Source organism: Podarcis cretensis (assembly GCF_951804945.1).
Source record: "Podarcis cretensis genome assembly, chromosome: 15".
Lineage (NCBI taxonomy): Eukaryota > Metazoa > Chordata > Lepidosauria > Squamata > Lacertidae > Podarcis > Podarcis cretensis.
In genome coordinates, this window is record NC_137185.1 from 35,749,584 (window position 1) to 36,000,798 (window position 251,215).

Here is a 251,215-nt window from a genome sequence, read left to right on the forward strand (position 1 = left end):
GTTTGGCTTTTGCTGCCCAAGTCAGAGAAGAATGGATGGAGGCAGGATCCAGTGGAAAGCAAGGCAGATATTTATTTTTCTGTTGCGACAGAGTTCCCTCCTCTCCTTCCAAGGAGGGAGAGACCCTGAACAAAAGGGTGCAGGAACCGTTAAAGACTTTTGACATTGCTCAACCCTCTAAGCCAAAGACCACCCCAAAATCATCATACATATATCATAGGAGGAGGTCTGCAGCAGAAATCCTGCCTGCCAGGATATCTGATAAGGGTCGCTGATTGCATTACCTGGGCAGCCCGCCATTCTTTATACTTTAGTTCCTGAATCCAGGTCAGAGGCTCATCCTATTCATACACAAATATGCCCTTAAGACAGGATTTGTAAGAGAAAAGACAATGGGAAGGCTTTCCCCATTTGCCTCCCTTACTCTGGTTTCTCTTCAGATCGTATAAATCTTTCGCCTTTTACTTACTGCAGAGGAATATTTGAGGTCATTGGGAGAGTCAAAATGGCTTCAGGATTGCTCTCCGGTACTATTTCAGACACATGGTTTATATATTTAGATATGTGAGCATTTATGAATATTTATTCTATGTTTGAGACCTTAGAATTCTCATAACATTGGTACCTATTTTTCTAGGAAAAAAGGGTAGCAGATAGCATTGGATTTCCACTTTGCACCCATAGCATCTCCTAGCTTACAGGGTTGTTGTGAACCTCTTTGGGGAATGATACAACATACATACAAGATATAAATACATAGCTTTAACTGTCTGGAGACCACATTAGACGGCAGTTTTTGAAGCACACAGAGGTGGCACATGAGCTCTGGGATTGTCACCCCCACCCCCACCTTGCCCAGAGGCTCTACATGTTTAAAACTGCCCGACCCTCAAAAAAGCAGCATGGTGGTGCATCTCTCAGGATAGCAAAACAGTGGCTTCTCTGCAGTGGCTCCCTCCCACCTGTGGAACTTAATCTCCATGGAAGTTAGACAGGGTGCTGTCTCTGATCTCTTTTAAATGAATACCTGCTTTTTAAGAATGGCTTTTGGGGCTACAAAGAGCTTATAACCCACCTAATCTCAGCAGCCAGGAGCTAGACATTAGGAGGGACTGGTCAGGAGTGAACATGGACCACTTGTACCAAATTGTATGGGAAATAACCTTACTAGAAAAGCTAACCAACAAATAAAAGAGGATGCCTTCACCCCAGTGTGGCTCCCCTTTATTACACACACAGCCCAACAAGACAACAAGAACCCACCGAAAGCATCTGAATCGATATGGCTAGCTTGACCCAATCGCCCCCCCCCCCACAAATCTCATTGCAACCAATGAGATTGAAGGCAATGAGCCCAGCCCTGCCCCCCATGTTACCCCCTATATTTTTATATATGAAATCAACATCATCATCATCATCACCATCATTATTATTATTATTTAATTGGCATTTTGCAGCACTTTTCCCTTACACCAAAGAAATTGTTTTAAGGAAGCTAACTATTTAAACGTATATTTAGATATTCATGCTTTTACTGCTGCATTGAGACTTCACAGTTGGAGGAGCTGCCTAAGGCTCTGCAACCCTCATTTAGTTGGGAGTAGATCCCACTGAAATCAGCGGGACTTCTGAGTAGACAATCGAAGGAGTGTGCTGAATATCATGGCTCCTATGAGATTTCAAACACTGGCAGAGATAGGTCAGATGGAGTATGCTGTTTATGCATGTGGCAAATGAAAAAAATGCTGACCTCTACTGGAAAAAAACCAGAATTGCTTGTGCATTGCGCCTACCAACATCTTACGGAAAAATACGGTAAGTTCAGTAGTACCTCGGGTTACAGACGCTTCAGGTTACAGACTCTGCTAACCCAGAAATAGTACCTTGGGTTAAGAACTTTGCTTCAGGATGTGAACAGAAATCGCGCGGCGGCAGCGGGAGGCCCCATTAGCTAAAGTGGTGTCTCAGGTTAAGAACAGTTTCAGGTTAAGAACAGACCTCCAGTATGAATTAAGTTGTTAACCTGAGGTACCACTGTACAGTCATACCTTGGATTGCGAACGTAATCCATGTGGGAGGCAAATTTGCAACCCGCAGCGTTCGCAGCCTGAAGCGCTGCATCTGCGCACTTGCGTGACGCAATCCAGCACTTCCACGCATGCGTGTGACATCATTTTGTGCTTCTGCGCATACACAAGCGCCGAAACCCGAAAGTAATCTGTTCCGGTACTTCTGGGTTCAGCACGGTCCGCAACCCGAAAACGCGCAACCCGCAGCGTTCGTAACCCGAGGTACGACTGTACTGGGAACTTTGTGGCAAGTATCCATATGAGCGCACGGCTGTTCTAAGGCAGAGAATGAGGCACCTGCGGCCCTCCAGATGTTGCTGGACTCCAAATAATAATAATAATAATAATAATAATAATAATAATAATAATATATATATATATATATATATATATATATATATACACACACACACACACACACACACACACACACATACCCTGCCCATCTGGCTGAGTTTCCCCAGCCACTCTGGGCGGCTCCCAATCAAGTATTAAAAACAATACAACGTTAAATGTTAAAAGCTTCCCTGAACAGTCCCAGCCAGGGATTATGGGAGCTGCTAGGAGGCCACAGGTTCCCTGTTCTAGACAGCTATTCTAGACTGCTTGACACAGCAAAGAATCTTGTGGTACCTTAAAACAGGGTGGTCCAACATGTGGCTCTTAAGGCCTTTTTTGGTCTCTCCAAAGCTGGAAAGTGAGGCAGTAGGCTTTGGGAAAGAGGCATAAGAGCTCTGACAGGGTCCTAGAGTCCTCCCATCTCCTCACCAAAGCCCTGCACCTCACGTAGCTGGTTTTGGGAAGGCAGTAGAAGAGCCGAGGGGTGTGTGTGTGTCAAATTCTGGGCTTCTTCTCCCCACCAGGTGACTAGGCAGTGTGCAGCCCATAAGTTCTGTGTCAAAACTTTCTTCCTGTTCACTTGGTCTGTTAGGTTGGGCCACCTTGGCTTAAAAGACCTACGGATTTATGGCAATGCCAACCTTTATTGCCTAAAGGTTATGCAATCATCTGGCGAAATCCTCAGAAGCTTATATCACAATCAATTTGATAGGTCCTCTCTGGTGTTTATTGCCAGTGTATCCTGCAACATGTTCTTAACACAATAATAATAATGCACTCGTGATGGATTCCCCTCCGCCCCCCGGTGGAGTTTTCTCTTCTTTGCCGATGCTACCACCACTACTGCTGTCTGGAGGGGCTACAGCACAACAAAAGCAGGACAAAAATAACCTTTTTGGTTTAAAAAAGTTTATGGGATTTCAGCGGGAAGTTTGGAACTGAAGCAATGTGACCACCCCAAAACTTTTGTAGACACAAACTGTTATGTACTGAGTTGAATAGGATCCAAAAGGCAGCAGTCTGATTGGTCCTAGAACAATAGGATTCAGAATACTGCGGTCTGATTGGTCCTAGAACAATGCAGCAGTATGATTGGTCTGCAGGAGCCACCCAATCCGGCTCCAGATGGAAGTGAATCCACAACCTGATTGGCCTACAGGAGAATTCTGGAATTAGCCAATCACGTGCGGCCCATTGTGTAAATAATGTATATAAATCAGATACTTTGAGGGGACTTTCATTCCTCCTCACCACTATGAGCTGAATAAAGAGCATGAAATCCGCTCTCGACTCTGAGTATATTTCACAAACCCTATTGAAAATGGTCAAGAGCACAACGAATCATGGATGCATGATAAAAATAATGTCTGGAGAGATCCTTAGTCAATGTGAAGCTGGACTGGACCCCCAGCTCCCAACCAGGGAAGATGGAAATAGGTAGTCCAACAACATCTAGAAGGCACTATGTTGGCTTTAAGGTGTCAGATTCTTTGCTGTGCGTTTCGTAAGCAAGGAGTTCCAAATTCCTTTGCTGCAGTAAAACAAGTTCCTGATTTAGTCATGCCTCAGCACATGATAGCTCTCCATCCAGTAGCTATCTGTAAATTACCTATTTACCAGGCTCCTCAAAGCTGCACTTTTCCAGGTACTTTGCACCCAGTCATTTGTGCCTTACTATTTCCATGTCACTTTTCATAGCGCTAATATGCCACTCATTTCCATGACTGTGCCTTAGCGATGGTGCGCCGGGGGGGGGGGGGGCGGGGCGGTATTTTTCTACCCAAAGACACTCATGTGCCATTGGCAAGAAGGGTGGCAATAATTCACACGCCCAAAGGGTTGTCATTCCCATTGCTTTCATTCTGCCAGCTCCTGCAGGTCCACATTAAACAGTTTCACTTGAGAAGACAGGAGATTAACTATTCTAAGAGGCTGAATTAGATGTTAGCCTACATGCAGACTGGTAAAGGATGGGGGGGGGGAGCTCTTATTCATCTTGCAGCAACACACATGAAGAGTCACATTTGAGAACTCGCTTCCCACATGTGTTGCAGTGGTGGGCAGTGCTGGCAGCAAACTTGCCATCTGTTCCCCCTCACTGATGACGGTGGCCTCTAGTTTAGATGATTTTTGGAAAGAATTATGTCAGACACCTTCACAGATGAGAAGTCTGCCAACAGCCACAAGTCATGATGGCTTTATTCAAATTTATTTTACATAGACCATGTGTAGGCAAACTAAGGCCCGGGGGCCGGATCCGGCCCAATCGCCTTCTAAATCCGGCCCGCGGACAGTCCGGGAATCAGCATGCTTTTACATGAGTAAAATGTGTCCTTTTATTTAAAATGCATCTCTGGGTCATTTGTGGGGCATAGGAATTCGTTCACCCGCCCCCTCCCCTGCCCAAAAATAGTCCAGCCCCACACAAGGTCTGAGGGACAATGGACCAGCCCCATGCTGAAAAAGGTTTGCTGACCCCTGATAGACCATGTGACAGTCTGCCAAATGATGTACAGAAAACAGTGGAGCTTCTAGGTCTAGGGGCAGTGTATATCTGAATTTAAGTTGCGGTGGAGGGGAGGAATGTTGTACTGCCAGAGAGGGATGTTTCCTTCACGCTATGCTTGCAGGATTCACTGAGGCATTTGTGGGAATGCAGGATGCTGAATCTGTTTTGCCTTCATTCTGATCCAATCCACCCCCTTTTTAAATCCACCCCTTTTTTTTTACAAATTTATTTATTTGGTTTTTCAAATTAAAATTTTACAGGGATTTATCAAACAGAAACCATAAAAACAAGATTCCAATGAATCTCCTGGACTTCCACCCTCCCCTTTGCGGGTCCTATTATTAATCATTTCCTCCTGCATCTTTTATGACACTCCAAATTCTTTACCTCTTCCGTTATGTCTAGAATTCAACCTTCAGCTACAAGTGATATTCCAATCCTACTAACGTTTTTAACTGTTTACAATGGTCTTTAAGATAAGTTATAAATTCCCCCCCCCCCATTCCTTATTAAAATTTTGATCTTCCTGATTTCTGACTCTTCCAGTCATTTTAGCCATTTCAGCATAGTCCATTAACTTCATCTGCCATTCTTCTCTGGCAGGGACTTTTATCTTCTTTCCATCTCTGGGACAGTAACATCCATGCAGCTGTGGTCACATACATAAATAGTCTTTTCTGCTTCTTTGGGATTTTGGCACCTAGAATTCCTTAAAGGAAGACTTCAGGCTTTTTAACAAAGGTTTTTTTAAACGTTTTTGTGTTTTTTAACTCATTATATATCATTTCCCAAAATCCTTTACTACCTTACAATTCCACCACATATGATAAAAGCTGCCTTCTTTTTCCTTACATTTCCAGCATACATTTGAGCATGTTTTATACATTTTTGCTAATTGGGCTCTTACATTCTTAAATCTCCATTATTTGGAAAATTTCCTGGAAGTGGTATGGCTAATATGGCGCTAATGCTCCAGCCCTTACAGCTATATAAGCTAAGATTTAATAATAGCTGGAAACAAGGCCTAAGAGAATGCACATTTTTTTATTCCTTGGCTGCCATACCCAATGGGATTTGCTGGGATTTCCTCGATGGAGCCTATGAAATTCATTAGAGATGAGGCTCTAGTGTAGCAACAAGAAACCTCAGGGCCAGTGTTTGTGTGAATGTGGCCCTTTGAACACTCCTTGCGTCATACTCCATTTCCCTGGCCACACCAGACTTGCTTCACAGCCTCCTTTAGTGCTCTACCTGGCTGGGCCGTTTCCTTGAACTCTGACAATACCTTTTCCTTGTCTGGATGGAAGGTAGAGAGGGGTGCAGAAAACCAGCCTATTGCACAAAGGTAAAATTTGCATTTTTTGCTCTTCCCACTTTTTCTTCTGGCCCCACCCACCTGTCATGTGGTCCCTGGCAGGAGGGAACGAGGCCCTTGGGTTCAAGAAGTGTCCCCACCCTCATCTAGTGCAATGTGGGAAGAAATGGCAGCCACACATACCCCTCCCCCCGTGGGGCTCCTGTATTTTTAACAGCTCCTCAGAAGCAGAAATTCAGCAGGCACCAGCTTTCTGTGTCATTACTGTTAAGTTGTGGGTGAACATATCAGACGACAAAGCGATTCTTCAAACAGCTCTTGTTTATTCACAGAACAGAACAGAACTGAACTGAAGGGTTCAGCCGGCCTGCTTATATAGAGCTCCTCTACAACGCAACAGTAACAACTTTCTGTAACTATCCAATCACTGAACGTCACTTTCAATTCCTTATTTGCATAGGTGGACCTGAATGAAAACTATCTACAGTATCCCCCTGCTGGCCCAGGGTGAGAACTTCAGTACATAACAATTACACCACATTGAGTTGTAGCTCAGTTGGTAGAGAAGAGACTCTTAATCTCAGGGTCATGGGCAAAATATTCCTGCATTGCAGGGGGTTGGACTAGATGACCCTCGTGGTCCCTTCCAACTCTCAATTCTATAATTCTGTGAACATCCAGAGGGCTTCAAGCTGCCCATCTCTGGTTTAAAGCCGCTGGCCTTGTGAGCCAGCGCTCAAAGTGCAGAACTCCTGGGCCATAATGTGCTTTCAAGATGCACTGACCAATCTGTGCTGCTATTCCCAGGCCAAGATATTCTTGGCATCCAAACTCAGGCTTTAAAGGTCTTGACTCCCCACTCCATGGCTCTGCCTGGAAACGCAGAGTAGATGGATCCATTCCTTCCACGGTTCTGAGGGGTGGATGGGGAGAGACCAACGTGCACAGTGAAAGGGGGGGAAAAGAGATATTTCTGCTGGCTGGAAGAGAAGCTAGGATTTTGGTAAGGGAAAGGGAAAGGGACCCCTGACCATTAGGTCCAGTTGTGGCCAACTCTGGGGTTGCGGCGCTCATCTCGCTTTATTGGCCGAGGGAGTCAGCGTACAGCTTCTGGGTCATGTGGCCAGCATGACTAAGCCGCTTCTGGCGAACCAGAGCAGTGCACGGAAATGCCGTTTACCTTCCCGCTGGAGCGGTACCTATTTATCTACTTGCATTTTGATGTGCTTTCGAACTCCTAGGTTGGCAAGAGCAGGGACTGAGCAACGGGAGCTCGTTGCAGGGATTCAAACCGCCGACCTTCTGATTGGCAAGTCCTAGGCTCTGTGGTTTAACCCACAGCGCCACCTGCATCCCAGGATTTTGGTAGGAGATGCAAAAATCCTGTATCTCTGGTTAGCTCATGACACAGTACAGCAGCCTCCCCTGTGCCTCTGGCAGAGTGCAGCCTCCCAGGGTGCTGAGCTGAATGCACTGGCCTAAGAGTCAAAAAGCAGAGTCCACTGTATACAATTGCTTAAAGGGACAGAGGCGCCAGGCTCAAGTAACTCCATGTTGGCAGCTAACTGGCAGCGCTCTCTCACCCCACGTCCTGTGACATTTTCCATGCAAAGCATCTGTTGTGCCTCTGAGCCACCCCCCTGCATGTTGTCTGCTTGGGGCAGAGGCTAAATCAGGGGCGCCCGCTGGGTGTTGCTGGACTGCAATTCCCATCATCCCTGTGTTGTAAATGAAAATCTACCCCTTTTCCCTTATCCAAGAGCCCATATAGAGTCCTTACATAGGTTCCCTAATGGTAGGAGAAAATAACAGAGGCCAACCAGAGAATTTTGAGAAGCAAAGCAGCTAGTAAGCCTGATCTTTATTGAACTCTTGCAACAGGGTCCTCACTCACCACATGCAGGAGGAAGGAGGAACCCAGAACAATGGTGTGCAAGCCCTTATATAGACTTTTGAAATTGCCACCCTGTAGACCAAGACCACCCCCAGAAACATCATACATACATCACAGAAGGGGTGTAGCTCAAGACCCCCCCCCCCGATACATCATACCTACATCACAGAAAGGGCGGTCTACAGGAGAAATCTGAGTGCTTTGTTTACTTCCTGTCTGCCAGGTTACCTGTTTAATGGTCACTTGATTGGATTGCCTGGGGAGCCTGGCCAGTCTTTTGTAATGATAAATATTTAGTTCCTGAGCCAGGTCAGGCTCACACCCTATTCATATCTTAAATGTGCCCTTAAGACAGGATTTGTGAGGAAAGAGACAATGGGGAGGTTTCCCACTTTGACCTTGCAGAGAAATAATTGAGGTCAGTTTGTTCAGGACTTTTTTCTGTGGGGTTTTCAGACATGTGGTTTATATATTTATGTACGTGTTTGCTTGGTTCATTTATGAACATTTATTACATATCTTGAGGCATCTAATCATAAGCCTGCATTTTTATCAAGCTTATATTTTTTGATCAAGGTTGTATCTTAAAAATGAGTTCAAATTCACAAATGTTTCATGCCAGGCAGGAACTAGGCTGGCTAAGATTTTGGCAGATGTTCATCCTCTTGGCCAGAGAGGCCCTCTGGTTTATTGCGGTCATAAAAGGCTGAGAGCGAGGTCACTGACCTTGCATGTTGCAGAGTACAATTAAGCTACAATTAAGTTGGTAAATAGTAAGAATTATTGTGCCTCCCGTTAGAGACTTGAGCCACATTTTCCTAAGGGCAAGAGCTAATGGAAATAGGGAAAGAAAGTGTTTTTAAGTTTTTCCTTACTTTGAAAACGTCTTTGCTTATAAAAAAATTATATATGTTATGTATTAAATATATTGGCTTAAATGTAATTATGCAAAGGATTTAAGAAATGTTGGATTCTTATTTCATATAGTTGTAAGAGTTGTAACTATCCTGAAATTAAGTCAGCCATCAGCCCAGCCCCCCTGTCGGGCAGGAAAGCACCACCAGAGCACTCTAGACAGATGGTTGTCAGGTTTTTGTTTAAAGGAACCTCCAATGAAGGAGATCTTTCATTGATGATGCGTACAAAAGATCTTTGATACCTGTTTAAAATAGAATTAGCCACCATCTGTTTTAGCCATCTGCTCTATTTTAGAATTAAGGGGGCAAAGGTGATTTGGTAATTAAGGTGCCTTGTAGAGGTTAATGGCTACTTGTTTGCCAATTATAAATATAGCTTTTATTTCCCATAAAAGGCAATAGGAAATGGTTGTATCTTTTGTGATTGGTTCTAGCAAACAGCCAATAGGAATTTCAACCAGGCTGATTGGACAGAGGCAGCCAAAGGAGGAGCAAGGGGGCTGGGTTAAGGAAATATAAGTGCTGGCCATAATGGCAGGAGGCCAGGCCAGAGCTTGGTAACCATATACCACTGTGCCTCTCATTTATTTGTCTGACAAATAAATTATTATTTTATTTTCTCTATTGCTGCGTTGAATATTTCATTCCAGCTAAGCGTTAACCACAAGCAGGGTGCTACAATCTAAGACCTTAAAATTCTTATCACACCTGAGCATTCGGCATCCTGGATAAAAACACGAATCTGGAGGGCACCTAGTCAGGGCAGGTAGCTGCAACGTTAAAAAAGCACTTTCTATTTTGTGAAGGGGATTGGTTGCATGTAGTTACATTGCGAAATAGTTCCCCAATGCGTAGTCACAAGACAGGGAATGTCTGGGACTCCAGATGTTGGATTCTTTCCTAACTCCAGCTTGGATAGCTCAACTGGTTAGTGCCTGGTACTGACAACACAGCTGGTATGATCCCCCTTTGGGACAGCTGCATATTCCTCATTGCAGGGGGTTGGACTAGATGATCCTTAGGGTCCCTTCCACCTCCACGATTTCTACCATCCCTGGTCATTTGCCATGCTGGCTGGGGCAGCAGGGATTTGGGAGTCCAACAACACCCATCATTTTGCAGGAATTTTTCCCATATCCTGACAGGGACATACTGCATGCTAGATGGGACTAGCAGTGTGCCAGGAGGAAATCAAACAGGAAAAAGTGTTTGTGAGCCTGGAAACGCAGGGACAGGAATGATTCCCTGTCTGCCTGATGTAGCTCTTAAATTTTGGGGGAAGGGCCATAGCTCAGTGGTAAAAGATGACGTGTAGGTGGGTTCCCATGAGGCAAGACACAGTGATAACAGCAAGAACCTTTATTGAACTACATAACTGGGAAACAGGGGCAAAGCAACTGCTTATAAACATTCCTGAAAGCCTGGGCCACTCCCACTCCTAATGTGATTGGCTGTCTAAACTTCCAAGCTACGAATCACGACTCGGAATTCAAGGGCCAATGGCAGAGGCCCAAATCCTGAAATGTCAGAACACAGGAGCTCAGAATCCTTAGTCCAGACTCAAGCTCAGGCAAACACAGACCACTGAATACATAGCAAAAGACATCCATTGCATGCAGAAGTTCGCAAGTTCATCCCTGGCTAAAAGGATCAGGTAGCAGCACAGGTGATAAGAAAGATCTCTCTCTCAGCCCGAGGCCATGATCCCTAGACAGTTGCTGTCCAAATAGACTGTGGTTGGTGTGGGTGGAGTGGCCAGAGTGTTAGACTATGAGGTTCAAATCCCCACTGGGCCATGACACTCACTGAGTCACCTTGGACCAGTCACTGCCTCTCATCCCAACCTACACCACAGGGTTGTCGTGAGGACAAAATGGGGAACTTGGTGCGAGGCACCGTTTTCAGAGGTAGGAGAAACCAGGAAAAGCATGTGTCATCATTGGCACGGTGACATCCCAAGCCTTCCCACAACCACTAATGACTGGTTTATGCCACCACAGCGGTAAGGCAGGTAGCGGCATGTCCTCAGAAATGATTTTTAGTCTGGGATAGCTGTGGGCAGATGAGGTGAGGGAGGAGGAACATTCTTCAATGTCTGACATTTTGTTATTTTTTATATTTTGCTGAAAGCCACCCAGATGGGCGGGATATAAACAGACAGACAGACAGACAGACAACAACACACAGCCATAGACCACTGCTCCATCTGATTTAGCATTGTCTACACTGACTGAGAGCAGCTCTTTGGGGTTTCAGACAGGGGTCTCTCCCAACCCTACCTGAAGATGCCAGCAGTTGAACCTTCTACATGCAAAGGAGGTTCTCATCCATGATCCTTTACAATTGTGACATACGGTAATAAATGCAAATTGTAATGCAGTAGCTGATAACTCCAGATATTCACTTGCTTGCCCTAATGAACAATGGTGGAGAGGGCTGACTATTTTAAGCTCCATGTGTACATTCTGCTAGGCAGAATGTGGCCATATACGTGTCATGCATGAGGACCCATAAGTTCTAGGGAGCCCACCCCACCCAGAAACCTTCAATCATCATACACAGTAATTTCATTGTACGTGGCAATTGTATGATAATGTTGCTTTGTTTTTCTTCTTTCCTCTGACAATATTCTAATATAATTGTGTAATGTCAATTCATATGACTGTTTATTAACTTTATATCCCTCCCTTCCTCCCAAAGGAGGCACAGAGTAGCAATCAAGAAGCGATAGAGCCTTAAAACTATCTCAAAAACGGTCACAATTGCTGCTTGAAGGATTTTTTGAAAGAGGAAGGTTTTCAGTAGGCACCGAAAGGGAAATAGAGACAGCGCCTGTCTAACATTAACATGAGAGGAAGCTAAAGGCTTGGTGCCGCAACATGAAAGGTTCAGTTCCTACAGTGTGTGGAATGGGCCTCCTGCAGAGTACATGTGAGATGATATTTCAGGTATCCTGCTTACAGGCTATATAGTGCTTAATACATAAAAAACGAGTGGCGCTGTGGTCTAAACCACAGAGCCTAGGACTTGCCAATCAGAAGGTCAGCGGTTCGAATCCCCGCAATGGGGTGAGCTCCCGTTGCTCGGTCCCTGCTCCCGCCAACATAGCAGTTTGAAAGCATGTCAAAGTGCAAGTAGATAAATAGGTACTGCTCTAGCGGGAAGTTAAACGGCATTTCCGTGCGCTGCTCTGGTTCGCCAGAAGCGGCTTAGTCATGCTGGCCACATGACCCGGAAGCTGTACACTGGCTCCCTCGGCCAATAAAGCGAGATGAGCACCGCAACCCCAGAGTCGTCTGCGACTGGACCTAATGGCCAGGGGTCCCTTTACCTTTACACGAAAAATTGCACCCTAACTTGGCAGCTAATTGGCAGTGAATTTATTTGTAACTTATGTAACTCGGCCAGTAAAGTGAAATGAGTGCCGCAACCCCAGAGTCGTCCGTGACTGGACCTAACGGTCAGGGGTACCTTTACCTTTACGTTTTATGTACCGGTAACTATTAGGGGGCATTCCTGGCTCTGACTGGAAATTTTTAGAAACCAAAACTAATCTGTGATTTTTAAACGGAGAATGTAATTTGTCAGTTTGCATCTGTCACGCCAAAAATTAGGTAAAGCCATGCCGAAGTCGCGTTTCAGTCCGCTACATTAATTCAAAATGGCAGCCAGTAGCCCAAGGTCAACAGTAAACACCCCCATCTTGGGAGCCCTCAAGCCAACTTTGGCAAGAGGTGTCCGAAAGCACAGAGAACAAACAAGCAAACAGACAAGCCATCTCCCATAATATATATAGCAGATATTAGCCATAAAAGATGCACCTAGACTTTATATACATTCTGAAGATATGTACCACCTCTTGAATGTATTCTTTCATCTCCAGTCAGGAGGTATGCAATTGGCTACTGGTGCGTAATCAAAACTAAATTGGGATTCCCCTCCCTGCCACACACACTGGGGGAAAAAAGCATGGCTGGCACTGTTACTAAGTCAGAGAAGACGGAACTGGCTGGCGAAGAGGTCGATCTGTTGTGAGATCATGCTTTTGTGCCTCCCGTTTCCCCTCCTGCAGACGGGATGAACTGCTGTTGCCATGGTGACAACAGGGCACTGTGCGGGCTGCCTCTCCTTGTCCTAGGTCCTTGCTGCGCTCATTAGCAAAACCGCCTTAAAGGCTCCCTGAATCCCTGGCTGGTCACAGCGACCCAGCCAGATCATCATGCACTGGGCACCGCTGACAAAGGTCAGGCACACAGTGACCATCTGAGACAAAGGTATGGTTCTTTCCTCCATCCTTGACCCGATGACAAAAGTCACTTGCTGCATGCACGCTGAACCCCCTTGCAGCACAAAAACACGGTTTTTCTCAGCCCGGAATTGTTTGCGCCGCTTTCAGCCTAGATTGATTCTAGGTCCTGCCGTCCACAAGGGCATGCAAGGTTACTTGATAAGGCATTAACCCGCCCCATTTTAGGCTGCCCGCACCTTCCCTCCCTGTAAATGACCCAGGTGACGGGAGGAGAAAGCAGAGCTTGTGATCTCGGTATACAACCGCCCACAATGTCACAGGGCAGGGATGGCTCCACACTTCTTGCCAGGATCTGGAAATGTGGAATCATCTGCAGTGAGCTTTTATTTTCGGAATGAAAGCCGTTTCTCAAGAAGTGCTTTTCAGGGCCAAAAAGCAGGCAATTGATTTAGACTGTGCATGGACTATGTAGGGGGAAAAAACAAGTACCCAAGTGCCAGTAATTGTAGAATACAATGTGTATAAGCAGCCACATTCTTCTCCTTAGTACTATCTCCCACTCGTTTTCGTACAAGCACGACACACCCCAAAAGCCCCACAGCTGACCACAGGCTAATAAACGTCCATGGGCACATGACAGAGTTGTCTGTTTTGAAATACTTTTATGGCCCAGTAATTGTGAACTGATTAGTTAAGGTGACTGACTTGAGTGGTTTTTGTTTCGTTACAATTTGCATGCTGTCTGATATTTATATATGGTTGTATTTTATTGCGAAACATGTATTGCATTTGTTCCCTTCCCAGACCTACAAATTCCCCAAGTTCCATGTGAAGAAGAATTGATTGTTAAATCACCCTGAGAATTTAATTCAGGGTGGGAAATAGGGAACCTCATCGCAACTCTCAGCACCCTTAACAAACTACAGTTCCCAGCATTCTTTGGGGGAAGTCATTACTGTTAAAGTGGTATAATCATGATTTAGATGTACAGTGGTGCCTCGCAAGACGAAAAGAATCCGTTCCGCGATTCTCTTCGTCTAGCGGTTTTTTCGTCTTGCGAAGCAAGCCCATTGACGGCTTAGCGGATTAGCGCTATTAGCGTCTTAGTGGCTTTTAGCGGCTTTTAGCGGCTTATCGGATCAGCTGATAAGCGGCTTAGCGGCTTAGAAAAAGGGGGGGAAAGGGAAAAAAAGTCGGAAAAACTCGCAAGACATTTTGTCTTGCGAAGCAAGCCCATAGGGAAAATCGTTTTGCGAAGCGCCTCCAAAACGGAAAACCCTTTCGTCTAGCGGATTTTCCGTCTTGCGAGGCGTTCGTCTTGCGGGGCACCACTGTATCCTTTAAGTTTAAACCTTCCCTCACAGACCCTTCTCCAGTTCCATTAGAGGTAGCACCAATGATGATCAGAGATCAGGGTCTTCTCTGTGGTGACACCCCAGGGCTGACTCTAGTATATTTTCCATTGCCCTTTACATTTTCCTAGAACTTAGATATTCCCCCCCCCCCCCGGTTAAGTTGCTGTTGCATTTTATTATATCATCTACTTTAATCTGTTGTTATTATTAGGCGGGGGGAAGTATGGAATAATAATAAATAATAATAATTTTTTAATTATACCCCGCCCTTCCTGGTTCAGAAAACTGGGCTCAGGGCGGCTAGCAACAAATTTAAAACACTTAATTGATGCAACAAAACCAGCATAAAATACAGGATAAAACGTGAATAACAATAAATTCAGAATTAAAAAATCAATTTAGGGGGGAAATCCATCCAATAAACATTAGATGATCACCAGGGTTAGCTGGCTAAATTAGTTCTATTTGGGCCAGTGAGGAGACCAGGAGAGAATTAGCTGTGGAATCCCAGAGTGGGTAAACTTCATAAAAAGGGGAGAGGGAGGGAAGGAAGCGGAATAAAAGATCAGGCTAAGTTCAAATTGAAAGCCAGGCGGAATAGCTCTGTCTTACAGGCCCTGCAGAAGGAGGTTAAATCCTGCAGGGCCCTGGTCTCATGGGACAAAGCATTCCACCAGGTCGGAGCCATCACTGAGAAGGCCCTGGCCCTGGTGGAGGATAGTCTGACTTCCTTAGGGCCTGGGCCCTCTAAACTATTATTATTCATGGACCTTAAGGTCCTCTGCGAAACAGACCAGGAGAGGCAGTCCTGTAAATACAAGGGCCCTAAGCCACAAAGGCACTCTCCTAATTTATACTGCAGATCTAAGTACAACTGTCTAAATAGAATTAAACTCCTATGTACCAGCAAGAGCCTTGGCGCTACCTTAAAAACCTCCTGGGGTGTAATTAAGACAGATGCGACTGCGACTGTCTGCTTGCAATCTGCTGCAGAAAGAAGGCCTTTTGGAGTCTTGCCCGCACAGGGAAGCAGTATTTCAGCTCCTCCACCACTACTCTGCAGTTATAAGCATCAGTACACACAGTCTCCAGCACTTTTGAATCTCATGTGCGGTGTCACAGAGCAAACTGTCAAGGAAAAAACTAACCCCCCCCCCCTTGAATCACAGTTGCAAGAGTTTCCCTCCCTGCCTGCGTCACCCAAAGGATAACAGCTTGCGTTATCCATTAACTAAACTTGCTCTGCAGGCAGCAGTGATGGGCCAAGACTTAGGCAGGAGGTGACAAACATAAGGGAAAGCAAAAACAAAACAAGCAAAAGCAAGTCTTTTTGTTCTGTTACAGAACAGGAGTAGGGAACCTGGGATCCTCCAGAGGTTTCCCACCAGTGGTTTAGCCAAAGTCTTGAAGTTCTTACATAGCTAGTTGCTTTTGCCCATTGAGAATTGCATGGTGGGAAATGGAGGACAAATGACAGCTTCTTGCAGCGTATTCCCACGTGCCACAGATGAAGGTGGCGCCGGGGGGAAATGGATGTACAGTGGTGCCCCGCAAGACGAACGCCTCGCAAGACGGAAAACCCGCTAGACGAAAGGGTTTTCCGTTTTGGAGGCGCTTTGCAAAACAAATTTCCTATGGGCTTGCTTCGCAAGACGAAAATGTCTTGCGAGTTCCTGCGGTTTTTTTCCCCTTTCCCCCCCTTTTTCTAAGCCTCTAAGCCGCTTATCTGCTTATCCGCTAAGCCGATAAGCCGCTAAAAGCCGCTAAAAGCGCTAATCCACTAAGCCGTCAATGGGCTTGCTTCGCAAGACGAAAAACCGCTAGACGAAGAGACTCGCGGAACGGATTAATTTCGTCTTGCGAGGCACCACTGTAGCTGCTTTAAATGCTATGAGATAGACACAGGTAGATGTTATAGTTGTAATATGCACCCAGTAACATCTGACGTGGCCATCAGCACCTCAACGCTATGGTTCAAAACAGCATTCTCCCATATAGGTCATAACATTATGACGGAAGATTGGGAAAGGTTATGGAAAATTCATTTAAAAATTACAGATTGTTCTTCGTTGAAAGAAAATTATATGAAGATGATGTATAGATGGTATAAGACACCAGTGCAGTTAGGAATAATGTATAAAGCCAGCTCAAATATGTGCTGGAAATGTAAGGAAATGGAGGGGACATTTTACCATGTGTGGTGGGATTGTAATGAAATTAAAAAGTTTTGGGAAATGATATACAATGAATTGATGAAAATGTTCCACCTAACATTTGTTAAGAAACCTGAAGCATTTCTGTTTGGGATTATAGGAAAAGACCTGCCAAGGAAGCTGAAAAATATCTTCATGTACGTGACAATGGCAGCGAGAGTCTTAATAGCACAAGGATGGAAGAATGAGGAAGCCCCGACTAAAGAACTATGGCAAGAGAAACTGATGGACTATGCAGAATTGGCAAAATTGACACATAAACTATGGGACAAGGATAACTGTGACTTTAAAGATGAATGGGAACCTTTTACAAAGTACTTAAAGAAGCAACAAAGTGAACTGGACTCCTTGGCAGGCTTTGAATAAACACTTACAAACTTTTTATTGACAATAACCAGTCAGATAAATTAAGGATTTATACATGCAGAGAACAGCATTTGTAGAGAAACCAGAGAATGGAGCTGAGGGAAGTCGGGGGGGAGGGGGGGTTGTTTTAGGGGGGGATGGGGGGGAATTAAGGATGATATGTTTTAAGATAATATGTTTTGTTCAAGTTCCTAATAATTTTTTTTTTAAAAAAACAAACAACAGCATTCTCCCACTCCACTGAAATCATGGCAGCCATCAGCCCCAAACATTTGGAGAACTTCCTGACAGTAAGAGCTGTTTGACAGTGGAATTTGCTGCCAAGGAGTGTGGTGGAGTCTCCTTCTTTGGAGGTCTTTAAGCAGAGGCTTGACAACCATATGTCAGGAGTGCTCTGATGGTGTTTCCTGCTTGGCAGGGGGTTGGACTCGATGGCCCTTGTGGTCTCTTCCAACTCTAGGATTCTATGATTCTATGATTTTGCCACCTGAGGTAAACCACAAAATGGTTCTGCTCACTCCGTGCCCAGGGAAGAATGGTTGAGGGAAGAGTGACCTCAGGAACAAGGCAGGGGGAACAAAGATTTACACCATGAACAAGGCTGGGGAGAGACCAGCAGCGCCGCCTCTAGGCTACGAGGCCACTGTAGAGGTGGCGATGGGGGGCAGATCTGGCCTCCAAGGAGCACACCAAGGTGGTGGCAGCAGGCAATGCATTCCTTGGAGACTGGATCTCATTCCTTGAGAGGCTGCACTCGCCTCACCTTGCCCGATGGGTGCGATGGGCCAGGTAGCCATCTTGAGCTGTAGACCACAGAGCACAATGACCTGAAGGTACATGAGGGCCTATGGTTACCAGATTTTTTTCAATGAATCCAGGGACACTTTTTTTTTTTTTTTTTTTGAAGCTGAGTAGCAACAGGGAGTCAGTAGTGGGGATGGTGAGGCAAAAGACCCTGGGCCCAAGCACACGTGCATATTGTATAAAGGTGCAAAGTCCTTCTTTCGCACCCTGTGAAACATAAATGCGCAGAGTTTTTTAAAATCTGGGCAACAGCCACCCACCCACAACTCCCGAGCCTCCCCCAATCAGTCAAAACAAAGGGGCAAGGGGGCAGGAGATCTGTACCGCCGGACATCCCTGGTTCCCCTTTGGCAGTGGCGGCGGCAGCGGCAGTCAGCAGCCCGGAGCCAGCCTGGTAGCTCCAATACTCTGGCCACTTCATGAGAAGAGAAGACTCCCTGGAAAAGACCCTGATGTTGGGAAAGATGGAGGGCACAAGGAGAAGGGGATGACAGAGGACAAGATGGTTGGACAGTGTTCTTGAAGCTACGAACATGAGTTTGACCAAACTGCGGGAGGCAGTGGAAGACAGGAGTGCCTGGCGTGCTCTGGTCCATGGGGTCACGAAGAGTCGGACACGACTAAATGACTAAACAACTTTCAAAGCCATTTCAAAGTTTGTGGCCACCACAGCCTCTTGTGGGAGCAACATTCATTGGTTTAACTATGTGCTGCGTGAAGGAGGACTTTCTTTGGCAAGTCCCAGGTCTTCCAACATTCAGCTTCGTTGACTGTCCATGAGAGAGGAAAAACCTCTCTCTGCTTTCTCCATGCCTTGTGTAATTTTATAAGCTTCTTTCATGTGGCAGAAGTTTCCCCTAAACTAAAAGTCTGAAATACTGCAACCTTTCTCAGTAGTGGAGTTGCTCCTCACAGAGTTACAATTTCCAGCAAACTACACTGCCCAGAATTCTTTGAGGGAAATAATGTGCTGTAAAATGTAAACAGCTGCGAGTTAGATGGACAAAAAGCTGCTTTGTAGTATGCCAGGTCAGAACTTACTCTTCTTAGAGAACCCTTTATTTCCCCCTTTTTCCATTAGGCTGCCAGATCTTGTGCTTTTTAATCAGGTCTCATGATTCTATACTCACCCTGTAATAACCACAAAAATAAAATTTTAAATACCAACCCCCACACAATCCCCATTATCTCCCTCCTTTTCTGGAGTTGACAGAAGAGGGCTGGCAATCTAACAAGCCTTCATAAGCAGCAAGGAGAAGGAAGCTTGATTCTGTGAAGACTATTTAGGGAATAATAAGATTTTGGGATAGAAGACTTTTGCTAACTCTTGCTTGATCCTGCATGGAAATACCTCCCTATCCATGATGTAAAATTACTTCTCTCTCATTATGTTTGAGGTTTCTGCAAATGTACCTTCATCTCTTCCTGCCCCATGATTTAAAGCGGGGTGGGGAACATCTGGCCCCCCAGGAGTTTGAATTTGGCCCATGAGGGTGACACTTAACCCGTCCCAAAGCAATGTCTTATGTGACATCAGGTGTGTGGCAGATGTCTCTGCCAATGCACAATCGGGATCCTTAATATGCAATCTTGGTTGTGCATTGTTGTTTAGTCATGTCCGACTCTTCATGATCCCATGGACCAGAGCACACCAGGCACTCCTGTCTTCCACTGCCTCCCACAGTTTGGTCAAACTCATGCTGGTAGCTTCGAGAACACTGTCCAACCATCTCGTCCTTTGTCGTCCCCTTCTCCTTGTGCCCTCCATCTTTCCCAACATCAGGGTCTTTTCCAGGGAGTCTTCTCTTCTCATGAGGTGGCAACCTCATGAGGTTGGAGCCTCAGCTTCACGATCTGTCCTTCCAGTGATCACTCAGGGCTGATATCCTTCAGAATGGATATGTTTGATCTTCTTGCAGTCCATGGGACTCTCAAGAGGCTCCTCCAGCACCATAATTCAAAAGCATCAATTCTTCGGCAATCAGCCTTCTTTATGGTCCATCTCCCTTGGAGTTCAAAATGAAGCAGGGCAAAGGCTAATAGAGTTCTGTCAAGAGAACAAGCTGGTCATCACAAACACTCTTTTCCAACAACACAAGAGGTGACTCTACACATGGACATCACCAGATGGGCAGCATCTACCACCCATCAGTGTTAAACTCTCCAAAGCGGAGACCTCTACTGATAATGTTTAAAAAGCCAAGTGTAATGAACCCTATTATAATGATAATCATATTATTTTAAGCATGGTACCATAAGTCATACTTCGGTATGCAGAATAATTGTGACATGCATTTCAACAACAGCAGTGGTTCTCAAATTACAGGGGCACAACACCCCAGAGCAGGACAGGAGGATGCAGTGTCTCAGGGGTGCATAAGTTTCTTTTTTTAAAAAAGTTTTTATTTAAACTTTTCAAGTTTATACATTTCATTAATTTTACAATCATTTTAACATTTCAAAACTTGACTTCCTTCCCCTTCTCTCTGCGGTTCCTTGAATCTATTTTTTATTATCTTCTGCATATCCAAATTCATTTAATTTGCTCATTCAATTATCTACTTTAAATATATACTCTTACGAAACTGCAGGTTATTACAATAATCCTGCCGATGTTTCTATCTGTTTGCGATTTATCTGCAAATAGTCAATAAACCATTTCCATTCTTTTATTAAAAAGTTTGTTATCTTGATTTCTTATTCTTCCGGTAAGTTTCGCCATTTCTGCATATTCCATAAGTTTTTGTATCCATTCTTCCTTTGCTGGGACTTCTGCTTCTTTCACTTTTGGGCAAGTAGAATTCTTGCTGCTGTAGTAGCATAGCATATATAAATAAATTTCAATACAATTTAGGTAGTCTGTCCTGTCCTGTCCTGAGAGCCAGTGTGGTGTAGTGGTTAAGAGTGGTAGACTTGTAATCTGGTGAACCGGATTCGCGTCTCTGCTCCTCCACATGCAGCTGCTGGGTGACCTTGGGCCAGTCACACTTCTGTGAAGTCTCTCAGCCCCACTCACCTCACAGAGTGTTTGTTGTGGGGGAGGAAGGGAAAGGAGAATGTTAGCTGCTTTGAGACTCCTGAAGGGGAGTGAAAGGCGGGATATCAAATCCAAACTACTCTTCTTCTTCTTCTTCTTCTTCTTCTTCTTCTTCTTCTTCTTCTTCTTCTCCTTCCGAAAAGAAAAGCATCTTTTTTTAAAAACAAAAGTTATTTTGAACATGACTGGCAGAATCCGGGACCAAGGAGAAGAGTCGGTGGAAGAAAATTGGAAAAAATTTAAAGCTTATCTTCAAAAATACTGTAAAATTAAGGATTGTTAGAAAGATGTTGGAAAAAGAAAATTATGTGGTTTTGGCAGAAATGACATAAAGGATTAAGTAAAAATGAATTGATGAAAGAGAGAACGTAAAATTACAGTATATTAAGACAAATTATTAAGATAAAAACAAGGTTGGAAGGATTTGCTGAAATAACAATTTGAATTAGAATACAAAAATGGGAGGTGTGAGGAGGTCAAGGAAATAAGTAAAGGAAAGAAAGCTATGTAAAGGTTCGATTTGTTCTTTTTTATTTTTAATTGATTGTATTTTTTCTGTCTTTTTATTTTTCTTTTTTCTCTTTTTTCTTTTTGTAACCTTTAAAATTTTGAATAAATATTATTATTAAAAAAAAAGGTTATTTTGAACATCCTCTTCAATTAATTGCATATCATTTCCCAGTGCATAAATTTCTAAGGCCATCCTCTCAGCAGCCTGGAAAGGTGTGGCGAGCTCTTGCTAGAACAGCTGCATTGATCCGCATGGGAATTCTGGGGCCAACTGCACCCGCCTTACCCCATTAAAGGTAAAAGGTAAAGGTACCCCTGCCCGTGCGGGCCAGTCTTGACAGACTCTGGGGTTGTGCGCCCATCTCACTCAAGAGGCCGGGGGCCAGCGCTGTCCGGAGACACTTCTGGGTCACGTGGCCAGCGTGACATCGCTGCTCTGGCGAGCCAGAGCCGCACACGGAAACGCCGTTTACCTTCCCGCTGGTAAGCGGTCCCTATTTATCTACTTGCACCCGGAGGTGCTTTCGAACTGCTAGGTTGGCAGGCGCTGGGACCGAGCAGCAGGAGCGCACCCCGCCGCAGGGATTCGAACCGCCGACCTTTCGATCGGCAAGTCCTAGGCGCTGAGGCTTTAACCCACAGCGCCACCTGCGCCCCTTTAGTTCTAGGTCATTCATTTGTGGTTTTAGGAGGGGAGAGTCAATGATGCCATGCTCTGTTTTAATGCAAGTGACTTGGTACCCTTTTCTACAGAGCTCACATGTAGCAGCAGGGTGCATGCTATTGCTATTCAGCATTGTCAGTGCTGAATTGGCAGGAGAACCAAAATTTATGGGTAAATTCTGAATAAGAGGGTGGGTTTAAATATCCAAAGACTGAAGAGAAGGCATATGAACCGTAGAGAACCTTTCAAAGTTCTTCCCGGCCTCCGTTTCCTTGCCATCACCTAATCATTACTACAGTTTTCTCATTACTCTGTTTTCTCTGACATCGCCTACTCATTACTATGGTGGTGCCTGGCGGCCAAGCCCATTTATCTACCTTTAACAAGAAAAACCAGATTTTCCGCCTTGGTTAGAAAGAAAACTCCACCTGAGTTTTCTCTTAAACAGATTTGTTGACCAAGAAACAGAGGCAGTGCTGGATCACAAATTAGTATGTATGGGGTTGGTAGGACAGTTTTCACTGGAACAGCTTGGGAACCTCCAAGCTTCTGCACAAATGGTGGGGAGAGAATCCATTAAGGAGTCCAAGGATGGGAAACCTGTGGCTCGCCAGATGTTGCAGGACTACAGTTCCCATAACTCCTGAGCTTTGGCTAGGCAACTAGGCTAGCTGGAGCTGATGGGAACCGGAGTCCAACAACTTGTTGAGGGCTACAGGTTCCTTGCTGCTGCATTGAGCTGTTGTGCATTCTCTTTGTTTAGCATTTTAATGTACCTTTGGTTGCTGTTAACATTCATTTTCACAGAAGAGCTTAGGAGAATTAAAATGCTTGTGGCAACATCTTTTGAAGTACAGTGGTACCTCGGGTTAAGTACTTAATTCGTTCCAGAGGCCCGTCCTTAGCCTGAAACTGTTCTTAACCTGAAGCACCATTTTAGATAATGGGGCCTCCCGCTGCTGCCATGCTGCTGGAGCACGATTTCTATTCTCATCCTGAAGCAAAATTCTTAACCCGAGGTTAGCGGGTTAGCTATTTCTAGGTTAGCTATTTCTAGGTTAGCTATTTCTAGGTTAGCGGAGTCTGTAACCTAAAATGTATGGAACCTGAAGCGTATGTAACCTGAGGTACCACTGTATTCTTTGGTCCCATCTAGGGCTGCGATATGGCCGGAATTTCCTGGACATACACAGGATTCGTCTGTCGAAAACGGCATCTGGGCATATGGCAACCCATCAGAAGTGTCATTTATTTGCTCCCCCCCAATAAAGCTCAACAACTTTTGTGTCCAGAATTTCACTTTTTGAAACATGGCAACCCTAGTTCCATCTATATCAGATTTAGTCTCAAATCTATGCCAATAATGTGCTGCCATCTGGTGGCTCCATTACGACCCATCACCCAGCATTGTAGACTGGAGGTGCATTACCATTAAATCTCCAAGCATCTGGGTGCTACAACAAAACTTTTCCAAGCCTCCTAAAAAGGGTTCATGGACTATTTTCAAGGTAACAACTGGGAGATGTGTTAGACATTTCCCAGGTCTGTTATATCTCAAGACATTTAAGCACTTTGGTATGTCACTGTCAGCACCGTGAATTGTCCCTTAACAGGCTGTTAATGAGTGTGTTCAAGTGATGCTGAACTTTTACAGCTTGAGCTCTCCGTACAGCTGTAGATTCAGGTGACCTCACACAAAGGCCATAGGTGGGACTGAGTTCTGTCTCCTGCCCCTAGTCCATTCTGTATAGCATCTCTTTTTAAAAAATTGGTACCTGCCAAGTAAACTAACACCACCCCTTCCAAAGGCTTTTTGGACTGGTTACTTGTGGTGCAGTACGAAATTACTATGCAGAGTCCCACTTGCCACCAAAACAATTTGCTGCCCTTAGAATCAGCTGATGAGCAGTGTTTGATCCTGCTGCTTTGGTTGCATGCAGCAGTCCCCATCAGGGGAACTGCAGGGCCCGGCCAAATGGAAAGGGATGTACAGTAATGGACACAGCCGTCAAAGAATTGAGCCTCATCCACCAGCACCTATCACCAGGACAACAGCAGAGGAGTGTGGTTCTGTGGAAATGGCCTCATTAACCAAATTGGATCCTCTGGAGGGCCAAGATTGCTCTGCCAGCTGGGGGTTCCTAAAACTATAGGGACATCTGAGCTATTCTAGATTTAAAAGCGTGGAGAACACACCGTGGTGCTCAAGTCCTAAGGGCAGAGTGGTACAAAGACCAGAGCTTGCAGTCAGTCGCCCCATCACTTTCTTGCAAAGGTCTGCTGCTATTTCATGGTGCCAACCATGTGGAATTCACACCTGTTTTCTCAAACAGCACCAGCTAATTTGCACCTTAGGCAGTCATTCCTGTCCTATTTATACTGCTTACGCAGTGGCAACTTAAGTTTCTGCTGTTCCTCTGCATTGTACCAGTGCAGAACAAAATAGAGCACTTATCTCTTATGCCCCCGCGTTATGATGGGAGTGGAAAATGGAAAGAAGAAAAAAATCCCATTTGGAAAGGACACGTCTAGACAGCACAAGCACTTGCTCAGTTTTCAGAACCATTTGCAACATGGGTGGGAAACCCAGTCTAGTTGATCAACAACTCCCAGCACCCGATTAATTGGCCATGCCAGTTGGAGTTGATGGACGTGTCCGACACCAATAGCTAAGAGGACCACCAGTTCCTTGTAGCCCTGATCTACAAAGTTGTTTTATTCTTAGCGGGTAGAAGGCAAGTAATTCTTCTAGCCTATCTTGACTGCCAGACTATATATTCAAATGCATCTTCATAGCTGCATCTGCAGTGTTTTTGAATAGCAGCTGTACTGCACCCCCACCGTCAAGATCGCAACCACAGCAGATGGAAGGGCATTTTACCTTCATCCCATGCTAGTCTGGATAAAATTGCCCTCTGAAAGCCATTTGCCCTTGGCCTAGAAACATAAGCGGCTGCCCTCCTGAGGCAAACTGCAGTTTCAGTGGTACTTGTTAGACACTGGCACTCTGTACACACTAACAGCACTCTGGGGGGTGAGAGAAGAGCTAAGAAACTGCTCCAACAAATTCTGCTTGTTTTGAAATCACCAGTCTTGACTTCCAATGAAAAGAAGAGAGCAAGGCAAACCTCTTGATTAGCAGGAAATAAGAGTGGGTTGGCCACCATCTAACTCATTTCACGTTCTCTGTGGCTAGAACAAATTACATTTCTAACACTGAGTTATTACTTGGTTAACCTATTTATTAAATCTGCATACATTTGCAAATAAACATGGTATGCCTGAAGGAGCGTTATTTGCTTTCTTTTCAGATGATGCACATGTAATAGCAGCATTTTAAAAGATGCATGAGGAAAAAAAGGGGATACGTCTTTTAAAATGCCAACTTTGCTTTCAGAAATCTGCTGCCCAATTAATCAGAAACTCCTTTTCAATTCAAAGCTCCCCCCTGCCAAACTGTGCTGGTGGACACTAAAGCTGTCCTGGCTTTCTTTCATTACTGTACTTCATGAGCCAACTCTATGGGAGCATTTAAGAAAAGAAGTTCTCTCTCTCTCTAAAAAACGCCTCTTTCTAGGTGTGGGATAACCAGCTTCAAATAACCAATATGTTTGAAGTCTGATTAATGCATGAAGGTGTTAAAGACCATATAGTTAGCTGTCTTGCCAGGCTTAGCTCACCTTGGGAGGAACTAGGTAGTCAAGTCTTTGTTCCTATTGAGTTCACCATGTGAGAACATCTGATCTGGCTACTCCAGTTCAGACCGCATGGCTCTCACAAACCACTCTCAAGTTCTTATACCAATAATTTAGAAACTTTCACCATTTCATCACTATGCCATGTTTTACTGCCTGTGCAATTTTCTGAAACACACGGATCTGACCTTTGGAGATTTTGTAAGGAAACTTAACTTATTTTGTAACTTAACAAATGCGTGGTCTTTTTTATATGCTGGGGTAAGAGAGAAACTTTGGAGCTCACTTTAAAGGACATATTTTAAAGGTCTAACAGCCTATATTTCCATGCTTTACTTTGCTGCATATTTTGTGATGCTTGTTAACCAAAGGTGAATGAGAAAAATTCAGAAGTCACTTTCCATGCATCCTATTGCTGGCACTGACTCCTCCGAACACGTCAGGATAATTATGCTGCACTGAAGCCCAGTGGTGGCTGCTGCTGTCGATTCAGTACTTACCTTGAGATATACTTGCCTTGCTGGACCACCTGGACTTGCAGGTTGGACCAATTCAAAATGACGTTTAAGCTTTTAGTGTGCCTACTTGGGAATGGATGGCCTTCAGACCAGGGTCAAGAAGTGCTCATTGAGCACCAACTGTAATAAATAGCTTCAGATAAGCATAGATTATGACTCTTGCTCAATACATTTTATACGTTTTCACAGGAGTGTGCAAGGCTGCAGATGGAATTGTCCCTTCCCAGTTTCCATCCCGCCTGCCCTCAACAGGGGCCTGTGTCATTTGAACTGGGTGAAAGAATGAATCTCGGACAACTGAGCAAGCTGGAGACACTTTGGGAAGAAGATCAGGCTTTATTGTTTAAGCCAGACATGTCTGATTTTTTGTTTTTGTTTTAAAACCAAAATAAATAAAAGTCAGGCTGTGAATTTGAGGGGAGCCCTAGGGTAGCGCTAGCCCTGAACAGGCAACCTCCCTCTCTCCACTGGCCCCTGGCTTTGGCAAAGGTTAGACACTAGGATTTTTCTCTCTCTCTGCAGAACTAAAGAACAAATATTGCAGTCCCACATAAACCCTTTTGTTGACAGTCTATCCCCAAACAGTGGGCATCACTTTTGGAATGTGCTGTTCCCACTAGTGAAGCAGCACAGATTCTTAGATTATAGAAAAGTATTTATTCACAAGATGGCACACTCTTTTGGTATGGCTGGCAGCACACAGAGAAGATAGATGGGGACAGGAGGAAGCTGTATGTCTCTCAGTAATGCTCAGGGGTCAGCCAAATGAATATAGAGCTGAACATCTCCTGTCAAAGACAGCAAAGATGTTAAGGTTTTCTTTTCTCTGAGGGATGGGAAAGCTCTGATGTGACATGGCATGGCAGCATACACAGACCACATTCAGAAGCTCAGGAGATTGACACAGAATAGAAACAGGCTTAGGCGGAAGTGCAACAGTGGGCGCATGCTATGTGTTCTGTCCAAGAGGGTAGGCTCAACCTAGTTCAGAATTTCTCTCTTTAACAGCCTTGCCAATCAAGTCATTGCTGCCATTGCCACCAAATGACATTGTGATGACCGCACGGGGGGGGGGGGGGGAGGAAGGGACAGCCAAAGCACTGAGGTACATTCTATCACTGGCAGACCACTGTGTAATTACTGTGATTGAAAGCAGTTGCCAGATATCAGCAATGGGTTAAAAAAAAGAGAGCGCCAAGAAATGGCATCAATTCCTGTTGCAAAGGCCACAAAGTAGAGGGGGATTGACTGTGGCCATGCTTGAGCCCCTGGACTGCAGCGGAAAATAAATGACATCAGCGTTCCTAAGATCAGTCAGTATATTCCAGTGTGCACACGGATGAGGAAGCAGTAAGAAATCTCACGTGGGATCAATTTTGAGCTATCTTGTTAGCACACTACCTACTGAGAGAGGCCCTGCTCAGGCAACGGCTAGGAAAGCCCCAACACCCGAGGGGCCCCAGAAAGGCAGAAGACTACAACAACATAAAGTTAGGGAGGTTCACCAAAAAGATCCTTGGAACTACCTCAAAACCCTTTTCTTAAAGTCATAATGTTTAATTGGTTTCACTGTGTCTCTCCCCGCTCCCCAATTAGGGCTGTGTTTGAGAAGCTGTGTAATTCAGGAGAAAGCCAATGAGAAGTAGGTACAAGCTACTCCATAGCAGAAGTGCATGCCGTCCTAAACTCTGCTCACACAGTCTAAGCATAGAGCTAGGAGAACACAGGGACAGAATCTATCCAGCAACAAGGAAACTGGGTGTTTATATCCATGTTTGAGCCTCCTGGGACAAGTACAGTGGTACTTCCGGTCGTAAATGGGATCCGTTCCGGAGGTCCGGCCGTATCCTGAAGTTTTCGCAACTGGAGAGACTGCTTTTGCGCACACGGCAGTAGACCGCTTCTGCGCATGTGGCAAAACACTTCCAGATTTCCTGCTTTTGCAACCCGAAGTTTACGTTACCCGAGGTTAACATAACCTGAGGTTCCACTGTATATATCTTGCTAGAAAGGTCTGTGGAGGTCAGAGACACCAACATAAAAATGTTTCTAGCAGGCTACATATCAATTATGCTAAGTTGTTGCAACTCAGGCCTCATCCAAAAGTTTTGCAATGACAGAAAATAGGTCTTTTCTTTAAAAAATAATAATACTTCACCCGCCAATTCTATATACACAAGTAGTCCTTTAAAAGCATTGCTAAACTCAAAGTTAAGACTGAAATAATCAGTATGGAAGTAATTTATGAAAAAGGTGTGCAGCAAAGGTGGATTCCCATTTGCATGAAACTCAGGAAAAAAAGTGCAATGTGACTATAGCCCATGAAGAGGGGGGAAACATTAACTTCTGCTCAAGTAATAGTAGAGACTCAAATTTTGCTCTACATGTGGCATTACAGACAAGAGTGTGATCTAATTATCAGTCCCAATGTTTTCCTATACAAAACATTAATTCGTGGGTATTTTTTTATTCCCAAGTGTAGCTTTCTCTTGGTCAGAACCTGAAAGCTAAGCAAACCTGGAGGCTGAAAGAGAAGTGGCTTTGGTGACTGTATAAAAGATTATTTAGTGTCCACTGTATACCAAGTTCCTACCCAGGAAGGGATATTAGGACTACAAATGGTGGCAGTTTTGAAAAGAGCACGCCCCTCCCCCAGATTAGTGCCTGGGCTGAGTTATAAGTTCTTCATTAAAGGGGGAGGGACCCCTCCTGGAAGAAGAGTGCCTGAATTTGAGCTGTCTCTGTGTGTATTCAGCATGGGTAATGCTAGGCTGCTAAACCACAAGAAACAGCAGCAGTGATTTAGGGTGCTAGCCCAGGATTTTCAGTACTAGGGTTGTCGTGCATAAGGAAAGGGAATCTAATCTCATGACACAGTTGAAGAGTTATGCCAGATCAAACACTTCTGGAGAGGAAAAGGGAATGAAAAGACATCATTCCTCTTGTCCTTCCAGGTGGGCACATTTGTGTTTGTGATTTAAAAGCAACGCCTGCCTCCTGAATCACTGTTGGGTTGGAGACAATGACTCGGGCATCATCTGGAGTCATCACAGTCTCAAGAGAGAGACATTTGTTTGGAAGGCAAATACCAGTCCCTCTAAATCCCTCATTCTGGGGACTGGGGCTGGTTAGTCCCAGGGTTCTCAGAAAGGACATGGGCTTGTGCTGGAGTGATAACCCATTGTTCCAGAAGTTTGATCTACAGCACACAGAAGATAAAACCTAACACAAGCATTCTGGACAGGGTCACTGAAGAGGCAGTTCCTCAAGAGCAAACAAGAGATTAATAACAGGCGCCTTAAGTTAGCTTACAAGGTCTATAGTTAAGGACATAGAAAGGAAGTGAGCAGACAGAGAAACACACACAGTGCGCTGCGGAAACCAGTCCAAGAGTATTTAAGACAAGCCCTTGAAAGAGTCGAGGTTGAAGGCAGTGTCCAAAAAGCGCTGCAGCTCAGTCAGATGGTTCTTTTTGTTGCCTGTGGCTGGTGCGGCAGCAGGTTCACGTCCCGCATACCTAGCATGTGGAAAGGAGAAATAGAAAGATGGCAATTTGTAGCTGGTGTCCTTTAACTGCTCATCTGCAGTCACACTGGCCCTAGATGGGACTGGCAGAGTTCAAGACCGGGGATGTACTTTGGGCCCTGTAGCCCTCTGCTTTTCTGCCCCTGGGTCAGCTACCACAAAGTCACGTGCGGGTTTTTTTGTTTTCTGTGTTCTTTGGCAGTGGTTGCCCCACAACTTCTTTGACCTCTTCCCCCAGTTTTCTTGCTAAAACAAGGTTTCCACGGGAAACTCCAGCCTGCAGACCAATTTTCATGCACACCTGTCAATCAATTGACATCACTGGAGTGATGGGAGCTAATGGGTGTGGTTCATTCCTACTAGATGCTGCTTCATCAGTGTGTTCCCCCTTCTCCCCCCACCACAGGTAAATTCCGATAGGTGGGCAGGATTGTTCAGCTATCAGTTACCCAATGTAACTGGGGGGGGGGGGATAAGGAATTTGGCCTCCTGGGTCAGAAAGGTCCTTCAACTTAGGCTTAGGTCATTTATGTGCCCAGTGCAGCTCGAGTACCCCACAACCAGAAACTGGGGCAATATCCTTCAGTTCCCAGCACTATGTCCAGTTATGTAAGCCCACATATGGAGCTCAGTGCTGTGACATTCCCAGGGTTCCCTAAACAAGGCCTGTTCCCAGATGGTTGAGTCCAGACCTCCCTTAAAATACTTGCTGCTCTTTCTGTGTTCTTACTTTAGAGCATCCACACCAGGCATGTGGAGGGAGAGACGTTTACCTTGGAACCCACCCACACCAGAGCAGAGACAGTTAAAACATTCATTTAAGTGCCATAACAAACAAAACAGATGGTCACGGTATACCAATTTCCTAACTTAAAACAACTGTCCTAATTTTCCTATCCTCTTTTACATACTCTTTCCCAGCCTGCTCCAGCTGCAAGGCGATCTATCACCAACTACTACTCTGTTCTGTGGGAAGGATCTTGGTGATTTTTTAATATGTTAATGTGTTTGTGTTCTCAAAATATGCAAATTTATGTTACTTGTAAGCTGCCTTGGAAAGTGGGATAGATTAATAATTGTTTTTTTAAAAAAGGTAAACAAACATTCCTCTATTATAACCAGCACTTTGGCCTTTAACAGTTTGTAATCTTTTATATGGGTTTATTGGTTTACTTGCTTGTCTGTTTCCGTTACATGTTTTGTGTTCTCATTTTCCAATTTTATTTTGCAAACCATCCTGCAATCTCCGAAAGAAGATGAGTGTACAAATTGAATAAATAATTTTTTGTCACATCTCATTCCCTCTGTCTCTCTTTCAATAGTCATTTTGCAACTGACACTCTGTCACTCGCTAGCTCAGTATGACGTTTCGTTCCACTCCCCTACCGTCCAAGAAGAGTGAGTGGAAGGAATGACCGCCACTGCTGTATCTACCTCCAGAGCAAATATCTGAGGTGTGGTCTCCACCCACTGATCTGGCACCTGACTGTCAGAAGGTGGTCCTTACCACACTGGCTTTGCCCGGTCGATGGTTGTGCGGAGTCTGGGCTTCACGTAATCATAGTATCCTTGGTTTTTGTGCTCTTCTTGACACCAAACAAGGTCTGCATTTGGGTATTTATGGAATTCCTTCAGCAGGAGATCAAATGGGAATGGCGACAGCTACAAACAACAGAAAGTTTATAGTTCACAAGGACTGTGGCCACCCAGCAACAAATTGTGGTGGGAAAAACAGCAGTCTTCGTTTGTTAGTTCCATGCAGTAAGAAACAGGGTGCATGCAGCCTTTTTCTTTTAGTAAAAAGCTTTTGGAGTCCAGAAATATACTTCTTAATCCCAGCAACATTATACTATTTGAAGTTTGAGGCCACTCTTGAGGCCAAATCCAAATGTAGCTACAATTGTATGACATGGGCACAAACCACTTTTCCCTGAAAGTAAAGGCAGATTGCAAGAATATTTACCTCGGCCCTTGTTCATAGATCAGGTGGGGAGGAACAAACCTCCAGGGCTTAATGGAGATGTCCACTATAGGAAACTCAGCTGACCTGAATCTCTTAAGTATTCTGCAAATTGCTGCTCAACACCATTAAGAGTCTGTTTCTAGAATGAGTTCCTTGTTATATGTCTGCAGCATGCTTGAACAATAAATGCTCCACTTCAGAACTTTAGTCTGTAGGGCTCAACTGAAGTACTAAAATGTGTCCCCTGGAGGGGTTTTACTGCCTCCAGAGCAGTGCTTGGAAGGTTAGACTAGGCTATCAAGCCAAGAGGTCTGGGAGTATCAATTTAAAATTCAGCCCATACCTTCTCCTAAAATGCCTTTCAGTTTAAAGAATCTAAAATACTTCATTTCAGACCTCAGAAGGTCACACTACAGACTCACATTGACAATTTTAAGCAACAGAAATAATTCCTACACCCCCCTACCTGCTCCACCCTTGTGATCGCCACGTCTGCTTCCATCTCCTGAGTCTTGCGCTCTCGGGTGAGCTCATAGTAGATTTTACCAGTGCAGAAGAGAACTCGCTTCACCCCCTCTGGATTCTGCGCAGCAGGACCGTTTTCTGGGATGACACGCTGGAAATGAGTCCCTGCAAAGGAGAAGTGTTTTTTTAAAAAAACAATCTTATTTATATAGTCCCATCAGCAAGTCTGGTGCTTTACAGACCACAAGAGGATAGGTCCCTGGCTCTAGGGAGCTTACAATCTGAAAGTTCAACACAGGGAAAACAGAAGAAAGGAGGCAGGGGTAAACAGGAAAAGGAAATGCTGTTTCAGTTGAACAAGCTTAGGGTTAGTTACAGATCAGTTAACAATTAGCCCTGTCAGACACAGAACTTTTATTTAGACACATGGACAAAACTGAGCCAAATAAATATGATTAATGTAGAACCAAGGTAAAGGGACCCCTGACCATTAGGTCCAGTTGTGGCTGACTCTGGGGTTGCGGCGCTTATCTCGCTTTATTGGCATGACTAAGCCGATTCTGGCGAACCAGAGCAGCGCATGGAAACACTGCCTACCTTTCCTCTGGAGCGGTACCTATTTATCTACTTGCACTTTGACGTGCTTCCGAACTGCTAGGTTGGCAGGAGCAGAGGCTGAGCAATGGGAGCTCACCCTGTCGCGGGGATTCAAACCGCTGACCTTCTGATCGACAAGTCCTAGGCTCTGTGGTTTAACCCACAGCACCACCCACATCCCTTGTAGAACCAAGAGAGCTATGCCAATGCTGCTTAAGGAAATTTTGGTTCCAAGCGCCCCATCTTGAACTTTTGAGTTCCTATTTTAGAGTTAAACAGCAGTGGAGAACTGGTTCTTATGCATGGTTCTCTTCACAGGGACTTGAAGCAAGTCAGAAGCAAGGCAAGGCACTGCCTTGCAAACAGGCTGCGTACCACAGCAGCAGCAAAGCCAGCAGGTTGGTTCCCTTAGACCTGAGTTCCAAAGTTCCCAGGTCTGAGGCAAGCAATAACTATATACTGGCTTCAAGGGCATGATTTTATTTATGGCGATTTATTGTTTTGTTTTTATTATGTATTTTGATCTTGTATTATTATGCTGTGAACTGCCCTGAGATCTACGGATGAAGGGTAGTATGCAAATTTAATAAATAAAATGATATCTGTCCCTGAGCATGCAGAAGACTCGAGAAAGATCAACATCATTGTGGGGTATTATGACCCTCTAGGGAAAAAAGTCAAACGAACCGATGCAGCACTGTGTTTTATTTTGCTAATCCTGATTGCCAGGAGGCAACTGCTACTCTGCACTGGCAACCTGGAGAATGCCAAATTTAAAGACTGAGTTAGAGGCCCCTTTGACTGGGTCTTGACACTCTCAGGGCATAATGCAGGGCATAAACCAGAGAACTGTGCTATTGAACTATTAATGTGGATCACTGCTGCAGTATTTAAAGTGCTGAATGTGAAGTTCTCCTGTATTCTCCTAGCAAGCTGAATTAGAAATGAGATTAAGCAACTGCCTACAGTGGTCTCCCAAATCAATCTTTCTAAGAATCTGCTCTGTCTGGCTATATTTCTACCTACCAGATGAAGAGAACAGGAGATGGGAAGTGTGGGAGCAGGTATCCAGCTAAAACCTAGTCAGCAAACGTGCTTTTCGTGGCCACACAAAAAAAATGGATCAGGTTTTTCTGCAGGGCACAGCTGTTCCCAAGTCAAGGCTACGGTTTCCTCACCTGACTACCAAGTCACATTATCTTCTGCCTGGCAGTGGAATACAAGGGAAGAAATTCCTCCCTGAACCCAGTCCCAAGCCGGCCGTACCTGGCAACATGTCGTCAAAGCTGGAACGAGCTTCAGGGTGACGCAACAGGGACTTTGGAGTGAAGACTATCAGCTAAGACAGGAAAGAAAAGATTCCAGAGTTATAGCCAGTATGGGATGGAAACACTTCCTGAATTAAGTACTGAATTATTATACTTACCTTCAGGAGTAAAAAAGCCCAATAATCTGAAGTCAGTAAAACACAGATGTTTTGAAGCAGTAACAATGTGACCCAAAGTCTACTAGGAAAGCACTGTCTATCCAGACATGTCTAACACACACCAAGATGATGATAATTACCAGGAAAATGTCAGTTTTCAAGTTTGTAATTCTGCCTTATTGAGTCATAATTGTTTTGCCTTAATGAACTGCATCATACACACAGAATGACTTAAGGAAGAATCTGTGAACCTCCAGACATTGCTAGACTCTGAATTCCCATAAAGCCCCAACCAACATGGGCAGGGACGATGGGAGTGGCACCAGATCCCCCACTGCTGGCCCAGAGAACAGCAACACAAATGGGATACACAGAAGGCTGATTTGACTGAAGGTTTAATTGCCCCCTTAGTATTAGTTTTGTGCGTGCCAATGAAGTGGTATTGTGTTTTGAGTATTCATTGTTCCTTGCACTATTGCAAAAAATGTCGGTGTCAATGTCTTGTGAGTGAGCACAACTGTGTCAAATTTGCACTCACTGTGATACTGCAGGATATCCTGAAACATACTGGATCATGCAGATCAACTATTGGGGATGGCAAAACACTTGGGACAGCTCAGGAAACAGAAGGTTTTTATGCAGTTTTATGAAAAATAAAATAGATCCATCTTTGGTCTGATCCAGCAAGGCTCTGAAGCTTCACTCTACTGGCATGACAGCTGGATTTGACCCAAACTAGCCTTTTTCCATCAGCAATGACTCTTTCTACTTACTTTCTAAGTAATGAATGGGCAGGAGCTGCACAAATACTTATCACTGAAGAGCGGCAAAGTTATGCAGTTTGAAGGAGAACAAAAATAATACACTTTGTCCAAAGGCATTCATTTAATAAATCAGAAACAGAGCTCCCATGGAATTGGGTGCCATAAAAATACTAAGGAAAATCACTTTCTGGATAATCAGAATTCATCAAGGATTGGTTGGCTTGCCAGACCACTTCTAACTTATTTCTGGTTCCAGGCTAGTGGTTCCAGCTCTCTCATACTGCAAGGCTTTTGTCTTTCCTTGATGCAATGATAAGATAGAATGCCAGGGGAACAAAAAGGCTCTACAGGTTCCCAAGTAATTTCATCATCCCACTTGTGTGCTGGACTTGGGGGGAGGAGAAAGCTCATGTTCCTTCTGAAGTGAGGAAGTCATTCTACATACTGACCGGCTTCCGAAAGGGGAGAAGAATCTGCCTCCGCACAACATGGAAAAAGTTTGCTGGTGTGGAGCAGTTCACTACAATCCAATTGCAGTCGTACAGCTGGCGCACATCAAAGTCATCTAGTTTCTTCAGGAGGAAAAAAATACAAGAGCCATAGTTAATGGCTGGGAAATGCTGCAGGCATAAAAAAATAGTCAAACAGCCAAAACATGGCTATAATAAAATCAGTTGTACAATATACTCTTCTATCACATACTTTGATTGCTAGTGGAGGATCAAGTATGAATTTTAATACCCAGGTAGGAGTAACACAGCACAGAGACTCATAGAGGCTTCAAGGACATAACCTCATTCTTGGCTGAGGACCAAGACACACAAGGCCGCCATTTCACATGTTACATTAAGAAGTCCTTTCCAGAACCACTTCTTGATACTCTCAAGAAATAGGGACTAGAGTGTGCTTAAGCACAAAAGGAAGGAGCAGGAAGTACTCTCACAGACTTAACTCACCGGAAAGACATCTGGATCATCGTTGCACATCTGCAGAAACCTCTCTGGTCTGGCGGAAGAGTGCTCAGGGCCCTGCAAAAACACAAGGACTTTCAAGGATTTGGATTAAAACTTTACTGGCTAAACTGTATATTGACTGAAGCAGTTCAGGCACCAGAAGCAGCCAATATTAAGGTTGGGGGAATAAGCCTTTGTTCCGTAATTTTATCCTACGGTTCTGATTGTGTCCCAATTTCATTGTTTTGCAAAAGGAATATAGCAGCCAAAGGCTTTGGCTTACTATCTGATTCAGACTTTATGATGGCATTCAGAACACCAGGCTCTATTACTACTAATACTTCATCTTTAGCCATGCATAAACTTACAATGGAAGAGGCTATGCTAAATTGTTCCATAACCTGCAACATACTTATCAGGGTCTACTGTAGGCACCCCCAACCTTCAGCCCTCCAGATGTTTTGGATTTCAATTCCCATCATCCCTGACCACTGGTCCTGTTAGCTAGGGATCATGGGAGTTGCAGGCCAAAACATCTGGAGGGCTGCAGGTTGGGGATTCCTGGTCTATTGCCTTCCTATTCTCAGAGGAGCCTTTTCTATGAGGCCATTGCGTGGGCCACGTCTATCTAAAATCTAAATCTAAGACAGGCAAAAGACTGTTTAGGAACAATAATGTTTTCTTACCATGCCCTCCATGCCATGGGGCAGCAGCAGTACGATGCCATTTTGTCTCACCCATTTGGCCTGTCCAGAGCAGATGAATTGATCAATAATACACTGAGCTGTATTATGGAAGTCACCAAACTGGGCTTCCCACACCACTAAAGCGTTGGGGCTGGCCATAGCAAAGCCCAGCTCAAATCCTGCAATGACACAGATTAAAAACAATATGCTTTTCTGGAACCTTATGAGTGGGAGACTCAAACAGTACCAAATCAACTTACCCTCGATTTCTGTAAGGAGCCATGAGATGTACTTACCTAGCACTCCATACTCCGAGAGGGAGCTATTGCAGACTGTATATGGAGCTTGGTTTGGCCACAGATGGTTCATGGGAATACAGGTCCTCTTGTCAACATTTTGATCATGCAAGACATGGTGTCGGTGGCTGAAGAGGAAAAAAAGAAAGCTCTGCAATTTAACTGGTTAGAGTGACCAGGTGAGGCATTAAAGCAAGCACACATGCAGTCCAATCCTAACACGGAGTTAGGTACACCTAACTATACAGCTTTAATAGATTTACATTGCTCTGGGTCAAGGTGTTTCATTTGCAGCTGGAAAAGCTTTAGACCAAATTCATTATTGTGACCTGCTGCTAGGTACAATGACACTCTGAGATGTAATGTAACCCCTTAGGAATGCATTGTTTTTTCAGCTGGGCACTTTACCTGAATGTCCCTCTCTCAACATCCTGCCCGCTCAGTCGGATGTGGATTCCCTCTTTAAGGAGAGAGCCGAATGCCATGTACTCTGCTAATGCCCAGTCTACAGTTCTATTATTAACCAATTCTCCACGTGTTTTTAGAATTCTGCTCAAACCTGCAGAGAGAGAGAGAGAGAAGAAAAAGTTTTCAGCCTGCCTTGAAGAAACTACAATGATTGACTCCAGAGTACAGTCTTAACTCTACGGATGACTCTACGACGGCACTGTTCACATTCGTGCTTAAACTCAGCACCCAAAATACCTTGAAATACTGCTGCTCCAGAGAACATGGGGTGAAAACATGAAAAACATAATATAAAGGTGCAAAAGAAAAAGCAGTGAAGGAGCCAAGTTGAAGGGTTCTGTTCTGAAGCAAGATCTCCTTCCACTAAAGCAAATCTATAGTGGACAGGGACATATTATATATGGAGAATTCCTAAACGTTCAAAGCAAACGAAGAACAGAAATCGATGAATGTTCATCAGTTGCTGAACATCTATCTGAAAGTGACTGAAGAAATTTGCAAAGGATGTTGTAAGCATATGGTCCTCACGGACCCCTGCAGACATGACTAGTACTTAGCCCACTGTGAGGCATGCTCAGTATGTGCTGGGCAAGAGCACAAATGCCACAGTGTCCCCCTCTCCCTAGTGCTCAGATTATATGTGAGTCTCCATACAAGAACATCACTTCACTGAAACCCCTTCATGAGTAGGTTGTTTATCCACAGCATTCCCACACTGATTGCCTCACCGTGTACCTAAGAGTCCACCATACCAACTAAAGTGCAATGGAATGGTAAGGGTTATTATTAAAAAGAAGCCCAGTGTTGCCTTTTCTCATGCAGCCTTCACTACATTAAAGATGAACCCTGAGGAATTAATGGCTATCAATGTGGAAAGTCATACCACCATGAATTGTGAAGTTTTCAACAGGCACTGAGCTGGCCACCTTTCCTATATGGGCCAAATCTTCTTCATTCAGGCCAGTGGAAGGGCAAGTCATGCTTCTGGGCTGGCCATCCAGAGTGAAGAAACCTGGGGAAGTAAAGGAGAGCACATTTAATACGATGAGCCTCCCATTCATAGAATACTGGAGGAAGATCTAGTTTCTGAAACACTAAACTATGTAAAAGTGGCCCTTTCATTGCCTTTCTCCTTTTGAGAAGAAGAAACTTGGCAAAGAAACCATCCTGAGCTAAAGACTGAACAAAATATTCCTTGCCAGAGCATCTGCAAAAAGGACAAAACTTGCTCATAAAGTGCCCCTCTCTTTACTGTCTGTGCATTTTGTTTACTAAGTGTGTAATGCTCACATCTTCCTACAGTTTTTATATGCAATTTCAGTACTCGGAGGGTGGGGAAAGTATCTCTCTTTTTTGTGCCAGGAGCTGCATGTGTAATCCCCTGGCAGCAGAACTACCTTTTAACAAAAGGTATTAGGAAGCAGCCATCGCCTACCAGGCCATGGAGAATCTAGCCAGTGCTTGATGTGAAGGATTTTCTCATCCTTGGACCTGGCAAGGGCCTCTTCACAGATCTTATCATACTTGGAAATTTCCTCCTGAAATGCATAACCAACACAATGTAAGAGTTAGAAGGGTGAACCTAAACTGAAAAATTGGCATCAGTTCATTCTAAGTAAAGAGAGTTCAGGAAGCATTCTATTATATCTGCATTCTATTCCATTATTATTTATTCATTTTATTCTTAAAAAATATTAAGATACTGCTTTTCCTTTATAGGAAAATGCCAATGCATGAAAACTAGTGAACAAAAGGAAGACCACCAGAAAACAATAGCAGCAAAACCATGTGATATAGAATTTCAAGCTGCTCATCAGTTGACTGATGTTGACTTATTTACTATATTTCCTTCCAATACAAAAGGGCATCGTCCTACTACTGTACAATCAATATGGTCATAAAAAGGTAACACAGAAAATAACACAGCTGGGGGAGAAAGTATACCCAGGAGACACCTCTTTTTTAAAAAGGAAAATGGCCCTGAAGTTGGAAGACATTGCCCATATGCTGCCATGGAACTCAGGTGGCATGAGGGTGGTGAACGGACACAAGTTATCTGTGCATGGGGTGGCAGGCTGAAAGAAAATCACACGATCTGCTACAAGTAGGGCATACTTTTGGGTTGGGAGTGAGTTATGGAATTATCTAATGTTTCTACCCCATCTGCAAGATCTTCAGGTATCTTCAGATCTGCCCCGCTTGCATCTTAAAGGTGTCATGTGGGGTGAGAGTGAAAACTATTTGCTCCAATCCAAATTAACCCCATCAGAATCTGCCAAGAGTGCAGAACTCATAACAGCTTAAATAGTGCTAGATGGGGTGGGGAGATTGTGGCTGGATGATGTACACCACTGGGTATTTCAATCCTGGCCCTCTAATCATGCAGGGGTATGTATGCTTCTATTAAATCCTAACTCCCCTTCTGGTATATTGGTGGGTCTGTGGATAGTGTTGTTTTTTTCCATTCCCCTTGTTTACCACCATTTGAGTCACCAACTTGTATTTTTAGTCTGCAAATAAAGGGAAGCCTATCACCTGGCAACATGAAGAAATATAATTACTAAACTTATCTTAAATATGCGTCACTCTGTATTGTTTTGATTAGTTACAGAATGACAACAGGCTCTTAAACTCCTCTCCACGACAGTTAACTGTTAGACATGACACAATAAACGTGGTTTTAGACTGATGATAGAAAACTGTTCTAAGCTTTAGTGTAATATTTATAGGACTAGAGCGGAGGAGAAATTCTGGGCCAAGAAATGGCAATAGCATTAGCAAGATGGAACCAGCATTTTTAAAAGAGTTTTGTTGTTCTGAAGCGTAACCACGCATCATACTTAAACCTCTCTGATATTTTGTTCAGAGCTTCATCCTCCCCGTTTATCAGAATGCTTCTTCAACTTCTTTATATTTCATTTATACTAAATTCTTTTCCTAGTTCTTTTTTGAAAACGCTGTTACAATCTTCTGTATTCAGCTTGAGACGGTGACAGATGATCTTGCCATATATGCTAAAGTAAATTTTAGTTTGCACTTCCTTGACCTCAGTTCATCTTCCTTCCGCTTAGTCATTAAAATAAGATTATACAACATCTCTAAGAGGTTAAAATGGGTCAGTAGCTCCAGATTGATTGTGAAGACATAGATGAGTGTACCTCATACTCTGGCTGATTTACCACTCCTTGTGAAACTAGAGTCTCAGCATATTTCTGTAGCACCGGCTTCTGCTTTCGGATCTGCTTGTACATCAATGGTTGGGTGAACATTGGCTCATCCATTTCATTGTGCCCATTGCGCCTGTAGCATACCTAGCACATTTGGAGAGAAAAAACAGAAACCTCGTTATATGCTCCATCTTCGAAAACTAAAGAAAGTTCCAAGCACCAATTATTAACTATTTGGAGATATCTGATGCAAAGAAAATTTCAGAGGGACTAAATTGTCATGACATTTTAGCAAGTTTCAGTGTAATCTAAATATCGGCTTACTTGAATGAAAAAGGGAAATGTTAATCACACAAACAAAGGCTTATGGGTTTAAGTTTTAGCATGTTTACTACAATATATTTATGTTTCTTCTCAAACATATTATCATACCCGCAGATCACACAGGTGTCCCCCAAAATAGGAGGCAGCACTTACCAGATCCACCACTACATCTTTGTGGAAAGTACTCCGCCATTCAGCTGCCACATTGCATACATACACCACAGCCTCTGGGTCATCAGCATTGACATGAAAAATGGGTGCATTAACCACCCGGGCCACATCTGTTGGGTATGGAGAAGAACGAGCCATTCGAGGGTCAGTAGTGAATCCAATCTGCAGAAGATAATAGAAGCAGTTTAAGTAATTGTGAAGACTTCTTTATAGGTGGGGTTTTTTTTACTGTTGATTTGTCAACTGTTTTATATAATTTGTTGCAACTGTGATGTTCTACTATATTATTTATTGTATGTAAGCCGCTTTTTGACTCCTGTGAGTGAAAAGTGGCATATAAATAAAATAGAACAAATATTTGCACACCATGGGTTTTTTTTCATTCTTGGGCGCCACCCCCTCCTTCAAAAAGTTGTAATCAGCATTTGTTTTCTTTGTGTACAATGAAGGCTACTTCAAGCAAATCTGTAATGGTCTGGCAGAACACTGAGAAACTGGGGGGAGGGGGGGGATCTGGAGTGGCAGATGAAAATGTTTGAATATGCTGAGTTGGCAAAAATGACTAATAAGAATAGATACCAAAAAGTAACAAAGTTTGAAGAGGAGTGGAGTAAATTTGTTGTGTATATACGGAATAATTGTAGAAGCTTAAAAACTGTAGCAGGGTTAACTTAAATCTTGTGATGTGGATGGAGTGTAAATAAGAATCTGTAAGAGTGGACGTTAATTTGTAAAAGCCGAAGCAGGGAAGAAAGGAATTCCAAGCGCGACAAAGCGCAGGGTAAATAAGAAAACACTAAGATGCTGGATGTAAGAGTTTATGTTTTATTTGACTTTGTTTTTCTCATGACTGCTAACGGTTGAATTCCTATGTGTCTCTATTCAGAAAAGGCTGCCCTCCCCCCCAAAACCAAACTGGTCAGAGATGACCTTCCTCTTTAACAGTGGAACAAGATCATCTTTCTGCAGGGCCTGCAAGACAGAGTTGTTCCACCAGGCCTTTGGTCAGGGCGCAGCCTGACTCCCTCCTCTGGCAACCTGCACAGAATTTTGCTTAACGATTGCCATTAATTTGATTTTAATTAATTTTTATAATGAAATGTTTTTAGAATGTTGGATTATTTGATTGTTTGATTATTTGATTCTTGTTAGCCGCCCTGAGCCTGGCTTCGGCTGGGGAGGGCGGGATATAAATAAAATTTATTATTATTATTATTATTATTATTATTATTATTAGACCCTATCAACTAGCATGTTTTGGAATCATCAGCATTAAGATACCTTAGGAAGTCCAAGATGAAATCTAGTTCATTCTTATTTAAGTCACTCCTAGTTCTCTTGTCTAACCATTGAAAAAATGGTCTTCATTAGGCAAGGCTGAAGTACTGATGTATTTGCTTCAATTTTTATATAATCTCAACTGTGAAATAATTTAGCTGCTTTTATTTTAAGGTTAATGGTAAAGAAAGAAGCAGTGAATTCTTGCTGCTTAACAGAAAAGCTTAGCTATATCTGGACTTCAATTTCAAACGTTCATTTGACAAATTTGAGGAAAAGAACAAGAGAAAAACCAACTAGTCTCTTTTTGAAGAGTTTTAGTTTTCAAAGAGTTTCCACAGGTGAGACAAAAGTAGATGCATTTCAACAAGACTGTCAGGAGCCCAGAAAGTCTTCTACACTCAGTTCTGCCAAGATCCAGGAAAGCTAGCATGAATAAGAAGATGAGCCAAACCATTTTCTCAATGAATTAGCTCAATTATGAAAAGCCAGTGCTTTGGTTGTGAACTGTTATATAGCTCAGCCAGCAGCAATCCGTGAAGCAGGCATGGCCTTTCAATATGTTTTCCCATATATTTTGGAAGGAAGAGAAATCTGATTCCGTTTCAGTACATAACAGCATCACCCAGCTTCTACTATAAATGCACACAATCAAGTTCACAAGATCACTCTGTCTCTTCTTGGTAGATTTTAAAGTGGAAAAAAGAGTTAGGGAAGCTGACATTATAATGAAATCCATATTTTACCTGGTTGTTCACTACCACATGAACAGTCCCATGTGTGGTATAGGAAGGCAGGTCACTCAAGTGGAAAGTCTCATAAACTATACCTTGCCCAGCAAAGGCAGCATCTCCATGCAAAAGAATAGACATCACCTTTGAGAACCAAAACACAAACAAAAGGCCTGTCAATAATCTTGAAGCAGTAAGTGCCCAGAACTGAATGCAGACTGTAGTGATGCTCTTTGAGGAGACATAACTGGCTAGAGAAGGAAGCAGGTACAATAAGCAGTGTTTGATAGCTGTAACTATTTGGCCACCAAATCAAAGTTTTTCCATTTTGTCCACCCATACACGTACAACTGAAAAGGACCAACTTACTTTCTTCCCTTCGGTGTCCCCACAATAAAACTGTTCTGCCTTTGTCTTGCCCTGAACTACAGGATTAGAAGCCTCCAAGTGAGATGGATTTGCAACCAGTGAAAGGGTGATGGTTCGGTCAGTGACACGATTAATCCTCCGATGGTACATTCCCAAATGATACTTTACATCCCCTGAGCCCTGAGGAGAGAGAGTGTAAAACAGATTAAGTAGCCTGGGCCTTTGGTGCTGTCAGTTTTCAGAGCCTCATGTTTGGTTGCAAAATGTTTGTGGTTTGAGTTCTTTAGGAGGGAGTGAACTGGAAGTTCAAGGCGCATGGAGTGCTCATTCAGAGCTATCATAGAGACGGCCAGAACACAAACACAGAACAGGGAATGAGTGGTGCTGATAGAATCATAGAATCATAGAGCTGGAAGAGACCACAAGGGCCATCGAGTCCAACCCCCTGCCAAGCAGGAAACACCATCAGAGCACTCCTGACATATGGTTGTCAAGCCTCTGCTTAAAGACCTCCAAAGAAGGAGACTCCACCACACTCCTTGACAGCAAATTCCACTGTCGAACAGCTCTTACTGTCAGGAAGTTCTTCCTAATGCTTAGAGACTATTTTTCTTTCTTTCTTCACCTCTGTTCAAATTGATGAGCTTTTGCAACTATCAAGAAGGAATCTATCCAGAATGAGATCTCAGCACTATTACCTTATATGCAGATACCTGTATGAGTGGCTGCTTGGAATCAATAATCATGTACCATGGTTACATTCGGTATTATCCTAGGTTATCTGAGAAGTGCTTGGTATCTCACAAGGCTCATTTTAATAAAGCCACCACTGCTCAGAACAAGGCAGCAGTAGTACTACGGGATCATAACCTGTATTATCTACTCTGGAAGCTCAAGTTCTATGAAAGGCCAGGTTCAGAGAACTGAAAAATTCACTAATGACATTCAGTCACAACGGAAATGACATTTTGTGCTGTGTAAAAAAGTTGCATATAACTTCAACACTGTAGAAAAGATGTTCAGCTTAGTAGCCAAGCTGGCCTCACTGAATAAGTGACAAAAATACTGGGAGGCAAGCTTTTAAAATCCCACATGACTCAGAGGAGTCAGCTACATTCCAGCGATTATATCGTTATAACTCTGTTATAAACATGCAACACCAGATGGCGCTGAAAAGTTTGGTCCTTCGGCAATGTGATTTTCCATTACGAGATTTAGAACGCGTTTTCCTGTAACACTTTTTTATGTGTCTAGATCCATCCTAAAAGAGGATGTTTGGAGGGGAAAACAGGTACAGTGCTGTTGCTTCTGCTTTCAAAGCTAACTAATCATTATCTCGCCGTGGAGTGAAGTAGGAGGAGACAATTCAAACACAAATTAAGGAGTAACTCACCTCATCCGCAGCTTCCAGCTTAGAATCAAATTGGCAGAATATCTGCTCCAACTCCTTCCTGATAACATTGGCAAGCACATTAAGACGCCCTCTGGAAAACCAAAACCACATTTAGCAAGAAGTTGTGCAGACTTGTCTTGTAAACAAGATTTTTTGACTCATTCTGACACACCTTCCCTTAAAGTAAAAAAAAAAAAGATTGTAACATTTCTTATTTATATAAACATCTACCACTACTAGTTACAGTTCATGTGACACTTTTATTCATTCATTCATTCATTGTTAAAGTCATATCTCATTTTTCCTACAGGGACCTCAAAGTGGCACACAAGCTTCTATCCCTCCCTGTTCCATCTTCACAACAACCCTGTGAGGTGATGATCAGCCCTAGGCCACCCAGTGAGTTTCATGGCTGAGGACTGCACTGCACTTCACAAGTTCCGTGTTTGTCTTCACAACATGTCTGTCAGATATAAAAATACCAGTCATGGAGGCCTTCCAGAACAGCGCACTCAGAAAAAGAAGAAGTTGAGGCCCTAAACTCCAATATAGAAATAGATGAAATAGCACATGTAATAAAAAAAATGAAGAGTGGCAAATTGCCAGGTCTTGACGGAATCACATTAATGTACTATAAGAACCTGGAAGAAGTAATCCTCCCTATATTACAAAGAATAATGAATAATATACTGGGAGAGAAAGATATACCACAATCATTGAAAGAAGCACTGATCACTCTAGTCCCAAAACAGGGAGTGGAGTTGACAGACATGAAAAATTATAGACCAATCTTCCTGTTGAACACAGACTATAAAATCTATGCTGGGGTGATGGCTAATAGATTAAAAAAGACTCTAAACAAAATAATCAGCAGAGACCAGGCGGGCTTCTTACCGGATAGACATATAAAAGACAATACAAGAATAATAATTGATCTATTGGAATATGTGGAAATGAAACCAAGTAAAAAGATGGCCATGTTATTGGTTGATGCAGAAAAAGCTTTTGATAGAGTATCATGGAATTTCCTATTGGAAACTTTCAAAGGTCTGGACATAGGGGAGAAAATAATTAATGGAATTAGGGCGATATATGATAACCAAAAAGCAAAATTGCTAATAAATAACGAGATCACCGAAGAGTTCAGCATCGAAAGGGGGACAAGACAGGGGTGTCCTCTCTCCCCACTTCATTTTACTGCCACCTTCGAACCACTTTTAATAGTAATAGGAAAGGATAAAAATATAAGAGGAATTAACCTAGGAACTCGATACTACAAAATTAAAGCCTTTGCCGATGATGTAATTGTAACCACTGAAAATCCAGTGGAAAGTATCCAAAAAACGCTTGCACAATTGGAAGAATTTGGGAAGGTCTCGGGGTTCAAACTGAATAAAGGAAAATCCAAACTATTAACGAAAAATTTACGTAAGTTGGAACAAGAGGAACTGGAAAATACAACAGGTTTAAAGGTAGCCAATAAGGTAAATTATTTGGGGGTTTGGATCACCAATAAGAATATAAACCTATATAAGGACAATTATGAGAAAAAGTGGAAGGAAATAAAAAAAGAATTAGAGACTTGGGGAAAATTGAATTTGTCCCTGTGGGGGAGAATATCCACAGTTAAAATGATGGTATTGCCAAAGATGATTTTTATGTTCCAAACAATACCTACAATTAGAGGCGTAAAGTGTTTTAAGGATTGGCAGAAAGACCTTGCCAAGTTTATTTGGCAAGGGAAAAAACCACACATAAAATTTAAGCTACTAACAGAGTTGAAGGAAAAAGGAGGCTTCGCGGTCCCTGACCTTAAACTGTACTTTGAGGCAGCGTGCTGGACATGGATTAAGGACTGGATATTAATTAAAAACACAGAAGTCCTAGATCCAGAGGGATGGGATATTGTGTACGGGTGGCATGGCTACATAGGCTATGACAAGGTTAAATCCCACAAAGGATTTTTAAATCATATTGTGAGAAGGGCATTATATGAAGTATGGGAGAGGAGTAAAAAATCAGTAGTAACCAAAACACCATGGTGGCTGTCACCAATGGAATCTATGTCGGTTCACAGGATGAATATGAACAGCGATTGGCTAACATATAAGGATTTAGTAGAGGAAACAAGTAGTGATCCGAAAATAAAGGACCTAAGTGAATTGAAACAGAAGGGAATACCCTGGCTGGAGTATTATCAATTAAAAGCTGCCCTTGAAAAGGATAAAAGAACCAAAGGATTTGACAAAAAAATATCCTATCTGGAGAAGGATATTTTATATAATAATCAAAAGACACTTTCTAAAATGTACAAACTACTTTTGAATTGGCAAAGAAAGGAGGAAGGTATAAAAGAAATTACAGTAAAATGGGAGAGGGACCTGGGACATACGATCAAACCCAATATTTGGAACGAATTATGGACTAAAAATATAAAATTCACGGCTTGTTTCCTTATAAGGGAAAATCTTATGAAAATGTACTATAGGTGGTACCTGACCCCTGTAAAACTTGCAAAAATAAATAAATCAAACAATAACAAGTGCTGGCGATGTAAGGAACAGATAGCAACATACTACCATATGTGGTGGTCCTGTCTAGAGATACAAAGATTTTGGAATATGATTTATGAAGAGATAAAGAGATTGATAAAAACTACATTTAGCAAGAAACCGGAAGAATTTTTACTAGGAATGGTTTCAGATATTATTCCCAAAAACAAAACTAGTCTATTTATGTATACAACATCAGCAGCAAGGGTTATAGTGGCAAAACACTGGAAAGATAAAAATATACCCACTAAAGAGGAATGGTAGTCAAATTGTGCGAGTACTTGGAGCTCGCAAAGCTGACAGATGCAATAAGAGATAAACCTAAAAAGTTGGTGAAAGAAGAATGGGAATGTTTGAATAATTATTTAGGGGACAAGGGCTCAGCAAGAAAGATCTGGCTATGTTTAGAATGATACCGCATAGAGAAATGCTCCCTGATACCAAGATGAGGGATTCCTTTGGAATGCAGATAGAGTTAATTGATAAGAATAATGATCTGTTGTGAGCTTGACGGAAGTGTACAATTGATGAGCTTTCCTGCTTTGGCTCATCTTCCTTTTTCTTTTTTCTTTTTTCCTTTCCTTTCCTTTCCTTTTATATTTCCCATAGTTGCTTATGTTCTGTGTCATGTACTTTGATATTTTTTGTAGTTTTTGTAGTTTTTTTTCATTACTATTAAGAAATTTTCCTTTGTGATTTTTGGTTGTTTATATTTATATGTACCTGTTTAAGCAAAATAAAAGCTATTTAAAAAAAATACCAGTCATTTTAAAAGTGGGACACCGAGCTGAGAAAAGACTTGTCCAATATATAAATAAAATTAAATAAGGCCATGGCAGAGATGAGGTATCAGTTCAGGCCTCTCAAATTAAAGAACAACTTGCTAGCCAGTGTTTCTTCAGCACTCTTAGAACTCTCCTCCGATAATCAGCTTTCTGTAAGGATGAAGTTACCTATGAGGCATCCCCATGATGACATAATCCACTCCTTTCTGGCTAGACTTGTCAATTATTGTCTTTAAGGCGGGGATCAGCACTTCGCAGCCTTCCAAACCAAATCGCTTCTCAGATGACCATTTCCTATGCAGGAACTCTTCAAATCTGGAAAACAGAAGATATACGTCATTTGTCCGACAAGAATTGCCACACAACCAACTAGAATGACTCAAAAGCTCCAAGAAGGAAGTGATTCTGAAAGAAATTTATCTCTGCACCATGACCCACAGGCTCTGCATGGGATGTTCTGGCAGTTAACCCTTCCCACTGTTTTCCCTCACAAGCTGGACATCAGAGACAACAGAGGTGAAAAATGCATGTGGAGAACCTTCCTATAACACCCTCCTCCTCCTCGGTCTAAAGGACTGTGGATGTGGACACAAACAGGAGTTGGAACATCGGTAGTAGTTAATGGCTGAAGAGCTTCAATTGCATTAAACTTACAGGCATAATAAAAATTACTCAAGAGCTGTAGAGGAAATAGCAACATAATGAGTTGCATTATTCAAAAGAAAGGGAAGAGTTAAAACCCAGTGCTAAATCATGGTCATATCTTTCCAGATCTCTCAAATCCCTTGTTGTGTCACTCAGAAACAGGAGGTGGCAGGGGGGCGGGAAGATGAAGGGGAAATGATAAAGATTCAGGAGAATAGTTTTGCAAGTCATCTCTAGAGAGATAGCAGAAGAAGTCATGCAACTAGATTATGGCATACATACACATTACTATTATTTATTAAATTTGTATACTGCCCTATACCTGTAGATCTCAGGGTGGTCCAAAACATGTGTGATCTGAGGTTAGATACAATTATTCTCAATGTAAAACTAGGTCAAAGATGTGAGTAAGCAGAGAAAAGTGAGAAGAGCCAACACGCAAGGTCTTTCCTAAATGAAGAGCAGACTTTTCCCTTCATGGCCTTCATACTAATTCCCTTCATACTAATGATGGCCTACATTCAGTGCCGTTAGCACAAAAAAATACATCCTGTATAACTGTGGTAAGATGGAGAGGATAACACCACTCCTGACTGCAGCTTGGAAAAATAGAGTCAAGGAACATTTACCTGCCAGAGAGAAAGCTTAGCTTAAAAAACAAAAACCTCACTTAAATTGCATTGGAGGAGATGATAAATCCTCTCCCCTCCTCTCCTTGGGAGTCCTCTGGGCAGCCGCTGTCACTGGTCTCTGAGCTGCCCCACCCCCTGCCCCAATGAGTGGTGTCTCCTCACACTGCCCCTGGGACTTGTCTGTCCATTCCCAACAGCAAGGGATGGCAGACTGGCTGGCTGGGCTCCCTCACCCACTTGCCTGCTTACCCACTTGCTTGCCGCCTCAGCTCCTGGAAACCAGCACACCCCCTGACCAGCCCCAGAGGCACCATTCACCTGGGGAGCTTGTAGCCAGGGCTGCTGCAACAAACAGCTGTGCAAGCCTTGGGGAGGCAGAGATGCAAGAGGGCATCAGAGGAAGGAGGAAAGGAAAGAGGGATAGAGGCCAGTGTTGACCCACGGCACCCCTGACCATCATTCAAGGCACCCCAAGTGAAAAACACTGGGTTAGAACCATATGTGTGCATCTATTTTTGTTGAGAATGTTAATCAACTCTTGAACCATTTGGTCCTTCTGTGCTGTGAATCTATGCCTGTAGGCCGCTTGTCCACTGCCATGAAGCTTGAATCCTGAGGGGTCTAAGAGACTCGACACACACACACACACAGACAAAAAACAACAACAACAACCCCAAAACAAAAACCTACAATTCAGGGAACTTAAAGAAATGCAAGTACCTGGTTGACCGGACTAGTCTAGCCAGCAGGGTACGCTTCTCCTCGTTAGTGAACTGCATGACACCAGGAGTTTCAAATTTCTGCCTTATCCATTGGCACTGCTCCAGATCATTAATGAACATGAACTCTACACCAATGTGTTGGCAATAGGCCATCTATTAAACACAAAAAAGGATCAACACAAAATAAAGCAAGAGAGCTGACCATCTCACAGCACAGATTAAAGAAGTACTTTTTTACCAACTATATATCATCAAATAATTATGTTTTATTTATTTATCCTTCTTTTCTTCTAAAGAACTTGGGGCAGTGCATAATGGGTAATTCCATTTTACCATCATAACCATTCAGTAAGGTACATTAAACCAAGGGAGCGGCAGAAGACTGTCCAGTGATGCTTCATAGATGACTTAAGATCTGAGCTGAGGTCTTGACAATCCAAATCTTATACTGCACCCCACCGGCTCTGGAACTTGCCAGTCTCATAATTTGAATGAGATATACTTTCCTGAATCAGGCACATAAAGACTGTGCAGTTTCATTCAAATCTGGGACTGGAAAAACAGAAGTTGAACATCTAAGGTCTTCAAATAAGCTAGTATTTTTAAAGACTTGGAAACTTATCAAGGGCTCCTCAATAAGATGATTAATAATGGCAGACAAGCTTCCTTGAAAACAACAGCTTGATTACCACTAATAATCTGTCTTTGAAATGTGTAGCTGCAGGGGAATGTAGTTTACATTCACATGCAGCAACAGAAAGACTAAAGAGGCCTGGCCAGTAACCTATGCACCTTAAAATGTGCCCCAGAATCCTTTGCAATGCACAAATGAAGTGCTAAAATGCTCCCTGAAGGTAGATGTTTGAAACTCATAAAGGTAAGACATGGAGGGGCCACTAGGGGCGCAACGGAAGATGGCTGACAATAACATCTCTCCGACCCACAGGGGGTAATTAGGAGGCTGTGATGGGAGTAATTAGCCTCCCTACCCCCCCCCAGGATTGGGGGGGGGGAGGCTGCCCGTGCCTGCTGTGCCCTATACCACCCTTGAATTTGAGGAGATGGGGGCACTAGGCAGAATGCCCCCCTGTGGATCCTGGCGCTCCTGGACGCCGTCTCTGATCCGCGCCGCTAGCTGCAAGAACTTCAAAAGGAACAATTAGGAAGAAGCGAATGCACATATTTCAAGGAAGGAGGGGGAGTAAAGACTGCTAACTGAAGAGTTCTCTGATAAACAAGAAGAGTCGGAGGAACAAGAATCAATCATGAGAAGACAGCTAAGACTCGGTATGGCAAAGGGACTGATGGGGGAGGGAAAAAAAACTTTCTTTCTTTCCTCTATGTGATAAAAGAAGACTCCCCCCCTCATAAGTCAGAAATGCCGCTTTAATGACTTAAGCTGTGGATTTACGTCTGTGTGGAGATAATTTTTCTAACCAAAGCATGTTTTAAGAAGAGCGTGGAAAGTTTAAGAGCTCTGGAATGACGCAGTTAAAAATACCGTCGCCATATTGGTAAGCTCTGTCGGAGGACTGGAGTCTGGGAGGAGGAAAAGAGCTGTTTTTATACTGTGGGTGAGACTCCTCAGTGGGACTCAAAAACGACAGATCCTGAGATTAATGATGGAAAGAGCAATGTTATTTATGAAAGTGATGATATATGGAAACCATCATGATATGAGGATTGGTCGAACGGAAAAATCCACACAGGATATAATTGGTGTTTATCTGCTTAAGGAGATTATCAGGAGAGATCATAAAGAAAAAGAAAAAATGTACGAATAAGATGAGATGTGGAAACAGCAAGATAAGACTGGATAGAATTATGAACTTTATTTGGACTGATTTGGATATGAACGCAGTAGCAAGAAGATGATCGGAATCCCCCTTCGAAACTTGAAATATGGGTCCCCTCAACAAAAATTTAAAATTCGGCTTTGTAATTCGGAATTTATGTGATGTGATTTGATTTGATTGGTCGGTTAATAAAAATTATTTTTTAAAAAACAACAGAAAGGTAAGACATAACATAAGTGACTGTACTAGCTACTTTTTGAATTGGTTATGTTCAAATTTTAATACCAATGAAGGGAACTGGCAGGAGATGCAAGCAGAAGGTTAAAGGAATGTCTGGCAAGTGTTGGCAAGACTGACCTTTGCACAGCCTTCTTGGAAATTATTTTTAGGCATAGTCATGACACAGAACTAATGTAGGCAGAGGACACCAAGGTTGCATTTTCTTCACTAGGAAGTGGTGTTGCCTTATGAAGTATGTAAATTATAACCTGCTTACTGAGTGGAAAGATAACTCTGAAACCCAGAATAAAAGGAGATACATTTTGAGAAGTTAAGGTGGACAAGAAAAGCCACGAAGGGTGAGAAAGCTGAGTGGTTGCCTTTATTCTGCACAACACAGTTACAGAAGACAGAGACAGGAAAGGAGTACTCCTGTCCTTGAGGTTTTTCTTCTCCTTCCCATCTCTTCCCCTTTCAAGAGTCAGCAGCAGCTGTTCGTTTGCTGTGCTGAGCAAGAGGCACCCACACTGATAAGGAAAAAAAAAATCTGTAAGACTGCCAGAGAACAGGAGTAAGAAATGCTCTTCCATCAAGAATGACCATTAAAATTTTAAGCTTTCATATAGAATCATAGAGTTGGAAGAGACCACAAGGGCCATCGAGTCCAACCCCCTGCCAAGCAGGAAACACCATCAGAGCATTCCTGACATATGGTTGTCAAGCCTCTGCTTAAAGACCTCCAAAGAAGGAGACTCCACCACACTCCTTGGCAGCAAATCCCACTGTTGAACAGCTCTTACTGTCAGGAAGTTCTTCCTAATGTTTAGGTGGAATCTTCTTTCTTGTAGTTTGGAACCATTGCTCCGTGTCCGCTTCTCTGGAGCAGCAGTAAACAACCTTTCTCCCTCCTCTATGTGACATCCTTTTATATATTTGAACATGGCTATCATATCACCCCTTAACTTCCTCTTCTCCAGGCTAAACATGCCCAGCTCCCTTAGCCGTTCTTCATAAGGCATCACTTCCAGGCCTTTGACCATTTTGGTTGCCCTCCTCTGGACACGTTCTAGTTTGTCAGTGTCCTTCTTGAACTGTGGTGCCCAGAACTGGACACAGTACTCCAGGTGAGGTCTGACCAGAGCAGAATACAGTGGCACTATTACTTCCCTTGATCTAGATGCAATACTCCTATTGATGCAGCCCAACATATCATATCTGTATGATATGTTGATAGTTTACAGAGCACAGTAGTTTTTGTAATTGCAACATCCAGAAGGATTGGTGTTCTCACATTTTTTCCATTGGATAACCACATTTTATCTTCTATTTCACTGCCTTTTTGAAGCTGCCAGAGCACCAGAGTCAAATACCTTATCCCTCTGCAGTATATTACCCTAATATAGTTTCTCTGGGGACAGGTTATTTCTCACAGTGTCTTATCTGCCCAAATCCTCACACACAATGCTAACATCTCTAAGGAGAATTCATACAGACTTTAAAAATGTACTTTACATTTCAGACTACAGTGTAGAATGGTATCAGCATGTAAAGTTGTACATGGGCTTCCACAATATTCCAACAAGAGGCAGCTCCCGCTGAATTTTGCAATTTCCAGAAGCAGAACATTGGCAACGGAAACACCACAGGCAGCTATTTCACCACCTATGAAGGGGTCCACCGCAAATTGCCTACAGGACCAGCTTGCCATCCTTCATGCAAACACTCGCTTCTTCACTCGTAATGGCCAATGGCAGCATTTCTGCTTTGCAGGGGGTTGAACCAGATGGTCCTCTGGGTCCCTTCTGACTCTACAATTCTAGGATTCTATTATTGCTTCTAATGATAGTAGTACTGCTTTTGGACATTGCAAAGGAAAAAAATTGTTTTGAGAACTCACGTTTACCAGCTGCCACTAGGGAGTAGTACAGATCAGAACCGGTGTTAAGGCAGAAGATTCAAACAGTAGGTTTGTTTGTTTAATTATTTCATTTATATCTCACCTCTCTTCCAAGGAGTTCAATGTGGCATAATGGTACTTCCCCTCTCTATTCCTACCCGCCTCAAAAGCAACCAACCGTATGAGGTCGCTAAGGCCAAGACTGTGACTGGCCCAACATCAATCAGTGAGCTTCATGGCTGAGCAGGGATTTGAACCTTGGTCTTCCATGACCTTGTCCAATAATCTAATCATTACCCCACAGTGGCTCTCTTTCCAACACAAAGTTAATACCAACTGGAAATGTAGGTGTGATGTCACTTGGGAAATAAGGTGCCAGTGTTTATTTTGTCACACAAGTGTGTAATGGGATACTTTTTCTGGCATGGAATCATAGAGTTGTAGAGTTGGAAGGGATCACGAGAGTCATCTAGTCCAACTCCCTGCAACGTGGGAATCTTCTGCCCAGTGTGAAGATTAGCTTCTGGACTACAATGTCACTGTTAGAATATTCCGTTCCACCTTAAGGGACAGGCATGACTGTTGTGTGTCACATGCCTGTTTACACCCCAGCACAGCTTGCTGGGAACTTCCATTTGTGTATAGCTTTCACTTTTAGCTGCTTGCTTTGGACATGAAGGGGAGAAGACATGTTTTCATTTTGTCCTGATGTATGCTGAATAAAGAGCTTGTAAATATGCTCAACACAGCCTCTCCATGCCACTTCTGTTGCACAGCATTTTACGCTGCTGAGTGTGCGTGCCCAGCTTCTGAAGCTAGGGTCGCAGTTTCATGCTGATCCAAGGACTGGAGATCGCCTGGCACACTGGCTGGTGGGCTTGGGCCGGCTGGGGGCCTGTCAATTGCCCCCGATTCCTTGGCTGCATCCCAACAGTTAGCACCATGTTAAAAAGCAGACCGACCAACCGTAACTATCGCAGAGGGAAATTATTTGGGATAAATTGCTTTGTTTCTTATTAGAGCGCTGTTTGGACATCACTCCACCTTGCGAACTCTATGCACAGTGAGTTGGGGAGCTGATCTCTAGCTAATTTTTTACCCACCTCGGCATGTAGAAGAGGGAGTGAAGATTGTGTGCTGAATTCAGCATGGCTTGGTGGGGAGCAGTGCTTTTATAGCTTATGAAAAGAACAGAGGAACGACACAATTCTAAAGCCATGACTTGTTATGTATACACTGGGGTAGGGAGGGAAGAAAAGTGACAACATCCAAACAGTGCTGACTCTCCAAGGCTCCTACATCCTGTGCAGGTCTCTTACCTCTAAACGGCGGATGATTTCCCGAAGAGGGAGAGCAGATTCTTTTCCTCCAATGAAAGTGGTAGTGGGCAAGTGAAAAACCTTGTCGAGGTCCGATTCGTCCAGGCCATAAAACCCTGCAGAATTTTCATGGGTAGGAGAAGGCAAAAAAGGAGTGGGAAGAGGCGTTCAATGCAGACAGCCGCAGCACAGGAACCAGGTTTTGGTGAAGGAGAGGAGGGACAAGAAAGCAGCACAAAATAAGCATGAAGGAGGTTTGTATGAACAAAAAAAAAAGCGGCAATTAAAATGATGAACAGGTAAGCAAGAACAAAAAAGGTTACCGTAAAAGGCACGGAGGGTGTAAACACAGGTAATATACTTGCCGTTAAAATTGGTAATTAAATCCAGGGGAGGAATCAATAAGAATTTTAGACCCACATTCACACATTTTTTTGGATGTTAAAGACAAAAAAAGTATTGCAAAAATACATTGTCACCACATTTCACCACATATTTAAAATTAAAATGAAGCAGGAAATAAAAGAGTTAAAGGCCCAGCTCCCAGAACCAAAAAGTAGAAAAGCAGCATGATTATGTATCAGTTTTAGGGTTCTGTGTAGGACTCTCCTGAATAGCTCACTCCATGGGAACAAAGATTTGAGAATGAACTGGACTCTGCAAACAACGCTTTTCACAGGCCTCACAAAGGTTTTGCTTCCACAAAATTTCAAAATTCTCTCTCAGCAATACATTTAAGCATCCACTATTCACGTTTACTGTGCAGGAGCACAGACCAGAAGCATCTTATTATTACCAATATTAAAATACTTCAGCATCAGTTGCTGGAATAATTAAGGAGTGTTCAGCTGAAGAGCATACAACTGAGAGCCAGAAGGTTGTCTATAAAAAGATATGCCAACTAATCCAAGTGGAGATTTTGCACAGCAACTTGACAAGCATTTTCGACATTAAAGAAAAACTCCTTAATGATGATCAACTTAGTATCTAGTGAGAAACTATTCTGGGAGGAGTTTTGTAACAGAAAGCATTTCAGCTTGCCAGACAGAACAATTCTGCCTCTCCTCCCCAGCCATGCTGTTCCAGGAGGTTCTCCTAATACTCCCCCCAAAGCCCTTTTCAGGGGACATGAGGGGAGGACAGGCGGAAAGCCCCGTAGAGCAAGCAGAAGTTCTGGCATAGGGCTTCCACTGATGGGACTCATTAGCTGAATCCAGCCCTTTATGCGTTTTGAAATTTCTATTCCGCCTTTGACCTTAAAGTAAGCACTACATGCAACTAACCAAAAACAGTTAAACACAAACTGAAACAGAGGAACCATCTTAAACCTAAGACAATAGAAGCTGAAACAGCAAAATCATCATGAAGCCAAGGGGAGACAAAAGCCAAACAAAGGGCAGACTAATGTCCTCTCTAAAATGCTGCAAGATGATGGCATAAGGCCACTGGCAACAGGCATGGATGGTTTTCTCGGAGCAGGGAGACCCACGTAACCAAGGCCCTTTCCCCTGTTACCACCAGCAAGATTTCAGACGGCAGCAAGACACAAGACACAAGAAAGGGCTTCTACAGCTGATCTAAAGGGCTCAAAGAAAAGACTGTACAGGTTACGTCATTTTTCTTCCTGTATCAGGCCGATTGCAAAGCAATCAATTCCCACCAGACGTTTCTGCTTCATCTGTCAGTAGAAGATTACATAGACTTGGAAGCAGGCTGGTAGGCAGAGCTACAATGCTGCTTGATAAAGGCTTGCTACTGAACATTTAAATGATATGCCAAATTCTCACTCCTTGCTGCCATGTTTAGTCCTCTGTATCCCGTGCTGCTCTCCCACCAGGGGGGCAAGGAAACAAAGTCTGACTAAACTAGGGGTTGGGTTGGGAATTGCTTCTGGCAATTCCTTATCTTCCTCATCTCTTGCAAACAAACTTTGATGGGTGGGTGGTCCACCTGACTTCATAATGGCATGAGGTGACTGACACTTGTCAAAGCCTGAAGGTCACTGTAACAGATAATTGACTGATTGTTGGTTACAGGGAACCCCTTTGAAATATCTGCAGAGGGCAAAATGCTCCTATCATTGGAACATTTCCTCCTTTGTAGAGAAAGCTGTTTATATTCAAAGCACTTCCTCCAGTGCTTTGAATATAAATTGCTCCCCTGGGAAAAGAAAAAAAGCACACCAAGTTTTTAAATTGAGCATTTTTTCATCTCTTCTGAGAAAGCAGTGAAGGAAGTGCTTTGAATCCGAGCTACTTCCTCCAGCTCCCTGGGCCAATCCCAGTGAACTGTTGGGACTTGGGCTGTGCAGGTACTCTTCAAGTACCACCAGCTGATTGTTGTTGCTTGGAAAAGGAGCTCTGCACTGTACTTTAGGGCTCCAGTGATCAGCTGACAGCCAAGGCTTCAAAGTGCCTTGCAAATAACTGCACCCAGTGCTGATCAGCTGGGTCCTCCACCCCCTTTTTTGATCCAGCTTTACTTGCCCCGTACTAGACACCATTTATGATTGGAGGTATGATGCCTTCACATAGGCAATAAAGAAGGGCCAATGGAATGCCTGTTATCTTCATTATGCCTGGCGGACCAAATGGGGAGGCATGGTGGGCCTAATTAGGTTTCCTGTCAAGAGATCGTCCCCCCAACTCCAGCTGAAACACGATACAGAGGTCAGGGAGTACTTGAAATTTTGCTTTCATATTGATGGCAACCTGAATCAAGTGTAGTTCTGTCCTCAGGAGGCAGATTTGGGTAATTCCCATACCTTATTGTTGTTGTTTGTTTAGTCGTGTCCGGCTCTTCATGACCCCATGGACCAGAGCACTCCTGTCTTCCACTGCCTCCCGCAGTTTGGTCATACCTTATTACCCGGGTCTAATGCCTGTGTTTGGCACTTGCTGGTTTTTAAAATCTACATTGTTGGTTCACAGAATAAGCTCTTTCGTAAAAGGGGTGGGTGGGAATTGCATGGGGAAACCAAATATTGTTCTTGTGTCAGAACATATTGTGCTAGCTGCTTTCTGGGTCTCCCTTTTGCTTTGTTGTAAAAACCGAAGCATTTTTTTAAATTGTGAAAGTTTCAATTAAGGGAAGATCTCAGAGTGACTTTAAATTCATCTGAGTGAGGTGATAGTTACATTAGTCCTGCTCGTTAGAAGTAATTCTCATCTGTTTGGAAATTCAGTGCATAGACCTGTTAATATTATGTATCAAGAGGTATGAGAGAGATGCTTTTTTCTAATTCACCCATTAGAAAAAAGCATCTATCAAGTAATTTTTAATGCTTATTATTATTAGCAGAAATATGACATGAACACACCCTCAGCCTGAAGGACATCATTTTGCTACCCTGGATGCAGAATCAGGCTAGGGTAAGGCAAGTCATTCTGTTACTCACCACTGCATCTCCCATCCCAGTAGAGATGCTGAAGTAGGGAGAATGTGATTAGCAGGGATTTTAAAGTTACAAACGCTGAGAGAGAGAAAGGACCGAGGGTATACTATCCACAAAAGGGCTGCTGCAGGAGCAAACCAGCCTTTACTTTTTTATTTAACTCCATAAATTTCTGATGGTTGGAAAGACTGTGGGAGTATGACCAGGGTTTTTGTCTTTTGTTTTGTTTTTTTAAAAAAACACCCATTTAGTTGGCTATAGTCATAACTTTTTAAAGTTGTCTTCTGTTTAGGGACATTAGATCCCAATAAGTGAGATAGCCATTTGTTTATCTACAGAGATTTTACAGAGACAAATCCAAACCAAGGCCAACAGTAGGTTTGATTTAGGAGAAGAATACAGTATCATGTGACAACAGGAAAGCTAAATATTCATTCTTGTGCATGCAGCAAGGAAGCATTTTCTTAATATGCTTTACTTTTTAATTGTCACCTATATGCATTGCAACATACCAGCCTGCCAGAAAGAAGCCCAGATTAGCTGTGAAACGGAAAGCACCACACATAGTGTGGGATTAATCTCTCTTTAGAAATATTTTGCTCTGTTCAACTGGATAAAAAAACAGTAACTTGGAAATTATGATTAAGCATTGGACACTGAAGTATCCAACTCACAGCATAAGACTACCATGAGATGGGAATCTCTTAGCAAGATAGAAAAATAACCAAGCCTGGCTATTTAGATGCCTGAATGTCCCTGCCAGAAGTTTGGCACCTACATAAATGTAACATTTACTTTTGTGCACCAAATAATATTAAATCACACAAGTAAGGTTAAGTATCAAAGGCACTTGAGTAAGTGCTCTAATGAACATGTGACAACAATTAAGACAGTACTCAACACAACAAACAATGGCAAACAAACAGTAGGAAAAAATGGCTACCACTCAATTAAATAAAGAGGTATGTAATTTGGGAGGAAGATGATGATGAAGCACTTTGGTCACATACATTCCAAACCACTCTGAGAAGAAAACAAACACTGTTTGACATGGGGGCAAGCTGCAACTTTACCTAAACTATACATGCTCAGAGTCAACTATTCAGAGAGTCCTAATCTCCAGAAGGGGTTAGACGCTCATTATTTGCATACCTCCTACTGTTAGCACTCTCAGCCGCTCCTTGAATACTGCAAGATCTGGGAGAAGGGGGTAAGGTGGGATGCAGAAAGGAGAAGACAGAGAGACCCAGTCAAAGTTAGTTTTTTAAAAACCCCAAAGAACCGCGGAAGTAGCAATATACAGAGAAAGTCAACGTTTTAAACAGTACTCACAAGCACACCGTCAACACCACCATAGGAAAGGAGGTTAGAATGAAGGATGACTGCAATACTACAGGGGGGAAATCCTTGAATGAATCTTTCAGAGCCAGCCATATAAACCATACAGAGAAAAAGAGGTGTGAAAGTTACCCGATACACAGCAGTTAAGCTACATGGTTTGAGATCTCCTCATTGTTTCCTTATGTAAAATGTGCAAGCCGGGGGAGGGGGGGGGAAGAGTTCAGAGCATCAAGTAGTAAACCGTGGAACAAGCGGTCTCTAGAGCAGGAGCCTAGTTTAAAAAGTACAAATGAATAAACGAAAGCCTTCTTACAGAATCCCATATCTGCTCCAGCTGAAGTAACCTCTTAGCACTTTCTCGTATCCCTTTCTACCTCTGTGGAGCTCAAGGCAATGTACAAAGTGTTCACACAATTTATCCTCACTAACAACCCTGTGAGATAGATTAGACTGAAAGACGTCAAAGGCTAATGAGTTTCACAGCTGAGACTGTGTATCCTATGTTTTTTCTCAACAAACTAACTATTGACTACTCTGGCTCACCTGCTTTTCGGTTTGTCAAAGTCAGAACAACTGTCAATGGCTTTGCTTTAAAGTTTAAACCTAGCTTGGCTATCAACAGAGATTTCAAAGGCACCTCCTAATAAGGAACAATTTACTGGCAGGGTAATTCATTGGCAGGATTTTGCTAAACAGAAACTTATTGTGTACTACTGCAAGTCACTGCTGCTATGACTCATCCTTCTCAAATGGCCTCGACACCCAAAAGCTTCTTCTGGGAGGGAAACCATCAAACCCATTATCACAGGGAGCTGAGTAGGCACCTTCCTCAGCATGTTAATATGACCCTCTTGAGGTTCAGAGCTTCCACCACAGGATGATGATTAGCTTGGAATGTAACCATAAACAACTTTGTTCTCTGTATGCAGTTGTAAGCAGCTATAGCAAGATTCCTTTGTGCAACAGTATTTCAGTTGTGCCTCAGCCCCTGAACTAATGATCAGGTTGTCTGATTGCATCATGGGTACGGTAGATATTTAAGAAAGCTTTGTATATCAAGGGCAGATCATGCCAAATGATATGCTTAGCTCCATAAGAAGGCTGAGTGAATTGAACGAAGGCTTTGTCGACATATGTTTGTCTCAGGAGACAATGGAGTGTACCCAAGGGGGTGAAGTCAAACTGCTGCCCAGGTGACAAGACCCTGCCCCATCGGCTTCACTGATGTGGTCCAAAGAAAGCAAAGCAATACATCTGGCACCAGCTTGGCTGCAGGAGTTGCTGTAAGGAGCCCACAAGGTGCCACTCTGGATTTGTGTAGGGTTTACTCTTTTCTTCTGAATATATCTAGCAAGGCAAAAGAGGTTTAGGATCAGAGTTTTCCTTCTCCTAGATAGGCTACCTTCCCAGGTTGACGAGCCCAACCTGCTCCTCACTTCTCTCTGAAGCACTTGCAGAAACCGCCTCCTTAAGCATTGGACCCACTTTTGGTCTCATCTGATCAATTCGCTGGATCCTGTATTTGCATGCAGGGCAAGTCCTAACTCACCAACGGTTTAAGACCCATCGTCTACCCTCACTCGGTTTAGCTGGCCAGTTGAAGTCGTTCCTAAGGTGTGGCCACTGTCACATGCTGACAGCTTCCAGGAGCCATAGATGAGAGCTGAGTACAAGTGGGGGCCAAAGGCGGACAAACTACCCCAGAGGTACCCAATCATTTACAGACTGGCACATCCCCTACTCCTTCCCAAAAGCCATTAGTGTAGACAATGGCCAGTGTACTCACCTATGTGTTGTCCTCAGATTCTCTCAAATACCAGTCCAAAGGGGAGGTTATATTCCTCTCAGGTTAGTTTGGAAGGGAGGTAAAACAAATTTATGGGTTGCTGTCCCAAGGAACATCATGCCTTGTCCTGCAGCTTTCCAAATGAGTTCTTAGCACCATTAGCCATTAAATGAAGGGGAGGATCACATATATTGTAGAGTGACTCAGGTTCCTTCATAGGATCCCCGGAAAGATGGATCCAGAGCAAAATATAAAAAGGCAACTATTTTGAAGAGCAAAGGGCACAATGCTGTGAAAGATGTTATGGTTCATGATGTAGGAACAAGACAAAACCTGTCACCCATGCTCCATAGTCTGTCGCTGCTCCTTGCCATTGTTGGAGTGGCACCTGATAAAATCTGAGGACAATTCATTGATGAGTTTCATTGCCCCAGGTGTTATTCTAGATTTTGATTCATACCAAAGCAGTTTGCCTCTATGCATGGTGCAAACTGTATTAGAGAAAGGAATGAATCAAATATGGCCTAACAAATGGAACAAATCAATTTAGTCTAGAACAGATGATGTCCAAGTGGCTGCCTTACATAACATTCTCTAGGAAACTTTGGAAGTGACAAATTTCTAAAGAATGTAAAGTTGAAAATTTAACCATTCTACAAAAGTATTTCCATTTCACATGGTAAAACCTACTGGCGGACTGCTTATGTTAGACCACAAGAGTTCAAAACATTCACTGAACTCAAATGTCACATAATCAACCACAGCATGCAAGGACTGGGAGTCTGCATGTTCGGTGCTGAATATTTTGGGATTGGGTCCCAGGAGCAAATCAGTTAGAAACAGGAAATTTGTGTGGGGGAAAAGGTAGCTGCATAGCACCATTCCCTGACTCAAGGGCAAGAATGGACTGACTCACAGAAGCAGAGAGCCTGTCCTTCCAAAGACCTCCTGAGACAATGTGGATTGAATATTCTGTTTCTAGCCATAAGTTTGTTGCTAGACCTTGAAGGCCTGCTAATAAAAACAAACAACTAGAATGACATTTTCTGCTGAGTCAAAATACAGCAGAGGCTGCAGAAAAAGAAGGTGATGTGCCTACAGTCTCTGATGGGTTCTGTGTCTGTGTTTTACTGCCCTGAATGCAGCATAACCTATCTTGTAGAATAGCACTAGAGAGGAATAAGATTAAAAAAGTAACAATTTTATTTACATTTTATGGAGGAAGGAATGCTTGTTCTCCAAAGGTATATGGTTGTAATAATAATATCTGCATTGGATATTGGTGAGACACCAATTAAACAATTAATATAGTGCTGTAAAAGCAAGGAATAAAACAAGATAACAGGATATTCTGAATGAGAAAATGTAGTTCTGAATCTCCCTGTCTTAATTATAAAACATTTGTATCCAAGGAATAAAATGTCAAAGTGTACAAAAAGGGGGAACAGTATTATAGCAACAACTGAAGTCATTCTGCTAGATCACTTAAAACGGGCATCCTCATCCTCAAACTCAGCCCTTCAGGTGTTTTTGGCCTACAACTCCCATGATCCCTAGCTAGCAGGACCAGTGGTCAGGGAGGATGGGAATTGTAGTCTCAAAATATCTGGAGGGCCGAGTCTGAGGAAGCCTGACTTAAAAGGTCAACATTTCCCCCCACTAAAATGTAAGCCACACTTCAATGGCTACTATCAACCACCTTCCATGTGACTCTCCCTAATTCGCATTTTCATATCTAGGAACATAGTGACTTTGTACTTGTTTGAATTCATGGTTTAAAAGGCAGGCACACAAGCTCAGCAGCACAAGGCCAGTACTTATCTCTACAAATTGTACTTTAGGATTATTTGGGACCAAAAATAATCACAGAGTTTATTCCTATGTGCAGCAAGCAGTTCAACATAACAAGATGAATACCTATACAAACCTCTTCCACAGAAGTTGATAAACTGCAAATGGATATCACTTAGCTTTCAGCAGGAAATAATGCATTCAGCATAAAAACCACATTAGCACAGCGCTTCCACTACCAAAGGACAATAGTAACAAATTCATCCTTTCAGTGCTGCTAATCAGCAGAGAAGGGCTCTAGTAATGGCGGAACCACTTCTCAGTAAGAATTTGGCCTCCCCCCCCCCCAATACTAGCTAGATTTGAATTATCTTATCCTATTTTTATTTATTTCATGAAAATTATACACCACTTGATTATAAAACCCCCCTCAAAATTATACTGTGTGTGTGTGTGTGTGTACTGTATTAAGCCACTAATTAGTTTCAAAGGAAATAGCAAGATATGTCTCTGAAAGCTTATTTTGTTCCTGGCTTATCTCCCAAGAGGCACAAGTTGTGTTTACTTATAGTCCCCCATTCCATGCCTGCAGTATGAATGGGGCATTGGTATGAAACATCTGGCTGCAGGAGTCCCTTTCTTACAAACAGATATTACTATAAGGGCTCCGCCCTGCCCTTGATACAGGCCAGGTTTGCATGCAAAGCTAAGCCATGGTTTTATTTAGTATGATAATCTTCAAACTGCCTAGCAGCTGAACTATGGTATGTTAACTATCAACAAACTGTGATGTGAAGCCATGGCTTGTCGTTGGATTCCGAAAGCTTGACCTGTTATATCTATGACATGGCATTATGTGTGGATCAGACATATACCTTTAGCTATGGTTTGTTTGCTTACCCTGTTCAAGTTGCCTGCCAAGCAGCCCTTAAGAGCAGACCTGCTTGCCTTTATGTCTATAAGCACATTTATAAAGAAGCACTAAAAAGGAATTCAGTTTCCCAAAAAGGAAGTAGAGCTTGCAAAAACGAATAAACTATGTTGAGGTACAGTGTGTGCCAGCTGTTCCAATGCACATCCCAGGAAAACCAGCTGGTGTGTGGCTGGTGCATAACTCACCAGATTGCTGCAAGTTTACTAATACAGGTTGCAGCTCCCCTGTGTCATGAACTATACTCAGTAATAATTTCAAGAGCAAATTATCTTGAAGTTAACAAAACTGCTTTTTAACAAACTTTTTCTGAGCTACAGGTCTGTTGCACTAAGCACCTAGTAAAATCCTGTCAAGACAGCACCCAATTTTAAGCCAGCCTATTGAGCTTAGAGCAATGCTTGAGAAAGCAGCTATATAGAGAGCAACCAACTGCTTACATGTGGAAAGTAAACATAACTCAGTGATTGAATACATGCTTTGCACACAGAAGATCCTGGGTTCAATCCCTGGCACATCCACTTAAAAGGCTCAGGTAGAAGGTGATGGAAAAGGCTTCAGCCCTGACATCCTGGAGAGACACAGCCAGTCAAAGTAGACAATACTGGACTAGGCAGACAAATGGTTTGGTACAAGGTAGTTTCCTATGTATTCCAGAATTTGTTCAGGATCGTGAGCAGGGCTCTTCCATCAGCCCTGCTGAGATACCAGGCACATTTGGCTCTCCCTCAGTTTTCACCTAACAGTACCCACTGCATCAGGCTACCTGAACTGCTTCCACCCATCTGGTTGTTGTATGAGCTGTAACTTTTAAGAACTAGTGCCTGAGCTTGCACACATTTGCCCATTTTGTAGTATGCCCATTTTGTTATAGTACAGAGTATACACAACTACGATAATTCCACACTGGACAGAAACTGATGCTGCTATATCAGTGTGAATACACTTTTGGCTACCATTGTTCTAAGGCAACATGAACCACTCTACACCTTACTTCTCAAACTGAGTTTGCAGTGTCCATTGCCACAGATAACTTAGCATGTAAGGTGGCACATATTTCTCAGAATACAACCTAGCTACTGTCTGAGAGCCCCATAAGACTGGATAAGATACTAAATATTAGTAGATTAAAAAATCATCACTTGTGAATATTTAATATCCCAGTTAACTTTATTTAATGTGAAACAGCTTTGATTTCACTCTCTGATCAGAAAAAGATTATCTAAAGAAGTTCATACATACACTGTCTATGCAAGGTAGCAGAGTTATATACAGCTTTATTAAAATCTTAGGATTCACATATATGAACACATATAAAACTGGTGGTGGTGTAACTCTACCCTTGTGAAGTATTAATGACAGACTACAAGAGTAATAATGAAGCCATTATCAAGCAGGGACATAAGTAAAATGGGTTATAGAGTCAGATTCTCTATCCTGCAGGGGCCCACCTATGATTTCCCCCTTCAAAATGTCTATTCCATCTTAATTCATCACCACCACTCCACTGTAAAGGGGTGCTGCACTCCACTGTCCTGTATCTGACATATTTGCTGAAGATGATTTAATGTGTGTAATGTCAAAGGAGTACTGTAGAACACATTAGGGATCCCCTCCAAAGGCCTGAAAAGAACCCCTAGACTTCACGACCAACGCTCTTCGTTTGAGTAATGGATCTTTAACATAAAGGGGGCAACAACATCAGAATGCCAACTGTAAGTTGAAGATGACAGTGTAGCAAAGTGGACTGAACATGAGTAGAACAGCATCCATTACAGTTTTGTTTTTTTCTCCTTTGGATACCTTCCATTTCACAAATATACATTCTATGAGCACATCAATCATGACCATCTCAAAACATTACATGCACAAATACTCTAATCACATGTCAGTCTTGAAAGGAGTTAGTGGTCATTATTATTGTTCTATTCTAAGTTAGAAGCATGCTACTTAAAAGCGCTTGCGGAGCCAGGTTGATTAACCTGTAGAAAGCACCAGCAATAAATAGAGCTCAGCCACCGTAACCTGTGCTATGCTTGGAAAAAATACTAGTGATCAAACTTAAAAGATCAGGTTGGGCTTTACTGGAAAACTGAATTTCAAACAGGGCTCAGCACACACACTCTCATCTGAGCAACATACATGCACCTTGCAACCAAGGGTCTCACCATTTCAGTCTCTTGATTAGATGTGGGAATAAACTCCAAAGCTTCCTCGTCATGATCACTGAAAGTCATTGGTTCAGCTACTCTTAGGATTTTAGGGCAAGCTGCATAGCTAAGGATTACAACTGAACTGAGTGAGGAAATACCACAAGACTTGCCTGAAGGCTTTTGAAAAACCACCCCGTTCCTCCCCAGTAGCATCACTGCAGAACTCCAAGCTGCTGAATCAAGTCACTGCAGTTCCAAGCAAGAGACATACTGAACACTGGGGGTCAAGGGATGCTAAAGGCAAGGAAGAAGGCCTGTTTACGTGACTCCAAAATAGTCCTCATTTCCTCAGAGGCAAATAATAGACACTACTAACCTACCCAGAGCCCTTAACTACTGAACTCAAAATTAACAGTAGAAGAGAACAAACTGGCTTGTATTGCACATGTAACACCTTGTGCCCACAGTGGTAAGTGACAAGGGACAGAACTACTTTGCTGCTGTTCAATTTTTTAAAAAGTGATCATTATAAAGGAAACTTAAGACCTTTCCCTTCAGACTTAGTGAAGCAATCTAACTAGAAGCTGTGAAAGTGAGAGAGGAGGAGCTCAAGCAATGCGGCACTAACTGCTCTCGGAGCCCTCACCCAGTTTATCTGTGGAAGTGATAATATCGGCTGGAACGGAAGAGTCCAGATCAGCATCCAAGATGCCCAGTGGGTCGAGCTGTGCTACATGATGCCCTCGAATCTATGAAATGGGCCAGGAATGAAAAGGAAAGTGGATACCAGAAGAGGGATGGGGAGGAAGGGGAAGGAAAGGAAAGGGGTATAAAAGTTAAAATTACATTAGAATTAATTTGCAGAGTAATTCTCACCGACGTTTGGAGAATCAGTTACTGCCGATTCATCAAAATTTACACAACTAATGCCGAGAGGATCAAGCTTGGCAATGTGGTGACCCCTGACCTAGAAACAACAACAAAATTAGTCACAAAGCTGGTTATCAATCATGTTTCACATTGCAGATTTTCTGTAATGCTATTGCTTCAAGTTTATAGAGATCAACGCAAATCTTAACACTGATCTCATTTTACACCATATGTCATACTGGAACTGAACTTTTCTTAAACTAAAGGAGTAAAAATACTTTAATAGTACAAAAACTCAGTGGGGCAAAGGGACATCCATGATAAATATTCAATTACAAATGTGGAAAGTGCTGAATACATCTGTTAAAATGCTGCTTATTTTTGTAAATTTATTCCCAGAAAACATCTTTGTGGCTTACATTCAAAAAGATGTAGCCCATGATGGCTCGGTTTCATGTCCTTATTCTAAATATTAGATGGGATCTTGAAGGACATGATTGTACTGCTTATTAGATGCAATACGTAAAATAAGTAGTGCCTTTACCATGTTTGCTGAGATATATATATATTTCCTCAGTCAAGGGATGAACATACCTAATTAACGTATTTGTCTGGAAGTGACCTTGTTGAGATTTATTTCTTTTCTATTTCACTCCACCTTTGCATTTCAATTAAAAATCCTCCATGAGGCCCAGCTTCAAGAAAATGTATTGCTTTTAGCTATTGTTCTTCTACAGAAACATGCTTGCTCCTTCAAAAGTTTTCTCTGTATTAAACTTCCTTGTGCCCAAGTGTGTTTTATTTGGGTCATGCAAACTGACAAGTCAGACATTAATCAGCAAGAATTTCAGACCAGAAGCATGAACGATGTAACCAGTAACTTTTGGAACTTGAAGCTTAATCACTATACAATAAACTAAACATCTGCTTAATGTAAATATGCAGGAACTAGATTTCACTTTCACTTCTTGCGTTATCATGTTTTAAAAGAATTGTCAGAATTTAAGTGCTTTACCATTCAGAAGCCAAATTACATATTTTTTATATTATTCTTGTGAAGGTTGTATTATTACTGGATGATTTAAAAAAGACTACATCTAATAGGCTGCTCACTCTTACTTGTATTGTTTGAGCAATAAGACATTATTATTGGTATCTGCCATGGATTAGCACAAACATCAGAGACCAGATGCCTCAGAGACCTCAGTCCCACTGCTGCTGTTTAGTTCCGATTCATATCATTGATTTCCTCAGCGGCAGCCAATTATTACATCTATTTCCATTAGAACCTCCTCCTAACTAGTAAATCTTTTCTGATACAGTATTTGTGGATGTGACAAATAATTAAACAAGTTATCTGTGGATGATAGCAACAAAGTCATACTCATATCAGATCCAGTTGGATATCACCCATCTTTACAGAGTGAAATCAACAAACTTGTTAGTTAAATTCACTGATTTCAATGAGCCTACTCTGAGCATGACTAACATTATCACCCTCTCTAGGGAAGAATCTTACCTGTTTTCTTGTTTGTTTCCAGAACTTGAAGAGAAAGATATAGGAAAAGAAACTGCAATGGGGAAAAGCTGTCCCAAGAAGTATAACACTCTGAAGGATACAATCATTTTAACACATTCTTTTCACTTGTATATTCTGATCTTTTTCAGGCATATGGGGAAAAGCACACCATTGTGTGACAATCATTTAATAGGAGACTGTTTTTATCAAGGAAAAATTGATACGTTTCGCAAAGCTTTAAGTTCAGTAGATATCACATAACCTACAATTAGTTGTTTGAGAAATATTTTCAAGCTTTCATACTAGCCTCTTATGGAAGTATTTGACAGTCCTTTCATGTAGTTTTATTAAAATTATCCTAGTTCTGAAATTTTCATTTTTTGTGTGTGCTTTCACCCAAATTAATTTTCTAGCTATTATAATCTTTAACTCTGCTTTATCTTTCATGATTCCACACAACCCAGCTGCACAAAGCAGCAGCTGAATAGAACCGTCTGCTGCTATATAACACGTCTTGGTCCTGGAACCTGGCCAAAGCCAGGCTGATATTTGCAGCGCACATTTTGGCAAACCATGATCTACTTTCAGTTTTGGACAAATGCTAGATGTAGCAGGTTGGTTTATCTTCTTTTGATACTCTAACAATAATCTAACAATCTTGTGTATTTTGAAATCTACTTGAGGTTAAAGGGTAGGGATTTTCTTTTTAAAAGTTAACATTGATAATGGAAACTTTTTTGAGACCATGGATTAGATCAAGAAAATCACACATTTTCTAAACACTAAAATGGCAGTGTTGTAACCTTATGTGGTAGGCTTGCAATAAGCTTTATATAGTGACAGCAGTAGGCCAGTCTTATCATCTCAAGCTTTCATAGCCACAGGCTACCTGATCTGTGTGATGCTCTTCTTCCTAAAAGTGAGGGAGATCAACTCTCCAGCAGCCACTGAGTCTCCCACTGGTGTGTGGGTACACAACATGCCTGATTCTATTTCTGAAGACCAGCTATAGCTATAGCTTACCATAAAAAGGCAAATTAGATGCTTACACACAAACCATTTCTGCACATAACCTCTCCTGAGCAGTCTACTGTTCAAGAACAAATTTTGGTGTATAGAAAGTTTGCCCATGTACTGGCATACAGAGTGTAATATAGCTCAGCCTGGGCCTGAAGTGGCAAATCTGTATCTGCCAGTGTGGGATGCAAGGCACTCACTGGTAGAAGGAGAACTTCTACTCCAGTTTATTTTCCCTACATTCCTATCAATGTTCGATTCTTTAAGTCTTATTTTGGAGGCAAACACACACACACACACACGCACACACACTATAAGAATCTCTCTCTTTTAAACTTGGGCTGGCAAAAAATAGTGCTAGATGTTTACACATCAGCAGAGAAGTAAGAAGAGGTTATCTTACCTGATAGGCCCTAATAAGAGACTGGACTGCAAGATGATCTTCAACCAGTTTATCTACATTCGGCTGTGCTTGAACCAGAGACTGTGCGTGTGTTAGCGTTGATAGGCTGGTACTTAATGGAGGGGGGCTTTGGTAAGCAGTACCTGGAGCAGCTCCAGCATTGGCATTGCGAAAGAATATGTCCCATGACTAAAAAAAGAATAAAATAATTTTTTAGAGTGAGAATTACCTCTTCGAACTGCTTAGTATGTTTTTCAACCATGTCAAATATTTTCCTGCTACTATGCACATTGCCAAAATGATATTCAAATTGTGAACTTCAATAAACAGAGCATTGCAGTTTTGAATTGTAGAATTTAGATCGGGAAAATGATATGGGGAGAAATAGTTAAATAGCACAATTGCTCTGATCGATTTTAGACCCATCATTGCTACTTTTATGTAAACCAAAAAAATCAGATGTTCTGGTAAAACGTTTCATGCAATATATAGTTTGGTCATCAGTTGCTCTTATGATGAGACCACATACCATTCTTTTCTTTTTCTTTTTTAAAAATAATTTTTATTAAATTTTCCTTTTACAAATTCGCCATCTCAAACAATTTTCACAAATTTCAGCTTTTTGGACTTCCACCAGCTTCTCCGCCAATCATCCATATTTTCCATTTTTACACATTCTCTATATTTGATATTGCCATTGTGATAGGAATTTTATGGTCTTAGATATATGGCAATGTTCATAACCACACGTACATAGATCAGCACAGGAAAGCCAACCTGGAACCATTTTGATTCCTAAACTGAGCAAATGTTTCTCTGCATGGTCAAAATGGAAAAGCCTCCCCATTGTCTCTTCCTTCACAAATCCTGTCTTAATCTGTGTTTGAATAAGGGTGTGAGCCCAGGCTCCCCAAGAAATTCAATCAAGTAACCTGCCAGACAGGAAATAAACAAAGCGACAGGAGAAAACAACATGCAACCTTATCTGAGGGGTGGTCTTAGGTTACACCCCTTCTGTGATGAATGCATAATGTTTCTGGGGGTGGTCTTGATCTACAGGATGGGAATTTCAAAAGTCTTTATAAGCCCTTGCACAGCGATTTTGGGGGTCCTCTTCCTCTCCTGCGTGTGAGGGGAGCACCCTCTTGCAACAGATCAATAAAGATCAAGCTTACTAGCTGCTTTGCTTCTCAATATTCTCTGGTTGGCCTCTGTTATTCTCTCCTACCAATAGGGAACCTATGTAAGGACTCTATATGGGCTCTTGGATACCCCATAAGGGAAAAGGGCATATTTTTATTTACAACACCATTTAATATTATCCTTACAGTTCTATTTCTTTTTTCAATACACCTTTAACTTCACAAAGCCTCTTTAAATCCCACTAGCGTTGTTTGTTCGTCACATATGCTCACATACCATTCTTTTCAAAGTCCTGGGTTCCCCCAGATCTTCTAATGAGCAAAAAGCAAATGCAAAAGCAACATCTTGACTCAGTTACCATTTTCCAGGAAAAGGACGGGCAACCAAACACAAAGTATGCATACACATGCATGTGCCCATGAGAAAGAGCAGTAGGTAAGAAACCAAAACAAAACAGTCTTTTCCATTCAGTAATTTGGAATTCGGCCTTATCTGTTGCTAGTTAGGAAACAATGGCAATGTCTGAGATACGGTTTATCTGATTTCTAGAAAAAACCAACCTCTTAAATCTCTAAGGGATGTAACAACTCTTCAGTATAGCAATAACCTGTAATATTAGCTATTATAGTTAATAGTTAACTTTGTGACTTCAGCCTGAAGGAAATAGCACCAGCAAATGGTATCTAAAGTTATTTTCAGGTCAGACTAAATTCTAGAGACTGTCCTATCCATGCTATTTGATGAATAAGTAGAGGTGACTGCCAACTATTAGCTGTGAGATGCTGCATATAAAACAGGTTAAGGCTCAACTATTCATTAAGACATTATTCAGTGCTTCCCTTTTCAGCGACCTAAAAATAAAAAAGGAACCGATTCATTTCTTTACCCAGTTGTCACAAGTCTCAAATGAGTTTGTAACCTGCACACTTAACCCATCATTAGAATTCCAGAGAACATCCCTCCACCTACCAAAGCTAGGGAGGAAAAAAAGTGTAACAACAGTATTTAAGCATAGCATGTCCTTACCAAATGTGTGAATTACCGAAGTCACAAGATCTATACAGTACAGCATGTTTTCAGCTGGTACAGCATGAGTGCCTGGCTCAAATTTAATTTCTTCTAGGTATTTAAGTCAAGCCACTTTTACTTAGCCTTTGCTCCCATCTATAATACAGGAATATTGTAATAATACCGATCTACAATTTAGGCTATTGTTAAGGTTTACAAGAAAATAAAAAGTGTGATGCAATAATTAGGCACTATAGATACCATGTAACTGCTACTTAGAATACAGTGGTACCTCAGGTTAAGTACTTAATTCGTTCCGGAGGTCTGTTCTTAACCTGAAACTGTTCTTAACCTGAAGCACCACTTTAGCTAATGGGGCCTCCCGCTGTTGCCGCTGCGCCACTGGAGCACGATTTCTGTTCTCATCCTGAAGCAAAGTTCTTAACCTGAAGCACTATTTCTGGGTTAGCAGAGTCTGTAACCTGAAGCGTATGTAACCCGAGGCACCACTGTACAAGTGGAGAACCTTAAAAAAATGTTGTGGTTTATTTCCTAACAGGGCTCCAGCAAGATAGCTCAGTCATCACAGCGTGAGACTCTTAATACTAGGGTCGTGGGTTTGAGCCCCACATTGCAGGGGGTTGGACTAGATGACCCTCGTCGCCCTTTCCAACTCTACAATTCTATGATTTTAGATAGGGCTGTTCAAGGCCTGTAGTGGTCGTGAGGAAGATTCACCCAAGCACTTCATTGCTGTGGGAGAGAAAGGTTTCTGAGAAGGGTAGTCTTTAACTCTAGCCCAAAATCTCCCCACTTATCCAATTTGGAGGTCCTTGCTAAATTCTGACGCACTTGGTTTTAGTATTGCAAGGAAGCTCAGAATCCACAAATCTGCAGAAAAACATCCCTTTGCAGAGTCCTGCTGTTTATAGATAATGAACCTGGCTTGCCAATGTTTTGCCTCAAGGAGCAAGGAAGCATAGTCCCTAGCTACTCCACATCCTGTTGCTGTTCTTCAAGTTTTCACTCAGGCCGAAGAATTGATGCTTTTGAATTATGGTGCTGGAGGAGACTCTTGAGAGTCCCATGGACTGCAAGAAGATCAAACCTCTCCATTCTGAAGGAAATCAGCCCTGAGTGCTCACTGGAAGGACAGATTGTGAAGCTGAGGCTCCAGTACTTTGGCCACCTCATGAGAAGAGAAGACTCCCTGGAGAAGACCCTGATGTTGGGAAAGATGGAGGGCACAAGGAGAAGGGGGCGACAGAGGACGAGATGGTTGGACAGTGTTTTCGAGGTTACCAGCATGAGTCTGACCAAGCTGCGGGGGGCAGTGGAGGACAGGAGTGCCTGGCGTTCTCTGGTCCATGGGGTCACGAAGAGTTGGACACGACTAAACGACAACAAAAAAAATCCCTCAGGTGCTGTCACAGCCAGATGGCTGGGAGTTGCATGTGAATGAGGCAACCAAAGGCATCTCTCCATTAGTGTCCGTGTCTGTAACTGTGTGTCAAAGGCAATACAGTACCAACAGCAATAAACTGTTACTGGCTGTTCTACCTACACTCCCAATGTTTTCCTCACTTGTTCCCTACGCACTTGGATGGTGTTTCACCTGTCATCTTCTTAGCAATAACAGTATTTATATAAAGATTGAACTTTATCTCTTTTTCTTGTGCACACCCATCCTACCCTAGGTCCCTAGGCTATTTACTATAAATTGTCAAGGCCAGCAGACCAATCTGCTCACTTTCATCCTCTAATCCCTCACTCCCCACCCCAACTGACACACACAACATTCTGTAGGAAAAACAGACATCCTTTGATTTTTAATATTATAATATTATAATAAGAATAAAAGGAAACAAAAACATCCATCTAGTCTTAAATTATAGAATTAAAAAAATGATGTAAGGTTTTAAATTGTCTTGAGAGCTGTTGTTCCAAAACATAATCTCAATTTGATTTTTAAGCTAGTACCTGGGAAAGTAAACCAATTTAATTAATAAAGTGATATCTTTAACACTATCGAACTATTCCAAGATTTGTGTGTTCCCCCCCCCAGGTTTGCAGGCTCCCTCTTTTAAATTGACAAACTAATGGGCAAGATTCCTTTAATGAGCCCAGCCAGCATTTCAGCTTGCCAGACACAACAATCCTCTCTCTACTTCTCCTGAACTTTATTTTGGGATTTCTCCCAACACCCTCAAAGCCAATTTCCACAGGGGGGGATGTCCTGTCCTTACCCTGAAAAATCCAATAAGTAAAAATAACCCATCATACATCTGAAGTAACAGATATGGAAGAATGTGAGCATTTTTTAAAAGGGGGCTCTCTGCCACATGCATGGCAAAGTTTTCAGTGGGTGGCCTCTAACTCACTCTTAATTTCTTCTTCACCGAGTACAACAAAGTCAAGAAGTATCAATTTATTTGCATCTGCGTCACTTATTCTTGTTTCTTTCTTCTCATGGTAGGTGCAATATGTATGGCTAATTAAGTGGTTATTTCAGTGAATATTCTCAGAAATTTATATTAGATTTTAAACACAAAAAGGTTAAACTGCAAGCTTACCATGCAAGCTTACTATTTGCTATCTGAGCCCTAATGCAATAATGCAAAGCTACCCTTTACCTCATGGGACGCGGGTGGCGCTGTGGTCTAAACCACAGAGCCTAGGGCTTGCCGATCAAAAGGTCGGTGGTTCGAATCCCTGCGACGAGATGAGCTCCCGTTGCTCTGTCCCAGCTGCTGCCCACCTAGCAGTTGAGCTCCCGTTGCTCGGTCCCAGCTCCTGCCCACCTAGCAGTTCGAAAGCACGTCAAAGTGCAAGTAGATAAATAGGTACCACTCCGGTGGGAAGGTAAATGGCATTTCCATGCGCTGCTCTGGTTCGCCAGAAGCGGCTTAGTCATGTTGGCCACATGACCTGGAAAAACTGTCTGCGGACAAATGCCGGCTCCCTTGGCCAATAAAGCGAGATGAGCGCTGCAACCCCAGAGTCGTCCACGACTGGACCTAATGGTCAGGTGTACCTTTACCTTTTACCCTTTACCTCAAACCAATTGTTCTGACATTTCAAGAAAGTTATCGTATATGAAATATTTATAGATAGATAGAGTTAACTATTATCTAAGGAATGCATGTTCACCCCCTTAGCATACATCTTCACTGCCTTAAAAAACAAACAAAGTGGGGACAGGCTCCCCAACCTCCATTTAACAATTATGCCTGTATAAAGATCACACTCTTGTTATGGGGTGATGCGATCTGCCAACATAGCAACTTTCTCTTTTGCACTGCGACTGCAGTCTCTTCTCCTCCCATCTGCCAAAGAAACTGACAGAATGCCTGCACAAGCACTTTAGCTTGCAGGGCTCAATATTTTGTTTTACTAATTTGATTCTGGATTTCTATCAACAGTATAATTTTCATTATTTGTATTCTACCCTCCATTTTATGGTTTTCACTTTGTAATACACACACACACACACACACCTATAAGTTCATAAAATAAAACACCATGCAGTATCCTTTACAGTTCTTATTCACAGTCACAACCACCATCGTCACAACGTTCATTGCTCAACTGGAATTACAGATGTCTGTACCAGGTGTGAAGTGTGTTCATAATGAGATGACACTTGAAACCAGATCCCCGTAGGAGCTCGTAGAAGTTTAAATTACTGCAAAATTTTGAAACACAGGCACTTGCTGGAGATGCACATCATAAAAGGAACTCAGCACATCTAACAAACTCAACATAAATGTTTTTTTCTGCTAAGAATCTACACAAACTGGAAGTCAGACAGCCTAGATGGGTTATATATGAGTTCCTGTATTGTTTTTAACACTCGATTGGGAGCCACCCAGAGTGGCTGGGGAAACTCAGCCAGATGGGCAGGGTTGTTGTTGTTGTTTAGTCATTTAGTCGTGTCTGACTCTTCGTGACCCCATGGACCAGAGCACGCCAGGGTAGGGCAGGGTACTAATAATAATAAATAACAACAACAACAACAACAACAACTTTCAGAAAAACTTCACTGTGCAGAAATATTGGCTATGCAACAGTTAATGATCACTCACTAAACTATGATGAAACTACAGAAATCTTTACCAGAAATCTTTTTAAAACAAAGCTGGGAATTCATATACAGCTTTTGAAAACAGTGAGCACTTCTTTCGTTCACCAACATTTAAATTATATATGAACAGGACAGTGCAACACATTATGCACTGCTGCTAGAGTTTCCTGCACCAGTTGCACCAGAAGTAATGCACAAAAGCGCACATATATACTTTCCAGACAGGGACACAAGGGTGTTTAAAACACCTGTATTACTTTCACACTCAGAATAATTCTGTACCAGTTTCCTGCAGCAATAGTAACTTGTTGTTGTGGTTTAAATTAGTTTAGCTTACCAGGATTCTGTTACCAGTGGTTGCAATGCAGTATGGATTAGCTGAAAAGGAGCTCAGCTGTGAAACTATTAGACTAATTATAGTTGTGTTTTGCCTTGCTCTGAACTACTTTCTAGCTCTCTGTATCCCATACACCATTTAAGTTGTTCTAGTGCTTGTTCTTGATCTACCTCCAATCTGGCCTTATGCGAACCCAGATTATACTGTGCCATTGCCTTGGCAACTGTCCTGTCATAGCTAGTTCTACAGTAAGCCAGCAGTTCCGGTTCTGTATGCAAGCACTCTTTGACCTTCAGACAGGCAACTGGATTTCATTACATGTTATCTCAAGAGACATGGACTACTTTCCCTGATAAAAGTTTAGAATTCCTAGGTGTTGAAAGCATCTTGAGCGGTGAACTCATAGCAGCTCAAAGGTCAGGGCACACACCAATACAATGTCATTATGCTGCAATGTGTACAACCCTGCAGTAGAAAGGTTCTCTCCTATGGGTATGTTCAGCAGATGGGCCTCAGAAGTGCATTTCTTCCAAACTCATGAAAGAAACCAGTTCCAGTAGAGATAAGGATTACAGAGCTTCAGAAACAGGTTTAGCTATGAATCTCAGACGCGATTGACCTTCTTTGGTATTTAGGGAATCCAGAAAGCAAGTTACCATAAATATTAGTAAATCACCTCACTGCCATGCCCTGATAGATAAATCTAATGAGCATAAGCTTACTTGCCTAGATATCCATATAGTAGGATATATCTGGTATATTTATGTTTTAATAGAAAAAGAGCAAATAAGACATCTGTGTAATTTAAGAAAGCTAACCTCTAGAGGAGATTTTTACCAAAGGCTACCAGGCAAGTCTCTATTGACAAACTAGTTAACAGAAGAATGTTCTGTCTGTCTTATACAGAGGGTGCTTAGCTTTTTATAATCTAATACTACCATCTAATGTGAAAACAGAACATACAATTTTTAAAACCAACCCATAATGCAAACTAAAAAGTGCTGGTAACACTAAGCCAGTGGTGGAGTGTCTCCAGGCCACTAGGGACATGTGCGCGTGTACATGGGCGTGCCCAGGGGGAGAGCACAAACGGAGTCCACCACCGTGATACCAGCTCTGAGCGGCAGCTCCTCTCCACAAGCATTGGTTCCTCCAATGTTGGGAGAGGAGCACCGGGCTGGGACACGCTGCGGGCATTTGCTACACACACCCTCAAAAATCCATGCCCGGGGCCATGGCTCCTCTGGCACTCCCCCATGCTGCGCCACTGCACTAAGCACAGAACAGCCAGAGACCAAGGTCAAACAGTCCAGTTGCAACTACACACGTCAAGTAATTTAGCATTTGTTTCCTTGTTTCGGTCTCATACTATATCACTTGCGTCACATGGGGCTACTGATGAATAGCTAACAAATTATTTGCACAGCATTGACAGAAAAAGGGCACCAAGCTGGTTCCCCACTTGAAGGCAGCTGTGGGAGTGAAATATGTTTACATGAAACCATGAACACTGCCACACTTTAAAGCTGCATGTCATGGATTATTTATACCAGTTCACTGGTGTTCACTGTTAAATACGCAAAGAGGGAATGAATGTTCATTGATGGTTCAGCATAATATAAATTTGTGGAAATGAAGTCAGATGCTTTCTCAAACATATCAATATTTAAGTACACTGAGACAACAGGCTAGCATGTGTGTCTTCTCTGGGTAATTATTTTTAAAAAAACATTCTATGCTGTCAGTTGCTCTCCACAGCATGGACAGAAAAAGGTATGTGATAGCAGATTCTGCATCAGATTCTAGAAACTATTTAATACCTCCCATTCCATTATTGGCATGCATTAATTTCTACTGGGTATGTACTATGATCAAAGTATTTTGCACATGTAGCTACTCCAAAACATGACGTGTTACTTAAAAGGGCTTGGGAGCATGACATTCAGATAATGGATGTACTTCAACTTGTAGCAGAATAAATTAGGAGTCATGTGTAGCTTTATCTTAGCAGAAAACAATGAAGCCATAATTAAAGCTGTTTCTCAAATGTAATAAACAGCTAGCAATATAAGTCACTATTCATGCAGTATGACCAAGTTTAAAATAAACACACACACGTTAAATCCATGGCTTAAAATGACAGGCACATGAATGTGGTTGTTATTTACACTATAAACAGAACTGTTCCTATACAAAAGGAGACCTGTCTCAATTACTTCAAAAAGGAACATCAACAGCCGCTCAGCAATTCCTCAGTGGACATTCAAGAAGAGGACTTCATCCTTCTTTATATCCATGCCAAAGCCAAGAAGATTCCTCAGGGGGAAGGCGGTCATAAACTTTCCAAATTCATTCCAATGTTGATTCTCTCAGTGCTATTCTTTGTCAGCCGAGCCATTTCAATTTTTGCACAACTGAAACTGACTGGATTCAGAAGGTTTCCAGGTTCTTCTTCAAGTTGTCAAGTTGGAGCTCACTCTGACAAAATGCACTTACCTGAAGACATGAGAACCAAAGTGTAGAAGAACAGGCTTTATTCTAGGGAGGCTGCTCCTTACCTTATGTACACTTTTGGGATTTTCCAACCAAGCATAGTACATTTCCTCCACATAGTTTGAACTAGTCCCACTCAAAAATGGCTCAGCAGCAACAGGTGCACTGTAGCACCTGATTTGTTGAAACGTCCTTGGCGCTGCTGGCTTGTTCTGAGAAATTGTCTTAACAGTCTGTGAGGCTGTCAGAGGCCTCAGTTTAGTAGCACAAGTCCTTAAGTGAAACATTTTTGTTATGAAGCAGATGGGCTCCTGTTGGGAAAGAAGAAATAATGATTCAGTCATAAAAAATGCACAGGTTGAAAAGATAATCATTCATCTGATTAATCATGTTTATCTGTTGCAATATCTATACTAAAGTTCCATAGCTAAGTTAATATCTTGATGTTCACTTAGTACATCAGTAGCAAAGTAGGACAAGCTAAAACTTGCTGCTGGAGAAAAGGAATGAAAGGTACAATCCCTTGCACAGTTTAGTACACTGTTTTAAGGTGCTTTAGTCTTTGTTGTACTGTGATCAGTGACACAGGAACACTTTAGACAATTTAAATTCCAAATAAAGGGATAAATTGTTGAAATTGACCAACAATACTGCTCAGTGACAAAGCCAATAAGTCAAGCATTATCACATGAATGACCATGAGAAAGACAACTTCTAAAATAAACTCTGGAAGATATAGCATCTACTCAGCCAGAAAAGAAGCCCTGCGGGATCAGATCAAGAAACTATTTAGTTCAGCATGTTACTTCCAACACTGGCCCACCCTGTGCTTCCCAGAGAATAAGAAGCTGCTTTATACTAGATCAGATGTATTGATCTCGCAAGTTCAATACTGTCCAGTCTCACTGACATCAGCTTTCCTAGATTTGGGGCAGAACTCTTTCACAGCCCTGCCATTGTTTAACTGAAGATGCAAGGCACTGAACTTGGCATATGTGTATCAAAGTTACTGGCATTTAGTTTCCACAGCCTGCAGTTCTATCCTGTCCCAACATTTTCCACACAGTGTTAGAAACTGAGATATAAAAGCTAGGAGCTAAACGACACCTTAAACCTAGGTTATGAGTGCAACAACAGCTAAAATTCATGTTCATTTTTCACATGGTCTAGTTCTTCCCCTGCCCACCCCCACCCCCCAATATTCTTAAGAGTGTCTCTTCTCCAGTCTTCAGAGAGTAGCTGGAAGTGGGGAGGCAGAAAAGGTCCTTCTTTCCTTCCACTCTGCAGTTTTAATCTGAAATCTCTGATGCAGTACTGCGCCCAGAGCTCAGAAACTGCTTGCGCTAATGAAATTCCCTGTTACAAAATTCGCCTTAGAACAGTGGGAGTTTCGAATACTGTTTCTATGTTATCAGCCCAAGTTTCTTCTGCAAAGGCACTATGGATGTAGTTATTGTAAAAACACCATACTACCCCTCAGAATGCATTCCACAGTTCTCTGCTTACATCAGCAAGGCCATCACAATGTCAAACTTTGGAAGATCCAATCTCTAGGACAGGAAACCAAGTGCAGTAGAATGCTCTTTGAATCAAATAATGCTGAGCAATGAGGAAGAGCAAAGTAGCCAATATTGTATTTAACTAATTACTCCTTTAAAATCTTCACTATTCTACTGACAAGACCTGCATTTTGAACAGCTTTGTTTTCTAAAAGGTGGAAAGTAGCAAAGCAACCCACGCTGGACACAGATTAGTTTTGAAGATTTGCTCCTTAAGAATAGCTCTCTGCCAGTCTGAAAGTAGATTATTACTAATGGCATCTACAGCACAGTATTCATGTAACATCTTTAGGGTAACAAAATACAAAACAATTTAATTAATGTAATAATGAAAACTAGCTATTTTATTCAGTAATCCTGCTTGAGCAGGAAACAGAAAGGGAAACATTTTATGAAGATAACTATAGTATAGATTCTGATGCTGTAAATGATTTCACAGCAGTTTTAAGACGGGAAATGCAAAACATTGAACAATACCCTGCTACTATAAGATGTACAAGAAAGAGGTTCAGTTACATAAATTCTTATTGGAGGCATTACTCCATTCCTCCATTCCTAGTTATCAAACACAAGTTTTACTAGCATAGTGTTCACCTCTTCCTTTAAAGCCAATTGTGGCTGTATAATTCACCCAAAGTAATTATACTCACAAATCATTGCTTAGTTTAGACGAACTGTACAGCTAGGATCTCAGTCTGTGACAGCGGAATCTTAGGAAAGGGGTTTGAAGATTGAGTTAAATTTTAGGATTAAAGGATTGAGGATGGTGTGGAAGAAGTGGAAGAAACTGCATGGATAAAGAAATGAAGGACTACCAGAGTACTTCCTTCAGAGTAAGAACGTGTGGCTTCCTTTTGATATTGGTTAAATAACACCAACAACTGTCACAATCTCATTCAGTGTGCTATTTATTTATTTATTCAATAAAATTTATATACCACTTGATTGCAAAGCAACAGAGGGGCAACCTCAAAGCAGTTTTAGAACAATACTTGGTCACTTTACATAGTGCTGGAACAAGATGTGTCAGCAGTGCATGGCAAGAACAAGTTCTTTTTATAGAGTGAGGAAGGGCAGCACAAAGTCAAAGAGCTAGAACTTTTCAGCAGCATAAGATATGCTAACAAGTTGCATATTCAATAAAGCGGTTCAATAAACTTTGTCACAGATTGACCCATGGTCATTCTGTCCTCCTTATTCAACTAAATAGTTTCCATATATGATACTTCTGCAACTTTCAGAGTTGTATGCATTAATTAGGGTAGAATATGACTAATAATGACTTCCTGATTTGAAGATGTTTCTGTTGTTTCTAGTTATGGTACACTTATGGTATTCAACTGTGTCAGGGTCGATAGTTTTTTTTAAAATTTTAAGTGGAACTTAAAATGTAAGTCACATTGTATTAAATTCAGATCGACTTTAAAGAACTTACATTTACGGTTGATGACCATTTCACGTGGGGTATCCATTCCCGCCCCCGCCCCCCCCCCAGTGGAGCGTATATAAGTGCAGCACACCCTGCCCTTTTTGTGAAGTGTTCAGTGACGTTTTCAGGTCACTTCCGGGTTCGGTGCCAATCATGCATCTTTTGGACACACATCAATCAGTTCTTGCCTATATCTTATAAATTGAATCAATGATTAACCAAGCAGAAAAATTTGAGCTAATGTCCCCAATTTTTTAATGCTGCACAAATATCAGTACTTTAAAAAAACAAAAACAAAAAACTCCCCTGCTTTTCTATGAAAAAGAAAGCACTTAAAATCCCTTGCCTTTACAGAACTAGGTTTATGATTCTTTGGATCCTGCTATAGGTACATGACATATCTGGTGCCCTTAAACATATAGATAAAGCTAAATAAATAATTATTTTGCTCAGCTGCTCCTTGCTTCCAATAGATATGGTAAGTGTGTAACACACACAAGCTATTTGATGAAAGTTTTTTTTTTAAGTAATCACTTTTATTAGTTGCAAGACAATCTTTTTTGTTCTTGCACCCCACTTAGCAAGCATACGTATTCTGAGAATTATGACTTACAAAACTGAAGCCTTTGTTTTTAAAGAGGGTGTGTGTACTTACAAACAAAATAATAATTTAAATTCATAATTTAAACCCATATTTCCATAATCTGGTAATAACTGAGCTGCGCTTTTCCTGGCTAAGCTATTTAGAATGATGAAATTCATCTAAGCCAGGAACAGCTAACTTATTTTGTGTGCTCTTGAACAACCGCAGTGTTTTCCTGCCTTACAACTTGGCTTCAACTGTCCAGCACAAGCTGAAAAACACTTGGGCACCCATCTCTCTGTCTTCACAAAGGCCTCTAGGACAATTTCTAATTTCCTGATATGTTGATATGGGTAACCTTATGAAGAGCCCCCCTCCACCTACCACAGTTTTTGTGAAGTTGGCTGTAGAAACATCCCAACCCAGAGCAAAGTAGCCCCAACTAGCTTCACAAAGGTGGGGAGGATCTTCATGTGGATATTTAGCCAGGAATATACTTTTCTTCCATATCATGGCTGAAAAAACTCAATCTAGTTCCCCCCCCCCCCAAAAAAAGAAGTCTGAAGATTGTAATGTATGTAATAGTTATACTGACCTTTTAAAACTATATTCCTTCAGCTTCTAGAAGCCATCAATGCGAGTTATCTGGGAATATTTGAATAAACAACCAACCACTAAACAAGCCAAACTTTGTTTAGTGATTGGTTAAGTAAAATAACAGCCACTGGTTAAGCAAGAGGTTGGTGCTATGATACATTATTTAGAATATTTATTCTAAAGATGGTGTTGAAGTATCAAGAATGTGCCAATGAGCCAACAAAGGAGTGGCAGCCTACCTTTTAAAAAGTGTACAAGTTCAGTGAGTTATCATCTCTTGTATGGTCAATTCACAGATAAGAGAATCAAAAAGGCTAGTGTACCTCCACACTTTAAATGGTAAAGGTAACTACTGTGAACTGCAGATTCCTGCAGCAAATATAAAGAACACACAGTACATGTTCCTGAGACCCCTCAAATAGGCAGATGTTTCCCAGTGGATGTACACAGGTGTTCGAGGACACATTATTTCAATGTTTGCTGCAAGAAACACTAGTGTATCTACAGCAATTATGCTTGTCATGTAAATGTACTCTTATAGAAGGAGAATCTGGTGCTTCAGTTTTACTTCACTCACTTAGGTTTTATTACTCAAGTCATTTTGCAGTGCTCTAGTCCTCACTGAGGGACGCAGGTGGCGCTGTGGGTTAAAGCCTCAGCGCCTAGGGCTTGCCGATCGAAAGGTCGGCGGTTCGAATCCCTGCGGCGGGGTGCGCTCCCGCTGCTCGGTTCCAGCGCCTGCCAACCTAGCAGTTCGAAAGCACCTCCGGGTGCAAGTAGATAAATAGGGACCGCTTACCAGCGGGAAGGTAAACGGCGTTTCTGTGTGCGGCTCTGGCTCTGGCTCTGGCCAGAGCAGCGATGTCACGCTGGCCACGTGACCCGGAAGTGTCTCCGGACAGCGCTGGCTCCTGGCCTCTTAAGTGAGATGGGCGCACAACCCCAGAGTCTGTCAAGACTGGCCCGTACGGGCAGGGGTACCTTTACCTTTTTTAGTCCTCACTGATGTCCAGCAGGACATGTCTCTTATATGGATAACAAATTATGGTGAAAGAATAATGCTCTCCCGCTATTTTATCTCCCATAATATCTATTTTATAACAAATTCTGTGTCCATGCAGAAATATATTTGTTAGGATTTCTTTCAAAGCTCTGCATCTGAACAAAGAACTCACAAGTCCCTCTTACTGAAATGTGTTAACTTAAAGAGTTATAAATTTCATGGAGGCTGGCCGCAGGAACAAACGCAACCCTCTACTATCAGCTCAGAGTGAAACTTTTCAGAAAACTCTATGCCCAAATTCCTTCCTTCCACAGATCTGCTTTTGAGCAAAGATGAGGGCTCAGCTTTTCTTCATCCCGGAAATGGGGGGCTGGGGGCTGGGGAGGGAGAGGAGTAATTTGCAACTCCTTGTAGGATTATTATATGATAACCACCTCAACCACTAATCCAGTGTAATGTATTAGCTGGAAGAATTCCTGAGAGGCCTGAATGTTTTAAAAATGTGATAGTTGGTCACGTAACCAGAAGCTGATATGTGTCAACGGCAGAGGCCTTGGTATATTTGCCAAATATACACCAACAACAGGCTGTTATGAGAGCAGGAAAAAATACTTCAGCCCAAAGTTGGAAGTACGGTTTGTATGAGAGAGAAATCCCTAGTTTTGGCTATCTAAGAACTAACTGAAAACTGTCACAGAACTGACAGAAAAGTTTACAGCAGCACCTAAACAAAGCCCCGTATTCAAGATCACATTGTACATTGCTTACAATGCTTCATGAACCATCTTTTAATCAACCGAATCAGGATGGGAAATGCCAAGTCAACAGATTTCTTCTGACATAGATTTTACATAAAAAGGTAAAGGTACCCCTACCCGTACGGGCCAGTCGTGTCCGACTCTAGGGTTGTGCGCCCATCTCACTTAAGAGGCCGGTGGCCAGCGCTGTCCAGAGACACTTCCGGGTTGCGTGGCCAGCGTGACGAAGCTGCTCTGGCGAGCCAGCACCAGCGCAGCACACGGAAACGCCGTTTACCTTCCCGCTATAAAGCGGTACCTATTTATCTACTTGCACTTAGGGGTGCTTTCGAACTGCTAGGTGGGCAGGAGCTGGGACTGAAAGACGGGAGCTCACCCTGTCGCGGGGATTCGAACTGCTGACCATGCGATCGGCAAGTCCTAGGCACTGAGGTTTTACCCACAGCGCCACCCGCGTCCCTTAAATTTTACATATAGAACTCTATTAAAATTTTGACCACAGATGCAGAAGGTGGCTGACTCCTCAGACTGAATTATTTCTGAATGTTAAAAGAAGGCCTTCATCTCATGATAGCAACACCTAAAACAACACAGGGCATCTCAGCTGATCATAGCTATGATGGGAAAGTGCATTATGTGACAACTTCCTTCTCCATATCTCTGGGTACTGGGCCCCTCTAAGCTCAGAGGAAGAAGTCAAATGCAGGGTTCCCAGACTTGTAGTGGTTTGTGAGCATGAAACTGGGGAAAGCCAGTTCAAATCTGTACTTAGGCATTAAACTTATTAGGCAAAAAGCATAACAGCTGAAAAGGAAAAATAATAATCAATGACTACCTATTCACTTCCAAGCCCCATTTAAAAGGCTGGTGCTCACTTTTAAAACCCTAAAACAGTTTGGAACCCAAGCACTTCATGCCTGCTCCCATACCAGCCTTCCTGCCTGCCTGCCTTCATGATAAGGTACCGGTAATTTGCCAATGACCTTCTCCAAATGCCACCTCCAACAAAGGGTAGTTACAAAAAAGGCCTGTTTTTCAGTTGGCACCCCAGCTACAGAATGGACCAGAGGATGGATGTGCTGGGAAAAAACCAAAACCTGTATCACCATGTTCATTACCCTTGCCTAACCATGCTATAAATCACATTTCAGGAGGCGGTTTGGGGATGGGGTGGGGTTGGTGACTGAACAAGTCTACAACCCTGTGCACGCCCAACTGGAAACAGGTCGTACAGTGGGACTTACTGAAGAAGTGTGCATGCACACGAAAGCTCATACCAATAACAAACTTAGTTGGTCTCTAAGGTGCTACTGGAAGGGATTTTTTTTAAATTTTGTTTCGACAGTGGGACTAAAGCAGGCATGCACAGGAGTGTGCTGAAAAAAGAAAACCAAGTACTTTTTTCCTTTTCCCTTTTCTTTTTAAGAAAATCCTTTTTTCAAAGGGTAGCTTTCAAAAAACAACAACAAAAAAGGCTTGAAGCACCCCCCCCCAAAAAAAAACCCCGTCGTTGTTTCCCACTCCCGCCCTCTAATGCAGACGTAATAGCCCTTGGCTTCATTGTCCGGGGTTTGAAGAGGGCCGTAAGCCCAGAGGCAAGGCAACCAGCGGGCCCGGCTAACACAGCAAACGAGGCAGGTCGGGAGAAGCCGGCAGCCACCCGAGCCTCCCTCTTCTCTCTTCCTCGCAGCCGCCCAGAGAGAGAACTCAGGGGAGTCCCGGCTTGGCGCGCGCTCCAGCTCCCACGTGGGCTTGAGGGGGGGGAGGGGGCACTCGCGCTCTTCCCGTCACCCCCTTCTCTCTCTCTCTCTCTCTCTCTCCCCACCCCCCGCTCGCCCGCGCGACCACGGCCGGTCACCCCATTCCGAACAGCGTCGCGCCAAGGACACTTCGCTCGGCCAGGAAAGAAGGCGGCGGCGGCGGCGGCGGCCCTCCTCACTTAGCCTCGCCGCCCCCAACTCCCCTCAGAAACCAAGGCCGCGCCGCCTCAGGCCCGCCGGAGCCCCCGCCATCGACACTCGCCCCTCTCTCAGGCCGTTACCTGCCAGCGCCTCGACGTTCTCCCCCCGCCTCACGGGCTCTGAGCTGCTGCGCTTGACAGCGCCAGTCGCTGGCCCCACCCCTGCCGTCCGCCGCGGCCGCGTCACCCGGGCTGCGTCACCGCGCCACGCCGGTCCGGCCTCGGAGAGACGAAACGTGCAGAGCTGCACCTAAGCGCTGAGTTTCTGAGCCCGTCACTCCTGTAACTCTCCAGGTTCAGATCACCACCCCCGGACCACGGGCCCGGGAATGGGGCTGATTTTTTTTTGGGGGGGGGGGGTAGGAACAGTATCTTGAACGCCCTAAATTCCCTGCCCCTGGTCTGGTTTCGGATGTTATGCACGGCATTGTGTTTGTGTAAGCTGTCCTATGACTTGCGCAAAGGGTGGGATCTGATTAATTAATCAATTAAAATCAGTCAGTATTTTACTAATAATTATTTAAATTATATAAATAATTTAAATTATATTAAATTATATTAAATAATTATTTAAATTATTTAAATTAATTAACCACTATTATTATTAGTAGTAGTACTGCATCCAGTGGGGCTCCCAGAAAGTGTAGTTAATTACTTAATTAGTTACTTAATTACTTAATTAGTTACTTAATTAGTGCTGCAATCCAAAACTACACTTTCTGGGAATCTGGATTCAGTATTATTATTACGATTATTTAAATCTTTATTCGTTCCTCTCCTTTCAGAAGTGACCATGTAAAGCCGCTTTATAGAAGCACTAAAACCAAGTATCACAAGCAACCCATGAAAGAACCTAAAAGCACCCGTAATAATACATTTCTCGACGGGTTTCTGTGGGCAGCTCTTAAATTCTGCCCAGGAGAAAGATTCCAATGACAGCCCGGAAATGCCATGGATAAGTCTACCCTTTTTTCATCTCCGCGGAGCCAACCCGCTCCCTCCGATTGATCACATGAGGGGAAAACAAAAGCCCCCCCTTCCTTTCTCTGCTCCCCGCCATATCCGCAGTTGTAGAGGTAGAAACAACTTTGAGGGATTCCTGAACCCTCATTTACGGTACTGCAGCGCGCTCAGGTGTAACTCCCGCTGTGTTAAATGGTGCTTACTTTCTGCAAACGATCTCAGGAGATCTCTCTTGGAATTAGCCCCTACTGCAGGATCTGCATCGTGTCGAGAAGGATACTGGGGGCGTGAGACTTGGCTGCTGCAAAACGCAGCGGCTATATTGTTTACTACTATTTTTTAAACGTACTGTATTTTTATTAAAGATTTTCTTGATTTACAGAAGTATGTGCAATGTCTCTCTCTCTCGTATTTTTTCCATGTAACATTTTTACAAAACAGTTTCATTTTGTTGAGACATTAGGAAGAAAAGGGGGAAAGGGGTGGGGGTGGAATTGGGTGGCGATGTTTCTATTTTACTTTAAGTAGAGTTTGGTGTCAGCGTTAGTGGTTATATTGTTGATGCGAAACAGATTATTGCCAACCCATGACTGATGCTCAAAAGTTTGCAATGGCTGCCCATATGCTACCTGGGCCGGTTCAAGGTCCTAATTTATAATGCCAAATTCCTGCAACCACCAAGGGTTTGCCAGTATCGCCTTAAAGACCCACAGCGTCGACACATAAAGATTGCTTTCAGGAAAATGTGCATATTTTGTTTTATCACACTATATTTGCACGCCACTTTTCCTCCAGACAGTTCAAGGGTAGCATTGCACAGCGTCTCATGTCGTCTTCACGACAACCTTGCGAGGTAGGCTGGGCTGAGAGGTAGCGACCGCTCAAAGGCACCCAGTTCCGTGGCAGCCAGGCTGGGTTTTTCGAATCGGGACCACCAGGCTATAGGGCTGCAGCCTTGCAGTTCAGTGCCATCCATGCACGTCTCCTAAGGAGTAAGTAAGCCTAAGGAATAGCTGTGACCTGGCTGCAGCTCTGCTAGCCCAGGCTGCAAAAAGAGCCCCGACGTCTGGGCTGTGCACAAAAGAACCGTTGGCCTAGGCCGCGCCTCGGCCCGCCCATTCCGTAAGAGTGACGCGCCTGCCCGGGCTGCTCACCTTGTCCTGCCCGCCGCGTCCTCACGTGACTTTATCCCGCGAGCGTGAGCTCCAGTTGCAGCCTCTTGCTGGCACGCGGCGGACTTGCAAAAGGGGTGCGGCCGCTGCTGCAACAAAGCCACTTCCGGGCCTGCCCCAGGAGGTGGGGTTGCGGGCTTCACGCCCACCCCACGTGAGCGGGGGCTGGCTCCAGCCCCCGCGAGAGCAGGGGAATCCCCATCGGGCCGGCCCCCCCCCCAGCCAGCCAATCAGCTGGTCGGCTGGGGGGCGTGGCTTGCCCTATTTAGGGCCAGCGCGGAGGGGGCTCGCCCTCTTTTCGCCGGCTCGCCCCCACGTTTTTCCCACCCTCCCTCCCTTTACGTGGATTTAGGCTCAGGCAGGCCTTTGACATTGCTATGGACTTCGGTCTGTCGCCGCAAGGGGCATGGTAGGAATTTTTCCCAATTGGCAATTTCGGGCCTTTTGGTTTTTCGCCTACCTCGTAGCAACTCGTCACAACTTCTCGGCATTGGCGGTAGGCATTGGTAAGAAGGGGTTAAGACGATGTGTGGGGGGGAGGAACGCCATCACCTCCCCCCAGCGAGCGAAGGGTGGTCCGTTAAAGGACCCCGGGGGGCGTGGCCCTGTCCGAAGCCTATGGAGGTGTGGGCCAAAGGCACGCCCCAGAGCGGTGACCCGGGGGAGCTCCTAGTCGACGTGCCTCGCGGGAGTCTCCCCCGATATAAGGTTAACCCTTCCCCGTGTCTCCAGCAAATGGGCTGGAGCCGGATAGCCGTTAGGACCAATGCCTATGCCAATGCCTCTCATTCCTGAATTCAATAAAGTTGTGGCCTAATTCGCCCAATTAACCTTACATACGGTGTCGCAGGTGGCGCTGTGGGTTAAAGCCTCAGCGCCTAGGGCTTGCCGATCGAAAGGTCGGCGGTTCGAATCCCTGCGGCGGGGTGCGCTCCCGCTGCTCGGTCCCAGCGCCTGCCAACCTAGCAGTTCAAAAGCACCTCCGGGGGCAAGTAGATAAATAGGGACCGCTTACCAGCGGGAAGGTAAACAGCGTTTCCGTGTGCGGCTCTGGCTTGCCAGAGCAGCGATGTCACGCTGGCCACGTGACCCGGAAGTGTCTCCAGACAGCGCTGGCCCCTGGCCTCTTAAGTGAGATGGGCGCACAACCCCAGAGTCTGTCAAGACTGGCCCGTACAGGCAGGGGTACCTTTACCTTTACTTTACGGTGTCTTGTGTCTTTATTTATCCTGGTGGGGGCGGGAACTCGCCACGCAACAACTGGTTTCGTGGGAAAACAGAACTCCCCGCCTTGCACAGCAACCTGCCTGGCCTTGTTTGCTCCGAGTACCGGGCAAGGCGGCCTCGCCCCATCGTCCCAAAGCGACTTTCGACCTCCCCCACCCCCTCTGGCGGCCAAAAAGATCAGACACTATATAGCAGTAAGGGATACGCAGAGATCTAAAAAGAAACTATCATTTTTACGGCGCAGCAGCATCCCATTTCGTGCATTTGTTTTTGATTCAGATTTGTCATGACACATGGCTAGTACAATAAAGTTATTTGGATTGGAATGGCTAGCTGGCTTATTTTGGCAAGAGCCACAGTCATTTCCAACAAAACTAATGCTCAGGCCACAGTAAGCGGGTTTCTCTTAAGTTGCCACAGAATTTGTCCCCCCCCCCCTTCTTTCGCCAGACCTACGTGGCTGCTGTTCTGGGTTTGATTTCTTCTTAATGAGCCAGTTGTTTTCATGAGGATTCTGTACTAGTTATGATTTTCGTTATTTTTATATAAGGCTACAACCTGTGTCAACGTGGCTAGATCTGCAGAGTATGTCCCCCTGCCCTCCAAGATTTCAAGCATTGCTTAAATGAGAACGTTTTTGAATTTGTTGTATTCTGAATGCCCATCACTGCTGCACTCTCATAGATGCTGTGTGTAGCAGCATCTTAGAGCTTCAGCTGTATTTTGGTCCCCTGCTGCAACAAAAATCAGATTTAAGCTGGTTAACACCTTTGTTCAATGGACAAATTTATAGAAATGTGATGTAACAACTTTTAGGGAGAGCACCAAGTGTAAAGTAAGGGCGCCATCTCCTGGTTTGAGTTTTGCTCATCCATATTTTGTTCATAATAACGCAGCATTAAATTCCCTTGTGTGCAGTGCATGGCTCATAAATATATATGGTGTGTGCATATGTAAGTTTCTATAGTCCTCCATTCCTTCCTATGAGGGTTGCTGAAGGTTGAGGGCTTGTGCAAGTTAGGCTAGGAATGGAAGAGAGTGTATTGTAATACTTCTCTTGGAGATGCCACAGCTCCCATATAGCACAGTTGTGCAATTGCAACCACACAGTAAAACTTTCAGGTTCCACTTGCTGTTGCAAGAATTGTTGTTTACCCATGTTTTAGGTTTACCAAATGGTTTAGGTTTTAGCTGTTTGACTGTTAATAAACATCAGTTCCCCCAAAGTGGAAGCATTTTGCTGCTAGGATTATTTTATCAGGTGTGGGAAATGTGGTGCCAGTTTCACAACCACAGCATGCGCAACTGCACAGCACTGAAGCTATTATCAAAGTGCTAAATGATTGGTCTGATTGTTCTATCCAGAATATGACAGTACTTTGACATAGCACTCTTGAAACACCCTAAAATAATAGGGCAGAAACTTGCTCTCTGCTTCCCTAGAGGGCAAGACTAGATTTAAGTCACAGAAAGGTAGATTTTGGTTGAATCCAGATTAAGGCTACAACCTGAGTCAACATGGCTAGATTTGCAGAGTATGTCTCTAGTGCTACGTGTTGATATTAATATTTCCCCCTGTTACATAAGGAGCTGGTGTCTCACCCACTCAAAAATCTACAAGTATTCCAAGGGGAACTAAATGAAAAATGCAAAGGAAAGATCAGGAAAGATAGGGTGAAAATGAGGCAAAGGGAAGATGCTAATAGACGATTTACTACAAAGATGGAAAAGGAAGTCTTCAGCTTTCCTGGTGTTGTTGTTTTAATTTTTTTTATTAAATTCTAAGAATAAACTCCGAGAAAAGGAGCTTAAAAAGCTGGAACTTCAGCTCATTTCCGTTGATCTGACAACCCCTCAGTCCAGACAAATGCTCCGCCTCGCCGCATCTGTAACGCCCTCGAGCTGAGCGGCTCCGGCGGAACCTTTGTCCTGCGCTCCTTTGTTTCTTTCCGGAGGCCGCTTAGCGTTGGAGCGTGTCTGGGCCCGATTGCCCCGTTGCCATGGGGATTGCCCGGAAGGAGTGTGTGCCCTCTTGAAAAAGCTCCCCCGGCTTTTTCCGGTGTTGCGAAAGCGGCGGCGAGAAGGTAAGTAAGGGGGAAAGAGGCTCCTGGGTGGCTGTCTAGGAGCCAGGCCGGGGTTTTTTTTTTGGGGGGGGGGGATATGGGATTTTTTTGGAGGGCATGTAACCCGCGAGTGGCGTGAGCTGAAACCCCCTTCCAACTACCGCTGATTCTGTGAGCACCGCCAGCAAACCTCCTCCTCACCATTGTTATGGATCATGGACTTAGTAATAATAATAATAATAATTTATTATTTATATCCCGCCCATCTGGCTGGGCCTTCCCAGCCACTCTGGGCGGCTTCCATAAAAACCAAAAATACACTAAAGATCAGTAAAGTAGCGCAGTGTTTCCCAACCTTGTGCCTCCAGCTGTTTTTGAACTACAACTCCCATCATCCCTGACTAGCAAAACCAGTGACAAGGGATGATGGGAATTGTAGTCCAAAAACAGCTGGAGGCACAAGGTTGGGAAACACTGAAGTAGGGGACTCGGAGTCCCATGGGGAGTTGGGAAGCAAAAGCCAAACCCCAATTTTTACATCAGCATCATCGAAATCACACAAGTCAGTTTCCCCCTCTTTTTTCTGTGTCCCCTAACCAGCCAGCAGTTCACCTCTCTTCCCCTTTCCCGCACTCCAGGTTGCCCTGGCGTTATTCACTTGCCTTTAGGAGCCTCTGGAGAAATAAAGGAGGAGCTTTCCACAACAGCTTTGTCTCCGTGCCCTTTTTTAAAATTAAGAAGCACTTGTTTAGCGGACGGCTGTGGGGCAAGTCTTGCCAGGCCACCAGAAAAGTGTTCGTGATGCTAGGTATATTCTTATCACCAAACTCTAATAGAAATGCTGGTGGTGCTTCAAATGCGAGAGGAAAAACCGCAAGCCCCACATCCTGGCTCCGTCCACTCCCACCCCCACCAACAGTCTTTAAATACAGTAGTTTCCAATGACAAGACAGGATCAGGCCCTATGTAATTTGAGCTGAGTACTTTGAGAGTGTTTCCTTCCCCTCCTAATCAAAGCTGCATTCTGCATATCAGAACTGAAGACAGAGCCCCCACAAATCTCTGGTAGTCTTTGTAGCTCTTTTCAGAAATGTAAAGCTGTACTGTAGAATCCTCAGACTGATTTTATGATGATACTTTTCAAATGTGAGAGTATGGTAGGCCTTCAAGCTAGGAGACACCTTGATTTTGAGGGAAATAAAAAGACTTTGTTTTTCTGTCCTCTCCATACTTTGTGTCCTATTATGTCTTCTAACATCCCGGCAGTGACTGGTTTTCGAATAGAATTTGATATACTTTAATACTTAGTATTGAGGGACGCGGGTGGCGCTGTGGGTAAAACCTCAGTGCCTAGGACTTGCCGATCGCATGGTCGGCAGTTCGAATCGCCACGGCGGGGTGAGCTCCCGGCTTTCGGTCCCAGCTCCTGCCCACCTAGCAGTTCGAAAGCACCCCTAAGTGCAAGTAGATAAATAGGTACCGCTTTATAGCGGGAAGGTAAACGGCGTTTCCGTGTGCAGCGCTGGTGCTGGCTCGCCAGAGCAGCTTCGTCACGCTGGCCACGTGACCCGGAAATGTCTGCAGACAGCGCTGGCCCCCGGCCTCTTAAGTGAGATGGGCGCACAACCCTAGAGTCGGACACGACTGGCCCGTGCGGGCAGGGGTACCTTTACCTTTTTAATACTTAGTAAATGATAAAAAAATCAGCAAGTCTGTGGGTAATTCCAACTGGTTAGGTTAATACTATTCTTTGAACTGCCCTGAAAGCCCTAGGTATAGGATGGTATATAAACTCAATTAATAATAATAGTAGTAGTAGTAATAAAGGTAAAGGGACCCCTGACCATTAGGTCCAGTCGTTACTGACTCTGGGGTTGCGGTGCTCATCTTGCTTTATTGGCTGAGGGAGCCGGTGTACAGCTTCCGGGTCATGTGGCCAGCATGACTAAGCCGCTTTTGGCAAACCAGAGCAGCGCACGGAAACGCCGTTTACCTTCCCGCCAGAGCGGTACCTATTTATCTACTTGCACTTTGACGTGCTTTCGAACTGCTAGGTTGGCAGGAGCAGGGACCAAGCAACGGGAGCTCAGATCGGCAAGTCCTAGGCTCTGTGGTTCAACCCACAGCGCCACCCGCGTCCCTTAGTAGTAGTAATACAACCAACTAATTTCACAGTGTTGTGAGAAAAAAAAATTGGGTGGGGAGAGAACCATTATACCACCTTGAGCTCTTCAAAGGACAGGTGGGATATACGGTAAATGTAATACATGGAAGTAATTAAATAATACCAAAATATCAGTGACCAACTGTGGACCTGATTTATGCTTTCAGGCTGCTAAGATGTCGAGCCAAAAGAAGTGTCCAGACTGTGGCTCCTTGGAAATTGTAGAGGACTCTCATTATGCTCAGAACCAGCTGGTGTGCGCAGACTGTGGCTTCATTCTGACTGAAGGGCTTCTCACAACCACATATGCTGATGAAGAACATTTACAACGTGAGGCTAAGAATAGCAAAATAGCTCAAAACTCTTTGTATCTTATAAAGACATAGGATTTGAGATACGACTTGCAAGCAGTTCTCAAATATAGACAGGCCCCACACCATTCAACAGTTTAAAAATGGGTGCATGTTTGAGAGCTTGGACCAAAGTTTGGCTGATATCTGTGTTTTTATCTCATAGAAGTCACATATTCGCGGAGTACTGGTCAGAATGAGCAAACGAGCCGTTGTGTACAGCGAGGTACGTATTCTGCACTACTCTTTTGATGCTTTGTGGAAATTAATGTGCCTGTCATCCACAAGAGCTGCATTGTTCCACTTTCTAAAAGCAAAGAGAAATTTGCATTTTTAAAACAATCTTGCCTATTTGCTGTGAAACAACCTATTTTAGAGTTTTAGAGGTGCATAGAGTCCACAGTTCAGTTTGATTGCCTTATCAAATCCCAGCTGAATCATTGACAGACAGGTTAACCCTGGACCAGTCTGTTTTTGTTACCATTAAATGGCTATTATAATTGTGTGTGCAGCTGCAAAAAATATAAATCGATACATAACTAAAAGCCAAATTAAAATAAAATATGAAGTTGAAACAGCAATACTAACAGCCATTCTCAATTAGAGCCCCCAAAGACTTTCATTTTAAAAAGTTCTCCATAATATCCAAAAAAAGCCAAAGTAGGCTTGGTTTGGACACTCCAGTTACACTACCACAATTGAAAATATGTTATCCATGATTGCCACCCATCTAACCTCTGAAAGTGGGAGCATGTGAAACAGAGCCTCCACAGATTATCTTAGTATATAGGCAGCTTCATACAGGCAAAGACCTACCCTGCGGTTAGATTTGTCACTGATAAATGTGTATGTGGAAACATTTCTTAAGCACTGCTGTGGTATTTTCCCCCACAGGAGTCAAACGTGTTCGGGATCTCTGCAAAGTTCTGCGGCTTCCTTCTCTGTTTGAAGATACAGCCGTGTCCTATTACCAGCAGGCAATCAAACGTCCCTGCTTCAGTTTAGTCAGCTTGGAGAAGAAGGAGATGCTTGTGGGCTGTTGCGTCTTTGTGACCTGCCGCCAGCACAACTGGCCCCTGACCATGGGCACAGTCTGCCTGCTGCTCTATGGAGACAAGGAGTTGTTTGCAAAGACCTATCTACATTTCCTGAAGGAACTGGCACTGGATGTGCCTACTCTCAGCTTGATGGATATGTTGAAAACCCACCTCAACAGGTATGTTGAAGTTCTTGTGCCCTTTCCTTGACAATACTTCTCAAAGTTGGTGTGCAATTTCCATATTTCAGAGACAGAATTTACAAGTATCATACGGACTGTGTGGTATATTGATTGGAAGGCCGATGAAATAGCAAGCTTCTTAAAGTTCAGCAGGGATGGATGTGGTCAGTGCTTGGATGTAGGAACCCTGTGTGTGCTGTGTGCTTCCATCATGGAAGAAATGGGTATTTTCATATGTGCATGTATACTCCAACTCCCTGATTTCTGAGATTTCATCTGAGGCACTTCAGGCAGTTCCAGGCTTTTCTCTTCAGCCACAGGGGCAGCAAACTTCCTTTTTTAAACAAATAATTCTCAGAATTGTGAATTCTGCTCCTGCTACCAATCCCGTAATTGCTTGGAAATCCTTCCTATTATTATTAAGGGCAAGAAGCCAACAAACAGAATTTTGTTGAGCACAAGTTAGGAAGAGTGTAAATTCGGCCCTGTCCATATAGTGCTGGTTAATGGAAGATGCTTGCCTTTTTGATTCAAGCCGCTCAGCTTGCCTTTTTGGTGTCCTTGGAAAATGCAGGTCCTTCTGCCCTTTGCCCTTTCACAGAATGCTTTATTTTGCTCATGTCCCTCTTTCATCTATTTGTCTTCTCCATCCTGCCACATCTCCCAACCCAAGGCAGTCTATCTAAATGGCTTGTTTGATTTTCATCTTTCCAGCTTCAAGATTTTCCAGAATTCACCCAGCATCCCGACTAAGTTTGTGGAAGAAAAGGAGCAGCTGGTGGCAAGGACTATCCAGATGGTGGAACTTGCCAGCGACACGTGGCTGGTGACCGGCCGGCACCCCATCCCCATAGTGACAGCAGCAGCCTTCCTGGCTTGGCAGTCTCTCCGGCCTGTCGATCGCCTCACTTGCACCCTTTCTCAGTTCTGTAAGCTTGCTGGTATGGAGGCTCCCCGGCCAGCCCACCAGAGACTGAAGGAGCTGCATAACATCCTCCTGCAAATGGCTTCTCAGCTGGGCTGGTTGCGAGTGCTGAAAGTGGACCGTCGGAGCGTGGCAAAGCACATCGGTGACCTTCTGCGGCACCGCCGTGTGCTTCTACAGGCTGCCTTCCGCATCGTGGATACTACGGAAGACCGGGACCTAGAAAACTCAGCAGCTGCGCCACTGCAGCTAATAGATGAGAGCGCTGCAACAGTAGAAGAGGCCTCCCTTTCACGAGAGAAGCAGAAGTTCAGCAAGCGGAAACCTTTGCTTCCACCCTGCGTCTTGAACCCCGCAAAGAGGCTACGAACTCCTGAGCTAAGCCTTGAAGATTCTGCTATCACTGGGGATGAGCCCATTTTAGACAGTGAGATAGAGCAGTATATCCGGACTCCAGAAGAAAAGGAGATGTTTAGCAAGGCTCAAGCGTGCCTGTGACCTCGAAGCTGCAAGTGATTCAGACAGGCTTGCAAGCAATAGCCTTCTAATACAAATTATCTCTAGGAGGCTTAGTTTGGTAAGAATAGAATATACACTTCCAAAGTTAATGCTAAATACATTACTTCTGGTAAATGAGCCATCATAACCACTAAAGGATTGTGAAAATTTGTGTCCTGGGCTTTTTAGACTTGTCTACCTATGTACTGTCTGAAGCAAAGGGATTCATTGGTTGCCAGATGTGATTCCTGCCCCCCCCCCCCCAGCTCTCCTGTCCCACTAAGAATCTCCCGCATCCTTCAGGCATGGCTCCTTCCACCCTACTGTGGTAATAATTGAAGACAGGTTTGGGTGGCCTGGATAACTTTGGTTACTGGTGGGGACCACTAGTAACCAGTTGGCGAGGTTGTGTGATTGTTTCCCTTCAACTTTGACAAGAGGTATAGGAAGTGGCCACATTGCAGTGGTTTGCATGCTGTTTAGGACAACTTTTGGTGTAAAGATTGGCAGGCTTCCATGCGTATCTCTGGGTGAGAAGTAGTATCCACTCTTGAAGGTTTGGGTGGAGGCAGTCAGCCAGCTAGAGCAACAAATACCTCTTTGAGTTGGCGTTTGACTTGAATGAGTGTTTGTCTGTTCTATTTATGGTCCTCATAGTTAGGCATGGGAGAGTGGAAGAGAAGTGTGAAAATCTAATTGCAAGTTGTTTCAGACATGCATGCTTTAAACCTAGATCCAGAAGAAAAAGTTGTGGCTTTGCAAGCATCTCTTTATAGAACATGCCTACATGCATGTTGAGAGACAAATTTGTATGTCACATTAATGACATATGTGATTTGTTCAGTTGCTCAAATTGTTGCTACACAATTCCGTTTATTGCTTTGTAACTGTGGCCAAACTCTTGTTACTGCCAGATTTGATTTTAAAAAGTTGACTTTATGACCAACCAGATACTGAACTGTGTGAGGTATCAAGTGAGCCAGAGGAGTAAGAAAGCAATAGATAACTTTTTGGATGTTGCAAATCTTTAATATATTAAACAAGAAACATCTGCTAGAAACACTTCATTTTTATAAAATGCAAAAGCCCTATTAAATGCTTTCTTTGGCACAGTTGTCTCTCAAAAAAGCTCTCTGTTCTTTGGCACAGTTGTCACTCAAAAAGCTTTCTTTTGTGATATGTCATTTGCTCATAATGTAAACAGACAAAATAAGGTAATAATACAAAGCTTTTCTGATAATACTGTTTTCAGTGTAGCAAGCATATATAACACGTTCAGCATCGGCAATATCATGTGGGTTGTAGTACTGACATATAAATGATTTAGGCCTTTATTTAAATATAAAAAATATAAAACCAAGAAGGAATTTTCAGAGGTAAGGGAAAGGAGAATAGATCTGCTCTCAAGCTAAATAGGAGGAAGCAATTGTGAAACTACTGTAGTTGCAAAAGAGGTGATGGAGGAGGAGGAGGAACAGTTCTTGGAAGATTCAGGGATTGGGAGGTACCGGTAATAAGTGCTTCATGGCCCTTTAAGGGCTCCAACTTTCCATGCCAGCTCTTAGAGCCACTGTGGATCCTACTGATTGCCTATGGCTCTGCCTGTTTGACTGGTGGAACCAATAACATGAGGACCAAAACAATCCTTGCAGCTCCTTTCGAGGTAGGTGGTGTTTTACTGACAATGAGACTGCGTATGCCTGCCTGTCTATAGGAGTACATTGATCTTCTGCCATGTTCAGAATAAAGACTTTATTTTTAGTAAGCACTGCACAGTTGATTTCAAAGGAGCAGTAAGAATTTTCAACACATGTGCGTAAAAATTATACATTTATTTATAGTACCCAGTTTGTGTCTTCCCTCAAGGCTATGGTTCTGTTGTGGAGATATCTCCTGGCATCCCCGCCCCCTGCTTGCATTACTTACTGTAGTGAATGTGCTTCCTCTTCTAGCAGCTGCTTGTTATTGCCTGTGATATAAATTGCAAAAAGTGAGAAGTGGGGCCTGTGCAGGGAGCCTGGCCTGTTCAGATTTCTTGCACACACACCCTTGAAAATGGACAAATATATTCTTCAGCCGCTTCTGACACACAGGTGCCGTTTGTGGGAAGTGCTTTTCTATGCATTTACCCCACAGATGTTTCAGTGCTACCTTTCTAGAAAAAGAGGTGCCGGAACTCACAATGAACGCCTCCCTTGTTCTCTTAGAATGGCAATGGAGCCCACCAGAGAGGTGCCACAACTGAGTTCCAGCTGAAAAAAAAGCCCCAGATGTTAAGCTGGCCTCGTGAGACACACCCACATGGGTAGGGCTGTCTGCATGAGAAAGGCCTTTAAAGGTTATGCTAGAATTGTGGGGTGAGCTCACTGTAAAATCCCTCCCACCGTGTTCCTGTAAATTCTTAAGGATACGGTACTTAACTGTGGCTCTCGGCTGACTTCCCTCCTTGCGGGATGCCTACATCTTTAGGAGCTGGATGCTCTTCCCCTTTCCCAAATATGGAAAACCCATCTAACGAACTCAATGGAAGGAAAAACAACATGTTTAGTCCTCCTACATCTGTGGCTCTCATAAGATCTCACTGTTCATGCTCATGAGTCAATGTTTGTTAGTATTGCATAAATGATGCAGAAGAAGGTGGCAGCATGTCCTCGGAGGTCAATGGGGCCGGAGTGTGAGGAGACAGCATTTCTAAGCGCCTGTCTGGATTTTTCACACAGTCATCTATACTGCAAATACCTCTGTCGTCTTTTTAGCTTCCCATATGTTTGCCCCTCTCACTCTGCTGCTTTAAGCAACTTCTACACCCCCACCAGCGTTACTGACAGCACTCATCTGGGTATCATAATGGTTTATGGGTGTGAACAGAAAACCCTCACAAGTCTTCTCTCTCTAAACAATGCACAACAATGATCCTAAATAATAAAAGAATCTCTCTGCCTGGTCGGAATTTATAGCGGGTTGGCTTGTTTTAATTCTGCAAAAACGTGGGTGTGATTTATATGATCCAAGTGCTTTGCCAATAGCCTTTGATCGCCCACTGAAATGTTCCTGTCTCTGTTCTGTTGGCCAGTCTGTGAGCCAATTGCACAATGCGTTCCACGTTGATTTAAATTAATAACACACCTTCCCACACCCTGAAACACACACTTTTCTCCAAAAAACTTGGAAATCCAGATGTTTATCAGTGAGTAGAAAGGAGAGAAACAAGAAAGAAGAGAACTTGCTTCCCCCCCCCCAAAAAAAAGCAAGCTGTAGTCTTTCCAGACTTGAGTAGATTAAGGACATGTGTCCTGTCTCTGTGAACAACACTTGGGTTCCTTGTGCAAGAGCAGTTAAATGATTGGGTGGTGTTGGCCCTCTAACATGGATAGAAAAACTGCCATACAGTGTGTCATAAAAACAAAGAAGCTATGCTCCCCCTTTCCTTTTTTTCTGCAAGGCCAAGTACATGCCATGAAAGTGAGGTAAGCCCACTTTACTTGTAGCTGATATTTTGCTTGATTGCGTTTTGACTATGGCTTTTGAAATAAACACTTACATTAGCTCTGTAATTCAGTGGGCTAAATATGGTCACTAAAAAGCTACATTTGCTCCCTCTTAGGGTGGAGGGAAATGGCTTATTGCACTGTGTCATGCTGAGGACCTCTTCTCACTTTGCATCTCAGTGTGACCTTCAGAGGTCATGCGCCTTGCACCAGGTTTTGTAAGGCTATGGATAGGGAGGAGAAGAATGGAGCAAAAGGCTCAGGCTGCTGCCTCCTAATGAACTACATGCTTGACATGAAGTGGCTTAGACCAGGTGTGAACAGACATCTATCTTGACCCCTACTGGATTTTTTCTTAGTCTACCAACTGGAGCCAGTCTAGAGTCAAATGCAAAATGATGACTCTGAAGGTGGCACCAACTGCCTGTTGGTACCCTACAAGCATAAAAATCCCAACAAAATCTACTTGCAATATATCAGGAACTTCAGCAGCCTAATTCAGAGGCAGGAGGAGTGGTGGTCTTTTTGCTGCTGCCATTATTAAACAATTCTAAGACAAAGCTCATGCCGGGGTATTGCACATCATCTTCTTTCCCTGACCCTAGTCTTCAGTTGTTTCAGAGCCCAAGACTCACCTTTAACTACAGACCCACTTTGATTGGACCCTCTATGTGCCCTTTTATCTTTAGCGTGGAGCTCATTTTTGACGTAGCAGATTCAATAGGAGTTTGGTCATGCGATTGCTCATTAACTTGATAAAACACCCATAAACAGTGGACTGTCCCTGCCCCCCTTGGAACTAAGCAGATGGGAATGTCTCAAAGGTGTTTAAAAGTGCTTCCCCCCCCCAAACAAAAAATACTTAAAAGGACCAACATGGTTTGAGCCACCTCCTTGGTCAGCCCCACGAGGACAACGATGCCTCTGCCTTACTACCATCAATTCTGTTAAAAATGACCAACTGTCTCCAGCTTTGGAGCTGTGTCAAAAATAATCAATTTGGTTTGTTGGCTGCATCAAGGATGAGCCGCAGAGTAGCCATGAGAACTGGCCTTGAGGTATGTTGGAGGAGGGGGGAGTGGAGATGGCGAGAGTTCTTTGACACAACATTGATGGCTTTAACATAAAATGTGTAGGCACTTCAAATGGATGGCAATTTTGCCTATACATATGTACATACAACGCTAGAGATTTCAGCTTATAAACACTGCTTTCCTTGGTATGCCATACCAAAAAAATAAAAATAAAAAAGCACCTAGGATCTAAGTGACATGCAGAAGGGATATAATATAGATTGCAATGCTCCAGAACAAATGATTGTCTTTCACCGTACAAATTAGGCCATCGCTGCTCGTTCGGTGGGGACAGGAAAAGATCCCCAGGAACAAAGAGGAGCCGAGTCACCTGGTGCACAGGATATAGGTGATGGAGGCCATGGTGTGGTTCCTAGGATGTGATGCACGTACCCTCTCCCTACCCTGCCCCCTTGCAACTCAGATGTCAGGTGGCCTTTCCTCTCGACTGCAGGGCAGGGGGTCTGGGAACGTGGCCAACCAGACACTGCCCAAGCCCCACACAGTGCACACCATCAGCCTCTGCAGCTTGCATCAGCAGGCTCTGGCAGCAAGATGCCAGTGCCTTGCCAATTCCTGCCCGAGGCTGGGGAAACCTGCTCCAGCCCCCTGGCCCTTTGACCCTTCCCTACACAGTCGTCTCACTCTTCCAGAGACCCGTTTTCATGCCGGCTGCGCTGTCAGCCCCAGTGAGGTTTATGTCGTACTCGCTGCCCTTCAGGCCCCCGTTCTGATTGGCCGTGTTGAGGGGGAAGGAGCGCCTCTTAGTCTCTTTTTCCACTGCGGCATTGGCCTGGTGCTTGAGGTTGTCTCGGCTGGTGCTCCTCAGCTGGCCTTGGCTGAAGTCTGCCCCGTGGTGGTGGCCGCCACTGCCGTCGCTCAAGTCGGACTGCGTCAGGGCCAACTCCAGGCTTGGGACCACCCCGTGGCGCCGATTGTTCAGAGGGCTGTTCCGACTGCTTTGGTAGCTCTCCGAGTGGCTGGTGGGGAGGCTGCCGCTCTCGCTGGTAGGGTGCTCCGAGGAAGGTCCCCGCAGAGCCTTCAGGCGCTGCTGGTGTTTCCCTTCCCGGTACTGCTTAGTCCTGCTTTTGTGGTGTCTGCTGCGGCCGTGCAGGTTGTTGGCGTACCTGGCCGGCGGGGTGCTCTTGCTATTACAAGGCTCGGCGTCCTCATAGCAGGCCGTCTGCGAAGGGCTGCCATCCGCCTGGCCGAGGGCCACTTGCAGGTTGTTGAGTTTGCAAGGCCCCGGGGCGGAATTGCTGCTGCTGGGGGAAGAGGAGGACTTGATGGACTGAGCCGCCTCGGGGCTGCAGCCAATGAAGACCTGGGAGCCGTCCTCCACTCCCACTCCCGGGTGCACATAGGCTTGCATGGGCAAAGCATTCCTGTAAGATGGGCAGCAGGCGAACCACGAGCCCTGCACGTCTCGGCGGCGCGCGCAGTGGTGGGCAAAGATGAAGAGCCCCAACGCCACAGCCGTGACTCCGTAGAGGCAGCTGAAGGCGACTTTCAGGAGGAACCAGCGCTGGGACACTGCCATGGCCCCGAAGGTCCAGAGAGTGATGTACAGGAAATGGGTGATGACAAGAGCCCAGAACTGCACCCCTAAAGAGTAAACGCCATCGACGTCGGCACTGTGCGGGGTAGAATTCAGCGTGACCAAGATGGACCCCGAGTCTGTCAAGAGGTTGCTGCTGCCACCCAGCCGCTGACGCATTTCCAGGGGTTTGGGCGCCTCTTTGGGGTTCTTGGCTTGGCACTGCAATCGGATTCCGGCACACAGGAAGTAAATCCAAGTGACGAGCAGGACGAAAGCCGCAGGCACGTAGAAGGCCCCAATGCTTGGCTGACAAGCCAGCCAGCAACTGCAGGGGAATGGGGAGAGGGGGAAGGTTCAGCAGAACTATCAAGTGGGTCTGAAGTAACTGGGAGAATGTAGGGGGAGTCCTGGGAGATTAACCCAAAGGTCTGCCACAGCAATGGAAAGCCCATGCCCCTCCATTTGTTGCTAATATGGTTACCAGATTTTTTTTTCAGTGAATCGGGGCACTTTTTCTTTTCTTTTTTTTTAGCTGAGTCAGTGGTGGGGATGGTGAGGCAAAAGACCCTGGGCCCAAGCACACATGCATATTGTATAAAGGTGCAAAGCCCTTCTTTGGCATCCTGTGAAACATAAATGCACAGTTTAAAAAAAACTGGGCAATGGCCGCCCACCGCAACGCCCAAGCCTCTCCCAATCTCCTTTCCCATTCCCCCTTTGTTTTGACTAATTGGGGGAGGCTCGGGAGTCATGGGTGGGTGGTGGTTGGCCAGTTTTTTTTTTAAAAAAACTGCACATTTATGTTTCACAGGGTGCAAAAGAAGGGCTTTGCACCTTGCCTGGCAGAGAAACCGTGCACCTTGCGCCCCTCCTGTGGCTAATAATTACTGCATTGCTTGGTTGTTATGTATTTCCCAAACAGGAGTTAACCATAGGAGAGTTACAAAGATTTGGTGCCTGGGCTTGGCATAGCTGCCTGTCAAGTCCCATGCTTTAGTAGGGTGACTCTATGCTAATCCCTGAAGCCTCTTGCCTTGCCTTCTCCAAGCATGAAACAGCGAGAGGAGAAGGAAGAGTAACCACTGTAGGCCTTGTTCTCTGTGGGAGGTGGCGCTGATTTGAGTCCAGAAGGAAGTGCTGAAAGAGGCACACTAAGAGCATCAAGCCCATCAGCAGCTAATATGCTGGACTCCAGATTTTTGGGGAGGGACTACAACTCCCCTCTTTCCTGATCATTGGCTACACTAGCTGGATCTGATGAGAGTCCTGCAATAGGTGGAAGGAGCAACATTGGCTAGTCCTGATCTATCCCAGGAATTGTGAGATGCTACCAGTTTTCCAAAGTCCTGCCCCTAAATGGGGTCCCAACACATGAAGCCTTGCTGTATAAAAAGGAGCATTTTGGATTACTTACTAGGAGTCATGATCCCCGTAGTTATGGATATTGACTGCTGCTGTAATCCCACAGATGATGAGGGGGATCCCACCAGCTATCAGGTAGAATCTGAAACACAAAGAAAGTCACTACTGTTGATCTCCTGGATGTGGGAATTATACCTGCAAACCTTCCACGGGCTGGAGACGGAGAGAATAAGTCCCCCTCTTTTGGTTCAAAAAGGAGCAATCCACTCCCCAAAGGCACAAGAGTTGCCTTGTAAGAAGAGCTGCTGGATCAGGCCAGTGGCTTGTCAAGTCCAGCATCCTGTTCTCACATAGGCCAGCCAGATGCCTGGGCACAACAGCACTCTCCCCTTTGGTGGTTTCCAGTAACTGGTATTCAGAATCATTACTGCCATCGTGACTAGTTTCCTCTTGAACCCAGTTTTGTGAACTTGGAGCAGGGGCGTCTCCTGCAGCCTACAGCTCCCTCCCTACGAGACCTTCTCCCTCGTTACCGTAGCATTGGGCGGGGGGCTGGCTGGGGGGCTTCCCCTTCCTGCTGCTGTGGTGCCTTCCACGTGGCCTCCTTGTAGATCACTCTCACCATCACCGCCATCCACAGAAGAGTCGACAAGGCAGAGTAGTGCAGAATGATGCCAACCTGTAGAGAGTAAAGGCAGAGGACACAGTCATCTCCTGTGGATCAGTTGCACTCAAGGGCTGGGTGACACTTGCCAGATCTGGGACGGAATGCCCCATGACTACGGCGCTTCCAGGAACGCTGTCGGCAGTGATGCCATCTCCGTCTTATTTATTCCATTTAATAATGTGATGCCATGCCCACGGGGCATTCTTACAGAGGCAGAAGCAGCCTGTTGCTGTTTCCTTTGGGTGCAATACCAGTGTGCCACTGGAAAGACAACCGCTTGCCCACAGGATGAGGTCCTCCTTGCCATACTCAGCAGTGACTACATTATTACATGAGCACTGTTCCACATCATTTTATATTTTCATTTACATACATTCATTTGAAATAAGATGGGTTTATGAAACAATTCTATATCCTCCCACCACGCTGACGAAGAATTCTACGAGACAGTAGTCTATATCCGGAATCACTGTTCAGTGTCGGACATCATATTTGCTGAATACACAAAGCTTCACAGCTTGTCTTTCATCATACAAAATCTGGTACCTCACTTCATTTAAAGATTTTCAGAGACTTTAAGGCTAAAGATATCATTTTGGACTTGTTTGAAGGAATTCTATAAAAGATTGTTTATTGCGTATGTACAGGGTCATCGTGCTGCCTATACAGTGGTGCCTCGCAAGACGAAATTAATCCGTTCCGTGAGGCTCTTCGTATAGCGGTTTTTTCGTCTTGCGAAGCAAGCCCATTGACAGCTTAGCGGATTAGCGCTATTAGCGGTTTAGCGGCTTTTAGCGATCAGCTGTTAAGCGGCTTATCAGCGGATCAGCTGATAAGCGGCTTAGCGGCTTAGGAAAAGGGGGGGGGAGGAGAAAAAAGCCGCAGGAACTCGCAAGACATTTTCGTCTTGCGAAGCAAGCCCATAGGGAACTTCGTTTTGCGAAGCGCCTCCAAAACAGAAAACCATTTCGTCTAGCGGGTTTTCCGTCTTGCGAGGCATTCGTCTTGCGGGGCACCACTGTACATTGCTAACATACTCACCGCTTGGCAGATGACCACGTAGTTCGTAAGGGTGACGCCTCCCGCGAAAACGGCCGACGTCATGGCAATGTGAAAGCAGAGGTTGAGCAGCATGTGCCAGCACTTCCGGGAGATGTGAATGGTGCTGCGGGGAAAACAGGCACAAAAGGAAGGTGGGTGGAGGAGCCGAGGAAGGACCACAGGCCGGCGGTGGCTGGTGCCCATTGTGGCAGGTAGGGCGGAAGGCAAGGTACACCTACAGCAGGTAGATTCGCGGCCAAGGACAGCGAATTCTGGATCAATCCCCATCCTGCCCCCTGCTGAGTCCTACAAAGTTGACACTGAGACAAAGGAGGAGGTGGGAGAAGCTGGCAGGCAGTGACACCCGCTGGCCTTGTTGCAAGTAAGAAGCCAAGGACATGGGGGCAGGATGAGGCCAGGCGAGGGAGATGGGGCAGGATACTCACCTGTGGTTGATGATGTACGTGATGATGGTGGCGAAGAGGCAGAGGAGGAGGAGGGCAGTGCAGCTGTAAATGACAGGGTGCAGCACCTCAGCTGGGCTCGGGGACTCACGTGGAAAGTTGCTCAGTTCCTGTGTTTGAGAATAATAATAATAATTTATTTCTTATACCCTGCCCATCTGACTGGGTCACCCCAGCCACTCTGGGCGGCTTCCAACAAAAGACAGTGCGGGGAGGGAAGCCTCAACTATGAAACACTTCCCAAAACAGGACTGCCTTCAGATGTCTTCTAAAAGTTGTGTAGTTCTTTATCTCCTTGGCATCTGATGGGAGGGTGTTCTACAGGGCGGGAGCCACTATCGAGAAGGCCCTCTGTCTGATTCCCTGCAACCTCACTTATCACAGGGAGGGAACCGCCAGAAGGCCGTCGGAGTTGGACCTCAGTGTCTGGGCTGAATGATGTGGGTGGAGACACTCCTTCAGGTATACTGGGCTGAGACCATTTAGGGCTTTAAAGGTCAGCACCAACACTTTGAATAAGGTCCAACAGAGCGCAGTGGTTAGAAATTAAGGCAGCTTAATTTAAATTAAAGCACTGAGGGGGATCTCGGTGTTCCAGCTCCTGTGGAGAGATCACTACCTGCATGGCAGCCTTAGCTGAATACAGTGGTGCCCCGCAAGACGAATGCCTTGCAAGACGGAAAACCCGCTAGACGAAAGGGTTTTCCGTTTTGGAGGTGCTTCGCAAAACGAATTTCCTATGGGCTTGCTTCGCAAGACGAAAATGTCTTGCGAGTTCCTGCGGGTTTTTTCTCCTTCCCCCCCCTTTTTCTAATCCGCTAAGCCGCTTATCAGCTGACCGCTAAGCCGCTTATCAGCTGATCCGCTAAGCCGCTTAACAGCTGATCCGCTAAGCCGCTTAACAGCTGATCCGCTAAGCCCCAAAGCCGCTAATAGCGCTAATCCGCTAATCCGCTAATGGGCTTGCTTCGCAAGACGAAAAAACCGCAAGACGAAGAGACTCGCGGAACGGATTCTTTTCGTCTTGCGAGGCACCACTGTATAGCCAGGCAAAGCAACCCAAACCTCCCTTGGGCTGGGTGGGCGCTGGATTAGGTGGGCCAGCCCACCCCCCCATGCCTCACCATCAGCACAGCGACGTTGCCAAGGTGCCGGCAGCTGACGGTCGTGATGTTGGGCTCCAGGCCAATCAGCTGGCAGCCTTCAGCTCTCCAGCCCCCGTACCCAGCCAGCACGTCAAAGTCCCAGGAAGCGGCCATGCGGTCTGTGCCCTCGCCCAAATGCCGCAGCGAGATGACGACGGGCTCACTGAAGTTGCTCGCTCCACAGCCATCTGAGGAAGACCAAACGAGGAATGGGCAAAGAGGCTGCAAGCTGCCTTCAGGCTGAGCGGAACAGATGCTGTCTTGCACAGCAGAGAGGGTTAGAGTACTATCCCTCCCCTAACACCTAATAATAATAATAATATATTCATTATTTCCTGATCGGTTGCCTGCTTCATTTGGTTATTCCTTTCCTCATTCTTAAAGGAAAGACAAACAATATGAATGCTGGCTTTCAGACACGGGTTCTTAAGCAATGCCCTTTGAGGCAGGAATAACCAGCGTGGAGAGCGGGTGGCACTGTGGTCTAAACCACTGAGCCTCTTGGGCTTGCTGATCGGAAGGTCAGCGGTTCAAATCCCCATGATGGAATGAGCTCCCGTTGCTCTGTCCCAGCTCCTGCCAACCTAGCAGTTCAAAAGCACACCAGCGCAAGTAAATAAATAGGTACCACTGTGGTGGGAAGGTAAATGGTGTTTCCGTGCACTCTGGTTTCTATCAAGGTGTTCTGTTGCACCAGAAGCAGTTTAGTCATGCTAGTCACATGACCCAGAAAGCTGCCTGTGGACAAACGCCGACTCCCTCAGCTTGAAGCGAGATGAGCGCCACACCCCATAGTTGCCTTTGACTGGACTTAACCATCTTAAAGGTCTTTTACCTTTACCTTCCATATGATTTGGACTACAACTCCCATCATCCCCAGCCAGTGTGGCCTGTGTTTAGGGAAGATGAGCTCCCCACCGCCCAAAAACCCATCTGAAGGGCCCCACGTTGGCTAGCCAAACCAAAAGAGGCAGGCCATACAGCCTGTTCCATACAGCCACTGCCCGGGCACTGGGATCCTTACGTGTTCCTGCATAGATCACCGGAGTGGCCACACTGCGCCTTTTGCCATCATCTGCCAGGTGTGAAGAGTTTCCAGTGCTGCAGAAGAGCTTGCCGTTGCGGAATGCCAGGAACTGGAGCTTGTACTTGTGAGCTGAGGGGTAGGGAGGAGCCGACGGGCAGAAGAGACCAGGAGGCAACTGAATGGAGGCCAGAGCAATGCTGTTCTGGTGGGACAGGGAACAAAGGGGTCACCCAGCAAAACAATGACAACCCAGTCCCAGCCTGGGGACACACGCAAGAAACTTGACTTCTACCAGTTCAGTTTCTTGTCCACGTTGCCAGGTACAGCTGGAGTAGCCCACCCCCACCCCTTCATTCATTCATAAATCCATTCCTTCCTTTCTTTGCATTAAGTTACAATGGGTTGCATCCAATGCCAGTCCCACACAGACTAATTAAAGATAATGGGCATGTCCAGGGGTCTGCAACCTTTAAGATAAAAAAAGCCACTTGGACCCGTTTCTGAAGGAAAAAAAACTGGGAGCCGCAAAACTCGTCATTATAAAAATATTTTTTTGGTCATTTTTTTATTATTTCTTTGTTTGACCCCTCAGAATTACTCCTCCTAATAGAAATAAACGTTAAATTAACAAGTTACCTTTTTGTGTGTGTGTGTGTTCTTCACTCCCCTTCAAAACAGTGACCAGCGTACATGCCCCCTTTCAATGCTGTGACTAGCGTACATGCCCCTTACAATGTAGCGGGTGGGTGGGTGGGAAGGTGACGTCGGGACGGTGCGTGACTAACGCACGCACCGCCCCCATGCGACATCACAGCCAATGCAGCGCCCGCCACAGTGGGGAGTGTCGGGGCGCACAATGCGCCTCCTCCCCTCGCTAGTATCTGCCCCGGAGCCGCGGCAAAGGTGTAAAAGAGCCACATGTGGCTCCGGAGCCGTGGGTTGCTGACCCCTGGGCATGTCTAACTTGGGATGCAGGTGGTGCTGTGGTCTAACCACAGAGCTTAGTCGGCAGTTCGAATCCCTGTGACGGGGTGAGCTCCTGTTGTTCAGTCTCTGCTCCTGTCAACCTAGCAGTTTGAAAGCATGTCAAGTGCAAGTAGATAAATAGGTACCGCTCTGGTGGGAAGGTAAATGGCATTTCCATGCACTGCTCTGGTTCGCCAGAAGCGGCTTAGTCATGCTGGCCACATGACCCGGAAGCTGTCTGTGGAGAAACGCTGGCTCCCTTGGCCTATAGAGCGAGATGAGCGCGCAACCCCAGAGTCGTCCGCGACTGGACCTAACGGTCAGGGGTCCCTTTACCTTTACCTTGGGCCCATTAATTTCAAAGGGTCTGTTCTGAGTAAAGCTAAGATGGCTACAGACCATTTATTTGTCTGTTTATTTAAAAACAAATTGCATGAGAATTTGTTTTTAAATATGCATTTCTCAACAGATTTCCTCTCAAACTTTTCTAAACACATTTCACCCTAACATACAGGTTGGTACTCTCCTTAAGCCCCAAAATTGTGTTGCAAAAGTTGGAGTAGTGCGACATCTGAAAGACAGCTACATTCTGCTCCGTACAAAGCATCGCAGGGGGAGGTTTGAGAAATAACCCAGCTTAGTGGCAGAGCTTCTGCTTTGCCTACAGAAGGTCCCAGGTTCCATCTCTGACATCTCTAGGGAGGGCTGAGAAGGACCCTGTTCTGAAATCCTAGCAAAATGCTTCCGGTCAGTGTAGACAATACTGGTCTCCATACGCCAACCGTCTGACACCGTATAAGGAAGCATCCTATGTTCCCAAATCCTTTCCCCCCAGTGTTATGGTGCTGACCCAAAATGCCAACTTCTCAACTCAGTGGTTGCTTTTAGCCCAAAGCACGTTGTGAGACCTGATCATGGATCTCCCACTCCAGGTCTGGTTTGAGTAGCAGACTCTCTGAATGCAGTTCATCTGCACTTGCCCTGCCCATGCGAGGGCTGCCTGGATTTCTGCTCTGCTTACTTTATCCTATAATGGTTTGCCAAGATCCTTTCCTCTCCTTTATCCACCCGACCCGACCCTGCCCTTCCCCACCTCACCTTGATGTGAAAGCTGGCCAGGGAGATGTTTGGCCGCCCCGTGGCACACCGGAACTTCAGCTGCTGGTCTGCCAGGGACTCGGCATATCGCTCCTGCCGGTGAGGCCGACTGCTGAGCACCGCCTCGCGCTTCTGAAAGGCCGTGCAGCTCAGGCCCACATAGCTGTCTGGCTTGATCAGGTAAGCCTCGAAAGCGATGTTCCTTGTGTTCTGCCAAAGCAAAGGTACCCGACTTGTGAGACCTGGGGTGCCTCCCAGGGAGCGATGGGCAAAGCTGTCCTTTCCACTTTCCCTTGTCTTAAGCTTAGTTCTTCCCATCCATTTGCAATTTATTTATATACTTATTTTTTAAAGCCCTCCCGAAAGTTCATCGCATTTTGGTGCGCCTTTTTCTTAATATAACGGCATGTTTGTATGCAATTTTGCCTAAGACCCACATATCTGCACAGTGATTTTCTCCAATATAATGCATTTTCTGTGCATTATTTTCACTAATATACCCATTTCTATGCATGCTTTACCCCAATATGTGCATTTTTTTTGGGGGGGGGTAGACATTACTTGGTGGGACAGCTGCATTGCAAAAGTGCAAATTTTGAGGAAGGCGGTGTTTCAGTTTTCATATTGTTTCAGGAAGTGTGAATAAGGTAAATTCTCATTTAAATCGTATTTCTCCCCCATTTTTTACTCCCAGGTAAAGAGTATCATTGTTAGGCATGGTGGCACAGATCCACACTCTTGTGCCCATCCGTCACCCCTGTTAACTTGCAACTACCCCTTTTGTCTCAATACGAATATTTCTTATTACCCACACCTTAAAATTATTCCTCCAATTGATTTGTTCCAAGTTCAATGAGTCCCTTAATAAATTGCCCTGCAGTGACTTCCTCCATCCCTCATTCCCTTGCTCTCTCCAAGTGTAGCTGGTGGTACCAGTTGCCATTTCAAGTTCCCACAATACTACCGTGGCCGCTCCAAGGCACTGTGGGAAATTCAAAATGGCAGGCAGCTCCCAGATAAGTCCATGGACAGGTTGCTGGATGGGTAACTGAGCTGACTGTCAGCACTGGTGAGCCTGTCAAAGAGCTTGGTCCCCAGCAGCTGCCCAAGAATACTGGGTGTGTCCGTGCCGCCCGTGTTCCTTAGTTCCAAACAGCCCACAACCCTCCCCTCCCCATCTGAACATCTCTCGGTGTGACCTACCACGGCTATGTACTGAGAGCTGGTGCTGAGAGTGTAGGCGGCAATCTTCTCTAGAGAGCGGACGATGCTGGTGCAAGCCTTGTCCTCAATCTGAGCCATCCACAGAACATGGTCGTCCACTAGCATCATGTTGCTGGCCATCTCCACAATGACGTCCGTGAGCTGCGGGAAGGCAGACAAGGGTGAGGTCTTCCAAGGCATTGCTGGGAAAACCCCAGGGCTGCAGCAAAAGAGATGATTTAAATCAGGGACGGAGAACCTGCGGCCATTCAGATCTTGCTGGATTTCAGCTCCCAGCATTCTTGTGCCATGCTGCCTGGGGTTGGTGGGGTAGGAGTCCATCAGCGTCTGAAGGCAGTGATAGAAACTGGGGTAGAAAAGCTAGGAGCCAAATGGCTTCTGGGACCTGGGTTGTGGGCACCAAAACAGAATGTCTAGTGGCCACTGGCGGGGTGGGGGACGGGGAGATCAGCAACACTTTTTATTTATTATTTTGATAAGCATGAATTAATATGCAATTCACATAAGCAGCACATCATTAATATCACATTTTTAGCAGAAATTGTTCATACATGTTTAATTTGGTGCTTACAATAAAAATACAGTGGTACCTCTGGTTACATACGCTTCAGGTTACATACGCTTCAGGTTATAGACTCCGCTAACTCAGAAATAGTATCTCGGGTTAAGAACTTTGCTTCAGGATGAGAACAGAAATCGCACGGTGGCAGCGGGAGGCCCCATTAGCTAAAGTGGTACCTCAGGTTAAGAACAGTTTCAGGTTAAGAACTGACCTCCGGAACAAATTAAGTTCTTAACCCGAGGTACCACTGTATTGGTACCATACTTCAGCTCTCAAAACACTCTACTCTTTATTGTTAAACTCCTTAACATATTGTCTATCCTTAAGATATACTATGAGGCTTCAAAACACATACATTTCAGTAATCCTTGAGTGTCAGCCAGGCACACAAAAAAATGGCACCCAGACTTTTTGAGGTGCTCGCTAATGGAGAATCTTTAGGCGCAAAATGCGCCTGATGCCCTGCTAATTTCGAAGCCTGTCTAGAGGACCTCAGCTTCCCCACCCTGCTTTAAATGCAAAGAGCGCTCTGGACAATGCACAGGACATGGAAGCGACACCACATCCACCCAGCATTAGAACCCTGCTCAATCTTGTTTTTTTAAAAAAATAATCTTTATTACTTTTCAAACTCACGACAGACAAGAAAAATGAACAAAAGAAGAAACAATACAATAAACAATACAAAACAACAACAATTTAAAAAACATATAGCATACCATTTCATTAGTCTATCTTTCATTCCCTTATTTCATCGACTTCCTCTCACCTCCCTTTTTGTATTCCACTTCTGTTACTTGTTTCAGCAAATCCTTTCCATCTTTCTCTATTTTTATCATTATAAATGTCTTAACATATTTTTAACCTTATTTTCCATTAATACTAAAATACTTATTTATACTTAACTCCTTATAGCATTTCTGCTAAAGCCATTACGTTTCATTCCAACAATTTTCAAACACTCATTAATTTTACAATATTTCTGTGTACAAACTTTAGACTTTCCCAATCTTCTACCACCATCTCTTCTACCTGGTCTCGGATTCTGCCAATCATTTCCGTCCATTCCATATAGTTCAACAACCTGGAGATCTTCTGTCCGAGGCTCTTAAATCTTTTCCAAGTCCCTTCTGCAATTCTTCTTCATATTCTTTGATGCTGAAAATGCTGAAGAGCAAGTCTCGGGGAGGCCCCAACCCAGCCATGCCCCCATTCCCTCTCGACAGGCCAGCCAACTCTCCACAGCTAGAACCAAGGTCCATACAATATCTCAAATCATGTTTCAAGACTCCTCCAAATCCAAAGACCCCCACAACTCCAATCACCTCCTGACCCAGATTCAGAACCCAAAGGTCAATAAATCCCTGCATGAAAGAGACTATCCAACCTTCCTTAGAACCCTGCTCAATCTTGGTCCAGACTCCTGTTCTTAAAGAGACCAGATGGCTTTAAGAAGTCTGCAAGCGAGGCCTGAGCACAACCTGGCATTCCCAACAACTTGTGCTGAGAGGCATCAGGGCCTTGTCCACTATTGCTTCCAATCCACCACTACGGAAAGAGGAATGCAAATGGATAAAATTGATGGTAATTGCAGCCAGATAGATTATAGCAAGTAACTGGAAAAATCCAGAAGAGCTAGGGGTGAACCAATGGGGGGGGGGAACTGAATAATATTATAATTTTAGAATATCTAACTGTGAAGATACACAGAATGAAAGGGTTTAAGGTCAGTGAGAAAGAGGAGGATTGGTTTGAGAAGATACTGAATTATTTGGGTAGGTTTGAACAATTTGGGGCAATTAAAATGTTAAAAGTTAAATAAACCTTGTGGAGGGAGGAGTGTTAAGGTATATGGAAGTGTACATATGGTTGATTTGAATATGTTATTATTGAATATTATTGAATATGTATATTATTGAATATTGCATACCCAATGTATCAGCCGCTTGGGGGGGTTTCACTGTTTGTGTTTTGGTAGTTTTTAAAAAACAAAATATAATATATATAAAAAAACCACTATGGGCCTGTGGCCCCGAGAATAATAATAGTTATTATTTATTTATTGTACCCCACTCATCTGACTGCGTTTTCCCAGCCACTCTGGGTTGCTTCCAACCAGGTATAAAGAAACACACCAAAATATCAAAGCTTCCCAAAACAGGGCTGCCTTCAAATGTCTTCTGATAGTCATATGATTATTTATCTCCTTGCCATCTGACAGGAGGATGTTCCACAGGGAGGGGGCCACTACTGAGAAGGCTTTCTGCCTGGTTCCCTGTAACTTCGCTTCTCACAGTGAGGGAACCACTGTGAGAGGACCTCAGTGTCCGGGCAAGATGATGGGTGCGGAGACGCTCCTTCGGATATAATGGGCTGAGGCCGTTTAAGGCTTTGAAGGTCTGCATCAACACTTTGAATTGTGCTCAGAAACGTACTGGGAACCAGCGTAGACTGGTTTTATATGGTCCCAGCGGCTGCTCCCAGTCACCAGTCTAGCTGCCACATTCTGGATTAGTTGCAGTTTCCACATCACCTTCAAAGGTAGCCCCATGTGGAAGGTTTCTCTCTAGGGAATCCTCTGTGTTTTGAGGCACAGAGGAAAAGACAACAGGAATCGCAGGCAAGCAGCTTGCTCCCTGCATTGCATTTGGGGAAAGCAAAGAACGTAGGAAAGCTGTTACACATGCCTCAGTTACCTGCTTAATCTGATCCACGTAACCAGTGAACTTCTCAATCATCTGGGAAACATAGATGACATCCATCATGTCTGAGAAATTTGCCGCCTCGGCTGTGTAGACACGCAGCTGGTGTGCCAGGGTCAGGGCGTTGGAGGCATTGATGGGCATCTGGGAGCACAGAAAAGGAGTTGGGACCCATGTCAACATAAAATAAGAGAGGTAGCCCAAGTGTTATGCTCAGTGGCAGAGCACCTGCTCTGCAGGAAGGTCCCAGGTTCTACCCCTAGTGCCTCCACCCGGGACTGGGAATACCCCCTGCCTGAAACCCTGGAGAGCTGCTGCCAGTCAGAGCAGGGTATATAAGACAATATTGCAGGGCCTCCACATTTGCTTCTCTGGGCCAGGCCAACCATTCCTAACAGAGAAAAGGACATTGAAGGCATGGCTGGCTGGGAGCTGGCATAGCCATGCCAACTGTGCAGCTGCAAGGGAGGGCAGGGCAAGCCCCTGGCAATGACAGGGGCACCCCACGAAGCAACCCACCAGCACAAAGGTGTAGAGGACACGGGTGATATCATTGGTGTACAAGCAGTGAGAATAGTCCCCTTCCTCCCAGCGGCCTGTGCGGTCACAGCGCCTCCATGCTTGCTTCTCCAAGCCGGGCCCCCCGTTCCCAGAGGCGAAGGGGTACTGCAGACATGACTGGTAGGCGGTGATGCCAGCCAAGGTTCGTGGCCACCTGCAGGCAGGGAGGAGAGAGGCATGGCATGAATTCTACTCAATATGATCCAGAGCAGAACTCCAACGTATCGTTAGCAGAGTAAAAAACTTAAACACGTTGCAGAATTCCAAAAAAATAGACCAGAGGCAATTGCATTTCATCCAGCAGAGCTTACTGCTACTGATGGCAAATGAGCATAATGGTCACAAATCCAATACATTCAGGATTGGCCCTGTCCATAAGAAATCCAGTTGCAGCAGACTTAACTTAAACTTACAGTAACTTATACAGTTATACCTTGGGTTGAAGTAACTTCAGGTTAAGCATTTTCGGGTTGCGCTCCACGGCGACCCAGAAGTAACAGAGTGTGTTACTTCAGGGTTTCGCCGCTCGCGCATGCGCAGACACTCAAAATGATGTCATGCACATGCACAGAGGCGGCAAATTGCAACCCGCAGACGCGGGTTGCATTCGCTTCAGGATGCGAACGGGGCTCTGGAACGGATCCCATTCGCATCCAGAGGTACCACTGTAATAAGTATAAACCTTAACGCTAAGCATCCTATCTACAGAACACCACACCAGAAGGAAAAGAGATCGAAAGAGAAAGTGAAACCCAGGCTCCTTCTGGCCTTACTATTATAGTCAGCATGACCTTGACAGAAAGAGATAACAGAACCGGTTTAAGCCAGCTGTACTCAGCTTCTCTGAAGGAATAACCCAAACATCATGAACCTTCTGCTTGTTTCTTTCACGCAGATAAGCTTCCAGAACCCTCTTGAACTAATTAGAATAGGAAAGACCTCTACAGTTCAGACTCTCTGTACCAAGAAATGCAAACTGACAAGGTGGCCATTTGGAGGGTGTGCTTCTGTAATGGGAGCCGGCTACTTGTTTGGAGGGGAGGCAGGAGGAGATTGCGCAGGTGGAGTTGAAGGGAGCATGAGACGGCAGCAGGGATGGGGAAGGGTGTGACTTGATGGTTGGGAGACCAGGAGGGTGGAGGGCACAGGGGATTAGCTGGGTACCGATGGGTTCAGGAAAGCCCTTTCCAACCTGATGTTCTCCAGGCGTCACTAGGCTGCAACTCATGTTATCCCTGACCATTGGCAATGCCAGCCGGGGCTGATGTGAGTGGACAGACAGAACATCTGGAGGGCACCAGAGGCAGAACCCTGCTGGATTTGACCAAAGGCCCAACTAGTCCTTTTCACTGGCTAGATGCCTATGAGAAGTACATTCCTCTTATGGCTGCACCACTCTGTTTGGATGCTCCCCTGAATTTTAAAATAATAATTCAACATATGGGGTGGGTGGGGATAAGAGAGCAAGCTACAGATCCTTCTCCCCCTCCACATTACCTTTCCATGTGTAAGATGGTTGGTGGCTGTTGGCTCTTTATGGGAGATGTGCTCAACTGTACGGTTCCCCCGTCCACAGTCTGAGGACCTTTCCACACAGCCAGGTAGTTGTGGATTCTGTGCTGCTCATACAGGAATGCTTTTGCCCACAGCTCCGTGAGGTCTTCTTCATCAATATGCCACCCCATATTAACCGCTACCCTTCTGAACATATTTACCATTTCCACTGGCTTTTTTCTGTACCGGATTTTCCATGTGAAACAGCAAATCCAGATTAAATGGGGAAATTAATATGGGATGCCCTATCCGTTGAGAAAGTCAACCTGTGGGTGCTACACAAAACTCACATGCACAAGCAGCAAGGGAGGTGCAGTTGCCACACAAGGAAGGGTCTCCTCAGTGGTGGCTCCCTGGTGGGGAATGATCTCCCTAGGGAGGTACGGCAGGTGCCATTACTATCTGCTTTTAGGTGCCAGGCAAAAAACAATTATTTTGCCCAAGCTTTTGACCTTTCACTCTTTTCTTTCTTTCTTTCTCTTTCTTTCTTTCTTTCTTTCTTTTAGGGGGTGCCTTGAGTTGGATCTCCTCTTTTATAAATATTACCATGGAGTGTTTAAGGTTGTTTCTACTCTTGCATTTCTACTTTGTTTTGATGTTTGTTTCTGTAAGACATCTTCTGTTTACCTTTGTGAAAAAGTGACTTATCATTATTATTATTACCACCACCACCATCATCAACAACAATTCCACAAGAAAGTTCTGTGCAATTGCCCTGAATCTCCTACATATATCTCCCCCTTGCCCTTTAAGGGAGGGCTATAGCTATGCTTTGTACTTTGGCCACCTCATGAGAAGAGAAGACTCCCTGGAAAAGACCCTGATGTTGGGAAAGATGGAGGGCACAAGAAGAAGGGGACGACAGAGGACGAGGTGGCTGGACAGTAAACTCGCAGCTACCAGCATGAGTTTGACCCAACTGTGGGAGGCAGTGGAAGACAGGAGTGCCTGGCGTGCTCTGGTCCAGGGGGTCACGAAGAGTCGGACACGACTAAACGACTAAACAACAACAACAACATAGCTATGCTATATGCAGAAGGTCCCAGATTAAGTCTCTGGCATCTCCAGGTTTAGCTGAGAGAAACCCCTGGAGGGCTACTGCCAGTCAGTGTAGACAGTACTGAGTCGGTTGGACAAATGGTCTGACTCCAACTTGATATAAGGCAGCTTCCTATGGCAGGGATTCTCTTTCCTGCCTCTCCTTGTCTGCATTTGGAATAAAAATACTGGTCAGGCTGCTCCCTGATAAATATCACACAGAGTAAACGAAGGGAAGAATGGGGGCATTGCAAGCCAGTGAGCGTCAAGGAAGGAGACCCCCGCTGCCTTGCAACTGAATGAAAGGGTGGGGTTGGGAGAACAGGGAAAGGGATAGGAGACTGTGTCTCTAAATAGGATGAGGCCCTATGATGGGAGGGGGGTAACTTTCATGCTGCGCCACAGGGTTTGAAACAGAGAAGAAAAAATGTCTGATGCCAAATGTTTTATGGAGTAATTTATTTGCCTCCCTGGAACTCTCTGCTTGGTCCAGCTGCTTCAACATCTGGCTTGCAAGACTCTTCCTATGCCTTCTCCCTCCCATGCCGGCGGGAACAGCTGGATGAAGGCATAAGGCTGTCACATGGCTCCATCCACACACACCAGACGCAGACATGATACAGCACACCCTCGGGCTGCCTCGGCAAAGACAAACCCAGTTCCTCCTTTGGTTCTCGCAGCCTATTGCCCCAGAACAAAACTGGCATATGCGGTTGAAAGCAAGCTCAACCCAGGAGAACCCTAGGCTGTGTACACACCAAAACCTTGAAGTGTGTGACTTCTCCTGAAGAACCATGGGAACTGTAGTTCCAGCACCCTTAGCAAACTACTGTTCCTAGGATTTTTTTTTTAGGGGGAAGCAGTGTGTTTGATGTGTGCTTTAAATGTAAGGTGTGGGCTGCAAAAATGTTTATGCCCTCTTCCACCATCACTGTGGTCTCTGTCTCCTCCTGTTAGCTCCATTCGATTAGGAAATACCAGAGGCAGGAGCAGGAATGGAAAGAGGCAGTGGCTTGTATCTCATCCTGTGTTTGTTGCAATCAGCTCTGTTTGCCTTCCACTACAGTTCAGCTTCCGCTAAAACTTCTTCACCTACCTATCTGCAATGGCTAAAAGTGATGTAATTGATTTCAATGAAAGTCAACAGAAGAGAAACGTGGGAAAAAATGCCGTAAATAACACAGTTATTTATGTTAACGTTTCCAGACTGGGAAAAAAACTCCAGTGGAGAATACTGCTCATAATGGCTTGCGTGATTTACATTTCTGACATCCGAAGAACATGCAAATTGAGGCAATTTCTGCTCCCTGCTGGACTTCTCCAATATTTCTGGACAGGGGATGCAATCTCAGGTCATCTCATCTGCTTTGGTCTTTTAAGCTCTCTTTTTGGTCCCAGGCAAGAGAGGACCAAACAATGAGGACATCTAAACCATTTCTCATCCATTCTGGGATTTAATCAGTCTCTTTCCAAGTTTTCCAATGGGATGGGAATCCTTCTGCTTCCCCCAGCCCTTCCAAATGCCTGCAGAGCTGCAAAGCTCTTCTGTGCTTTCCTAGGGTGTTGCATTTGTGTCACACACTGGAAGGATCAGGGGTTTTGGGTGCTGCTCTTCCTTGCCTCTAACCCCAGGCCATATCCTGCTCATGCAGAGTGCGGAGGCGGAAGGGGCCGGGATGGGGGGGGGGGCGGAGGGAGAGAAGACAGGCCCGCTGTTAATTTAAGCCACATTGACTGTGCAGTAATTTATATTCCATCAAGACCCTGCCAAGGTTACAGCGGGCTCCATAAGCCTTTTTTCTCTTGCCAGAGAAATTCCAACACCTCTGCTTCTGGAGCCTGTCTGCGCTGCCAGAGCCGGGCCTCTCTCGGACAGCCTCCCTCGCAACGGACCCTTAATCATTCCCAGATCCCGGTTGCCAGAGAGATCCTCAAGCCCATCCCCTCCCTCCCCTCTCCTCTGTGCAAGAGGGGCTCTGGGAGAGCAGGGATCAGGCATCCCAGGGCTGCCTGCCCCCTAGCCGAACCCTCCCGCTCAAAGGGAGCTGGAGACATGGGACCCTCTGGGGCCAAGAGGGAGCAGGGATGGCAAAGAGCAAATGAATTCTCCCATCCTTGCCAACAGCCAGCACATCTGTGGAAGCCCACCTGGCAAGCACTGGAATGGGTAGGGGAAAGCTGCAGCTAAGCGGCAGAGCAGCTGCCTTGAATGCAGACCGTCCCAGATACAACCCCCACTATCCCCAGGCAGGAATGGGAGAGCTTCCTGCCAGAAACCCTTGAGAGCTTCTGCCAGTCTGTGTAGACAATACTGAGATAGATAGGCGAATGGCCTGACTCCTATAAGGCAGCTTCTTGCGCTTCCGCGGAAGGGATTCCCAGCTCTTTTCCGATGTGGTTGGCACAGCAAGAAATAAACAAAGCAATGACCTCCACCCCTTTCCCCAGCAAGTCCAATGCATCAAGCAAAAAACAAAGACTTTTTAAAGTTACCCTATTCTTTTGTTTGTTACGCTGGCTTTCCTTGCAACTCCACCAGGTAGACAGGAGAGGGCGGACGAGAGAAAGCCCAACAATATTAATTTAAGCAGTTCCTGCTTGCAGCCTAGGAAATCACCCTGCCATAATACCCCTTGCGCATTACAGAAGGGCGAGGTTCTAGCTTCTAGGTAATGGCAATACTGCTAGGAACCAGACTGGTATTTCAGAGGTTGGGATCATAATAGTAAGTCTGTTTGTCATTCAGCCACAACTTTCATTCTTCTTTCGAAAGTTTCCTAAAACAGGGCTCATTGCATAGCCCTACATTAAAAGGTAAAGGTAAAGGTACCCCTGCCCGTACGGGCCAGTCTTGACAGACTCTGGGGTTGTGCGCCCATCTCACTTAAGAGGCCAGGGGCCAGCGCTGTCTGGAGACACTTCCGGGTCACGTGGCCAGCGTGACATCGCTGCTCTGGCCAGAGCCAGAGCCAGAGCCAGAGCCGCACACGGAAACGCCGTTTACCTTCCCGCTGGTAAGTGGTCCCTATTTATCTACTTGCACCCGGAGGTGCTTTCGAACTGCTAGGTTGGCAGGCGCTGGGACCGAGCAGCGGGAGCGCACCCCGCCGCAGGGATTCGAACCGCCGACCTTTCGATCGGCAAGCCCTAGGCGCTGAGGCTTTAACCCACAGCGCCACCTGCGTCCCAGCCCTACATTATATAGAGTTAAAAAGGATCTCCCCTGCAATGGTGCTTGGGACCACATCAGCCCTGACAGTTGCCTCGGCCACCATGCAAACACACCAGATGAGATACCAGTTCTCCACATTTGATTTAATGCGTCCCTTCTTTCGTCCATTGTGCAATTATGAGGTCTAGAAACCAGCAATGGAAGCTGGTGTTCCTTACACACGGTCTCATGGAACCGGGCCCGGCACATATCAGCCTGGCTCGCTTAAGTTTTAACTCAGGCCCTGCCATTCCAAGGCCCTCTCTGGTCCAGATCCCCATAGACTCTCCTACCTGAAGTCTCCACGGTTGTTGGTGACGCGCTCGGCTGGGCAGTATGACGCTGACGTCTCCAGAACAACTATTTCGACCTTCTTGCTAACGTTGCCCTGAGCAGTGGAGATGGTGCACTCCCAATCGCCGCTGGCTGAGACATGGATGTTGGACAGGATCAGCTCGCTGGGGACAGACAGGGCTTTTAGAAACCATACGAGACTGAATGGTTGATAGCTTTTAGGAGACAGGTATGAGGGATTTTGCAACTTTCAAATCCCAAAAATGAGGGGTGCTAAGAAGCTATAACGTGACTTAGGAATTCAAAAGGCTTAGTATAATTAATATAATTTAGCCTTGCTTGGTAAGTAAAACGTGTGTAAAATCACGCAGAAATCATTAAAAATGATTGTCAGGTACTTGCAGTTATATATTAATATTATTTTTTATTATTTGCTTTTAGCATTGTTAGCATTACCTGACATTTTCTGAATGTAAAATTAAAATTCTTTGGTTTTTTGAAAGCAGTTTCTGTGCTTTTTCATCAAAACATAGACTTACCAAGCTACATGTTGTCCAATCACAAAAATGATATCAGATTTGAATTCCTCACACTCAAAAGAAATATATATTTTTAAGACCCCTCACTGAAGAAATGTGCAAAAATTAAGTTTCACCCCCTAAAATGCAGGAGAATAACTTTCTATCTACTTTTGGTCCAAATTTCTAACATTTCTTTCACACTGTAGAACCTGTTGTATTCTGGAACTGTGGCTTTTTGATCAATATGCCATGCCAGTTTAGCTTTTTCATCAATAAGCTACCATGTCATGCTAAAGTTACTGTAAAATGGCAGGGAAGAACTGTATGCTGGGATACCACCCCAAACTGAGTCATGTGAAATTACAATGCGAAACTCCCACAATTTTCCAAGTTAACAAGGTTGCAAATTGATTTTTTCCCCCTGGAAACAATTAACACAGAAATGAGAGCTAAACATCTTCTAGATTCCACTAGATTTCCAGGAACGGCTTTTATATCATGTGAAAGATCACATAAAATGTGGAAATTATCAGGTGAGAAAACAACCGGAAAACAGAATTAAGTGCTATCTGAATACAGTCTAACTTAGTCTGCAATTAAACAAAAGCATATGGAACTGAAACAATGCAGCTTGACACATGAAAATAAATATATTAAGATACAGAAATTGAAAATGGCATATAAATTCAGCCAAAATGTATTGCGGCTCCTTAAAGAGTAGGGATGGGAGAAAAACTCAATTCAGTTTGCATTTAAAGGCAAAACTACTGTATTTGTGTTTCTGAAAAAATGTGTGTACTGAAAACACAGCCATCCTTTGAGACTTGCACTTCTCCAAATGTTTCAATGCAGCTCTCCAGTCAAGTAAGGCGGTAAAAAATGCATATACTGGGGTAAAGTATGCATGAAAATTAATATACAGCATATGATTAAAAATAACATACAAAAATGCATGATATTAGGGGGTATTGCTTGCTGAAATTAGTCAAAACCACATACAAAAATGTTTTATTAGGAGAAATTCACACTAGTATGCGGACAAATTTCCACGAGGATTTTTTTTTTAAAGTCACAAATAGTTGCGGAAATGTGGAGAACTGAATTTAAGACTGGGAATGTTAGAAACATGAAGAACTGAAATAGAGAGATTTGTCCATCCCTCTTAAAGGTTAACGAATTTATTATGGCACAGCTTTTCATGGATTCAAGCCCATGAAGCCTTGCATCTGATAATGATAGCTTATGCCATGATAAATTTGTTAGCAAGTCTCTCAGGTGCCTCAGGAACCCTTTTGATTGCTTTTTGCTTTGCTGTAAGTAACAAACCTTTTTGTAGCAAACGTATTTGTTGCAAGAGGCAAAGTTTTTTGTCTGCTGCAAGAGACAAACACTTCTGGTAACAACAACACGTTAAAATAGTGTGGTTAGCTGTGATTCCTCTGTTGCAGGGAGTTGGGTTAGATAGCCGTTGGGTCCCTTCCAACACTACAGTTCTATGATTCAAAATATTCTGAAAAGCTTGTGAGATTTGTTTATTTGGTTAAAAAAAAGAAAGAAAAAAAAAAAGAAAAAAGGATTTACCTGGCACAGAAATGATCACAATGTTGGCAGCAAGTGGGTCTCCCCAGTGCCGGATTTACGTATAAGCTAAACAAGCTATAGCTTAGGGTCCCACTCTCTTGGGGTCCCCCAAAAAATTTAAAGGGAAAAAAACCTGGATGTACATTTCCAAAATATAAGATAAAAATAAAATAAAACCTACATACAGCAACAGTGTTTTGTGTTGTGTAGGCTCCTATTTGTTATGTGCAAATGGCTTTAGATATCTATTAGCTCCATAAATTACCATATAGCATATATTCAACACAAAAAACGGCGACAATTTGTTGTTGGCGAAGGACAGCTGGACATATAAAGGGCCCCATTACTTTCAGTAGCTTAGGGCCTCATCGAACCTAAATCCGGCCCTGGGTCTCCCTGGGGAGTGATACCCAAAAAATGAGGTGCTGCAACTTGGAATATTCTCTCTTGATCTTTGCCTGTTACGTGTCTAACCGTGGATGGGATTAGACTTCCACGCAACCTGTCAAACCCTGAACTGCTTATTTGTCCTGATCTGTATCCTTCCCAAGGAACTTTGGGAACTACAGCTCACCTCTCAACAGAGCTGCAATTCCCAGCACCCTTCACAAACTACAGTTCCCATGATGCTTGTGGGGAAGCCATGTGTTTTAACTGTATGGTGCAGACGTGAAGTTTCTCCCTTTCCCCAAGGCAGCAAAGCCCCCGTACCTTGTGATGAAGGTGCAGTCGTGGACGAGGCTCTCCTCCAGGATGATGCCGTTCCGTTCATCCCCCTGCACCAAGGCACGGTTGTGGTACCACAAAATGTGTGTGCTGTTGTCCAGGTAGCTGGCTGTGCACTGGAAAGGGAGGCGATCGCCTTGGAAGACCACTTGCCGTAAGGAGGGGATGAGCAGGTGGGTGTGCAGCTCTGGGGTCCCTTCTGCGGGAGGGAGAGCGAGATCCCACTCAGGTCGTGTAGGCAGGGAGGGAAGGGTGCTGAGACCAAGACGGTCCCAGGCCCTGCCACGCAAAGACGCCAACTTGCACACAGGTGCCTCTAACACAGTTATGTCTTGCACTTAAGGTGGAAAAGTGATAATCAGAAGTTTACATAAAGGAAAGCTCATTTAGGCAACCAATTATAATTACATAGACTGAGCAAATTTCCCTCTGCTTCTGTCAGCTATGGAGAGTGTTATGTACTCAGCTGAATCCTAGATCAATAGAATCCAAAATGCAGCAGTCTGATTGGCCCACAGGAGCCACCCAATCCAGCTCCAGGTGGAAGTGAATCAGCGACCTGATTGGCCTGCAGGAGCAGCCAATAAGGCTTCTGGAGGAGGTGAATCCGCAACCTGATTGGCCTACAGGAGCAGCCCGGAATTAGCCAATCACGCAGGGCCCATTGTGTAAATAATGTATATATAGCTAGACGTTTTGGGAAAAGTTTCATTCATTCCTACTATGAGCTGAATAAAGAGCATGGAATTCACACTCAGCTCCAAGTATATTTCAGAGAGCAAGGTAGGCACTGCAGCTCAAATATTTGGCTATTGGGAAATTCTGTTCTTCAGCTCTCACTTCTGGGCTTCTTTGTGCACCACCCCCTTGCTTTCAAAGCTATACCCCATAGTTTGAAGGACTAGAGTTTTAAAAAGCTGGTTGTTATCAAGCTGCTGGATTCTCCACACAATCCCCAACCCAGTGCCCATGTGGTTCAGTTCCAGAATACACACAGTCGGGCCTGAATGGGCATTCATGTTCCTCACTTCTACCACCATAATACTGTGAGGCAGACATCAAGGGACTTTGCTACTTAGGTTTCAAGCTGCCCCCTCCCCGAAAATCAGCAAGAAGAGGAGACTTGCTTCCATTGAGGAGATTTCCAGCTGCTCAGCCCCACTCCCTTGCTCCCAGAGGGCCAAGAAGAAGTTGCTGTTTGGAAGGCAGTCACTGGGGCATACCTAGAGGTTGGCAAGGTTGCTGCCCCCCAAATGCCCAAGTGGGCACAAAGATTTTGCCTCTCCACGCTGGCTTGCAGTGGCTAGGAGATGGGCTCCACGGGCTACTCCTGCCCTGTGTGGGCAGCTGGGCTAGGCACACAGCTATCTCTGAATGCCTCTGGTCCCTGAAAGAGCATGAAAGGGGACGGAAAGCAAACTTCTGGAGTTTCTGGTTCATGGTCTCTGCCAGCTTTGGAGGAGCCAATGCAGCTCCTTGCCAAGGGTGCAAGGGAGCCTAAGTATGCTTTGGGCATTCACCAAAAGCTCATGCCAAAGGGACAGCAACCAGGGAGGCCCAAGGGATTTGTGCCCCATGGTTTTTCTGTTCCTGATATTGGCCTTGAATATGATTTTTATGGTGAGGACTTTGATAAGCTGCTTTGAAAACCTCTTGGGGCTAAGTGTGTGTTCATGTATGCTAGGTATGGGGAACCATGGATCCTCCAGATGTAATGACTCCAACTCCCATTTGTCCCATCTAGCATGCTCAGCAATGAGGCATGATGGGAGATGTAGTCCAACACGATCTGAAGGGCCATAGGTTCCCCATCCCTGACTTATACCAATAGCAAACTTAGGGGTTGGGCTATAACGATAATCTTTATTGTCATTGTCCCATACAGAACAACAAAATTGAAAATCTTCATCAGACATTCAGAAACCAACAAGCCTGCTATCCCACCTATCCCAGCTTGGGATACCCCATAAATAAATACAATATACTCCTATAAAGACTACCTTACACTGCATTTAAAACCAAAATCACATTTGAATAGAAACTGTTTCTCAGGCGGGTAGTCCTATTCTTTATAACCCTGTACCTTCTTCCAGAAGGCAAAATCTGAAAGAGATTATTTCCAGGGTGTGCACTATCCTGCACTATCCCTGCAGCTTTCTTATGGCACCTGGAAGCATAGATTTGATCCAAGGTACGGAGAGTGCACCCAATTATTCTCTCCGCAGTCTTTACAACCCTGGACAATATTGTTTTTTCCCTGACTGTGCAACTCCCAAACCACACACACAGTGTGTATAACAGCCAGAGTCAACTAGGGTCTACTGAGAAACAAGGGGAGTGGGGTGGAATACCAGCATGCTTGTGAGAAGTAGAAAAATACTATTTAGAAAAGGAAGCCTAGGGGTGCCCAAAGTGCCTCAACAAGGACTGAGCATGAACTGAGCTTGCTCTGTTATGGCAGGATGCTGCCCGTTTTCAGGGTTGGAAGGAAAGCGGGATGGTGTGTTCTGCAAGACGGTGTGGCTGGCGAGCTGGAACAGGGCCACTCCCACCCTGCACAGGTTCCTGCTGGTCCCACTAGTAAATAAACACACCCTGCCCGTCCAGCCGGGGGCCTCACCGCAGCGCATCTGGCTTTCCCGGATGTTGCGTAGCAGCTTCCCATGCAGGCTGCCAGGGTAGATGCACAGCGTCTTGTCGGAGATCTGGACGGAGCGGTTTTTGGACCAGGCTGAGACCCAGTGCATGTTGCAGTCGCACGTCAGGTATTCGGTGGCAAAGTCACTGGAAGGGAAGGAAGAGAGCCACATGCTGGGATTAAGCAGAATTGTTGTGTGGGGAAAGGGGTTGTAGAAGACAAGAAGAGGAGCCCTATGTAAAGAGCTCTGTGTGGAGTGAGCTCTTCTACCTCAAAGACTGGATGGGTAGCATACAGTCATACCTCTTGTTACATTCGGTTCAGGTTACATCTTTTCAGGTTGTGTCCCATGGCAACTCGGAAGTACCGGAAAGGGTTACTTCCGGATTTCGCCGCTCGCGCAGATGCGCAAAATGACATCACGCGCATGCGCAGAAGCAGCAAATCGCAACCCGTGCGTGCACAGACATGGGTTGCGTTCCTTTCAGGTTGTGAATGGGGCTCCGGAACGGATCCTGTTCGCAACTAGAGGTACAACTGTATTCTGCTTTCAGAACTCCAACCTGGTCCAACCAGAATTTGCGTATGTGTGTGTGCACTTTTCTTTGATGAATGCTTTTGGGGGCATTGGGGGGGGGGTTGAGAACTGCATCGTAGAATTTTGATAAGTGTGAACCTTGAAGGGAAGCTGTGTTTTGGCTTGTGTATTAGTTTGTGAAACATGAACTGTGGGGGTATGCATTAAGATGAGAACTAAATGGATTTCTCCCCACCCCTTCCCTACTTTGGAGTTGATAATGGCTCTAAGAAATGGCAAGTAAGGAAGCTTGGCACTGCCAGTGGTGCCCACACATCGGCTGCTGAACCATCTTGTCTCTCTCCCTCCTGGTAAGTTGTTTATGTTGCAATTACTCTGTTTTTCAGGTTTTTATATTTTGTAAACTGCTTAGAAGCCAGCCCCGGTATTAAGTGGCATAATATTTAAGTAATTATAATAAAATGGTTATGAAGAATTCTCTTCCCCCTGTGTTGTATTCGCAACATTTTAGACATGTGCTGCTTTCTCCTAGCTAGCGCCTGCATTGCCATTATGAAAATGGGTTTAGGCGCCCATCAGTTTACCATTGTACTATCAATAGGGGTGATTCTGCTTCACAGGAAAACTGAGCAACCATCTATGGCAACACAGTTCAAAAGGTGTCCACCACAGTGGAGGGAACACATGAGTTCAGGCTCCCATGCTCCACTCCTTGCAGAAGCTGAAAGCATGTCCCTGTGACTTCTGAGACAACCACAAGAGGTTCAGAGGAACGCCCTCATCTTGCATGGGAAAGGGGGATGCTCTCATCCTCTCAGCCCCACCCTGCTTAGGACAGCAAAATAGCATGATCTGGCACCAGCCATGACTCACATTCAACCCAATCCCAGCACCGACTGCTTAAACAGCGGTTCTCAACCTGTGGGTCCTCAGATGTTGTTAGACTACAACTCCCATCATCCCTGAGCTCTGGCCTTGCTAGCTAGGGGTGATGGGAGTTGTAGTTCAACAACATCTGGGGACCCACAGGTTGAGAAAGGCTGGCTTAAGACGAAACTCAGTTGCCTCTTCCCTGCCTGCCCCTTCTTTCAACATGCAGGAGAGGATATACTCACAGAACTTTCAGAGACAGCAGCTCATCAAAGACCCCACTCTGGATGCTGGAGAAAATATTCCCTGACATATTCCTGTGGAAGAAGAGAATGAACAAGTCGTTTGAGTGGGCCAGAGTTGGCCAAGCATGCTCTTTCACTTGATGGCATGATGGGAACATGATTTCTGTTACAGTGTTGGTGTTTGCATGTTCTGGACAAGGGATAGCCTAGCTCTGCTCACCTCAAGGTTAGATTATTGTGATGTGTTATATGTGGAGCTGCCTTTGAAGACAGTTCTAACACTGCAGCTAGTGCAGAATTTAGTGGCCAGATTGTGGACTGGGAATAGGAGGACTGATCAAATAATAACGATCCTAGCACAACTGCATTGGCCGCCAGTTCATTTCCAGACTCAATTCAAAGTGCTGTTTTTGACCTTAATACCATAGGGACTGCTTCTCCCCACATGAGCCTAGCCAGGCCCTGAGTTCATCATCTGAGGCCCTTCTTCATGTGCCCTTTCTGACGGAGCTGCAGAACATGGCAATATCAGAATAGGCCTTTTAGTGGTGGCTCCTCGGCTGTGAAATGTTCTTCCAAAACTGCCACCATCATTATCAGTTTTGACTAACCAGGGCATTCCTGTTCACCCAAACATCTGGGGCTTGATTGAGTCACAGGGTATGATTATATCCAAGCTTGAATTGGTGTTCTATTTTTGTTGGGTGGGGTAAGATTTGTTCTTTTTATGCTATTGCAAGATGAATGCTTCTAGTTAATTAATGTTTTTTAATTCATTTTTTATATATTTGCTAAATTTTGCATTATTGTATGCTTTTATAATAGTAAGTTGCTTGAGGCATTTTTGCAGCAAGCAACAAATAAATGGAACATAACGTGTGTTTTATCATATGGGCCGTAGCTTGGAATTGCTGGTCACCATCCTCATAAGTAGCAATTCAGTGTTGTCTGGCTCAATGCAACGAAAGAGTCAAGAACCTAAGAAGAGCCCCGTTGGTTCAGGCAAAAGGCCCACCTAGTCTACCATCCTTGTTCTCACAGTGACCAACCAGATGTCTGTTGAATCAGGACCTGAGCACAGCAGCACTCACCCCACCTGGGATTCCCAGCAACTCGTATTCCTAGACCCACTGCCTCCGACAGCAGAGTGAGAACATAGACATTGCAGCTAGCAGTTATAATAGAAGACCAAAGCACAACATTTTGCAACTTGCATGGACAGGAGGTATATCTATGACAGCAGGGGTAGACAACTTGGTGCCCTCCAGATGTTGTTGAACTCCAACTCTCATCGAACTTAGAAAATATGTGGTCAGAGATTATGGTCACACTGTAGTCCAGCAACAACTGGAGTGCACGAAGTTGGCCACTTCTGCTTGGCAGCCAAGGAATCGGTCTGCTGAGCAAAGATTCAGTCACTAACACAAATGCGGAAGACTTTGGGCCAAAGGACGCCCCCACCACGAATACTCACAAGCGGATGAGGCTGACCAATCCCTGGAAGATGCCGGAGCTGAGACACCCAATGCGGTTGTTGGAGAGGTCCCTGTTGAATAATCAGAGGAGGCAAAAGAGCCATGAGAGGACTGTGGAGGTCACGGGCAATGCCAGGAAGAAATGCAGCCCACAGGACCCCGAGGTCAAACTAAAAGGGGCATGATGGCTCAATGAGTAGCCCATGGGCAAATAGCAGCCGCTGCCATGTCATCCTGATGTTTTGCAAGCTGTCTTCTCCAGGATATCTGCTTTTTTCAGTGGTGTCCAAACTTTCTTCAAAGAGGGTCAGTTTTCATGAAGTGAAGGGCCATGAGGGCCGACCAAAGGGCCAATCAAAGTTGCTGACACTTTTTAGGATTGAAGTTGTCAAGGTTTTTTTAAGGGCAGGATTAAACCGACCAGCGGGCCAGATTAGGCCCCCATAAACCAACTTTGGACATGCCTACTGCTTAGCAGGGACGGGGGTGGTGCTGTGGGTTAAACCACAGAGCCTAGGACTTGCTGATCAGAAGGTTGGCGGTTCGAATCCCCATGACGGGGTGAGCTCCCATTGCTCGGTCCCTGCTCCTGCCAACCTAGCAGTTTGAAAGGATGTCAAAGTAGATAAATAGGTACAGCTCTGGCGGGAAGGTAAACGGTGTTTCCATGTGCTGCACTGGTTCGCCAGAAGTGGCTTAGTCATGCTGGCCACATGACCCAGAAGCTGTATGCTGGCTCCCTCGGCCAATAAAGTGAGGTGAGCGCCGCAACCCCAGAGTCAGTCACGACTGGACCTAATAGTCAGGGGTCCCTTTACTGCTTAGCAACATGGAGAGGGTGTCAGAAATGATGTCACTGGAGGTGGATTTTGTTGAGCATGAGAATCTAGGTCTCTTCAGGAGCCATTCCTGAACAGCCCCACACCCTGACCGCTGGAGGGTGTGGGGCTGCAGATGCCAGCCTCTACACCTGGGTGTGCTGTCCTCACTCACTCTTCTCACAAAGGGGATTATAAGCCTCCCCATATTTGGGAAACCAGGTGGAGACATGTAGTTGGCATGCTGTGTACAGGAATAAAACTAGAACGATTTGTTCTTGTGTGCTAGCATCAATGGAGATTCTAGTTGGGAACTCACTGGATGGTCAGAGTGATGTTGGCAGCAGCAGATACTGTAGGAGAAGATCTACCATGGCAATTAATGGCGGTGAAACGACAATTGAATGGAAGGCAGGGGCCATGCCGGAGATGGCCAAGGGTGGGAGAGAACAGCCCTTTGACATCTACTTTCTCCCTCCCTGCCATAGTCTCCAGTGACAGAACAGGTAGACAAACTGAAATGGGTTCAGAGAACAGCAGCAAAGATGGCCACGGATATGGAAAGCAGTGCCCTGATGTTTTATGACATGGTAATATACACCATGGGGACGCAGGTGGCGCTGTGGGTTAAAGCCTCAGCGCCTAGGACTTGCCGATCGAAAGGTCGGCGGTTCGAATCCCTGCGGCGGGGTGCGCTCCCGCTGCTCGGTCCCAGCGCCTGCCAACCTAGCAGTTCGAAAGCACCTCCGGGTGCAAGTAGATAAATAGGGACCGCTTACCAGCGGGAAGGTAAACGGCGTTTCCGTGTGCAGCTCTGGCTCGCCAGAGCAGCGATGTCACGCTGGCCACGTGACCCGGAAGTGTCTCCGGACAGCGCTGGCCCCTGGCCTCTTAAGTGAGATGGGCGCACAACCCCAGAGTCTGTCAAGACTGGCCCGTATGGGCAGGGGTACCTTTACCTTTACCTTTAATATACACCATATTTTTCGCCCTATAGGACGCACTTTTCCCCCTCCAAAAATGAAGGGGAAATGTGTGTGCGTCCTATGGGGTAAATGCAGGCTTTCGCTGAAGCCTGGAGAGCGAGAGGGGTTGGTGCGCACGAACCCCTCTCGCTCTCCAGGCTTCAGGAAGCTCTCCGCAAGCCTTGGGAGCTCCGCGGGAGTTCCCGTCGGGCTCCCAAGGCTTACGGATAGCAGCCCGCATCCCGAAGCCACCTGGGGCGCGCTGCTTCGTGCAGATATTGGGCAGCCCCACAAGCCCTGGGCTTCGTGCAGATATTGGGCAGCCCCACAAGCTCGGGAGCCCCACAAGCTCGGGCAGCGCCGCCATCCCGCTGTTCCCCGACCTGGTTTGGAGGCTGGCGCTGGGAGAAGCGCACTTCTCCCCAACGCCAGCCCCACAAGCTCGGGGGACAGTGGGGAGGCAGAGCGCCGCCATCCCGCTGTTCCCCGAACTGGTTTTTTTGGGGGGAAATAAAGGAATTTCCCCCCCTTTATTCCCCCCCCCCAAAAAACTAGGTGCATCCTATGAGCCGGTGCGCCCTATGGGACGAAAAATACGGTAAATGCTTTTTTATATACTTGATATAAATAAATACTTTAAATGCTTTAAAGGGATAAATCTAATCTCACAGACAAGAGTTTGAAGGAAGTAATGGAGGAGAGAAGACTGGAGGGGGGGGGAAAGCATGGTAACATTCTTCAAATACACAAACGGTTGCCACGAAAGGCTTGTTCACGCATCACACTGAACTCAGGTACAAGCTGTCTCTACACATGTGCAACTGTTTGTGTGAAACAGCATACAATTGTTCACTGGCACAGCTCAGCTACTGTGCCCACTGATAAAGGAATGTGCCCATCAGCATGTTGCATGAGAAAAACTGTACACGTGTACAGATATATTTGATTGTACACTCATTGAAGATCACGTGGGGAGGGCAAAGGTTTGTTCTCTGCTGACCCAAAAGGCAAGATTGGATCTAAGGGGCTTAAATTCCAAGAGGCAGTTTCAGCTGAACATTAGGAAAAACTAATGGGCTGCTCTGGAGTTGGGGGGGGGGCTTTGAGAATGATACTTACAAACGCTTCAGGTCCGAGAGGCCTAGAAAAGCTCCAGGTTGGATGATGCTAATCAAGTTGTTCTTCAGGTCTCTGGAAAAAAAGGAGGAAGCCACAAAAAAGGTGTTAGGAAGGATCTGAGTGCCATGTTCCCGATGGGCACATTCTTACTGAGGACTGGGTGAAATTCCTCACTCCGTATCACTGCAACCAGGCTGCGCCCAGTGGTGGACCAGAAAGCAAGGAAGCCAACAGTAGGCAGAACTGGAACCAATGACAGGAGGAGCCAACTAACTCACGTTTTGTCCCCATACTTCTCCCTGCTGTTTCCTAAAAGGGCAAAACAGATTGAGGAGGAAGCTGGCAGCCAGGCCCCTCTTGGTCTGGCTTAAGAAGGCAGGCAGACGGAGTCTGGCAGACTTAGGCTGGGGGGGCCATTCACCCAAACGGACCAGTCTCCACAGGCTATGCCAACATTTTCTGTATATACATATATCTAGCCATTCTAATCAACCAAGTGGTTTTAAAAACAATTATTACAGATTAAAGCCCATATACCGTATTTTTTGCACCATAACACTCACTTTTTTCCTCCTAGAAAGTAAGGGGAAATATCTGTGCGTGTTATGGAGTGAATGCCTGCGGGTGGCGGGGGGGATCTGCTGCAGTCGTGAGCAGAGGATCCATGGTTCCCCTTCCTTCCCTCCTCCGTGGTTACAAAGCATGGATCCACATGGATCCTCAGGATTTTTGCATTGGGCTACTCCAAACTCACTGTCAGATCACATGTCTGTGGCCACAGCATGAACCACAAAAAATCATATATCCACTATTTCGTTTCGAATATATTTTTCTTGTTTTCCTCCTCTAAAAACTATGTGCGTGTTATGGTCTGGTGCGTGTTATAGAGCGAAAAATACAGTAACTTCCCCCCCTTCCAGCGGGTGGTTGTCTCTTGTTTGCTATGTCTACAGTGCCATGATTTGTGATTTTGTTTCTTTCACTTTTTATTTTTCCTGGCAAAAAGGGGAGATGACAACTGCATTTTTAAATGAATGAATGAATGAATGACAGAATGAATGAATTCAATCTTTGAAGTGCTCCCCCTCCTGGCCCATGACAAAAAGCAACTATTTTTTAAAAAAATTAAGGAGAGCCCTGTTGGTTCAGACCAAAGTCCTTGTGCAGCTTAGCAGCATGTATCACACAGAAGCCCAAGATGCCTATGGGTTACCCAGGAGGAGGACACAAGAACGTGCTGTTCTTCCCCTGCAACTGGTGATTCAGAATCATGACGCTTCGGATCCTGGCAGTAATATATAACCAGAATGACTAGTAGCCATTGATAGCTTATCAGTCATGAATTTATCTAATCTCCCTTTAAGGTCAGTAGCATCTTATGGTAGCAAATCTGGCTCTCTGTCTGCCTGTCTCATTCATATGTGTGTGTGATTTTTTTTGGGAGGTGGGTGGATGAGCAAAATAAAACACTGAAAATGGTGGAGGTAGCAAGCCAGTTTCCCACAAATTAATCAGAAGAATGGTGCCAGTACATTTTGCCACATATCGCAGGTTCTACAAACACTGGAAACTTTGGGCCCTATCCAGCCAAGCTGTACTCACAGTAGACTCGTTGAAAACAACGGGCCTAAGTTAGCCATGTATATTCATGTAATTAGGATTATTCTGGGTAGGACTAGCGTTGGATAGAATAATAGGATCATAGAGTTGGAAGAGATCCCAATGGTCATCTGCCCACAGCCATCCCTGGGTGGGCTCAAACCACCAATGTTCTGATTGACAGCCAAACACACTGCCCCATTGATAACCGTGTGTGTGTGTGTGTGTGTGTTTTAAAAAAATAAAGGTAGGAGTCCGTGGGTTGTAGTTCGTCCAGAGGGGATAGGTCAGGGGTCTGCAAATTTTAAGACAAAAAGAGCCACTTGGACCCGTTTCCGAAGAAAAAAACAACTGGGAGCCGCAAAACCATTGCGACATTTAAAACAAATATATCTCCGGAGCCGCGATCTGACAGCGGGTGGGAAGGTGACGTCGGGACGGTGCGTGACTAACGCACGCACCGCCCCCATGCGACGTCACAGCCAGTACAGCGCCCGCCACAGTGGGGAGTGTCGGGGTAGACGATGCGCCTCCTCCCCTCGCAAGTATCCGCCCCGGAGCCACGGCAAAGATGTAAAAGAGCCACATGCGGCTCCGGAGCCACAGGTTGCAGACCCTTGGGATAGGTTTTCCTTCCCTTGCTCCCCATAGATGTGTGTGTGTGTGTGTGTGTGTGTGTGACACACAGTGCTCTCATCACCTCCTATCTCACCATTACCTGTTTCTTTTGCATCAGGAGAGAGAGATGGGGGAAGGGGAAGGGCAAACATTTGTGTAAGGAGGAACTGCAGTTAAGCACACGTTCACTGATCTTCTGGATAAGAAGCCAGAGCAACCCCCAGGCTCCTGTTCATCAGACACAGCAACTTCCCCCTTTCCTTTCCTTTGCAATATAGTGGTGGATTTTCACCGCACGGAAATTAACTTGATGGGTAGAGCCTAAAGGCGTTCACTACCGTTAACCTCAAACATCAAAGGATGCGTACAGCTTCAGGAGGTTCGTTATTGTTCTGTAATTCATTAAGAGCCCTTGTCTGGGTTCTTCTTGCCCCAGTAATGGTGGCTTCTTCTCACCGCACAGTGTTTACACTGTGTAATAAAAAAACAAACAGCACAGACTACCCGGCCCACCCAAGCGCCCAGAAGACCTCGTGTTTTAGCATTATAAGAGAGGGAGGGAAACTTCTGTCTACTTTCTATGCCATGATATAAGAAGTATGTGTGAGTGGATCTTTTTTCCTGGATTAGATGATCCTCTTAGTGACCAGTGGTGTCCAAACTTTTTGAGCTTTTTTTTACGATTTTACCCCAAAGTTGTTGAGGTATTTTTTAGGATTGAAGTTGTTGAGTTTTTTTTAGGATTTTACTCCAGGAAATAAACTGTCACAGGGTCCGGATTAAACCGATCCGGCCCAATCGCCTTCTAAATCCGTCCAGGATGGTCCAGGATTCAGTGTGTTTTTCAATGAGTTGGGCCTGCCTGGTGTTTGTACATGAGTAGAATGTGTCCTTTTATTTAAAATGCATCTCTGGGTTATTTGTGGGGCATAGGAATCCGTTCATATTTTCCCCAAAAAATATAGTCCAGCCCCCCACAAGGTCTGAGGGACAGTGGATCGGCCCCCTGCTGAAAAAGCCTGCTGACCCCTGTCTTAGTCCCTTCCAACACTACAGTTTTATGATTCTATGATATTGCATTTATACTCCCCCCCCCCCAAAAAAATCGCATTGCATTTCCTTCACATTGAAATGAATGGGGTGCAAGAATGCAACAACAACCTATTCTACATGATGATGTTACTTAAACTGACACAGCAGATGGTGATGCAAATACTGTCGTTTTCAGTGGAAGGTTAACTGCAGCAGAATAGGAACAGTGCTGCATGAGGTAACTACAGAGCAGACTAGAAAATGATGCATCCTTATCTCCCTAGTGATGCAGCATGCAATTCAGAGAAGGGCACCTCATGGTTACAAAGCTGAGCAAATCCCTTCCATCCATCGCCACCTCAGTGTCTCTAGATTCAGGGCCAAAGTGCAGGCACTTGGCTCTGCGAGTTACTCATTTCAGAAACTCGCTAGCGATAAGATCCTCCTTCCAGACATCAACCTACTGCCATTCTCTCTCCTGCCCCTGAGTCTCTACAGAGTTTTGCAGAAAGAGGAGATGAGCAGAGTCACGCAGACCACATTGTGCACAGCTGCTACCCTAAATCATACTTTAAAGCGGGAAAGAACAAAAGCAGCAGGAGAAACCACCCCCATAATCCCAAACAGACAGCTGGAGCTAGAAATCAGGGTTGGCAAGCACTAAAAAAGCTCTTCTTCAAATGCTGCCTGCCCTGCCTCCCAAACGTCTGTGCTGGGAAAGCCGTTTTCCCTGAGATCATAGAGCGCCACATCATTCAACATTCCTCAAAGGGAAACAGGGGCGTGCTTGCAGCATCCTGGACTAAGGATCATTACCCAAGTTCACCACTCCATAGTTGCATGGAAGTGGGAACTTAACAAAAGGGTGCAGCACAGAGTGCTGACATTCAGGGTCCTAACCAGTCAGTCTGCCCATTTCCAGGAGACTCCATTCCACCACTACTGCTTTCCCTCTTTGCTTGCAACGATCAGCCAGTAACTCCCATCAAACCCAGAAAGTGTGGGCAATGGTATGGGGTGATAGGATTCAGAGTCTAGCCACATCTGAAAGGCCACAGGCTCCCCACCCCCATTTTTAATGCACGCAGAATAGACCTATTTTCACCTTTTGAGCATGTCCACTGGACATCTGTGAGCCTTTGTAGATGGTCCTGCTGGCCTTGGCCCTGATCTCCCCTCTGTGGTTGCTGTATTTGGGGCCAGGGAAGAATTTGCCTGCAGACAAATTGGGCTGGACTGGGTTTTTTTGCCTACCTCATAGCAACTGTCACAACTTGCTGGTGGAAAAAGGCAGTGGGTCACATCCTTAGTCTAATAGAAAGGTTGGGGGGGGGTAAGGAGCTCCACACACCCCTCTTTATAATCAAAGTAAAAAAAAGGGGCATCTCAGATCAACTTTGTGAGAAATATCCAGCCCAGTCTTTCCTTCTTGTACTTGAATCAGAAGACAGGCGTAGGACTTATGAAAGCCCACCTGAAATGTAACGTCTAGCTGCCGCTGTTGCTACTATTCCTCAGAGGCCACAGAGGTAAAATACTACCTTACTGGCAAAATACCGTATTTTTTGCTCTATAAGACTCACTTTTTCCCTCCTAAAAAGTAAGGGGAAATGTGTGTGCGTCTTATGGAGCGAATGCAGGCTGCGCAGCTATCCCAGAAGCCAGAACAGCAAGAGGGATTGCTGCTTTCGCTGCACAGCGAACCCTCTTGTTGTTCTGGCTTCTGAGATTCAGAATAAATTTTTTCTTGTTGTCCTCCAGAAACTAGGTGCGTCTTATGGTCTGGTGCATCTTACAGAGCGAAAAATACGGTAGATGCCTGGGGAAAGGACAGCAATAGGAGCAACTCAGGGTGGAACGGGTCTTTGACAGTCCAGTGGAGAATCCCCCCTTGCCCATTCCTAAGGATGGAACCACACACTGCACAATTCTCATGGGCCATGCAAAGGGGATCAAGGAGAACTGTTCAAATGCTACAAGCGGCCTCAGGGCAAAGTTGTTTCTTCAGCTGGGACTATCTCATAAGCATGTGATAACTCTGAATGAAGGGCCCTTGTCAATGCAGCCACAATAGACCTCTGTCTGGAGTTCAGCTTGGAGGAAGCTCAAAGGCTTTCATGAGCTCCACTTCAAAAGATCCGGTGGCTAAATCACAGATGCAGGAGTCCGTTATGGAGCTGCCAGAGCCAAGGGTTCAGGGTGTCGCTCACAGCCTCTGCAGCGACAGGAGCAATAGGAAGGCTTCTCCACATATGACAGGTGGAAATAGATAGCCTTGTTTGATGACACACTTCTGCTGTGTCCAGAAAGCAAGGGTCCAAGCGATTTCCCCTTTGCCCTACTCCATTCCAAGGGAAAACCCACTGTTTACAAGAGAGCAGAACTAATGGCAATCCAGGGAAATATAATTTGCTGTTTGCTCCAATTGGGTCCTAAAGAGTGGTTCCCTGCAGAGGAATGCAAAAAGCGTTTCCCCCCCTCTCCATGCGGAAGATCCCAGGTTCAATTCTACCATCCCCAGGCATGGCTGGGAGAGAAAATCTTTGCATACAGTGCCCTGGAGGGTTGCTGCCAGCCACAGCGGACAATGCTGAGCTAAATGGACCAGTGGTCTGAGGTTAAGGCATCCAGGTCCCAGACCATTTTGGGCGTGAATGGAGCTCAGGAACAAACATGCAACTAGTGTAGCTCACGCAAAACTGGCACAGTAGAGTCAAAACTCCTTGTGCCCTTCAGTATCCTGGCTGCAACATTTTGCCCCATGTAGCATTTCAAAGCACTTTAAGGCAGCTCCATACATTGGATTAAACATGGATGTACAAGTAACATAAGCATCTCTCTCTCTCTCTCTGTCTCTGAACACCCATACACAAGCACCTGTCTGAACCAGCAGAGCTCACAACAGCCACATAAAGACTTGAGTACACACTCTCTGGCAGCCTTCCTCCCCCCTCCAGATGTTGTTGGGACCCCCAACTCCAATCACCTTGGGCCATGCAAACAGGGGATGATGGGAGTTGGAGTCCCAACAGTGTCTTGAGGACACCAGGTCAGGGGAGGCAGCTCTGTGGGAAACTCTGATATAACCCTGTGTCCATACAGAAAACATGCTTGCTGTGTTAATGGTGGCACTGCCCTGTGTTTTCAACGGATCTGACTCCACTGGGGTTAAAACAGCAGTCTCTGGAAAATTAGCAGTCCCTGCTTAAGCACAGGGGGGGGGGTGATGCTTGCATCTTTGGAAGGGCCATGTCTCACTTGGAGAGCATCTGTTTTGTGTGCAGAAGGTCCCAGGTGCAAGCCCTGCCATCTCCAGCTAGGGTGGGGAAAGACCTCTGCCTGAGATCCTGGACAGCTGCTGCCAGACAGTGTAGGAAATACTGAGCTAGATGGACCCATGGCCTGATTTGGTATAAGGCAGGATCCTATGCTCATAAGGAAAGGAGGAATGTCATGGATCAGCTGGGGGCGGGGACAAACCCTCAGCTTCTTTGCAAACTTCTGGCTGCTGAATTTATTGCATGCATCTGGAAGGAGCAGCTGGGAAAGGATTCATGAATTCAGCAGACGCAGGAAGCAAATCTATCCAGATTTTACAGGGAAGCAAGCAGGAGAAGGGGGTGGTTCTGCTGATATATGGTGGTTTCTTCGCTCTGCATAGTGACGATTGTATCAAATCCACCTGGCTTTGGAATGAGTTCTCTTTTTCTTTTCTTTTTTTGAGGAGATATCAACCACCCCCACAAAGAAATAATAAAAGACGGGGAAAGGAGGGATTTCGATCTCAGTGGAAAGCAGAGAATTCTTTGCAGCATCGTTTTTGTCTCACCCCCCTGGTATGTGATGGACAGGGGCAATGGCAAAGCAGCCCCCAAATGTAGCAGGGCTGAATCAGCACATTTTTGAGTAAGTGAAGCAATATATGTGGCCACTAAAGAACAACGTGTCCTGAAACTAGCTATATGCACCACTGGTGATGGGTATCACTAATAGAAATGGGGGAAGGAATTCAATTATCGTATTTTTCGCCCTATACGACGCACTTTTCCCCCTCCAAAAATGAAGGGGAAATCTGTGTGCGTCCTATGGGGCGAATACAGGCTTTCGCTGAAGCTTGGAGAGTGAGAGGGGTCGGTGCGCACCGACCCCCTCGCTCTCCAGGCTTCAGGAAGTTATCAGCAAGCCTGGGGAGCCTGTGGGAGTTCCCGCAGGGCTCCCTAGGCTGCGGATAGCAGCCTTCTGCCCGGCGCGCAGGCGCCCTGAAGCAGAGCACCCCGCGCGCTGAGCAGATATCGGGCAGCCCCACAAGCTCGGGGGACAGCGGGGAGGTGCAGCGCCGCCATACTGCTGTTCCCCGACCTGGTTTGGATTCCCCAACCTGGTTTTTGGGGGGAAATAAAGGGGGGGAATCCTTTATTTCCCCCCCAAAAAACTAGGTGTGTCCTATGGGATGAAAAATATGGTAAGTTTGCTGTTAAAGGCAAAATCTGCACTTTCCAAAATAGTATTACAAACTGAAACGCAGCAGCCCTTCAAAATTCACACATCTGTGAATTCTGCAATGCGGTTCTCCAGTCAAGTAAAGTGTACAAAAACGCACGTGCTAGGGTAAAGCATGCCTAGAAATGCATATTGGTGGGATATGCTTTGCACAAAATGTGTGTATTAGGCAAAATTGCACACAAATTTTAGGAGAGATTTGCATGAAAATGCTGACAAATTTTCATGATGATTATCTATCTATCTATCTATCTATCTATGAAAAATGTGAGTGTGTGTGTGTGTGTGTGTGTATATATATATATATATATATATATATATGAAAAACGTTTGCAGAAACATAAAGAACTGACTTTAAGATTGGAAACATGAAAAAAGGAGCAAACCAAAATTGACACCCCTACTCGTCCTGAATTACTAATATGTTTTTATGACAATGGTGTTGAAGATGATTGCATTTTTAACAATACATAGTGAAATGTAAAAGAAGCGTAAAATATAAAATACTAACTAACCAAATAAAAAAAATAAAATGAACAGTTGGGATATGAGTAATCACAGGTTGAATTTTTATGAGGGCTATTTAAATAAATTGCCAACTGATGTGAAAATGGGGAGAAATGAACTAAAGAACAAAAAAACAAGAAACAAAGAGAGTTAGACTGACAGCAAGATTTTGTTAGCGGCCACACTTGTAATGACTATTCCCAACAGCCAAAATATCCCCCTCTGTCCTACTGACCCCAAACACTGTCACAAACACAGAGCTGACGAACAGGCTGCTGAGCCAAGCAGAGCCAGGCTGTGGCCGAGAAATTCCAGCAGCAGGTTGCCGTGTTTACTGAAGCAAACGGTGGGTTAGGACGGACCGACCTCAAGAGCTCAGGCTAAGTGGCTTTTTCCTTGCGTCCGACTCGGTGGCCCAGTGCCACGTCTCAGAAAGCTGATGCTATCGCTGCCAGCTACTTCTGCAGCCAACAACAGAAAGAACCCAAATGGAAAATGCAATGCAGATGTCCTCCTAGATCTATTGGGTGAAGCAAATGCAAACTCTGAGAGCCCAATGTAAGACAGGACTGTGCACAGAAGGTACTGTGGATTCTTTCCCTCTGAAGCCATTCCATCTTCTTCCAGTGTTTGCCATGTCAATGACCAACATACATATGCTATCCTGCTACCTGACTTTTTCATTTATTTATTTTTAAGTGTTCCATATGATAGGAAAAGGGCTGATCTCATGAAACAACCTGCCACACATCAATAGACCAGTTAATGTTCCTGGAAGCTCTTCAAAGGATGCCACTGGGGCATGAGTCAAAGGGTACAATGGGCACATGACACTGGACAAATAAACTCCCGGCCCATGCTGCCACCTGGGCATCCAGAAGCAGGGCTGGATTCAGGAACAGCCCCCAAGTGACAAACCCATTTTTTAAAAAATGCTTTTAAAATTAAATTTGAAAAATATGAGGGTAGATCGGCACTGCAAACTGTTCAAAAGAGATAGTCTTTCAGTACTATACATAGCTCAATTCAAAGAAGAAGAGGATTAAGAAGAAATGTATACAGCTTAAGCATCAGAGTCCTTTTTATCTCTTTTATCTTTTTTACAGGGTTCAGTAAGTACAGTTGGAAATACTTGTGGCATAGACTCACATAAGGTCTAATATTGCTAGGAAGAATTCCATATGCCCACATGCCTAGCTGGGGTTGCTGGCACTTCAATTCCTTCATTGATAAATTTAATAAAATCAAACCATGTAAAATAAAATGGGTTTTTTTTGGTCACACTTTTGGTCACACCCTCTTGGGTTAACAGATAGGGGTTTTTTTTTGTTTTTTTTTTTAAAAGACCCAATTGTACCAATATTCTAAAGTGGCATTTTCCAAATACTTCCAGATTCGTGTAGCAATTAATCTTGGCACTAATAACAGGAAGCTGATTAAATCTTTACTGTTGCAGTCATTTTGCCCGTCGCAGATATTTGTAAGCTATTGGAATGGAATCAGTGATGGTGGTTATTCTTTTTTCCAATCAAGTGTTATACAAACTTTGTGAAATAAATAAGTAATTTTGGTGTAAACTTGAGAGAAAGCATAAAAAAAAGGTAAAGGTACCCCTGCCCGTACGGGCCAGTCTTGACAGACTCTGGGGTTGTGCGCCCATCTCACTTAAGAGGCCAGGGGCCAGCGCTGTCCGGAGACACTTCCGGGTCACGTGGCCAGTGTGACATCGCTGCTCTGGCGAGCCAGAGCCGCACACGGAAACGCCGTTTACCTTCCCGCTGGTAAGCGGTCCCTATTTATCTACTTGCACCTGGAGGTGCTTTCGAACTGCTAGGTTGGCAGGCGCTGGGACCGAGCAGCGGGAGCGCACCCCGCCGCAGGGATTCGAACCGCCGACCTTTCGATCGGCAAGCCCTAGGCGCTGAGGCTTTAACCCACAGCGCCACCTGCGTCCCGAGAGAAAGCATAACCCACCCAAAAGAAGCTGGGAATTCACCCTGCTTTGCATCCTCTTTGAATGTTTTTGCCTGTCCCCCACCCCAACCTAACACTTCACCAGGTCTGGAAGGGAGGGGGGTGTAAGAGAGGCCTCCCTCATTTTCTTCCTCTCTGCTGTTTTCTGGTGCCACTGCCAGAACAGCACCATCCAGGCGAGCGAGTGAGGAGGAAGGATGTGGATGGAAGACCATAGATGGGTATAGGTTTGTGGGCTGGCTGGGACAAAAGAGTTAACTTATTTTGCATTAAAATGTGCATCAGCAAGGAATTATGGGTTTGTAAGTCTTATCTGGCAGAGCCCCTCTTGAGAATTATGTATTTCTGAGCAAAAGTAGATTTGGGTTTAGCAACTTCTTGGTGTTGGCTACAGGAGAAGAGGCTCTGTTTCAAGCATGCAATACTGGAAGGCAGCTGCCCTGAAATGAAACAATGCTGAGAAGTCAGTTTAAAATAACGACTGGCAAGGATGTTGGGTGGGGCAAAGGTTGAGTAGCCCTACAATCACCACCCTTTACCTGGTGAAGGTAACAGTCAGTGCATTCAAGACTCCAGATGAAAGCTCTGAATCTCTTATTGATCTCAGGATGGTATTCCTCAGCCTCTTCCAGATCTAGAGATGGAGTTCCTTAGCCTTTTCTAGATCTCAATACAATCTCTTATCCTCCTCCAGATCTCAGCCTCTTGTAGGCTCATTTTGCCACGCAAACCTGAACCCTTACAGAAAAGGGCAATGAGGTGCAACCCTGTTTTGTCAAGGGCTGGAGATGGATGAAAGCATCGGGCTGCAAAGAAAAAACCATATCCACTGCATACGCGGTGAGACCCCGCCAACACATGCTCGGCAAGGAGTCAACCCACAGCAGCCCAGAACAAAGCTTATCCTGTCCCTTTGCAGATCAAGACTCATTTCCTTTGCGACAAATAAAGCCCTTCCCACCCACCTTGCTTCTGCCTGAAGTTGGATGGTAGACTTCAGCTAGCTGAAGGCCTCCTTTGTCTTCTGGGGACTGTTGCCTCATTGACCTACCGAGCCACAGCTGCCAGCAAAAGAGCAATTTTAACAGCAGGTGGGTTTGGGTTGTTGGGTGTTTTGTTTTGTTTTTTTTACAAGGAAGGTTACAATTCTCTAAGGAGAAAAGTATCCAGGCACTGCTGGTTTTACTAAGTTGCTCATCAGCAGGCCCACCTAAAAGGCATTTTAAAAGTGGGACGCTGCAGCCCCTTAGAGAAATGAAAGTGTGCTGTGATCCACAGTTCCTGAGCCAGCATATCACCAAGCAGATCTCCATCTCCATCTCCACTGCAACTTGGAGGAGACTTAGCGTGAGCATGGGGGCTCCCAGGGAGTAAAGTGAACCTGCTTTGCTTCTCTCTGGTCCTTCTGGCTTAATGTGGAATTGCAGCTAAACCAAGGTTTGTTCTTGGTTAAGGAGTCTAGAGCTTAACTAGACTCAGACAACACAGTAATCCAAACCTTTGCTTAGCTGCTGTGCCATAGTGAGCTAAATGGGCTTGGGGTGAGCAAAAGTGAGTGCAAGCTGGTCTCTATGGCTCAAGAGTTTTATGCAGTCTCGGAAAGCCATAACTTGTCTTACAACAATGTGTGAAGCAGGCCACTGAGGAGACTCACTTCTGAGTAGAGATGCATAGGTTTGCACCGCTAGTCGCAGATGTGGAAAGAAATGCTGTAGTTATGAAAAACAAATTTAGGAAGAGATGTTTTAATTGCTGGCATCCTCCCTAAGGGAGCAATAACATGCCCAAGAATATTAGAAATGAAACAGAAATAGTTTGCTTTCTATAATTTACTGCTGCCTTCCCCAACCTGGAGAAGGACAGCAGCAGAGATTCCTGGGGGCAGTGGCGTAGCGGGGGGGGGTGCAGGGGGGGCCGGCCGCACCGGGCGCAACATCTGGGGGTTAGGGAAATCCACGGGTTAGGGGGCGCAAATCCACGGGTTAGGGGGCGCAGATCCATGGGTTAGGGGGCGCAAATTACTTGCCTTGCCCCGGGTGCTGATAACCCACGCTACGCCACTGCCTGGGGGCTGACAGGAGTTGTAGTCCAAAACAGCTGGAGGGGATCAGGTTAGGGAAGGCTGGTTTACCGAGATCTGACAGAAAACAGATCCCCTGCATTTTGCAGATGCTACATTCCATTTTAAAGAAAAACTGTCTGGCAATCTGTTATTTAATTTCATTGGAGGTAGGCATGCTTAAATGTTCTGATGCCTGTTTATTTTACTTATTGACAGAACTTTTTTTAAAGAAAAAGTAAGCTATGGATGTGGAGACCTCTTAAGATACTGTAACCACATTTTGCATGGTGGTTCCTGAGCAGATTTTCATCTATGTTTGGATATGATTGCAGACAATGCTGAATCACGATGGCAGACTGGACCTTTCAAAACTGTGTTGATTTTTGTTAGGTTTCTTAGAAATCCTGATCAACGCCAAGCATGAAGCTGCTAGCATCTATTAAAGAACTGGGCTGTGCAGCTACTGCCAGGGTAGAAGAAGGATCCTTGTCCGTGGCAGCCCAGGTTCTGTGGGGCTCCTGGAAAAGAGGCCATAAGTGGGGCCTTCTCTCGGTGTGTGCCCATTTTTTCCTTGCCATTGTCATCCCCCCCCCCCGGCCAAACCATGCAAATGTCCAGGGTCAAAAAGCAGTGCTCCACCTCCTCACTCTGCTTACTACTTGCATCTTCAAGACAGGCTGGTGAACAAGCAGTGATGGCAATAGGATCAGGAGGCTTCAGGGACTGACAGTAGCTCCCTCACAGGGGAGTAGATACTTGCCTCCTGACAATGACCCTTTGTCTTGAACATCCCTCAAGGTTTCCCATGCCTGCCAAAGGTTTGGGGCCAATAGGCACTTTTGTAATTTTAAGGAAGTACTGTGGGCACCAGTCACAAAATGGCTGTTGTAGGGAGTGTGGCATAACACAAAATGGCAGCTGTGAGGCTGCATCTGAATGCCCAAACCAATCTAATTGGAAGAGAAGTCTCTGATGAATTGTCAATTTTTGAGGAAATGTTTACTTTTACTATGATGATGTTGTTGGTGCTGTTGCTGCTCTCCTAATAGACGAACATAGCAACCTGCAATCTTTGAAACTTCTCCAAAGGGAGGGTGGATGAATTAGTTCCTGATTAGGATGGAATCATATAATCATAGCATTTGTTCTGTTGCTTTTAAAACTGACAGAGTAGAGGAGGGAAGAGAACTAACATTGGGTTCTTTCTTCCTTTTCATGTGAACTTATGTGCAACAAAATCCCATTTGCAAAGAGCGTCAGAAAAACACTCCTTGTGGCCAGGTGGGCGGTGGTGCTGAAGGGACAACTCCAAGTCACCTGTAGAAATTCTGGATAAGTAAATAGGTGAAATAATAAGAGAGATAAAACACCTACAAAAATTGGGTGAGGTATAGCTGTGGAAGAAAAGACAGTATATTTTATTCCTGGTATGTTTCTAGATCAGGGGTAGCCAATGTAGTGTCTTCTAGATATAGCTGGACTCCAATTCCCATCAACCCCAGCAAGCTTAAAAATGTAAAGGTAAAGGACCCATCACAGTTAAGTCCAGTTGCAAATGACTCTGGGGTTGCAGCACTCATCTCGCTCTACTGGCCGGGGGAGCCGATGTTTGTCCGCAGACAGTTTTTCCGTGTCATGTGGTCAGCATGACTAAGCTGTTTCTGGCGAAACCAGAGCAGTGCACGGAAACGCCGTTTACCTTCCCGCCAGGGTGGTACCTATTTATATACTTGCACTTTGACGTGCTTTCGAACTACTAGGTTACAGGAGCAGGGAACGAGCAATGGGAACTCACCCTGTCACGAGGATTCGAACCGCTGACCTTCCGATCGGCAAGCCCTAGGCTCTGTGGTTTAGACCACAGCACCACCCGCGTCCCCAGCAAGCATGGCCAACAGTAAAAAATGAAGGGGAGTTGTAGTTTACCACATCTAGACAAACTCTCAAGGAAGGCTGCCTTTAGAATTTTGAAGCTAAGAAATATTGTTCCATTCTTCAGCAATATCAGCGTATATCGGTTTAGGAAGAAGATGCTGCTAGCACTGCTGTAACTATTCATTTTGTTTTCAGTATTATTGTTCACTGTGATTAAAGACACCAACCACCCAGAGAGTCTTATGAATGAAGTGGAGGAAAGCTAAATCTTCATGCCATTTCTTACATTATGGTATAAGCCAGGAAGGTAAAGTTAAGTGGATCAGTAATATATTTGCTGCATGCTTTGACATGAGTCCAGCTCAACCCATGTTTACCACACAGCAATTTTGCAGTGGCATAAAAATATGGGTGGATTAGAATACTAAACAGGCAATTTACACAAGGGCCAGGCAGACTTCAGTCTTGCAAGATCTGGGGTTTTGTGTTTTTTGTATGTTTTTTATATATATAAAAATGCCAAGATCCACAAAACAGAGCCTGGTGCAAAAGAGAGACACTTAGAATTAAAGAATTCTGTGCCCAGGAATTTGTTCTGAGTACCAGAACTGAATGGAGATCACATTTCATCCACACAAAAACCCGCTCTTGATAACCTTCCCCAATCACTTTCTACATTTCAGCAATATAATTAGGAAGGGGGAAAAGTTATTTTGTTGGTATTGTTGAAGTCCAAAATCCTTGCCAAACTACTATATATCAGTCAGAGATCAACCAGTTGCTCCTGAACTACCTTCTGCCTATCCATGATATACACAGAAATCTGTATAGATCAAACCAGCCCACATTTTAGTAACTATTCAAGCTGCATGTACTGTTTCTTCACTTGCTCTTCACTTGTCTTAGTTTACCAATGACTTTATTTAATTTATTTCTCTTTATTTCTAACAATATTTCTGCCTGCCTTTGAATTCTCTTCCATTTGCTATCAATCAGTTATGTTCCAGCGAAGAAGTTCAAGTGCCTCTCTCATCCACTGGATGCAAAAGTTCCAAGGCTGATGATCCTGGGATTGTTTGTGATGCTGTCCTTCTTAAATCATTCTCATCTTTGTTTTTGTTTTTAATAAGCTATCTAAGCTACCAGACATCTTATGAGGTTCTTGAATCTATGTGATGTGTTGCATGGAGAAATAATTCTCTTTCTCAGTCCTGAGCTAAATGCAAATACACTTAACACTGGATGACCCCAAATTCTTGTAGTGCATGAGAGAGAGAGAGAGAGAGAGAGAGAGAGAAATGCCTTAATCTACAATCTCCATTCCATTCATGATTTTGCAAGCTCTGTCATATATGGACATAAAATATATATGAAGAGCTTGATGGATCAGAACAAAAGGCCATGTAAGTCCATCCTGTTCTTACAGTGGTCACCAAATCATGTACACAGTGGAAAGGCAACTGGGGGAAATCCATACAGGTATTTTGCTTGCTTGCCTGCCTGCCTGCCTGCCTGCCTGCCTGCCTCCTTCTCTGGATGAAGGCATTGCTGTTGTAGGTGACAGACATTGCGATGGCTGGCTATCTCAACTGTCAGAGGCAGCACACCTCTCAATGCCAGTTACTGGGAACCACAGATGGGGAGAGTGCAGGCTTTCCACAGGCATCGGGTTGGCCCTTGTGAGAACAGGACTGTCAGGTGTATGTGTGCAGGAGCCAGGCCCTGTGACCAATAGGGCTCTGCAGGACTGGGGCCTTCCTAAGTTTGTTCTGAAGAGGCAAGGCGCGGCCACACAGGTGAAGCTGATTGGTAACTCACTGCACCTGGTGGCAAGAGCCGGGAAGGGATATAAGGTCAGCATTTTCTCTTCGGCTCTTTGCCACAGCAACACGTTCCCTGCCTTGCTGCATTTGACTCCTTGCTTCCTGATCCTCGGACCCTCGGCTTCCTGGCTTCTGAACCCCCATTCCTGCTCCCGCCCCACCATCTTGCCCCTGGTCCTGATGTCCCCTGCCAGGACTTTGATCGCCTGTGAACCGGACCGTAACAAGGATGCTGGAGAAGATGGGCCATTGGCATGATCCAGCAGGCCTTTTGTGCTCTGCTCTTCAGTGGGAGATAATCAGATCTGAGCCTTCACACGAGGGGTTAAAGAATCCTGCAACTGCCCTCTTCCCTACGAGGCTGGCTGGCAAAGAGATCACAGAACAGGGCTCATATTCTACCAAAGAGCACAATTTGGACAGAAACCAGAGACTTTCATAATCTGAACATAAACAGCCCGAGATAATATAAACTCCCCCCTACCCCAGTTCCCTCGGGACATCTGTGTCTCTGGGACTTTAACCCAACATTCCACCAAGAGCATAAACAAGGGACGGCCCCAGGAGCCGACCAAAACAGCACAAGCTCTGTTCAGCTCAGCCCTCACTTCCCGGGAATGCTAGAAGCAAGTGCAGGGATTTGGAACCAAGGAAGAAAAGGAACAGGCTATTGGCAGAAACAAGGAGCTGCATTCAGAAGGGCCGGGGTTAATGACAAATGCCATTCCTAGACCAGCTGCGAAAGGAAGCAACAACAGGCGAGGTCCACAGCTGGCATCAGCTGGCACATGCCTGCAGACTGTGAGACCGTCAGGCCAAGGAATCCGAGTCAGCGATCTTAACAATGTGAAACCAAACGCCACTGGCTTCTTAGCTCACGTCTTAGTACTTTGAAAGCTAAGGAGTTCCTCGGGATTCACATTGCATGTCCGGGGGTGGGGCAGGACAAGAGAGCAGGCGGAAGGAGGGAAAGAGGCAATCCAGTCCAGTGGCTGAAGAGACGGACTTGGCACTGGGAGATAAAGACCAAGGAGTGGGGAGCCTTTTTGCATTTCCTTCTGGGCAACCTTCTGGGAGCCAGATGCTAATGGAGGGCAGAGCCCAGAGGCAAAAGAGGGTGGAGCAATCAATGTAAATGTTGCCCTTTTATAGTAGGCTAGTTTCTACACACAGAGAAAAAGCCACATTCCCCTTATCCAGTTTTTGATTTAGCTCAACCATCAGTGTGGCGAAGGTGAAGGCTGGTTTGGTCCCAGATTGGCCAGAGTTGATTCCAAACTGGAATGGATCTAGATAATCCACATCATCCCAAAATGCCTGCATTTGCCCCACCATAACCCTCTCTACAACCATCTCTAGGAAAAATCATTTCAAACCAGTTGGCACTTAGTCCAAAATAATGCTGTCTCTTTCAAGGAGATCATACAATGAAGCATTTAGCATGCTCTGAGTCCAACCAGTTAACCAGGAGGGACTGGGGAGTGGGTCATGCTCAGGTGTACAGCTGCCCGCAGTTTGTCCACAACATACAACAGATTGTGACACTTTGATCAGAACTGCAGCAAATGTGTGGTCAAGATCTCTCCAATCAAGCAACTTTATCTGTCAAATGTGCAGCCAGCTAGTCATGGCAAATTGCACACAAAGTGCATGCATGTGTAAACTGGGCAGACTGGGGTGATCATGCTTCTTAAACTGTCGTCCACACAGGGCATAGGAACACAGGAAGCTGTCACTAGTCCATCTAGCCCCTGGGTCTAGTAACCCACCGACGTCTCCCGAGCTGCAGAGACTAAGGTCTGAGAGAAGGAGAAACCTGAGTACTTGCAGGAGGAGTGCTCGCCTTCGGGCGAAACAGGGAGGTGAGTCGCCGGGGGATCAGGACCAGCCGCTACCCCAACAAAGATAAAAGGCTGTTGGACCCTGCCCCAGGTTGCGGGAGCAACATGCTAGAACCTGCCTGAGATCCTGTACCTGTCCTTGCCTGGTTTCCTGCCTCGTGTCCTGTCTTGGCCCTGTCAGACTGACCCCCAGAGGAACCTTCAGTCTGGACCAGTCCTGGACCGTGTTTCACGGGTTACCCCCGGGGGCAGCACATGGACACTATTTGGCAGCAACGCTCCAGGATTCCAGGCAGGGTCCTCTCCCAGCCTTACCTGGAGCTGTGGATTAGACCTGAGACTGTCTGCTTGCAAAGTAGGTTCTCTACTACACCCCTTCCCCAAACATACATGCAGTAGTGGGGTGGGAGCACTTTAAATGCACATTTTGTGGCATCCCAAAGCATTTGTTTTCAGGCCAGAGAATCAAGACGCCTCTGCCTTTCCTCACTCTCATTTTATTTGGAGAGTTCAATCATATGCAGATGACAAAGGGGGGGGGGGGGGGAAGGAGAGTAGCATCCCTGTGGCTAACTAGCTGATTTTAGCATGAACTTCCCTAGGTAAGAGCCTACTGCGCCAGATGCATGAAGTCATCCGGAAAAAAATAAAACAGAGCAGGGACCAAATAAACAACTCAACAAGCACATCACAATTCAGAGGGCAAGAATCCTAAAGGAGCACATAAGCTAAACATGTGCTCAAGCACCAATCAGGAATATTGAAACAAACTGCTGGAATGTTAAATGCAAATGCAACACATAAACAAATTGTGAATGGTTACACATTAAGCTTATCCAAATGCTCAGCAATGTTACACTACTCGTCTATTCTGGCTCTCCAGCTGCTCACTGTACTTAGCCTTTGCCTTACTTTATTTTTTTAAAAGAATTTTAAGTATAGGACCCCTAAGAGCCGAGATAAATACAGTCAAGAGGAGACTGAAATGAGGCCTTGATGGTTTCTCTGTGTTCCCGTTTTAAACACAGAGGGGCAAGTCGGTAACCAAAGCTTCTAAAGGTCACTTGCTGCTGGTGGCTAGTCCTACAGTCCAGAGGGCTGCTGACAATATTAGCTTCCTTCTGACTGTAACGCATCCGTTTCATGTCTGCAACATGATCCTGCAGCTAATGATCATTTTATTAACCACTCCTTAACACCATTACTCCACGGAACATTAATGTGTGACTGAGCTGTGCAGCTGATAGCCTTGTAGGCACCAGGTTGGTCTTGTCACCCCAGGGGCTAACTTGGGATGCGCTCCTGATGCTGCTTACAGAGACCAATTATAGCAGGGGTAAGGAACCTTTTTCAGCCGGAGAGCCACATCCCTTTGTAGGCAACCTTCCGGGGGCCACATGCCACTGGTAGGGGCGGGGCAGAGGCAACAAATGTGCAGAACGACAAATGTGCCTCTTAGCCTTTCTTTGGTAGCCTAAAGAAACCCTTCCAGCTGCACAAATTCAGATACAGTGGTACCTTGGGTTACAAACGCTTTGGTTTCCTAATGCTTCTGGTTACAGACTCCGCTAACCCGGAAGTAGTACCTCGGGTTAAGAACTTTACCTCAGGAATCTCTGATCAGAGATTCTCAGAAGACTGGAGTAAATATATGAACTATCTGAAAAGTAATTGTGATGAACAGTTTACACTAGTAGGACTGCAAGAAGTTTTGTAAGGTGGATTATTTGAAATATTGCAAGAAAAACTAAGAAAAGAATTATTAGTTAAGGATAATTAAATGTAATAGGAAATTAAGAAATGCAGAATAAGTGATAAAGAATGGAAAATCATCAGAGTTGTTGACGGAAGTCAAAAATATTGTATAAGATGTGAAGATATGTTGGAACTGATACGTTAAAAAAGTCAATAAAAATGTATATACTGTATTTTTTGCTCTATAAGACTCACTTTTTCCCTCCTAAATAGTAAGGGGAAATGTGTGTGCGTCTTATGGAGCGAATGCAGGCTGTGCAGCTATCCCAGAAGCCAGAAAAGCAAGAGGGATTGCTGCTTTCACTGCGCAGCGATCCCTCTTGCTGTTCTGGCTTCTGAGATTCAGAATATTTTTTTTCTTGTTTTCCTCCTCCAAAAACTAGGTGCGTCTTGTGGTCTGGTGCATCTTATAGAGTGAAAAATACGGTATACGGTATGTGTGTGTGTGTGTGTGTGTGTATATATATATATATATATATATATATATATATATAACTTTACCTCAGGATGAGAACAGAAATTGCGCGGTGGCGGCAGCGGGAGGCCCCATTAGCTAAAGTGGTTCCTCAGGTTAAGAACAGTTTCAGGTTAAGAACGGACCTCCGGAACGAATTAAGTTCTTAACCCTAGGTACCACTGTATTTCTTTCTGTGCATACAGATCTCACCATCCTCACTCCAGGCAAGACAGAGGAATTATCAGAGCTCACTTTCCAGCCAGCCAAAAGCCAAAAGGAGGCAGCAGTGCAGGCCAACGGAAGGATATGGGCCCAGGGAGCATTCCAAGGGTCAGACAAAGAAGAAGCTTGGTGGGGGGGGGGCACATTCAGCCACACAGGCCTGAGGTTCCCCATCCCTGAATTAGAATCAGCAATCAAGAGTTTTGCCCAGAACAACTATGCACAGATAATTGGCGTTCTTGGTGTACAACCTAGGTTTTTTGGGATGGAATAGAAACTGCAAACAATCCGGTCTGTAGGCAATACATCATAAGCCTCTAGTAAACCTCTGTTAGTTCTCTGGCCAAATCCAGTCCATAGACAGAATTTAAGAGTAATATTTAAAGAGTAATAGCCAGCTTTCCAATCTGAAGAAAGTTCCTGATGTGGTAACAATAAAAGCAAAATGTTTAAAAGCAAAAAACCATAAAAGTAGCAGATTAAAGCAGCAACAAAATAAAAATAAATAACCATAAAGATATAAAGACAGTGTACAGCCGACATCAGATAAAACAGTAGATTAAGATTGCTGAGTGCGAAAAGGCCTAAGGTAACTGTTTAGCTAATTAAAGAAAAATACAAAAAATAAAATAAAATGCCTGGGCAAACTGAAAAGGTATTAAACAGCCATCCAAACTTTAATCATGAGGACACCAGATGGCATCACCACTGAAGTGAGGAAGTCAACACTGAAAAGGCCCTTTACATAGTTGCAGCCAGATTCACATTGCAATGGCAGGACCACTCAGAAGTACAGATCTTAGATTTCATGGTTCTTTTGGAGTCATAGTTCCAGAATATTATGGCGGGAATGATGTTATGATGACCCCAATCCTTTCCAGAAGGTTGCACCAGGGAGCAACGCCTTTTCCCCTTGGCCTCCAGCCTTTAGGTACCATAGGGTGGCACTGTTGTCTAAACCAGTGTTCCCCAACCTTGGGTCTCCAGCTGTTTTTGGACTACAACTCCCATCATCCCTTGCTAACAAGACCAGTGGTCAGGGTTGATGGGAACTGCAGTCCGAAAACAGCTGGAGACCCAAGGTTGGGGAACACTGGTCTAAACCACTGAGCCTCTTGGGCTTTTCGATCAGAAGGTCAGTGATTCAAATCCCCACAACAGGGTGAGCTCCCGTTGCTCTGTCCCAGCCCCTGCCAACCTAGCAGTTTGAAAGCACGCCAGTGCAAGTAGATAAGCAGGTACCGCTGCTGCAAGAAGGTAAACAGATTTTCCGTGCGCTCTAGTTTCTGTTAGTGTTCCATTGTGACAGAAACGGTTTAGTCATGCTGTTAACATGACCCGGAAAGTTGTCTGCAGACAAACGTTGGCTCCCTTGGCCTGAAAGTGAGATGAGCGCCACACCCCATAGTTGCCTTTTACTGGACTTAACTGTCCGGGGGTCCTTTACCTTTCCATGGATTCTAACTTGTCCCCTATGCTGTTTACTTTAACCAGCTGACAGCAAATGCATTAATTCTGTGACCGACACCCCTAAATTCTCTTCTATGAGGCATAATGGAACTGCAGAATTGAGAGGAACAGGAGGAAACTGCTCGTCACCCCTAGATTGATTGATTGATTGATTGATTGATTGCACAGGCCTTGAGCAAGATGGGCTGAGAGATGGGTGCTGGCCCTTTGTCCATGCCAGGCATAGGCAAACTCCGGCCCTCCAGATGTTTTGAGACTACAATTCCCATCAACCCTGACCACTGGTCCTGTTAGCTAGGGATGATGGGAACTGTAGTTCCAAAACATCTGGAAGTCTGGAGTTTGCCTATGCCTGGTCCATGCCTTACTCTAGACTGGCACACCAATCCAGTTGCCAACCAATGCCAACAGCAGCATCTAGAGATGCACATATTTCTGTCCTTGCCACCCTCCTCCTTATAATATGGAAATGTGCTCTCTTGCCTTCCTCGGGGATGTTTTGTAACCTGCTGAGATACAAAATGCAGAACCTGCTTTGACATTTTCCCTCTCCCGACAATGCATAAAGAACACATTAGCTCTTTCAAGGGAGATGGCGCACCTCCCCCACTTCCTACACAGGAAAACTAATGATGGCTGCTGCCCAGACTGAGCCGCCAGCCAGCCACTGTTTACAGAGGGTGGGATCCATTTACTAGGAAAGCCATTCTGCTTTCATACTCTGGGCATTTTGACACCAGCCTCTTTCAGGGATACAGTAAAAGGAAGGCCTTCAGCCCCACTCATGTTACTGCCTCCTTCGGCGCCCCCCCCTCTTCTCCCTAATTTCCACATTTGGGGCCTAAAACAACAAAAACGAGCTCGCTGTAACCTGAATGCAAGCTCTCAGTTCTTTTGCCAGGTATTACGCCAGCCTTTTTTAAATACTTCCTCAGCATGGAAAAGACAAACAGGAACTAAAGGGCTGTACCTTGCTCAGGTGTTTCTCTCTCTCTCTCTCTCTCTCTCTCTCTCTCTGTGTGTGTGTGTGGGGGGGCTAAACCTTTGATGACTTAGCACTTGATGACTAGCAGCCGAACGTGGTGAATTGCTACCATATATTACTGTACTGAGCTATTCTGAGCTGGTTGTAGTGGCACAGAATGTTCACAAACACTCCAACTGAATGAGGTAAGGGAGCGGGAAGCTAGCGCAATGTTTGCAAGTCCCGGTTCTCGGAAGGGGAATTCATTAGCTAGGGTGGAAGCAAAAACCTCACACAGGCACAAGAGAAAGGAGGAGCTTTTCCAGAAAGACTGTGCTCCTAAGCATTGGGGATTGGTCCCAGGAAGTAGAGTAAGGGGCAGAGAGTCACAATGCAAAGTAGCTTAGACAGTGGGCTGAAGAAACAGGAACCCGAGGGAAGTATATGAGGAAGGAGCCTTGAAGATAAGGGCAGAGGATTACAGGGAGCTTAAGGCAAAAGAGAGAGAAGGCAAAGATCTAAATTGAGAGGGGCTCAGAAGAAACTCCACAGTGCTTAACGTCAGGCGGGGGCTGTATGCTCCTGAGGTAAGAGAGAATTGCTAGAAAGACTGGTTAAGAGAATTGTGGCTAAGGTCACATCCACAACATATACCATATTTTTTGCTCTATAACACGCACCAGACCATAACACACACATAGTTTTTAGAGGAGGAAAACAAGGGAAAAAATATTCTAAACGAAACAGTGGATATATGATTTTTGTGGTTCATGCTGTGGCCACAGACATGTGATCTGACAGTGAGTTTGGAGTAGCCCAATGCAAAAATCCTGAGGATCCATGTGGATCCGTGCTTTGTAACCACATTTTAAGTGGGGAAGGAAGGAAAAACACTCAAGGGACAAGGGACACGTGTGTGGTGTGTGGAGAAGGATGCTGCTAATAATGCAGGAGAGGAGTTTAAGGGGAGAAGGCTCCTCTCCCCTCCCACTTTGCTCCTTTAAAGAAGCAGGCTCTGTGTCCCTCTCTCCTCCCCACTCAGCGGCTCTTCTCCCGCTTTGCTGTTTCAAAGCGAGCCACGGAGGAGGGAAGGAAGGGGAACCATGGATCCTCTGCTCATGACTGCAGCAGATCCCCTCCGCCACTCACAGGCATTCGCTCCATAACATGCACAGACATTTCCCCTTACTTTCCAGGAGGAAAAAAGTGAGTGTTATGGTGCAAAAAATACGGTATTTAAAACACTATCACTTTAACAGTCATGGGTTTCCCCAAAGATTCCTGGGAATGGGAATTGTTAGAAGACTCCTAGTGCCCTCACAGAGCCACAACTCCCTGGGTAGCTTAAGAATCAGTCCCAGGGAATTCTGGGAATTGTAGCCTTCTGAGGGAATACAACCCAATCATCATCATCACTATTATCATCCTCAAAATAATGCAATCCCACTGGAAAGGAAAAAAACTTCCCTTGCCACTGCCTTATGATAATTACTGTATTTAAAGTAGGATCGCCATACGTCAGAATTTTCTCAGATATATCTGGAATACTGCAGTTGGCAGCAGTGTCCTGGCAGAAATCCAGGATATGTCCGGGAAAATCCGGATGTATGGCAGCCCATGTTTTTGTCGTTTTTCCATAAAAATAGCTTGACACCGTTAAAAAAAAAAGTCAACAACTTTTCTGTCTGGCTTTTCACTGTTTGAAACATGACAACCCTATATAAAGCGGTTCACAAGAGAAAATCATTAAAATTATTGTAGAAGGTCACATCTGCATGTAACCTTTAAAGCACGATGATAGTACTTTAACACTCTCCAAGTCTGGCTTCCCCCAAAGGATCCTGGGAGCTGTAGTTTGTTAAGGGTGCTGAGAGTTGTTAGGAAAACCCTTATTCTCCTCACTGAGTTACAATCAATCCATATTCCCAGGGAATTCTGGGAATTGTAGCTCTGATAGGAGCCTCCTTACACTATCAGTGCTCCTAACAAATCACAGTTCTCAGGAATCTTTGGGGAAAGCCATTGCTGTTTGAAGTGGTGTAACAGTGCTTTGAATGGTATGAATGTGACCAACGTAACACACATCACACATAAACCGCAGCCAGCAGTCGAGACCACCATAAGCTTAGTAAACACTATTTCAGCCCAGCAGCAAATAACAGATTCACCAGTTTTGAGCACAGTGCAGCTGGGAGGCAGATTTCACGAATCTCTTGCTCCCATTTACAGTGGTACCTCGGGTTACAGACGCTTCAAGTTACGGACGCTTCAGGTTACAGACTCCGCTAACCCAGAAATAGTACCTCGGGTTAAGAACAGTTTCAGGTTAAGAACGGACCTCCAGAACGAATTAAGTTCTTAACCCGAGGTACCACTGTACTGCATTGAAGGCCAGCTCACGTCTAACACACACTTGCACACTCCTTGCAATTGTTGCCGAGTTTATCTGCACCGGACATCTGGATACTATCAGCCAGCACTTACTTACAAGTTCAGTGTGAGAGTTCACAGTCGTCACTCTCCATCAAAATTAACCCTTTAAATCACACACACAGGCTTCTTTGCAACTCCCCTTAAAACCTACGCAGAGAGCGGAAGCAGAACATCATGAGCCAGACGGCAGCTGTTGCTCTTTTTAAAATCTGCTGCTCTAACCGTGTGCCGGAGCAGTTCTCCACAAACTCTGTCCATGGGTTAAGCTAGGGACCACCATGCTCCCACACATGTCTGTCTCTGTACATGGTCAGAGGTACTCTGTAAATGACTTTCTCGAAGTGGTTGCTACATGGTTAGCAGTTGTTCTGTTCCCACTCTAAGTAGTTCCACTCTGCAATGAGGATGGGAGGAAAACTTGAGATATATATATACCGTATTTTTCGCCCTATAGGGCGCACTGGCCCATAGGACGCACCTCATTTTTTTTGGGGGGGGGGAAATGAATTTTAAAAAATTATTTCCCCCCCCCCGCAGCTGCGGGGCTGGGGCGGGGGAAGCCCGAGCTTCCCCCGACCCCAGCCCCCAGAACTGGCTGCTATCCGCAAGCCTTGCGCGCCCGGGGGGAATCCCCCCAGGCGCGCAAGGCTTGCGGACACCTGCGCGAAGCACGGAGCGTCCTCCGGAGGGCGCCCCGTGCTTCGGGCTGCAGGCTGCTGCCCGCAAGCCTTGTGAGCCCACGGGAACTCCCGCCGGGCGCGCAAGGCTTGCAGATAGCTTCCTGAAGCCTGAAGAGCGAGAGGGGTCGATGCGCACCGGCGCCTCTCGCTCTCCAGGCTTCAGCGAAAGCCTGTATTCGCCCCATAGGATGCACACACATTCCCCCTTCATTTTTGGAGGGGAAAAAGTGTGTCCTATAGGGCGAAAAATACGGTATATAAAAAATCAATCCTTTTTAGGATTTAATTGGTGCGTTCGCGCACGCTCTCGTTCTCTCTCTCTCTCTCTCTCTCTCCCATTTCCTGCATCTGAGACTAATAAAACTCAATTGGGGCATAGGCATAAAATGAATGTGATTTAATATCGGGAACTTTACAGATTTTCGTGCCTGATCTGAGTTATTTCTTTTTTATCAAGTGCATTTGGAAATTTAGCTGCTGCAGCACCATCCAGAGTGGTGCAAAACAGCTGCCTGACCACATGCCGTAGAGCTTATCACAAAAGGAAGTGTTGCCCCTGAGTAAAACCGTAATGAGGGTGTGTGTGTGTGGAGGGAATCCTAGTGCAGGAACTTGCCCTGGAAATCTGACTAGGACACATGCAGTAATTACTGAGAGAACAATGGGGTTAACATTTGGAAAGAGGCAATTAGCAAACAGGAAATGCCATTTAGTTTGCAATGGAACAGAAACCCCTGTCTGCTCTTGCTCTAGTGATCCCAGACATGGGTGTGGGATTGTGCTTTCGGAAGGCCAGAACCCATATTATACAAATGGTAATTTGCATGTATGAAAATGTATGAGGTTGTGTGGGTGACCACACCAGAAGATTCCCACCCACTTGTCCTGCATCGCAATGCAAAACTTGGAACTAGGCTTCCAATGGGTGTATCAGACTCAAGGCTGACAAGCAATTACATACCTTAACAGCACAATCCTATGCATGTTTACTCAGAAGCAAGTCCCACTATGTCCAATAGGGCTCACTTCCTAGGGAAGTGTGTTTAGGACAGCAGACTGGCTCCATAGTTCTATGCATATTTGATTCAAGGACACTTTCCTCCAGGTAAGTACCGTATTTTTTGCTCTATAAGACTCATTTTTTCCCTCCTAAAAAGTAAGGGGAAATGTGTGTGCGTTTTATGGAGTGAATGCAGGCTATGCAGCTATCCCAGAAGCCAGAACAGCAAGAGGGATTGCTGCTTTTACTGCGCAGCGATCCCTCTTGCTGTTCTGGCTTCTGAGATTCAGAATATTTTTTTTCTTGTTTTCTCCTCCAAAAACTAGGTGCTTCTTATGGTCTGGTGCGTCTTATAGAGCGAAAAATACGGTATGCATAGGACTGCAGTCTGACAGTGCAAGTATGTACCGTACTTTTCCATGTACAGTGGTACCTCGGGTTACATACACTTCAGGTTACAGACTCCGCTAACCCAGAAATAGTACCTCGGGTTAAGAACTTTGCTTCAGGATGAGAACAGAAATCGTGCTCCAGTGGCGCAGCAGCAGCAGGAGGCTAAAGTGGTGCTTCAGGTTAAGAACAGTTTCAGGTTAAGAACGGACCTCCGGGACGAATTAAGTACATAACCCGAGGTACCACTGTAGAAGACGAGGGATTTTTATTAGAAAATTATGTTAAAAATGGGGGACTGTCTTATACATGGATAGTGCATAGAGGGGACTTGGGATTGGTTGCTGCCACAAGCCTGAGATTGTCAGCGGCTATTGGGCATGCAGCAAGGACTGGTGTTGATTGGCTGTCGCTGAAGCAATTGGGTGGGCGATTGGCAATTTCTGCCTGCGAGGGGAAAGACAATAGGTGGCTTCTGCAACGACGCGTACGAGTGGCTGTGTAGGTCAGGCGGGTGAGCGGTTTTTGGCAATCCTCCCCCCCAAAAGCTGAACAAATCTGGGCAATCCTCCCCCCATTTTCTTAATTTGGAGTCCCCCAAAATAGGGGGTGTCTTATACACGGGGGCATGTTATACACGGGAAAATATGGCATGTTTACTCAGAAGTAAATCCCACTGAGTTCTGTGGAGTTCACTCCTAAGTAAGTGCGACCAGGACTGCAGCCAAAATCAGTCAATTAATTAGGGCTGCATTACAGCTGTCTGTCCTCTAGCACAATGGCAAACTTTTAATGTTCTGCAACAGAGGAATCCAGTGCCACAATTGTGCTAACGGAAACGCATTGTGCAACAGATTGTGCAACCTACTTATGGTATGGAGCAACCTGCTTATGCCTTCACTTGTGCAACATGCTTCCAGGAGAGAAAAATGCTATACCAGTGGAACAAGTATAATTTAACTTAATTTAACTTATTGGATACAATCCTTAACTTTTAACCCAATTGTTTCAGTGTATTTCCACATTACAAAACATAAAAGAGGGTTGATGTTGTTGAATTCGAAAGGAAGAGGGCACTCATCTCTCCAGATGTTGTTGCACTACAATTCCCAAAATCTTTTTGTTTGTTTGTTTGTTTGTAGGGTGGGGCCTCTTTCCCTTTATATTTCTTTCTCATCTTATTGCTCAGGTGTCATGGAACTGATTAGCCTGGACTAATTAAACAGGATGGAATCAGAATGTGAGCTGTAAGTTCATCTGTATATTGATTTAAACCAGGGAACCTCTGGCCCTCCAGATGTTGCCGGACTATTGGCTATGCTGCCTGGGGCTGAGTCCAGCAACATGTGCACTACAACAGATTCTCCACCCGGGATTTAAACAATGTTTTAATCAGTTTAATGTGTTTAGGTTATGTTAATGTTGTCTCTATTGTTGTAGTAAGTAAATGAATGAAAAAGAGGAGGGGGGAATTCTGTCTAGAGCAGGGGTCAGCAAACCTTTTCAGCAGGGGGCGAGTCTACTGTCCCTCAGACCTTGTGGGGGGCTGGACTATATTTTTTGGGGGGGAAATGAACGAATTCCTGTGTCCCACAAATAACCCAGAGATGCATTTTAAATAAAAGCACACATTCTACTCATGTAAAAACGCACTGATTCCCGGACTGTCCACGGACCGGATTTAGAAGGCGATTGGGCCGAATCTGGCCCCCGGGCCTTAGTCCCCAGATGTTGTTGAACTACAACTCCCATCATCCCTAGCTAGCAAGGCCAGAGCTCAGGGATTATGGGAGTTGTAGTCCAACAACATCTGGGGACCCAAGGTTGAGAAACAGTGGGCTAGAGCAAGGATGGGGAGTCTACTACAAATACCATAATCTCTGACCACTAGGCATCTATCTAGACACAATCTCAAATGCTATGCTCTGGACACAGCCCTGCAAGTAAGAGCAGAACCGCTGTGAAAGAGTTTACCCAAAATCCACCCCGCAGGGCTGGTCTAGGAGGATGTCATAGTCAACTGTATCAAAAGCCATTTCACAGGTTGCTGTTTTTCGTTACAGGGATAGGTTTGTTGTCAGTTCCCTGTGAGAAGAGCTAAAAGCATGGGTTCCCCTGCCCTGTCAACAAAATTCTGTTGACAGCCTCACCGCAGGGGTGGGGAATCTCAGGTCTAGCAGGCAAATGTAACCCTCCAGTACTCTTGGCAGCAGCGAGGCAGCAATAAATCACACCAAGTATGTGAAGTTAAACAGGATCTGCACAGCAGTGTCAGACCTAATGAGCACAGCAACTCATCTCCAGCTGGTCTTGTCCCATGAAGCAGTTCCTTAGACTGAAAATACCCACCTTCCCACAGGTGCCAAAGTCCCTTCCTCTCCAGGATTTCCCCCCAAGCAATTAGAGACTGCGCCTGCATGAAGATAACTTCTCCTTCACCATTTTCACACCTCTCCTAGTTCTGGGAGACCAGGGAGGGGGAGCCTGTTGCAGCAGGGAAGGAGGGGGAGACACCCACGACTCTTCACAAGCCTATCCATCTCTGCCTCCTGGCCTCCTTCCTCTTCTGCTTCAGCTTCTGTCTCTGATTCTGGACTTCTCCCTGCCACAGACTCTCCCCACAGACACTTCCCCTTCCAAGTCTTCTCTCTCCTCTTCCTCTGAATGCTCATCATCATCATCATCATCCCACCATTACTCCCTGGGCTCTGAGGCTTCTTCCCTTGGGGGTTCCCCAGCTGGTTCTTCCCACCGTTACTCCGCATCCAACCACTTCATGGTACCTCTCTGCTTGGCTGCCAAGACTCAACTCAGGCCACGCCCCTCACCAACCCTGCCTCGCTCAAGGGCCACATTCCTTCATAGGCAACCTGCCAGGGCCACATGCCAGTTGTGGGCTGGGTTACAGTCAAAATGGGCTGTGCAACAGGCATCACTCTTACCTTGTGCAGTAGGCTACAGGCCACACACACACACACACACACACACACACACACACACTTGCCTCCCTAGTCAGGCAAGCAAGAGAACACATTCCTGCCAGGCAAAAGCACTCAAAGATGGCTCAAAGGAGAGCCATGGGGGGGGTGGTGGTCTGGGAAAGGTCCCAAAGGCAGATAGAGAGGCCTGGAAGGCCACAATTGCCCACTAGACATGAGGTTCCCCACCCCTGCCTTAAAAAGGTAAAGGTAAGGGTACCCCTGCCCATACGGGCCAGTCGTGTCCGACTCTGGGGTTGCGTGCTCATCTCGCTTAAGAGGCCGGGAGCCAGCGCTGTCCGAAGACACTTCCGGGTCACGTGGCCAGCATGACGAAGCTGCTCTGGCGAGCCAGCACCAGCGCAGCACAGGGAAACGCCGTTTACCTTCCCGCTACAAAGCGGTACCTATTTATCTACTTGCACTTAAGGGTGCTTTCGAACTGCTAGGTGGGCAGGAGCTGGGACCAAACGACGGGAGCTCACCCTGCTGCGGGGATTCGAACCGCCGACCATGCGATTGGCAAGTCCTAGGCACTGAGGTTTTACCCACAGCGCCACCTGCGTCCCTTATCCCTGCCTTAACTAGTTGCTAAAGTACAGATACAGAATCATGCAAGACTCATCTTTTCCAGCGGGAGAAAAACACCTCTGTTCCTATCTGCATCTTATTTTAAGCTCAAGCTTATTGCTTTATGCTTTAAACAGCTTTAGCTTGGCACTGTCATCTGCTCTGAAATTACTCCAGGTGGACCTAAACATCCAAACCCATTTCCCCCCTCCCTCCCTCCCTCCCTCCTTCTTTCTTTCTGGAAAGCAAAACGTACCAATTAGCTGCCATGCCACACACACAGGAAGGCCAGCTCCATTCAGCTTTTTGCCAGCTGCACACTCGGCATACAGAGGGGAAATTCTTCTGCATCCCATATGGTAAAAGAGCCTTCAAGCTGCTGCAAAGGGCTGAGCCAAAGAAACAAGGGACTGCACGGCGCCAAGCCTCCACTTCATCCCAACCCAAAGGACGTGTTGACTTTGGCATTTTCAACTGTGTGCTTTACTTCTATTCTCTGCCATAGCAGCAGGTGGCCAAACACCATGGGATGTTTGCACTGAAAAGCCCTAGGGAGAAAACAGCTTGCCTTGATGGACTCTGTCAGGTTCCTGAAATGAGTGAGCCAGTTTGTTTTCTCCAGGGTGCCCCCTTCCCTCTCTCTCTCTCTCTCTCTCTCTCTCTCTCACACACACACACAGTCTCTGTTGCAGACACACTGAAATATATAACATTTCACTTGGATCCAAATTCACTTAGTTTTGGAAAGCTACACAAAGCCATCAGCTCACTACCCCAGGGCAAATAGAGGTCCCATCTGCACTATACATTTAAAGCAGAATCCTACCACAAACGGTCATGGCTCCCCTCCAAAGAATCTGGGAACTATACTTTCTTAAGGGTGCTGAGAGTTGTTAGGATCTCCCATGTCTCCTCACAGAGCTACGATTCCCATAGTTCCCTAGGAAGAGGGATTAATTGTTAAACCACTCTGAGAATTGAGGTTTTGTAAGAGGAACAAACAGGCTATCCTAAAAGATCTCAGCACCCTTAATAAGCAACACTTCCCAGGGTTCTTGGAGGAAGTCATGACTGTTTAAAGTGATGTGATAGTATATTCGGTGCATAGTACCGCTGGGACTAGAATCACGCTTGGAGAGGAAAAGGTGCCTAAAGAAGAGTTTTCCAAGGAACAGGTAAAGGTAAAGGGACCCCTGACCATTAGGTCCAGTCGTGACCGACTCTGGGGTTGCGGCGCTCATCTCGCTTTACTGGCTGAGGGAGCCGGCATACAGCTTCTGGGTCACGTGGCCAGCAAGACTAAGCCACTTCTGGCAAACCAGAGCAGCGCACGGAAATGCCAGAGCGGTACCTATTTATCTACTTGCACTTTGACGTGCTTTCAAACTGCTAGGTTGGCAGGAGCAGGGACTGAATAACGGGAGCTCACCCCGTCGCGGGGATTCGAACTGCCGATCTTCTGATCGGCAAACCCTAGGCTCTGTGGTTTAACCCACAGCGCCACCCGCGTTCCACCCAATTCTGTTTTCAGTTCTGGGCATTTGGAGTATGGCATCCCATTCTAAGCACCTGGAGTGCTCTATCCAGTTTTGGGTGCCATGTTCTAAAATGTACATTGACAAACTGGTGCCTGTCTAGAGGAGGAAGGGGAGGGGTTTAGAAACCAGTCACTGTGAGGAATGCTCAAAAGAATTGGGTAGGTTTATCCAGGGGGAGAGAAGAACCAAAAGAGGCATGATAACTGTCCACATATATCCAAAGGGCTGTCACATGGTAGCTCTACAGGGCAGAACTAGAACCAGCGGGTAGAAACTGCATTGAAGGGAAGGAGATTTCAGCCAAACGTTAGCCGAAAACTTCCGAATTGGAATAGTTGTTTGACAGTGGAACAGATTGTCTTGAGAGGTGGCAGGGTGTTCTTTGCAGCAGAAGCTGGACAGCCATCTGTCAAGGTTGGTGTGGTCAACTCTGCATGATCAACCCTGCATTGAACAGAGGGTTGAGTAGATTACTTCCGAGGTCTCTTCATATGCTCTAATTCTATGAATCCATAAATGGAATGCATTATCTGCTCTGCCCAGCATCCTGTTTTTGACAGTGGCCAGTCTGCTGCCTACAGGAACCTAACATAAGCAAAGACACAAAAGGGAAATCTGGGTCCTTGTTTTGATCCTGCCAGAATTTAACCTGCCCTGGCTGCATCCCATTCAACAGTCTCTGCCTACTAGTGCAAGAGCTGCCGGTTGAGGTTCAGCATCGGGCAAACATGACAGCTGCACTAGCAGGAGGGCATTATGCAATAGATTGCACAATCTATTGTGCAATGAATCTACCAGCAACCTCATTGCGCAACAACATTCCGCTGGTGCAAAACTTTTCACCAGTGGAACAAGTATACCACTGATAGACTTTTAACTTGGTTCTGCTCTGCATACAACCCTATATGTCTCTCACCACCACCACCACTGCTCCAGCTAAAGTGCACTGCTAGATGAGCCAACAGTGTGACGCTGCAGCTACATGAGCCAACAGTGTGACACTGCAGCTACATGAGCCAATGCAATTCTAGGCTGCATCAATAGGAGTATAGCATCTAGATCAAGGAAAGTAATAGTGCCACTGTATTCTGCTCTGGTCAGACCTCACCTGGAGTACTGTGTCCAGTTCTGGGCACCACACTTCAAGAAGGACACTGACAAACTGGAACGTGTCCAGAGGAGGGCAACCAAAATGGTCAAAGGCCTGGAAACGATGCCTTATGAGGAACGGCTAAGGGAGCTGGGCATGTTTAGCCTGGAGAAGAGGAGGTTAAGGGGTGATATGATAGCCATGTTCAAATATATAAAAGGATGTCACATAGAGGAGGGAGAAAGGTTGTTTTCTGCTGCTCCAGAGAAGCGGACACGGAGCAATGGCTCCAAACTACAAGAAAGAAGATTCCACCTAAACATTAGGAAGAACTTCTTGACAGTAAGAGCTGTTAGACATTGGAATTTGCTGCCAAGGAGTGTGGTGGAGTCTCCTTCTTTGGAGGTCTTTAAGCAGAGGCTTGACAACCATATGTCAGGAGTGCTCTGATGGTGTTTCCTGCTTGGCAGGGGGTTGGACTCGATGGCCCTTGTGGTCTCTTCCAACTCTATGATTCTATGATTCTAGATAAAGAAGACAATATTGTGGCTAAGAGCATTATCCTTCTGGACTGGGAACTGTGGCACAGCCTTGATGGAAATCTGTAGATCCAAGATCTTTTTGATCAAGAAGTGCTTGAACAGAGACATAAGCATAGGGGGCTAACCCTAATAAATCTGAAGAGAAGTGGCAACATTAGAGGTTTGCAGAGACTAAGCAAAGAGGATAGTGATGGCAGAGCCACAGGGATCAGCGTTCTGCCTTCACTGCCTCCTTTGCTTAGTTGTCATAAAGACCTAATCCTTAGGGATTAGTGTCTATAAATGAAGCTTGGAAGCTACAGAGCAAAGCTGAAGTGAGCTATTTCTTTTCCTTCTGCCCTCTCTTTTGTGTTTCTTTTGATTTTATCGCCTTGGAACGATGGGGGTATAGAGTGGGGGGGGGGGGAGAACAAGTTTAATATCCTAAAATTGAGCCAAAAGCAATATTTGATCTCATGACTGTACTCGCTCCATTGAACTGTTGACATTGTAACAGCAGCAGAAATAAGAGCTGGAAGCCTCGAGACTAACATTGAAAGGAAACATCTGTCTTCAGCTAGGCCAGGGGACCCCAAACTAAGGGACGTGGGCCGGATAAGGCCCAAGGGACTCATTTATCCGGCCCGTAGCAACCCCCGCCACCCGCTGCCACCCCTGCTCTTACCGGTGCTGCGCTGCGCAGCTGCCCACTTCCGGGTCGGAGGAGCACCGGAAATAGCTTGTGTGCATGCGCAAGCATTTTTTGCACATGCGCAAGCATTATTTCCGGTGCACATCCGGGTCGGAGGAGGCCCGTGCACATGCACGCAAGCTATTTCTGGTGCTCCTCTGGCCTGGAAGTGCGCCGGAAATAGCATGTGCACACGCTTATGGGCATGCGCTCCCCTGCCCTCTGCGTGATCGGCGCTGGAGACACCCGAGGTGCAGTAAGTTTGCTGACCCCTGAGCTAGCCTCTAGCTCAGGGATAGGGAACCTGTGGCTCTCCAGATGTTGCTAGACTCCAGTTCCCATCAACTCCAGACAAGATTCACAGTGAACAGGGATGATGGGAGTTGTAGTCCACCAATATCTGTAGGGCCGCAGGTGCCCCACCTTTGCCCAAGCTGCTAGCTGCTCATCAAGTGAAAGGAAATGATATCGCTGTTTGCGGGGCTGTGGCAATACATCTTAAAAGGGCCTGCCTGCATCTATATAACTGGAACTCCCATATTTTCCCTGTCCAGCTACGGCAAAGAGTTTTCAATTATTTGCAAACTGAATCAGGGTTCGTGCAAATGCATGCCCTCAATTTCCTTCCAAAGAAGTGTAATCTATAAAGCCATTTATAAACTCAGATGCACAGTTCCTTGGAAATGTTTCTTCCTGGTAAGAAAGACTGATCAGGCTGGAGGTCTACTGGACTTTGCTGAGATGGCAATGTTGACAAGTTTAATTAGAGAAAAATCATTACTGACACTCAGTGCTATTTTTCTAGAAAAAGAGGGGCCGGAGCTCATCACGAACAGCTCCTTGGTCTCTAATAATGGCAATGGCACCCATTTGAGAGGAACTGGGTTCTGGCTGAAAAGAAGCCCTGCAGGATTATTGTAATAACCTGCAGTTTTATAAGAGTGTATATTTAAAGTAGATGAATAAATGAGTAAATTAAGTCAATTGGGAATATGCCGAAAATATAAAAAATTTAAGGAACTGCAGAAAAAAGGGGAAGGAAGTTGAGTTTTGAAATGTAAAATTATTGAAATGTATAAAACTGCAAATCATAAAATAATTATTAAAAAGAAAAAAAGCCCTACTGACATTTATTATTGTGGTGAAAAGGGGAGCTAATTTCTAGTACAGATAATGGAAGATGAACAATAAGCAGGTTTAAATAATCACTGGATGTATTCTATTAACTAGTATTATGCTAGAATCCTAGAAATCACTGGATTTTTAAATTTTATTTTTAAAGTCAGTGTCTTGGAACTACACTCAAAAGTCTGTGTTTCTTAAATACCCCTATTTTCAGCCATTCCAGACTGAATGCTGGTAGAAAGCTTTTCATCTAGAGCATAGTATGCTTTCCGTTATATGTGACAACACTCCATTTAGTTCCAGGAATGTATACCTTTCTCTTCCCAGGTTCACCTAGTTTTGAAGCCCACAGACTGCTGGAGAACTTCATCCTGCCTTCGTTGTAGCAGCCAGTGGTGCAGTGCTATGAAACTGGGCTCTCGATAGTGGGGCTTGCCAGGATGGAGGAGGGAAAGAGCGGCAACCAGATTGAAGCAGTGCAGGTGCAGGTGAAAGCACCCGATTCGTTCTGCTCGTAAGCCTGAACCACTGCATCTTCACTGCCATCATGCCTCACACACCCACCCCACCATTCCATCCCACTAAGTGTGTTTATATGTGTTGGAAGCCGCCCAGAGTGGCTGGGGCAACCCAGCCACCAGATGGGGTAGGGTATAAATAATAAAATTATTATTATTATTATTATTATTATTATTATTATTATTATTATTTGGAAATTTCTTATGGACTTTTTGCGTGAAAGAGAAATGAACTAGTAACATCTGGATTTGAAGACTGAAAAAAAATAATGATTTATAGAAGGTAGAATGGCTGGATGTTAAGGTATGATATTATATGTGGCTGCAGGGCAGAGAGCTGGAAGCCCTTTTATTTTTATCTTTCCTTAACCTTTTCTTCTCTCTCCTCTTCGACTTTCTCTCTCCTTTTTTCTTTTCTTTTCTCCTTTCTGCCCTTGTTCTTTTTTATATTGAATAGCTGTTTTATGCCGGTATATTATAAAAAGATACTTGATACTGGGTATACATTTCTGTATATCTCTGAATATGCATAAATAAATATTTTTTTAAAATGTGTAGTGGGGATGAAAGTGCAGGCACTGCTCCCCACATCCACAGGTTCATCTGGTCTGATCAGAACCTATGCACCCATGCGTAAGTGTGCGTATGTAGTTTTTGTAGATGAGAGAGGGGAGTCTGCCTTTTTCAGGGTTTCAAAACACGCGGAGAAAACAAGCATAAGCACACATAGGACTCGTACAAACACATTGGATGTGGGAAGAACTGTAGCTCAGAGGCAGATCATGTGCTATGCAGGCAGAAGGGCCCAGACCCAATTGCCCGAACCTCTAGGCAAGGCTGCGAAGGACTGGGAAGTTTCTGCCGGTAAACTGTAGGCAATACTAAGCAAGGCAAGACCAATGGCATAAAGCAGTTTCTCTTACACTGGGAGCAGAGACAGAGAGCATGAGCCAACTCGTTCCATATGTTAAATAAGCCACACATCTCAAACATCATAAGGACATAAGAAGAGCCCTGCTGGATCAGCCCAAAAAGTCGATCAAATCCAGCCCTCTGTTCTCACAGAAGCCGAACAGATGCAAATGGAAAGCCCACAAACAGGACACAAGCACAACAGACTCTCCCAGCCATGTTCCCCAGTAGTTGGTATCATCCTGGACGTAGTATATCATCATGATGACTAGTACGAATCATTGATAGCCTTATCCTGCTCCACTAAATTGTCTAATCCCCCTTTAAAGCCATCTAAGATGGGGGCCATTGCTACTTCTCGTGGGATCTTTCCTCTTTTTGTTATACGGAGACTAACATCAGGCCCCAATGTGTCTTGTGCTCATGTCCACTCAAAAAGAGAGAGATCATCTTTTTCGTTTGGTCCATTGCTTTGATTCCTTAAAAAAACACACACACAATACCAATAACGAGGAAGTAAATAAGATTCTCCATCCTTTAATGCTGAGCTGCGCAGCCTCCCTTTCAGCCTTCACCTCCTCTATCATCAAAGAATGGTGGGAAATTGTAACTCTGGTTATCATTAGGTCCTTTTGAAATTCTGGCCAATGATTTAGCCTGAAGGGTCAACTGCAAAAGCGAAAACGTTGCAAATTCCAAGCCCCAGTCTGATACTTGGGAGAAGAACGGGGCAAAGTCTCTAGCAGAAGGAGGGGAAAGGAGCGGGGGTGTCACAGCATGATTAGCTTTCAGCGGTCCAGCGCGAAGTGTCATGGGGAGCGCATAAGGCAGGAGTCGGCTCACAAAGGGGGAGTCCTCCTCTCTCTTAGGTCAGGGGTTCAAGCGCAGCTCAGGTTCACAGTGACGGGATGTTTCGTTCCCATCCGCTGGTTGCCCGAGCGGAGCAAAGCAACAGGGTGCAGCCTAGTTAGAAGTGTCTGCGACACAAAGGCCATCATCTCAATTGGCACTAATTGACCCTCCTTGCTGGTGCCATCAGCAGTGAAGCCAAGTGGTGAATGAGTAAGCCGCAAAGAAGGAACTCTTTCCCAGTTCCCTCTCTCTCTCTCTCCCCTCTCATTCACACACCACGGCCCTCACCGATAGTAAAAATGAAAGCTGATTCTAGGCCATTTATATCTGTGCTTTTACCAAAACAAAAAAACTGGAGCCACAAATACATCGCAGATAAGGGAGAATTGTCAACAGGTGCATTTCTCTCTCTTGTAACAGTGGAGCTCAGGGACATCCAGTGAAGCCAACTGCTACCCCATCAACACCCATCTCAACGGCATCCTCAAATAAAGTCACGATGGGAAAAGGCCGAGAGGGCATGGAGTGGGGTGAAGCTACAAGTGTCCTGTCCACATCGTCAGGCCTCAGAGATGGAAACTGTTGTTGTTTAGTCGTTTAGTCGTGTCCGACTCTTCGTGACCCCATGGACCAGAGAATGCCAGGCACTCCTGTCCTCCACTGCCCCCCGCAGCTTGGTCAGACTCATGCTGGTAACCTCGAAAGCACTATCCAACCATCTCGTCCTCTGTCGCCCCCTTCTCCTTGTGCCCTCCATCTTTCCCAACATCAGGGTCTTCTCCAGGGAGTCTTCTCTTCTCATGAGGTGGCCAAAGTACTGGAGCCTCAGCTTCACAATCTGTCCTTCCAGTGAGCACTCAGGGCTGATTTCCTTCAGAATGGAGAGGTTTGATCTTCTTGCAGTCCATGGGACTCTCAAGAGTCTCCTCCAGCACCATAATTCAAAAAATAAGATAAGACGGAGCATGGATCAACTCCACAGGTACAGTACTAACTCCAGCATTTGTTGTGGTGATTTGTTCGTCCCCCTTGGCCTGCTGCAAAATCAGTGCTCCTCCTGAGGAATTCTAACTCGGGACGCTCCAACTTCTTGTACCAAGCAAGAATACTTCGACTCAGAACCCACTGGCCATGCACTGAATTACATTTCCATACTGTAAATTAAAGTGTTTGCAATATACTTAATATTATTGCATATATAATTATTGCATATAATTATATTATATATAATTAAATACACAACTAATAGATTTAATATAGTTAATTATCAAACTAATTTAATACACACAGAGAGATATGCACTTTCATTAACAACGCATGATGGAAAAAATATTTTTTTTTAAGGCTTTAAGATGTTTGTTCTTGAATGTTGCTGAGGGCAGCCAAAAGATATTAAGCCACGTGACTAGGGATGCCCAAATCTATCAATTACAGTTTCTCATTATCCAGTCTTGAGTTCAAACATTCACATTTCCCATGTCAGTTTGAAATGTTTCATTTTATATTTTTTAAGTCTGCAGGAAAATTCATCAGCATTTTAGTGTGAATTTCTTCTAATACAGCGGTCCCTCGGGTTAAGTGCTTAATTCGTTCCGGAGTGCTGTTCTTAACCTGAAACTGTTCTTAACCTGAAGCACCACTTCAGCTAATGGGGCCTCCTGCTGCTGCCATGCCACCGGAACATGATTTCTGTTCTCATCCTGAAGCAAAGTTCTTAACCTGAAGCACTATTTCTGGGTTAGCGGAGTCTGTAACCCAACATTTCTCTACGCAGTTCACCTTAATAGCGTGCATTTTTGTGAGCAATTATCATGAGCAGATGTGCATTTTTATGCACATTTTGCCCTGGCATTTTTGTGTACACATTTGATGTTTTGAGAACTGCATTGCAAAATTCAGAAAAGTGCACATTTTCAAAAGATGACTGTGTTTTGGTCCACGTACTGTTTCAGGAAGTGCCAATTAGAAGTAGGCCTGCCTTTAAATGTAAACTGAATCAGATCTCGCCCACATCCCTACCTGCATACGTCTCCTTTTCCCAATGAACCAGTGCCTACTTTTCTCTCTGCAGTTGCCACGCAATCCTACAAGGATACGACGACATCTCTGATCTCGCGCAATCCTTTTCTTCACCCCTCCTTCTCACCCCCCCCCCACTGAGCTACACAGAGCGCTGCTTCTGGCATGCAGAAGCCGCAATCCAGAGCGGAGAGGGCATTGGGACGGCCAAGGCATCCCTTGACTGACAGCTCCGGTCTCCCAGCGTAATTTGAACATTCCAGAGGTGACCGCGGGGTTAATGCCGTCTCGAGCAGGCTGGGATCAGGCCTGGCTGTTTGTTCAGGGCTCCCAGAACAATGAGACTTTAAAGAGATTTTCAGCACCCCGGGGTCCAACCCAATTAGACACAGTTTTCCAGGTTGGCAGTCAAAAAGTGGGAGGAGGAAACCAGGTTTTAAAAGAACACACTCAGGAGTCAAGTTCAAGGGTTGCCTAGCAAGCTCTAAGCTGGGGAGAGAGGAAATGGTGTTTGGGGGGGGGGCGGAATCTCTCTTTCTCCTGAAAGTGTCATGAGTGTCCATTTGCTAAAATTATCGCTTTGGAAGCCACAAGACAGGCAGGGTTGAAGACCAGCTCTCTAGCTATTTCCTGCAGCTGCCGCCTCGCCCTTGGAGGAGCAGTAATCCCTTGCCATTAATGAGAGCTTTGTGCCAGGATCAAGGGGTGGGGACGACCCACAACTTAAAAAAAAATAAATTAAAAAATTAAGAGTGGGGTGGGGGGAGGAAAATGAAACAAACAGGCATTAAAGCAGCATCATCAAATAAATACAGGCCTTTGCAGCCTGAGTGATGCAAGCATGTCCCCTTCAACAGTAGCTGGGAAACCATTTTGCCCCCCCTCCCATTTCCAAATGTATTTATTATATTTCTTTCTTTCTCTTTCCCCCCAAAAAAAAATTTTTATTAAGATTTTAAAGGTTACAAAAAGAAAAAATAAAGAACACATTTAAACAGAAAAAAAGAAAGGAAAAAAAGAAAAGAAAAAAGATGCAGATAATTTAAAAAAATCAATCCTTTACATAACTTTCTTTCCTTTGCTTATTTCCTTGACCTCCTCACACCTCCCTTTTTTGTATTCTAATTCATTTAGATATTACAATCCATTTTTACTTAATCCTTTATATCATTTCTGCTAAAACCATATTAGTTCATTCCAACATCCTTCTAACATTCCTTAATTTTGCAATGTTTCTGTAGATAAACTTTAAATTTCTTCCAATCTTCTTCCACCAACTCTTCTCCTTGGTCTCGGATTCTGCCAGTTATTATATTTCTTTCTTTCTTTCTTTCTTTCTTTCTTTCTTTCTTTCTTTCTTTCCTTCCTTCCTTCCTTCCTTCCTTCCTTCCTTCCTTCCTTCCTTCCTTCCTTCCTGGTACTCAGGGCTCTGTACGTCTCCCTCCTGTGCCTTAATTTCTCACAACAATCCTCACAACAAGGTAGAATAATATTCTGAGACCGTGAGTGTCAACAGGCTCAGGGTCACCCAATAATCGTTGCTTGACCTGATGCTTGAGCACAGGACTCCCCGTCTAAAATTCAACATGCTAAATCAAGTGTCTTCAACTATTTCGGACCCAGGACCTACTTTTAACTCAAAGATACATTTGGCAACCCGTTTTCTTAACCTTTTGCCATACATTGGCATGGTGGCAGAGAGTGACCCACTACCACAGGCATAGGCAAACTCAGCCCTCCAGATGTTTTGAGACTACAGTTCCCATCATCCCTGACCACTGGTCCTGTTAGCTAGGGATGATGGGAGTTGTAGTCCCAAAACATCTGGAGGGCCGAGTCTGCCTATGCCTGCACTAGCAGGTCCACTCCTGACCCACCGGTTGAAGACCAGTGCTCTTTATCAGCACACCGTACTTTCAGAACAGAAAGTGTCCCTGTTGCAGATGTCTCATATGTGCCACATTTACACTGTTTTGTTCTGGGTTTATTTATCAATTCATCTATTTATTTTTAAAAGTGTAAATAGCACTATGACTAATCTGCAGCAAGCCTATCTTTTCCCTCTCAGCCCTATCTCCCTGGAACTTGACTACACCATACAGGCTCTATAAAGGCACAAATATATACCGTATTTTTCGCTCTATAGGATGCACTTTTCCCCCTCCAAAAATTAAGGGGGAAAGTTTGTGCGTCCTATGGAGCGAATGCAGGCTCCTTGGCTTCAGCAAAAGCAACGCAAAGCCTCCGGAGGCTACGCGTTGCTTTCGCTGAAGCCTTTGGAGCGCAGCGTGAGGTCCCGCTGCGCTCCAAAGGCGTCAGGGATAGCCACCTGAAGCCTTTGGAGCGCAGCAGGAACTTGCGCTGTGCACGGGGTTGAAGGCTCCCCGTGCCCTACAGAGGCTTCGCACAAAGCTAGACCAGCTATCCCAGCGGCTATCCCAGAAGCCAGAACAGCAAGAGGCTATCCCAGAAGCCAGATCCCTCTTACTGTCCTGGCTTCTGGGATTCAGAATTTTTTTTCTTGTTTCCTCCCCCCCAAAGTAGGTGCGTCCTATCGTCTGGTGTGTCCTATAGAGTGAAAAATACAGTAACAGGTTTATTAGGCAGGGGTCTTAACACAGATCTGCAGCAGGGTTTCTCCTAGGGCGGGGGCAGGACTGGATTTTCCTTAAGCAGACTGTGCACTATTGGAACTGCACCAGTTCCAATCTCTCTCTACTTCGTTTGCACGCTTCAGCCCAGTCCATGAAAAGCTGCATTTTCAAAATCTCGTTCAATAATATATCAAGCCACAGTCGCAAATTTGCTGGTGGTACACAAGAGGTTTGCTTATGCTCAGTGTCTAGGAACAAAAACTCCTCAGTATATTCTACCCCCCATCCCCTGACATACCTACCTACCAATGAAATCCATATGATTTGGGGACACGAACACATAAATCTCTCCTTATGAAAGCCTTGAGCCATAGAGATGCCTTTCATTAGGAGATAAGAAAGCTGACTTTGTTGGAGGGGACAATGTTGCTTTTCAGACTGGGCCCCACAGATTGGTCTCCTCTTGCTTCCCCTCTGCCAGAAGACCAAGGCTGATCTCTTTCAGAGCAGAGCCTGCCCCAGTCTACTTCACTCTGGATTAATTCTGCACATCTCTGAGTTGAAGCAGATGTGGTAGATCCATGTGCGGATCTCCCTGGTTCTTAAAAAAGTTTTAAACAACTGCCTCTAAGTGGGTGGGGAGGTGTTGATCAGAGCACTGATGCTGAGGGAAGGGAGATTAACCCCTTTGCTGCATGCCATTTCCCTGGTCTACCACTCCCCCCCACAGCTGCCATTACCTCTGCTAGAGTAGGAAAACACCTGCAACATGCTTGTGTGTGTGTTTCCCCCCAGGGGGCTCAGCAGTGGGCCCCTCCAAACATCCTGTTTATCATGCACTCACGATGATCTGTGATCAGTATGGTATTGGGGATGTTGCACACAACGCTGCTTTCAATACCATTTGTGTTTGCAACAAAGTTTTGGAGTGGGCCCACTGCTTTGCTTCCCGTCGATGCGTGTCCCGTAACTTCCTAATGAACCCCTGCAACTCTTCACACCTCGAACATTTTTGTTGTTGTTGTTGTTGTTGTTCCATTTTTGTTGCTCTGTAGTGCAATAGTCCCCACCTCCAGACAGGATTATTGCAACAACAATGGGGAAGCGGTACAGAACAACTAGTAAAATGGAACTGTGTGTGAATGGTCCAGTATAAATCCACCAATACAGTGGTACCTCGGGTTAAGTACTTAATTCGTTCTCTGGTCCGTTCTTAACCTGAAACTGTTCTTAACCTGAAGCACCACTTTAACTAATGGGGCCTCCTGCTGCCGCCGCGCCCCTGGAGCACAATTTCTGTTCTCATCCTGAAGCAAAGTTCTTAACCTGAAGCACTATTTCTGGGTTAGCGGAGTCTGTAACCTGAAGCGTATGTAACATGAAGCATATGTAACCTGAGGTGCCACTGTAAAGGACTATTATTGCATCAATAGAAGACTCTCGCAAAACCCCCAGTTTGGAGGGGTCCAGTTGCTTTTTTTGGGGGGGGGGGTGATTTAGATTGGGTTCTTATCTTAGCTGCTGTACAAACAGGAAAGCAGAAACAAAAAAAATTCCTTCCAGTAGCACCTTAAAGACCAACTAAGTCAGTTCTTGGTATGAGCTTTCGTGTGCATGCACACTTCTTCAGATACACTGAAACAGAAGTTTCCAGACCCTTCTATATAGTGAGAAGGTGGGGAGGGGTATTACTCAGAAGGGTGGTGGGAATGGGTGATTGGCAGATAGCTGTGATGAGCCTGTTGACGACTCTTAACGACTGTAATAGGTCTTACAGGAAAAAGCAAGGGGTGAGAAGGTGAAAAATGGCTTTGTCATGTATAATGAGATAAGAATCCAAGGTCTTTGTTCAGACCAGGTCTCTCCATGGTTTTAAGTTTGGTGATAAGTTGCAGATTGTAACTAAACATCAGGGGAAGCTTTCTGACAGTAAAAGCATGGAACAGTCTCCCATGAGAGGTGATGGACTCTCCTTTCTTGGAGATTTTTAAGCAGAGGTTGAATGGCTATCTGTCACGGATGCTTTAGTTGAGATTCCTGCATTGCAAGGGGTTGAACTAAGAAGACCCTCGGCTCTTCCTTCCAACTCTACAATTCTATGTTCAAAGTTGTTCTCTGAATCGGTAGAGGCTGGTCCAGTAGGAAGAATTCTACAGAGGGCACAAGCAGCCTGAATAAAGGGCTGGTGTTTGCATGCCAAAATAAGCTGCAATTCACCCCAAACCATGCACTCCCATCACTGGGAATCTGCCATCTACACTGCTCAGCATCATGTCCAGCTGACCCCTGGGTTTTTTGGACAATGAACTTTCAGCACAGGTTGATACCCAGGATATAAGAGGGGCAGGCGGGCAGAGTGTTTTGTGGTACCTAAAAGGCTCACAATTTAATTTATTGCACCACAACCTTTTGTGGGATACAGTCCAGCAACTTGGAAGGAACCACATAAACAACAGTTCAGACTCACTGCGCAGTACAGATCTTTGAAGCTGTGGCCTCAAATGCATCCTTCATTTGCTTTACTAAGAATTCCAAAATGTAACAGCTTCCACATTCTCTCTCTCTCTCTCTCTCTCTCTCTCTCTCTCTCTCTCAAGTCACTCTAGTTCTTGCTGTGGCAATTAAAATTCCTACACACACACACACACACACACACACACACACACAGCCCAGACTTCAGTTTTGTTGTATTTTGCTCACTAATTCCTTAGCCCTTCATTAAGGGCCCAGAACTGCCCAGAGTACACAATGGCACTTACAGCTTCTCGAGAGCACGAAGTCCGAAAAAAGAGCCATTCTTCAGAGTTGCTATCTTGTTGTTGCTCAAAATCCTGGGGAAAGAGGGAGGGGAGAGAGAGAGAGAGAGAGAGGGTTATTCATCCTGCGTTAACCAAGCATCCAGGGCTTAAAGGGGTGGACTAGGTGTGTGGTCCTTAGTGATGGATTCATTAGCCACACCCCAGTTAGCAAGGGGGGCAGGAGAGTAGGGAATGGTACAAAGGCTATAGGGTAAATGTATGGCATAGCAGTCTATAGGAAGATGCCCCACCCAGCTACTTAACAGTTATATATAGGCCGATTTGCAAAGTTCCAGATGTTTGCTTCCACGTCAGCAGAAGAGTGATCCATAGCAACATTTTGCAGTCACAGAACTAGGAACAACAGACACAGACTTCTCTATAAGACTGAACATTGAATGCCCAGCAAAGAAGAAGGGTCTTATTAAAACTGAACGGTCTTTTTAATGGACTCCAAAAGCCATTGACAACTAAGAAGCTCCAGTCTAGATACGTCAGTGCTTCCTGGTTTTAAAACTTTATGCTGTAAATCTTTATGCTGTCAACTTTTACAGGTCATGTTGTGTGATTTCAGAGGAAAGCCTTGCTCTCATCCCCTGCTGTACATTGTAAAGGCCTTTGGCTATACACCAGGCATAGGCAAACTCGGCCCTCCAGATGTTTTGAGACTACAACTCCCATGATCCCTAGCTAACAGGACCAGTGGTCAGGGATGATGGGAATTGTAGTCCCAAAACATCTGCAGGGCCGAGTTTGCCTACGCCTGCTATACACAATAAAATCGATTGGTTGACTTTCATTGACAAGCTGGTGTTGTCCAGCTATTGGGAACTACAACTCCCATCAGCCCCAGGCAGCACTGTCATGCTACTTGGATCTGATGGGAACCTGTAACCCAAAGCAGCTGGTGGGCACCAGTTTGGCAAAGCCTGGACTACACACTCCCAGCACATATTAATGTATCCCACCCAGTACTTCCCCCTGTATCCATTACCGCATTCAACACACATCTGCTGGGAATGCTTATGATCGTAGCGGTGGCGGTGGTTTTAAATGCTTATTGCTCATGGTTTCCATTCAAAATATAATGTACACTTGTAAAGCAGTGCGGAATGGAAACAGATTGGAGTACAGAGACGTTGCAGTTGAGGAATTCAAACTATGTCTGGGTGGCCTGTTGCCATCTAATGCATACAAGGTTCAAAGTATTTTTATAGCCTTGTCCCCGAGCCAATGGTTGTCATTAGCATCTGTGCCTAAATGGTGGTCCCAGATGAGGGTGAGCTTGCCCATTCAGCCCAGAAGATTCATGCAGTTAGTTCAATGGGGCTTGGATGGGTGTTGCAGTGCAGGGAGCAGGGGGTGCAAATCCATCGGCAAAGGACGGGAACAGGCTGCTCACAGGCACAGATGGATCAGAGATGGATTTGTGTTTTACTCTCAGGTTGGATTTTTGAAAACAATTTGTAGGTTGGATTTTTGAAAACAATTTGTCTCTCAGAAGGTTAGACATTTTCTAATGGTTTAAAACTACCAACATCTCCCAATTCTTCTGTCTCTGGAACCCTAGAATTACAAAAAGGTTTCAGAACTGTAAAAAAAGTTACAATTTTCTGATCTTCCCCCCAAATTTATGCTAAGTGGTGTTCCTACTCATTATTATTGTGCATATGTGGCTAATACCTGTATTACTAATATGAATTTCCTTTATTCTATATATTGTTGTTTCATTTATTCATTCATTTAAATCCTTTCTATTACTATTTCAGCTGGGAAAATATTACCTTCTGTTTGTTGAATTTAACTGGCTAGAGATCTATTATCTAGATAAGGATATGCTACTATATTAATATAAATTATTGCAATATGTACCACAATTCTTTTATAAATAAAAGAATGTGATCATTTAAAATAGTAAAAATTTGCCTGCCCTTTATCCCATTTACTGATTAATTAACCAATTACATTGAAATAAATGGACATATAAATCAAGATCTCGGTTTCTTTCAGTGATGCTGGAAGAAACACAAGATAATCAACTAAAAAGCTAGCAAAATTAGAAGGAAAGCCCCCTTGCAGCTGTTGTCCTCTGAGCTTGGAAGTAGCAGAGAGCCACCATGACTCACCCATTGATACCTTCCTTCTGCATGAATTTCTCTTAATCCAAGATGGCAGCCATCACCACCTCATGTGGTGGGGAATCCCACACTTAAACTATGTGTGAAGAAGTAGTTTCCTTCATCTGCCCTGGATCTCCCACCATTCAGCTTCCCTGGATGACCAAAGTTTCTACAGTATTTTTCGCCCTATAGGACGCACTTTTCCCGCTCCAAAAATGAAGGGGAAATGTGTGTGTGTCCTATGGGGCGAATGCAGGCTTTCGCTGAAGCCTGGAGAGCGAGAGGGGTCGGTGCGCACTGACCCCTCTCGCTCTCCAGGCTTCGTGCAGCTCTCCGCAAGCCATGGGAGCCTGGCGCTGCGCTCTCACTGCTTGCGGAGTGTTGCCTGCATGCTGAAGCCTAGGCACGCTGAGCTCAGCGCACCCAGGCTTAGCTTTGCGCAGCTCTCCGCAAGCCGTGGGAGCTCAGCGCTGCGAAGAGCTGCCTGTTCTGGGGGCTGGGGTCGGGAGAAGCTCGGGCTTCCCCCGCCCCAGCCCCGCACCTGGGGGGGGGGGAATACATTTTTTTTTACTTTATTTCCTCCAAAAAAACCTAGATGCGTCCTATAGGGCGAAAAATACGGTATATTATGAGAGAGGAAGGATCTCAACAGGTCTGCTTAAAAGTCCTTCACTGCCTTTCCAGCATCTTCTCTACGACAGTACTGTTGCCGGCACCTTAGTTCAGGAGTGGGGAGGGGAAAGTCTGTTGCACCAAGTCAGAGCAGCTCTCCAAGATTTTAGGCATGGGTCTCTCGCAGCCCTACCTGGAGATGCAACTTGGGTCCTTCCACATGCAAGGTAGATACTGTACCACTGAGCTACAGCGCCTCCCCAATCGTGTGGTGGCAAACTGTGATGGGGTAAAGCCAAAGCACAATGTGCTACATGTATACTCTCCCACTGTCCTTGTGAAGCGGGAAGACTCCTGATTTCCTTCTAATTGCGCCTGGCAGGTGGCGCTGTGGGTTAAAGCCTCTGCGCCTAGGACTTGCCGATCGAAAGGTCGGCGGTTCGAATCCCTGCGGCGGGGTGCGCTCCCGCTGCTCGGTCCCAGCGCCTGCCAACCTAGCAGTTCGAAAGCACCTCCGGGTGCAAGTAGATAAATAGGGACCGCTTACCAGCGGGAAGGTAAACGGCGTTTCCGTGTGCGGCTCTGGCTCGCCAGAGCAGCGATGTCACGCTGGCCACGTGACCCGGAAGTGTCTCCGGACAGCGCTGGCCCCTGGCCTCTTAAGTGAGATGGGCGCACAACCCCAGAGTCTGTCAAGACTGGCCCGTACGGGCAGGGGTACCTTTACCTTTACCTAGAAATCACTATTCCTTATTCTGCCCTTGAGGAATACCTTGTTAACATCTGGTTAGCGCACATTGCTAGCACTGGTGTTCTTCAAAATTCATACAAGAGGGGCTAACAACATTAACTTTAATTGTATGGTACAAAAAGGTAAAAACCATTTCCAGGCAGCTAGTCCTCAGGGTGCTTCAATGTTAGTTCTCCACACATTCAGCCATATGCCAAAGCGCTCTGCTCAACCACAATGCTGAGATCTGCTCTCTGTCCAGCAGAGTTCCTTCATCTCACAAGCTTGCAGGTCAAGTGTCCCCGTCCGAGTTCAGCATTTTGGCAGCAGCCAGGGCTGAGGGCTTTTCAGACCTCTTTGTCCCAAAGTAAACAGTTTAGCTTACCACAAAAAGGGCCTTCTTTTGGCCTCAGGCCCAACGAGCAGGAAGGCAGCCATGTTGAAAGGAGGGGGAGAAAGGAAGAGCAGCCACCAATTCTCCCAGATGCTCATTAAAAGCTTTTTTAATGAGCAATTAGCCCTCGCAGACACTGCCTTCCACCAGCGAAGGCCATCAAGCAGCCCCTGAGCTTTAGACAGCTTGCACTCAGAAGCCACTTCAGACTCTCGACGTCACCCTTTTAAGCAAGGCCACTTTCTCAATAGGCTCTTTGGCAGCCATCACAGCGATGCCACTGTGTCACTGTGCAAAGAGAGAAGCCATCCCCTTGGGTCTTCCCAGAGGAAACAACCTTGGCTCCCATCAACTGGCTTTTGGGTTGTACTAGGAAGGTTTAGGGTGGGGGCTTTCCTACTCTCAGCTACAGCAAACATCTGACAAGGTACACACAGGTAATACTGGCAGCTGCCACAGGGCGTTTTAAAGATGCACTCAAGAAAACGGTTTTTCAGGTATGTGTGGAAACAAAAATGATATTTATTTCTTTAAAGGCCCCACATTGGTGATTATGGACTTCAACCTCATGCAATAAAGAGTCACTAAATACAAACTCTGGTAGCGGCAATTGAAAGCAAAACACTTCTTCTGGGAGGAGGGTGGCCAAAAAACACCTCCTAGGTATAAAGCAGGAGTGGGCATCCTGAGGCCTGAAGGCCAAATGTGGCCCACCATAACTCTCTCTCTGACCCTCCCAGCTCCCCCCAGCCTGTCCAGATTGCACAGATCACTGGCCCTTCTCCACCCCTTCTTTAAGCTGTTCTTGAACTGTGTACATGAGCTGACAAAATGCCTCTATAGCTTGCCTAGGAAGAAGATGGGGAGATGTGTGCATGAGAGTGTAGAAGCCTCTTCCTCTTTGCGCGGCTGGAATGCCACCTATTGTACATAAGTCACATCCGGTGCTCTGCCCAGTTTTGCCTTTGGCCCCTGACCATTGGTGGCCCCCACAAGGCTTTCCACAAAAGAATGTGGATCTCAGGAGGAAAAAGGTTTCCTGCCCCTGAGACAAAACCTTTGCTCTGGGAGCCTATTTCTTTTCTGATATAAGGAAGCTGCCTTATACCAAACCAGACCCTTTGCCCATCTTGATCAATACTGTCTACAGTGACCAAGCAGAGGCTCTCCAGGTTTTTCAGACAGGGGTCTCTCCCAGCCCCCCATGAGGATGCTGGGAACTGAACCCAAGATCTTCTGCATGCTCTGCCAACCAAGTTCCAGCCCTCGTCAGTCGCGATTGGCCCAGCTTCAACTTCACGTGCCTGCAGCATGTATCTTAATATATAAACTATGCATGGCCCCAGAGCAGCTGGCAATAGGTGGTGTCGTGTCTGGCAACTGCAGATGGAATTTCCTCTCTGAACAATAGGAAAGCCTGACCTCTATTTCCCCCTTATTGGTTATGCTAAGTACTTCCTTTGCCGCTGCCACATGCGTAGTTACGCCTACCACCAGACTGTGAAAACATCTTCCTTTGTTGGGTCATTCCAACACAGGCCAGGGAATGTGCCCACCCCCCAGCCAGGCCAAGTTACCTCCCATCCTCTTTTCCCTGAGCCAGCAGAATAAAAAGGGGCAGTCCCTTGCCTTCAGGAACCCTTGCCTTGGAACCCATCAGAAGATGCTTTTGACTGAGTCAGACCATTGGTCCATCTACCTCAGTATTGTCTAACCTGACTGGCAGCAGACACCCAAGTTTTCAGGCTGGGTTCTCTCCCAGCTGTAGCCAGAGTCTGAACCTGGGACCTTCTTCATGAAAAACTAATGCTCCATGGCTGAACTCCTTCCCAAAGTCCAGAATGCTACAAAATGATTACTAACCACAATTTCAGAACCACACGAGTCCCTTTCTTGACCACCTTAAATTCAAATGAAGAGATCTTCCACAGTTTAGTGTGTTAGAGCACACAGTGGCATTTCAGGAGCATAATGCATGCACACTTCTGATCTAAAATGAGTAACGAAGGAGGACACTCTGCAAATGAACCTTCTCATGCATTCAAAGAAGACAAGAGGGGGTGTATGCTGACCATGCCCCCTGGCAGCTGCGCATTCAGCATTAGTAAGAAAGGGGTGGCGCCTGTCAAGGGCTCCTTCGCCGGATTGGCCAATGTCCCCAAATGGACTGAAAGAGCCCTGTGCAAACGCATTGAACGCTTCTTGACCAAGGTGTGTGGCAAGCAGACGCATTGGCAAGGGATGTGTGTGGGCAGCAGGTTTGCACCCACTCTGACAGGTCCTGGGAACCTGTGGCCCTCCAGCTGTTGTTGAACTCCAGTTCCCTTCAGGTCCAGCCAGCGTGGCCAAAGGTCACGGGCGATGGGCGCTGGAGTCCAAGAACATCAGGAGGGCCACAGCTAAAAACGGCAAGAGTTATAGAGCAACCACCATATTCAGTTACAGTCAGCTTTGGATAGCTAAACAAATCACTAGTGCAGCCATATCACCCTCTTAAAGCAGGGGTGGGGAAACTTTTTCAGGCTGAACACCAGGTTCCCTCCTGCGTGACCCACTTGCGGGGGAGGCAACATGCCAGAAATGGGTGGCGCCAGAGGCAAAAGTGAGTGGAGCCATGTGTTATGTACCGAAGTTCTCACCCTGGGCCAGCAGGGGGATACTGTAGATAGTTTTCACTCAGGTCCACATATGCAAATAAGGGATTGAAAGTGACGTTGAGTGATTGGATAGTTACAGAAAATGGTTACTGTTGCGTTCTAGTGGAGTTCTATATAAGCAGGCTGGCTGAACCCTTCAGTTCAGTTCTGTTCTGGCCTGTGAATAAACAAGAGCTGTTTGAAGAATCGCTGTGTCGTCTGATATGTTCACCCACAACTTAACACCATGAATGTAAATTTCCCCTTTGTACAGTAGGCTACTTTCTACACACACACACACACACAAATGTCCTCCATCTAGGCAAGCAAAAGTCTTGATCCGAGTTCAAGGGCACTTTTCAGCAAAGGAAGGTGGTGAGGGGCATGGCTTGTGCAGAGACCCAGAGGCCAGGCATTTGGCCCCTGGGCCTGAGGTTACCCACCCCTATCTGAAAGCTGCCCCACCCCATGAATGCTCAGCAATCCAGCCATTGTAGTGAAAACAGAGAGAACAGATGTACCAGGTGTACCGCTGCATACACAAATGGGAAGACATATTCACAAGGTGGAAAGTGAAAGCTTTGCCTGGTTTTTAGATAACTTTGGGTGATCCAAGTTTCTGCCATAACATCCAGATCACCTCCCAAAAAAGGCAAGGACCCAGGCAGCCGAGATAAAAATCAGCATCCTGACTGATCTGTTGCCAGCGTCCAAGAGAAGGAATCTGCATCTTTATGGCTTGGAAAGAATACCCTTGACCCTCTCATTCCCACTAAAGCTTCAAGCTCAGACCGTTTCCCCCCTTGTATTCTTCATCAGCGATGTAGCTTTGGATATCCCTCAGCTTCCCACAAACCTTCTTCCACTGTTTCATAGTATCACAGAATTGTGGCTGGAAGGGACCCTAAGGATCATCTAGACCAACCCCCTGAAATGCAAGAATAGGCAACTATTCCATATGGGGATTGAACCTGAAACCTTGGTGTTATCAGCACTAAGCTCTAACCAGCTGAGCTATCCAGTTAATAGGATGAGTCAAATAAGCCATGCAATTGCCATTTTTTTTGCTGTTTGTGCAGACCAATGGAAGGATTCTTGCAACTGGAGAACGGATGAAATACTGAAGGTGGTGGTTAGAGGTTGCCAGGAGCACCATATTGGGATGCTTCCAGACAAACTTTTCATTGAGCACTATCCTGAATTCTTTGCAGGGAAACCGGCTATTTAATGAACTTTCATTCTGATTGGTTTGCGGGTAGGTTAGACAGCACAGCGTCAAAACAAGTGTTAACCCAAAAAATCCAGCACGTTTCCCCATCAGTTTCTTAGTCACAAAAAGTCGGGTCTTTGGGGGAAGCTGGTGGGGGAAGATGACCCCCCCACCCCATCAACAGTAATAGTGCAGCCTGGATGTACCAGTATGTGACTGAATCCCCACCAGAAAACAGCTGCATTCTGGAGGCCCCCTTTGCCTTGCATTAAGCCTCCGCCGACCCGTTACCAGAACCTTAATAGCTTTTGTGCCATCAGCTGCATTGACTTTGGCAGTAAACAAAACCCACCCCAGCAATGTTTATGAGGCCAAAGAGTCAAGTAGGGTTAGAGGTGCAGATAGCAGGGGCTAAGCGCACTAAGGGCAGGCAGCTCTATGACCTGCATGGAGGTTAAGCAAGACAACTGGATAGAAAGGGTTGCAAGGCTGGGAGAAAGAACTCCACTGAGACTCCACAAATTCATCCCCCGCCTCAGCAGGTTTGGAAAAAGCAGATTTTTCCAGCTGCACCAAATTCCCCATCAGACACCCCACACCGGAAAAACCAGCGGGGAGCTAAGCATAGCAACACTTTGCTCCTGCATTAAGCTTACGCCCTGTATCTGGTGGTGGTTTCTCCATAGCAGACAGGCCTAACTAATATCCATTGACACTGACAATTCATTTATGAATTTTTCTCAGTTCAGTAAGTAGCAGCCACAAAACCAAGGAGGGCTTTGATGGTATTGAAGGATACGGAAAAGCGTTATGTGTCTGTAGATGAAAATGACAATGAGGAGCTTCCGGCCCAAAATAAGGTGGTTTATATGGCAGTTTGTTTAAAGCAGTACATTCCACCCTTATATAATTTCATAAGGTAAAGGTAAAGGGACCCCTGACCATTAGGTCCAGTCGTGACAGACTCTGGGGTTGCAGCGCTCATCTCGCTTTATTGGCCGAGGGAGCCGGTGTACAGCTTCCTGGTCATGTGGCCAGCATGACTAAGCCGCCAGAGCAGCTCACAGAAACACCGTTTACCTTCTCGCTGGAGCAGTACCTATTTATCTACTTGCACTTTGAGGTGCTTTCGAACTGCTAGGTTGGCAGGAGCAGGGACCGAGCAATGGGAGCTCACTCCGTCGCACGGATTTGACCTGCCAACCTTCTGATCTGCAAGTCCTAGGCTCTGTGGTTTAACCCACAGTGCCACCCGCGTCCCTTTCATAGATTCATAGAATTGCAGAGTTGGAAGAGACCACAACTTTCATCTAATCCAGCCCCCTGAAATGTAGGAACCTTTCACCCAATGAGGGGCTCAAATGCATAACCCTGAGATTGAGATTCTTTTGCTCTACAAACTGAGCTATGCAAGCTACAATCTGTGTACATGCTGTCCCTGTCATGTAAACAGTTAGCAAACACAACACGCCTAACATGCTTAGTTTCTTTCCCATGTTTCAAGCTGGACATTATCAGCTGTCCAAAAGCACCAGTTTCCCTCCAAACTCCAGATTTTGTGTCAAACTGCACACTGAAACAAAACAAAACCCTCACCCCTGACTTGTTGCTCTACCAGGGGCCACACCAACTGGCGCTAATGGGAGTTGGAGTCTGGCAACACCTTAGGGGCACCAGGTTGGGAAAGCTACCCTACGCCTATCCGTTTCCAGCATCTGCCTGTGGGGTCTCCGTTTGTATGACAACACACACAGAGAGAGGGAGGGAGAAAGAGAGAGAGAGAAAGCACGCAGGATTTTGGCTCATTTGTTTAAAAGGGGAACTATGTTAATGAAAAAAACATGGACTTGAAAGATAACAGCAGCAATGGGGAAAATTTCTTTCCAAGGCGCCTAAACAATTAAGGGGCCTCAGCTGTCCCACTTTCAAAAGAGACTCAGACACATCAGATGCAATTTCACTTGGAACGCAAAATGGAGCCAGAGGTGGGGGCGGGCAAGCAAGAGGTGGGGGAAGATTTAAACAAAACAAAACACCAAGTCGGGTTTGCCAAGCGTCAGCGCAGAGGCAGATCCTGCTTGTGCCTTGAAAAAGGTCCAAGGCAGTGAGAGAGGATGGAGACCCAGCATTTCCTTCCCAGATCCCTCCACCCATCCTCTTATCTTGCAGGCAGGACAGGAGGGGGAGCAGAATGAGTCGGGGAGGGGAGGTCAGAATGCACTTATCATGCCCCCTCTTGGCTTGCGACTTCTATGCAGTTTTACTGACCATGGAGGTCATTTGCTCTTGCAAGCAGCAGAGGAGGCGTTCCTTCCCAGCCCTGGGGCCTGAGACTTTGAACCGGAGAGTCAAGAGCGAGGATTGAGCTTCAAGCCTCCTGCGTGCAAAGATACGGTTCCTCCTTCTTCCCCCAAGCAAGGCTTTCCTTAATGGAGTCCTTTTAAGAAGGCAGAGGCATGGTTTCTGGGCTGATGCCTGACAGATGTAGTTCTAGACCAGAGCTGGGGAACATCTTTCAGCCCAGGGGCCACACTCGCACCCTTCTAGGGGCCACATGCCAGTGGTGGGAAGGGCCAGTTGCAAACATGGGCAGAGGAATGAATCAAATCCTGCTTTCACGCAGTAGGCTAGTTAATAATGCACAGCTCGCTCTACCCTCCCCACCCAGGTAAGCGAAAAGCATGGCCAGGGCTCAAGGGCACATTTCAGCCAGAAGCAAACCATAAAGGAAGGTATAATGCAGGGCCAGTAGGCAGTGCAGCTGTGTGGACTATGGGGAATTCCAAGGGCCAGATAGAAAGGCTTGGAGGGCCGCATTCAGTTCCTGTTTCCACTGAGTCAGGAACATGATTGTGTGCGTGTGCTTTTAAAATCCTCTACCGATAAGCTCTTCCCCTTATCTACCAAGCTTCTAATGTCATGGCTTTGTATGCAGAGGGTACTGCATTTCCAGACCCCAAAGGTCTAGCGCTGAGTGGACAATACTGAGTTAGATGGGTTAAAGGTCTATAAGGCAGCTTCCTATGTTCACAATATCCAGCTACTTCACAGGAAAAGACACTACAGGGTCGAATTCATTCATGGGTCTCCACAGATATGTCAAATTTGCTGCTTAGCTTCAGTTTCTAAGATTAAGTTATAGAACTATGACTTTCAGCCACGATGTTTGCCATCCAGGTGCTACAACCAAAGATTCCAACAGGTCAGTCGTTCCTCCATTCCAGTGTCCTGTATCCTTACTCGGAAGACACAACTAAGGATGTTGGAGAATTCTGACAGAAACAGAAACGGGAGCAAAAATTGCTGGTGTTCTCTTATTTGTCCCGCAATTTGAACAGAAATCACTCCAGTAAAAAATGATACGTATATACTCTGTTGTTGCTCCTTTCAGTTCGTAAATGATACCTAATAGATTATGTCGTCCCCCCCCCACACCCAATTGCAATTGTTTGTACCTTTCATTGAAATGAAAAGGGCAGAACAATGTAATTTATTTAACTATTTGCATAAATTACGTAAGTTGTGTAATTTCACCAAAGCAGACAGTGAGACGAATAATGCAGTTTGTGGCAGAATACAAACTGCAGCAGAAAGGAAACAGTGCTGCGTGACGATCAAAGGGCAGAATAACCCTAGCCACAACCAACCAGAATTGTACCCATTATTCCAATGTGGCTAACACCAGAGATTTCCATAAGTCTTGAGAGATTCAAGATACTAGCAGTTCTATTTCCAATCAATTCAATGCATGGGATTCTCCATTTTCACAGCTGCCCCACATTGGGGCAATGTTTTATTATCACTCTCTACCATGAGCCCCAAGATCCCTTTCTTGGTTGGTTAGTCATCACCAGTTCAGACCCCAGGAATGGCAGCTGGAGAAGTCCCCATCTGGCAGGCAGACTCCTAGTGTGAGCTAAAGCAAAATGCACGATAAGACAAGGAGATAATTCCTTATTCCTCCCACATGACCCTTCCCCAAAACTAGTCAATTCTAAGGACGTGGAAGAAATTAAGTTCAGTTTGCAACTAAAGTCAAACTGACCTAATTGGCATTCCCTGAAGCAATCGGGAAACTGAAACACAGGCATCCTTTGAAATCCACAGTTCCCTGAATTTTTGCAGTGCAGTCCTCCAGCCAAGTAACGTGTACAAAAATGAATATACTAGGACAAAGTGTAAATTAAAATGCATTGCAAAAATGTGTAGAACAGACAAAGCTGTGTAAAGTAGGATAAATTTACACTAATATGCTGGTACATTTCCACAACGTGTTAAAAATCATAAACTGGTGTCGGTTTTAAGATTGGAAAATGAGCATGGAGTCGTTCTTTACCTAATTTCAGCCGCTAGTAATTAACATCCCTAGTAATTTCTTGTTACTATTAACAGCAGGGCAGAATCACAGAGCAGACCCAGGACACAAATTTTCTGGGCTGCAGGGCCTTGTCTAAACGGGTCTCCCGCCTGCTCTGCTTAGCTGGTTTCCTGTTATTGACTAGGTCCTTGTTATGTTTATTTACACAGGGCTTGTCCAGATTGGGTTAAGGGAGGAAGAAGTTTTGTTTTTTTCTGGGGTGGGGTATGAGGACAGTGGGCTTGCCGGAAGCTGCATTCAGCCTGCCTCACTTGAAAACCAAAACCATTTCCCTTGCTGGAGGACAGCTCAGGTGTCCTAGGCTGTATCTGCTCTCTGGGCATGGCAGAGGACAGGATCCAAATGGTGGTCTTTTATGAAAAGGGCAATCTGCTCAACAAACTCTAAATTTCTTCAGGCCCTCCATCAGGGCCTGCCCGCTCAGGAGGCAGGGTGAAGCAGCTGCCTCAGGCAGTGGACATCGAAAGGCAGTGCCCTTTTGGGGCGCCCCCATCTGCCCTGCCACCTCAACCACTGGTAGAGAAGCAGCGCTGGCTTCCGGCAAGATCTTGAAGAAATCTTGAGCACATGAGATCTTGTGAGACTTCAGCAAGATCTTGCAAGTTCTCGCTGGGACTCGTCATCACTGCTTCTGCTCTATGGTCGGTGCCACGCAACCCAAGTTAGGGAGACAGCAGTGTGTTCCTGTTTTGCCTCAGGCGACCAAATGGAACGCACCACCCTTTCCTTGAACTGGTTTACTTATTAAATTTAGATCCTGCTTTCAGAGTGGCTGGGAACCAGCTAAAAACCACACCAATTAACATTTGACACTGCAGGAAGCAAGCAATCCTAGGCAAGAGAGTGTTAGCAATAAACAATCAAAATTACAAATACTTAAAGATCCTGCAGGCCAGCTTCCCAGTCACGGTGGGAGTAGCCATGTCCTCTCCATGAATTTGTCTAATCCAGGGGTCAGCAACCTTTTTCAGCTGTGGGCCAGTCCACCGTCCCTTAGACCATGTGGTGGGCCATACTATATTTTGGGGGGTGGGGTGGGGGATGAATGAATTTCTATGCCCCACAAATCGGGCCCTCCCTTAAAGAGGGCATGTACTGCGGTGAGACCTGGACAACCAACTCCCTGGGTTGTGGCTGGGTACGATTGGTCAGCCACAACACCCAGTTGGTAGGTCCCTCATAGCTGGGTGCAATCTGGCCAATGGGACACAGTCCAAATGGTTTGAGGGACCTATCTATGCCCATGCACGTGACCCAGAGCTTCCTCTTTCGGTGCCTGCATTCGGAACACCCACCCACCTCTCCCTACTTTTAGGACTTTGCACTTGACCTTGCTAAGCCGCCGTGTGTCATCTGTCGTTGGGACAGGGGCACGGCAGGAATTTTCCCCACTTGTCTGATTGGCTGTTCCCATTTGGGTTTCGCCTGCCACGTAGCAAATCATCACAACTTGTAAGGTTGTGGATAGGCACTGGTTCAGGTGATAGGGATGGGAGAACGCTCTCGCCATCCCTATGTGAAGGGTATTCCGTTAAAGGAATCCAGGGACTCGATGGTTTGGTCAACCCCTGAGAGAGGGTTGAGCCTGTGCCTGAGTCCAGGGGGACATTTGTGTGGTGGAGGTAGCCTGTTCCCAGCTTTCTGCTTTTCCAGGTGTTCACCCTTGGCTGACCTATGGGTCAGCGCTACCTGCATGGCAGGGAGCTAGTCAAACCAGAGCCTATGCAACCATTCACTTTCTGTAATCAATAAAGTTGTGGCCTAAATTCTACCAAAAACAAACCAAAAATTTGAGTCAAGTGTGAATTTATTTAGGGGGAAGGTTTCTGGGTCTGAACATGCAAATAACCCAGAGATGCATTTTAAATAAAAGCACACATTCTACTCATGTAAAAACACCAGGCAGGCCCCACAAACAACCCAGAGATGCATTTTAAATAAAAGAACACATTCTACTTATGTTAAAACACACTGATTCCCGGACTGTCCACGGGCCAGATTTAGAAGGCGATTGGGCCGCATCAGGCCCACGGTCCTTAGGTTGCCTACCCCTGGTATAATCCCCTTTTAAAATCATCTAAGTCATCACTACATCCAGTGGTCATGAGTCCCATAGCCCCCCCCCCATTTAGTGGTCAATCAACCAGGCAATTGCTTCATCAGGAAGCTAGCCTGGCTTATTTTAACACTTGCCAGGCCCAGGGGTTCAGGATGCTGGCCTGCCTTGATTAGCTTTTAGCACATGCTGGACCCAGGGATTACAGAGGTCTGGCATCCACAGTATGGTGTAGATGTGGCTCTGCTGTCAGAAGCAGAATGATGAAGTAGATGGAACACCTCTGCTTGGATTGGGCAGTGCTCTTGTTATGTCACTGCTCTTCCTCCATTGCCAACACCACACAACATCCCAAGGTTTCAAAATAGCACATCTCGGTTTGGGAAAGGAGACTGTTTGGGATTTGGTGGAAAGAAATGCCCACTAATTCTGGGGTGTAGTGACTGTTGTTGCTAATAATAGCTTGGTAGAGATGCATGGCCATTCCCACATGAACAAGCAGAGTCCTTAATAAAAGATGCATCCTTACTTTGCTTGAACGATCACTATTAGTGGTGAGCTGCCCAGACATTGGACAGATATTCATTTTATTTTATTAAGATTAAACAGTTCGCAGACGCAGGACATCAGCTTGCCTTTCCCGCAAAGTAGATCTTCCATTGTAGAGAACAGAGGAAACTGCTTTTTACCAGCAGTGTCCATCCATAGTTTTGTAAACTCGGGTTTTATAAGCCATGCATGGGAGTTCATCCCTTGCCCCCATCCTTTGCTGTTGTGGGCATCACCTTGCCAACAAAGGTCCGTATAGTTAAAGCTATGGTTCTCCCAGTAGGGATGTATGGAAGTGAGAGCTGGACCATAAAGAAGGCTGATCGCCGAAGAATTGATGCTTTTGAATTATGGTGCTGGAGGAGACTCTTGAGAGTCCCATGGACTGCAAGAAGATTCAACCGATCCATTCTGAAGGAAATCAGCCCTGAGTGCTCACTGGAAGGACAGATTCTGAAGCTGAGACTCCAGTACTTTGGCCACCTCATGAGAAGAGAAGACTCCCTGGAAAAGACCCTGATGTTGGGAAAGATGGAGGGAACAAGGAGAAGGGGATGACAGAGGACGAGGTGGTTGGACAGTGTTCTCGAAGCTACCAGCATGAGTTTGACCCAACTGCGGGAGGCAGTGGAAGACAGGAGTGCCTGGCATGCTCTGGTCCATGGGGTCACGAAGAGTCGGACACGACTAAATGACTAAAAAACAAACGTTAGCAGCACTGAAGTGTCCTCTCCAGGGGGCAAGCCTGGGCAGTGTATATGGAGGTCCTGAAGACAAGTCCCCTCCTCTCAGCCTCACTGGTGTGGTCCAAAGGAAAGAAGAGCAAGACGTTTGGCAACAGTTTGGCTGCAGGAGGTGCTAGAAGAAGGTGTACAAAATGTCTTAGGGACTTTACTCTGGATTTTTGTAAGCTTTACTCCTTAGCCTTTTCCTCTCCCGAATATATCCAACAAGGTAGCAGATACAGATTTTTCCTTGGGGTTTGCTCCCAAAGCCTTTCTCACAAATGAGTACATCCGCAAGACAGCAGAGGTTTAGGATCAGGGCTTTTCTACTCCTAGATGGGCTACCTTCCAAGGTTGAGAATTCCCATCAGCCTCTCATTTTCCTCCACAGCATGGGCAGTAACCATCTTCCTGACTGTTGGACCCTATACAGTGGTACCTCGGTTTTCAAACGCCTTCATACTTGAACATTTTGGAACTTGAACACTGAAAACCCGAAAGTAAGTGCCTCGGTTTTCAAACGCGCCTCAGAACTCGAACAGGAAACACGGCTTCCATTTTGAGTTTTCCGTATTGAGGCTTGCATTTTGAGGCTTTCACTTTCAGTTTTCGGACGTTTCGGAACTCAAACGGACTTCCAGAACGGATTATGTTCGAAAATTGAGGTACCACTATATCATTCTCATCCACTCAGTCTGCCAGAGCCTGTCTTCACATGCAGGGGAAGTCTGTAACTTTGCCCTACCTAAAGATGCCAAAAATTGAACTCAGAATCTTTTGCATGTAAAAGCTGTGCTCTGCAAGTTGAGGTACAGTTCTGCCATAAACTGCATTTTCATTGCTTTCAAAAGCCAAACCACAACATTTTGTTGGGAAAATGATATCTCTCACTCACCCCTTCTCCCACCACCTCCAGGTGCAGGGAGTTTTTAGGAGACCCCTATTGGCCCACAGTGCTACAATTCCCAGAGTTTCCTGGGCAGAGGAATTGACTGTTAAGCTACTCTGGGAATTGTAGCTCCATGAGATGAACAGCAGTCTCCTAACTTCTCTCAGCATCCTTAGCAAACTCCTAGCAAACACCATGACTGTTTAAAGTAGTAATATAATACTGCATTAAATGCATAGTGCCGATGGGGCCTAGGTGATCTCTGACGTCCCTTCCAAACTGATGATCGTTGCAAGAGGAATACAAGGGGTGGAGAGACAGTACAACAACTTTCGGCTACAAGTTCTGCAACACGTGGGCTCTGCTCTGACTACCCTCCTGCCCTGACCTCTTGGGAACACAAAGCCAAACAATAAAGTCATCGCCTAATTGAGCGAGGGCTGGAAATATCCCTCCTAACAATGTGAGGATTAGGGGGGGGGGAACCAACCAAACTGAAATCTCCATCAAAGAAGGGAACTGTTCCTCAGCCAAACAGAGCAGAGCGTAGTGTGATTCCCTTGGTAGACCAGATCCACACCACACATTTAACGCACTATTATACTGCTTGAACAGTCACAGAAAATCCTGGGAACCCTAACGGTGCTGACTTCACAGAGCTACAATTCCCAGCACCCTTAACAAACTACAATTCCCAGGATGCTCTATGGCACATATATATATATTTGGTGTGGATATGAACATAGAGAGCTGACTTCTGTATAAACCCAGCCAGGCTTGACTTTGATCCAGTGCCATTCAGCACATCGAGCCAATTGCATCCAGCGCGGCCCTAACACTGAGTCACCTCGAGTTTCCAGCAGTTTGAAGCTAATGCCGCTTAATTGCTAGGCACAGAGGCACTTGTGACCGCACCACCAGAGCTGCGCACAATCAGCCACTATCAGATTGCGGGACTTGGGCTTGGCTGCTGTGCTCTCTTGCTCTCTCTCTCTTCCCCTCCCCCCGCCCCCGCCTTCTTCCTTAAATAAAATAAAATTCTCATATGAGGAGCTGAAAGGAAAACAGACAATTATTTTCTCAAGCACACTCGAACCCACTTGGATAAATAATAGCTCCAGAAACAGGGCTGCTAAAACAATAAACTTCCTCTCTGCGCCCAACCAAAAAAGGATGTGGAGTGATGCTCGCCCCCCTCGGTCAGAAAGCAGCCGGTGGTATGGAGACGTGCAGCAAATGAAGAGAGAAAGAGAGTAAGCCCACCCTACCCCCCCCCACCTCCCAAAAGCAGAAGATCGGAGTTGAGAAAGGAAGCAAGACAAAAAGAGAGAGAGAGAGAGAGAGAGAGAGAGAGAGAGAGAGAGAGAGTGTCTTTCTGCTCCCTCTCTCAGCTCTTTCTGTTGTTGCTAATACTCCAGTAATTAAAAGCACATGCTGAAGGTCTAACAGGATACAGGCCGTTTGGCGCATGCAGAGAGTGGACGGACTTTCTTAGGACGGTTTTGGGTGGGGTGAACTTATGAAAGAAAGCCAATTTCTTTATCCCCCTTTAACAAAGATTCGGCAGATAGGTTCTTGTTCTCCATTAAAACACGACAGTCGCAATGTCTGGGGTGAGGAAAGAATTTCTCCTCTATGCCAGCTGGTGAACAACCCCGGTTTGCGTGTTGCGAGGCAGGGAGAGAAGGAGAGGGCACATTTTCCTGTTTGTGCAGCTGCGAGCTGGTGGGGGCAGGAGTTGGTTTGTGATCTTGAGCCACAGGAACATTTACTGCTACATGAGGGGTCGGGCACCTCAGCCCCAGGGGCCAAATGCGACCCATTAGACCTTTCTCCCTGGTCCTTGGGACTCTCCACGGACCACACCCCTCATTGCCCCATCTCCACATTCCCAAGTGCTTTTGTCTGTAAGGAATGCATCCTTGAACTGTGATAACCCCTCTTCCTTGTTTGGATGGGGCACACAGCTGTGTAAGTGTGACGAAGCCTCTGGCTTTTCTGTGGCAAGAATGTCGCCTGTCATACAAAGATAAGAATTGCACCCACAAGCTGCAAAAACCATAAAGACATATGTAGGGCAAAGAATGAAATACAGATGGACCCAAAATTAGCATTGTCATCAATCTTTTGTAGCCAAGATTTCAGAATCCCATATAAGGCAAAATGCTTAGATTTATTCATTCATTTATTTAAGTTGTGAAATGCTGGATGAAACCCTAAAGATCTATTGTTAGAAGCATGGTACAACAAAGTATGGGCAATTCTGTTGGAAGGAAAACTGACTAGTCAAGTTTGGGCACACAGACAACAAAGGGAAATAGATTGGATTAGGGAGATTTCCTACCACAGAGATTTCCACCTCTCACAGTGTGTGGATTAACACGTGTGAATAGAACTAGATCTCCTTGTTTTTACCTGTGTACTGAGCTCTCTACCTCCTACATCCACCCTTTACAGAAGCAAAAAAGGTGCACCCCGTATACAGCCCACTGACCAAATCTCCATTTCCTTTTCCTGCTACTCCTTCCCCTACTTCCAGATGATTGCAGCGAACTTTTCCCAAAAGGAAGGGAGTGAATGCCGTAAGGGCCACCTTTACTTTGAACAAGGATAAAGTTGTGTCTTAGCTGGTACAGGAGCTGGCCAATTGGTGCTGTGCAATCCCAGGTTCTGCTGCAAACCAGAATAATAGGTCCTGTCTCACCCCAATCCCAAAGAGAAGACTTTTCAAGTGCATCTAATTTTTTGTGCCTGGGATGTTATGAGGGGCAAAGAGATGAAAAGAGACTCTCATGTATATATATTCTCAACACCATGCATAATTGCACAGAAACACTGGAAAACAAGCATATACTGAGCCTGACGGAACATTGGCCTGTCTAGCTCAGCATTGTCTACACTGACTGGCTGCAGTTCATCAGAGTTTCAGGTATAGGGCCTGCCAGGGCTTGAAGCAGGAGCTTCTGGAGATGTTCTAGTAAAGTGGAACCTCAGGTTGCGAACGTGATCCGTGCGGGAGGCACATTCGCAACCCACAGCGTTCACAACCCGCAGCTCCGCTTCTGCGCATGCACAAAGCGTGATTTAGCGCTTCTGCACATGCACGAGCGCCGAAACCCAGAAGTAACCCATTTCAGTACTTCTGGGTTCGGCGCGGTCCATAACCTGAAAACGCGCAACCCACAGCATTCGCAGCCCGAGGTATGACTGTACTGATTTACAGCCATGTAGCTTATTTCTCTTGGGAGAAAAACAATGACAAACCTAGACAGCATCTTAAAAAGTAGAGACATCACCTTGCCAACAAAGGTCCATATAGTTAAAGCTATGGTTTCCCAGTAGTGATGTATGGAAGTGAGAGCTGGACCATAAAGAAGGCTGATCGCCGAAGAATTGATGCTTTTGAATTATGGTGCTGGAGGAGACTCCTGAGTGTCCCATGGACTGCAAGAAGATCAAACCTATCCATTCTGAAGGAAATCAGCCCTGAGTGCTCACTGGAAGGACAGATTCTGAAGCTGAGACTCCAATACTTTGGCCACCTCATGAGAAGAGAAGACTCCCTGGAAAAGACCCTGATGTTGGGAAAGATGGAGGGCACTAGGAGAAGGGGACAACAGAGGATGAGATGGTTGGACAGTGTTCTTGAAGCTACCAGCATAAGTTTGACCCAACTGTGGGAGGCAGTGGAAGACAGGAGTGCCTGGCGTGCTCTGGTCCATGGGTCACGAAGAGTCGGACATGACTAAACGACTAAACAACAACAAAGCTTATTTCCAGGTGGGATTCAATCAGATGCTGTCACACAACACAACATTGGACTGATTCCAACTGGAAAGGAACTCCATATAATTGGGTCCACAATACAAAAGGCTCTTGCTCAATATGAGCAACACACCTGAGCCATTGGGAACCACTAACTGTGACTCCCTCAAAGACCTCAGCGATCAGGCAGGGTTAAAAAGGGTTAGGGGGTCCTTAAGGTATCTTGGACCCCAAGTGATAAGGGCCCTGAACATTAATGGAAGAGCCTCAAAGCTGGCCCAATTGTGTATGGGCAGACTTTTGAGCACTGGAGCTGTGTACTGGCGATCCCATTGGTGCCCGTCTATCCTGGGAGACAATTAAGAGTGTGCCTTTGGGGGTCAAGAGAGTTGGAGAGTTACAGCACCTGCTATGGCTGTAGAGACAGGGAAGAGGTGTGATTTACTGCAGCTGAAACTCTATACCAGGCACGTCCAGCTGGTCAATCGCGATCTACTGGCCGATGGTGGGGTGTTCCATGTCAACAACTCTGGTCCATCCCCCCTAAAAGAAGCTCAATGACAATGGGTAGATCACTGCCAGATTTATTATACCCGGAGTAGATTGCAGTCTCCAGAGAGTTGCTCTATACACACTGCCCAGGCTTGCTGCTAATAACTTCAGTGCTGCTAACACAGAGGTTTGTCTTCACCCCTGGAGGCGGACTCCATTGTCTCTCGAGACAGATGGATACTAACAACAACAGGGGCACATGAAGGCATCCAGTTTCACTGGTGTAGATGTGCCATGGCATTTCTTCTCGCTGCACTCCTTTCAACAATCGTTCCTTCTTCTGGTCACCGATGTGAATGATGGTCTCCAGGCACTGCAGTTGCCTGCAAGGGATTCCTCCATGGCCACATTGATGTTGCCAGCCTTAATGTCACATTTGCAAACATCTTAGAGTTGGTCTGCCAATGGGCCTGGTGCCTGAAGCACGTCTTTGGGGATCCTGCCATCTTCCATCTGTGGGCATGACCGAGCCAGTGTAGATGTTGCTGATGATAAGTCTGTCCCCATCCATGGTCAAACCACAGCATTTTGCATGAGCTGGAGCTTCTCACATGGATGAAGAAGAGCATTAGGGAAAGACTCTGCCAGAAGGAAAATCCATGCTTTTCCTGGCTTGGCGGAGCTGGAGCACAGAGAAAGATTTCTTCCTCTCCACTGCAAGGCTCTACTACTCATTCAGCAATGACAGAACATTTCTTCTGCTGTTTGACAGAATTCCACAACACTTATTGAGTATGGTTTGAAACTGATTTGAGCATTTTTTGACAGGGAAGATTAGATACTTAAGAGACCAAAAGTTCATCGAGGACTGGGGGAAATTTGTGGAATATCTGGAACATATAAGTGAGGGACAGATAACGCTAAAGGGATTTAAAGAAGCACTGTGAAAAAGTAAGAAGTATTGTCTAAAGGGAATAGGAAAAAAGAGATAAATAATGTCAATATAAATTTGAGAAATGCGTAACCTAAATAATAACTATGGATGATTTACGGAACAGCTGAAGGAAGTCCTAAAAGAGAAATAAGTTGTGAAAAATTTGATGTGAAATCAATATGTTTTGTTTTGGTTTTTTTGATGTAAACTAATAAAAATTTATATATATTAAAAAAAAAGAAACTGATTTGAGCATTTTAAACAGAACTATTGGGTAAAATCTCTTCCAGCAGAGATTCAACTGGCATCAGCACTTTTGACTTTCCTGAAGACTTTGTTTATGCTGACAGGCCTAATCCTGTCCTTATAGCCAGTCATTGTAATAAATGTTCTGTACAGTTTTTAATGTACCCCCTCCACCAAAAAATGCTTGTATTTTGCTGCTAAGCACCCTGATATTTTATAACAGAGCAATATATACATACATTTATAAACAAACAAACAACATACAAAACCAACAGGAACACAGAAAGCTGCCTTATAGATTTCAGTTCTCACATAACCATAAGCTATGGCAAGGGTAGGCAACCTAAGGCCTGGGGGCTGGATCCGGCCCAATCACCTTCTCAATCCGGCCCGTGGATGGTCCAGGAATCAGCATGTTTTTACATGAGTAGAATGTGTGCTTTTATTTAAAATGCATCTCTGGGTTATTTGTGGGGCTTAGGAATTCGTTCATTCTCCCCCCCCCCTTTCAAAATATAGTCCGGCCCACCACATGGTCTGAGGGTCTGTGGACCAGCCCACGGCTGAAAAAGGTTGTTGACCCCTGAGCTATGGTATATGGCCAGGTGGGAAACCTCAGGACAAGAGGCCTTCTGTCTGGCCCTCGGGAATCTCCCCTGGCGACACACCCTCCTTTGCCCTGCTTCACACCCTCAAATGCTTTGGCAGGGCTGGGGTGTAGCGTCCTTGGAGAATTGAGAAGAAAACAGAAGAAGGAGAGGTTCGCTTATTCGTCCCATCTCTGGAACAGAAATCAATAAAGCTAATACAATAGTTTTTTGCTGTTGCAGTTGCTTTCAAGCCACAAAAAACAACATAATTGATTGCTTCACACACATACACTCTTAAATTGTGTTTACTATGAACTGAAATGAATGGGGTGAAACAATGCAATTGCAATGTACAGTGGTTCCTCGCAAGACGAAAATAATCCGTTCCACGAGTCTCTTCGTCTAGCGGTTTTTTCGTCTTGCGAAGCATCCCTATTAGCGGCTTAGCGGATTAGCGCTATTAGCGGCTATTAGCGGCTTAGAAAAAGGGGGGGAGGGGGAAAACTCGCAAGACTCGCAAGACGTTTTCGTCTTGTGAAGCAAGCCCATAGGGAAATTCGTCTTGCGAAGCGTCTCGAAAAACGGAAAACCCTTTCGTCTAGCAGGTTTTTCGTCTTGCGAGGCATTCGTCTTGCGGGGCACCACTGTAACTTATTTACGGTAATTTACATAATTAATTACATCAATTATGGCGGTTAACTAATTTCATCAGAACAGACAGCAGGACGAAATAACACTGTTTCTGGCAGAGGATGAACTGCAGCAGAATGGAAACAGTGCTGCTACATGTGATGAATACAGAAAACCATGCCCTCTTTCATCCCTAGATAAAGCGTCACACCTCTTGTCCCATTCATTTTCCCCTCTGGCCACACCCACCAAAGGCAAGCAGCCCGCAGAAGGGGGCCTATGAAGGACAGGGACCCTCAGGCTAAGAAAGGGGCCCCATCTCTACCCATCGTGCTTCTCTGGGTCAAACAGCTGCCTGATCATTAAGAAGGGCACTTTGTAAAATGACCCCCTACCCAAAGACTGACTGCAAGCGGAGCCAAGACACACATCTTTTATGAGCAAGATCAGCCCTCCATCCAACAGTAAGGTCAAATTTGTGGCTTTGCATCCTCTTCTCCCTAAATTGTGCCCAGAAACCATTTCATGAAGTGGAACTGAGCTGGAATATTTTTTAAGTGCCTGTGGGAGGGTCCTTGAGGCTTGCAACCATTATGTGGCTACATGTGGCTGTTCTTCTATGCCAGAGCTTTTCTTTTTTGGGAGTGGGGAGGTGTTGGCTAGCATTCACATTGCCCAGAAATGACTCAGGGATTTTCCTGAATCCACTGTCTTCTGACATGCCAGCTCCCTCACCTCCCAGGATACAGCTGGTTAGGAATCTAATCCCTCCACCACCGCAGACTGGCTCTTAGAACATGCAGAAAAACCACTTTTGTTGCGATCCACTAACATTGCTGGTGGTGAAAGGTTTGCCCGGGTGGAAGCTGATTCCCAGTGCTTTTCCAGCTGCACTGGCTCCCGGTGGAGTACAGGGTCAGATTTAAGGTGCTGGTTTTGACCTTTAAAGCCCTTCACGGCTTAGGAACCTCGTACCTACGGGACCGCCTCTCCCAGTATGCCCCACGGAGGACCTTAAGGTCCATAAATAGCAACACCCTGGGCCCTAAGGAAGTTAGATTAGCCTCAACCAGAGCCAGAGCCTTTTCAACACTGGATCCAGCCTGGTGGAATGCTCTGTCTCCTAAGACCAGGGCCCTGCGGGATCTGATTTCTTTCCGCAGGGCCTGTAAGACAGAGTTGTTCCGCCTGGCCTTTGGCTTGGAGTCAATTTTATTCCCTCCCCCCCCCCCTTTCTTTTTTCCTTTCGCCTCCTGTGATGAGGCTGCATTTTAATGTTTTAATGTTGTATTTTAATCTTGTTTTTTAAGTTGTATTTCAATCAACTTGTTTTTATTATTGGTTGTTAGCCGCCCTGGCTGGGGAGGGCGGGGTATAAATAAAATTTATTATTATTATTATTATTATTATTATTATTATTATTATTAATTTAAATCAGGCGTGGTCATTTCTTGCCAGCCTGAGAGCCACATTCCCGTCTGGCCATCCTCCCTGGGGCCACATGTCAATGGTGTGAGGCGAGAGGCAAAATCCGGAGGCACAATAAATGTAATTTTTACTTTTGCACAGTAGCCTAGTTTCTGCATAAACTCTTACAAGTGAGATGCATTGTCGATGACAGCTGCTACGGGGGTAACCCTGACCAGCACGAGCTCCTATTGCACACCTTGCCTCAAAATGGTGGAGGATCAGGAAGCTGGGCCCATTTTACAGACAGAAGCATCTCATGCTCTGCAACCTACAGTGATTTGTCCATGTAAGCACCAACGAGTCTTTTTTTTTTATAGAATATTTATTAAAGTTTCCAAAAAATAGTACAATGTAAAATGAAAAGGAAAAATAACAAAAATACAAAAATAAAAACAATTAAAAACACATAGAATTTCCATTACTTATTTTCTTTTAACTTATTTTCCAGACCTCCTCACACCTCCCTTTCTTGTATTCCAATTCAAATTGTTAGTTCAGCAAATCCTCACCATTAATTTTTACTTATTGTATTTTTCTCCCTATAGGACGCACTTTTTCCCCTCCAAAAATGAAGGGGAATCCTATGGGGCGAATGCAGGCTTTCGCTAAAGCTTGGAGAGCAGAGCGCCCCTCGCTCTCCAGGCTTCAGGAAGACATCCGCAGCCTAGGCAGCCCTGCGGGAGTTCTCGCAGGGCTGTCTAGTCTGCGGATAGTAGCCTGCTTCCCGGAGCGCCGGGCGGGCTGAAAGCAGAGCGCCTGGTGCTTCGGGAACACATCCGCAGCCTAGGCAGCCCTGCGGGAGTTCCCCGCAGGGCTCCCCACGCTGCGGATAGCAGCCTGCCGCCCGGTGTGACAGGCGCCCTGAAGCAGAGCGCCCCTCACGCCGGGCAGACATCTGCAGCGTGGGGAGCCCTGCCGGAGTTCCCCGCAGGGCTCCCCACACTGCGGATAGCAGCCTGCCGCCCGGTGCGCTGGGTGCCCTGAAGCAGAGCGCCCCGCACACCAGGTAGGCATCGGCCAGCCCCACAAGCTCGGGGGACCGCAGGGAGGCGCAGCGCAGCCATCCCACTGTTCCTAGACCTGGTTCGGTTTCCCCAACCTGGTTTTGAGGGGGAAATAAAGGAAAAAAATTTTTCCTTTATTTCCCCCCCAAAAAACTAGGTGCATCCTATGGGACGGAGCATCCTATGGGACGAAAAATACGGTATTTCTAGACCTTTTTTTTCATATCACTTAAGCATTACAGCTGGAAACCACTTAATTTCTGTCCAACACCATTCTAACATTCATTAATTTTACAGTATTTCTGTAAATAGTCTTTAAATTTCTTTCAGTCTTCTTCCGCCGACTCTTTTTCCTGGTCTCGGATTCTGCCAGTCATTTCTGCCAGTCCCATATAGTCCATCACCTTCATCTGCCATTCTTCCCGGGTGGGTAGATCTTGTGTCTTCCAGTATTTTGCAATAAGTATTCTTGCTGCTGTTGTGGCATACATAAAAAAATTTCTGTCCTTCTTTGGGACCAATTGGCCGACCATGCCCATGAGTCTTTCCCCCTCTAATAAACAATTAGTTGGGCCCCAAAAGCCACATGGAGCCCAGTCAGCATCAGCTAGGAATGAGCAAATCTGTTCATTTTGGGTTCTCTCAGTTTTGCACTTTTTCCTCTCTTGAATTCAGTTCTCCACATTTTCACACCAGTTTGTGATTTTCTTTTTAAGTCCTCATAAAAGTTTGTCTGTATTTTGGTGCAAATCTCTCTTAATATACCTATGTCTATGTGCAATTTTGCTTAATATACACATATCTGCAAAGCAGATTCCCCTAATATATAATGTTATTTTCACTAATGTATGTCTGTTTGTGCACACTTTACACTAGGACATGCATTTTGGTACACATTACTTCACTGCAGAACTGCACTGCAAATTTCAGAGAACCACAGATTTTGAAGGAGGGCTGCATTTCAGTTCTTCTATTGTTTCAGAGAGTTAAATGCAAACTGAATCACATTTCTCCTGCATCCCTAGTGCCAAGCTTTAGAAGAACTATCCCTCAGAGGCAAGCTTGCTCTGGCACGCAAGAAGTCACACTATGCTTGCATCCTGGCCATAGTGGCAGAAGACCCATCATCAACAGTCTCTCAGGATTTGCAAAAGCCAATTCCTACATTTTCTCTCTCCCCACACACAAAAGAAAAGCTCATAGCCCAATAAACAAGCAAGCAAACAAGCAAACAAACAGCTGGAAATTCATCAAGAATGGATCAGGCAAGAGAAAGTCACAAAAAAGGCCTCAGTTTAAGTAGGCCTGGAAACTGGTTGCAAGATGAAGCTATCTTCTTTTCTCTCCCACCCCTCTCCCCGCCCACCAACAGTACCTAACCCCTCCTAGACAATACGCAATTTCAGAGCAATCACGCTGCGTCCATAAACGAGGCCAGGCTCAAGAATTCCACATCTGGAAGAGGTTTGAGCTCTCCTGCGTGATAGACAGCGCGGCTGGCTATGACCTTATACAGCTATCTGTCTCTTGTTAGAAATACAGTACTTTTTCCATTAAGCTATTAGCACAGAGGTCAGCCAGAGAAGGAGGGAATTAAAGCCTTGTTAATACATGCCCAGATAGGTCTTGCAACCTCACAGCAACTCCAGACAAGACGTCGCAAGCTGCCTGATGGGCAGGACCAACAGAAACACGCCAGCCCTGTGTAGGCCCAGATCTTGCAGCTGGAAGAAGATTGTTGCCAGTGTCCGTCCCCTCCATTGCAGAAAGAAACTGGTCTCAGTCACTGCAACCATTCCAGATAAGCACGTTCCCCTCTCTCCACCCCAAAATATCCCAGACAGTGGAACTCTCTCCTCACAAAGACGCCTCTGCCACAAACACTTTACAGTGGTACCTAGGGTTACATACGCTTCAGGTTACAGACTCCGCTAACCCAGAAATATTACCTCGGGTTAAGAACTTTGCTTCAAGATGAAAACAGAAATCATGCTCCGGGGGCAGCGGGAGGCCCCATTAGCTAAAGTGGTGCTTCAGGTTAAGAACAGTTTCAGGTTAAGAACGGACCTCCAGAACAAATTAAGTACTTAACCCGAGGTACCACTGTACATCTTTTGTCAGCTACTAAAGATGCTCCTGTCTACCTTGGTCTTTGGATGTGAAGCATGTGTTTTTGTGGTCCTTCCTGTGAGTGGTGTCATTATCCATTGTATCTGTTTTGTGCTTTTATTGCTGCTTTAAAGTTTGTTCATTAATCATTATTTTGTAATTGTATTCTCCTTCATGCAACTTGCCTTTGAGTCAAGGGAAGGAACACCAGAAATTAAAAAAAAATTCTGGCTTATCATAGTTTATCTGGAATGAGCAGTGTATTGGAACACCATTGGTGCCTGACAGATACCACTTCACTCCTTGCATGAGCAGGATGAACAAAACAGGAATCCTTGGCTGTCCGTTGCATCCAAACCAGAGGCAGTGGTTTGTTCCCCTCTAACAAGGCTTGGGGACGCTGTGGGTTAAACCACAGAGCCTAGGGCTTGCTGATCAGAAGGTCAATGGTTTGAATCCCCGCGACAGGGTGAGCTCCCATCGCTCGGTCTCTGCTCCTGCCAACCTAGCAGTTCGAAAGCACGTCAAAGTGCAAGTAGATAAATAGGTACTGCTCTGGCGGGAAGGTAAATGGCGTTTCTGGGCGCTGCTCTGGTTTGCATGCCGGCCACATGACCCAGAAGCTGTACTCCAGCTCCCTCAGCCAGTAAAGTGAGATGAGCACCGCAACCCCAGAGTCGGCCACGACTGGACCTAACGGCCAGGGGTCCCTTTACCTTTAACAAGGCTTGATTGCTAGCCAACCTCAAGCCAGGATTTGGTGTTGCCTTCCTGAACACAGCCTGTTCGTGAGTAACAAACCATAGTCTCATGTATGACACGTGTAAGGCAGATGAGTGAAGCTTGGGCAAAAGAGCCTGACAAGTTGAATGGGAAAGGTGGAGATGCCACACTGCTGTGCTTGAACTTCAGGCCTTTCCATGAAGCTGATTTGGCTGGTGATTCAGGACAGGCAGAAGGAAGTACTTTTCCCGCATGGCACAGAGCTAACTGATGAAATTCACTGACAAACAGTTTGACCATCGGAGCTTAGATGGTTTCAATAGAGAAATAATGTTTATGGAGACCAGGTCTATCAGTGGCTATTAGCCACAGTAGCTAAATGGAACCTCCAGGCTCAAAGGTAGTCTACCACTGAATCCCAGTTGCCTTTTGGGGAAACAATCCAGAGGGGCTGTTAATGGCATGTCCTGCTATTGAGCTTCCCAAAAACATCTTCCTGGCTATTGTATGAAGCAGGATGCTGGCCTTTTAAGCCTGGTCCAGAAGGGCTCTATAATCTTTGTATAGAATCCAGGTTTTGGAAAATTGGAGTGGAGAAAAATAAATAGTATGAAATGGCCTCCCTTAATCAATATTCCTTTGTCAAATAAACACAAAACCATATAGCAAAGATGCTTTTTGAGGTCTCATCCCAATTTATGGCCACTATGCTTTCAAGAAACTATGTGTTATTTTTTTCTTTTTTCCTTTTTTCAATAAAAGGCACAGAGAAGATCTAGCCTTAGCCAACATATTGTATTTGTAGGTGTGGCTGACTCAGAAATTAGCCACAGTTGCTGTTAAGTTGTGGGTGAACATATCAGACGACACAGCAATTCTTCAAACAGCTCTTGTTTATTCACAGGCCAGAACAGAACTGAACTGAAGGGTTCAGCCGGCCTGCTTATATAGAGCTTCACTAGAACGCAACAGTAACCACTTTCTGTAACTATCCAATCACTGAATGTCACTTTCAATCCCTTATTTGCATATGTGGACCTGAGTGAAAACTATCTACAGTATCCCCCTGCTGCCCCAGGGTGAGAACTTCAGTACATAACAGTTGCTAAGAGTCTTTGACAACAAGAAAAGCATGTGGGTCTCATAGCTGGAGAATGCACTGGGCCACCTGTGCAAAAGTAAAGGCTTGATACTGGAAAGCAACCTGCAGCAAGTGGATTAGCAAGGATTGAGACACCCATGCCATGTAACTGAAATCGTAAACCATGTTTCAGAGTCATCCAGATAACAGCTTCCTGCCATAGTGCAGAACCAAACCTGGGGGAAATGTACTGGAGGGAAACCAAGTTCCTTCTCCACCACCCACTCCCTGCCATAGAGTCATTCCGTGGCTTAAATGGCTTTAAAAGGGGATTAGTCAAACTCAGAGAGGAGGAGGAAGATACCAATGGCTCTCCTATAATTATATACCAACAGCGAACTCATTTGCCACATGGGGATCCTTATGTAGCCAGAACAGAACCATCGGTGCCTCAATGCTTTGCAGAGGCGCACAAACCCAAAGGAAGGAGGAGGGCCCTAAAACAGCTCAAAGGACAGGTAAAAGGAAGCATTTCTTCACGTAGTGCATAGTTAAACTGTGGAACTCACTCCAGCAGGAGGAAGGGACTCCTACCAACTTTATAAAGGGATTAGATAAATTAATGGAGGTTAAGGCTGTCAATGGCTATAAATGTAGAAACAGGGCAGAAAAGGAATAGAACAGAGACGGGGGGGGGGGATCTGTTTGTTACTCCCAAATTTCACCTTGCCTCCATTCTCATCACAGATCATCTCCACACTAAACTCTTACCATTCATGTTCTAACACACTCTGAAGTCCATTTTCACAAATGTGGTTTAGAGGACAGATGCACACATCTTGCTTGCACTGCCTGAAGTTGGTTCTTGGTTGAGCAGAATTTCCACCGATTGCAACAAGCATGAGTTTTTATTTTATTATCATCTTTTAAATCCCTCTTTCGGCAACCCAAGCCAAACTAAGAAGTAAAGCAGCAATAAAAATAGGAACCGGAAATGAACTTGGAACACCAGAATAAACATACAATCAGAGGCATTTGAATAGCTGCTGCCTGGCCAAATGATCTAAGCTCAGAAACAATGCAGAGGGCTCTGATTTAGCCCTCTTATTTGCCATGTTTTATATCTGATCTGGCCCTGCACAGTATCCTATATCAATTTTAAGGGTTACAGCAGAAGTCAGGCCCTGCAGAGCTGCTCTGGCTCCCATCAGCTCCATCCAGTCGGTAGTCCCTAAGGATGGGCAGATTCAATTCATTTCAGTTTCTCTTGGCTTCTTATTTCCCCAGTTTTAATTTTATTTCGCCACATTTCCACATCAGTTTGCCATTTTATTTTTAAATCCTCATGGAAAGTTCATCAGCATTTTTGCAAAGTGATTAGCATTGAGTGTGAGCAGTGGCGTAGCGTGGGTTGTCAGCACCTGGGGCAAGGCAAGTAATTTGCACCCCCTAACCCATGGATTTGCACCCCCTAACCCGTGGATTTGCGCCCCCTAACCCCCAGATGTTGCGCCCGGTGCGGCCGCCCCCCCCTGCACCCTCCACGCTACGCCACTAAGTGTGACTCTCACCTAACATGAACGTTTTTGCAAAGCGATTTTCCCCGATCCAATGCATTTTTGTTTTTTACTGTTGTGAACCCTGCAATCCCAGCTGACTTGGGGCTGGGGAAGCTGCAGTTACTGTCTGATGAGGGAGAGGATGCTGTCACAGAAGAACCCTACGAGGGAGGACAGGCTCCCAGCTCCTTTGCCTTTAGAGGCTAGGGAGAGGAAAGCAGTCCAGTCAGGAGGGGGGAGGCTAGACAACTGCAAGGAGGAAGAGGCTCCCCTTCCCATCTTAAGCATATCTGGCACCATGGTGCAAAGCTCCCTCCGGCATGCCCCCCCCCATTTCCCAGAGTTTTTTAGAGAGGACGGGCGCTGCTGGTGGGGCTGAGAGAGGCGGGCAGCAGCTGGAGGGCAGCTCCTCCAGTGGGGAAGAGGCAGAGGCTGGACGTGGCACCTCCCGGCTCAGCTGGCCGCTTCGTGCCACGGTGGCCATGGCAGACGGAGGCTCCGGGTGCAGCGCTGCTTCGGCGCGGCATGGTGGAGGTGGGCGAGGGCGGCGAGCTGATGCCAGGAGGTGCCACATCCAGCCTCCGGCTCTTCCCTGGCGCCCTCCAGAACTTGGCTCCCTGGCGCCCTGCGCCACTAGCCTCTATGGGTAAGACACCCCTGGTCCTGGCTGCACTGTTGGGAACAGACCCTTGGAGAAGTACTGTATGTGCCTCCATGTGCACCAGTCTCATAGGGAGAGAGAGTCTCTCGAGTGAGCATGCCCATCTCACCTTTAAAAGTTGGTGGGAGCAGCATGATTAGTTGCTGGTACATCTTTTAAGCTTTCTTCCAATCTCAAATCCTTGGCGTCATTGTTAAACTCTTGTCGTGCCAAGTCTCTTATCTTACTCACATGTAAGGGTCTTTGTCGTCTTTCTTGGAACGGGACCCTGGACAGTTGTTTTCAGTAATATATATGCACATATATTACCCCAGCACATCAAGTATTTTTGTGCACATTACTTGGCTGAAGAACTGCATTGCAAAACCCAAAGAAACGTGAATTCCAAAGGATGGCTGTGTCTCAGAAAGTGCAAACTGAATTGAGTTTCTTTTCCATCCCTAGTTGCATCGCAGCAAAATAGAGAAGGCCACAGGTTTCCCCATCCCTACTTTCCCAAACGACCTCTAGATGATCTAGCTTCATCAATTTAACTATACTGTAATATTTAGGTTGCAATCCTATACAGTACTAAGGTCTCTGAAAGTAAGACTTACTGAACTCAGTATGGCCTGCCTGCCTTTGACTGGGGACATATGTGGCACTGTTGCACTGTGTGCTATATAATCATGAAGTCTTGTTAGCAGAACAGAAAGCTAGGAATTATTCCCTTCCGCTCCCCACCCACCCCTTTACAAGACCTGGTCCAGAGAGCAAGGTACTAATTTTTTTTGTGCATTGCGCCAGGTTCACCAGTGTTGAGCCAAAATTCAACTCTGATATTTCCTTGAAGTTTGTGAACACATTGAAAAATAAGCATGCAAGAACACAGTGGCATAATTTTCCATCCTCCATTAAATTGGCACAAAAGGTTGGTTGACTACTCCACCACCTACAGGGAACCAGGCAGAGGGCCTTCTCGGTAGTGGCGCCCGCCCTGTGGAACGCCCTTCCAGCAGATGTCAAAGCGATAAACAACTACTTGACATTCAGAAGACATCTTAAGGCAGCCCTGTTCAGGGAAGTTTTTAACGTGTGACATTTTACTGTATTTTTGGTTTCTATGGAAGCTGCCCAGAGTGGCTGGGGAGGCCCAGCCAGATGGGCGGGGTATAAATAATAAATTATTATTAAATTATTATTATTCCCCATTTTTGCAAGAGGAAGTGAGAAGTTAGCAACTGCTGTTTTTGGATATCATCTCTGATTTTCATTACGTGCAATCATCAAGTTTCAAAGAGGGGCAGAATATATTTCAAGCCATAAAAGAGTGGCATCTATTTAACTTAATTACTGGATTTAACTTTTACTTGGACTGTGATAATCTTCTGCTATGGGAACTATAGATTTTGACTGAGAAGCCCAGGTACTTGAGCTGCCTGAACAGTAAAACTGTCAGTTTGCAGACTTGGCTATTGTGGATTTGGACTTGCAACATTTAGAGCATTTTAAGACTTGCTACTTTGAAACACCAGTTGACACTTGTCAGAAACAATGTTTTGCTGTCAATTCTAACTCTGCTAAGCACTAGCTACTGAAGGTCTATGGACATTAAATTTGACTTTATTGATTTTATTTGATTTGACTTCTTCTCTCAAGACATTGCAAGCTCCCTCTAGAGGATTCTGGACTTACAGCAGTGACATTATTCTACTTTCTCTTTCCTTTCCTCCTATACGATTGTTTACTCTTGGGCTGTGGAATTCTCATGGGAACAACTCAGCTTGACCTTGACTGTTAGATAAAGTTGGAATGAGTGGCACAAGAAAAAAGGGAGTAAGAACTAGACAAACAACTTTAACCTCAGCATTACAGACACATAGATCATCTGTACCTACTCTGCTGGTAGCAGGGGAGGAAGAAATTGTATCTACTCTGCCGTTGGCAGGGGAAGAAGAAGAAACTGAGCAGTTACAGTTGGAAGATATGGCCTCAGGAGCAACTGCTTCAATCCTAGAGAAAATTTATGAAAAATTGGAATCCTTGGATAAAAGAGTAGAATCTCTGGACAAGAAAGCGGATGAACAAACAGCTAAAATTGATCAAAATACAGCTTGTCTAAACAGAATAACTGGACAGGTGGCACAGAACGTACAAGCAACTGGGCAGTTAACTGAGGCCTCTGAAGAGAATCATAAATTGGCTGAGGATACCAGCCAAAAAGTTGAACAATTAGAACAAGAGGTAAAACCATTATGTAAACAAGTTGGAGAACATCAGATGTATTTGTCTATGATAGAACTGCGGAACTGGGAAAATAATTTAAGATTAAGGTCAATACCAGAAGCTGAAGAAGAAAACCTAGCTGAGTTCCTGACCAAAGAATTTTCCAAGTTCTGGTCTATACAGGAAGAAAAGGATTTTAAAATTGTATCGGCTTTCAGACTTCGAAGATTTGCAAAGAAAGATAAGCCCAGAGATTGCTTGATAACTTTGAGATCGAGGGAGGAAAGGGACAAGATTTTGGGATTACACTACGAAAAGTCACTGGACATTTTGGATAAAAGAGCGGAAATTTACAAAGATATCCCGAAACAACTGCTGGACCTTAGATCCGCCTATCTTGAATTGGTGAGACTGTTAAGGAGTAATTCAATCATTTTCAGGTGGGAATTTCCTCAGGGATTATCCTTCACCTTCAGAGGGAAGAAAGTCAAGATTAAAACATTTGAAGATAGAGATAAATTTTTGATTGCTTACGGAGAGGACCTTCAGAAAGGAATCGAAACACCCTTGGGGCCTGGAGCATCTGCTGTACCTACTCCCTTGGAACCTGAAGATCCAGAGAAAAAGATACCACCCCTTGAGAAATAACAGATTTGCTCAGGATGTCTCTGCAACTGTTGAGCTGGAATATTAATGGGTGCAACTCTCCGGAAAAAAGCAGGAAATTATTTCATATATTGAAAAAAGAACAATTGGACATTATCTGTCTGCAAGAAACACATGTGACAAGGCTCCATAGAAAAGTGCTAATAAATAAAAGATTAGGCCAAGAATTTATATCTTCGGACCGAGTGAAGAAAAGAGGAGTGGTGATCTATGCAAAGGAGAGCCTATCACCTAAATTTTTATTTAAAGATGAGCAAGGAAGAATTTTGGCAATAGAGATACATTATCAAGGAGAGAAGTTTTTGATACTAGGAATTTATGCACCAAATGAAGGGAAATCGGAATTTTATAAGAAGTTGCATGAGAATGTCCTGGACTATCTGGACTATGACAACATCATTATGATGGGAGATATGAATGGCGTGGTATCAACCAACATGGATAAGTCACAAAATCAAAATCTTACAAAAGATGGAAGACTACCAAAGACCTTTTTTGAACTAACTGACAACATGGACTTGATTGACATTTGGAGGACAAAGAACCCCCTGGGAAGAGAAGGAACATTCTTTTCTGAAGCCCAACTGACATGGACGAGAATCGACCAAATATGGATATCTAGAGGTCTGGCACCTAAGACTGGAAAGGTGGAAATCTGCCCAAAGACCTGCTCCGACCATAATGCTGTAAAGATGAACATAACACTACTACCAGCCGGCTCCTTTAGATGGAAGATGAATGACAATTTGTTTAGAGATCAGGAGATTACCAAGAAGGCCCAAAAAGTTTTGAAGGACTATTTTGAGATAAATTTGAACACTACGGTGGAAAAAAGAATCATCTGGGATGCAAGTAAGGCCGTGATGAGGGGGTTTCTGATACAACAGAATGCTGTAAAGAAAAGGACACAAAATGAGAAAAAAGATAAGATTTTGGAGAAAATCAAAGAACTTGAGAAGAAGCTAAGATCTAATCCGAAGTCACAGCCGATTCTTAGAGAAATTAAACTCCATCAAGCACAGTATTCTAAATTGATAAACCAGGAAATAGAGTGGAAACTCAAATTAATGAAACAAAGATCATTTGATTCGGCGAATAAATGTGGGAAACTGCTAGCATGGCAGTTGAAAAAGAGACAGAAACTAAACACAGTTACAAATTTAGAGATTGAAGGAAGAAACATTCAGAACCCTGTGGACATTAGAAAGTGTTTCCAGAGATACTTCAAAAAATTATATACTCAAGGGCCGCAAGATGAGGACGAGATAAAACAATTTTTGAAAAAGAATGGATTACCAAAATTGTCACAAGAAAATAGAGTAATCTTGAACTCTAAAATAACACGACAAGAGATTGAACAAGCTATTCAGAATATGCAATTGGGCAAATCTCCAGGGCCAGATGGACTAACCTCCAAGTATTATAAGACATTGAAAGATTATTTGATACAACCAATGCTGGAGGTTAGCAACGAAATTTTGGAGGGGAAAAAGGCGCCGGAATCGTGGAAAGAAGCTTTTATCACATTGATACCAAAATCGGAAACTGAAAAGACTCAACTTAAGAACTACCGCCCCATCTCCCTCCTAAACGTGGATTACAAAATATTTGCAGACATATTAGCAAGTAGATTTAAAAAAGTTTTGAATCAGGTAATTCACAAAGACCAGGCAGGCTTTCTCCCAGGAAGACATTTGTTTGCTAACACAAGGAACATAATTGACATTTTGGAACTTTTGCAAACAAATACCAACACAAAAGCAGTTTTAATTTTTATAGATGCGGAGAAAGCCTTTGATAATATTTCATGGAAATTTATGAAGGGAAATTTGGAAGGGATGGGGGTGGGACGGAGTTTTGGGAAAGGGATTGACGCAATTTATTCAGAACAAAAGGCTAAACTGATAGTTAACAATGTGATTACTGAAGAGTTCAAAATTGAAAAAGGAACACGACAAGGCTGCCCGATTTCCCCACTGTTATTTATCTCTGTTCTGGAGGTGCTCTTGAACATGATCAGAGGGGACCGGCTGGTGGAAGGTATTCAGGTCGGAGCGAAACAATATAAACTTAAAGCGTTTGCAGATGATCTAGTTTTGACCCTTCAGGAGCCAGAATCTAGCACGAAAAAAGTATTACAATTAATTCAAGAGTTTGGTCGGGTAGCGGGATTTAAGTTAAATAAGCAGAAAACTAAGGTATTGGGGAAAAACTTGACAGTTACAGAATCAGAACGGTTTCAGAAAGAGACAGAGTTGAACGTGGTTAAAAAAGTAAAATACCTAGGGGTAAATATAACAGCAAAAAATCTGAGTCTATTTAAAGATAATTATGAGAAATGCTGGGCAGAAATTAAGAGAGACTTAGAAAGTTGGACAAGATTGAAACTTTCCTTGTTAGGCCGAATTGCTGCTGTAAAGATGAATGTATTGCCGAAAATGCTTTTCTTATTTCAAACATTACAGATTGTGGACAAAACAGAGTGTTTCCGGAAGTGGCAGAGAGATATTTCTAAATTTGTCTGGCAGGGCAAAAAGCCCAGAATTAAGTTTAAGATATTAACTGATGCGAAAGAAAGAGGGGGCTTTGCCCTGCCAGACTTAAGGCTGTACTATGAATCAGCAGCTTTTTGCTGGTTGAAAGATTGGCTGCTTCTCGAAGACACTGATGTACTAGATTTGGAAGGTTTTGACAATGCGTTTGGTTGGCATGCATATTTATGGTATGACAAGGTTAAGATCAATAAGAATTTCAAGAACCATATTGTCAGAAAAGCAGTATTTAATGTCTGGACAAAATACAAAGACTTATTGGAAAACAAAACTCCAAGGTGGCTTTCACCATTGGAAGCTAAGGCCCGGAAAAGACTCAATATGGAGGCCAAATGGCCGAAGTATTGGGAAATATTAGAAAAAGATGGAGATAATTGGAAATTGCAGAGTCAGGAGAAAATGAAAGACAAAGTGCGAGATTGGTTACATTATGCTCAGATTAAAGAAGTTTTTAAACTTGATAAAAAGTTAGGATTCCAGGTGGAAAAATCGAAGTTAGAAACGGAACTGTTAGAGCCTAAGACTAAGGTACTCTCAAGAATGTATAACTTGCTGTTAAAATGGAACACACAAGATGAAATGGTTAAATCGGCTATGATAAAGTGGGCACAGGACATTGGGTATAATATTATGTTTGAGGACTGGGAAAAGTTATGGACCATTGGGCTGAATTTCACTGCATGTAATGCTTTGAAAGAAAATGTAATGAAAATGATATATAGATGGTACATGACCCCAGTCAAACTTGCAAAAATATACCACTTGTCTGATAATAGGTGTTGGAAATGCAGGGAAAGTGAAGGAACGTTCTTTCACCTCTGGTGGACTTGCCCTAGGGTTAAGGCCTTCTGGGAAATGATATACAATGAGCTGAAAAAGGTATTTAAGTATACCTTCCCTAAGAAACCAGAGGCCTTCCTTTTGGGCATCATTGACCAGAGGGTGCTAAGGAATGACCGAACATTTTTTTATGTATGCAACAATAGCAGCAAGGATACTCGTTGCGAAGCATTGGAAAACCCAAGATCTACCCACACTGGAAGAATGGCAGATGCAACTGATAGACTATATGGAACTGGCTGAGATGACTGGCAGAATTCGAGACCTGGGAGAGGAGACGATGGAAGAAGATTGGAAGAAATTTAAGGACTATTTGCAAAAATATTGTAAACTGTATGAATGTTAAGGAGGATGCTTGATCACAAACAACTTGGCACCATTGAATTAGATAAACTGAACTATGAAGATAAGCTAAATTTAGGAAAAAATCAACTTTTAGATAATGATTAGGCTAAACTAAAAAATTTTAAAAAGTCAAATGAATATATCTAAAATTTAAGATATAACATTGGAAAATTAGATAAGGTGGGGACAAGGTGATAAATTGCTGAATTAATTTTTATATTTGGGAACGTAGGAGAGGGAGATGTGAGGAAGTCCAAAAAGGATAAGAAAATATGTTATGAAATGTGATGTTTTTTGTATGTTTTGTTTATTATGTTATAATTTAAAAAAAAAAAACTATTAATAAATATTATATATATATATAAAAAAAGAGTGGCATCTAAGCTCAGCCAAATTGTGTGCATGCTCCTGGCACTTGCAGTCTTACAGCACACTCCTCTAACCATGACTGCTGCAAAAAAGTAAATCCCATTGAATCCAGTGCAATTTTAGCCCCAGACAAGTGAGATTAGGATTGCAGCCTTACTGCCCAGTTACTGTAATTATTCATTGTTTATTTCCTGAAACTTTTATATGCAGCACTTGGATTCCATCTCCCCAAATGGCTTTACATCAGTTTAAATGCACAATAAATTATAAAAACAAAGACAACATAAGAAAAAACTACAGCAGTAAGAAACAATTTTTTAAAAAGCAAAACCCAACAACTTTAGTACTGTATCCTATTTCCTAGCCCTCGACTTAGGGTTCCCTCCAGACTGGTGGGGTTTTGGGTGTGTGTGTTCTGCAACATATCACTGATGCAATAGTGACGCAACCATGGTGGGTTTAAACTGGACTGTCCACACACAGTTCCACTGCAATGCCTCCCCCATTATTGCCACCTGGTGGGCCACTCATGCTATATATGGTGCACCAAAAGTGGGACAAGGAAACCAAATAAAAACACTGCAGAACATGAAAACTTCAAGTGGAAGTTGTGGAACATGCACTGGTTGGAAATGAGGCATGCCTGTCCTGAAACTTCTGGAAGTACAAACAGAACTGAAAGCAGGTTTGCATAGAATTGCCCCAGTACCATCATCAGCACAAATCTTCATAGCTGCACAATAAAAAGGACATATGGAGGGGACCTTAATTTTAATGTGCTTTAAATTTGTGCTGCAACGTCATTTGTTAAGGGCGCTGTTAGAAGCTTCCTCACAAAGCTCCAGTTCCCAGTGCTCTTATCAAACGACAGATCCCAGGAGACTTTAGGGGAAGCCATGGCTGTTGAAAGTGGCATAAGAATGCTTTAAATGGAGGGTGTGGATGAGACCAGAGTCCCTCCCAGATAGTACAAAAATCAGGATGCGCACCTAGGATTCTGGGATAAAGAAGCAATGGCCGCTCCCGATCTCTGAAAAAACAAAGTACGGCTTCCTGACACACATGTTGAAAGGAAGATTCCAGAACTGTATTTCATAAGTTCCTGTGCTTCCATTCAAACCTTTATATGCATTGCTGGATCATTTGGAATGAATTGTTCGTGTTGAGTATTGAGTTGGTTTAGAAATCTTTTTAGACTATTGTGAAACACCTTGTTGGCGACAGCTGCCAAGACTCCAATGCATTTATTTATCTATTTCCTACCAATTTGCCAACGAGTCTCAAGGCAGCTAACTAGGGTGGTAACAGAAAGAGAACAAAAGCACGATTGCTTAAAGGCTGGAGGACCTAATATACGCTCAAGTTAGCAATATCAAACACTTTTAAGAAGTTCCTGCAGCAAGAAAACTGAGACAGCAAAGACTAACCAAATGCCTTTTTTAAAAGTTGACAGAAAAAGCTGCAGCCCTCCAGAAGCTGTTGCATTCCAAATCCCATCAGCCTCAGTCAGCACAACCAATACAGTGGTACCTTGGGTTACATACGCTTCAGGTTACATACGCTTCAGGTTACAGACTCCGCTAACCCAGAAATAGTGCCTCGGGTTAAGAACTTTGCTTCAGGATGAGAACAGAAATCGTTCTCCGGCGGCGCGGCGGCCCCATTAGCTAAAGTGGTGCTTCAGGTTAAAAACAGTTTCAGGTTGAGAACGGACCTCCAGGACGAATTAAGTTCTTAACCCGAGGTACCACTGTACTCAGGAATGATGGGAGTTGTAGTCCAACAGCATCTAGAAGCACCAATGTAGTGGTCAGAGTGTCAGACCTGAGAGACCAGGGTGCAAACGCTCACTTAGCCATGAAACTCAATGGGCAACCTTGGGCCAGTCATGGCCACTCTGTCTTACTACAGGGTGATTGTGGGAATTAAACGGGGGGGGGGGGGACACATGTTCACCATCTTGAGCTCCTTAGAGAAAATGTGAGATATAAACGCAAATAAATAAATTAGGGGTGCCATATTTCAAAAGGACACAAAAGTTGTTTGTTTTGGGCAAAATTGTTGAGCTTGCTTTAGTTTTGCCTGAAGCTGTTGAGTTTTTCTTTTCGCGTTCTCTCTCTCTCCCTCTCTCTCTCTCTGAAGTTTTAAAGCTATTTTTAAGGAAATTTGCCAAAATATCCAGCTATGTCCGGGAAATTAAGGCAATCCTAAAACAAATTCCCCTGAACAAGGCCATCCTCACAGCAGAACCACTGAAATCAATGGAATTAGGAACCTATGTGGCAAATGGGACTACTCTGAGCATGGCTGCATACACACCAGACATATAAAGCATATCCAGAGCTTTTTCCCAGGGGGAACTCACAGGAACTCAGTTCCTGCACCTCTCAGGTGGGTGCCATTGCCATTTTAAGAGTGCTCGTGGTGAGTTCTGGCACCTCTTTTTCTAGAAAAATAGCACTGAGCATATCTGACCCCACCAAGAGTCCTGGAAACTGTAGTTTGCTAAGCATGCAGTGATTTGTGGCTCTGTGAGGGATAAACGACAGCCTTTAAATGTATGGTGCATACTCAGCCAATGAATAACATTTGATATGACTGCTGTGAAATTGACAAAATGAGAGAATATATCTAGTTGAGGGATTGGGGGACGACGATGACACAGAGATAGACCTTTCAGGGTGCCTGCCTTCAAGACACAAGAAGAGCCTGCTGGATCATGCCAGGGGCCCATCTAGTCCAGAATCCTGTTCTCCAGATGCATCAGTGGGAAACCTGAAAACAGGACATTCTCCTCTCCTGCAGCTTCCAACAGCCTCTGACACAGAGGTGTAAAACTCTGCCCTTCGCAAAGCCAAGGATGTGCCACTATTGGAGCTGAACTTAACCCCCTAATAAACGTAATTTTGTGTGTGCAATTTTGCCTATCGTGCACCTTTTTGCAAAGCAGATTTCCCTACTATAATGCATTTTTGCTATGTTATTTTCAATAACAGATACTTTTAAGCCTAGGCACTGCAAGACTCAACTCTCTGTTTCAAGTTGTTTCCATCTGCCAGCAAGGAGAGGAGAACCTGGGCATCTCAGTTTACAGGTCATGCCCCTGGGTGCAATGTCACCCATTAAGCCTCTGAACTCACTCATCTACACTGCACTCACTGACACACAAGCACCCTGGCCATGTGGCGGCAAAGGGGGTGACATTTTCCTCCCTTGGAAGAGCAGGGTGCTTTCCAAATCTCAGATTAATTCTACTGGATCCCATTTTTACCATGATGCCTTGGAAAGGCAAAGTGTGTGTGCAGGCGGTGAGTCGAACTGAGGGACGTGCGACCTGTTCTGTCCCACTGGGTGCCAAGCTTAGGGGAAACACAGGGTGCCTGCAACTATGACATAGTGAATTGAGCAGAATGGAAGGGGAGAGGCAGGGGGCACCAGACCAAAGTCCACCCCTGGGAGAGAAGTGACCAGGGAGGGTAATGCCCACCCCAAACACTAAAATGGTTGGTGATGCCCTGGCTTTTAAACTGCTCTGCACAGGGTACTTAAAGGTAAAGGTAAAGGGACCCCTGACCATTAGGTCCAGTCATGGCTGACTCTGGGGTTGCGGCGCTCATCTCGCTTTATTGGCCGAGGGAGCCGGCGTGCAGCTTCTGGGTCATGTGGCCAGCATGACTAAGCCGCTTCTGGCAAACCAGAGCAGTGCATGGAAACACTGTTTACCTTCCCGCCGGAGCGGTACCTACTTATCTACTTGCACTTTGACGTGCTTTCAAACTGCTAGGTTGGCAGGAGCAGGGACCGAGCAACGGGAGCTCACCCCGTCGTGGGGATTCGAACCACCGACCTTCTGATCAGCAAGTCCTAGGCTGAGTGGTTTAACCCACAGTGCCACCCACGTCCCCTGCACAGGGTGACTACCTACTATTAAGAAACATGACGTGGATCACACCCACTGCCTGCTCCAAAGAATCCTGGGAACTGTGGTTTACCCCTCACAGAGCTACAGTTCTGAGCGCCCTTAACAAACTACAGCTCCCAGGTTTCTTTGTGCTGTAAATGGATAATATGGTTGTGATCACAGGGCATTGCTAGAGGGGCACAGGCCCATGATTTGCATAGATATACTAATACATACAGTGGTACCTCTGGTTATGAACTTAATTCGTTCCGGAGGTCTGTTCTTAACCTGAAACTGTTCTTAACCTGAGGTACCACTTTAGCTTATGGGGCCTCCCGCTGCTGCCGCACAATTTCTGTTCTTATCCTAGGGCAAAGTTCTTAATCCAAGTTACTACTTCTGGGTTAGTGGAGTCTGTAACCCGAGGTGTTTGTAACCCGAGGTACCACTGTATATACGGTAAGGTTATCAGATGTCCCCGTTTCCTGGGGACAGTCCCCGGATTTACAAATCAGTCACCTGACAAAATCCACTGAAACTGAAAAATGTCCCCTGATTCATTGGGGGGGGGGGAATGGTAACCTTAATGTACAGATGCCTCTAGGCAAGTTAAGATGGTGAGGGACTGAGGTCTCACAGTGCACCAGTAATTCTGTAAGCGTTTTTTCTTCTTTTTTCTTTTAATGTTCAGGCCTCCAGGACACCCCTTAACACCCCCCTGCTTTGGCCATGTGCAAATGTACCCACATGTGCCTATCCGACCACTGTGATCTATAAATACTTCTAAATAAAGTAAATAAAAGTGTGGTCCCATTAATATTATTCAGTAACCACAATCTTCACTCCCTCCATGCTCCTGAGCATTCAGATGGCATGTTCCTCAGCTGCTCTTTGCTATAATTTGAATAAATCTTGTGGAAGCTAAACAATGGGGCTTCTGGATCAGCTGAAAGTCTCCCGAAATTATCCCCAATTCCAAATAATAATAATAATAATAATAATAATAATAATAATACTGTAATAATTATTGGAGGATTAAGGTCAGAGGGAGGGGATGGAGTTGAGTTCTTTCTTTTCATTTTTTTGAATTGCAGATTTCAAAAAGGGCGGATTTCTACATTGCTATATACGGTACTTTATTACTAAACTTATCAGTCACTTTAAAAAAAACACCCAACAAGTAACTCTAAGCGACTCATATACAACAAAAAACAGATCCAGAGACAATTTAAGCCAATGAAATTAAGTCAAAAGGATGTGTGTGTGTTTTGTCTTTTCTTTTCTGTAGAAAAAACTCGTTTAAAAATAAATGAATAAGAAAGAAATTAAGTCAAAGGGAAAACTGTAACAAAGCTGTTTCAATATTTTTGGATATGGGAAGCAGTATAACCACCGAGGGCGTTCAAAACGCTGCCCAACTGACCACCGCAAACAGATGTCGGACTTTTCCGCTTTGCAGACGCGCAGCCTCTGAGCATGTCCAGAGCAACATTACCGGGATCAGAGCCGGGGGCAATTCTGGTGGGGTCTCTGGCCACCCCACCCCGTGAGATCTCACGCCCGCCCGCCCGCCCGCCCGCAGTCCCCGCCGGCGCTACTCACAGGGTGACGGTGCTGTTGGGCAAGAGCCGGGGCGCCGGCGGCTCGGCCAGCTCCTCGCCGCTGCAGCTCACCCTCTTCCTGGCCGCCGCCAGCCCCTTGGCCCTCTCGCCCACGCACTTGCAGCCGCGTAGCTGGACGGGGCAACTGCGCGCTCCCCCGGAGCACCACAGCGCCGCCAGCAGGAGCAGCGCGGCCGGCCAGAGCATCCTCGACGGCTCCCGGCAGCGGCAGCGTCCCAAGCCTGTCAGCCCATCCTCAGCCGGGCTGCGTCCAGTCCCCAGCCCGGGAGGAGCCCAACAGCCGTCGGGGATCCCTCGAGGGGGCGCCCGGCTCGGAGGAGGAAGGCGCAGCTTCAGAAGCGCAGCGGGCGGCGCGCTGACATGAACCGGGAGGGCGTCCGCCGAGCCCCGGATCCGGCCCGGGGGCTCTTCCCGCCCGTCACACCTCCCTCGAAGGGAGCAACGGCCGAGGCGCGCGGCCGTCTGCCCGGAGCTCGGCTGCGTCCGGCGCCTGCCCGCTGCCCGGGGCTGCGCGCTGCATGGCCGGAGGAGAGCTCTGGGCTCCGGGGCGCCGCCAGTGGGGAATGTCCGGCGGCGGCGGCGGCGGCGCTTGGGATGGGTTGGATCTAGCGGTTTCGGCTGCTCACATTGGCGTCCCTCCCCTCGGTTGCCTGCATGGCCATTCCCGCTTCCCGGCCACCGCGCGGCCCTAGCGCCTCCAGCGCCTTGTCCCTCCGCCAACGCTGAGCCTGCAGTTGGATCCGCAACTTGTTCGTTCAGGACTCGAGCGAGACGGAGTCTTTTCCTCTTCTGCCGCTTCCTCCGACGCCTCCCCTTAAAAACAATTCCTACTGAAAGTGCGTAACTGGATGGAGTACAACATATTCTCCCTTTACAATAGTTTGCATTTTTTTTTTCCAGACGCCAGACTAAAAGCATTGTTATTGAACGATCGTATCTACTCGGAAGCAAGCCCCGCTGAGTTCCGTGAGATTTGCCCCCCGGGTACACGTGTGCTGGATTGCAGCCTCATCCTCACGATTTGGGGGCAATAAAGTGATTTGGGGAGCATCCCCCCCCCCCGCGCGCCTTTTCCCCTTGCAGTTGTGTGTGTGTCTCTTTTATGCGCGCTTCTCTGACGCTTTATTTGGGGGTTGTAAGCTCAGTGTAGTGTAAGTCCATTAAGGCAAATGGGGCACTGGCCCTGGTGCCCCACCAGTACCAGTCCGCCGGTTGCCAACCCTCCGCTGTCCACCCTTTTCTTTTTTTATTTTATTTTTTATAAATAATATCTATTAAAATTTTAAAGGTTACAAAAAGAAAGAATAAAAACACCATATCAAACAAGAACAAAACAACTCATCACAATAAGGAAGAAAAAAGAAGAAGAAGAAAAAACCACAGCTGATCTTCCCATACCTTGTCTTTCATTTGCTTGTTTCCTTGACCTCCTCACACCTCCCTTTTTTGTATTCTAGTTCGGTCAACCATTTCAGCAAATCCTTTCCATCTTTTCCACTTTTTGTTCTGTAATTTATCTTAATATAATGTAACTTTACTTTCCCTCCTTTCACCAATTAACAATCTATTTTTTCCCTAAACCCTTATAACATTTCTGCTAAAACCACATAACTTCATTCCAACATCCTTCTAATATTCTCTGCTTCGGCAGCACATATACTAAAACACTGTCCACCCTTTTCATCCATCCTTCCATCCAGGCCAGAGGATGCGGACCTAACCAGAATTACTTGGCTTTGCCTCCACCATTGACTCTGGCTTCACCTACTGTTGGTTTCCTCCCCTGTCAGCTGCCTCCTCCTTAGGCTCGGTGTTCTCATGAGGGAGGAAGAGACAAAACTAGAATTAGTGGGCTCTGTGTGCCATTGGCTCCAGCGCCACCTATGGTTCGGCTCCCTGCCTTTCACCCTACCAGCTGCAGTGGGTACCAGCCGCCCCTGCCCCTGCTGCAGTTGCCTCCTGCCTTGTAGATCCTGTACTGAGTCAAGGGTTGGAGTATCAGGGGTCAGCAACCTTTTTCAGCCATGGGCTGGTCCACCATCCCTCAGACCATGTGGTGGGCTGGACTATATTTTGAAGAAGAAGAAAGAACAAATTCCTATGCCACACAAATAACCCAGAGATGCATTTTAAATAAAAGCACACATTCTACTCATGTAAAAACACGCTGATTCCCGGACCGTCCGCGGGCTGGATTGAGAAGGCAACTGAAAGAAGCAAAGATCATCAGTATCAAAACAATGATTCTTCAACATCAACTTCATTGGACTGGTCATGTTGTGCAGATGCCAGATTATCATCTTCTAAAGCAACTACTCTATTCCAAACTTAAAAATGGAAAGCCTAATGTTGGTGGTCAACAAAAGAGGTTTAAAGATTCTCTCAAGGCAAATCTAAAAAAAGGTAGTATAAACACCAACGATTGGGAAACAGTGGCCTGTGAGAGCTCCAATTAAAGAACAGCCTTTACCAAATGTCATGGACTTTGAAGGCACTTGGACTCAGGACAAAAGGGAGAAATGTGCTAAGAGGAAGGCACGCTTGGCAAACCCTCACTGTGATCAACTCCCGTCCAAAAACCTATTTCCCCACTGTGGAAGGATGTGTGGATCCGGAATTGGCCTCCACGATCACTTACGGACTCCCTTTTAAGACCGGGTTCATGGAAGACAATCTTACTCGGCTGTGAATGATCGCCAAAGAAGAAGGAGAAAGAGTAGATGAGCTCTGAGGTGCCTTCCAATTCTTGACATTCTAAGATTCTCTAAAAATAAAAATGGAGCAATACATTTCTGCTCCCACCATTCTGTGCATGTTCCTTTGCCGAGCCCTCCTGCCTTCTCCCACTCATTGCCATTATTTTAGCTCTGACCAAATACACACCAGTCATTTAAAGCACATTTATACCACTTTAAGAACCCTGGCTTCCCTCAAAGAATTCTGGGAGCTATAGTTTACCCTCACAGAAGTACAATTCCCAGAAACCATACTTTGATTTATTTTATTTTATTAATTTTTTAAAAGAACAGTTGGCCATAGTAAGGGCATGTAGAATCCATTTACGTTGTCCAGTTGTCAAATTCCATATAGTGGAAATGTAGCTCAAAAGAACCAACAACCGTAACAAACAACAATTCCCATGATTCTTTGGGGGTAAGCCATGAGCTTTAAAAGAGCAGTTCCTTCCCCAGTCCACAGATTCAATGGAGTTGATGGTCCTTGTATGGCTTCTGGGCCAAATCTTTGCTGGGCACATGAAAATCCAGTGCTAGCCCATCCCCACAAACTGGACCCTCTGTTACAAGGCCTCCAGCAAGTGATGTTTGATGTGAATATGACCTTCGGTATTTCTTGAAAAACTCCGAATTAACAATGCTAACTTGCCTCGACTCTTCCGTATCCTTCATTTGTCTGCTCTGGAACTCCATTCTTTCACTCGGCTTCTCCACATATTATTTATTTAAAGTCCACTGAGACTTCTACTGCCTTCTTGTGTAGCGCAGCCTGTTAGCTGTACTCAAAATCTCTCTTTTTTTGGCAGTGGTGGGCTGGACTACACAGAGCATTAAAGCACAGCCCGTGCATCTGGTGTTCCTCCTCAACCCCATCCCAGCTACTGAGATTTCACTGGGGACATTTTTTGTCCCCCCCCCCACTCAATTTATCTTTCCACCATAAGGACTAGCAACTTGTTCATTAGTTTTGGTGAATACCTCAGGGCATCAACTTTTATACTGGATTCCACTGCCTGTGTTTGAGCAGTACAATCCAAAACAAGGGATGTGTCCTATTCACGCACAAGGGCAGAGTTTTGGAAGTTAAAAAAACTTAATTGGGAACCACTGTTTTACCCCCCAGCCCCCTTAAATCCATTCTAAACATGATTAATGCATCCCTGCCTTTTCCTCTTCAGGCATTTCCTAGGGGCAGGAGCCAGTTCTGCATTCTCTGCAAGGCAAACAGGGTGGTTCTGCTGCCTTCAAATCCTAGAGGATGCTGGTCGGTCAGGGCTGCTGTCTCCAGAGAGTTGTGTGGTACCATCAGCTGCGCCTCCGCCGTTTCCTGTCAGAGCACCTCTCCAAACAAGTTGGCTCCACAGATGCAAACTGAACAGAAACGTGAAACCCCAGGCCCATCCCTGCCTCAGGATTACAGTTCAAACGCTGCTGCTTCCCAAAGGGGTTGAAAACCATGTAGCCTGAGTTTCCTTTCAACTTTTTCCAAACCCTCTCAACCCGTTCCCAGATAAACACAGACTCCAATCCGTTGGAACCCCTTCTCCGGCAAAAGGCAAACAGAAAGGTGAACTTCTGCGGTGCTGAAATAACAACACTGGGCTCACGATCATCCAGAGGGCTTGAAGTTTCTCAGAGCAAGGCTGCTCAGAAAGCACTCTGGATTTGTTTAAGCTCAAAGCGCTCTCTCTTCCTCACATACACACATTCAGGTGATAAAACAAAATAAAAAAATTCCTTCCAGTAGCACCTTAAAGACCAACTAAGTTAGTTCTTGGTATGAGCTTTCGTGTGCATGCACACTTCTTCAGATACACAACTAACTTAGTTGGTCTTTAAGGTGCTACTGGAAGGAATTTTTTTTATTTTGTTTTGACTATGGCAGACCAACACGGCTACCTATCTGTAACTGGAACATTCAGGTGATGTGAATGTTCTGCCTTACGGAAGATGTTCCTGCATCGAGAAAAGTGTTGGTTGGCCTGGAGTTTTCCTGAACGTTATTAACTAAAAATGCAATACTTCTCACCCTGGTGGGGAAGGCTGTGAGTTCTGTGACTGCCCAGATCCTAACTGCTAATGAGCAAGCTGAAGGCCATTATTTCGCGTCTTCTTCTTACAAAGCTTCACCTACCCCATCCTTGGACTGAACAGCCCTTCAACGAGAGCCAAGGTGGGGGACCTGTGGCCCTCCAGATGTTGTTGAACTATCAACCTCGATTACCAGCCATGCTGGCTGGGGTTGATGGGAAATGTGCTTCAGCAACATCTGGAGGGCCAAAGCTTCCTGGACCCTGAACTAGAGGACGCCATCGGAGGACCGTCCTATCTGAAGCAGGACACAAGATCACCCAAGACACGATGCAAAAGGAAAAAAAGGGAAGGGATGCGGAGGGAAGAGGAAAACAAGCACAGTTGCTCTTCCACTGCCTTATGGATAGAGCCAGGTCGTTCCCTCTCTTGCTTAGGAGGCCAGGGTGTGCAGTTTCATGGGCAGAGTCAAACCCCCTTGATCAAGTAAAACAATAGGAATACTTAACTGAGCAATCACAAGAGTTCTTTTTTTTTAAAATACATATTTATTAAAGTTTTTGAATAAAAATGCATAAATAAACAACATTACTTATATTATAACATAGTTTCATCACTTCTTTGGACTCCCCCGCGTCTCCCGCTCACACTTACATCGTTACAGAAAAAAATAATTTTTTTTCAAGCAAATTACCCACTTATTTATAATCTTATCTCCGCTCATTTAAATAAAATCTAACAATTCTCCAATAAATTTATATTTCCTTAATCTCACTTATCGTCAAAATCAGATCTAATTCAGTGGAAGGCTATTGTTTATGATCTAGCATCCTTCTTAACACTCAACCAAATTACAATATTTTTGTAAATAGATCTTGAATTTCCTCCAGTCCTCCTCAATCCTCTCCTCTCCCAGGTCTTGGATTCTACCAGTCATCTCGGCCAGTTGCATATAGTCCATCAGCTGCATCTGCCACTCTTCCAGTGTGGGTAGATCTTGAGTTTTCCAGCTCTGCAATCACAAGAGTTCTGCCCCCCAACCAAGTCTTGGCCCCCCTAACAAAAATCCTGCCTACACCCATGTAGAGCCTCCCAGAAGCCTCAAGAGTCCTGGTCAATAGCAGGAGCCAGAATGTGCCCCCTTCCCCTTTGCAGCCACAAGGTAACTGGCAGCTGAAGTCATGTCAGGAAGGAGCCGATGGATGGGGCCAGGCGAGCACCCTCCTTGCTTTGATTCTTTCTGGGAGGCAGGAGGTTGAGCCAAAGGTAGAGGCCAGAGTGTGCCTTCTGATCTCTCTGTGGGGAACCCTCAAGCCTTGGGGCCCAATGTGGCCCTCCAGGACCTTCTATCCGGCCCTCACAACTATCCTCATGACACACTGTGCACTTGTCCTGCTCCCCTGCATGTTTTTGCCTGGCTGTTTGTTTTTATTTATTAAATTTACATTCATTGCTCCACCCACTTTTTCCACTGGCCCCACCCACCTGTAGCATGATGGAAGGTTGCCCTGCAGGGAAAGTGGTTCTTGGGATGAAAAAAGCCCCCCACCTCTGGTATATAGGAATCTTCAAGGGGGAGCAGTCTATTACACGAACAATCTGAAGTAATTTGGTGCAAGAGCAAGTTGACCACTTAAGTGCGAATTAAAGCCCAAATTCCTCTTACTGGTGGCCAATAAAAGCAGCTTCCACCTAACTTTGCTAGAGGAAACCCAATAGCCACTGAATAAACGATCTCTCCGCAAAGGCAGACAAGGCTCTCTTGAAATCAGAGGGCACAATAAGCCAGTCTGCTGTTCAAAAGGAATTTCTTCTGTCTCTAATCCAGCAATTGGGAATACTCACCTGTTTCTGCATCCAATGTGTGGTGTTCACCAAAGGCATAAACACCCCCCCAGGTGACCTTGGATCTGGGGGGCTTCAAGTTCCTGTTATGTGTAGTCAGAGGGTTCCAAAACATTAGAAATATGGTCACAGCGTGTCTAAGAATCCTGGTAACTCCGGTGGAGAATGTGTGTATGAACTTAGCTTATCTTTTGGTTGCTGTTTCGTTGCTGTTGTTAATATTGTTTTATAGATTATAAAAATGCCGTGTTGGTTTGTTATTCTTAGGGCTTTTGCTTTAATTGTGATGTGATTTCTTTTAGTTGTTGCTTTGCTAACAGTGTTTTATAGATTGTAATTGTTCCACTGATGGCTTGTTAATTTTTCTGTAGGGTTTATGCTGCATTTGTGATGTTCTGTTCTGCTCTACCATGTTACTGTTTGCATGCTGCTTTGGGATTCATTTGAATGTAAGCAGCATAGAAATATAATAAATCGAATCCATCAATCAAAATGCTATAGTTCTCAGCCCCTTTAACAGATTACAGTTCTCAGGATTCACTGGGGGAAGTTGTGTGCTTTGAGTGCAGCTCGTATTGTATATGCTGCCTGTGTTTCCTCATCCTACACAGGATTAAATACACTGCCGAGGTACACAGATCCCAGGGAAAATCAATGGGATCCCCTCCAGATGTTGTTGGATTCCAGCTCTCATCAACTCCAGCCAACATGGTGAAAGATCAGGAGTTAAATTCTTCAGAAGTTCTGGAGAGCTATGTGAGCCTTTGGGCCAAGCTACATGTTGTGTCGTCGTACAGCAATGTGAGGGTCTGTTTGAAACTCTGAATAGCAGTCATGGGGAGGGTGTGTGTCAGGATCACAGCCAGTGTGACCTGGGAGGAAGAGCTTAACCCTTCCTCTTGCACCAAGCAACACTCCCCTTCCCCACCACAGCTGCTATTTGGCACAAGAATGCAGCTGCCTTGGGTATTCAGGGGCGGCATGGCGTGGGAGGAGAGGGTTAAGTCTCATTTTACCCATATGCTGCAGTAGCTGCTATTCAAAAGAATTTCTATACCACCCTTCATTAATAAATAGTTAAGATAGTCCCTGCCCACTCGCTTACAATCTAATAGACAACACACAAAAGGAAAAAGAGATGCAGAGAGAGGAGGGGGAAGGAACTTTGGCACCCACTCTTAATCTTGGCGTTTTTAATGCTTCTCCAAGGATTTGGCTACACAGCTGCAAATAAAGCGTTTTAAATGTGTTGTGATGTGCAATATATGAATGTGACACTAGATGGTGACAGTGAGCTATGCCAAATTCAATGTATTTTTCAAAACGTTTTTTAAAAAAATCATTTTCATGGCATTTTGTATACGTGTGTAGATTCCACTCTAGTTTCTTGTACTGGTGCTATGACTAATTCTGACCCTCGAGGCCTAAAATGGACACGACACGGGAAATGAATTACTGAATCTCTCCACCTTTTTAAACTTCAAAGCAAATGCCAGTTTCCAACATTTAATGCTGCTATGGCCATAGTGCTGTGTGTGCACACTTAAACCTTTCCCCTTCAAAATAATCTAAAACACTGCCTCCACCAAGTTGCTATTGGCTGGTTGTTGGCACCTTTCTGTCTTGGGAGACAATGCAAGCTAAATTTGACTGGAACCAGGCTAAAACCAGGCTGATGGGGGCAGAAGCACTTCTCTCAGCAGGGGTCCCTTGGCTTAGGAGAGACACTATATGGGTGGGTATTCCAGCACTTTCAAAAGGCAGCCTTCAAAGCCGTGGGTGGGAGAAGCATGTAAACCTTCTCTAGCTGGGACTTTAAAAGAATCTGAGGCTTTTTCTAATCCTTGCTTCTCTTGCAAGGCAGGCATTATCAAGTCCCCAAAGGTCACTTTGGGGCCTGAGGACAGCAAACCTTGTTCCCACTTCTGCTCATTTGCTGCAATATTTCAGAGCTTGTTGTTCTGTGGGCAACCTGCTTATGACACGACGTTCTTTGCATCTTACGTTCTGGTTGGAGGCATCAGATGTGGGCTTTTCAAAGCTGAGATTTGAAGAGTAGCTGGGAGTGGATCTTATTACTTCAAGCCACTGGCAAGACAGCTAGGACTTGCACTTTCAGCTTGGCCTGCGGATTATATAACACACTGAAGAAACAGTTCGTTCCAGGCATTGGTAACAAAGGGTGCTCTGAAGTCTTGGATTAAAAGAATAACTTGAAGAGTTTTTGCTTTCCATTTGGCCAGCATATGTGAAAAGGCTGGAACAGGATTGTAGTGCAAGGTGAGATATTAATTGCACCTTTACAAGTGCCACCTGTCAAAAAATGTGTTTGTGTTGACTATAAGTCACAATGACCTCCAAAGCAGATGGAAGAATGGATAACTGAGCACTCCGACTTTTGCTGCATTTTAAAAGGACAGACTAGGAAGCAAAACAAATGTACTGGTCAGTCTTGAGATGTTACTTTTCGTCCAGCTCCCTTCTCTTCTGTAGCAAGTTCCCACACAAGCCCATCTTTTCCTAACCTAAATGATGGATCCAATTATCCTTTGGGAAGTTAGGAAACTCTGCCACCTAGTGCCCAGTTTATGAGCGGCTCTGTCCTACTCCCTGAAAGTCTGACAAAACGGGGTGGCTACTCTGTAGTTCTCCAGATGTTGTTGGACTCTGCCTTTGGCTGTAGTCAGCATGACAAATTGTCAGGGGAGATGGAAGCTGTAGTCCAGGAACATCTGGAGGGTAATAAGCTAGCCACCTTCTTAAGATTATTAGGCTTTACGCACACAAACTGTGTATTTCTTGTTTGAACGTGTTCAGGACTGAGAAGGTGGGACACCATACAAAAAGGCGTAGGCTAGCAAAAGATGTACCCTTATTTCTATGCTTTCCCGCTAATACAGAGGGAGCCAATGGAGTGCCCTCTGGATTTTGCTGGACCACAACTCACCAATAGTCAGCATGGATTTCTGAAAAATAAGTCATGTCAGACTAACCTGATCTCATTTTTTGACGGAATTACAAGCCTGGTAGATGAAGGGAACGCAGTGGATGTAGCTTACCTTGATTTCAGCAAGGCATTTGACAAGGTGCCCCATGATATTCTTGTAAAGAAGCTGGCAAAATGCGGACTTGACTATGCTACCACTCAGTGGATTTGTAACTGGCTGACTGATCGAACCCAAAGGGTGCTCATCAATGGTTCCTCTTCATCCTGGAGAAGAGTGACTAGTGGGGTGCCACGGGGTTCTGTCTTGGGCCCGGTCTTATTCAACATCTTTATCAACGACTTGGATGATGGACTCAAGGGCATCCTGATCAAATTTGCAGATGACACCAAACTGGGAGGGGTGGCTAACACCCAAGAGGACAGGATCACACTTCAAAACGACCTTGACAGATTAGAGAACTGGGCCAAAACAAACAAGATGAATTTTAACAGGGAGAAATGTAAAGTATTGCACTTGGGCAAAAAAATGAGAGGCACAAATACAAGATGGGTGACACCTGGCCTGAGAGCAGTACATGTGAAAAGGATCTAGGAGTCTTGGTTGACCACAAACTTGACATGAGCCAACAGTGTGACGCGGCAGCTAAAAAAGCCAATGCAATTCTGGGCTGCATCAATAGGAGTATAGCATCTAGATCAAGGGAAGTAATAGTGCCACTGTATTCTGCTCTGGTCAGACCTCACCTGGAGTACTGTGTCCAGTTCTGGGCACCACAGTTCAAGAAGGACACTGACAAACTGGAACGTGTCCAGAGGAGGGCAACCAAAATGGTCAAAGGCCTGGAAACGATGCCTTGAGGAACGGCTAAGGGAGCTGGGCATGTTTAGCCTGGAGAAGAGGAGGTTAAGGGGTGATATGATAGCCATGTTCAAATATATAAAAGGATGTCACAGAGGAGGGAGAAAGGTTGTTTTCTGCTGCTCCAGAGAAGTGGACACGGAGCAGTGGTTCCAAACTACAAGAAAGAAGATTCCACCTAAACATTAGGAAGAACTTCCTGACAGTAAGAGCCGTTCGACAGCGGAATTTGCTGCCAAGGAGTGTGGTGGAGTCTCCTTCTTTGGAGGTCTTTAAGCAGAGGCTTGACAACCATATGTCAGGAGTGCTCTGATGGTGTTTCCTGCTTGGCAGGGGGTTGGACTCGATGGCCCTTGTGATCTCTTCCAACTCCATGATTCTATGATTCTATGAACTCCCATCAACCTAAGCTTGTTGGAGAGAGCTACCCTGGCACTAACAACACCCAGGCTGTTTGCAATATTCTTATTCTTATTTGAATTTACCTTATTTTTCGCCCTATAGGACGCACCTTTTCCCCTCCCAAAATGAAGGGGAAATGTGTGTGTGTCCTATGGGGCGAATGCAGGCATTTGCTGAAGCCTGGAGAGCAAGGGGGGTCGGTGCGCACCTACCCCTCTTGCTCTCCAGGCTTCAGGAAGCTATCCACAAGCCGTGGGTGATCTGCCTGCACCCCGAAGCTCAGCATGCCCCAGGCTTTGGGCTTCGTGCAGCTCTCCGCTAGACGTGGGAGAGCTGCGCGAAGTTGCGCAGCTCTCCCACGGCTTGTGGATAGCAGCCTGTTCTGGGGGCTGGGGTCGGGGGAAGCTCGGGCTTCCCCCACCCCAGCCCCGCACCTGGGGGGGGGGGAAATAATTTTTTTTCTTTATTTCCCCCCCAAAAAACTAGGTGCGCCCTATGGGCCGGTGCGCCCTATGGGGCGAAAAATACGGTATATACCACCCTATACCCAGAGGTCTCAGAGCAGTTTACAGAACAAAAATAAAAAAATAAAACCACAAAATATATAATAAAAAAGAGCAACAACCCAATACCCCCCCCAAACCCCCACATTTTAAAAGGGCATAGGATGTCAATCAAATCAGCCAAAGGCCTGGTTTAAAAGGAACACTTTTGCCTGCTGCCTAAAGGTATATAATGAAGGTGCCAGGCGAACGTCCCTGGGGAGAGCATTCCACAGACAGGGAGCCACTGCAGAGAAGGCCCGTTCTCGTGTTGTACAAGTGTGTCATTCTTCTTATTTCAGCAACACTGAAGACGGGAAGCCGACGTACACTCACCCCCACCAGACTGCTTTCTCCAAGGTGCACCCCACCACTTCCCCTCCCACAATGCTTTGCACTCTCCTTACTGCACATGACCTCATTTGAGAGCAGAACCCTTTCTCTCTTACGCAACCCTCTCTTTTTCATGGGCTGGTGTCATCAGGCAACTTCTAAGGCCGGCTGCTGACCACTAGAGCCTCCTGCCCCTCCTCGCCAGACCAAATGGACTGGGTCCTGCTGCAAGATGGGTTCCCCAGGGTCCAGTGCAAAAGCAGCCTGGAGAGCATTCAGACCAGAGCAGGGTGGTCTGTTTTAGAACAGCATATTTTGAGCTGGACACCCGCCATCCCTCCAGAACAAGAGCTTCTTGGCCTTCAAAGGGCAATAAAATCTGAGCAGCCAAGCACAAACCCACCGGCACTGTTCTTTCCTTTCCCCCTTTGCAATTCACAACACCAAGAACAAAAGAAGAAGAAAAAATAACATCTTTAATAGCTTAGTAACTGGCACAGATGGTACAGTATTCTGATCCACAACTGGTTTTATTTCTTAACACACATGAAAACACTGCACTGCGGAGCTCAGGGCGGGAGGGAAGAGGTTTGGGCTGCATTTAGCATTGCGCCTACGTAGTGGGACACTAAGTGGGCTGGGTGTTTGTTCTTTGCAGTTACATTCAGTGTCCAGGGTGAGAATAACCAAGTCCCACTGCTAGGAGCATAGGAAACTGGCTTATATTAGGTGACACCACTGGTTCAGCTAGCCCACTGGAGCCAATATTGGCAGCAGCTTCCAAGGGTCTCAGGTATGCTATCCATCCATAACTTGCTTTTGCTTTAACTGGAAACGCCAAGGCTTTAACCTGGCACCTTCTGCATGCCAAGCATGTGTCCTAGCACTGAACTATGGTACCTGAGCCCAAGACACACCGCTGGAGTAACCCAAAGACACACCAAACTCCCAAGCTATTAGGGAAAAGAGGACCGGGTATATTTCTACTGGGGACTAAAGTCATTTGTAGCAGCAGACTGGGCCTTGAAGTAGATTGTCAACATGTGAGTTACAAAACAAGATTTCACTGTAAACATTTTCACCGATTGGGGATGCTGCAGAGGAGAGATGAATACTTAGATGAGGTCTTAGTGAAGCAAGAGTGATGGCTGCTTTAAATGAACCTTAAGATATGTACAGTGGGGAAACAACTCGTTACTTTCTGCCACTTGGGACCCAGCATCTGGGATAAGGATGCTTTGCATTAAAATCTGGGAGTTCACCATTTGCCCAGGGTAAAAGTTTCTTCCCGCATGCGCTACTTGCAGGCTCGCTACTCAAGCTGTCCTGCCACACCCACACCCAGGCGAGTGTGTGAATGTCTGCCTGGAGTTAAGGTTCAGTTTGGCCTTCTGTCTGAGACTGCTCTACTCTGCAGTATTGCCTTTCCTCCAGGGCAGGTGGGGTTTAGGGAGTGTGGGAAAGGGGGGGGGGGATTTCAAGGAACTTTCCAGGCACAACAGCCTCTCGGTCTCCCACGTGAGGTAGGTCAGCCCCGTTTTTCTCATAGAGGGGACACAGGCACAGTATGGTTAAGTGACTTGGCCAAGATCACACAGCAGGTCAGCAGCAGAGTCAGGGAATTTCCCGGCTAACATACTGCTTTTACCTAGCAGAACTACTCCAACCATCAATTTTCCAGAGGAGGGGGGGGGGGAAAGGGACATTTTATAATGTGAGAGAGAAAGCGATATGCAGTCGACTATCAAAACTCGTAGCAGCAGTCTTCGGAGGATGAATACAACCTTAAAAAAGAGAAATCTTCCCAACCTGTGGCTCAAAAGCTGCCAGTAGCTTAAGCTTGCAAGTGCACTCTGACTCATCTCTTTCCACAGTGTAGCAAGCAGAAAACCGCCCATGCTGAACAGGTGCTTTTTAGTGTTATTAAAGGGTCTATGACCTTGGCCTCTGATAGGATGCTTGGTGGTACACAACACAGCAGTTTACCCATAAAGCATTTCAGTGGGATGGTGGAGGGGGGCTTAGTCAATGGAGCATGGCCATGGCACCCCCACAAAGACGGGTTTCCACCTCAGGGAAACCAAGTTTCTGATTAGAAATGTGTAATGTTCACAGCTGGAAATGTTACCTGCCCAGACCTAGTAGGGCTTAAGTCAGCTGGTTATCCAGAGCAGCTATCTAAAGTCACTTCAGCTAAGGTACCAAAAGTCACTTGTCAATCACTGGTGCTCCATTTGCTGGTTTTTTTTTAGAAAAATTCAATCTCTATGGATATACAATATTAAAATTACATGTGACGAAGTGCCTGCGATGCCCTCTGATTACCTGATGGTGTCCCACAGCTGTCAGCCCAAAGGGGAAGTCAAGTGCATAGTAAGGTCTATTAGAAAGGATTCCCCTCCCTCCATGGAAGGAATCGCTAGGGCCTTCTCCTGTTAGTGCTCTTTCACTGTCAAATTCTCCAGCTGGCCTTTAATCTCCCTCGGGACTTTGTCGCTAGAAGGTTTGTTGGGGTAGTCTCGCTCTCCGAAGATGGTGCTTCCGATCCGAACATTTGTCGATCCAACTTCAATCTGCAAAGCAGCAAAAAAAAAAAGCAGGAGAAAGATCACGGGTGTTTTGGGAGTTGGAACTTTGATCTGAAAGGCCTTGGCTGTCCCATTTGTAAATTAGTAAACAAACCAAACCCTGTATTGCAAAATAGGAGTAAGCAATATCAAAAGCGACACGATGGCCAGGAACAATTACAATGTGAAAAACTTTATGATAATTCAAAACATCAAAACTAAGAAACTGAAGTCTCTGAAAGTCCTTAAATGAATCACGGTGCCAGACTTTACCCGGCGGAGAGCAAGCTGTGAAGCTTTGTATAATCAGCAAATGTCCAGTTCTGATGTCCAACTCTGAACTCTGCTGAACAGTGTTTCCGGATAACAACTACTGTTTCGTTGAATTCTTCATCAGCCAATTAGTTCAACACTCATAAGTAGAAAGATATGTAATTTCTTCATTAACCATTCTTTTTTCAAGTAGATATAATATACATGAGAATGAAAAATACTCTGGAACAGGGCTCATGCGATTATGTAGTCCCTGTTCCAGAGTATTTTTCATTCTCATGTATATGTATATATAGACCCAAGAGACCGATTTATAAAACCCGTTTACGAATGGAACACATCTGAATAGGGTGGAAAGGGTGAAATGGCTGCTGAGCAACACCAACGACTTTGTTACTTATAAAGTAGCACTCTATGCGCTGGCAGCTAAGAAGATCAGGAGGAAGAAACTAGACAAAATAGTGGTCAACTGCAAAGGGGATTCAAATATTTAATTTGGCACACCTTACCTGAGAATCTTCTGCTATTCTATTCTATTTAATGCAACAAATAGTTTTAGTAGCCGTGACCATGATTTTATTGTATGCCTGTGCCCGATGATTTTTATGGTTATTGTTGTTCTTTTTTTCTTGTTTTTTCTTTTTGTTCTCCTTCTGAATGATGTCATGGCCTATGGCCTGTGCAATAAAAAATTTAATTGGAATTGGACATAATGGGTTGATGGCAGGATATTGGCTCCTTTTGGAGCTGGATGCTGCATGGGGAGAAATAACACATGAAGATACTCTGTGGGGTCCTAAAGAGCTGCTCCCTTAGTCCCTTTTTCCTGCTTCTGTTTCCCTTTCTAGTCCCTGGAATCTCTGTAGTGTATCCAGGGTGGATTTATTTTGATTTAAATCACTAGTCAGTAAGACTTGATTTAAATCTTTTTTTTTTTACAAAAAGACTCATTATTGCTGGTATAATCTTAATATTTACAACAAATTCACACTTTTGTGAACTGCAAAAACAAGCATCTGTGATAATACAGTAAGTACAATCTAATAGTTTTGCTAGGAAGGAACAGACCTTGCCATCTAAAAAGAAGGGAGAAATGATGTAAATAAATGAGGAGGAAGGACACAAGGCGAAGATGGGGAAAGGAAGAGATGTCAAAGGCTTGGAAGAAGAGGTAAGAGTTCAAGCCAGCTGCAAGGAGGAAGAAGTGGGAAAATTGGGAGGCAGAGCATCCCAGAGAAAGGGACAGTGGGAAAGAAAGGCTGTGTGCACACCATACATTGAAAGCACCCGGTCCCCCCAAATAATTCTGGGAACTGTAGTTTGTTATGGGTGTTGGGAATGGGGGCTCTGCTATGAGGTAAACTACAGTTTCCAGGATTCTTGATGGCAAGGTTAGGTGCTGAATGTATGGTGTGTAAACACTCAAAGTGTGGAATAGGTGAAGCTTAGCCAGGACAAAAGTAAAAGCACAGTGGAGATCATGAGAGCAGATAAAGAGAACAAAATGAAGAGAGAAGAACCTTTCATTGGATGAAGGGATTTAAATACAAGAAGTAGCAGCTTCTGTTGGGTCTGGTGTGAAAACAGAAGCCAGGCAAGGGAGAGCAATGGAAGAGAAATGAAGGCAAAGAGAGACACGTGCAGCATACTTATCAGTGCAACCCTGACCATGTCTACTCAGACGTTACGTCCTATTGAATTTAATGGGGCTCACTGCCAAGTCCATGGGTTTATGACGCTGCCTATGAGAAGCAGGGAAGCTGTCCACATGGGAAAACCAAGATTTACTCAAATGTTCCAGCATGAGCTTGGTTGCTCACTCAGAGGGCCAGACACTCTGCTAGGAGGGAGGGAGAGAGGAAGAAGTGAAAGGAGAAAGGCCCCATGATTAGAAACTGCAGAAAAAGAGAAAATAAAAGGCAATAGACTGACTTACTGCATGCTGGAAGTCTGTGGACATCCCCATGCTCAGCTCAACTTTTTCAATGGGGAGATTGAGCTTGTCGCACAACTCCTCACGCAAGGATATCAACATCTGCAGGGGAGGGAAGACAATGCAATTGAACTTGGCCCTCTCCTTCCTTAAAAGACAAGCTTTGCATATGAGTATTTCCCCCCAGATCAGGAATACCTGGAAGTCAGGGTTGGGCCCCTTACTGAGGTCGTGCCCAAAGCTGCCAATTGTCATTAAGCCCACAAATTCCAGGCTGGGACACTTCTGGAGGATGTGTGCCACTGTTGTTACGGTTTCTCCAGGCGGCAGCCCATGTTTACCTTTAAAAAGAAAAGCTTATTTGTTAATCATAGCATTTTAAGAGTTGGGAGGGACCACGAGAGTCATCTAGTCCAGCCCCCGGCAATGCAGGAATGTTCTGCACAATATGGGGCTCGAACCCACAACCCCGAGATTAAGAGTCCCATGCTCTACCAACTGAGCTATCCTGCCTTGTTATACATTGCATTTTTATTGCAACCTCTGGGGGAGGACCATGGCTCAGTGGCAGTGCATCTGCTTGGCATGCAGAAGGTCCCTGGTTCAGCCCCTGGCATCTCCAAGCAGGGCTGGGAATATCCTCTGTCTGTAATCCTTGAAAGCCACTGCCAGCCATTAATAATAATAATAACAATAATAACAATAATAATAATAATAATTTATACCCCCGCCCTCCCCAGCCAAGGCCGGGCTCAGGGTGGCTAACAAGCAATAATAAAAACAAGTTGAATGATTACAACTTAAAAACAAAATTAAAATACAACATTAAAATATTAAAATGTAGCCTCATCGCAGGAGGAGAAAGGAAAAGAAAAAAGAAAGAGAGGGAGGGAATCAAATTGGCTCCAAGCCAAAGGCCAGGCGGAACAACTCTGTCTTACAGGCCCTGCGGAAAGAAATCAGATCCTGCAGGGCCCTGGTCTCATGAGGCAGAGCATTCCACCAGTCTGGAGCCAGTGTTGAAAAGGCCCTGGCTCTGGTTGAAGCCAATCTAACTTCCTTAGGGCCCGGGACCACCAGGGTGTTGCTATTTATGGACCTTGAGGCTCTCCGTGGGGCATACCGGGAGAGGCGGTCCCGTAGGTAGGAGGGTCCTAGGCCGTGAAGGGCTTTAAAGGTCAAAAGCAGCACCTTAAATCTGACCCTGTACTCCACCTGGAGCCAGTGCAGCTGGAAAAGCACTGGGTGAATATGCTCCCATGGCAGAGACCCCGTGAGGAGCCTTGCTGCAGCATTCTGCACCCGCTGGAGTTTCTGGGACAGCTTCAAGGGCAGCCCCGCAGAGAGCCAATTACAGTAGTCAAGCCTGGAGGTGACCGTTGCATGGATCACTGTGGCAGGGGCGATACTGAGCTAGATGCACCAAGGGTGTGAATCAATACAAGGTTCCTCCAAAGTTCAATCCAACCCTCTGTTCCTCCAAGGAACTCAGGTGATGTATATATAGTTCCTCCTCCCTGACCCTTCTGTCCTTACAACCACCCTATGAGGTAGGTTAGGCTCAGAAAAACCGATTGGCTTGTTGGTCATTCAAGCAGCTTCATGGTGAATTTGCACCTGTGTCTCCTCTGTTTTAGTCCAACTCTATAGAGTCATACCTCATGTTACGTTTGCTTCATGTTACGTTTTTTCAGGTTGTGTCCCGTGACAACCCGGAAGTACCGGAAAGGGTTACTTCCAGGTTTCACCACTTGCGCGGAAGCGCTAAATTGCGCCGTGCACCTGTGCAGATACGGCACTTCGGGTTGCGTGCTTTTCATGTTGCGAAAGGGCCTCCGGAACGGATCCCATTCGCAACCAGAGGTACACACTATACCTTGCTGCCTTCCAGTGGTGAAGGCAGCCTTGCTAGGAAGAATCAGGGATCCCAACTGCTCCAAGAGCCAAGTGCATTCAGCTGCCTGTGCACAGGATTCCTTTTCCGGATGTCCTGCAAGGCACGCAGAAGCCTCAAAGAGCCCAACATCACCCTTCCATGCATTCACATGTCATACTTGTGCGTGTATGAAGGAGGATCATACAAAGAAAGTGCTGCTCTTTAAAAGAAGGCTGAAATGCAAGCCTGAACCCTTGGCATGTGAGAGGGGAGAACAACATCAAATCTACTTACTGTCTTCCCCACTGGTGTTCACTTGCACCATGATCTTTAGCTTCTCCAAAGACCCCTTCTTCTGCCAAGACCCGTTCACTCTGTCCGCCAGTTTTAGGGAATCCACCGTTTCCAGCATAAATAGGTTAGGTACCGCTAGATGACGTTTAAAGAAGAATCTGAGCAAATATCCATTGCAGAAAGCATCCCAGTTTCATTCAGTTTCAGAGTGCACAGTATGAGCTGTACTGCCAAGTTAGGGACCCTCGCATAAACTGTACGTTCTCTACCTGAGTAGCACAATGCTCCCTGCACCATAAGGCTATATCCCAACACTGGTGAAGGGAGACAGCTGGCCCTGCTTTTGGATGACTGGTTGAACAACAAGGCCTTTTGCTCTTTTCCGGTTTCTAGATTATTAATCACCTCTTAACTAACGTTTTCAAAATGTATAATGCAAAACAACATCTTAGAATGGGGAAGAGAGAACAGAAACCATCTTGTTCCTAAACCAAGCAGGAGAAAAGGGCCCTTTGCCCACGGCACATACAAAAAGCAAAAAAATAGCAAAAATAGAAGCTGGTCTCTCAGTCACCTTCTGCCTGATCTTATGAATTAACTAAATAAGTTTATCAATTGAAGGACCAGACATACGAGACACCATTGAAGATTACCACATTGCATTCAGATCCATTAACAGAGTTGTGCAAAATTACAACTCAGGAGGATGCAAGTACAGCAGCTGACCTACTGAAAACTAAGCTAAATCTTATGAAATGGCCATGACTGTGAAACTTAATTAAAACAACAATAATAATAATAATAGCATGCCACATAGTCCAAGTCCATGTTTGCTAACAGCAGCAGCCCCTAAGTCCTTGAAAAAATAAATCCCTCCAAGCCCCAATTTCAATTTTTGGAGAAATCACTGGTTCTGTGTCCTGCACTGTGCAAATTAACTGCATCTCAAAATCAGGATCTCCTTAAGTCAGAGCTGGTAACAGTAGTGCATTCACTGAAGTGAGCACATTACAACCCTCCCACCAAAGTACACAAAGGATTTATTGTTGTCTCCCTGCCCCCCCCACCCCAAAAGTGAGCACAAAAAGAAATTATTATTACCAATGAGTTTGTTGACATTGTTTTTCTGTAGGTGGCCTATGAAATGCCATTTAATCTCTGGACACGAAGAAAGAATCTGAGAACAGAGGCAAGTGAGTAGAATTTGAAATTCATTTTCATGCTAGGCATCCATAGAACACTTGCAAGTGAAGGGTGATTTCACTTTTATTTATTTATAACTCAATTTTCAAGGCAAAAAGCCGTCATAAAGTGGCTCATAATAAAGACAAAGGATGGTCCCTGTGTAAGAAGAGAGGGGCAAATCTCATCCAAGGTCCCTCAAATGTTAAAATTATTTTGATGGCAGTTAACACACTTAGTAGCAGTTTGCTGTCAGTGTAAATAACCTCTGCTGGGACAGATTCAGCATATAGGCTGCCATCTGTGCTTGAAAATTATTTCAAATGACTGGGGTTCCGCAACAAAAAGAAGCATCTTGGCCAAGATTATCTGCTATTTATACATAAAGAACTGAACAGCTACTGAAAGGCAAACAGATTCTTCTCTGAACATGAGCTTACTATTCAATTTTCTGAAACAAGCCTCTGCCAACTTGACAGAACGAGGATTTTATCTAGCACACAAAATGAACTTACTCTGGAGTCTGATGCCTTTTCTAGAAGTTCTTGGACCTGTAGAAAGTTAAGACATGGATTAAATTTTGCCAGGCTTGCTCTGCCTTACCTCTAACTCAACCACCTTGACTTACAAGTGCCTCTGTTCACATGCAATGCTAAACACCATGGTTTATTGCAGAGGTGGGAAACTGACAGCTGTCCACATACTGCTGGACTCCATTAGTCCTAGTCAACATGGCCACTAGTCCAGGAAAATGGGAGTTGTAGTCCAACAGCATCTGGACAGCCACAGCTTCTTCATCCTTGGTTTAATGCAACATGGACTAAGGACAACATTCCTCCCCTATCCTCCTCCCATGTGACCAGGAGGAAGACTTTTGCCACGCTTAGTTTCACAGTAAAAGAATGATGACTTAATGGTGCATTCAAACAAGGGGTCCTGGTTTAAAACAATGACAGTTTCATAATCAAAGGCTGGAAGCTGATTTGCTATAAAACTCACCAGAGTTAATCTTAAAGAAGGATTCCCAGTTCAAACATTAACACTAAGCCAAGTTTTTTTTTTTTTTTAAGTAAAACTAATCTTAGCAGAAGTCCTTCCAAGCTGCAAAGGAGATAGGGAAGTGCATGAGGAGGAAGAGATGTCAAACCATGGGTGAACATTACAAGCAAATGTGCATGGCATTAAGACAGTGAGTTCCAATTATGCCTCAACAGAAGGCAAAAGGGTTAATGTGCAGCGTTTTACAAGAGAGGCGATATCCATTTGTAAAACTGCTAATAGAGACTATTCTTGCGTACAAAGTCATGCGTCAGATTGCCAACTGCTCCCACAGTTATTCTGTCCAAGAAACTGCTTCAAACCACATTGATGCCCCTGTATCCAACATTAGTGCAATTATTTCCCCATGTCCACTCATATGCAACTCAAATTAACCAGCCGTAATATAACATTACTGCTGCATAGTGATGAGCAAACTGATATCTGCAGGTCTAGCTTACATTTTAAAGACCTCCAGAAGCCATTTTGAAATAAATGAGAATGTGGGAATGTGGCCAGATCCAGAGTTATCTCTGCTATTGTCACAACCTTTCAGGCCTGCCTTCATGACATCAGATTGCACCTTGCTGGTATACATCATGGAAGAGGCTGACAACAGCCGTGAAAACGGTGACTTCCAAGCTCTCTGGCAGAGGAATTGACAATCGAACCTCCAATATCACATTGCCTTTTTACAAATGATGCGACCACACTTGGAATACAATTGCCAAATCCCTGTAGATCCTGCTGCCTGAGGTGGTCGCCTCACCTTGCCTCATGCGTGAGCCAGGCTTGTCTTCTTCCTTCACAGACACGAAGTGTCCCTTATTTTTCAAAGTTTCAGTTTAGCAAATTTAGGATCATATGAAGAGTCTGATGGATCAGACCACTTAACCCAGCACCTTGCTCTCAGAGCAGCCAACCTGAGGCCTATGAGAAGCCTGAAAGCGTGACCTGAGAGCAGCCGCCTTCTCCCCATTTGCGAATCTTTTAAAGCCACTTAAGTTGTCTCTGTAACGTTTACTCCCCAGCTATGCCACAATTCTCCAGGGTGATGCGGGACTAATGAAATATGAGCTCCTTTTGTGAGTATGTCAGCAGCTTCAGGCCTTATTTCCTTCTGGTCCTGAAACCCAAGCAATGCGGAAACAGAGAGGACACTCACATAGTTTTCTCCAAAGCTGCGCTGCCCATGGTTGTAGGCCTCAATCACCATTTCCGCTGGCTTCGTTTTACTGACAGCTACAAGGCGAGGCTGTATAGCAGGCAATCCCTGTATTTGCAAAGAAAGAAATGGTCAGTGGCCAAGTGTACATGGGGACGCTCACAACTCTGTGACTGGAACATGGGAAATATTTATCCCAGGCCAACAGGCACTGATAAGAGATTTCATATTATCTCACATCCATCTTGAACTTTGTTTTTTAAGGGAGACAAGTTCATATGTTCTGTTTTGAGTTAAGGTGGGAAAAACACAAAGGTTCCTAAAGATTAACAGACACGTTATAGCATAAGCTTCCATGGATTAATAGTTCACTGCATTGAATACTGAAGTGAGAGGGAGGAAAAACGTTTTAAAACGAGGCTAAATGAGTATGAAATGCAATAAGTATTGACTATGACAACGCGAACACAAAGCTTAAGACAAGCCAAATGACTATCCACAACAGCAGCAACCGACAACAACACATCCGTTTGTGAATCTGCCCTAAGCTGGGCTTCCAACCTCAATTATTTTATTTATAATAAATTCAATTAGAGTAACTTTGAATGCAATCCCATAGCTGCTGCCCTGGGAGGCCCCGCTGAACTTAACAGCATTTACTTTTCACGGTTCTTAAGGCACGTTGGTTCTGACTTAATGATTCAAAGAGATCCCGAGTCTTGCTTTGTGAACATACATACCTGGAAGAAAGTCCAACTGTATTCAGTGGTGCTTAATCCCTAATAATAATATTTTAATAATATTTATTATTATTATTATTATTATTATTATTATTATTATTATTATTATTCCCTACTTAATTGCTTATAGGAATTTCTGGGATGAGGGCAGATACAGAACAGGACAGGGCTCCTGCATGCTGAGCAGATGTGTATAAGAGTGAATTTCAGCAGGTATAGCTTGCTGTGCATCAAGTCCCTCTTTTGCACATCTACTGAAAGGTACAGGAGTCCTGTCCTCTCTTCTGCATCCCACCACTTTAGCAGGACTGCATAGGGGACACAGCAGCTCAATGGCAGGGCAGCTTTTTCACCTGCAAAGCCCCTGGGCTCATTCCCCAGCATCTCCAGGAGGGGCAAGGAATGTGGAGTGCTGCTGCCAGTCAATCAATTCCATTCAGTTCACTGTCTATGGTCAAAGGCCTTCACAAGGAACAACAGAGGGCAAAAAGCAAGACATTTCTTCTATGAGCTTGCAGCGCGAGTCTATGATTCACAGCATAAAATTGCCACACGTTAATGTAACGCTGCCAGAGCAGATTTGGCTACCAGAGGTGTCATTTGCAGGTGTTTTTGCTTAAGAGTTCAACCATCACTTCCAAGGGGGATCGATCTGAGACCTGATGGAGAACATAATTGTTGTAGGAATTCTATGGTCTCAAACATAGAATAAATTTTGATAATTGCACAAGGTAAACACACATACATAGGTATATAAAGCACATGTCTAAAATAGTGCAGGAGAGCAATCCAAAAGTCATCTTGGGACTCCTAAATATTTCCTCTGCCTCCTTAACCCTCCTTGCTTGAGAACTCAGATAGCAATCAGGGGGAGTTCCTGAAGGGATTCCTCTCCTATATCTACTAACCTCCTTTGTATTAATTGTCATTGTTTGCCCAGATGCTCTGCATTGAGGGATGTCTAACAGCCATCCTGATTGTCCTATTAAATGCTAATGTTTTGTGTAAACTGTGTCTGGAACTATGTGAAACTTGCTAAATCCTCAGGAATATCACACCTTGGCCTGCCTGAGCCACAGTAACCCCACCTTAGGTGGGATGTAATTTCTGACTGTTTGTAGAAGGGACTGGCCTCCTTCTCCACGCCAAAATGCAACCACTTAAAAGAGATGTTTCTTCTTGGTTCTGGGTCTCTCATGCCTCCTTGCTAGGAGGGGAGGGAACTCTGTTGCAACAGAAAAATATGAAGCCAACCACCCCTCTTTTTCTAGATCACAATCAACATTCATCGTGCATGAGATCCACGACCCGACTACCTCCTTGCATGCCTCCCCGTTCCCTGTGTGCTACCCTCAGGCGTCCCCCCCCTCTATGTATGCCGAGGGCCTTTGCTGAAAAGGCTATGCGCGGGGGGGGGGGGCGCTGCTGCCAGTCAGTGCAGGAAACACTAGACTAGGTGGACCAAAATTCTGATCTGGTAAAAGGCAGCTGGCTATGCTCCTAAAAAAAAAAGGGGGGGAAATCCAGTAATAAGTTATTCGCGTTAAAAGATACATAGGCTATTAATAACAGCAGCAGCGAGCAGCGATCCGCAGGCCACGCCAGGTCTCTCCCACCCGCCGCCTCCAGGGCAGGAGCCGCCCGGCCGCCGCCGCCCGCCCGCTTCGCACCTTGGGCCTGCTGGCCGCCGCCTGCTGCACCCGCTCCTGGACTGCCCTGAGCGCCGGTCCCAGGCCTTCCCCGGCAGCCATCCCCGCTCTCCACATTCCTCAGCCGCGCCGCGGATCTTGGGCCGGGCTTCCGCCACACACGCAGCCCTCTCGTAGGCAGCCAATCGCCATTCCAAGCTCTGCTCGGCTGGCCAATGAGGATCGGAGGTGGGGCCCGGAGGAGGCGGGCTCAGGCCTGCGGGCTGGGCTCGGCCCTCGGCCATTTTGGAGAGGTCGGGGACCCGCAGCTCAGGGCGGCCGAGGGAAAAGCCGCTGCGGGGGAAGGGAAGCGGAGGGGGGGAATACTTTTCTCCCAGAGCGCATGCGCGGGAGGCGCCGCTGGCGCAGTGATCGCAGCAGCGAATGCTTCCCAAGAGGAGGGGGTGTTTTTCGAGCAGGAATTCCAGAGGCGTCGTGGATCAGTCCAGAACAGAACTCCAAAGGAAGGAATCTTTGGGATTCGTTACCTGCAGCGCCGTGCACGCACTGGCAGCTGTTTCTGAACCCCCTCACAGGGCTGTTGTGAAGATTTGCATAGCACCAGCTAGTAGGAATACCACTGTCCAGAGATGAAACCCTCCCACCAGGATACTCCATTCCACCTCCTCTCCATTATTCTTTTCATGAATCCTCACCAGGATACTCCATTCCACCCCCTCTCCATTATTCTTTTCATGAAACCTCACCAGGATACTCCATTCCATCTCCTCTCCATTATTCTTTTCATGAATCCTCACCAGGATACTCCATTCCACCCCCTCTCCATTATTCTTTTCATGAATCCTCACCAGGATACTCCATTCCATCCCCTCTCCATTATTCTTTTCATGAAACCTCACCAGGATACTCCATTCCACCCCCTCTCCATTATTCTTTTCATGAATCCTCACCAGGATACTCCATTCCATCTCCTCTCCATTATTCTTTTCATGAATCTTCACCAGGATACTCCATTCCACCCCCTCTCCATTATTCTTTTCATGAATCCTCACCAGGATACTCCATTCCATCCCCTCTCCATTATTCTTTTCATGAAACCTCACCAGGATACTCCATTCCACCCCCTCTCCATTATTCTTTTCATGAATCCTCACCAGGATACTCCATTCCATCCCCTCTCCATTATTCTTTTCATGAAACCTCACCAGGATACTCCATTCCACCCCCTCTCCATTATCCTTTTCATGAATCTTCACCAGGATACTCCATTCCATCCCCTCTCCATTATTCTTTTCATGAAACCTCACCAGGATACTCCATTCCAACACCCTCTCCATTTCCCCTCAGTTGGCACTCCTCGTTCCATTGCTAATGAGCTGGCTCCAACCTCAAGGGGTTGTCTTTGGGTATGTGTGTGTGTGTCAGTGGCAGATTTATAGGTATGCACAATATGCAGAGATTTAGGGTCCTATGTGGCCCAAAGGAGGACCCGGTCCAAGAAGAAGATACAAGTGATCCCAGTTAATACCACCTCCTAGTAATTGTAATATACGATTACGAGAACCTTCTAACTTTTGAAAAGTCAGAGAGAGATTGCCCTCTATAGAAACCTATACAGGCTCATGGCTGGTCTTGGACAGCAGGACTGGTAAGAAGAAGACCAGCAGCCAATTGGAAACCGCAGAAGCCACACCGGACGTTCGGCTTCTGAAAATCATTTGAAAACCGGAACACTCACTTCTGGTTTTCGATCGTTCAGGAGCTGAAACGTACGAGTTCCAAGGCATTTGGCAACCAAGATACGACTGTACGACTCTCAGATAAACACTGACAGTTGGGAAACACTGGCCTGCGAGTGTTCCAGTTGGAGAACAGCCTTTACCAAAGGTGTCATGGACTTTGAAGACGCTCGAGCTCAGGAAGAAAGGGGGAAGGCGATTGGAAGAAGCAAAGATCACCAATGTCAAAACAATGATTCTTCAACATCAACTTCGTTGGACTGGTCATGTTGTGTGGGTGCCAGATTATCATCTTCCAAAGCAACTACTCTATTCCAAACTTAAAAATGGAAAGCCTAATGTTGGTGGTCAACAAAAGAGGTTTAAAGATTCTCTCAAGGCAAATCTAAAAAAAGGTAGTATAAACACCAACGATTGGGAAACAGTGGCCTGTGAGAGCTCCAATTAAAGAACAGCCTTTACCAAATGTCATGGACTTTGAAGGCACTTGAACTCAGGACAAAAGGGAGAAATGTGCTAAGAGGAAGGCACGCTTGGCAAACCCTCACTGTGATCAACTCCCGTCCAAAAACCTATTTCCCCACTGTGGAAGGATGTGTGGATCCAGAATTGGCCTCCACGATCACTTACGGACTCCCTTTTAAGACCGGGTTCATGGAAGACAATCTTACTCGGCTGTGAATGATCGCCAAAGAAGAAGGAGAAAGAGTTGATGAGCTCTGAGGTGCCTTCCAATTCTTGACA

The 251,215-nt window shown here is 45.2% G+C and overlaps 4 protein-coding genes and 1 long non-coding RNA gene across 9 annotated transcripts; 2 read left to right on the forward strand and 3 right to left on the reverse strand.

The window, feature by feature from the left end:
* Positions 1-14,511: 14,511 nt before the first annotated feature.
* LOC307204041 lies at positions 14,512-102,670 on the forward strand. Its single transcript, XR_013833484.1, has 2 exons — positions 14,512-14,625; positions 98,444-102,670. It is a non-coding gene; the product is annotated as an uncharacterized lncRNA (long non-coding RNA).
* On the reverse strand, positions 26,771-87,971 carry OGDH (oxoglutarate dehydrogenase). Of its 4 annotated transcripts, none has more exons than XM_079954943.1 (24): positions 87,838-87,971; positions 79,933-80,178; positions 70,803-70,991; positions 67,640-67,742; positions 60,144-60,188; positions 55,598-55,713; positions 50,365-50,519; positions 48,536-48,682; positions 45,031-45,121; positions 43,638-43,817; positions 43,284-43,412; positions 41,242-41,421; positions 40,756-40,908; positions 39,033-39,135; positions 38,481-38,609; positions 37,538-37,688; positions 37,130-37,257; positions 36,834-37,012; positions 36,151-36,222; positions 35,644-35,766; positions 34,271-34,343; positions 32,409-32,572; positions 31,487-31,641; positions 26,771-29,971 (listed from the first exon to the last, which is right to left on the reverse strand). In XM_079954943.1, the coding sequence occupies exons 2-24, from the start codon at positions 80,152-80,154 to the stop codon at positions 29,851-29,853; spliced, it is 3,108 nt and encodes a 1,035-aa protein (XP_079811069.1). In that variant the 5' UTR covers positions 80,155-80,178; positions 87,838-87,971; the 3' UTR covers positions 26,771-29,850. The 4 variants fall into 4 exon arrangements, with proteins under 4 accessions (XP_079811069.1, XP_079811070.1, XP_079811071.1 ...); XM_079954944.1 differs by lacking the exon at positions 67,640-67,742 and adding an exon at positions 67,870-67,960; XM_079954945.1 differs by lacking the exon at positions 60,144-60,188.
* Positions 92,902-102,670, forward strand: BRF2 (BRF2 general transcription factor IIIB subunit). Of its 2 annotated transcripts, none has more exons than XM_079955146.1 (5): positions 92,902-93,202; positions 95,513-95,675; positions 95,862-95,921; positions 96,590-96,911; positions 97,629-102,670. In XM_079955146.1, the coding sequence occupies exons 2-5, from the start codon at positions 95,522-95,524 to the stop codon at positions 98,335-98,337; spliced, it is 1,245 nt and encodes a 414-aa protein (XP_079811272.1). In that variant the 5' UTR covers positions 92,902-93,202; positions 95,513-95,521; the 3' UTR covers positions 98,338-102,670. The 2 variants fall into 2 exon arrangements, with proteins under 2 accessions (XP_079811272.1, XP_079811273.1); XM_079955147.1 differs by lacking the exon at positions 92,902-93,202 and adding an exon at positions 95,400-95,423.
* ADGRA2 (adhesion G protein-coupled receptor A2) lies at positions 99,345-224,618 on the reverse strand. Its single transcript, XM_079954931.1, has 19 exons — positions 224,302-224,618; positions 180,220-180,291; positions 134,851-134,922; positions 131,948-132,019; positions 130,474-130,545; positions 128,803-128,966; positions 126,168-126,381; positions 123,354-123,518; positions 117,216-117,411; positions 116,691-116,840; positions 113,412-113,573; positions 112,209-112,418; positions 110,142-110,346; positions 109,097-109,305; positions 107,955-108,082; positions 107,509-107,632; positions 106,334-106,479; positions 105,853-105,942; positions 99,345-104,763 (listed from the first exon to the last, which is right to left on the reverse strand). Exons 1-19 carry the CDS (start codon positions 224,505-224,507, stop codon positions 103,527-103,529), a joined length of 3,894 nt encoding a protein of 1,297 aa, XP_079811057.1. The 5' UTR covers positions 224,508-224,618; the 3' UTR covers positions 99,345-103,526.
* An 11,855-nt stretch (positions 224,619-236,473) lies between these two features.
* PLPBP (pyridoxal phosphate binding protein) lies at positions 236,474-248,898 on the reverse strand. Its single transcript, XM_079955225.1, has 8 exons — positions 248,754-248,898; positions 246,344-246,451; positions 244,656-244,691; positions 244,060-244,135; positions 242,959-243,093; positions 240,987-241,129; positions 240,792-240,890; positions 236,474-238,588 (listed from the first exon to the last, which is right to left on the reverse strand). The coding sequence occupies exons 1-8, from the start codon at positions 248,847-248,849 to the stop codon at positions 238,451-238,453; spliced, it is 831 nt and encodes a 276-aa protein (XP_079811351.1). The 5' UTR covers positions 248,850-248,898; the 3' UTR covers positions 236,474-238,450.
* Between the last annotated feature and the right edge of the window lie 2,317 nt (positions 248,899-251,215).

What these genes read in the sequence shown, in the direction of transcription:
- OGDH (XM_079954943.1), bottom strand. Translation starts at nt 80,154, where the DNA reads ATGTTTCACTTAAGGACTTGTGCTACTAAACTGAGGCCTCTGACAGCC. An exon ending in ATCCCAAAAGTGTACATAAG is followed by an intron (nt 70,992 to 79,932) that starts GTAAGGAGCAGC and finishes TTCTTTTTTTAG; the next exon opens with TCATGGGACATATTCTTTCG. An exon ending in ATCATGGGGATGCCTCATAG is followed by an intron (nt 45,122 to 48,535) that starts GTAACTTCATCC and finishes TTGGTTTTCCAG; the next exon opens with AGGGCGTCTTAATGTGCTTG.
- BRF2 (XM_079955146.1), top strand. Translation starts at nt 95,522, where the DNA reads ATGTCGAGCCAAAAGAAGTGTCCAGACTGTGGCTCCTTGGAAATTGTA. An exon ending in TGATGAAGAACATTTACAAC is followed by an intron (nt 95,676 to 95,861) that starts GTGAGGCTAAGA and finishes TTTATCTCATAG; the next exon opens with AAGTCACATATTCGCGGAGT. An exon ending in GAGCCGTTGTGTACAGCGAG is followed by an intron (nt 95,922 to 96,589) that starts GTACGTATTCTG and finishes TTTCCCCCACAG; the next exon opens with GAGTCAAACGTGTTCGGGAT.
- ADGRA2 (XM_079954931.1), bottom strand. Translation starts at nt 224,507, where the DNA reads ATGCTCTGGCCGGCCGCGCTGCTCCTGCTGGCGGCGCTGTGGTGCTCC. An exon ending in CCCAACAGCACCGTCACCCT is followed by an intron (nt 180,292 to 224,301) that starts GTGAGTAGCGCC and finishes CTCTTTCCCCAG; the next exon opens with GATTTTGAGCAACAACAAGA. An exon ending in TTGGTCAGCCTCATCCGCTT is followed by an intron (nt 130,546 to 131,947) that starts GTGAGTATTCGT and finishes CTTCTTCCACAG; the next exon opens with GAATATGTCAGGGAATATTT.
- PLPBP (XM_079955225.1), bottom strand. Translation starts at nt 248,849, where the DNA reads ATGTGGAGAGCGGGGATGGCTGCCGGGGAAGGCCTGGGACCGGCGCTC. An exon ending in CGGCGGCCAGCAGGCCCAAG is followed by an intron (nt 246,452 to 248,753) that starts GTGCGAAGCGGG and finishes TTGCAAATACAG; the next exon opens with GGATTGCCTGCTATACAGCC. An exon ending in AAAAGGCATCAGACTCCAGA is followed by an intron (nt 244,136 to 244,655) that starts GTAAGTTCATTT and finishes CTCTGTTCTCAG; the next exon opens with ATTCTTTCTTCGTGTCCAGA.